General features: G+C 32.5%; 1 protein-coding gene and 3 pseudogenes across 1 annotated transcript; 2 read left to right on the forward strand and 2 right to left on the reverse strand.

Moving 5' to 3' along the window:
• Positions 1-25,011: 25,011 nt before the first annotated feature.
• LOC149576709 (polygalacturonase At1g48100-like) lies at positions 25,012-39,704 on the reverse strand (annotated as a pseudogene).
• A 369-nt stretch (positions 39,705-40,073) lies between these two features.
• LOC149576710 (polygalacturonase At1g48100-like) lies at positions 40,074-215,552 on the forward strand (annotated as a pseudogene).
• LOC149576711 (putative LRR receptor-like serine/threonine-protein kinase At1g67720) lies at positions 48,958-60,846 on the forward strand (annotated as a pseudogene).
• LOC149576712 (polygalacturonase At1g48100-like) lies at positions 117,523-120,509 on the reverse strand. Its single transcript, XM_089819813.1, has 8 exons — positions 120,312-120,509; positions 119,510-119,638; positions 119,237-119,401; positions 119,084-119,128; positions 118,695-118,902; positions 118,456-118,537; positions 118,119-118,227; positions 117,523-117,906 (listed from the first exon to the last, which is right to left on the reverse strand). The coding sequence occupies exons 1-8, from the start codon at positions 120,501-120,503 to the stop codon at positions 117,523-117,525; spliced, it is 1,314 nt and encodes a 437-aa protein (XP_089675939.1). The 5' UTR covers positions 120,504-120,509.
• Positions 215,553-288,358: the final 72,806 nt, after the last annotated feature.

A 288,358-nucleotide genomic window follows, 5' to 3' on the forward strand; every position in this document is an offset into this window, starting at 1 on the left:
TAATACTTGTATAAAAAGGGGCTTAGGGTTGGGTATTTTTTCATGTGTGGTGATACGAAATTGGTTCTTGCGGTGGTATTGAGCTGTAAGGGATTACGGATTGTAATCAGGTTGTAATCACTGGATTGTAATAAGATCAGACTTGCTGTTTGGTGGACGTAGCCCAGGGATTGGGTGAACCACGTTAAATCTTGGTGCCTTGTGTTCATTTTTGTGTGTTCTATTATTTTCTATTATTGGTTATATTTGCATGTAGTTTTTTATTTCTGTCTGTGGTTTATCCTAACAAGCATTTCTCATATCTGGCCCGTGAACTGACCAGCCACCGTAAAACTCTCCTGGTGATGCGACCTGCCCACCGTGAAGCCTTTACCGTCGGGTGCTATGTCAATATGAAGATTTTTCAGCTGACCCACGATAGCGACATAGTGCCCACGGTGCCATGGAACTTTTTCAACCTGCCAAAACATGTTGCTCGGCCCGTTGGACCCACCAGACACATGGGAAAAGGGTGCCATGTCGTGAACATAAATCTCGCACAACTTCACCATAGCGAGACAGCGCCTTCCGTAGATTTGAATTGATCTGACAGTAGAGAACATGCGAGCCGTAAAAAATATGTTATAAGGCTTAGGCATTAAATAATATTAACTTGGGAGTTAGCCGTTGGATGGGCCAAACATTTGAAATTTGAACCTTGGCGGGTGAACAAATGATAACGCTATGCACACAAAGTAAAATTATTTTGTTTGTCATACCGTAATCCACAATCATGTTTACCCTTTAGATGTTGGAAAATTCTCCTTACTAGGATATAATGTTTCTCTTTAGGATCTACCTAGAATCTTACCACAACTCCAAGTGCATTAGCTATATTAGGTCTAGTGTGTGTCCAATATTGGGATTCACCAATCATATATCTATACTTTTTCTACTCAATAGTAGGGGATTCATCTTTTCTAGAAAAATTATGTCCAATTACCCTAGGTATTCCAATAGGTTTACAACATTCCAAATCAAATATGTTCAGCAAGTCTTTAAGATACTTAACTTTTGATATGAACATGCCATATTTGTTTTGTACAATCTGCAATCCTAATAAATACTCCATTTCACCAATCATACTCATATCAAACTCTTTCTTCATATCTTCTAGAATCACCTTACTTTATTTATCATTTGCTCCAAAAATAATGTGATCCAAAATTACCTCAACGATTGGAAAGCCACTACCAATCTTTGTCAAATATAAGTTACTATTAGAATTACCTTCTACAAATCCTAAACTTGTCAGATAATTATCCAATATCATACACTAGGCTCTAGGTGCTTGTTTCAATCCATATAAGGCATCCTTCAATTTTCAAACCATATCTTCTTTATCTGTCAAAGTAAAATCATTAGGATGCTCAATGTATACCTCTTCTTCTAGTTCACCATTTAGAGAAGTTGATTATATATTGATTTGATAAACTAGAAAAAAAAATTAGCTACACATATTGAAAAGATTCTTATTGCTTCTAATTTAGCAATATGTGCAAATTATTTCCTCAAAGTCAATTCCTTATTTCTGTGATCTTAGCCTTTTCGTACCAATCTTTCTTTGTTTCTTACAACCTTATCTTCTTCATTTATCTTATTTTTGAATACCTATTTATTTCTGATGCCATTCTTATCCTTAAGTCTATAAAATAATTCCCATTAATTATTATTTTCAATCTACTCCATTTCTTCTTTCATAGCTTTAATCTAGTAATCATCTTTACTAGTGTCATCAATATTTTTAGGTTCAACTTGAGAAAATAAACATTGTTCCTCTTTTTCCTTGTTTCTTTTAATAACTCCTTTGTCTTTGCTTCCAATGATCTATTCTATAGGGGTGTTCTTTATCAAAGTTTTTTTAGGTGTTACATTTTCAACTCTAATTTTAGCTCCAGGTTGAGATCTAGGTTCTTCTCTTTATGTTTCTCTTTGAATATCAGTGTACAAATATGTGTGAGTCTCATAAAATAATTTTGGGCAACATTTTCTCTTTTTCACCTTATATTAGTCTCTTCATTATAATTATAATCAAGGATCCTTTTGTCAATTCTAAACTTCTGATCAACTCTCACATTTGTGTCTCTACAATAGTCTTAGTTCTTTGATTAAAACCTATATGTTCCTTAATTTTCAATGAATATTCAAGGAACATAACTTCATTAGTTCTTGAAGCAAACTTTTCAATATCATCATCTCTACTAATATAGCATTGACTTCCAAAAGTTCTAAAATACTTCATAGAAGATGTATGTCGAAACTATTTGTAACGTGTCTTACCAGTGCATTGTCTTATTTTTACTTTGCTTATTTTGTACACTTTTGTATTTACCACTTCTCGCCAAAATATTTTAGATACATTTATCTCAAAAATCATTTCTCTTGTTTCCTCTTTTACTATTAATTTTCTCCTTTTTCTATCCCATTTTGTTCAAGTGTCTTAGGGGATTAAAGTTGTCGCTTTACACCATTATCTTTATAAAAAAAATTTAAACTCATTTGAATTAAAATCTCCTCCTCTATCAGATTTGAATCATCTAATATTCAAACTAGATTCATTCTCAACTCTACTCTTAAATATATCAAATTCCCAAAAGATTAATATTTTTTTCTTAAAAATTCTACCCACATCATTCTAGTGAAATCATCAAAAAAATCATAAAATTCTTTTCACCATAGAATTCCCTTGTCTTTTTAGTACCAGTCAGGTCTGTGAGCATACTATCCAACTTTGCACATGTAGTAAATTTATAGCTTGGAAACAAACTCTTTTTTTTTTTTTTCCATTACACATTTCATACATAACATGTTAATAGCTTTTACAATTTTAGGAAAATATCTAACATCAAGTATAGTATTGACCTTCACAATGTTGTCAAAGTTAATATGAAAATATATCTTATTCCATAACCAATTATCATCCATCTTAGTAACTAAGCATGTCATCTTAGTAGGATTCAACTAAAATAAATTACCTTATGTTCTTGTACTAGTACCAATCAATTTCCCATCTTTATCTTTGATAATACAAGTCTTCTTTGTGAACTGCAATTGATATGCATTGTCCACTAGTCCAAAACTCAAAATATTATGTTTCAAACCATCAATAGAGTGAACATTGAATCAATAGAAGTCTTTCCATGAAGTGCAATTTCCTTTTATACAATAGACTACATTAACTCCAACTCTAATTATTTCTCCATCATAGATATTAAATTCAATAAGCTTGTTCATATCTGTAGTCATTTGATGGGAACAACCATTGTCAATAATCCAATCAAATTTTTTGTTTCCAATTTGTGATACTACTTTTTCTTCTCTAACGTCTTCTTTTTGTAGGGTTTTCTTCCTTAATAACAACAAATTCTATCACATCATCACTTTCAACCAAGAATAGTTCTATTCTATCATGAAATTCCTCTTCTTTTAGTAAAAAGGAAATACTTAGGCACTCTTTATTTATAGGGCTTCTTAAACTACTTTACTCTTTTAGGAAATTTAGAAGAATAATTTCCAAGTTCATTACAAGTCTAACACTTACAAATTTTATTACCTTTAGGTTCTCTCTTCATAATCAAGGCAAGTCCTACATGAATCTTCTTGTCTTCTTCAACTTTTGATCAGTTATTACTAGCATAATATCCACTTGTACTTACAGTCTTTGTCAACATAGGTTGAACACTTAATGTGCTAAAAGAAATTTCAACTCTAGGCAATTCGCCACTCTATCTCATCCACATTTATACTAACTATAATCTCCCTAGAAGATTCTCTCTTGTAAAATTAGATGTTAGTGGAAAAAATTATTCAATCATTTTTGCTATCTCTCTATATGCAAGTGTCAGAGTCTTCAATATCTCCTAGATTTCTCTCCTCTACAAGTCTTAATTTCTTGAAAATTTTCTTCTTCAATCACATCCTTTTGTTTTCAGTAATAAACCAATAGCTCAGACCCACGCTTACAAAATGTATCTTCATCTTTTCGTTACAACTATCATAGATAACTCCATTCAACATCATACTTTCTTTCCTAAAATACACCATATATCTCCTTAAATTATTATGATTTTTCTTTAGGGACATGATATTAGGTACCAATTCTTAGAAAGTAAAGTCTACCAAGATAACTAAGAGTTGGGTGGGTGTTAGGCGAATAAGTTATGCAATTAAAACATTTCTCTTTATCCTTATTAATTCTAAACATTAAAATAGTACATGTAATAACCACAAATAATAAGGCTAGATTTGTTAACTAGAAAAACCCTTGGTTAGAGGTAAAAACTTGGTGGGGGTGGTACCCACATTATGATGTACTGATATAAATGTTCCATATCAAAAGATGGACCCTATCAGGACTCAATCAAAAACTTTGATATATATGAGTCCTTTTTAGGAGATTCCAACCCTATTAAGAGTTGATAGGAAGATAGAAGCACCTGCTATCCAAATAACTTGAGTACTATCCTCACTAAATAATACAAGTGTGTCAAAATAATTTCTACCAAGAATATGTTAGAAATAGGGAATAAAGGTGGGGGGGGGTTGAATTAGTATTCTACAAACTTTAGCCAAAAATTGGATATTATTAATTTCCTTATAACTTGCTTATGAAAGAAAACTAATTATACTGAATAGTAAACATAACCATGCAACAAGCGAACTCATAACACCATATTTTTTAAATAGGGAAACAATAGCCAAGAGAAAACCCTAGTGGGAATGGTATCCACAAAATGATCTATGTCCTGGTCCTTGTTAGATTTTTCAACCCTATTAGGAGTTGGTATATATATACAAAATATATTGAAGAAGATCCTATTTACCAAACATGCAATATAAAATAAATCTCTTCAATACAAGAAATAATTACAAAACCACTTTATAATGTTTATATCTTCAATATCTAATCTTTTTCTTTTCTTTTCATCACATAACTTGCAATCCTTTAATGAGACATTTGAATTTGCATCACATGAGGATTGCATATTCTTCCTCAGAAGTAATATTTACTTCCCATATTGTAATAATCCTTTTATACCTTTATAATTCACAAAATATTGTCCAGTCAACCTTCAATCTTTCATACCCTTGGCAGAACACAAAATTAGCAATTTTTTGTCATGCTTTGTTCTGTATGTATACTACCACAACTGGTAAATCCATCATATCTTCTTCTGTATTAACCAAACCAACTTGCACACTTATACATGTCATCTTGACACTTTATATTATCTACACCTAATTTTTTACATACTAATAATTCCTCATTCAACTACACATATAAAAACTATACCTATTATGCCAGATAACTTAGCTGATACTAAGACAAATTGCTAAGTCTAGCTAAAGAATATTCATCTTCAAGATCTTCCTTCACCTCAAACTTATGAGCATAACTAAATTTCCAACAATATCCCCCTTTGGTGCTGATGGCAACATATGGGAAAATTGGCTAAGTCCCAAATTGTTGAACAAAAACTTGGCCTTAACAAAATTTACAAAACTTCAAAATTTTGTGGTTCATCATATTTTATAACCATCTTTCCTTGTATCTCCTATTACATTTAATGGCCCTTTTGACTGCAATAAATTTTTTGATTGCTACTCCTCCTTTCTATGGGTGAAATCACAAACTTGTCTCACCCTTATACAAAGGAAAAGGCTAACAAAAGTGTAGTTGTTCACAATCAATGACATAAAACTGGTATTATTATTTAGAATTTTAAAATGAAGTAAGCTAATGAAATGTGTAGAAATGGATGAGTTTTAGGATTATAATTTTTAATAATTATTTGGAATAATAAATTATATATTTTCTTACTTTTTAAAGATAAATTTTACTTGCTGAAAAATGCTAGAAATTAGGGGTCTAGTTCCACCACAAAATTATATGGAAATAAACCTATTTCCCTTTGCTCTTAGATTATGTTATCGATAATATATGTAGCTAGAATAATCAAAAATAAAAATGGGCTTTAGACCTATATTTTTTCTTTTATAACAATTCAAATTTCAACTTATTCAAATCAATAGTTTTCATCTCTCACCACATTTTTCAAAATAAATCTATTCCAACCAAAAGAAAAATTATAGATTATATAAGAGAACTCTCTCATCTAGAATGCCATATAATTTTTAAATTTGTTTGATATTATTATTTTTCTTTCTCAAAATCAACATCTTCTTGAGTGTTAAAATACGTCCTTGTAGAATTTTTTAATTACTATATACTATATCTAATTAAAACACTACGAACTCTATATGAGAATATTCTCAACTTTGAACTCTATAAAATGGTGTTTATATGTTATTAAAAAAATATTATAATAGAATGTAAGAGTTATTGAAACATCAATTTTCTAAAATAATTGAATATTTTTAGTAATTGGATACTAACTAGTATAAAACATGCATCCAATAGACATTTCCAATTGGAAAAGTGTGAGACCATATATAACTTAGAATAATTTTATCAAGATCATATGTTGACAAAAAAATAAATTAGATAAAAATACTCAAATTCAGTCGTTCTGATAAGTCAGCCTAAAAGGTGACACAACTTTGTACTTTTACCCATACATCATAAAATTTTCTTATATTACTCCCTACTTGACATCATTCACAAAGGTGTCAAAATTTATACACAAGTCTAGATTGCGGATCTATAACTTTGTGCTCAGGTAGATAGGCATGAAATGCAATCATCAAAACTTGTCTTTAGGATCTTAAATTTCTTTTCCCATTAATATTTTACCCCTTCAGATATGTTATGAAGGGCACAAAGTCCATAAGATGCTACTTCCATTGCATTCAAGTCTAAGTAGAAAAATTTATCAAAATATATCTGCCCTGAAGATATTCCTCAATTGACCTTCTAGAGTTGCTATCTTAACACATAAATTTTCTATTAAAAGTGAGAGTCTCTTGGTTATTCTATTTCATTTCATTTCAATAAGACTTATTTCATCATAAGTCTTTCCTATTTGAGCTTCAATATCTTCAATCTTTCAGTTAGGTTTCTGAAGCTACTCTACCATATCATGTAGTTCTCCATGTATTCTCTTCAACTCATCATCAATATCCTTGGTGAACTTAAATGTAATTGTAGACTTATCGTATGGTTCTTTACCTTCTTTCTCACATCTTCTTAGCTCATTGATGCATGTATCAGGAGTTCCAAGGTCATTTCTAATGTTTTGACAAATAATGTCAAACATCTGTGCATCATGCTTTGTCTAAGATTGAATGGCTACAATGCAAGACAGATTTATGAAATCAATATCTAAAGCTTGTACTACAACATTTTCTCTATCCTCTAGATATTGATCCTATCAGTTCTACAGTCAAGGTGCTTTGAATTTTCTTTGTGACTTCCATCAGATATCTTTGTATACTCTTCACCTTTCTATTTTTGTCAATGATCTTTCTTAGTGATGAGATCAATTTAGTCTATTAATCATTATCAGAACCTATTAGTGCTACAAGTGTAAGGGGTGTCCAAGAAATTTTGGGTATACTTTACTTATTTCTCCTTCCTCTGTCTTTTTTTCCTTCTCCTCTTATTCTTTTCTATTCTTCTCTTATTCTTCTTTCCTCTTTTTCTCTTCTTCTTCTTCTTCTTTTTTCTTTTTCTTTTCCTCTTCTTCTTTCTTTTTCTCTTCCTCTTCCTTTTTTTTTCACTCATGTTATAATTTCTTCCTCTATTTTATTTTTTTCTTCCTCCCTTTTCTTTTTATCCTCTTCAATATTTTTCTTCTTCTCATCTTCTTCATGTTTCCTTTTATTTTCTTCTAATCATTCTTCCTATTTCTTCTTCTTCTTATCTTGTAATTCTTTCTTATTCTTTTATTTTTATTTATTTCTCTTATTTGGCTCTTTCTTTTTCTTTTTCTTTTCTTTTTCTTTTCTTTTTCTTTTTCTTTTTCTTTTCCTTTTCCTTTTTCTTTTTCTTCTCTTCTTCTTATTCTTCATTCTCAGAGTTGGTATAGCTCACCAAATTGCCAACATTTGTGCCATAGTCTCTGAATGGATCTTCTAATGTATCAACTATGATATTTGTACCATCAATCTGCATTGTTTCAGTTCCAATGGTAATTTGTAGACTAGTCTCTACCATTATTGTGTCCTTTCCAACCTCTATTGCTCATGTAACTAATGGTATAATTATTGTAGACTTCTCTAGTGTTGTTCTAGTTTCAACTAGAAGTATTTTATATTTTGTCATGAGCTTCACGATTGCTGACTCAATTTTCTTCCTTAATTATTTATAGTTATCACCCATCTACAATATTTCTCTCTTTTTATTTCTTAGCAAATATTTAATGTTGTTCACTATTCTATCTAAGTCATCATCAGTTTTAATTTTGCAGAATATTTTAATCAAATTTTATCTAACTCTTTTTTCCTCTTCTGCCATTCTTCTCCTTCTATTGGTCAATCTACTATATATATCTTTTGGTATTTCCTTCTTAATATCCTCAAATTTCCTATTTGTTAGAATCACATGTCTAATTATTGTATTTTCCAATTACAATCTACCCATGTTATTGTAGCGATCATAAAACTTACTCAATTGTACAAAATTTCTATAGTTGATAATTTGAACATTTATATTTTTAACCTTTGGCTTCCATTTTTTTCTCCCAGAAGGTTTCTCTACCTTAGTCTCCACTCTTTCAAATAGCTTGTCCCCTATTTCTTCTTCCTCATCAAACTCATCTGATTCAATCATTTGTAGGGTTTTTCTTCGTTTCCCTATTCCAGTAGCCATATGCTTTGTTCTCTTCTTTGGATAAATCTCAATTTGTTCTTACTTCACTCCAATCCATCTTGTTGATCTTTAGGTATTGGTAGGGGTTGTTGATTGTACTTCTATTATGGTTACTTCTTTCCCACCTTTCTCCTTTTACACTACTAGTACAACTATAGGTTGTATCTATGAGACTACAACATATGGTATGGATGATGCTTCTACCTATGGTTCTACAATTTTTATGCTCTCAAATGTTTCTCCCATTACCAATGGTTATACATACATGATTCCTTCTTGTCCAATCTGCCTCATTCCAGTAACAATTTGTCTTATTACTGCTACTTGTTCTAGTATCATATGTGCTTCTTTCATCATTTTCCTCATTGTTTCCTCAACCTTTTTCTTTGAATATTTTTCAATATCAACTTGAGATATCAATTTCATTATCTCTTCATAGGTTCTAGATGTATCAAATTCTTCAGCTCTAGCTAATTTTAGGATTTCTTTCACATATCCTACTACTTGTTCCTCAGTAACTTCATAACCAAGTGGTTCAACATAGACCATTCTTGGTTCAAATATTTCTATATAGGTGAAATCAGTGTCAACCATGAACCATATGTCAATTTTGAATTTCTCCACAAAAGAAGATAAATTATGTATATTTGTTTCCTCTTTTCTTGGAATGATCTTATAACCAAATATGCAACACTATCAATTTTATCTATTGGATGGCTTATATACATGTTGGTTATCTTCTCAAATGTGCACTTATCACTACTAAATAGTTCAATCATAGATAGGAATAGAAATATTTTTGTCAAATAGGAAAATATATAGATGATCAATGATCTAAATTTGAATTGATGGTTTAAGTCTCTTTACCCTTTCCAATTTCTCTACTAATTGTTCTCTCAGGATTTCACACATATTGACCTTAAATATATCTACACACATCTTATAGACATCATGAATGAATCATGTTTTCATATCATCCTCTCTAGAGCTAGCATATATCTTTGATGTCATAATTTTGTATACGAATCTCACATCATGCAGCTATAACTTGCTAATTACAATGTCTATTTCATTATACTCAAAGTTGGTGTTTTATAGAACTAATTTCTTAACATATCTTTATTTAAGGGGATTGATCCTTCATCACCTAGGCTAGTCACATCATGAATTAGGTTAGCTAATATTTCTACCACATTGTCTTGTAACCATAATTTTCCATTGTGAATCCTACTCAATATGATCTTTGTCTAATCCTCATTGTTAAAGTCATGCAAAAAAAAATGTAGTAATCATTTTATTCTGTTGTAGATATACATAGTCACTCTTAAATATCATGTATCCTAGTTTTAAATGTGATCAAATTCCTTTGAAATGTTATCTTTGCCTAGTGTTTCATTTTTTCTCCCTATATAGCTTCCTATGTTCTACAAATATAATACTCTATCCGGAATAACAAAAAATGCTACTATAAGGTCTTTGTCTAAAGGTTGAATGGAAATTAAAATTCATACTCCTATCCATGATTATCACAAATTATGATTTTGAACTCATAAATGCATTTTATAAATATCTTGATTTAATGCGTACCTAGGGCTTTTTGAACTTCGCACTTCACATCACCTTCAATTCACTCTTAATTTCTATTTACCACTTGAATTGATTTCTTTACCACTCAATTTTATTTCTTTTAAAGATATGTATATGATCTCCAAATCAAATGCACTCTTAACCATAGCTTCAAATCATCATGCACTACCTCATACTAACTATATAAACCTTCACTCTATGTCTACTATCTTTTTTGTCTTTCTAAAGCTAGTTCAATTATAAAATATATTCAATTCAAATAGGATGAATCACAAATTACTAGTGACTTGAGTGTTCCTTTAGATGCATCAAATCATTCTTCTTCAATACTATGTGTGAGATTGATGGATCTTTTGCTTTGCTAAATACTTCTTTGAAGTCTTCTACATGCTCTCCCAACTCATCTTTTTAGGTGTTATAGCTGATATCATTCCTTCTATTTTTTTAAAATTTCTTTTTCATTTTGAAATTCATATTTCCATTTATGTTCTTCATATCCATTCTACAAAATCTTTCTATATGACAAAAATTATTGCATAGATGACATAATGGTACATTGTTTCTTTGATTAGGTCCAAAGTTGTTACATTTGTAAAACACAATGTTGCTTCTTACTCCATTATTTCCTTCATTTGATCTCCTTCTTTCTCCTGTAGGGTTAAAGTACCTCTAAATATTCGACTATTTCTACTATTACTATCAAATTTAAGTTTCTTACAATCAACTCCATTATGACCTAAACTATGACAATTATAATAGTAAAACTTATAAAAAGGTTTTAAAAAATTGACAAGTTGCAGTCTCTTTTCATATGACCAATTTCATTTCATAAAAAGTATCTACCTTTGAATTCATACCTTACTTCCTTGGGTGATTCAGCTTGCTCAGTTTTCTTAGGTTCATCAATTTTAGATCAGGTTGATTCATTTGCTCAACTTCTTTTGATGTATCTTTAGATTTACTAGATTCAATCTTTTATTTCTCATCCATATTATGTTTAGGATGCTTAATAACTAGACCTGGTCCCTTTCTTACTTTAGATTTCTTGGCTCAATTTTCTCTAATAAAATATCCAAGACCACTCTTATCATAGGAAGGTCTCTGAAATTATAGTTTCTCATCACTTTCCTCACTACTGGAATATAGCTTCTCTAATTTTTTCTTAGTCTAGGTTAACTCCCCATTCACAATAGTACTGTATTTCTCAAATTCTACATTTTCCAACTTGATGGATTCAAGTTCAAATGCCACTTTTGTAAGATGAGATCTTAGATGTGTTTCTTTAGATTTAAGATCTGACTCAATTTTTCTATCATCTTTCTTTAAACTTAGATTTAGTTTAGTGATCTTCAACTCATGTTTTAGAATCACATTTTATTTCATCAATCTTGAAACTTCATCACTATCTTTTATCTTATCTTTAGATTCCTCTCTAGATTCAAGATAATCAATCTTAACTTTTGATTTCCTAATGTTCTCTTTTGCATCCTCATATCTCTATTTTAGATTGTCTCTTTCTTTGGTGAGAATATCAATCTGATTAAGAGATTCTTCTTTAACTATTCCATATCCATAAGATTCTTACTCAAGTTGTTAACCCTCTTCTAAGTAATTGACCTCTGATAACCTTGTCAAGTGTCAACAGACAAAAGGAAAAGGAGATCAAGAAGAAGCTCAAGTAACCTAGAAATCGAGTGAGACTAGATGAGGTCATCATAATTCCCAAGTTTGATCTTTAGAATATGACTCTTGATTAGATATTTTTCTACAAAATGTATTTATCAGAAAGACAAAGAAAGAAGAAATGTAAATAGAACATCAATAGAGGAAAGTATTGCATGAGATCAAGAATATTTTTTTTGACATATTTGATATACAAGGTATTAATGAGAAGGAAACTCTAATAAACCAATTAATTCACATTGTTGAGAAGATTAACAATGATGACACTAAGGCTAACAAGAAATTATTGCACTAGTTTTAAAATAAATTTGAGAGACAAGTTTTGGAGAAAGTGTCAACCAAGATTTTTTTAAGGAAAGTTGAACTTTCTAACCTTGTAAACAATATAGAGGAATTTATAAATAATATTCAAATTTTGTATAAAAAATTATGTGATATATTGTGGTCCACACAAGATATTCAAGATTATATTGAGAAAGTTTAATTAGACCTAAAGGCTATAGGACATTCTTTGAGCATGGATGCAGGTTCAAGCTCTATTCATTTTAATAGATTTATATCTACCTCAAGGAGATTGGCTGAATTACAAACCATAGATGGTTGCATGAGAGATAAGTTAATTTGTATTTAATCCATGTTGATACCTCATTTGGAGATCACACAAAGAGAGGTAGCATTAGTAAAGGAGGTAACAAGCTGAGATTCCCATTTTTCTACTACACAAAGTCTAGTTGATTTAGCTACTCAACTAGAGATTAAAATTTTAGTTTTGGAATTTGTTAGAACTAGTTGGGATAATACACTTTCCATGGTTATATAGATTCACAAACCATTTGTGGACATATAAAGTTTGACCCCTTCATCTCAGTAGCCATAAGTGACAAAAACAAGGGGGAATTAGAAGAACAAGCATATGTCAAAGAGGGAAATTGCATAAAGATTGAAGGTGTGAAAATATGTAATATATTACTCATTTTTTAAGACATGTATATATGATATATATAGTGATAATTTGTTTATGAACACAATGTCAAAGTCTTAGGGGGGTCCTATTTTGTAATTATGAATGTAATCATTAGTCATGACAAAGTATTTTTACCACTAATGTTGAAGGGGAAGATTGTTGATATCTAAGTCATGTTGACTATTAGTGTCAAATACATTTCCTACCATTGGAGAAATTGTGTGGCATAATTCTAGACCTATACCTGAGCAGATCAATGGTTACATCGAGTAATTAGGAGAGAACTTTGAAACTATTTTGGATGGATACTTTGATGAATTCAAAGAGAAAATGAAGAATAGAATGAGAATCCCCAAGTCAATTGTTGATCATTACTATGATCACATTTCCATCATGGTAGATACTGACTATGTCTATGGTCAAGTTGATATTCCAAGTGTTGCATGGTTGAGGCCTTTGTGATATGAAGTGAATGTTGATGAGATATCTGCAACATTTATTGCATTATTGGCTAAAGAGATTGATAAGAATGTAGAGATATTTGGTAAATATGAAAATGCTAAGATCAAGATGCTTATGCAAAAAATGACCCAAGATGGATAGGAAAAGAAAGAAAATGATAATAGGTCTTGAAGGTAAACTTGGAGAGTTACCCCTTGTAGATCATAGGATGTAAAGGGAAAGATGAGGAGACAGGAGAATATGGACAAGATGAGTCAAAAGGAAAAGAATTAGCAATTTTCGATCCTCACGCACAAAAACAAAAGAAATTATTAATTAGAGATCCTGAGGTCAAGAGGAATCTCAATAAAGGGGTTACACCTCCCTCCTATACACCTTAGAGAAGAGTAACCAGGCAAGGATCTAAGGAAACATCTTTTGTACTTTCCCAACCAAAGAAAGGGATAATAAACACAAAGATAATGAAGGGAAAGTACCCATCAAAGAGGAAACTAGTAGCTAAAGGGACCAAAAAAAGTCATAAGAAGAAATTGATGAGGAAACTATTAGTTATGCTTAATGATGAAGAGGATGAAGAAGAAAGAACTAAATCTAATGAAATGAAAAAAAACAATAAGAGTGTTTATGGGAAACCTCCTAAAAACATTGAAAAGGTATGTGAAAATATAAGGAATTCAACATGTATTTCAATTTTTAAACATGTAAACTATTATTCGTTAATAAAAACTGACAAAGAGAAGGTTGAGTAAGTAGTTTTAGACATGATAAAGTTTAAGTTTATGGCTAAAGAGTTGAGTAAGACCATCCCAAAATAATTATACAATAAAATGGATACAAAATGGAAATAGGCATTGTCTAGTGAAAGAAAAATAAGAGAAACCACATTAGTCCCGACAAAGCCAGATCTAGGGAGGGAAAAGTATGTCTATAGCCCTAAGGGATTATGTAAAGAAGTTTATGCCCAAGAAAATAGCTTATAAAATTTTGAAAATTAAAATTGAAGATTTAGTACAAGAAAGTAAATTGGTTTGGAAGAAAACATTTGGGTTGTTAACTTCAATAGTTGAAGAAGATAATAAGAAGACATAATTGACCTAAAAAATCTAGTGAAAGAAATAAGAAGAAAGGCAGAAGGGAATGAACAACAAGAAAATGTTACTATTAAGACATACATGAGGATAAATAGCCAAATATCAATGTCTTGATTGAGGAATAACTTACGAATGAAGTATTCATCAAGGTAACCTTAGATATGCCTCTATCATACATCAATCCTATTTTGACACAAATTCATGATTATCCAAGGATAGAGAGTGCACCAACTATGGATTCAAAACATGTTCATTCAACAACCATAGTTGAAGAAAGAGCCTACAAGGTATAAGTGTTGAGGATTAGGGTAAGGCATTAATTACAATTTTTAACATCCATTCCTTGATGTCAATCATTTTATTCATGTAGAGGAAGGAGAAGAGAAAGAGAGAGAAAATAATCTTTCAACTAATTCCTCAATATCTCATGTTGAGGGAATAAAGGAGGTTGTGCAAGAAAGAACCAAGGAATCACATAATCCAAAAGAGAAAGTATAGGTTCAAGCATTGGCTTAACTGCCAAGTGTAGTTCCTTCTACACTAACTGGAATACAAACAACTTCTACACCTAACCAACAAGGGTTATCTACTTAGAAGGAGAACTTACAATCAATATTTCTTCAATAGGCCAAGAAATACCAAACCTAAGTGTTGAAATGACACCATTATAGATAATATTGTTGAGTCCTACCAAACCAAAGGAAAAGAAGATGAAGAAGAAGGTTAAGTCACCTAGAAAGCCAGTGACACTAGATGAGGTCATAGTAATTCCCAAGATTGATTTTAACAATATGAATCTTGACGAGATGAAACTTTTGCAATATGTATTGGCTAGGAAGAAAAAGAAAGAGGAAATGAAAAGAGAACATCAATAGAGGAGAGTACTACATGAGATCTAGTATATTTTTATTGATGCATTTGATATAAAATGTATTAATGAGTAGGCACCTCTAATACACTATTTAGTTCACATTGTTGAGAAGGGTAAAATTAATGACATTAATGCTAATAAGAAATTAATGCACTAGCTTGAAAATAAATTTGAGAAACAAGTTTTGGAAAAAATGTCAACTGATATTTCTCTAAGGAAAGTTCAACCTTCTAACCTTGTAAAAAATATAGAGGAATTTATTTAAATAATATAATATTTTTTTATAGAATGTTATGTGACGTACCAAAGTTCACAAAAGATATTCAAGATCAGATTGAGAAATTGTAGCTAGACCTGAAGGCTACATGTCATTCTTTCCAAGTTCAAGCTCTATTTATTTTAACATATTAATATTTTCCCAAGGGTGATTGGTTGAGTTACAAGCCACAGATGGTCACATGAGAGCTAAATTTATTTCTATTAAATCCATGTGGATACCTCATTTGGAAGTAATGTAGATAGCTAGAATTACAAAAGGAGGTAGTAATCCAAGATTCCCATCTCTCTACTACATAAAGTATAGTAAATTTAGCTACTCAACCAGACATTAAAATTTTAGTTTTGGAATCTATCAAAACCAATTTGGATGATGCACTTTCCATGGTTATACAAGTTCACAAACTATTTTTGGACAAATATGGTTTTACCCCTTCACCCCAACAACCATAAGTGGTAAAATTTAAGGGGGAATTAGAAGAAAAAGCATGTCATAGAGGGTAATCGGCCAAAGATAAAAGGTATCACATAATGTAATGTATTACTCATTTTTAAAGACATGCATATATGATGTATAAAGTGAATTATTTATGAAGACTGAGTCATAGTCTAAGGGGAATTTCTATTTTGTAATTATGAATGTAATGATCAGTCATGATAAAGTGTTTTTGTAACTAATGTTAGAGGCGAAAATTAAATTTATCTCCAAGTAATATTGACTATTAGTGTCAAATACTTAGTCATTTCCTAGGAAGAGTCAGTTCATCATCATTGCAATCGAGCCACCAAATGAAGACAAAATAGTGTTGGACTTGTTCACATTTTAGTTTGATCCAAGAAAGTCTTAGGTTGTCGAGCATCTTAGTATGTACTGAGTGGTAGCTTATGTCAAGTAACTTAGAAGTCAGAATACATGGATCTAAACCAATTTAGATCATGTCAGGTCACACAATTAGTGCCAAGAATTCAAAATTTGAGCAACACCATGAGTATCAGTCATGGTCGAGCATTAGAGTATTTGTGTGTCGAGTATACTAGTTTTGGTATATGTGCTAGGAATGATACAAGTACTTATGTAAACCATTTTTGGCCTACTTCTATACATGATTGAAAGGTTCTAGAGATAGATGAGGAATTTTTTTGTGTTTAGTTATAGTCCACTCCCTTTGAAGGTAGTGTAACCAATCTGAAAATGGGGAATGCATAAGTGACAAAAGGGAAAAATTTGGATCATTAATCACAATCTAGATCCTTATCTATTATTTATTTAATGATGATCCACACCCTAAATCAAGAGAGATAATGATGAGAGAGAAAAGAGACAAGTGTATGTGTGAAAGAGGTTGTGTTTGGATATTTGAAGCAAATACTAAGAAAAGCAACCTAGTAGCGAAGGAAAGAACATAGTTTGTTAGATAAGACATCATATCATAATTGGAAAGAGGAGATCCATTAACTAGCATTATATTACTAACTAAAGGATCAAGTATTAATAAATTATATTAAGTGTATTAGGGAAAATATTTTAATAGAGTGGTCCTAACAAGCCTATACAAATCTCCTAACAAAGTGCTTACTTAGTTGTAAGTTTAAATCCTTTAATCAAGGTTGAATGGATTAAGTCTTGTTATCTCTTAGTAGGAAAGACTCCTTATAGGGTATACCATCATACGTCATCAAAAAATTTGTAGCCTTAATAGGGACACTTTATTGTTGTAGTAGTGAAGATTTGTGGGTGTCATCCCTACCCCAGTTTTACCTTCACCTTGGAGGGTTTCTGGGTAACCAAATCTTTTATTTTTTTACATTTACTTTCATGTTTATGGATGCAATGAATAGTGAGATCTATTTTATTTTATGGTTACATGATTCATGATATTGATGGATTAAAGGTTAATATATTTTATTTGTTTAAAGAATATAAAAGTTTTTATAGATCTTGATTCACCGCTCCCTCCCAATATCTTACTTTCCCAATAGACTTCCAACACTTTATGATGGAACTCTTGAGTGGGAAAGTATTCTCTAAATGAGAAATCAAGTTTCAAAAGGGCTATAATTATGAATAAGTAATGGGTGAAGAAATTTATGTATGGAGCTAAGTAAGAAAAAGAATATCATCTTTCACAAAATTTTACTTTTCTTTAGAAAAAAAAAGACTAGTCCTTTTTTGATTGGAGAATATATTCAATTATAATATTTAATACAAAAATCAAATCACATTAAGATATCCACACTACCATAAATTATTGGACAAAGAACTCAAAGTTTTAAAACCCTGGTTAATCGAGTTTAATTTAAATAAAATTAAGATCAATTACACAAAACCCCTATATGAGTTTTACTTATCAAGGAATTTCCCTAGTTTCATTCTATCAACAACAATATATATCTAAGAAGACAACTTGCATAAAACAACATTAAGATCAATTCTCAAGCTTTGGAAAGGAAAAATAATTTTTTTTATTGATTTTAAAATGGAGTACAATTGGTTTGTAACTGGTTACAATTCCTACGCCATATAGTATATATAAATTTTGATAAAATAGATTTTGATATAAATTTTACTTTTGTGTGTATATATATATAAGGTCTTTGTATCCTTTCCTATAGAGAATGAAAGGGTACAAGAAGCTTCAGATCTTGATAAAGAAAACTAACTAATAACTAATTGAAACCATTCACCAAAATTTTCAACTACAAATTTTTAAATAATATTTTGAAAAAAATATAATTCTAGCATCATATCTAGGATTTCTTTAAGATGCATGTTCCCTTAAAGGACATCAAATGCAACTAGGAGGACATGGACATTAGCTTTTTCTGCTTCAAGCTCCAGTTCATTAGTATCACTCCCATAATTGGCATAGCTTGTTCATAGCTCTGAGGAAGGCATATACAAGCTATTCAAGGTATCCAACTGGTCTTCCTAGGTTGGTGATAAGCTAGGTTGCATGACTAGGTTTGGATCATCTTCTTCATTATAAGCTTGAATTGGTAATCCCATGGAAGACAATCCCTAGACCTACACAAAAACAAAACAGAAATTTTTTTGCACAAAAATAATGTTACTAGTGAATCATCCTTATAATGTCCTTTAAGGAATGCTAAGGTGATGCATTAAATTCAACTAGATATTCACATACGTAGACATAAAGAAATTGTCACACCTATTTTAGCATTGGTTTAAGACAAATAAAAAGATACTTATCCTTTTAACACACATGTCTTGTCATAGTATCGAAGAAACATTCCTTCAAAATATTAATTTTTGCAATTGTGGTCCTAAAGAATTCATCGCTACACAAAATCAAAACATTGACATGTTATAAACTCACAAGCTACAAAATGGAAAAATTAGACACAAGAATCTGTATTTGATGCAAAATCAAGATATCAAAATCAGCAAACCCCTCTTGTTGCAAAATCATGAAATTGTATGCCTAACTTTCTATGCCCAGTGAAAGTGCGAAATTGAAGAAATGATATTCATTGTTTGAAATAATTAAAAAATTAGACAAGCCAGTTCACTTTGTTCCCAAAACTACAAAATCAGGATCTCTATTTTACTGCATAGATGGAACTTTGATCATAGTTTTGCACATCTAAATCGTGAAAATGAGGAATGATTTTAATATGGAGAGTTTTTTTTTTAAGCTGCATTGGATCCTATCATTACTTGTCTCTATTTGCCTCAAATCATGCTTTCACTTAAAAGAAATCTTGTACTATTTAGACATATTAATATTTTTACCCATTAATAACTTATATTTTCACAACAAATACCTAGTCTCCTTCCTTGATTTTTTGATTTCACTTAGTGACACTTCTTCCTTTTTTTGTAAGACTCAAATAATGCTTTCCTACACAAATTCTCATTCTCTCTCTACAAGATTCCTTGACATGTTGTACCTACATATATGCTACATATTCTTTACCATACAAATGATTAATAGTTGGTTCAATTTTTAATCCCATGTTGTTACACATAATCCAAATATAGAAATGAAACTATAAGTTCTTTTCATATCATCTATATTATCTTCATGCTATAACTATTAATATATCTTATACAATTGAATTCATTTAAGCTTGGGTAAAGAATGCCATATTTCCTTGTTCCACTAAATAATTTCCAATCTATCTCTCATACTTGCCAATGCAAAACATTTTAAGATTTTATGAAAAATGAAATAAGACTTATTACAATTGTAATGTCTTAATAGGTCATGTTAGGCAAGTTAGGTCACAAGAGGTTCTAATAGGTCATGTTAGGGAAAAGGGGTTGTAGTGGGTCATGTAAAACATGCTATATCTTAAGGGATATTAATCTAGCTTAAGGGGTCTTATTAGGTCATCTTAGGTATGTTAAGTCATAAGGGATCCTCAAAGGTCATACTCGACATATAATGTCTCAAAGGGTCCTAATATAGATTAAGAGATCATCTTATCAGGTCATGTTTGATCCAAGGTATTGTAATTTTTGGACTAACTACCAACATTCCCTTTTCAGATTCATGACATAACTTAGTGGCCTCATGTGTTCTAACTCTAGTGGTTGTATCAAGCATTGAAAAGTCAATCTTTTTGGTGTGATAACAACCCTAGCTTGGAACAAGTGGTATAAGAGATTGGTTACAGGTTCAAATATCCTCAAGTAAAGTTGAGGGGGGCTTTTTGTACTAATCACCAATGTTCCCCTTTGGGACTCGTGACATGGCTTAGTAATTTCCTTTGTTCTATAATTCTAGTGGTTGTATTGAGCATTGACACATTGATCTTTTGGTGTAATGACAACCCCAACTTATAACAATTTTATGTCCTAAGGGGTTCTAAAATGTCTTGAGGAGCCCTAATATGCCATTTTAGGCATGTTGGGTCATAATAGGTCCTAATAGCTCATGTTAGGTCAAAGGGAGTGTTACTAGGTCCTGTTAGGCACGTAAGATCTTAAGAGGTCTTGATATGGCTTAAGGGGTCGTATTAGGCCATTTTAGGTCAAAAGGGGTCATAGTAGGTCATGTTAGGAATATTACACCTTAAGGGGTCCTAATATGGCTTTACGACTCTTATTAGGTTTTGTAAGGTTAAAAGAGGCCATAATATGGTTTAAAGGGGTAAGTTGATTTGGCATGTTATGCAATAAATTATCCTAATAGGTTGTGTTAGGCATATTAGGCCTTATGGGGTTCTAGTCTAAGGGTTCCTATTAGGTCATGATAGATCAAAGGGGTCGTAATATGGCTTAAAAGGTCTTAGTATGGATTAAGAGGTCCTAAGAGATCATGTTAGTCATCTTAGGTCATAAGAGGCCCTAATAGGTCAAGTTTGGCACATTGGGTCTTAAGGGGTTTTAATATGGCTCAAAGGGTCTAATTAGGTCATGTTAGGTCAAAATGGGCCATTATATAGCTTAAGGGATCCTGATATAGCTAAAGGGGTCTTGATAGGTCATGTTATGCATGTTGGGTCATAAGAGGTCCTAATAAGGGTTCCACTAGGTCATATTAAGTTAGTTTTAAAATGTTTTCTAAGATTATTTGTAAAGTTTTCAAACTTTTTTCTAAGGTTTTCAATCATTTTCTAAGTTTTTGGATACATTTACTAAGGGTTTCCGACATCTTGGTAAAATTATTTGTACTGAAAATAGAAAGATATTTGTATGTATTTAAAAATAAAGCTACATTTCAATACATTAAGAAAATATTATTTATAACATTTTTCTAGGGCCTTCTAAAATTATTTCTAGGATTTCTATAATATTTTTCTAACATTTTAAATATTTTTTCTAATATTTTCCAATGTTACTTCTCATAATAATAAAATCATATGTTTGTAGATTTCTAAAAAAAAAGAAATAACATACTTATTTTAAATTTTAAAATTAAATAAAAAGCATTAAATATACTAAATAAAATAAAATATTAAAATACATGAAATAGCCAAAAAATCCCACTTATTGAGTTTGACCAACCATGATGAACAAGTTTATGCTATAGTGTAATTTTTGGAATTGCTATAGGGAAAATGAGCACTTTAGGGTTTCTTTGGGTTTATATAGATTTGGGTTGTTTTGGCCAAATGTGTTTTGGCTAAAATTTCAAGTTTCGACTGAACCGACTATGATGGATCAACACCATGTGGCATACAATGAGTTTCGTGTGTGTCTAGCTAAACAAGTAATGACCAAAACACATTCAACCAAAATCAAATCAGTAGGACCTACCAAATTATCCTAAAAGGTGACACATCTCCATACCATTAACCACTGAGGTATGCAAAAAGACTTCATTTTGAGATTCAAATTATCATTAAACGAAAATGAGTTGTTACTAGAAGCAAGGAAACTGGAATCATTTTTGTACTATTCTCTTTTGAAGTTGAACCAAAATCTACATAAGAAGTATTAATTATTAGGGTTCCATACAAGTGATGAAAGAAGAGGTATATCAAATTGAGAAGAATAAGACTTGGGAACTTTGTTCTAGACCAACAGGAAAGAATGCTATTAGAAAAAAATGGGCTTTCATGAATAAGTTGGATAATAGTGGAAAAAGTTGTATGGAACAAAGCTAGAATTGTAAGAAAAGGTTATTCCCAAATTGAAGGAATTGAATTTGATGAGGCTTATGCACTTGTTGTGTGAATGGAGATCATAAAAATATTTTTGATATTTTGATCTTTTAGAAATTTTAAGGTTTACCAAATGGATGCCATATCAACATTTATGAATGTTGAGATGAAGGAAGTAGTTTACATTGAACAACCAAACAATTTTAGATCATATGCAGATGAAGATGTAGTTTATAAATTAAATAAGAAAACTTATTGATTGAAGTAAGCATGCAAGATCTAGTATGACATGTTAGATGGATATTTGGCCAATCATGAATTTAAGAAAGGTGGGGCTAATAATAACATACATATTACAAAGTTGTAAATGACATAATCTGATTACTATTGTGTATGTTGATGATATTATCTTTAGAGGAAAAGGTAATATGTGTAGGAAGTTTGTTGATTATATGTAGAAACAATTTGAGATGTCTATAATTGGAGATTTAAGCTTCTTTCTTGGATTACAAGTGAACCATGACAACAATAATGGGGAATGAAATGCATTAAAGGCGTCCAATATTTGGTTTTATGCTTGAGTGCTTGAGCTTTAATGAAATCTTGATTTATTGAATGCATGAACTAATAGATCAATATAAGACCCTAAAACAGGGGATGCAACCTTTCATTTTCAAATCATCTAGCCGTTCTAGGGCTCAATACCTCAAAGGGATGATGCAAATTTATCTCATTGGACCAATTCTTGGTCCAAGTCTAATCTTTATCTTGTCATGTGACAACTTCTTATTCGAATTGCCTTTCTTTTTTTTTGTAATAGGTTGGAGACTTTCCTCACTTACTTTAATAATAAGAATTATTAGATAATGATTAGGATTATCATTATATTTAGAATTATAATTATAGTTGCACTTTGATTAATACTTTACTTGAGTTAGCTATTATTAACATTTATATTATATTCCACTCTATTATATTATCATTGAAGAACATGTTATTTTAGATCATTATATTCTTTTTTATTATTTTTACTATAGATTATGTTATTTTAGAGAAGAGGACACAATGAGAAGTTTGATGATCAAATTGAGATATAAGTGACCCACCATAATTATGAATGTGATTTTGATAATGACTTTATATTGGTAAAATAAAAATTTATAGAATACAAAAAATATTTTTATATTCATCCATATCTATCTCATCTCCTTATATTGTTCCTCTTTTCATATATAATATAAACCAATTTTTTTTCAAAAAAATCACCATTTCGCTAAAACTACTTACTCTTTAATAGTTCAATGCATTGAATTCCATATAGTTTAATTTATGTTGATTAACTATCAAATTCTATATGAATTAAATAGACCATATATTGAAAGTTTATTTGATAGATCTAATTATACTTGTAAATAATTTTAGGGCCCATTTGGTTGCTAGAATAGGAGTGGAATAGGAAGAGAAAATTAGAATATGCTTTATATTTATTGTTTGGTAGGCTCAATCAGAATTGGGAATAGGAAGACATATTCCAATTTTGCCCCTAAAATGAGCATATGTCTATGCCAAAAAAATTTGTTATTGGAATAGGCCATTTCTATTCCCAATCTAATTTTCCTTTTAATATTTTTTTAATTAATTTTTTATTTTTTATTTTTTATTTTCCCAAAAAAATGATTTTTTTTATAAAATATTTAAATTATATCTATTTGTTTAAAAAAGTGAAATAAAATTATATTTCAAATTAACTTCAATGAATAAAATAAACAATGAAAATAAATTAACTTTTTACCATTATTAAAAAAATTAACCAAAAAATATAAAAATATAAAAAATTATGAGAAATGTTTTTAAAATTACAAAACTTAACCTTATTCCTATTCTATTTTTGTACAACTAAACAATGGATTAATATATTCTCGAGTGGAATTGTCATTTTCTATTCTCATTCTCCATTTCCATTCCCATCTCATTTTCCTATTCTAATTTTCAATTCCTATGCCAGCAACCAAACCTAACCTTAAGACAAACCTGAAAATGAAAATCCATCTCCAAATTTCACCCAGCTTGCAATTTCTGAAGCATAGCTAAACAATATCATTTTCAATTTCTGAGCGTAGCTAAACATAATGAAGTGACATTGGTATGTGGAAAAGATTCAACTTATTTTGTGGAGAGATGTGATGCCTGCATAGGAGTTGATTATATCATTGTGGGCTCCGATACCCTCCTTTTTCGCCCAATATCAGCTGAAAATGCTCTACATTTATGGAATAACGAAGAAGAAAAGGAAAATGACAACACAAGAAGAAGTAGAGCATAAAAAGTCCAAACAATATGGGACCATAAGTTATGAACGGATAGAGTTGGACATCCCTCGTGATCTAACAGTAATAAAAAGAGAAAAAGAGTTTGACGAAGGCTGAACGAACAAAGTCCATCAAAGAATTACGAAGCTAAATATAGTTCCCAATTCAGTTTTAAAAAGTACTTTTATTTCAAAAAATAAATAGATACCCAATATAACTTAACCAAAATTTTGTTAGTTCTTTGACTCAAAGTTACGATGCTTTCAATCTACCATATTCAATATGCCCTAAAACTTTAGAATCCAACTTCCAGTTAAACGCCACATAGATATTGGAAGTAGAAGCTTGAATAAATGACAAATATGTGTTAGAGAAATGGGTGCATGTTAGCATTGATCTGGAGGTGATTGAGTATGAGAAGGGTCGTTTTGGGGTCTTCCAGATTGAAGACAATCAACACTTGATGTTTGTTGTCCATAGCTATTCGAGCAGAAAGCATCTAATTTCCCATATGAGACAGCAGCTTCAAGTTGGATGTTTATCAACTTCAAATCAGTGCATGGCGCGTGATCGCTGCATGCCATATAAACTGGTGTTTCCATGTAAGTGCCTCTGATCTTTTCGTATGTCACGTCTGATATATACACACCCGATGTTTGATTTGTGCACACTCTTTTATCACAGTAAAACTGATCAATAGCAATGGGCATTCTTACGTTGGAAACCTGTATGTTGGAGAACGCCACTCTTTTCACCTGCCCAATTCCACCCTGTAGATCACAGTAAGAAGAATTAGAGGACACCCCAGGAAAGATTCAGTTGATAAAATGAGTTTTTAAAATAAAAAGATTTCCATAATCTATATCAGGCTAACTAATTATTCTAGAGATTTGTGTATTTTTTTTTATCATCAACCATTTCGTATCTATCACCAGAATGCAAGAAACCACCAAGAATGAAAAAGCTGGTAAGATTCATAATATACCTGCCATGTTTTGATTCGAACGCCATTGGAGGCATCATGAATGTTGCTGTCATAAACACTCACGTTGGAAACACAGGCTTTAGTTCCATCTTTTCCAAGTCCTCCAATACTGTCCAGCCATTGAAATCAATGAATAAATATGTATGTTGATATTGGCATGTTGGGGTGGTTAAATTATAGTCTTATTCTTGATATCAATTAGATTCAAATTTTGAAATAGAAACTATTCTTAAATGCTTAAATGAGTTTGAGTTTTCTCACAATTTTATAATTGTAGATTAATATATTTTACTCCTAGTTTTAAAATAAATAAATAAAAATATATGAAATTACCTGGTGCGATGACCAGGACCACAATTTATATTATGAACGCGGATGCCTGAGCAGCCTGTTTGTATTGACACACAGTCGTCTCCTGTTTTTCATTCAACAAAGTTGTTACAATACAAATATTTTTAAGATAGGCAATCATTTTCTTATAACTATTTATTAATAGTCTTGTGAATATAGATTAAAGATTGTGAACGTGAAAAGTTGATAGACGATCTAATTAAGCAAAGTAGTTGATATACCGCATGCGATGGAGGAATGGTGTATTTCAACCTCTTGAGAATTTTGAAGATGAATTCCATCTGAATTTGGGCTGGAGGAATGGTGTATTTCAACCTCTTGAGAATTTTGAAGATGAATTCCATCTGTATTTGGGCTGTTTCCAGGAGACGAGATTGTGACATTAACTACTGTAACGTATTGGCAATTGTTAAACAAATGACTGTTGGGATATAAAGCTCAACAGTCATATGTCTTTTAGTTTTCTCTTTTGACTTTTCATATTTGTCTTGTTCTATATAATGGCTGTGTGCAGTTCATATATGTGTTATTGTGTGTTTCGTTTTCTTTGATTCAATTTCTTTGCTTGTTATTATATTTACAATTGGTGTCAGAGGCAAGATGAGGCTAGAGCAGAGATGGAAGATGGTGAACTTAATTTTATCATCAATAAATTTCTTGAAAATTTGAGCTCGGTAGAAAATGAGGTTATGCCTGCAAAGAGCAAAGCAAAAGAATCTGCCATTTGCATTAGTGGGATGGCTGGGAATGAGCTTGAAGCTGAACTAGAAGATTTAAAAGCTCTTAAATTTGAGCTTTATGCAATTCTTGAGCGCATAAGAAAATTGTAATGAAAAAGTTGCAAAAACGGATTAGAGAAGACAAGACTAGCATGTCCGTAAGATGCATGGTGTTGGCATATTATAAAAAGCCCTCTCTTATCTCTGGTTCAGACCTCAAAGACAGAAATAATTTTGCATCCAAAGTTTATAGGATGCTGCAACTAGAATACTTTGAAGAGCATGGGAAGTTTCCAGAAGAAGATGAAAAGGTAGACGAGAAGTCTGTTATGAAAGAAAATAAAGGGGAATGGGAGAGATTAGCTGTAGAAGAAGATGAAACTGGAAATAAGGAGTTCCCTTTGGAAGAAGGTGAAAATACAAAGGAAGGGGAAGAGAAATCCCTGAATGTGCATACAAATGGTATGCAAGATGTTCGACATTATGTGGTAGATGATGGGCCATGGATATCCCTATCGAATATGAAATCTCTCAACAAAATCACTACAGTTGCACAAATACAAATTGTAGAGGATGAATCCATCCAATTTGGTGATGACTTGGCATCCACGGGTGTGATTAGGAATAAAAGTAAAATGATGGACTAAGAAACGAGAATCCTACAAAGAATTTAAAGCTGTGTGGACCACATAGAGATATTTATAACTCTGATCTAATGTGGAGAAGACTCATTTGGAGTGTGTTGGAGAAAAGTCTAGCAGTCTTGAGATTGTCTCAAGAATTCATTCTTCTTTGAAATCAAATGGGATGCAGGGAATGTCAAACAATTACATTGGTTGGACTTCACAAGGGAGATTGTTGGGATATGAAGCCCAATAGCCATATGTCTTTTCATTCTCCCTCTTGACTCTTCATATTTGTAGAGTTCTATATAATGGTTGTGTGCAACTCATGTAACGTATTAGTTAATTAATACAAGTAATTCCCCACTAGACTGTGGATATAGGCAAGTTTTTCTGAACCACAATAAATCTGTGTTCTTGTGTGTTTTGTCTTCTTTCATTCAATTTCTTTTCTTGTTATTATATTTATAATGACACCGTGGACTATTTTGTATCGTGATGCCCTCTACACTCACATCATAACTCCCATAGAATCTCTAGGCCTCCACATATTTGAGAAATTGTTAAAAAATACCATATTTTAAGATAAGACAACAACCATTATAAAGATGAATATTGTAAGAATTCTAAGGTACTTGGAATTGTTGGAAACAAAAAATAATTTGCAGTAGTGGAGTTAAGCTGAAATGGTTTTTTGAGCATATATTTCTATCATTGCTTGTCGTAGGCTTGACGCTTGGGTAACTACTGGTAAGTACTCCCGCCTTCACTACTATATTGAACCACAAAATAATTCAACCATTATTTTATTTTTAAAGAAATAAACATTATAAAAATATAGGAAAGTGCGAGATGTTGGTTTAGTTGAATTGAGCTAATATATACCTCATAGTTGGATTGGGAAAGCTTCCACCACTTCCATTGCCAGCAATAGTAATACCATTGAGTTTTGAAATTTTTATCCAGTTCAATGGTTTAGATGCCCATGCCTTTTGATTAACCACATCTATAACAGTTCTATCAACCTGCCAGAGTCAGAAATACTTGGATATATCTTATTGTGTGCTTTTCATTTTGATACACATATTTTTATGTAGTACTCGAAAACTACTAAGTACTATGTCCTTGTATATTTTAAGGAGGAACTTTGAATTGCAAGGCCCCAAGAAGGTGAGGGGATCAACTAGAAAGCGGTACCCGGTTGGAATGTGTAGTGTGCTAGAGCCCAACACACAAGTTGCTTTCCACACTACAAGAAATGCCTATTTCATCCAAAAATTGTAGAACTCATCATTTCACCTTAAAAACACAACATAATTAAATGATGAATGTGAGAGCTTTTTTGATTTGTTTATCCGACTATTTGTCATATTGATGTTCCAAATATATTTTGTAATTCATTACTACAAAAGAAAAGATGATTTTTTATATCAATGTTCATTTTATAGTGTTAATTGAGTGGTGGTGGTAGTTATGACAACTAAGACTCAAATATATGTTGGTCTTTTATGAATGCAGAGCTCTATCATGTTTTATCTAATGTTCTTAATGTAGTTTCCAATAATATAATGTACTTGTAAATTCGAAAATCTATATTTATATTAAAGATGATGTCTCTTATTTATAATTGCACAAATTCATAACTCAAATTAATAAAGAATATTTTATGTGATACTTGCATACAACCTCCATATTAAAAGGATGCAGCTTTCCTATAAACAAAATGTAAAGTTGACCAAATTTCAAAAAAATTGAAAACATAATAGATTTTCTTGAAAATTTTCAATATTAGTTCTTCATAATCTGTATATTTTGTGGTCAAAAATAATATTTTTTTTGAAAACAATACTTTATTTTGACAAGTCTGAAAAAAAGTTAAAACTTTTTTAATCTTTAGTACATTTTGTATGGAGCTTAATCAAGACCATATTAAAAACACATTTTCACCATTATATTAGACAATATTATGTAAGATTAACCAAGACCATATTAAAAACACATTATTACCATTATATTAGAAAATATTATCTAAGAAAAAACTCATTTATACTTGGGTATCATCGGTTACACCATCACCCTTAGCAGCCAGTGTTGTTACATTGACCACATTGGACTTTCCGCTACCAAGATTCTTGGAGTTTGAAGCCAAAGCAATCAATGGTCTCTTGAGGCAGAGAACTTGTTTCTCACGCCAACCAAAAGAATAATAAACAAGATAAACACTTTCATTGGGAAAGACATTTTTATTTCTGGGTTTGAGACTCTATACTATGAACAACACTAATAGTCTATCTCTTGATGATGAAAAATAGTGGCATGGCTTCCTTTATATAAGCTTGCGAGTGATGCTTCTCACAGAAGAATCATCGTGAGTAGTTGATAAACACTAGCTTTTAGGATTGACTAGAATTTTATTTGACCGAATCTCTTTTAAGCAATGAGACTGCAGATGTGATTCGTTGTTATGTATGTGTTTTTCTTTGTCTTGGTAAATTCAGCTATATGGCCATATTCGATCAAACAAAAAAATCTATTGGTTCACTGTTTGTTTAATCCCTCTAACTTATAGTGCATGCAATTATTATATATGTCAACCTTCCTGTGGTGGCATCTCACAAACTACTGCCAGTTATACGATATCCTATGCTAGAGATTCGAACCATTTAAATAACTCGAATAGTTTATTAAGTAAATGTTGTATGCCTCACGTAAAAGGCCGGTAGAATATTGTGCTGGTTGATGAAAAAGAATCACGTGTCTAAATCGATGCACACATCTAATGTAAAACAACAGAGGTATTCATGCACTACCTATTTAAGTATAATTCAGTTCACCTTAGTTTTATGTCGACTCTGATTGTTTAGAATACTGGTAAATATTAATAAATTGATTAATAGTGTAATTTAGCTAGTTAATTTTAAAAAAATAGTGTATTGGTTAAGTAATGGTAGCGGTGTTATTAAGTTTCTATGTTCTACAAACTTATTGTGATTTCTATATTATTTCTGTAGAGTAGTTTCATAGTTGATAACTTAGAATTTAAGTTTTTCAAATTTAAAAAATTAATCATTTCAAAAATATTGTAGTAATGTTTAAAATATAATTAGATCAAATTTAGTTAAATATAATAAATTTTTGATATTAATAACAGTTAAAATTGGTGACTAGTATAGGCTTGTAGGTCTTGAGTGTTGGATTGGGAGATGAGGTCTTCCAAATTTGTTGCCTCAATTGTAGTTCCAATCAAAAGTGAAATAATATTAATAAAAAATAAAATTATATATGTCAAAGATAACACATATATAGAACATTTGTGATAGTCTAGTAAATATAGGATAACTGACACCTTTACAAAGAACATATGGTGGTGGTGACTGGTGTATCAACAAACACACTAAATATAATAATTTATGTCAACATTAATTAAGTTAGAATCATATCACCAATCTTCATTGTTAGTACTGATTTGCAATAACATTTCTTACATTATTTCACTGTGTTGATTAATCTAAATAATAACAATGACAACCAAGAACCAATATGAAACCTAGTAGACATACAAACTACCAATACATTTAACTAAAAAATTGTAGACTTCAACTAAGATATTACACTATTTTCAATCAATATTAACAATTAATTATTGTACTTCGAGGTCAGCCCCCTTATAGCTGCTTTTTAATTCATCAAAAATAGCTAATTATTGTATGATGTATCGCTGAATCAATTTTCTAAATTGCGACAAATATAATAAAAAAATGTAGGAGATGAGAATAAATAACTTGTTAATAGCAAATACTCTAGCAAGGTCAGTGATTATGAAAATACTACAAGTTGATGTGTGTAAAATGAGCGGCAAGTGTAAGGATAGCATGATATCTTTATGTGTCAATTAAAAAAAATATAACACATAATGATAAAATATTCATCCAAGCTAAATTGGACTGCTGATTATGTCCAAGTTCTAGATTTATGAGAGCGGCTACCAATGGCTAAAAGGAGGTCATATCTTTTTATGGAAGTTTTTCTTGTGTAGATAATGTTCTCAGCATGTCAAAATGAAAATGAAATGAAAATCAAGCATGTTTGCTAAGGAAAATAATATATGGTTCCAAAATAATGTAGGGGTTGATCATTGTGGAAGATTAGCTTAAGGAAATTGGTGACTATGAAGAGGAGCTTTGTTTATTTAGTCTAAAAAGACTTGGGCATCACTAGAAAAATAGCCACCTTGTGTCTTTATCAACATGCCAATTAATTTGATAAGATTTCTTTCTTTCATTACCATTGTTACAAGCAAAATGATATGGTTTTAACTTTTCAAATAGTCAGAATGGAAAGTTTGTTAAAATTACAAGGTGCCTACTTTTAGTCTCTTTGCATTTGAATTTAACACCATGTATCATTTTAATGCATTGTGCAATAGTTTATTATAGAAGCTACCCATTTTCTATGTTCACAAATAGAGTACTAATTTAGTGTATGAGTTTTTTAGAAAGGTTTTTTTAGTGTTAGGTATCTTGGACAACTATTTGTCTTTATGTGATTAATTGGAAAATAATTGTTAGAGTTGTGTTGGTTAATTAATTGACTCCTTCTAGAAGCCACTAGTAACCTATTGGTTAGGTTTTTTTAATTGAGAAGCAACTAGAAACTTCTCGGTTAGGAAACAACTAGAAACTTCTTGATTGAGTTGTCTTTGTTTCTAGAAACCTCTTGGTTAAGTAGTATAAAAGGGTGTCAACGGAGGCATTTGGAGAATAGAATAGTGCAAAGAAAAACAAGAATTGTAAGAATCATTTGCAGTGTTAGCAAATGAGTTTGCAGTGATAGAAAACAATCTTGCAATGTTAGCAATAAGTTTCTAGTGATAGCAAACAGTCTTGCAATGTTAGCAAATGAGTTTGCAGTGATAGCAAATAGTCTTGTAGCATTAGTGAGGGCATAGTGATAGCATTGGGGATAGCAATGAAGAATATTAGCAGGAGAAATTAGGAGGTTGTCTAAATTCTACCACTGAGAGGCAACAAATTTTGTATCTCTTGATTTGCTAAAGTTAATATATTTTCCATCTCCAAAACTGATTTTCTCTTAGGGGTTTTCCGAAGGACATTTTGTTCAAAAATATTGTGTTCTCTGTGTTCTAAATTTCTTTCCATATTTTATTGGTGAATTTTTAGTTGTGTTATTTTTTGATATTAGCTATGAATTTGTTTACAATAGTTTAATACTCATTTCTGATAGGAGAACAATGTTACTTTTCACATGGTATTAGAGCATTGTTAAGGGTACAAGAGTTTTTCCCTAAGAATGAATTTTTGATCTCTTCAAATTTATTATTTCTTCAATCCCTTGAGGTGGCTTCAACTAGTTTGAGAGATTAGGAAAGATTGGATGGTGACTCAAATTTTGGTGTCTAGAAGGCTAGAATTTCTTTATTGTTGGAAGAGAATGGTATCAAGGATTATACTACCACTGGTATAGCTGCACCTATAGATGCTATACAGCTTACAACATACAAGAAGGATGATGCCAAGGCAAGGAGGATTGTCCTTGATGGTGTCAAGGATCATATTGTTCCACATATCATAGAGCTAGATACAAGGAAGAAGATGTGAGATGCCATTCTGAATTTGTACCAAAATGCTACCACCAATAGAAAGATGATTCTCAAAGAGAAGCTAAATAATGCCCAGCTGAACCAAGGAGAAGATGTTACAAGTTACCTCAGCAGGATTAGTTGACTTCTTTTAAAAGTATTGTGATAATCTATAAAACTCTATTGATGAGAAGTTGCATTGTGAGTTGCAAGGGTCAAGTTTGAGTACTTGGAGATTGAACTGTGAGTTTTGACATCAAGGGGGAGTATGTAGGGAACTGATGTCTCACTCCTAGTTCCATCGCTAATGCAAAATTTGATGTTGTTATAATGCTAACGAGATAAAGAAATCATGTGGTGATTTTGTTTGTCATGTGATAGTTAGACTAAGTGCATTGATATTGAACTACAAGTCTCAACATCAAGGGGTAGAATGAAGGATCAGATGTGAGAGACTTCAATTCAATGGTGTAAGTTAACTCTAGTTCCATAGGGAGTATTGCGGTTTGATTCTATAATTCATGCACATAATCATGCTAACTATAGTTCACACAATTGTCATAAAGATTAGTTGACTTTTCTAATTAGTCTTATTAAATATTAATATGAGTCATTATATCCAATAAAGCATATTATGCATGCATAGTCTTAGCTAGACTTTAGGATTTAATTTAGAAATAAAAGAAGAGGTTGAAATAATGCATGAGGAGTGCATTAAATAATTCATAGAATATAAAATAGAAAGTAATCTTATAATTATGAGATGCACATTGGATGCATGAGATGTAAACAAATAAGAGTTGGCTATTTTTAAGAGATATCATCTTTATATAGTGATCTTAGTTTATTGAATTTAGTAAGTTGCACAATAGAAAGTCTGAGTCTATCATTGCAGCCATTATGAAAAGACCTCATAATGAAGGCAATATGTAGTCAGATTTGAAGATCAATAAGGTTTACATGTTCATTGTCATTCAAATCAGTAGTAAAGTTTACATGATCTTTCAAGCTTTAATAGTTGTAATAGATTTCTATGGCTATGGAACATTTTATTTTGCAAGATCTATATAAGCATTTCAATGCTACCCTTTTTTGGAGTTACATACAGAAAATCTCTATAGGAAAACACTCTAACTTTATTTCGTCCAAAGTGGATGTTTCCATGTACAAGACTTGATTCTTTAATGACACTTATTTGTAGAATGACACTTAATGCAATAAAATATAATATGGAAACCTTCAATTGCATTTTCCCATCATTAAGTTATCAACTTATCCCTTGCACTTTATTTTGATACAAGTAGTACTTGTATTTAACATAATCTATAATAATAAATTAAAAAATATTATGTAAAAATTGAAACATTTTTAATTGATAGGATTTCCTTGTGAAGTACTAGAATTTGTCTCACACTATAAAAAACTTTTTGAGAATGGTTTTTAGGTCATAGTTCTAGGTGAATTATCTATATTGTAAGGATCATATCCAAACTCCAAATCTCTTCTCCACATACTACCTCTTTGTACTATTAAGCATCACTTGATTCCATGTTCTATCTCTTTGTAGTGTCAAATGTCACTTAATTGGATAGTGTTGCAACTTGGTAGGTACACCAAATGAGTTTGGAAGTTTTAAAACATGTCCAAATCTCTCTATAAATTATATAGTGATAGAAGATAGAGATGTAAAGTGTGTGCATAATAGGGGTTGAATGATTTAGTTCTTTCTAGCTTGTCAAAATACTCTTGAGAAAAGATTACATAATCAAGAATAATAAAACGTATTGGTTATTATTAATTTTCTGGCAAGAATCTATTTTAATCATGCTCTAATCTGTGTCCACTATCTCTTTCAATAGCTCCATTTAAACATAGGCAAGCAAAGGTTTTGAAATGGAATCAATACCTACCCATTGCATTTCTCTACAAATTTCTACAAGCCCTTCCAACAACTCTATTTTGTTTTGGAGTTTCCTTTAATTTTTGTGGACCATGAGACCACATTCTTGAGAGTTAATGACATAGAGAAATATGCTTACTAGATGCCAACACTAGAGAAGCATGTCATGTGATGACATGTAGATGGCTTCAAATCAGAGAGCTACAAAAGGGACAAACCTAGATTTGTGAGGGGCTCTCCCTATTTATCCAGTGCTTGCATTAGTCAATAAGTGGGGAAGGCCTAAAGGAGGTATAATGAGTGATCACTCTAATGGACTTTGTTTTATCTTTTGGCATTGAGCTCAATATGAGTAGATCTTTATGGTAGTTAAATGTAATGGCAAGCCTTTTTAGCATATAGAAAGAATGTGGAAGGTTATCTCATTGATGAGGCTATAGTGTAAATCAATATTCCATTGTGATAAATGGGAATTGTGACAATCAATTAGGCTTCAAAATTATAAATAGTATTGTAGGATATTTGAGATCTTATCAACAATAGAAGGTTATTCTAGTGATTTCTTTTGGGATGTGTTGTTTTTGTCCAATTTCATCGCTAGAAGATTTGGACATCCAAAAAAGTATAAAACACTTAAGGATTACAACTCTTGCTTTCTTGGACTGATAGACATTTTATATTTAATCATTCTTTTCATTTCAATATTTTACTCTTCAAATGGTGGAAAATGGTAGGCATTATGTATCCATTACGACTTTGTTCTTATTTAAAATGGATTTGAAATTTTGTTTAATGCAATATAATACAAGTTGGATTACTTGTTCCTCTTAATGGCCATGAGGTAATACTCTTCAAGACTAGGTGGCAACAAGATGGGTGGTTGAAAGAGAAAAATAAAATATATAGATAGCTTAGGAGACCTCCTTGACATCAAGTTGATAGGTCTTATTCCGATGATTTGAATAATGACTTTAGATATTTTAATGGTGAAGACTTAGTAATATATAATTGAGAATTATTAGAACGATAAAAGGTCAAGGATTGTGAATCGATATTAATTGATCATTCTAATGAAGCTATAATCTCTTATTCGAAGAATGATAATTGGTCCTCTTATAATATAACGAATAATGATCTTAGAAAATTTGAAAGGTTAATCAATTAGAATATGGATCATGGTTAAATATAGAGGACAATTTAATTAAAGGTCAATGATGATCAGTTTAGTGAATATATACCCTTAAGCTATTCTTAGAATGTAATTCTTAATAATGGAAAGATAATGCTATCAGGGAACAAATGGGTTGACGTGTAGGTCAAATGATGAATCCTATACACTTGAAGTATACTTGCAAACAGAAAATTGAAAACTTCTACACTTGATTCAACTATGTAATATAGCAAAACCAAAACATGTGTTTGCGTCATGTATTCTATATGCTTCTTGTTTTGGGTTTTGGGTTGACTAGTGTTGACCAGTCCTAGGTTGTTACCAGAGGCTCGGGGGTTATGAGATGTGATGGCATGTTGATCTTATTTGGTCTCGATCTTTATAAGCCCAACTATGGTAATGTGATCGTATGCTCTATGAAATATTTGTATTTACTGATTGTTATTGTTCATTAGTCTTCATGTGTGAAGCTGAGATGTATGTGTATGAGACACCTGAGCTAATCATTTTTGAGTCATCGATCAGTTATCCTTGAATTATTTTCTAGTCGCCATGATGGGACTAAAATGTTGATTTATTTCTTGATGATGTCATGTTGTGACATGTTTGACTCAACCATTTTGGAGTCTTCGATCAGTATGATTTTGAGATATTCTTCGTTGCTTGTTGAGAACCAATGGATATAGTGATTCATTTGAGATATATTTTGGTTATTGGGAACCAAATTGATACTTATTATTATCAGTGATGCCTTCAGTTGCCAATAGAGAACTGTTGTGGTCGTAATTTTCTATGGATTCTTTTCGGATTCTCATGGAGATTTGATGATTCTTATTGTGGATATTTGATGATTGATGATTCTTTTTATGGATTATCTTTTGGATTTTCTTTACAGTCGCTTGTACAGGACTGTGGTGATTTTATGATTCCATGAGCTTAGAGTAGGTAATCAACTTGTAGTCTCGGAAAGTGGCTTGCAATGGGGGTCAGGGCCCTAAGTGGCTGCCAAGGTAACTCATTGTAAGCTGGTTAATAAGTGATAACATTTACACACTAAATGGGGATTAAATGAACCTAAAAAAATAATTGTTTTAGTTCTCGCCCACGCCTTGAGCGCTTGTACAGGCTAGGATGGGAGTAGTGAGAACGCATGGTTGCGACCGTGCATTTCGTAGTATGCCTCGTCAGTATGAGAGGATACTAGTGGCCGCATGAGATCAGTATAGACCTGTGGAGTTTAGCTAACTGCTAGGGTAACTTGTACGTGATAATTGCGATGACATTTTTCCACTTGCAGAGTAGGTTTCTTACATGTCATTGTGTGCCTCTGGGAATTAGATGTCGGTTTTGTGTGTGATTGGAACCTTTGAGTTAGTATACTTTTAAGATTCCTGGACTTATAGAGATTTATGCTTTGTGGATTGATAGCTTGTTTGGGACTTGAGATTATCTCCTCAGCACAGTGGGAGTGGACCACTTAGGTACCACGCGGTCGGGTGGTAGTGTTTTTCCACTCTTATCATTTGAGATCTATCTGAGACACCGTGGCTGGAGTATTCTTGGTTGGTATTTATCTTCATTATGTTCTTGGATCATTATGATAGATGATATACTTTATGATAGATGTATTTATTGGTATGTTTCTTATATTGACGATTTGCATATGTTAGATGATGGTATCCTATGTTTTACTTTTCATGTTAGTAGGATGTTTTACGAGTGACATTCCTACTATGTTAATACCGATGATCTCTTCGGTGCTTTGGAATGTTATGCATGGAGGGATGGCTAGGATCCACGATGGTCTAATGATGCTATTAACAATTGGGAGGAACCGTGGACTTAGTTTATTTTGTTTGATCTTTATGGTGGATGTATATGTCTTCTATGATGATGTATCATGTATGATATGTGGTTTCATTTATGTTATTGCATCATGGATTAATATTAGATGATGATGATGTACTTTATTTACTTGGATGTTTATTCTTTTAAGCTTTTCATACCCTGTGATATGTACAATGGATGATTGAGCTAAACTAAAACATAATTATAAAAGGACACTTGTATATTGTTTAAGTACATTGGATGTATCATTGTTATTTCATAAGGATGGGATGTTAGATGAATAGTTAATTTAGATGTGATACAACGTTAAGGGATCTTTAAATAATGTAGTCTGTTATGTATATATGTTATGTTTATTTTTATTTGAATTGTTGCTATTGCTTCCGCAAATTTTATGAATAGTTTTATCTTTCATGTTTAAAAAATAAATAAATAAAAATTGTTTGGCAAACTTAGTAAAATTCTTTGGATCCCTTGGCGGGGCATTACACATTGTGTAATCTTGAACATAATAATAGTGTTGCCTACTCTATGTAATCTTTAACATTTTTCATTTTTGGAAAAGTTATAATAATTAATGGAAGAGTGCATTGGATGATAGAATTGCTTGCCATAAAATGATTACCTTTCCACAAAAAAATGAATTAAGGACGGTGTGCTCAAGTTTAGTCCATAGATCCATAACCAAATGAAATGATATTATATCTATGTGATAAACTTACAAATGGATTTCATCAAAAATTATATGGGAGGACCAATTTTTCGTTAAATCAGAAATTTACTCTAGATTTTAATTGTTGGATATATTGGTTTGATATTTGTTCATTATTTGAAAGTTTTTAGATTTTCCTTTGTCAATAATGATGTATAATTTATTAAGATCATAAAATATGATTCTAAATATTTCATTTAGTCATATTCGATAATATTGATTGTAAGAATTTAATATTTGTAACCTTTAAATAATTTTATTAATGCAAAAACAAATCAATAAGAAAATAATTCAATCATATTTTTTTAAATATAAGAAAACATTAATTATAAAATTGATGATCATTTTCATTTTTATAAAAGAAATTGCATGACACATTGGTACATTCGATTCATTTGGCCACACAAGTGTTAAAATTGTTTTGTTTTTTTCTTAATTTGAGGGTGGTCCTGTTTACTGTATGTCGTGCATTTCTCATTTTTCGAAGGACTTCATTGGGCCATGTCATGGGCAAGAAGATGTGTGGGAATTTAAATATTTTAAGATATATGTTTAATTTGTTCTATACTAGGCACAAATATGATGACTCGCCCTCAGCCATAGGGTTAGGAAACTATTACAATAGAGGACACCTGACTTAAGAAATCTAATTGTGGATTAAGGTAGAGGCATGGCAGCATTTGTTTTCTCCGGAGGAGTGGTGGCCGCATGAGGTGTCGCAGGGGATGGCGGGGGACTGGTGATCAGTGGGTCAACTGCTTCAGCTTGTTTCCCAATTCCTGGGTTTTCTGGCACAATCGCTCTCTTTCTCTCTCTCGGCAAAGCCAATGCAAGGGAGGCATAAAACAATATGAAGAGAAAGAAAGTATTGGTGTTTTATATTTCAATTTCTGAGGCGGAGAAGGAAAAATCAAAGAGTCCAAAGGGATTCTTTATAAAACATATTATGTTTTTTCCTGAGGGATTCGTGGTCAAGACGGTAATTAGGACAGGAACAAACGCAGCTTCGGTTTGATTTGACTGAAGGAAGATTGGCTCTCCGTTCACATCGTTTAAAAAATGCTGCATTAGGGGCCATTTTGTCATTTTCACTGTGATAAAACAATTCATCGCGACGAAGAATGGCCGACAATATAGCTTTTGAATACCTCAGTTTATTATTATCTTTCATGTTTGATAATCAAACCATTCAAAAAAGATGTCAAGCAAAATAAGCGTGCTCCCTAGTCAACGATGGATTGAAACCAACATCATCTGCAAAGCATAGAAAGGACGAGGCAAATGAGCTTTTTCCCGTGCCGTAATTAGTGGGGAGGAATTGTATGGGCCCTAAGAGTTGTTGGCTCTAAATTAACAAATTTGAAATTCTTCGAGCTTGCTTAATTCATTTATTTAATCTTTTATATGATTTGGTTAACGAATTGATTTTGATCCTAGTTCTACAAGATTAAGGTGGGTGTATCTATTCATTCACCTAAGCGATTGGTTGAAGGCATTTTATAGAAATGATTATGTTATAATTTTGGGTTGATCTTTTAAGATGGCAAAGGGTTCTTCAGGAGAATTGAATTGTGTACTTCACAATTTATGGTTTATCTTTTGAATCTAGAATTTATATTGAGAACATTTTGAATTCTTTATAAATTGATTGTTTGTTGAAATTGAGTTCTTATTTATGTTTCCTATTTGTTATAATTCAAAAACTAACTTTAAAGGTTGATAAGCCAACACCTTCTTAAACTGACCCATATAGACAAACTTTTCTTGAACTTATGTACAACTTATGTGAGACGAGATATAAAGAGTTCCTATCAGCTATGCATTTTTTGCACTTTTCACTACTTTAGCATTTCACAATTAATCTTATTGAATTTCACCCAAACTTAATCAGACCAATAAGATAGAGATAATAATGCTAATCAAATCTAATGATCAAACTGTAAAATAATATAAATTATCTTCACACCCGTATATCAAAAGGAACTTTACCTTGAACTTGATTAGTCCAAAATGATCACATCCATAACCTCAAATTCATAGAGCTTACTAATATCTATTAATAATAAAAAGTCTTAATTTTCACAAAATAACTTGTAGGAAAGTGGTGCAAAAATAGTCTACTATATGATATGTGAATTATGATGCCCTAATGCTATTTAAATTTTACACTGTATATATATGTGGTTGGATGGTTTTCACGCTCGTTTTGATGAAATGACACTACTGTTTTAAATTAAAATAGTTTCAAGGCCCAAAATTGAGTTAGTTTATGTAATTAAGTTGTATTTAATGAGTTGTTTAGGCATTTTGGAGATATTTAAAGGACTTTTTAGGGATATATTATTGTGAAATGATGTAGAAATCATGTAAGTATCCCCACTTTGGAATCTATTATTTATATTCATCATAGTATTCATGCTCTTAGTTTCACATTTTGTGATAAAGATTATATGTATTACTTCTACTTGTTGCTCCTTTATTTTTTATTTCTCACCTTTTGGGTATTCACTCTTGAATGACATTTTCTGTTCTTATGTGCTTAAAGCTTCCATTGAGACAATTCTATAGTGAATATTTCCTTTTGAATGAAGCCTTCAATAAATTGTATCTCTACAAATTAGCTCTAGCAACTTTTTAAAAATTAGTACACTTGTTATATGTAATAATTTCACCCAAGTTTGATTTTTTTATCATATACTTTTTCTCCTGCAAATCAAGATAGTCTAGCAATGATAGAATAATCATTAAAACCTATCCTTTCTAGCCACTTTTCAATCTAAATGGATCTTTTAGAATTGTGTATGTGTTATTTGGATAAAATGGGTATCTATTTACAAATTAGGTCCCTGTTTTTAAAAGAAATAAAAATAGGCATACATTTTGTTCTCAATGGGCCAACTTGAAATATATACCTCTTTTTTGAATTTTAAATAATAGGTACCTATTTTCTTAAGACATGGTGGGACCATTCTTTTTCCTTGAATCTTAGTTTAAGATACGCTTGGGCTAACCAAGCCTATGTCTTGAGCTAAAAAATTTGGCTAAGGCACTAGAATGCCATATTTCAACATTACCATTATTTTTGAAGAATTTTTAAATCAATTCTTTGTTACAAGGTAGAGTTGTTGTTGCACCAAAAGATCAACCTATTAATGCCCGATACAACCACTAGACTTATAGAACACAAGAGGTGGTTAAACCATGTCACGAATCCTTAAGGGAAAGGCTAGCAGTTAGTCCAAGAAATACCCCCACAGTGTTACCCAAGTAGATTTGAACATGTGACCAAGCTCTAATACCACTTGTTATAAGCTAGAGTTGTCATTGCACCAAAAGATTGACTTATTAATGTTTGATACAACCACTAGACTTATAGAACACAAGAGGTGGGTAAACCATGTCATGAATTCCAAAGGGAAAGGCTGGTGGTTAGTCCAACACTCTTTTTACAAACTAAAATTGTCTTGATTACATAAATGTGAATTTCATTTTGATATGATTATTTTTTAGTACTATTCATTATTTATTAATTAAAAGTAGTACCTAAACTTAAAATAGTGAGGTATGCTAAATCTTTGTAGGAACACTTTTTAAAGATTTTTTAGAAAATAAATTATATGGAATCAATCTAAGATAATTCTCTTAAGGAAATTAAAAGAAAGATGTAAAATTTTGGTTGATTTATGGTGGTCATACACCAGATGTTTTAAAAGTCATTTTTCTGATAGATTTGACTCTTTTCCATGCCCATGAATTGTTCAAAGTCATCTCCAAAGGAGAATTCCTTGTTGTGGGTTGGATAGGAGTGGTATTAAGTGTTGAATCAAATTAGTTTGGGTAAATTTAAACTCTAAGATTGAAGTCAACCCAGGTGATGGGTGGTGGGGGTTGTTCTAGTACTAAAACTTATCCATTCTACCTTTGGTGTCTTTCTTGATCCTATAAGGTGTCTCCTCATCCTAAGTTTGGCATCTCTCATAGTATCATATACAACTCTGACCAACCTGGCCTACTTTGCATCAAAGAGATTTTAAAGAAGCATTACCCTCATGCCTTTTAGTACATTACTTTTTTAAAGTACAAAAAATAATATTAACCACTCCAAGATTATTTTTTATAGTAATTGAAAAATTTCAATATAACTTATTGGTGATAAAAAAAATTTTGATAGGTAGTCAAACGAAGCCTAGGTTATTTATTATTCATTGATTATTATTGTTAAGATTAATTATTATTATCATTATTATATGTTATTGTCGAGTAGATTCAAACCCAAGACCTCCGATGAGAAACTCATAATTTACCATTGTGTTGTAGGCTATTGCCTTTATTGATGATAAATTTTATACTAAAAGAAAAACAAAATAGATATGTGGATTGTGTTTATCGTTGGTTGTCTTGTTTATAATAAGAGCACTATGACTATTGAAGACTATTAAATTATATCAAATTATATCTCAATATATATTTTATTAGAATTTTCAAAAAAATATAATATATTTTAATATTTTCAATAATATATAATCTTTTAGTCATGTATATCAAACAAAAGAAATGCTATGGATTGTAAAATCAAAATAATAATTTTAACATAAATTTGTACAATTTTTTAAACTAAGAATTTCAAATTATTTTATTTTTACCAAATTAGTATTATGTACTTTAATGGATATATTTATATTTAAATTTAAATTACTTAATAATTTTTATAAAATAACATGTTTGAACTTATATAATTTTTCACTTTTTATTTCATTATAAAAAATTTAAGACAATTTTTAGAAATAGTGTGATGTGTAAGGGTGACTCTCCTAGACTAAAAAGAACTCTTAGAAACATGTTGTTGTTAGTTTTATAAGCTTTAGAAAATTGTAATTACTTTCATATATCTTTATCTTTACTATCATTTATAATTGTTGCATGATATAGGATTTATAAATGGGAAGTGTTCCTATAAAATTCTTTGTAATGGAAATCAAAGAAAAGTATAATACGATAGTATGAAGGGCCCAACTTATATGTATAGTATTTTTCATGCATTTCAGTGGTTTATAATAGACGTGAGACTATTTAACTACCGGTGCATATAAATTGCCCCGTAGCCAAAAACCAGTATGAAAAGATATAGAACTATTGGTGCTTTTTAATGGAATGTCGAAGATGGTGGGCATCGTATCTACCATCTGGCATGTAAAAGATCCAACGTAAGGCAATTGGGTAGTGTCTACCCAACTGACCAAATAGACAATAATTTATAATTTAATATTGAAGTAAAATTACAAAGCAACCGTTTTAGAATTTTAACATTATTAATAAATTACAATCCCATCGGCTGGATAGCCATTTCGAGGCAATTGTGGGTAGCATGGGTTTACTTTGATGGATATGTTATTGAAAGGTATCCAACATCAAAGAACTCATGCCAACAACATAACCAATCCACAAGTTGCAACCTCAAGCTCTATGTAAAAACCACTCGGTGAAGACCAAACACATACAAGAACTCCCACTGCATGGGTAATGTCGACTATGAAATATCAAAAGCATACTAAGTCTTCTAATAATAGCACAAAGAAAGTGTAAGCATGTAGTACCAAGGACCATCCACAAAGATATGCAAATTGTATACCAAAAACACTACAAGAAACATCTCTTTCATCAAGTCTCCACAACTCTCCCATGTTCTCCACATCCAACAAAGAAAAGAGATGAAGGAACCACCTTGTCATCATAAAATAAAATGAAGTAAAAGTAATAAAAAATGACAACAAAAAAGTGACCATTATAGCTCCAAGAGATCTCAATAAACAATGTTATGTGAGCTAAAATATCCAAGAAGATAAACAAGACCAAAGAAAGAAATTAGAAATCATAAGCATGTAGCCTGTTGTTCTACAAACATTTCTAAATGTTAGTTGGACAAAGTAAGATCTCCTTCACAAACCCAAGAGAAAAGCCACAACATCCAAAGTTGTTCAACCTTAAGAGATCAAACATAACATGATATCATGAATGTATATGGATGCAAGCATCTCAAAGAAGATCAAACAACTCCATTTCCCATTTCAAGAAATCAGCCCACTACCATCTCTTATTGTCATCATAAATGAAAATACACCTCAAGGAGACAATATGTTACCTATTTCTAACAATGAATCCTCCAAAAGCCTCTCACTAAAGCTCAAGATCCATTCTTTCATTGCATCCATCCAATGAACTGAATTTATATCATTAGCTACTTTCTTAAAAAAAATTGGCTCTACCTAATTATAACATAAAGAAAATAAAAGTTCATAATCATTATATTTTCTTGGATTCTTTCTCTTTCTAGTAGATCTTCTTTGTTGTGTATGCTAGTCATTTATACCCTCTTTATTGGAAGTATAAAAACAAGGATCAGTCCCCTGTTCAATTTGCATATTATAGTGACCAAAATTTTGATTAAATGATGAATGAGAGAAGGGCATTGGAAATTAGAAGTTCCTTATGCAATGTGCAAGCTTGGTTGCATAGGTGATAAGTGGTCACTGCACCAATCCATGATGAAGGAAGTTTGGTTATGTAGAGCCATCATTTGGGAATTGAATGCACAAAGAGGAAGGAATAGATATAGCATCAGGTAGTCTATCTGGCATATGTGCCCTACCAGATGTAGTATCACATGATTGGAGAGTGTATATTGAATTTTGTGTGCCCAACATTGTGGCTTGAATGGTGGAGTGAGATGTGATTCTAGGGGCATGTGAGAATGGTAGCATTGAAGGCACAACTTTGGGTGTTGGAGTCAAGTCACCATTGGACACGGTCTCACTAATGAATGGAGGGAAAGGCAACATATTAAACAAGGGAAATTATCCCTTGTGAATAGTGTTAAGTAGTGGTGAGGGGAAATTTTTTTATAGAACTACCAAGTATGGGTAGTGTATGTTGGGTTGTAGGGGTTGGGAAACATAACACATTGGGAGTGAAACTAACTAATTTTCCATGGTTCAAATCAAGCTTGTTGAAGTAGAACATGAGCCAATTTTAAATAATCATATTCAAAATAAGTACTTGAAGTAATGACCAAGTTTTACAAACCTAAGAATGAATTCACATTAAAAATAACATCTCAACTACGAACCACCTTATGAGAAATTGGATCCCACAATCAAAAACCAAACCGATCTTTACCATACCCTAGAAGTACACATTTTTGGATTAAAATCCAATTTTGTTTGCTGCTCTTTAGGAACATGAACATAAGCATCACAACCAAACATTTGTAAATAAGAGAAAGAAATTCTTTTACAAGTCCACCTTTCTTCTGGAATATCAAAATCCAGATGTGATGAAGGATATTGATTTATTAAATAACCGATAGTATTACATGTCTCTATGAAAAATTCATTCCCCAAACTAGCATTTCATAACATACATTGAGCCCTTTCCAAGATAGTTTGATTCAACCTCTTTGCTACACCATTTTCTTGAGGTGCAAGGGATTATTAAATCCTTTAAATACCATGATTTGCACAAAAAATATCAAACTCTTAAGAGAAAAACTCACCACCATTGTCCATTAGTAGACATTGATTTTCATCCATAGGCTTAAAAAAATTTAATTTTGAAAACACTTCTAAATATATAATTCAACATATAAACCCAAAATTTCCTAGTGCAATCATCAAAAAGAGTTACAAAGTAATTAGCACCTCCGATTGAAGTAACCTCTATAGGACAAAAAACATTAGAATGCACAAGTTCTATAGAAAAGATTTCTTCTCATGACCCATCCTTATGAATCTGGTGCAATATTTCTTTCCATAAAGACAATGCTCACATAAATCCAAATCAAGTGATTTTAGACCCGGAAGCTGCTCTCTTTGAATCATGACTTTAAGACCCTTCTTAATCATATGACCAAGCCTATTATGAAAAATTTTAGTGTTGGTATCTATAATTTCTATGGCTGCTCCCACTTCACTATTACAATCTAAAGTATAAAGACTACCTAGTTTCTTTCCTTTAGCCAAAACTAACTAACCTTTAGACACTTGTCATTAATCAAGATCAAAATTAACATTATAGCCTTGTGTATACAACTACCTAACTAAAGTAAAATTACGCTTGAGTGTAGGAATGTCTCTAACATCTTTTAAAAGCTATTGACTACCATTTTTCCGCAACAATAAAATATCCCCTTTACCAATAATATTACACTCTTTTTTATCCCCAAGGAAAATTTTATCGAACAAACCTTCATGGTAATTTATGAATGCACTTCAACATGGAGTAGCATGGAAAGATGCACCGAAATCGAGAACCCATGAACTTGCATTTGTGTCACTGACTGCAAGTATGAAAACTCCATCATCTTTAACAACTGTGTTATTGGCACCATCCTGGATTACTTTGTTTTGAGCCTTCCTACAATTCCAACATTGCTTCTTTGTGTGGCCTAGTTTACCAAAAAACCAGCTAGTGCCATTTCTTCCTCTAGACTTGGAGTGATGATTTGATCTATCTATTCCATTATTATTATTATGTCTACCACTTTAAAAACTTCTTCATCTATTTCTTGTGCTCATAACTATTAGAGCATCGATGAAAGAGGATTCTTGGTGCTTCATTTATATTCCTTCACTAAGTAATGTGGTTGTGACTTTATCAAATTTCAACTTGCTCTTGGCTACTATTGAAGTACTCATAGTCATTACTACACATTTCTAATTTTTTAGAAGGGAACATAATTAAAAAAAGTCTTTTGTTTCATCATCTAATACTATACCAACTAGAATGAGTTGACTAGCTAATGTATTAAACTCATTCAGATGATTTGAAATTACTCCCCCTTCTTTTATTTTTAGATTATATAGCTTCTTCATTATAAAAACTTTATTCGATGTTGAAGGTATCTCATATGATAATGATAATTTCTCAACTAGCTATCTAGTTGTCTTCTAATCTGAAATGTTAAACAATATGTTACTTAAGAGAGCTAAGAAAATTGTTACCCTTTCCTTTAAATCCAAATTTTCTCATTCATCATTTGTCAATGTTCCTTGGCCCTTTGTCTTACCAAGAAATGCAAGTTATACATCTTGCTTGATGAGAAAAGGCTCTATCGATACTTTTCATAGTCCAAAGTTTTACCTAGAAAACCTTTTGATTTTCCACTTATCTACCTCATCAATGGTGCCTATAAATCTTTATTGATTTTTAGAAAATCAAAAAAGCTTAACCAACTCTGATACTAATTGTTGAGCTAAAGAAAATATAGAAAAGAATATAAAATCTAAAACTAATTTAGACAAAAAAATGCATAAGATTTAGCAAAGATGTATAGTGGTTCATCCAGCTAATCTAGATTATATACACTCTTCAAGTAGGGAAATATCTCTATTCAAATTATAATTCTTGGTACAATGAACAATACCATCAACTTTCTTTTCTATTCTATACCAATAACATTCAATGGAAGATGAAAGGGTTGAGAAGAGGAAGAGTCAGCAATGATTGGACTGCACAATCAGAGCCATTGCATATTCCCTTGTTAGAACCATTATAATCTTTAGGGTAAAATAATCTTATAATCTCAATCAAGTTTTATTCTTAAAGTAAAATAAAATATTATATTAATTTCATAAATATATCTAGGTGGATGGAAATGTTGTTGCCTTGGTTAATCTAAATGTGTGGGCCTCTAAACTATTGAATTGGATAAAATTTTGAAAGCTGAATGATATTACTATTCCTGGCAGGGGAACATTTGGAGGAAAAGGAGTAGGTTGCTGAATGATCTTAGAGCAAGAAGATGCATAAACTTCAAATGACCTATGATAAACCAATTATATTTATAAAGAGAAATATCCTCCCATCAAAATGAATAACATTTTTTATTATGTGCAAATTGGAAAAGCAGCGAAGGTGGAAGCACATTATCAAGCCCTAGGCCCATGGTGGGTTGTTAGAGAGAAATACTTTGCAAAAAACATATCCACTTTTCTTTTAGATTTTTTTAATAATCAATAATATTAAAAATATTTTGAGATGGATAAATAAATATAATCCTTTCTTTGTGAACATGAAAATATTAATATCCTATTTTGGAGTGGGTATGGTCTTTCCTTGGAAATGGCACTGGTGTTATTGACTTCTGCTCGACAGAACGTGAATCTCGGGTACGAAACAAAGCTTTCCAATAAGTCGTAAGTGGCACGCTAAATGTATTGATTTGATTCACGCGTTAATATCTACAAATCAAGTAAACTGACGTAAGTTAGCTACTCACCTAGTGGAATAGGTAAAAACGAAACTCCGACGTAAATTCATAAAACCACTATTCAAAGGAGTTGCCATTAATGCATATATTTAATTTGTAAACATCCGCTTTTCAACTATTCTTCGAGCCGATGGACAAGTTAATTTCCAATGGCCGAAGTCTGCTTATGCTCGCTACGAATGTCCTCGCGGTTCTTGTCTCAGTTTCAGCTCAGCCAGGTAAAAACAAAAGGGAGAAAGCTTGTTTTAACATCTCCTCATTCCTTCATTCCACTCATTAGTTCTCGTTTGTTGCAAAATAGCAGGATTCCTGAGCGTTAGTTGTGGCGGCGGAGATAATTACACTGATTCCGTGTCCAACATAAGTTGGGTTGCGGATGGTCATTTTATAGATGTTGGCGAGGTAGCGAATGTTAATAACTCAAGTATTCCATATCACTTGCAGTCTTTGCGTTACTTTCCAAAGCCTTCGAATAAATCATGCTATAGCCTCCCATTAAACATTAACGTCACGTACCTTATACGCCTCTGGTTTCTGTTTGGTAATTATAATGGAATACAAGAGCTTCCCAGCTTTAATTTTTCCTTGGAGACAGAAGGCATGCATCATCGAAAGATGGTACCTATATCATCCCGGCCAGAAACGCAAGAATTTACAAGAGAAAGGATCATCACGAGTTCTTCAAATGCCCTCTTATATGTTTGCTTCATTCGCACTTCAGATAGCAGCGACCCTTTCATTTCTGCAATTGAGTTGAGGAGTCTTTCAGGCGGCCTCTATGAGACTCAGCTTGAGCGGGGAATAATGTTGAATTCAGTATCAAGATATGATCTCGGTGCTCAGTACTCCGGTCTTATCAGGTATTTCTCTTCTTAGAAAAAAGGGAACTCATCGTCATATTCACCATCGTGTACTGAATAGTCTTTCAATAAAAGCATTATGTTCGTGTTGACGTTTCATATAGAAATGAAGAAAGACGAAATGATTGAATTGCCTTTGCAAGAAATGCACTTCACGATTGTTTAAATTGAAGCACATATTAACTATAAAATTGGTAGCTAACAAAAGTAAATAAGTTACCAAATTTAAGCTTTTACATTGTTGTCTATATTAAAGTTTGAGATGATTAAAGTAAAAATCTATAACAGTTGGACCTTCAAATTATCCATTCCTGACCAACACCGGTTCGATCGCTTGTGGTGTTCGGACAGCAACTTGTCCGTTGTAGACGAAGTTAATTATTTACGAAGGGAGCGTTCGAATAGAATGGTTATGATTAATAACAATAATAATATCACCAGTTTCCCTCCCGCTGTTGCAATGCAGACCGCTTTAGTGACCGAGATCGCTGTGAGTGGTTTGCGTTTGATATTTAAGCAACAGAATACAAGGACTCTATTTGTGCTATACTTTGCAGAAGTCGGCCACCTCAACGGGTCAGAGGCGAAGAACTTTAATGTTATGGTAAATGACGAGATAGTTCACTACATAGACTCCTCTCTGCAAAACCATTCAGTTGAGCTTCCATTCACATACAACCGTGGAGGAACCAGAGACCAAATTATTACCAGTCATAGTTGCTTGAAGAGAAAGAAACCATCATTTTTCTCTGAAATAGTTTCACGTGCATTCATCATGCTCGGCAGTCCTTAAAATGAACGATTTTGCATTACTGCTAATTGGGGTCCTGCTATAGAAATTGTAAAGCTTTCTTGCATTACTTTAATTGGTTTTCTATTATATATATTGTAAAGCCAAAGCCAAAGTGAAATTATTGAATTAGGTTGGTGCTATATATATTGTAAAGCTAAAGTGAAATTATTTAATTGGGTTTCTGCTAAATGGGTTGGTTCTATATATATTGTCAAGCTAAAGTGAAATTGGTTAAATGGGTTTTTGTCAAATGGGTTGGTGCTATATGTATTGTAAAGCCAAAGTGAGATTGTTTGTGAAATTGTTTAGTTAGATTTCTGTTAAATGGGTTGATGGTATAATATATTCTAAAGCTTGTTTGTACTACTGCTAATTGGATTTCTGCTATACATATATTGCATTACACTTATTGAATTTCCTACAATAGATATATATTGGATTTCCTATCCTAGAATAGATATATATTGTAAATGTAAATCTTTTTGTAGGGGAGTAAAACAAGGCAAAGTGAATTTGTTCAATAACAGTCTGCATTGGCAGACAAATAGTACATTAAAATGAAGAGCAAGTTGAAGTAATGTTGTAGATCCTGCACATGTTGAAGGACCACTGATGTTTTGTTTAATAGATTCTAATTGCATGGAATGATTAAGCCCATTGCGATGGAAGTGAGGATCCGACATGGGACAATGACAAAACATCATTAGTTTAACTGTAGTACGAAATTAAAATAGATAAAGTTTCGAGTGTGTAGTTGTGCTGCTCCAAAGTATATGCTTAAAAAAATGGCATCCCCTTCATCGTAGGAGAATTAAGTTCATGTTTAATTTCTTAAACTTGTTTAACTTGTACGTTTGTCTGGGTTACGACATGATCATCTTTGTTCGAATTAGGAAACTTGTTGGATAAAAAAACAAGAGATGAGAATGTTTAAAGTCAAGCAAACATCATTCATGGCCTGTGCACTTTTATATCTCTTGAAACCGTGGAGGAACCGGGAATGTCTAACCGTGGTCCTCTCCTTAACGCTCTTGAGTACTACCAGATAGTGGAGAGTGAGCCACAGACTGATGCAAGCGACGGTAAGATTTTCACATCTTCAATTTTGTGATTCGGTTTTTTATCGCTGCTTTCTCTAACGGAGTTGTCAACGTTGCAGTTGCTGCACTTTTATCAATTAAAAGGGCTTTCGGTATCAAAGGGTGGATATCGGATCCTTGCTTTGGTGTTGAATGGACTGGAATCAGATGCAGTAAAGTGCTTCCAGATGTTAGAATACTAGATCTGTAAGTTTGCGTAACAAAGTTTATACATTTATCCTTATGATGCATCGTTTTTGAGTAGCTTAAAATTAAACAGAGATTATGTAATCGATTGTGTTGAGTTAATTTTCCAATTAGCGGTTTGTCGGAAAGGAATCTGTCTGGAACTGTGCCAGAACGGATTAGCCAACTGACCGAATTGAGAAGCATGTGAGAGTCCCAGTTCAACTGTATTTAGCTCTATGTCTCGTTAAAATTTCGTTTCAGTTCAATTTCATAATGATTTTACTAACTCTCGTGCTAAATAGCTACCTTCAGAACAACAATTTATCAGGAACACTGCCAGACTTGTGCAGCTTAACCAAATTGGAGACAATGTACGTTGAGTTTGGTCATACATTATATTAGTAGTCACAGCGTACTCGATCTCCTGTATGCAATTTATAATTCGGCTTCTGTCTAATAACATGTTCATTGCAATTTTCAGACGCCTTGAAAACAACTACTTGACAGGAATCATCCCAGACTGCCTGTCACATTTGAGTAACTTAAAACAGCTGTACGTTCCATTTCTTTCAATGCTAGTTTTAAAGATGGCAATTTTATTTATTTTATCTGAACGGTATACTATTTTCTACGCTTTCCAGAAATTTAAGTAACAATAACTCCAGCGGAGATGTTCCGCAAGGGCTTTTGAAGAAGCCTTCATTGATTCTCAGGTAACTCTTAACATGAAACAATAGAAAAAAATTAGAACATTATTTGTCTCATATACGGCCGGTAAACTTTAAGGAAACTCGCTAATTTTAAGAACATTATTGGTCTCGTATAATGGCTTGCAGTTATACGGGGAATCCACATCTGTGTAAGGGTAAGGATAAGTGCCAATCTAAGAGTAATAAGATCGGGACTGTTGTCAAACCAGCCATTGGAGTTGTTGTCCTGGCTTTTGTAGCAATCATATTGTTCATTATACTTCATAGAAGACATAACTCAAAGAAAAGAAACAAAATTGAGAACATGAACGCCAACCAAGGTGAGGAGTTCTCTCTAGCTCTATATAACCAACCACAAACGTATTTATTTAATAAATTTACGCGTATTTATTTATTTATTAGAAAGTATTTATTTATAATCAACCACAAACGTATTTATTTATTTAATAGAAGTGCAGCTGTAATTGTACCCAATCCTGTGAAGTTGTTGGAAAATTTAATACGGTGGTTGTCTTGCCCCTAGAGTCAAATGCCCACCTACCACCTGACGACCAATAGAATAGATAGAAAAACATGAATATGGTAGGTCAGATTTTCAAATTTGGAAATGAGAGGGAAAAATATTTTAGGTCAGAAGACAAAAGGAATGTTATTTTATTCATTCTGTATAATTTGCAGATCAAGCAGATCAGAGAGAAGTTGCAGAGCTGAGGAGAGAAGGAAGAAGGAAAGAAGTTTGTGCCTGTAGTTGCACGTGTTTCCTTCGTTCACTCTGTAAGTCTGTTGTTGTTTGGATTTTTCCTGTTGAAGCAGTGATTGCTCTAGGTACCATTGTATGCAACCATTAGAGCTGCAAGTTCAAAAGTTTATTGAAGTTTGAAGTATTATCAGTTTAGGGTTATTTTAGGGTTTTCTGGTTGAAGCCGAATGCTCCCAAATTTTGTAATAGTTTAAATCTCAGTTGAATAGAAAAGAAAGTAGGCATACTTGAATCTATTGTTCTTCCTTTTTTATTCATTGTATTTAAGAATTTTTTTTGAAAGCTTAAAGCTCGGCTCTCTAGTTTTAATGGTGAAAGCATTCATGTTCAAATCTCTTAAGTTATAATTTTTCAATTGGAGCCAAGCTCACTCGGCATCTATTGTTGCCGAGCATTTCTTTTGGAGCCGAGCATACTCGGCATTGATTGCTACCGAGCTCTTCTTTGTGCTGAGTTCACTCGGCACCGCACCTATTGCCTATCACTCGGAACCATCAAGTGCCGAGCAAGTGCCAAGTAAATCTGGCACTCGGCACCTTCTTGTGCCGAGCACTTTTCTTCAAGTGCCGAGCAACCTACCACTCGGCACCATCAAGTGCCGAGTAAAACTAGCACTCGACACCTTCATGTGCCGAGCAACTTTTAAGTGCCGAGCAATTTTTTTAGGGTTAGGGTTGTGAGTTTAAGTTTTTTGATTTTTTTATATATAATTTCTCACATGGTATCAGAGCTTTGAGGCCCCATATCCACAGTGAGTTAGGGCATTTATTTTCTTGGGATATTTATCATGGTAGGAGATGCAGAAAAGATCTGGCAGCAGCCACCGTCATTTAATGGACAAAATTGTGATACATTTGCAAAGAAGATGAAAACCATTATGGTTGCAAATGATTTGTGAGAGTTTGTGATCAATGGATTCAATGATGTGACTGATCCAACTCAGTATGCTGCCCTCACAAATGTACAGAAGACTCATTTGAAAGAGTCAAGGAGGAAAGATGCAAAGGCATTAAGTCTTATTGAAGCAGCAATGACAGAGACAATTTTTCCAAAGATTGCAGTAGCAAATTATGCAAAGGAAGCTTGGGATATCCTTGAGACAAACTTCAAAAGAACTGATAAAGTTCACACTATAAAGCTACAGAATACAAGTAGGGAATTTGAGAACCTTTAGATAAAGGAAAATGAATCAGCTGCAGACTTCAGTTCAAGAACCTCCAATGTAATTAATCAATTGAAGTCAAATGGAGAAGACTATCAAGAGCAGAGGATAGTGAAAAAGATATTGAGGAGTTTACCTCATAAATATGACCATTTGGTCATGACAATAGAAGAGTCAAAAGATCTTATTGTTTTGACAATGGATGAGTTGATGGGTTCTCTTCAAATGCATGAGCATAGGATCAATAGATCTACATCTTCTACTTCCCAAGAGCAAGCATTCAAGGCTCAGAGAAATCCAAGAGGAAGGGGGAGAGGAAGAAATGGCTCAAGCAGAAACTCCAGAGGCAGAGGCCGAGGTAATGGAGGACAAAGAAATGCTGCAGAAAAAAGCTCAAGAAGAGCAGATGGAGCAAGTAGCTTACAAAATACTTCAAGAGGAGGTAAGAAAAACTATAACTCAAATAAGAGTAATGTAGAATGCTACTACTGTCATAAATATGGGCATTATGCAAGTGAATGCTAGAAGAAGCAAAATGATCAGTCAGGACAAGCAAATGTGGCTGATGTGAATATGAGAAGTGAGAACACTGCCTTCATAATGTGTAATGTTGGTGAAGAAGGAAGCCCTGAGGTTTGGTACCTCGACAGTGGATGTAGCAACCACATGAGTAGTAATGAAACCTTGTTTTCATTCATTGACAAGAGTTTCAAATCAGAAATTAAGATTGGTAACAATGGAACCCTACCAGTTGTGGGCAAAGGATCTATTATGGTCCGCACCAAGAAAAGTAAGAAAAGGGAAATACAAAATGTGTATTTCACCCCTGTTATGAAGCACAATTTGATGAGCATTGTTCAGCTCATTCAGAATGGATACAAAGTGCTGATGGAGAATGACAAGTGTGTCATTCATGAAAAGGATGGGAGCAAGAACTTACTTGCAGTAGTTCATATGAAAAAGAACAGAATGTTTACCTTAAAGATTGAGATATGTTTCTCATCTCAAGTTTGTGCTGCACCTCACACACAATTAGCTCTAAGGAGTGTGATTAAAGACCCTTCACGGTTGTGGCATCTCAGGTATGGTCATCTTGGCTATGCTGGTTTAAATTTATTGTCAAATAAAATAATGGTAGAAGGTTTGCCACGAATAGGAAATTCATGTGACAAGTGTGAGGCTTGTATTTTGGGTAAGCAACATAGGCTTCTCTTTAATTCTGGAAATTTTAGGAGGGCTAGATATCCATTAGAATTAGTGCATACTGACCTAGTCGGTCCTATGCAAGTTACTTCCATTGGGGGGAGTACTTATTTCATGACATTTATTGATGATTTCAGTTGTAGGACATGGGTGTATTTCTTAAAGAATAAATCTGAAGCATTTGATAAACTTATAGAATTTAAAGCCCAGGCTAAAGGAGAATGTGGACATTATATCAAGGTCCTTAGTTCAGATAGAGGAGGGGAGTATACCTCCAATTCTTTTGTAAATTTTTGCAGGAAATATGACATTAAGAAAGAGCTCACAGTCAGCTATACACCACAATAGAATGAAGTGGATGAAAGAAAGAATAGGACCATTGTTGAAATGGAAAGGAGCATGATGAAAGAGAAAGGTCTCCCAACTAAATTTTGGAGAGAGGTTGTGGCAACAATAGTTTACCTAATTAATGGGTGTCCTACAAAGGCAGTCCATGACAGAATTCCAATGGAAGCTTGGTCATGAAGAAGATGGACAGTTGAACACTTAAGAGTGTTTGGATGTGTTGCATATGCACATGTGCCTAAAGAGCAAAGGCAAAAATTTGATGACAAAGGTGTGAAATGCATTTTCATAGGGTACAACCCAGAATCAAAGGCATATAGATTGTATGACCCATTGAACAACAAGATGACTCTTTCAAGAGATGTGGAATTTCTTGAAAATTAGTCTTGGTATGGTTCAATTGATGAGTCACCAAGAACTTCTAGTAAAATGCGAATTATGAGTGAAGAGGATGCTGATAAACAACAAGAAGAAGGAGCAAATAGAAGAAAAGGCAAGTAGATTCAGACATTGCTGAGCTCCTTTAGGCATGATCGAGTGTTAGTGCCGAGTACCAGCAAAGACCGAGCTAGTCAGCAATGCAATAGTAATGAAGATTCTAATCCCATACTCTCCTCCCTGTTACCAAGAAAGACTAAGAGTTTTAGGGAGATATACCAAGATGAAATGTATGAAGATTATGATGAGAGTGTTAATTTTGCATTATTTTCTCATAGTGATCCAATATATTTTGAAAAAGCTATTAAGGAGAAGAAATGGTGTAAGGCCATGGAAGAGGAAATAGATGCTATAGAAAGAAATGAGACATGAAAGCTAACTGAATTGCCTCCCAAGAAGCATGTGATTGGAGTGAAATGGGTCTATGCCGAAGGCAAGATTGATAGGAATAAGGCAAGGCTGGTAGTCAAGGGCTACAAATAGCAGTATGGAAGAGATTATGATGAGACCTATGCCCTTGTTGCAAGAATGGAAACTGTGCATGTTGTCATAGCAATTGTAGCTCAGCATAAGTGGAAGATACTTCAAATCGATGTGAAGTCCACCTTCCTAAATCATGTATTGAAAGAAGAAGTATACGTGGAGCAGCCACCTAGTTATGAAGTTGTGGGTGAAGAGAACAAAGTATATAGATTGAAGGGAGCTCTTTATGGGCTCAAGCAAGTTCCACAGGCATGGTACAGGAGGATTGACTTATATTTGATGAGCAATGGCTTTAGCAAAAGCAATGATGAGCCCACTCTTTACATGAAGGCAACAGATAGTAATGTATTGATTTTTTTCTTGTATGTAGATGACTTGATTTTTACTAGAAATGACAAGGCTCTAATTGGTGAGTTCAAAGAGGCCATGAAAAGTGATTTTGAAATGACAGAATTAGGTCTCTTGAAATACTTTCTAGGCATAGAAGTAAAAAAAAATGCATGATGGCATCTTCATCTCTCAAGAAAAGTATGCAGGGCAGATCTTGGAGAGATTTAAAATGCAGAACAGTAAGGCATCCCCCACACCAATAGCAATAGGTCTGAAGGTGAGCAAGGAAGACTCTAGCAAGAGAGTGGATCCAACACTATACAAGAGTATGGTTGGAAGCCTAATTTATTTGACTGCAACTCAGCCAAACCTAATGCATGGAGTAAGTCTGATTTTCAGATTTATGGAAACACAAAGGATTCCCATTGGTAAGCGGGAAAGAGGATCCTAAGGTATGTGAAAGGTACCAAGGGATTTGAGATTTTGTATACTGCAAATGATGAATTCAAATTGGTTGGTTACACAGATAGTGATTGGGCTAGAAATTTAGATGATAGGAAGAGCACTTTCGGATACATGTTTCATATGGGATTGGGTGCAATTTCATGGGCATCCAAGAAGCAATCTATTGTTGCTCAATCTACAACAGAGGCTAAATACATAGCAGTAAATGCAATAGCATGTCAAGCAATTTGGCTAAGGAGGATCTTGATAGATTTGAATGAAAGGCAAGAGGATGGAACCACAATTTATTGTGACAACATCTCATCAATTGCATTGTCTAAGAATCTAGTCTTTCATGAGAGAAACAAGCATATAGAGATCAGATATCACTTCATCAGAGAGTTGGTGGAGAATGGGGATATCAAGATAGAATTTTGCAGGTCTGAGCAGCAGCTAGCAGACATCTTTACCAAGCCATTAGGCAATGGAACTTTTGTGTACCTAAGAGAGTGTCTTGGTGTAGTTGATTTGGATCAGCTGTGATCCTTGTTTGTTTGGCTTGGGACAAAGGGAGAGTGTTGAAAAATTTAATACAGTGGTTGTCTTGCCCCTAGAGCCAAACACCCACCTACCACCTGACGACCAATAGAACAGATAGAAAAACATGAATACAGTAGGTGAGATTTTTGAATTTGGAAATGAGAGGGAAAAATGTTTTAGGTCAGAAGACAAAAGGAATGTTATTTCATTCATTCTGTAGAATTTGCAGATCAAGCAGATCAGAGAAGGAAGAAGGAAAGAAGTTTGTGCCTGCAGTTGCAAGTGTTTCCCTCATTCACTCTGCTAGTCTGTTGTTGTTTGGATTTTTCCTGTTGAAGTAGTGATTGCTCCAGGCACTATTGTATGCAGCCATTAGAGTTGCAAGTTCAAAAGTTTATTGAAGTTTGAAGTATTATCAGTTTAGGGTTATTTTAGGATTTTCTGGTTGAAGCCGAATGCTCCCAGATTTTGTAATAGTTTAAATCTTAGTTGAATAAAAAAGAAAGTAGGCATAATTGAATCTATTGTTCTTCCTCTTCTATTCATTGTATTTGAATTTTTTTTTTGAAAGCTTAAAGCTCGGCTCTCTGGTTTTAATGGTGAAAGCATTCACGTTGAAATCTCTTAAGTTATAATTTCTCAGTTGGAGCCGAGCTCACTCGGCATTTATTGTTTCCAAGCATTTCTTTTGGAGTCAAGCATATTCAGCATCTATTGCTACCGAGCTCCTCTTTGTGCCCAGTTCACTCGGCACCTGTTGCTTGTCACTCGGCACCATCAAGTGCCGAGCAAGTGCCGAGTAAATCTGGCACTTGGCACCTTCCTGTGCTGAACACTTTTCTTCAAGTGCCAAGAAACCTGCCACTCGGCACCATCAAGTGCCGAGTAAAATTGGCACTCAGCACCTTCATGTGCCGAGCAACGTTTAAGTGCTGAGCAAAGTTTTTAGGGTTAGGATTGTGAGTTTAAGTTTGTTTTTTTTAAATATAATTTCTCACAGAAGTCTCGTTCATTTAGTGTTGTTGAGATGATGGGAGCTACATAGAATTTGAGTCAAAAGATTGGCCAAGGGGGGTTCGGAAGTGTCTACTTGGGCAAATTACAGGATGGTAAAGATGTGGCTGTAAAGCTTCTCTCGTCCACATCAAAACAAGGAGCGTCTGAGTTCTTGAAAGAGGTAACGTAAAACAAATATGGTTATGTTTATGTGGCCTAAATATCACACATTAAATTTGATTTTAGATATTAATGTTGAATTGCTTTTTCTCTGTTTAGTAATGTATATTTGAAACTACTTGTTTGTCAACAGATCGATCTGCTGTCTCGATTGAATCACAGGAACTTGGTGTCCTTGCTTGGCTATTGCAGTGACTTCAAACAACTTATGCTTGTTTATGAGCACGTGCCCTGCGGATCACTTAATGACCACCTCTACGGTGAGTCCACAGACAGATCTAATGTTTCAGTAAAAAGAAAATGATACAAAAAGCAGCCTAATATGCCGCGCCTGTTTATATTTACCAATGGGAAAGGGAATCAACGTCAAGGGCTATTTTTCAAACAGAAATGTTTTCTTGTAAAATAATCTGTTAAGTTATTGTTAACCGTTTAATAATTCAGATTTTTGAAGCTGAACTATTAAAGATAAAATTAACTCCTCACCTGTTCTATCACACATTCACTCGTTTACACCTATATTCTGCAGGTTCCTTGTCCAACTCTTCCACACTGGATTGGAAGACTAGGCTTCGAATCGCTTTAGATGCAGCAGAAGGTAGTAAATGGGTCATTCAAATGCTCGCAATCAGTCCGATTTTAAATTAGCACTAAACCTGATTTCGAGCAAAATTGACATCAAATTTGGTAATAGTTTCATTGTTTACATTGTTAAAGGACTGGAATATCTGCATGTAAGCTGCACACCAAAAATCGTTCACAGAGACGTGAAGAGCTCAAACATCCTGCTGGACTCAAGACTGCGGGCAAAAGTAGCAGATTTTTGCCTTTCAAAAATGATTGCGGATGACAATGCATCTCACGTCACCAGAACCATTAAAGGATCGATTGGATACTTAGATCCCGAGTTAGTCTTATAATTCCCCGACACCTTCAAATTTCCAACTCTTATTATGCCTACTTTTGCAAATTCACCTACCAACTACATCGATGTTGCTCATAACCTTGAAATCTTTATGCTAACATTATTCCGAGTATATTTTTCTGTTCCTCTAAAAGTAGACAATCCATGGCTGAATGTGAAGGTATTTCCGTACGAGCCAGTTGACAGAGAAGAGTGACGTGTACAGCTTTGGAGTGGTTTTACTGGAGATCGTATGCGGCCGAAAGCCGGTAGACACGAAGCGACCCGAAGAAGAGATCAGCCTTATCAAATGGGTCAGATTTTATCTACTTTTTCTTCATTTATTTACTTTTTATAACTTATAGAATTTATCGAATGAAACGCTCAATCGTTTTCATCTTACAGGTTATGATGTATATGGAGATGAATGATGAATCTGGCCGTCAACTGACGGATATCCTAGATAAAAGGTTGCGTCTATCCGAAAGTGACTTCGAATCCTTCTATAATCTCCTGGCATTGTCAATAAAATGCATTGAGATCGAGGCATCCAAAAGACCAAGGATTGGTGAGATTGTAGCACAAATAAGAGACGCTCTGATTTCAGTCAAGTCGGATGAGACTACCGAATGACATGTGTGGTCTTCCAGCAATGGAGAATATAGTTGTAGCTTTACTCATGGTGGCAGGTGACAGTGGACTTGTATGGCGATGACGTGTTGTAAGCGCTCTTGGATAAATGCTAGTTCAATTGACAGTTGTTCAAAATGTTGATATTTTAAAGTAAATTTCAGTTGTCCATTTAGTCTGTATTATTTCGAAACGGGGTTTGTTGCATAGATGATAAGTTCTAGTAAAAAGAGACTTAATAAAGATTCTATTGAATTATGTTATAAGATTTCAAATAATCAAACTTTAGCAAATTAATTTTCATTATGTTGTTTTATATTTAATAAAATTTTGTTATTTTGATATTTTAAGTTTATTTTGAATAAATTTATAATATATTGTGTCACTCTTTTTTTATAACATTATTAGTCTATCTAAATAAGATAATGTGAAAGGATATATTTGTTTGTCATGAATCTAACATTTAATGACTCTTGGGTCATGCATTTAGGAGTGTAAACATGTGCACATATATAGGTATTGGGACATGTTGAAGAAATAATAAAGTGAAACTAAGACATGCAATTAAAATAATTAACATTATAGTGATTGTGTGTCCCAACTTATGTTATACTCAAATGTTGTTGTTAGTGTATTTACTTATACAATTACATTAGACTTTTTAATTGTACTCCCTCACCCATGCATATTTGTTTAATTATTTAGGAGTTCTATAGATATGTGCCTATTCTATTTCAACAAATCATCCTACTCTAATGAGAGGCTACTTGCCAGTGTTCATTCAGTATTGGTTTTGACACTTGATTTGACCCAATTATTCTTCCTTTATGCATATTTTATCTTAATCTTAATACATGGTTGATTTAGCTCTCATGTACAAATTTCTCCTTTTTAAAATTCTCTTTATATCTTGCAAAAATATACATGGTATTAAAGCAATTTGAGATAATTTGAATCCCAATTCATATAAAATTTCAAATCATAGAAGGTTGTGTTCATGGTAAATGCAGTTGGACATTGTGGGGGCTATTCCTAACATCTATGATAACAATTGACACTTAGCAATGCCTAAGCTAATTGGACATAGACCAATGATATTGAGCATCAAAATGGGCTTCTGACATTAGTTGTGATAAGCAATTTTGACTTTCATAAAGGGCTCTTTCATTTACTTCTTCTAAATAGAGCTTTGATGACATAAGAAACTATGCATGGGGATAGCTATGTCATTGAGGGTGCACCTTCAAACTACCAAAAGATGAGGGGAAGAAAAGGATAATTAATGGGCATTGTACATGTTCTCTATTTTCCACACTTCTCAAGTGAGAACTCTTCATTTCCACTTTCTACAAGGAGCAATATAAGTCTACCTACATGGATCCTACTGTGACCATACAACCTCTAACACATTTCAATTATCATGATTTTAAATGTCACTCTTGCTCTAAATTATAAATTCTTATATAGGGTAACAATGGGAATAAAAATCAAAGGTGTGGAAGCAACTTAAGAGTGGTGATGTTACAATTTATCACGAAAGGATGCATGGATTTGAACCTAAAGTAATGAATTTTTTTTTAGAGTGTGAATGGAGTAGGATGAAACTATCTATGGTGTTTCTTTTTGTCTCAACTCCTACTTCATATTGTAAATTATAGGATTGTCATGTGAGGGTTTATAGTTTTTCAAGGAAAGAAATGTCTTGGAGGAGGTTCTAGAGAAATTCTCTAAGGAATGAAGAAAGAAAAGTGCTTGTCAAGGTGCACAACTACTTCTTATACAAACAAATTAAGCCCATTCAAAGGTAGGTTTTGAGCTATATTAGGGCTTATTTTACTTTAGGTGGCAGACAAATAGGAGTTCAATATTTAAATTTTATCTTCCTTAACCATTTTTGACATTAAAACAAAATTTGTTTTGCATATTATATTATAAAATAGTTGAATGCGAGTGTGGCTAAAAATAAGCCGAAATCTACTCATCCCATACTCCATGAAGGGCTTATTCTCCTATTTATGGAATATTCCAAGGCCAAAATTCCTAAGACTATCCCAATAGTAAAAAGGGAGGGGAGTACTAGAAAAATGATGAAAAGTAAAAGAAAAAAAGTGTAGAAAGTGATGACTCTGAGATGGAGACAAGGGATAAGAAGAAAACCAAGTTGGTGGACTTCCAAGATGATAAGGACTTGATTGACCCTTAGGAAGATAATTTTGATGAGATGGAAACTAAGGAAGAGGTTGAAGAGATTCCTATTGGATAGAAGTAGAAAATTTCTCCTGCCACTACTAAGATTAGCAAGAATATTGGATCCCCATTTGTGAAGCAAGTTAAAAAGATCCTTGGGGTAAAGATAGAGAAGATTGATAATAGGATGGATGATCCCAACCCGGTTGGGTACTCTATCTCTAACTCTAAGGATGTCCATACTGTGAAAGACATGAAGAATTCTAAGGACAAGGTTATTGGTGCTAGTCTCAATCATATAGATATTCCCTCTAAAGTTAAGGAGAAGAATGATCTCATGCTTTGAACTTTGATAGATGGATGCAAAATGAAATCCTTTCCCTCATAATGAAGATGAAAACTCTAGAAAACAACTTGGAGGATAAAGTGAGAGCTAGGAAAAGAATAAAAAGCATCCACAATATTCCTATTGACTAGGTAAAGAATCTTGATGATAGAATCAATAATTTCTTAAAGGACAATGCCAAAAGGTTCCATCCCTCCAGTCAAAAGATTATGAAAGGTAAAGGAAAGACAAAGGAAAAGGGTATCCAACTGGATATTGATTTGTATACCAAAGAGAAAGACCGTATGAATGATGGTAATGGTCTAAGAAAGGAAAAAGCGGTAGGCTAAATAAGAAGACCACCACTAAAGATCAGAAGAATGCTAAAGACACTACCCATACATTAGAGATTCAGGTTACTAAAGTCCTCGGTAATTTGGATTAGGTATGGGTTTCCTATATATATTTTTCTTTGTTTCTTGTATGCTTTGGTTTAGGTCTTTCTGTTATTTGTTCCTTTTAAGTGTTAGATAGTAGTTTTTACACTAATATTTTCTTCTAGCATAGTAATTTATTAATTATATTTTGTAGCTAATACATAATGAGTTTTAGATCCTTGTAAAATTTATTTTTACCTTAATCCAAATATAGTGGCGATAGAAAAAAAATTCTAATGTATCTACAAACAAGAATTAATTTCTCAATAAGTGTAGCAAAGCAGTCAACATTTTAGGTTTAAATTTATCTTTTGAATTAGTATATCTATTAAGACCTTCTAAAAACTTTATGTTTAGGAAGATCTCAAAATATTATGTGCAACAATTGATGAACTTAGAAGTCATAAGTTGGTAAATGAACTCTCAGGTCTTAATTTCAAGTGTCTTAACCATAAAATATTTTAACAAATGTAGATGTTTGAGGTCAAAATTATAAGATTGTTGAACTAGCCAAATAGAGGATCAATTAATCCTTTTTAACATTCCAAGGTGTGGTATCGGATCTGATTAATAATTGAAAGTGCAAGGAGAAAGTAGAAAGGGTGGAATTACCATGAAGAATGAGGAGGGAAATGAACCTTCAGATCTAGTTTTGATAGTCACATTTATATGTCAGAATTAGGTAAAATTCAATATTTAGGCTTCATATGCTTATAACTACTTTATTAATAAATATTATTCCTAGAGGATAAGGTTTACCTAGATGACCTAGTCTAGGATGATGTTCCAAAATTCTAAACTAGTCTTTTTACCTCCAAATCTAATGAACATTTTAGAGGTCCTATGACTATGACTTATATTCTCGAATTCACATCTAAAAAAATGTATCTTGATCTATCACATAAAATATAAGGGGAAATTCTTATTAAAATGGGTTTTCCTTGGTCAAACTCATATATAGAAATAAAACTTGAAATTAAATAGAAATTTCATAAGGAAAGTGTTGGAAACAAGATAAATGTAAGAATTAATTTTAAACATGACAAACCCTCATGTATGGATGTTAGGATATATCAAATGCATGAAGATTCTTGTATGTGTAGATCTTGAAATTAATGCAGAATCTAGGATGTCTTCTCAAATACATAGATCTATTGGTACTAAACCTAAATCCAGAATGTTAATATGCCTGATAGTCTTAATAGAGAAGGAGAGGAAATAAGGGTGGAAGCATGAATGTATGGATCTTATTTCATGATTATGAATTCCTCTATTCATCCATCATGGAATAAAAATTATTTAAATATTTAACTTTACCAGAGCTTTTGATTAAGAGTAAACAAGTTTTAAAGGGAACAAGAACCCTATTTACAAAACACTTCCATATAAATGCTCATGACCAACCAACAACCAACATAAAATGAAAACAATAAGAAACACTTATAACAATAAAACTTGCACAAGAAAACCTAAACATCTATTTGAGTTTTGTGAGGACCTCTTCATGTTGTATGTATTTATTCTAAGGGATTAGCTAGTATAACTTTGAGTTTAATGTGGTAAAAGAATATATTGTTGGATTCATAGTAATAGGTTATTAAGTAGATACCTCTCCAATCTTAGATGTCTCCATGAGATGGTGAAATAAATTAAGTTGTATAAGTTAGCCATATGACCCCTTAAGTTGCACTATTTTGTTTCTCAAAGAATAGTTTGCATGATATTGTTGTAAGATAAATCATAAAACATATTAATTGCCTTTTTCTTTTTAATGCAAGTTAAAAAAAAAATTTATGGAGATTTATTTTTGAAAATGATCTTTATTTATATTGAATATCACATTTAAATATTTTGAAATGCACAATTTTGATTTTATATTTTTATTTCATGCACTAATTTTCTTCTTTAACATACTTTGGCTATATTATCAAATTTATAAGTGATACTCTATAAATGGTGAGAACCCAAACAATTTAATGAAATTCCACATTTCACTTTAATAATCCTTGCATTTTAGAAGTGATTATAGGGTCTATTAATTTTCTCCATTCCCCCCTAGCATTAATTGTTAAAAATTTATGTGTAACTTAATATAAAAATATTTAAATAATCATAATAAAAATAGTTCAAGTATTTTTTATTAAGAAATTTCAATGAAAATGCATCTTGAAATGAATAATATATTGCATACCTTTATGTACATTAAGAATATTCAAATACAACTTACTGGATAGATGAATTGTACATGATATTGAAGAAGTCAATCTTTGATAAATTTTATAAAAAAATTTAATGGTTCACTTTGGATACGATGAATTATTAAGGTCTAATTTAGTATTTTTTTATATGTATTATTGTTCCCATTCAAGTTCTTAGCAATATTATATCAAGCTTAGTAGATAGGGATATTTACACTCAATTTAGTTAGCTCACATTTTTCACTGTTTGAAGGCGAGCCATAGTTTCATGTTGAAATAGATAAATGACTCAAACGTAAATATTATGTTGATATTTTTCCAAGTTTAGTTGTATCTAAAATTAATCATGAACATTGGTGAAATCATAACTTCAAATTTTAAATACCAAAGTTTCCTCTAGTTTAAATTATATGTGTATGTGTGTGCATGCGTGCATAAATGTGCGTGAGAGAGATAGAATTCTAATCTTCTAAATACATAAATGTAAACTTATTTAGTTTTGTCTAATATATGTTGATATAAATTATATTAACTATATTAAATTTTTTTAAATAAATATCTATAAAAAAATACAATTAAGCAATCTATTCGTTCGTATATATTTGTATCATGTCTAGTTTTATTTTATTTATACAATTAAATAGCAATTTCATAATTTTATAATATTAAAAATATGTACTCAACTTTTAAAATAGTAACTAAATAATAATTAAATACTATATTATGTATTAATTAAATAAGTTAATATATTTAACATTAATTATAATAATAAAATTGAAAAAAATAAAATGAAAATTGAAACTGTATAAAGATAGGTGTATTATATAATAGGTCATCCATACTATGCACCAAATATATCACAAATTGCAATACTTAAATCTCTCATCAAATCTCTAGGTTTTCTTTCTCATTTGTCCCATGACAAAGAGCATAATCAAAACATATTGTCCACAAATGCTCCTTTAATCTTGAGAGAACTACTTAGATTAATATAATTTAATTACTTAGAATACTATCATTTAAATGCATCGAACTGATTATTACATGTATGGATTGAAGAAATATAGGTAAACTAGCTTAGATATCTTTATAGATTTATATAAAACATGCCAAGAGATATCAATCTCGAGGCACCTAGTCCAATAAATAGTTATTAAATATATATAGATGCCTCGAGATTGATATGTATTGGCATGTTTTAGATAGAATTATAAAGATATCTAAGCTAGTAGCATCTGCAACGCAGCATGTAAACCTTAAATCTATTAATTTTTTTAAATTTAAAATATATTTTTAAAGTCATGATGATTTTCATATTCATTACATTTTATATATATTGAAATATAGTATATACATTGCATAAAACTACTCTCGTTCCAAAGATTTGAGTCTTTCTTCCTTAGCTTTCCTTTTCACAAGTTGCTTCCCTTTCTTTATCTTTTCATAATGATCATAAGAAAATGGTGTTGAAATTCTAGGTCCATCAAGAGAATTAACTGGTGATATAGACAAAATTATTAGTTGAATGCCCTTTCTCTTGGTCCAACGTTAGTTGTTTCCTTGGAAAGTGTTAATCCTTGTAATTTATGGATAGTTAATGCCCAAGCCAAATGTAAAGAAAATTGACATGCCTATCCTCTTTGTAGTAGAGAAATGAGAATTAATTTTGGAGATTCATCTTCCAATGGCATTCTAGAGTAATTGTCAACTTCAACCATAACATATGTTGGTGGATATTGTGGGGAATTTCCAGATTTATATATGATATTTTGAATGTATCCTAAAGCTCCATTGACAAGTCCTACTTCAATCCATTGATTTGAGGTTAACGTGACCCTTGCATCCATAAAAAGTAATAATTCAACATCTATTTCATCATTTTGACACCCCCCTAGATAAGTACTACCTTCTTTTGATGCAATGCTATGCCTATTATGGCCATGCACATTATCATTTGTTGCAAATAAATGAATACTATTATCTAATTCATCCTTTGTATTTTGGGGCAATGAAACATCTATCCTTGTCATTAATAATATCCAATCATCTAGAATTGGAGTTTCATCTCTTATATTAGTTAGTAATTGATCAAACCTCTATTGGTTTTCATTTTCACCTTCTTCTCTAAATACTTTATCCAAAGTATCAATAATCTTGAACTCTTACCATAATAAATTTGCATGAACATTACTATCCTATGGTGGTTTGTCACTAATAGAAGGTAGTTGGTCCAAATATACTAAAATAGTTGATCTTCTCCAAAACTCACATTTGAATTTTCTTGAAAAGCTTGACGCAATTTGGAATCTATATTCTATAACAAAATTTTTCCGATAAAACTTATTTCATCAATTGATATGTACTTAATATGTTGAATTTCTTCCTATAAAGTTGTGAGCCTTGTGCCTTGCAAGTCTGAAAAATATGTAAGAGGAACTCTTAAAGTTGAATGAATTGTTGATGTGCTAATGTTAAAAGCTGCAATTCCAATTGGTGCTAATAATAATAGGTGATAATATTGTGGTGTTGATGCATCATAAAAATCTTGAAAAATGACTAAGTGAATTAGATATGAGTCCCCTGTTCTATCTATTCCTTGAAATATAATTACTTGAGTCAATATTCATTAGATCTTTTGCTCTATTATTGTTGTCTTATAAAACACGATCTATTTTCATAGAATTCATCCCATTAGAACTAAATCCACCATTGTCATGAGAAATTCATGTTTACATAGTTGTATTTGTTGTCTTTCTATTTCATTCAACTCATCATGTTTTATAGCTCTTTTTGTTTTTCTATTTATTACATTTTGATTATCTTAAGACATTTGTGTATGATGTGCTCTCATTTCATTTACATGTTGTCTCATTTCTACTTCAATCTATTTGATTATCATAGTCACCCTAGGCTTGACATGTCTTTCTCTATCAATTTTAATTTGATGATTTCTCTATTCTTTTCTTTCTCCATTATTCATTTGTTCATGCCATTGTCTCATATAATTTCATGCATATTCTCTATGTTGCTGTAATTTTTGCTCTTTATTTCTAGGACTTCTAGCTTCCTCTTTTTGAGTATTAGTCCTTTGTTCATGTTAATTTCTCATATAATTCTGAGCATATTTTCTTTGATAGTGTCTTCTTTGCTCCTCATTTTCAATATTTAGTCTTGGGCTAGGCATTCTGTAAAATGTGAATGAGTTAACTTTACTACTAGACTTTGAATTTGTATTCTTTCACTAATAAATAAAACATGTAAATAAATGTATTGTATATTTGAATTATATATTTAACATTTGATATTCTTTATAGTTTTCATAACCATGCTTAATATTGAAGAATTGTGTAAAATTAAATCTGAATATCTATAAATCTATAAATAACTTAAAGATATCTTTTTAATGTATTGTACAGAAAATATTTGTAAAAAAGAAGTAAATTAAAAAATGTAAGTTCTAAAAAAAAAAAAGCTATAATTAAATGTATAAATGTGCCCTATCAATATTAGCATGTTCAATGAATTGTAAAAAACATATTGTTAAAAAATACAAAAGTAAAAAAATAAATACTAAATAATCATAAAAGTATAATTTGAAAATTAAATCTATAAATACCATAGTAAAAAAACATATTTTAAATAAACATAAATTTAAAATGTAAATACTAAATAACAAAATAAAAATTAAACTTACTTGCAAAACCATGCTTAATGTTGGAAAATTTCATAAAATTATAAATGTGAATTAATCTCTACTCTTGTGAAAGACCTTAAATTTAAAAAGTAAATACTAAATAACAAAAAAGTTATTTAAACTTGGAAATATTTTTGCATCATGATTTTGATTATCTTCTTTTTATTTCACTCCATGCATTTTGATATTCTTTTGCTTTTTAAATCATAAAGTTTACATTATGAAATGTTTGGGGTTTTAGAATTTATATTTATATCTTTCATTTTGATTATCTTCTTTTTATTTCACTCCATGGATATTCTTCTACTTTTAAATTCATAAAGTTTATATTATGAAATGCTTGGGGTTTTAGAATTTGTATTTATATCTTTAATTTTCAAAGGTGACGGTTAATCTATATATTTCATTTTAGAAAATGTGATGATTCATTTAAATATTTTTCATTTTTTGTAATTTATTTTTAAAAATTTATCATTATTATGTTCACATGTCTCACTCCACCCCATTCTGCCACTATAGGTTACACCCCTTGACATAATAAGTCTCATCTACTCCTAAACCAATAATTGTAGAATAAATTGTGATTAGCAACTAAAACCACTATTTGTGTAAGCACTCTAGGGGAGTGGTGGGTGTAGGGGATGGAGGGGGAGTGATGAGTGTATCAACTTCTTCTTGTGGCTTAATATGCATAAATTATAGCCACCATTACACATTGTTTATTGATAATTTGAAGGTGTTTGGCCATGGTGTTAGCTTGTTGAGGAAAGAAAAAGTGAGGCATTATATATATATATCCTAATCTTCTTGTTGGGATTCATGCCCAGGATGGTAAAGATGGAAACAACTAGGAACAATGCAATGTCAATTTGGTTTGACTAAAGGGAGATTGGCTCTACATTCGTATCATTAAAAAATGTTGCATTGTGCTTCATTTGTCAATTTTGCTTTTAGAAAACAATGCATCTTGGTGAAGATCAATGACCAATAATACAACTTTTGAATGCACCAATTTATTATTATCTTTCATGTTTGAAAATTAAACCATTTAGTAAAAAGAAAAATATTGAAAGGACATGTGGTTCATAGGACATTTGACCATATGTTTATGTCTGAAGCCAAGTATTAATAAACATAGTACCCAATCCATGATGGATGAAAATATAAATAAATATAAAGCATAGAAAGGATGAGGGAATGAGAAGGGATTTTCTCTACAATAGACCTATTCAAATCTCAGTCAAGAAATATCAAACAACTAGTGAAAATGTACTAAATTATATGTAAGAACTCAAAGTTGTAGTTCCAAAAGGGGGTATAAGTGACCACTTCATTTATAAAATCAGAAATTTCTAAACTTTGACAAGAATTTGAAGATAGTTATGCTCAAAATTGTAACATATGAAAAAAAAAAGTAGTAGTCCTTTGAATCTAGTTTTTAGACTAGTAACTCATTTTTCAAATGGTTTAGTTTTAGGCCCTCAAAAAAGGGGGTCATAGAAAGTGGTACTATTTTTTAAGAAAAAACATAACATAGTGCAAAGTGTAGCCCCCCTATTTTTTGTTGAAATCCTTTAATCACTCTAGTCAAAAGTTACCTAATAGTGTGCAGTTTATCCTAGATTTTTTTGGGTAATTTGATAATGCGTAATATTTTTAATGAATTTTATAAGTGGGAACATCCTAAAAATGTGAAACATATGTGTGCCCCACTAGAAATTATTGAAAACTAATCTAAAATCAAAGCTTTTTTATGGAAAGTGTGTAGAATGGAGTCTAGTTTCTAAAAAACTAACTTGTTACAAAATTCATTGAATTAGCTAAAATCTACACCCCAATTAGTACATGTTGGTTTTGAGAGAAAATGGAAATCATTTAAAAGGAAATTATAGTTGAAAGGCTTGAAATAGTACAAATTAGAAATAAATTATATGTTTATATAGCTAATGTAGAGCTCTACAATATCATGTAACCTGATTTTATGAATACTCAACCACAAGGAAACTTGAAGGAGAGCATAGAACAAAACTCAAGCATTTTTGGTATTCTTCCTACAAAATACATCTCACACTAGTTTAGAGCATCCAAACCTTTGGATTGGATCCTCAAGGAAATCCAATCCTTAGGCTTGGTTTAATCTAATGTTTTATATAGTGTGTGTCTGCAATGTAAAATATTTGTTAATTCAAGGCTTACATAGTGTGCACACATTTTGTAAGAATTGTATTTAAATAGAGAGAATGGATTGAGAGAGAGTAAAGGAGAGAGGTAGAGAGGGATATAGGGTAGAGAGTGAGAAATAGTAGGTAGAGAGAGAGAGAGAGAGAGAGAGAGAGAGAGAGAGAGAGAGAGAGAGAGAGAGAGAGAGAGAGAGAGATTTCACATAGTACATATATCCTTTATAGCGTGTACACACTATGTCCAAACATCAAAAAATGGTAACAAGGAAAGTTTGAGTCCCTATTGACCCATATTCTCCATTTTTGTCTATATTATGTTATAATCTTACAAGTTTAATACATATTGTGTAATGATTAAAATAATTATAGTTTGTATATGTATTTGAATGATTTGTTATTTACAAATTGTAAGTAATTCAGATGCTTGAATAATTTGTCATGTAGAAATCATCATCATGCCAAGGAATAAAATAAAAGCTCAAACAATGCAAGAATAGGAGATACATTTAACAATTAAAAGAGATAAAATGAAACTACTATGTGAACAAATAAAATTGAAATGCATTCATAAAGAAATTTCTTTCAAAGAGGAACATGAACCACCAATACAAAGAAACAAAGGTGAAGAATTGGAAAGACAAAGATAACAAATGAAACTCTTACACTCAAGAAGAAAATTGAATTATGCAGCTATGCCATCTTCCAATGTTAGAGTCATATCATCATCTCATGTTGAAGAGATGCTAGTTTCTACATCTAGGGTATGTGCAGGATAACGGTGTGCCAAAAAGTGGCGATGTAAAAAAAATAGAGTTTGAAAACGTCTAAAAGTGCTTCAAAATCCACTCTGACTTTTTTTCACCTATCCAAGTACCAAACTTGGAAAGTAAGGCCGAGCCTTATCGGATATTTGATCTCATATCGGATATCTGATAACTAACATAAAAATATTATAATAATATAATAATTATAATTATTATACTATACTATAATATTATTATTGTTATATTATAATAATATAAAAATATTGTATTATAATAGTATAATAAATTATTTAATATTATATAATATAACAATATTATTATTATATTATAATCGTATAATATTATAATATAATAATGTATTATACTATAATAATATAATAATATAATAATATATTATATTATAATAATATAATATAATATTTTATATTATAATATTATATATATAAACTATAATATAATAATAATAATAAATATATATAATATAAGATAATACAAAATATAATATAATGTAATATTATATATATATAATATAATATAATATAATAATAAAAATGTAATATATTATAATATAATATATAATAAAAAACTAGTATATTATAATTAATATATAATATATGCAACAAATATCATATATCTGATACCTGTGCTATTACATTAAAAAAAAACACAGACCCATGGGCCCTTATTTCACATATTTGGGGGCTAACATTTCCAAGCGATCGGATATATGATATAGAATCAGATATCAAATATTAAGGTGTGTTTTTTTTTCAAAACTCATTTTAAACCTAAATTCAATAGACTTCAGCATGATTTTTTTTGTTTTAGTTGAATCCAGGGTTTTTTTGAAAAAAAATGATTAAAATTAAGGTTTTTTAAATATATAATTACATTTTGCAATTCAATAGGAATGACTGATCAAAATGATGAGACTGAGGCAGGGAATAATATTCCTCGTAACCCCCCACCAAACGATCTAGTACCCTCACAAAATTGTCCACCAAATGATCCTCTACCCCCTCAAAACCCTCCTCGAATCGAGTATTTGATAAATGAAAATCTCACCAAATTGAGAGGTTTGCATAGAACATATAATAATGTACCCACATTGGCTCCAATGTTATCCACATTAAACACCATAGTGGATAACATTGAAACCCTTACAAACCAACAAAATGTCGCTCTTCATTGGCGTGATGAAATGCATGAGATGTTTGATGATGGTTTGGACTATGATGAGGTTGCGGCCCTCAATATAACCAAAGAGGATCTGGCTAGCCTTTTTGCGAACCCGAAAATGGGTTGATCAGTCGACCTAAAAAAATTCAAACTATTGATTAAATGGTGCACAAATGATGCCATACGTGCAAATTTTTGGGATTGTTGGTTGATGGTCTTTGATATCCCTCCACATGGAAATTTAGACATACTATTTTACTTCCTTAAAAAATTATATGCAGAATTTGTGTTGAAACTTAAAGTGAACTATTGGAGCATGAAATCCAACATGGGCATAGGACTAGGAGCTCCTCAGGATAGACCCTCATCCCAATGGAAGAAAGCTGGCACTTTTGTCCCCCACATTGATATCTCCCCCCATCCTCGAGTGCAACATCCAGATATTATGGCAAAGGCTAGCTCTCAGACCATTAGAGCCATTCATAGGATGAGTAGCCTAATGATATCTTAGGCTAGGTTAGTCCTGCCTACTCATGTTGATGATGCTGGTGCCAGTTCATCATCGGCTAGCTCATCACACATTTGTGTGCCTCACACTTGCATTACATGCAAGAATATTTTCCTAGGTCCCATAGGTGATCTTCTTGAGTATCATTTTGTATTAGACAAGGATAGACCAGACACACGCATAGAGGCTACAGACCCTGATGTGAGAGAGGGGAATGCAGAGGCATGGACTCCTTCGATGTCGGTATGTGTATACATTTTTTTGTTATGACATAGGCAATTTAAAGTTAATTTTTATAATAGATTAATTTTAATTTTTAAGCCATACTAACTTTCACATGTATGTGATCTTCATTCATGTTTAGTTGATCACCGAGGAAGAGCTCAAATAGATTTATGATGCCATGCTCTTGGCCATTTCATTTGGCCTTGAGACATCTATGGTACATTATGTTGTGTTTGCATTTTTTTTTCTATTTGATATTGTAGCATATATGGTTGCTAATCTTTCTTTTATCTTGTAGGTACCACCTATCCCAGGGGACAAAGTGCGAGGAATGAGCCAACACGCATTGGCAAAGGAAAAGTAATTAAGTACTTTTTATTTGATTAAATATCAATAAATTCTTGTAAAATGTTTGTGGTAATCTCATTCAATTACATTCTTTATTCTATATAGGGCATGGCTACTGGTGATGAGCCTATATAGATTTTGCATCATAGATGATTAGGGATTTCCATTTGCACTGAGAGCCTCATTGTATGTATAAGTATCATTTATTTTTAATTTTTCTTATCTTCATAAATAAATTCAAAACTGATTTCCGTGATATTAACAACTACTATTTTGTATCTCATAGGAGACTCCTAGTACACATGAGGTCTGATGGGAGAGTTATGTATATTTGATGATGTTGCCACTCTATCCTGAGGAGGAGCCTACAATAGTAAGTTGTAGTTTGAATTCATGATTAAATATGTTATAAATTTAGCATGCTATGAATTATAATGTTATATTTTAAATTGTAGACTCATTTGACAAATGTATTTGAACATATACAACTCACAATTAGTGAGGTACAAGCATTTCTGAGCGCATATGAGAGGACTCTTGACCAGTGCACGAGGTCGACGAGAGAGGTATTTATTATGAAAATTTGATAGTATAAATATTCATTAAAAAAGAGATCATTATGAATTTGAGTAATTCAATGTTAGATACAAAAAATAATATAAATTTAGTAGTCTAACTTTGGGTTTTCCTTTTTTGATTATGTAGGAGGCATTCGATCTACCTAGTGTAGCGAAGAGGCTACATTTCGATCATCCACCAGCACCCTAGGATAGTATAGTTGTCATAGGATGCATCATGAGACATTTTGAGATGGCATATGCCACATTGTATACAGAAAAATTTATATTATACACATTCTGATGGCATGATCAGCCACATTTTGTATATGGATCTATGTATTTTGATATATATTTGAGTACTTTGTCTATGGATATATGATCTTTGATATATATTTATGTAAAATTTTGTCTATGGATACATGTATTTTGATATATACTTTTTTCATTTCTGTGCACAATGATATACATATTAATTTAGTATCTAGTATTGTTCAATTTATCATGGATCATGTGTATTGTTCATGTTTATGGAATATCATTAATTTTGATTATGTTTTTTATATTCGATTCAAATGCAATAATTTTTGAATAACATTTTAACAACCTTTATTATCAGAGGTGAAAGTTCACAAAGAGAGAACCAAGGATTTAGAGAGTAGAGGAGGCCATTTAATAGAGGCAAAGGTATTGAAGGTGGACAAGGTAGGGGTCATGAAACCATCAAGTGTTAATCATATGGGCAGACAGTGCACACAATGGCTCAATGTCAACTCAAGCACACAAATTCTTCTAATCAAAATAAAGATAAGTGAAATCAATTAGTAAGGATTGAAGAGTCTTTCTATAGTAGTAGTTCCACACAAGTTGGGAGTCCAACACCAATATTTGATACGAAAAATATGATGTTGAGGACCTTGGAGGTCAACCTCAAAATGCACTTAGAGCACCTTGGAGACTCCTCAGTACCGGGTGGCCATGGATGATGGATAGTCTCTGTGACCAAAAAAAGGGTGTGACTAGGGTTCACCCACCCACTCGAAGCTAATGGCACTAATGATTCGATGCCAAGATCAGTGGTTTCAAAGTTACACTGCGGTGCACCTATGAATTGAGGCACACTACGAGTTTTGGCATCAAGCGAGATCACTGTTCCAAATAAAAATAAAATGTAATATCTACAAAATGAGATAGGTTATTTTAGGCCTTAGCATCATCATTCTGTAGCATTTGATGGCTCATCAATAGCCCTCACAAGCTCCGAGTTATGACCCTCGAAAGATCAACCTCGAAATGCACTTAAAGCACCTTGGAGACTCCTTGGTATGGGGTGGCCGTGGACAATGGATGGTCTTCATGGCTAGAACAAGGGTGTCACTAGGGTTCACCCACCCACTCAGAGCTAATGGTGTTGACGATTCGATCCCAAGATTAGCGATTTCAAAGTTACGCTGTGGTGCACCTATGAACGGAGGCACACTCTGAGTTTTGGCATCGAGCAAGATCACTGTGCCAAATCCAAATGGAATTTGATCTCTAAAAAATGAGATAGTTTATTTTAGGTCTCAGCATCATTATCCTATAGCATTTGATAGTTCATTGATAGCCCTCACGAGCTTCGAGTTATGACCCTCAGAAGATCAACCTCGAAACACACTTAGAGCACCTTGGATACTCCTTAGTACGGGGTGGCCACAGACGATGGATGGTCTATATGGCTGGAACAAGGGTGTGACTAGGGTTCACCCCACCCACTCGGAGCTAATGGCACTGACAATTCGATGCTAAGATTAGTGGTTTCAAAGTTATGTTGTGGTGCACCTATGAACTGAGGCACATTGCGAGTTTTGGCATCGAGTGAGATCATTGTGCAAAAACCAAATAGAATGTGATCTCTCAAAAATGAGAGAGGTTATTTTAGGCCTCAGCATCATTGTCCTATAGCATTCAATAGTTCATCGATAACACTCACAAGCTTCGAGTTATGACCCTCAGAAGATCGACCTCGAAACAGACTTAGAGCACCTTGGAGACTCCTCGGTATGGGGTGGCTACAGATGATGGATGGCCTCTATGGATAGAACAAGAGTGTGACTAGGGTTTACCCTCCACCTTAGAGCTAATGGTGCTGATGATTCGATGCCAAGATGAAGGGTTTCAAAGTTACGTTGTGGTGCACCTATGAACTAAGGCACACTGCGAGTTTTGGCATCGAGCGAGATCACTGTGCCAAATCCAAAAAGAATTTGATCTCTCAAAAATGAGATAGGTTATTTTAGGCCTCAACATCACCATCTTTTAGCATTCAAAAATTCATTGATAGCCCTCATGAGTTCTGAGTTATGACCCTAGGAAGATCGATTGCGAAATGCAGTTAGAGCACCTTGGAGACTCCTTGGTACAAGATGGCCACAGATGATGGATGGTCTCTGTGGATGGAACAAGGTTTTCATGAGGGTTCACCCACCCACCCAAAGTTAATGGTGTTGATGATTCAATGCCAACATCAGCGGTTTCAAAGTTATGCCGTGGTGCACCTATGAATTAAGGCACACTGCAAGTTTTGACATCAAGCGAGATCATTGTGCCAAATCCAAACGGAATGTGATCTCTCAAAAATGAGATAGCTTATTTTAGGCCTTAGCATCACCATCCTATAGCATTTGATAGTTCATCGATAGCCCTCACGAGCTCTGAGTTATGACCCTCGAAAGATCAACCTCGAAACAAACTTAGAGCACCTTGGAGACTCCTTGCTACAGGGTGGCCACAGACGATGGATGGTCTCTGTGGCTAGAACAAGGGTGTCACTAGGGTTCACCCGCCAACCTAGAGCTAATGGAGCTGAATATTTGAATAGTTATAGCCATTAGGAGTTAGATTTTGAAAAGTTGTCAAGAAAATTGCAAAAGTTGCTAAGCAACTTTTTGCAATTTTTGCATTTTTTGTGCTAAGACGGGTTTTATTGAAAATTTGTTTGCAAGTGGACTCTACAAACTCCTAGGGACCCTAATAATGTTCTAAACATCTAGACTTACCTAAAAAATATGGAATTTATCAAAAATCCACTTTATTGGATCAATTGATGGCCAAGGCTTATAGTTGCACCATGAGGTCTTGTGTCCATTACAAATGTGGATGGTCATAGGGAGATCATTAGATCTATCCCTAGACATTATTTCATCGAGAAAAGAAAAATGATTAGGTGCTTTGCAGTAGTGTTCCATGTATTGATGTGATAAAAAAGTGCATAGAATGGTCAGTGATTGTGCATACCTCATGTATGTATTACTCTTTTTTTTAATGAGATGTGGTTGGTATGTAATCGATTAACAAGCTTTCTTAGCATGAGAATTGTTGGATAACCAATCCATTTTTCTACTAATTCAAATGGGTGTGCCTAAGGGCTCAACATGTTTGGGTGATATTGAATCAACACGAAAACCACTTGCTCTTCTAGAGATGCTAAAGGGAGTATGCAAAGGGACTAGCATCCTTTAATATTATAGAATTTCATTTTTGTGCATTTTTATGGATATACATTTGGAAACATGTCATGCATTCTTGAAAATTCTTTTTATTATATGTAGGAGGTATGTGGATGATCAAAAACCTTGTATTTCATTAATGTTATTGGACTAAGAACCAGCTTTCCTCTCAATTGGAAGGGTGGGCCTAAGGGTTCAACACTAATGGGTGATGTTGAACCACCTTGGTAATGACTATTTCATTTAGGGAGGCTTGAGACTGCATGCAAAGGGATTCTTGTCAATTTTACTCTTGTTTCAAGGGGTGGGCCTAAGAGCTCAACATGTTTTGGTGACATGTTAAATCACCATATTAATGAATAACTCATTTGGAGATGGTAGCTAGCCAAAGCTTAGAAGATTATTTTTATAGTATTGTAAAAGTTTTTTGTGAGAACCTTGCTACTAAAAATTCAGAGTATATGCATTTTCCCTAATGATTCTAAGCATGAATGCAAGATGGATCCATTTCTCAAGAGCATTTAATAGGTTGATAGCTATTATGAACTTTGAGCTACCTTAATAAAAGGAGGGGACTCCTTGACCATGGATGATGTAAAGATAGGACAATAGAAGAAAGGATCAAGCCAACTCCTACACAACCTTCAAGATTTTCACAAGGATTTAACAAAAGACTTGGTCTACTTCCTTGAATGGATACTCCTCCTAACAAAAATTAAAAAAGGTTTCTAGACTGTCCTTCCACAAGTATGACCCAAAAAAACATGCACCCAATTCAATGCAAATATGAAAACCTCCCTCAAAATGGGCATAATGAGGAATTTTCTATTAGGAGTTACATTTTGAAAAGTTGTCAAGAAAATTGCAAAAGTTGCTAAGCAACTTTTTGCAATCTTTGCGCTAAGACAATTGTTATTGCAAATTAGCTTGTAAATGGATTCCACAAACTCCTAGGGACCCTACTACTATTATAAACACCTAGACTACCTAGAAAACATAGAGATAACCAAAAATCCACTTTATTGGACCAATTGATGCCCAAGGCTTATAGTTGCACCGTGGGGTCTTGTATCCATTACAAAAGTGGATGGTCCTAGGGAGATCATTAGATCTATCCCTACACCTTATAGGAAGCAAGTTAATATCAGGGGAAAAATCAATTTGGTAAGCATTGTTTCCACACTTTTTACCAATGGAGGAAGAGTTGCCATGGTTTTTATAATGCATGCTAACCATGATGAACCAACAAAAAGGAGAAACACTATGAACCATGATGCACTTGAATATGAAGATGATTATGGAGAGGATCAAATGCAACATGTTGCTTCAGTCTCAAATGTTGACAATATACAAGGGTTTGACTTTGAAAATATACAAGATCACATTATTAGAATAAAATAATAAGTAAAATATAAAATGGAAACCTCACACCATAAAAAATAATGAAATGCATTGATAAGACTTGTAGTAAAAGGCTTACACAATATTAGCATTAGAAAATTGCTTTTTGTTTCAATGCCTCATTTCGAATGAGTATTCAAACATATTGACACCTTCATAAATTATTTTTTAAGAAATCAAGTATTCTAATTGTTCATTTGTACTTTTTAGATTTTTCTTATTTGATTAGTTTGATAAAAATAGTTTTAATAATCATAATGTTAGCTCTATGTCAAATAAGAAAAAAGCCAAACTTGTAATAAGATATCCGCAAGCAATTATCTTTCATATAGTTATAAATGCTCTTAAAATTGTCCTTATAGCCTTGTATCACATGAAAATATGATTTGCAAGAACTTGTTCAATATCGTCCTCTTATAATTCCTTACAAAGAACCTACCAAAATACAAATTGGAATGTGAAACTAATTTAACCTATCTTTTTCATTATTACAAAAACTATATACAAAAAATTTCACATTTTACATCATAATATATCATAAATCTTAGGAATTCTCCCCAACAAACTTTGCTCCCCGCCACCCCCCCCAAAACTCTTCATGGTGTACCTACATTCAATATCATAAAAAATTTAGTAACTTATTGTATTAAACAAGATAATCATCAGTTCATTGAATCGTTATGAAGAAAATAACATAAGAAATAAATATACCTAGTTGAGTGTTCTAGTAGGGTTCTCTCTCTATTGTAGGGTCTCCAACAGGGCTTCATGATCAACATTAGTAATAGTAAAAAGTTCTTTTACTTTTGGTCTTTCTTGATGCTTCAACAACTTTAAATTTGTTGCTATAATAAGATGTGATTATATGAGAATTATTTTGTGCTTCTAATAGTCTTCGAATGCAGAAATTTCATTCCTTCTAAGCATGTATGTCCATAGCCATGTTCCAATGAGAACCACTAAACTAGTAGGATATGTGAGTCCATCATTATTTGTGATCGGTTGTGCAATTTTTTGTTTACCTCTTACATAACATGCTAACTAATAATTAGATTTCTCATCATTCCCCTGTGGTGCAACCCATGCAAAGACATGTTCTGGATGAAGTAGATCTGATAGATGGTTATGCTCAAGTGAACTTTCCATGTCATCATTTCTAATAGAGGGTATGATAGACAATGGAGTAAGATAAGGTGGAGCCCATGTGTCCACCCACTCACTTGACTCACAGTGATCCCAATCACACTAAAAAAAACTAGGACAAAAACAAACTAGCTATCATGTCCAAATGATCCATGTACTAGAATTAGAGCTTTGGAATGAATGTACTTTTTTATGAGTCTCTCACTATAGCACAAACTGATCTATTAGCTATGGACCCTTCCTCAATCAACCAAAATAACCTGCATACCACTGAATCAAGAGTCCCCCATTATGATAATGCTAAACTACACCAATAAAAAATGCTATAAGTATCAAGAAGCTTTGCTAATAAATTTTTTAGCTGCTCCTTAACTAGAGCTCTCTTCACACATGCCCCTGCTTCATCTGTTCCCCTTTTCCATGGCCAAACTAAAAAAAACTCCAAATATGAGGCACCCCTCTCTCTATGTGTATCCTACACAACCAATAAAATATGCAAACATTCTTGAATTGACCTATACAATTATCTGACCAAATGATATGTCTATCCATAGCAATTGCATGCTCATGTAAGAAATCAAAACAATTCTTGAAACAATGTTGCACAAACTCATGAGAGTGAGATCTATCATCACTCATATAAAAATGACACTCTCTAATAATCTTCTGATTATCTTCCACACTATTAGGAGCATGTCTATATGTTATGTGAACAAAAATGGCAATCTAAATGGAGTTGTAATACTGAGATTGTGTCTCATTTTGAGGTTGCAATGTGTAATTCTTAGCAAAAGAAACAACTGATATATTAGTGCCAATGGGTAAAGTCTCCTTACACATTCTAAATTGTCGATCCGACCACTAAGACCTATGACTATGTCTTGCATACTTATAGAAAAGATTTTCCTTGAAATCTAAAATAAAACTAGCCACACTAATATCTTTCTCAACCAATTCACATCTAGAGCTCTCACCCCAACTTTTCAATGTGTATTCCACTATTTCATATACTTTTTTTTTCACTTTTATCTTTCCAAGATCTTGTTCGCACCCCTCATGGAAACATGTGTCAAACTTAGATAAGCCACCACATTCTGAACACTTCTCATTTAAGCAAGCATTTCTATAAAAGAAGCAACCATCAACTCTATGACATAAAAGTTGATCTAGCAAGTTTGTTGATGATTTTGGAAACCCACTAGCACCATAATCTTTCAACATTTCTCTACTATGCAAAGTAGAATAGATGGAGCGTAATAGTTCATGGTGCATAAAAAAGTCAACATAATATGTGCAACAACATGTATTTCAAATTTTGAGTGGCACATAATAAAATAGTTTCAAAGATTCAAAATCCCTTTATGATATACAAAGACTTGGACGACTCTCTCTAAATTGTTTGAATAACATAGCTTGACTTACCTTCAAATAGTGTTTAGGATGTGGCGTGCAATCTCTGATGCCAATTCTCAACTTTAACATGTCTTTAGCATTTGGTGATACTCGTGAGCTAGAGTGCCAAAATTGTGTAATTTCTTTCTTCACATCATCGGATAGCTTGTTATCAAAACATGGAAGTCTCCCACCAAATGCCCATATTTTATTTTGAAAAGGATCATCAATTTTCTCTCATCGACTAAGTGCTCTTCTCAAAGTAGTATGATTTAGATTCAAATAAATACAAGTTTGTCTCATATATCTACCCTTTCTCAAATGATGACTTACCAAAGAGGTTGTAACAACCCTTCGAGAAACTTTATTATCCTTCTCCCTACTATTTTTCCCAATGCTATTAAGAGCACTGAAAAGATTCTTCAGAATAATGGCATTTCTTTCCAACATTTTATTGACACAAATCTTCAATTTTGAAAGCATAAGTCTCATCTTTTGCAATTTTAATAAGTGCATGAAAAGATGACATTGCTCTACCATTGTCTTGTTGTCGAAAAACATCTTATATAGTCTCAAAGCCCATAACCGAATGGTTCTTTCTAAATATTTCCCTTACAAACTAGTAATAATCATTTCATAAATTTTAATTATCCATTTTGGTGTTCTAGAATCTTCATGTTGATTATAATTAGGAGATATGTAAGGTTCTTATGCATTAGGTTCTTGTGCATTGTCATGTTCGACATGGTCAATTATGCAATTTGCATTATGACCTGGTAGCATTTTGTCCTCGAAATTTTAATTCTCTAAATTTTCAATTCTGGCATTATCATTTTCAATAGCTACATTTTCATTCCCCAACCATACATATATATTATCTGACTCTATGATTTCACCTTTGACTAATTCATCATCAGCTTGACTAATATTTAACATACTTTATCTTTTTCTTCGGTGTTCCATTTTGTCCCTTTCCCTATATGCCACAATGTCTTCATTAGATGCCTTCCTTTTGTATTTAGCCTTTTGACGACTACTACTTCCCATTCAGATGACAATATCAGACACCTAAGGTTATATTTTCAAACTTTTTTCAATTGGTTGGGTCCCAAAATGTGACTTTTTGTAAAACCCATGAAAAAAAACCTCAAAAAGTGATGTTGTTGGGTTTGCAAGGACAAGGAATGTGTTGGAAAATGATGCCAGTTATATCAGATATCCAATTTCAAATCAGATCCCAGATATGCTCCCAAAAAGAGTTTGGAGGGAAAAACGAATATGTGAGTTGTAGTTTGTGAATTATCAATTATTTGAGTTATATTACTATGTAAAGATATATTACAATATATTATATATCTATATAATAATGTAACATAAAGATATAACATATAATCTACTAATATATAATAATATATTATGTTATTCTTATTATAATCAATAAATATAATATATATTATTATATTATATTATTATTATTTTTACTATATTTTTATTAAGTATAATAATGTAATATTATATATATATATATATATATATATGTTATTAATATATATTTGTATTATTATAATCTATAATATATTATTATTATTATGACCTATGTTATTAATATATAATAATATATTATCTTATTAGTATTATAATCTCTAAATATAATATATACATTAATATATATGTCCCTAGGGGTCCTAGGACCCCTAGGGACATATTGGAATGCTTCATATGGGTCGAAGGGGGTCATAGGTTGACTTATGACCCCTTTCGACCCATGACATGACGACATATGTCCCTAGGGATCCTAGGATCCCTAGGGACATATTAGAATGCTTCATATGGATCGAAGGCAGTCATAGGGTGAACTATGACCTCCTTCAACCCATTACATGATGAAATATGTCCCTAGGGGTCCTAGGACCCCTTGGGACATATTAAAATTGTTCATATAGGTCTAAGGGGGTCACTGGGTGACCTATGACCCTTTTTGACCCATTAAATGAAGACACATTTTCCTAGAGGTCCTAGGACCCCTAGGGACATATTAAAATTCTTCATATGGGCTGAAGGAGGTCATAGGGTGACCTATGACCCCCTTTGACTCATTACATGATGACATATGTACCTAGTAGTCCTAAGACCCCTAGGAACATATTAGAATCTTTCATATAGGTTGAAGGAGGTCATAGGGTGACCTATGACCCTCTTCGACCCATTACATGATGGCATATGTTCATAGGGGTCCTGGGACCCCTAGGCACATATTAAAATCCTTAATATGGGTCAAAGGGGGTCATAGGATGATCTATAACCCTCTTCAACCCATTACATGATGACATATGTCCCTAGGGGTCCTAGGACCCCTAGGGACATATCAGAATGCTTCATATGGGTTGAAGGAGATCATAGGTCAACCTATGATCCCCTTTGATCCATTACATGACGACATATGTCTCTAGGGGTCCTAAGACACCTAGAGATGTATTAGAATCATTCATATGGGTCAAAAAGGGTCATAGGGTTTGACCCATTAAATGACAACATATGTCCCGCAAGGATATACTCGAATTGTTCATATGGGTTGAAAGGAGTCATAGGGTGACCTATGACCCCCTTCGACCCATTACATGATCACATATGTTCCTAGGGGTCCTAGAACCCTTGAGACATATTAGAATAATTTATATGGGTCCAAGGGGGTCATAGGTTGACCTATGACCAACCTATGACCCCCTTCAACCCATTACATGATGACATCTATCTCTAGGGGTCCTAGGACCCCTAGGGACATATTAGAATGCTTCATATGGGTCAAAGGTGGTCACATAGTGACCTATGACCCCCTTCGACCGATCAAATGACAACATATGTCTCTAGGGGTCCTAAGACACTTAGGGACATATTATAATCTTTCATATGGGTCGAAGGGGGTCATAAGTTGACCTTTGACCCCCTTTGATCCATTACATGATGACATATGTCCTTAGGGGTCCTAGGACCCCTAGGGACATATTTGAATCATTCATATGGGTCGAAAGAGGTCATAGGGTGACCTATGACCACCTTCGACCCATTACATGATGACATATTTTTCTAAGGGTCCTAGGACCCATAGGGACATCTTAAAATCCTTCATATGAGTTGAAGGAGGTCATAGGGTGACCTATGACCCCCTTCAACCCATTATCTGGTGACATATGTCCCTAGAGGTCCTAGGACACTTAGGGACATATTAGAATCCTTCATATGGGTCGAAGGGGGTCATAGGGTGACCTATGGCCCCTTTTGACCTATTAAATGATGACATATGTCCTTAGGGGTCCTAGAAGCCCTAGGGACATACTAGAATTGTTCATATTGGTTGGAGGGGGTCATACGGTGACCTATGAACCCCTTTGACCCATTACATGATGACATATGTCCCTAGGGTTCCTAGGACCCCTAAGGACATATTAGAATCATTCATATGGGTCAAAGGGGGTCGTAGGTTGACCTATGACTGCCTTTGACCCATTACATGATAAAAAATTACCCTAGAGGTCCTAAGAACCCTAGGGACATATTAGAACCTTTCATATGGGTCGAAGGGGGTCATAGGTTGACCTATGACCCCCTTCGACCCATTACATGATGAAATATGTCCCCAGGGGTCCTAGGACCCCTCAAGACATATTAGAATGCTTCATATGGGTCGACTCCTAGTGACATATTAGAATGCTTCAGATGGGTCGAAAGGGGTTATAGGTCCCTTCGACCCATTACATGATGACATATGTCCCTAGGGGTTCTAGGACCCATAGGGACATATTAGAATCATTCATATGGGTTGAAGGGGGTCATAGGGTGACCTATTAACCCCTTCAATCCATTACATGATGACATATGTCCCTAGGGGTCTGAGAACCCCTAGGGACATATTAGAGTGCTTTATATGGGTCGAAAGGGGTCATAGGGTGACCTATAACCCCCTTCAATCCACTACATGATGACATGTGTCAATAGTGGTCCTAGGACCTCTAGGGACATATTAGAATCATTCATATGAGTTGAAGGGGGTCATGGGGTGACCTATGACCCTCATACACCCATTACATGATGACATATGTCCATAGGGGTCCTATGACCCCTAAGGACATATTAGAATGCTTCATATGGGTCGAAGGGGGTCATAGGTTGACCTATTATTACCCCCTTCAACCCATTACATGATGGCATATGTCCCTAGGGGTCCTAGGACCCTTGGCGACATATTAGAATCTTTCATATGGGTCGAATGGGGTCATAGGGTGTCCTATGACACCCTCTGACCCATCACATGATGACATATGTACGTAGGAGTCCTAAGACCCCTACGAACATATTAAAATTATTTATATGCATTGAAGGGGGTCACGGGGTGACCTGTGACCCATTCGACGCATTAAAAGATGACATATGTCCCTAGAGATCTTAAAATGCCTAGGGACATATTGGAGTCTTTTGTATGGGTCAAAGGGGATCATAGAGTGACCTATGACCCCCTTCGACCTATTACATCATGACATATGTCCATAAGGGTCCTAGGACCCCTAGGGACTTATTAGAATCCTTCGTATGGGTAGAAGGGGGTCATATGAGGACCTATGACCCCCTTCGACCTATTACATGATGACATATGTCCCTAGTGGTACCAGGACCCCTAAGGAGATATTATAATGGTTCATATGGGTTGAAGGGGGTCGTAGGGTAACTTATGACCCCCTTCGACCGATGACATGATGACATATGGGTCCTAGGACCCCTAAGGAGATATTAGAATGCTTCATATGGGTTGAAAGGGTTCATAGGGTGTCCTATGACCCCCTTTGACCCATTACATGACAACATGTCCCTAGGCGTCCTAGGACCTCTAGGAACATATTAGAGTTGTTCACAACATATGTCCTTAGGAGTCCTAGGACCCCTAGGGACATATTAGAATGCATTGCATGAAAACATATGTCCCTAAGGGTCGAACCCCTAGGGACATATTAGAATCCTTCATATGGGTCGAAGGGGGTCATAGGTCACCCATTACATGACAACATATATCCCTAGGGGTCCTAGGATGGCTAGGGACATATTAGAATTTTTCATATGGGTCAAAGGGACAATATTATATTTAATAATTATATTATATTATATATTTTAATATAATAATAATATATTATTAAATTATATAACAATAATAATCATGTATGTTACTAGATTGTAGATTTAATAATAATAATAGCCATATATATTATTATATATAATTTTTTTTCATATAATACTACTATATGTTGGAATATTCAAATATGGAAAGAGTACTTATGAGAGGGGGGGTGAATCATAAGTATCAAACTTTAGCCAATAAAATTTTAACTGAAAGTAAATTGCATGCATATCAAATAAACATGTAACAAGACACATGCATCAATAACTCACAACACAGGAATTTTGGTAACTCAGAAACCCTCCAGGAATAAGAAGGTAAAACTGGGGTGTGGATGATACCCACAAAATTACTGCAGCAATATTGTTCAACCACTTCTGATGGTTTGTCCTGTTAAAGGCTTTACACTATGTCAATAGTGACCTGGTTAGAGGCTTTTTAAACACTTAACATGAAGTGTTACCCTGTTAAAGGATTTTATCACCTAGTTAAAGGATTTATCGAAATAGCTATTAAGCTAACCTATCACCATAGGATTTTTATTCTAATACAATTGCTAGAAAGTATTAGGTACAATAAACCTGACTGATTACAATCCTTGATTGCTGATTGTAGGCACTTGTTCTGATTTCTCTGATCTGGATCCTTTTGTGATCTGATAATCCTCACTTCTGAAAATAGAATTCCTTGCAAACTCTTGTATATCTTCTCATACCTCTCATCTCTTGCATTTTACAATGAAGTTTCATCTTCCTTATAAAGGCATTTGAAGATTTAGGGTTAGGTATGGATCTACGATCCATATTCAATCTTCATCTTTTGCTTGATTCTTATCTTTTACTGATTGGTTGCATGCCTTTAGCATTTTTCTTATTGGCTGCATGCAAATTACATAGGAAAAATAAAAGATTCGATCTCATCATTAAATCGTTCGAGATTTACCTTATGTCGGCTGTAAAAGCTATTTGCATCATAGTTTGTGCAATTACAAACTTTTATGCTGATCTACTGAATTACTCGGCTCCTGAAGTATTTCTGATACTCGACACATGCTATTTCCTGGATAGCTCGACACCTTAACAAAATTGTATTACTCGGCAGTTTATGTTACTCAACACTTGTTACCACTCGACACTTTTTACACTCAACACCTTGTATTGCTCGACACTTATACTTCACTCGGTAACTGATCTTTACTCGGTATCTGATCTTCACTCGGCATGCATGATGTACTTGACATTCAATGTGGAATATGATTAAGTGTTTTGGCACTCAAGTGTCAAAAAAATTATGATGTTAACACTATATATATTTAATAATAATAATATATATCATATATATCACTATATTATATTTAGAACTAGATTATATTTAATAATTATAGTCATACATATTATTATAATGTAATAATAATAATAATAATAATAATAATGTCCACACATTCATGAAATAAATTTTTCCTCTAAAACTATCTAAAGTTACCCTCTTAAGTTTATTTCCTTTTAAATTTGTCTCCCTCCAAATTTAAAATTTAAAAAAAATCCCTTTTCAAATTTCTCTCCAATTATGAGTGTGAACTTGCCAAGTCTGATCAGATATCCGATTTCAAATCGGATATCCGATGAGGCTTGGTATTTAGTCAACCCAAAAAACATGTTTGAGAAGGGTTTCAGTGACACTCCGACTTCGGGTAGCCATCTGACAATGTTATTTTGATCAAAATTGAATGAAACGAAAAGGGTTTTGTAATATCACTCTCAAGATTTCATCGATATAATTGCTGTCAAATTTTGAGTTCAATAAGTATTTATTAGTTAATTTTCAATGAAGATTATTGTGAACTGTTGATTGACATACTGATTGAAAAATAATTATAATGTTCAAACGGTATAACATTTTTTAAATCTAAAAGTTGCGTCACATTCTATGCTTTGCCTAGTATAAGAATTTAAAAAAAAAAAAAAAAATTTTGTAAAATTTTCTATTAGTTAAGGTGGTCAGACACAAGAGTTTTTTTTTTCGAAAAAGTTTTGGTAGAAAATTCATATTTAATTATTTATTTGGAGTAAAAATACCAAAAAATATGCATCACATCTAGGCATGAGTCTAATTTTTATATCTATAGTTATATTAAAAAAATATTATCATTTGATTTTGATTAAGGTGGTTAGACATACACCTACTTTTTATTTTTGCCCTAAAATTTTCATAGTACTGCATTAAAATTCAAACTTTTGACCAATCAATTTTTTTTTCTCCAGATGAGGCCTAATAGTTTAGAAACTACATTCAATTTTTTACAGATTATTTTCTTACAACTTTTTGATATAAAGTCCATAGCCACTTTAAAATTATGTGTCAAGTTGACATAACCCTAATTTGTTGATTTTTCACTGCCACTTAAGGCCATAGTTTTGTAGACCATGATCTTACACATACCCTCCAATGATGTACAAACTCCATCACGTCATGTTGAATGCATAATATCAACATATCAAGTATGTTATATTTCATCTTTTGCATATTATTGCCAAGGCACATCATTTGTAGTTCAAGGTACACAATTCACCGAACCTTATGCATATCTTCAAAATGTTGAGGGAATGGAAGAGATTATAACACCTTCTAGAATTTATTTTAGAAGAACAAAATATTTGATTGATATTGGTACTAATATTTTGAAATCAATGCCTTACAAGATTAGCAAGCATACTTGTCAAAGAAAAGTTAATCGTATGCGGAGATTATGCTTTGAAGAATTAAATATGATAGGTCAATGCCAATTATTTGTTGAAATGATGAGGAATTTTAAATTTAGGCCCATCATGGAGATTCTTGGGCTAAGAATGATAAAATGGTTAGATGCAAAAATCATTGTAAAGAATCTAGTGAGGGCATATGACAAAGTGGGTTGTAAATCACTCACCAAAGATAGTAATATCACAAGATGCATAATTACATCAACAATAGTAATAATCCAAATGAAGAATTCTTGACTCATGAGAAAGATCAGAAAAACATTCAAAATCAATAGAAGTACTATAAGGAGAACCAAGGTAAGGCATAAGAGAGTGGATGATCGAACAAAAATTGAGTTATGGACATTTAGTAGTAAACTACCACAAAAGGATAAAAAAATTAGTGAATCTTTGAAATTTTTTGATTTAAGACTTTTAGAAATATACCACACATGTATTGGTAGCCAAAATCATGATCCACATATGAAACATTTTTTGAACTCAACTCATACCTATTTTTTTGCAAAATTTATTAGTTTGTATCCTCAAATTTGAATAAGTCAAAGATTTTTTAAGATGGGAAAACCTTTTTATATCAAGATAAACCACACTTAGATAACTTGTTGCTATAGGATACATATAAAATTTTCTAACCATTTTGATGTTTCTAGGAATATATGTGTTTTTTTGAAATCTAGGTCTATTTTTCAAGATTGTGACATAAATGAGCCACCTATATCTTTAAGGAAATTCATATCCAACATTTTATGTGAAATAGAGGATGGTCCACAATTTTACAAATTATTGTGCTTGGATGGTACATGCTTATTTTGCATTTCTTTGCATCTTTTATCAAGTTGTGAACATATGGATAGTACACATGCAACTAAAAATAAAATAGTAGATTATGAAAAATATAAGGTAGTGACATATGCTCTGAATGATGAAAAACAAGGTAAAATATGTGATTTAGTCATTGATAATATTCCGGTGTATGAATTTATGAAGATTTTTTCTCAAAAGATTATTTACAAGTATGCAAGGCATACACATAGAACTTGATGGCTAGATTTTTAATTCAAGTTGTACAAGGATAAATTTCCATTGGATAACATTTTTTTGGTTTTAGATTCACAAAGAACTCCACACTACAACCAAAAAATGAGGTGCAAGAAAATTATTATACTTCTCAATAGCTTTCCATATTTACTCACATAACATTTATGCATTCACCTACAAGTACAGAGGATGACAAGAAGATATTGAGGGAGTACCATTTTTACATCAGCAATGATTGACCATATTCTATAGAGTTTGTACATGGTTGTTTTCAACTATTTTAAAGCAATTTGGCTAACAAGGGCATACCATTTTTCTACACATCATTTGGTCAAACAATTGTGCATCTTAATTCAAGAATGTATGTATGTTCTATTTGTTGAGCAGGATGCACATGTTGTCTAGAATTCAATATATGTGGAATTTTATAGAGGTTGATCAAGTTAAGGAGAGCACAATGGTACAAGTGTATGCATCAAAAGAGCCTTAGCTCATGAAGACTTGAAGTAGAAAGATGGAAAAACATTGGAAAACAAAAAATCCATTATCTAGTGGTGCAATGCTACAGTTGGTCCAAGTAAGGATGGTGAATCTATAGTTCGAATATTTTTTTGGTTAATGGATTATACTAACATTGCACCAAATGAGGATTGTTGCATAGTGATAGGATTTAATGAGTTGCACTCTTTTAGTAGATTTAATGTACATTCATGGACTATCCACACATGAAAAATGACATGATTTTGTCCATTATATGTAGAGGAAATTGGGATGGGTGTGAGTTGATTGAATGGGTAGACAAATAGATATATGGGTTTAAGACCCAATTGACACCTATCATCCCCCATAAGCACTGGAAATGGTAGAGATGGATTCATCCATTGAATTTTACCACTTGTCTAATCTAATGCAACTAGGTAATATATATTTATGTATATTCAATATGTAACTTTTTAATTTTTACCTAAGTATTTCCTAAATTAGTGAGTACACCATATACATTTATCACTGCAGGACATGTTCTTTTTGTTATTCCCCCTAAAGACAATGAAGAAGGGAAAAATTATTATTTGTGTTGTTGTGTCAAGGAAAAATAAATTGAATTACTTGATTCCAGATGGTGAAGGTTTAGAGATCTACCATATAGGTATAGTGCTTATAACCAGTACATGGCTTAGATAATATTCTATGAAGAACCCTAACTTGTGGTTATTTGATGATCAAAAAACAAAGAGGAATATAACATGTTTCCATGAATGAAGCTTTCGAAAAGATGGATAAGAAAGCAATCTTGATATCAAATTTGATGAATAAATTAAAATTTCTATTTCAAGTCTTCTCGTGTTTGTGAAGATAAAGCATATATAAACTCTTTTCATGTTTATGATGACACTAAGATTCAAGCTTAGACATTTACATAATGCAACCAACTCAAGATTCAAATTTCAATGTTTACTATATAATGCTAATAAGAACTCAAATTTCATTGTTTTCATCCTGACAAAAACTTCAAATAAGTTACTTATAATCAAAAGTACTCTTAACTTGTACAATCTAAATAAAAATTAATATCATAGCCTTATTCACATGTTTAAGGATACTATCAAATCTTATTATGATGATTCCTACCCTTATTTAGGATGCAAATTACATTAAAATGAAATACATGAAATACTTAAAACATAAAGAAGAAAAACAAAATATATATTATGGTAACCAACAATATCATCCATGAACAATCTGATGCATTAAACTTGTAAGTATAATAAATTCATGCATCAAATATATGTCATAAATAAAATAAATAATAACATGTATACATCAAATGTATGCCAAATATTTCTACTAACATAATACCCAAGTTATAAGTCCAATAATGCAATGTTGGGTTCTAAAGGATCATGTTTTTGACACCTAAAATACGCTCTCTTTCTTTTTAGATATTTGATTCTATTTTGATTTTGTGGCCCCATCTCAAGTGATGTTGAAACTTGTAGTGTTGGCTAGTACAAAATTGCCACTGGTGAATCACTCTAACCATTCATTGTGGGATCAAATTATCTGCTCCATTAGCTCTAAATGCTTGGGTAAACCCTAGTCCTAAGCTCATTCCATCCCATTGACTTCTTGAATTTTCTTGGGCATGTCAAATGATGTTGACCTTAATAGTCATTAAATGTTATAGGGAAGCAATCTTTGATGAGGCATATCTTGGAGCTCATGTGAGGTATGGGTGCAATTTTGGGCTCTATAAGATCATATTGTCGACACATAAAGTAACCTCTCTCTTTTTTTGGAGATTCAATTCCATTTGTTTTGTAGTCCTATCTTGAGTGATACTGAAAGTTGTAGTGATGGTGAGTACAAAGTCACCAACTAGTAAATCTCTCTAACCCTTCATCATGGGATTGAATTGTCTGCTATGTTATCTCTAAGTGGTTGGGTAAACCCTAGTTCCAATCTTATCCCACCTTGTTGATCACTCAAAAATTCTCAAGAATGCTAGATGGAATTGCCCCTAAGATACACTTAATATTATGTGTTAATACTTAGAAGAATGAAAAAGATAGTATAGTCAATGCAAAGTGGATAATGAAACACAAAATATATGCAACTATAGATGCAACAACTATAGCTACAAGAATGATAAGAGGAGCATATATAACGCATTTCAATGAATGAAGCTCTCAAAGAGATGGATAAGAAAGCAATCTTGATATCAAATTCCATGAATAAATTAAAAACTTTATTTCAAGTCTTCTTGTGTTGTGAAGATAAAGGATATATAAAATCTTGACATGTTTATAATGACTCTAAGGTTCAAGCTTAGATATTTACATATTGCATCAAGGTTAAAATTTTAGTGCTAATTGTATAATAGTAATAAGAATTCAAGTTTCACTATTTTCATCCCAACAAAAACTCCAAATATATTACTCATAATCAAAAGTACTAATAACTTGTACAATCTAAATAAAAATCAATATGATAGCCTTATACACATGTCAAAAGATACTATCAAAGCTTATTATAATTATTTTTACCCTTTTTTTGGATGCAAATTACATTAAAATGAAATACAATAAATACTTAACATGTACACAATAAAAATAAGATATATATTATGATAGCTAATAGTTTCATACATGAACAAATCGATGCATCAAAATTGTAAGTCTAATAATGTCATGCATCAAATATATGTCATACATCAAATGTATGTCAATTTTTTCTACCAACTTAAAATCCAAGCTATATTTCTACTAATGTATATACATGTGCCCATCCCTATATCTTCTCCTTCCACAAGGGGAATGAAACAAACCCCTAGAGGTCTTCAATTTTCATGTGGAGGGAGATGATGGGGATGCTAGGGTGTTCCTCACATGCTCCCTCATCCTTTTTGAACTCTCATTTTGCACAATTCTTAATGAAAAGAATCCTTTCAAACTCCTCTCTTGAAAAACTAATCCAATGATCAACTCCAAGGTTCCAAGTGATCTTGTGACCTACTAGTATCCACTTAGTTGAAGATAAATGTGAATGTTCATGAGGAGGCCTTTACTGGTTCTAATAACTTTGGATAAGATGTAAAATATATTTACTAATTCAAACAAATAAAACACACAGAAAGAAACTATGTTTTGTATTTTTTGTTTTTATGATGGATGCAATCTGACAATGCAACTATATGAACTCCTAGTTTAACTAAGGCATTAGTAAAGAAAATAATGAAAATAGGGTGACAAAAAGTTTAAGCAAATAACATGAAAGTAAAATCCTAATGAACATAAGCCATAGAAAATAATGTGCCTGTGAGTTAAGATTTTGAAGAAATTGGTAGGTAACCAATGAAAGTAAGAGTAGCACTTCCTTAATTCCACTGATGCAATCGTCAATGGGAATTTAGAAACCATAAGATGCTTCAATTTTCATCAAATTATGAGGCCATGGAAAGTGTGCTCATGCGAGTCAAAAAGATATGAAAGAACAAAATGAATGATCTCCTATTGAACGAGATATGTTGGTAGAATTTGTAGAAATATAGCATACACTAGAATTAAAAGATTGCACAACTAGAAATAACACAATAAACTTAACACACTTAGGCTAGAATCACTGCACTCCAAATGTGAGCACCAAAAGAGTATATTATTGCAAAATAACAATGGCCTTGATTACATATTACAATTCCATATTTATAAGAAATCACCTCCTCAATTTGTGTTGAGAGTGAGAGATATCTTCTTGCAATCATATGCTTCTAAATTAATAAAACAAACTAATTATGTACAAATTAACTCTCTAATTGGTGTTTAATAGGACTCCATCCATTTTTATATCATCAATTGGATGTATGAGCCTTTACATGTTATAAAACAAAGAAATCATGAGAAGATAAGAAGAAGAGAGCCTCCAGTTAATGTAGAAGTGTCTAGAAGTGTCAAAAATAGAAGCTCCATCTTTACTAGGCATCTATTAGAGTTAAAATATTGTTAGAATTCATTTTTGATGCATGCAAAGCTCTAATTTTGGAACTGGCAGTTAACTATCAATGCACCTCTAACTTCTTGAAAATATTCCAAAACAATATTGAAAAATGTGCACCAGCACACCTGACACACCCGACACAGTAGTGCGCCTAGAACACCTCAAAGACCAAAAATTGTAAAATTTTACCAAGTGTCAAAATTGATATTCTAGCACTGGGTTTTGTCCTCATTTATCCTAGAGCTATGTTTTGATATTTTCCCTTGAATTTCTCTATTATCTCAGTGACCTGGGCTCCATCTAGCAAATTTTAAGCTTCATATTTATCTTTTAATTTTTTCTTGTAGTTATCCACTTCTATGTGGGTCTCTTCAAAATCCACAAGTTTCCCATCAAGCTCTAATGGCGCCTCTTCCATCCTGAATGCCTACCTGATATTATCATCATTGACAAATTCTTCAAAAGTCCTTTAGAATCTCTCAACTACTACCTCTACTGGAATTAGTTTATCCTACACATGATCCTCAAGAATGTCTAAACATGCATTGCTATAATGTTTCTCAACTTCCAAAATTTTCTCTTGGGATTTGTCCTTGAGCCTGTGGATCTCTACATGTAATGTTTCCATTACATTATTACCATCCACAATTTTCTCTATCTAGTCATCTAGTTTAACCAACTTCTCAATTGTATATACATCCATGATCATCCAATACTTAAGGCATTTAATTGCTTATAATGCCTGCAAGTCTTTTCCCGAGGTATGCACTTCATCCATTAAACCAAAATCTTGATTCAAAATTTCTCCTTACTTGTTCGCATTATCCTTCATGACATGTAATAACTTTAAATTTCTCTAGATGATCAAAATGCCTTTCTCCTCGAAACTTTCCTACCATTGCTGATAGGCATTCAAAAATGGGTCTAATTGAACTACTCCCCTATCCCTTCTCTGGATTGTTTTAGTTAGAGTTTCCTCAAGGTTAATGGGATCCAAAGGGCCAACAACTTCACAAAAATTTCCCTTAATGATCTCATTTTGTTTCCAAAGTGTTATCAACTCCACCCTATCCTATTCCAAACTTCTAAAAACCTCCTTCATCCTTGTTGTTACCATTAGCTTTCTAGTTTCCAAGGTTGGCTTCCCAACCACAACCTCTTGTATCTAATAATCCCTAGGAGTCATTTCTTCAACATTAGATTCTAGAGGAGGGATAGCTACTTGAGCAAACAAGTTTTTCTCTTAGATTCTGGAGGAGGGATAGCTATGTGAGGGATTCTTCAACCATTGGCTTCCATGTTTTTCTCCTAGAAGGTTTCTTTACCTTAGTGTCTACTCTTTCAACTGGCTTGTCCCTTGTTTCTTCTTCCTCATCAGACTCATCTAGTTCAATCATTTCTAGATTTTTTGTTCTTGTCCTTGTTCCACTAGCCATCTTCTTTGTTCTCTTCATTGGACAAGACTTAGTTTGTTCTTGCTTTACTTCTATCCATCTTGTTTATCTCCTAGTATTGGAAGGGGTTGTTGATTTTACTTTTATCCTAGTTTTAAATGTGATCAAATTCCTTTGAAATATTATCTTCACCTAGTGTTTCAAACTTTCTCACAAGACAACTTCCCACATTCTCCAAATATAACAGTCTATCCATAATAATGAAAAATGCTACTATACAATTTACTTCTAAATGTTTCATGGGATTTATCTTAATTTTTTTTTAACATAATCCTCAAAATTATGATTCATACTCCTACACATGATTATCAAAAATTATAATTTTGAACTCATGGATGAATTTGATAGATACCTTGATTTAATGTGTACCTAAGGCTTTCTGAACTTCACACTTAAAATCACCTTCAATTCACTTAAAATTTTCTCTTAATTTTATATTTACTACTTAATTATTAACACAATCAAATGGTACTCAAGATCTTGTTTTCAACCTATAAATCTTACCAAATCAATATTTTTTTTATTTATGCAAGTACAAAATACACAAAAAGTTGTTACTATTTACCACTTGACTTGATTTATTTTGTACATATTTATACCATCTCCAAATCATATGCACTCTTCACCATAGCTTCAAATCATCATGCACTACCTCATACTTATTCCATAAACCTTAACTCTTTGTCTACTATCTTTTTTGTATTTCTAATGCTAGTTTAGTTATAAAAATTACTCAATTCAAATAGGATGAATCACAAATGACTGGTAACTTGAGTATTCCTTACGGTGCATCAAAAAAAAAAATCTTTCAATACTGTGTGTGAGTTGGATGGATATATTTCTTTGATAAATACTTCTTTTAATTCTTCTACATGCTCTCTCAACTCATCTTTCTGGGTGTTATTGCTACTATCATTCCTTATGACATTTTTGTTATTGTTCATTCCAAAATTTAGATTCTTATTGATGTTCCCCATATCCATTTTGTAAAATATTTCTATATGACCAAAATTATTGCATAGCTAAAATACTGGTACACTATTTATTTGATTAGGTCTAAAGAAGTTTATAAGTGCTTTATAATTTCTTGCAATATGTCTAAATTTTCTATATATTTAACACACAATGTTGCTCCTTACTCCATTAGTTCCTTCATTTGATCCCTTTCTTTCACCTATAGGGTTATTAGCTCTAAACATTATACTATTGCTACTATTATGATCAAATTTAGGTTTCTTACAGTCAACTTCATTATGACCTAAACTATGATAATTATAATAGTAAAAATTAGAAATACATTTGAATGACTTACCTCTATAGTCTCTTTTCATATGAAAAATTTCATTGCATGAAAGTTATCTATCTTTGAATTCATACCTTACTTCCTTGGGTGATTTAACTTGCACATATTTCTTAGGTTCATTAATTTTACATCAGGTTGATTTTTTTTCTCAACTTCTTTTGATGTATCTTTATATTGACTAGATTCAATCTTATCTTTCTCATCTATATTATGTTCAGGATGCTTAATAACTAGATTTGGTTCCTTTCTTGCTTTAGATTTCTTGGCTATCTTTTCTCTAATAAAATATCCAAGACTATTCTTATCATAGGAAGGTCTTTGAAAATATAATTGCTTATCACTTTTCTCACTGCTAGAATATAGATTCTCTAATTATTTCTTGGTATGGGTTAACTCTCTATTCACAATAGTATTTCATTTCTCAAGTTCTATGTGTTCAAACTTGATGGATTCAAGTTCAAATGTCACTTTTATAAGATTGAATCTTAGATGTGTATTTTTGTATTTAATATCTAACTCAAATTTTCTATCATCTTTCTTCAAACTTAGCTTTAACTTACTGATCTTTAAAACATGTTTTATGTCTCTTTCTTGAGTGAAAATATCAATCTTATCAAGAGATTCTTCTAGATTCTTATGTAGCTATTCCATATCCATAGGGATCTTACTCAAGTTGTTAAGCCTTATTTGAGTAACTAAGCTTTGATAACATTGCCAATTTCTAGCACACAAAAGGAAAAGAAGATGAAGAAGAAGGTCAAGTCACCTAGAAAGCCAATGAAACTAGATGATGTCATAGTAATTCCCAAGTTTGATCTTGATAATATGATTATTGATCAAACAGTTTTTTACAAAATGTATTTTCAAAAAAGACAAGGCAAGAAGAAATGAAAAGAGAACATCAACAAAGACAAGTATTGCACGAGATCAAGAATATTTAGGTTGATGCAATTGATATACAAGGTATTAATGAGTAGGAAACTCTAATAGACTTTTTAGTTTATAGTTTTGAGAAGGTTAACAATGATGACATTAAGGCTAATGAGAAATTATTGCACTATTGTAAAATGGAAAGTGTCAACCGAGATTTCTATAAGGAAAGTTGAACTTTCTAACTATGTAAATAATATAGAGGAATTTGTAAATCATATTCAAATTTTGTATTAAACATTGTGTGATGTATCGAGATTCATACAAGATATTCAAGACTAGATTGAGAAATTGTAACTAGACCTAAAAACTACAAGACATTCTTTGAGCATGGATGCAAGTTCAAGCTCTATTCATTTTAACATATTAATATTTTCCTAATGGAGATTGGCTAAATTACAAACCACTCATGGTTACATGAGAGATAAATTTATTTCTATTCAATCCATGTTAATACTTCATTTGGAGGTCATACAAAGAGAGCTAGCAATAGCAAAGTAGGCCAAAAGACAAGATTCTCATTTCTTTACGAGAGAAAGGAAAGTTGATATAGATTCTTAACTAGAGATTAAAATTTCAGTTTTGGAATTTGTTAGAACCAATTTGGATAATGCACTTTCCATGGTTATACAAATTCACAAACCATTTTTGGACATATATGGTTTGACCCTTTCACCCCAATAGACATAAGTGACAAAAACAAGAGGGAATTAGAAGAACAAGCATATGTCATTTTGTAATTATGAATGTAATGATCCATCATTAAAAATAATTTTTCCACTAATATCAAATGAGGAGATTGTCGATATCTAATTCATGTTGACTATTAGTGTCAAATATATTTCCTACCATTGGAGAAATTTTGTGGGATAAGTCTAGACCTATAATCGAGCAGATTAATGGTTAAATGAAGGAATTAGGAGAGAACTTTGAAACTATCTTGGATGGATACTTTGATTATTTCAAAGAGGAAATGAACAATAGAATGAGAATCCCCAAGTTAGTTGTTGATCATTACTATGATCACATTTCCTTCATGGTAGATACTGACTACACCTATGGTGAGGCCTTTGTGATATAAAGTGAAATTTGATGAGATATTTGTAATAATTATTTCATTATTGGATGAAGAAATTGATAAGAATTTAGCGATATTTACCAAATATGAAATTTCCAAGATCAAGATTCTTATGCAAAGAAAAGGGCCCAAGATGGATAGGAAAAGAAAGAAAATGATTGTAGGTCTTGATGGTATGGAGAGATACCTCTGCAAATCACAAAAGGAAAAGGGAAAGATTCAAAGACTAAAGAAGATGGATAAGGTGAATCAAAATGAAAAGAATTAGTGGTTACACCTCACTCTTGTACATATCAGAGAAGAGTAGCTAGGAAAGGATCTAAGGAAATATCTCATGCAACTATTGAGCCAAATAAAGTGAAAATAAACATTAGTAGCTAAAGGGATAGAACAAGGTCAGAAGAAGAAACTAATGAGAAAATTGGTAGTTATGCCTAATGAGGAAGAGGAAAAGGGAAAAAGAACAAAATCTAATGAAATGAGAAAATTTCATATTGTTCCTATGCACCATCCTTAAAACTTTGAAAAGGTATGTGAAAATATCAAGAATTCAGCATGTATTTTAGGTTTTAAACATCTAAAATATTATTCATTAGAGAAAATTGACAAAGAGAAGGTTGAGAGAGCAATTTTAGACATGATGATAATTTTAAGTTTACACCCATAGAGTCAACTAAGGCAATCCCAAAAGAATTATATAATAAAATGGATACAAAATGGAAATAGGAATTGTCTGGTGAAAGAAAAATAAGAGAAACTACATTAGTCTAGAAAATTCAAGATTTGGGGAAGACACATATTTCTATAGCCCTATGTGATTATGGAAAGAAGTTCGTTCCCAAGAAAAGAGCTTATTAAATTTTGAAAAATAAAATTGTAGATGTAGTACAAGAGAGAAAATTAGTTTAAAAGAAAACATTTGGGTTGTTAACCTCAATAGTTAAAGAAGAAAAGGAGGAAGAAGAAATTGAATAACATAATAAGGAAGACATAAATGACTTAGAAAATATGGAGGAAGAAGTAAGGAGAAAGGTAAAAGAGAGTGAAAGACAAGAAAATATCACTATTTAAGACATACCTGAGGAAACATAGCCAAATATCGATGTCTTGACTAAGGAAGAACTTAAGAATGAAGCATTCATCAAGGCAACCTCAGATACACCTTTTTCATGCATCAAGCATATTTTGATACAAACTCATAATTATCGAAGGATAGAGAATGCACCGAATATGGATTCAACACATGTTCATTCAACAATAACAGTTGAAGAAAAGATCCTACAAGGTGTAAGTGTTGAGGAATAGGGTAAGGAAATAATTACAATTTTACATCGATTGCTTGAGGCCAACCATTTTATTCATGAAAAAGTAGAAGATGAGAATGAGAAAGAGAATAATTTTGCAACTGATGCCTCAAGACCTCATGTTGAGGGAATAAAGGAGATTGTGCAACAAAGCACCAAGGAATTACATGAGCAAAAAAAGGAAGTTCAAGCATTAGCTCAACTACCAACTATAGTTCCTTGTACACTAACTAGAACATAGACAACTACTACACCTAATCAACAAGTGGTATCTACTTAGAAGGAGAACATTGCAATCAAAATTTCTACAATAGGAAAGGAAATGTGAAAGTCGAGTGCTAAGGTGATACCATTACAGATAATATTGTTGAGTGCCAGCACACTGAAGGAAAAGAAGATCAAGTCACCTAGAAAGCCAGTAACACTAGATAAGGTCATAGTAATTCCCAAGTTTTATTCTGACAATATGACTATTGATGTGATGAAAATTTTGTAATATGTATCAACCAGGAAGACAAAGAAAAAAGAAATGAAATCAAGGATATTTTTGTTGATGCATTTGATATACAATGTATTAATGAGAAGCCACCTCTAATACACCAGTTAGCTTACAATTTTGAAAAGGGTAAAAATAATGACATTAATAGTAATGAGAAATTAATACACCAGTTTGAAAATAAATTTGAGAAACAAGTCTTGGAGAATGTGTCAACCAAGATTTCTGTAAGGAAAATTGAACTTTCTAACCTTGTAAAAAATATAGAGGAATTTATAAATAATATTCAAATTTTGTATTAAATGTTGTGTGATGTACCAAAGTTCACACAAGATATTGAAGATCAGATTGAGAAATTGTAGCTAGACCTGAAGGCTATAGGACATTTTTTGAACATAGATGCAAGTTCAAGCTCTACTCATTTTAACATATTAATATGTTCCCAAAGGAGATTGGCTAAATTACAATCCATGGATGGTCGCATGAGAACTACATTGATTTTTGTTCAATCCATGTTGATACCTCACTTGGAGGTAATGTAGAGAGTGCTAGCATTAGCAAAGGAGTATTCAAGATTCCATCTCTTTAGTGCACAAAGTCTAGTAAATTTAGCTTCTAAACTAGAGATTAAAACTTTTTTTTTGGAATCTATTAGAACTAGCTAGGATGATGCAATTGCCATGGTTATATAAATTCACAAACTATTTTTGGATAAATGTGGTTTTACCCCTTCACCCCAATAGCCATAAGTGACAAAATTTAAGGGGAAAATTAGAAGAACAAGCATATGTAATAGAGGAAAATTGAGAAAAGATCAAAAGTATGACATAATATAACTTATTAATCATTTTTGAAGACATGTGTATATGATGTATTTAGTGAATTATCTATGAAGAATGAGTCATAGTCTAAGGGGGAGTTCTATTTAGTCATTATGAATATAGTGATCAGTCATGAAAAAGTGTTTTTGCCACTAATATCAAAGGGGGAGATTGAATTGATAACCAAATCATGTTGACTATTAGTTTCAAACACTAAATAATTTCCTAGGAAGAGTTGGTTCGTCATCACTACAATTGAGCCACCCAATGAAGATCAAATAATTTTGGACTTGTTCACATTTTAGTTTGAGCCAAACAAGTCTTAGGTTGTCAAGCACCCTAGTATGTACCAAGTGGTAGCTTATGTCGAGAAAGTTAGAAGTCATTAGACATTGCTCCAAACTGAGTTAGATCATGTTAGATCACACAGTTAGTGCCAAGCATTTAGATGCTAAGTAACACCATGATTATTAGTCATGGTTGAGTGCCAGAGTATTCATGTGTTGAGTATACTAGTTTTGGTATATGTGTTAGGAATGACACAAATATTTATGTAAACCATTTTTGGCCAACTTCTATACATGATTAAAAGGCTATGGAGATAGCTAAGGATTTGTTTGTATGTTTAGTTAGAGTCCACTAATCCCTTTGAAGGTAGTGTAACCAATCATAAAAAGGGGAATACATAAGCAGCAAAAGGGAGAAATTTGAATTATTGATCACAATTTAGAACCTTCTCTAGTTGGTTATTTAAGAATGATCCAAACCTTAAATCAAGAGAGATGATGGTGAGAAAGAAAAGAGACAAGTGTATGTATGAAAGAGCTTGTGTTTGTATATTTGAAGAAAAGATTAAGCAAAGCAACCTAGTAGTAAAGGCTATAACATATTTTATTAGATAAGAGATCAGATCATAATTAGAAAGAGGAGATCTATTATGTAGCATTAGAGTGCTAACTAAAGGATCAAGTACTAATATATTATAGTAAGTGAATTTTGGAAAATCTCTTAACAGAGTGGTCCTAACAAGCCTATACAAATATCCTAACCGAGTTCTTACTTAATTGTAAGTTTAAATCCTTTAATCTTGATGTAGACTAAATAAGTCTTGTAATATTATAGTAGATAAGACCCCTTATAGGGTAGACTATCGTATGTGATCAAGTATTGTATCGTTAATAGGAACACTTTATTGTAAAAGGGTAAAAGTACAAAGTTGTGTCACCATTCAGGCTGACTTACTAGAATGACTGAATTTGAGTATTTCTATCTAAAAACCAATTTTGTCCAAATATATGATCTAGATAAATTCATTCTAGGTAAGTTATATATGGTCTCACACTTTTCAAATTGGAAATGTCTATTAAATGCATGTTTTATACTAGTCTGTATCCAATTACTAAAGAAATACAATTATTTTAGAAAAGTGGCATTTCAATAACTCTTACTATTTCTTGTGATTTTTTTTAATAACATATAAACACCATTTTATAGAGCTTAGAGTCAATAATATAATTCTCATATAGAGTTTATAGTTTTTTAATTGGATATAGTATAGTATAATTAAAAAATTCTACAAGGACGTATTTTAACACTAAAAAAGATGTCAATTTTGAGAAGAAAAAATATTAAATCATATTAAAAACATCTAAAAATTATATGTCATTCTAGAAAATAGAGTCCTCTTTTATAATGTATAATTTTTCTCCCAGTTAGAATAGGTTTGTTTTGAAAAATATGGTGGGAAATGAAAACTATATATTTCAAGTGAGTTGAAAATTGAATCATTATAAAAGAGAAAATATAGATCTAAAGCTGTTTTTCATTTTTCATTGTTCTAGCTATATATGTTACCTATAACATAGTTTGAGATCAAAGGGAAATAAGTTTATTTACATCTAGTTTATTGGTGGGAATTAGACCCCAAGTTTTTAGTGTTTTTCTAGTAGCTAAAAAATTATCTATAAAAATTAGGAAAATATATCAATTCTTATTCCAAATAACTATTAAAAATTATAATCCTAAAATTCATCCATTTCTACGCATTCCATTAGTTTACTTCATTTTCAAATTCAAAATAATAATACCAATTTTATCATTGAAGGTGAACAATTATACTTTTGTTAGCCTTTTCCTTTACAAAAGGGTGACACAATTTTTTTCTTTTACTTAGTAGTAGTGAAGATTTGTGGGTCTCGTGCCCACCCTAGTTTTACCTTCACCTTTGAGGGTTTTTGGGTAACCAAATCTTTTGTGTTATGTGTTTACATTTACTTTCATGTTTATGGATGCGATGAATAGTTAGATATATTTTATTTTATGGTTATATGATTCATGATGTTGATGGATTAAAGGTGAAAATATTTGATTTACTTCAAGATTATAAAAGTTTTTATAGATCTTGATTGATTGCCCTCTCTTAGTATCTTACTTTCCCAATAGACTTCCAACACTTTATGATGATTCTTTTGAGTGGGAAGTATTCTCTGAAGGAGAAATCAAGTTTTAAAAGGGCTTTAATTATGAACAAGTAAGAGCTGAAGAAATGTATGTATGCAGGTGATTAAGACAAAGAATGCCATCTTCCACAAAATTGTACTTTTCTTTAGAAAAAAAATACTGGTCATTTTCCAAATGGAAAATATATTCAATTATAATATTTTCTCTAGAAAAATAAAATTACATGAAGATATCTATGCTACCATAAATTATTGGATAGAGAACTCAAAGCTCTAAAACCAGTTGAGTTTAATTTCAATAAAATTAAGAGCAATTAAAAAACCCCTATATGAGTTTTAATTATGAAGGATTTTCCCTAGTTTGAATCTATCAACAATAATATATATCTAAGAAGATAACATGCATATAAAAATATTTAAGATCGATTCTCAAGATTTGGAGAGGAAACAAAGTATTTTTATTGATTCTAAAATGGAGTACAATTGGGATGTAACTGATTATGATGCCTACCTCATATTGCATAGATACATTTTGATAAAATACCTTTTGTATCATTTTCCTTTTGTATATCCTTTTTTTGAAAATTTACCTATAAGGTCTTGGGACCCTCTCTTATAGAGAATGAAAGGGTACAAGTAGCTTCAGACCTTGCCAAAAGAAGCTAAATAATAACTAATTGCAACCATTCACCAAAATTTACAATCACAAAGCTTTAAGTAATCTTAAAATATATATCTATAATTCTTGCATCATATCTAGATTTTTTGTAAATGCCTATTCCCTTGAAGGCCATCAAACTCAGCCAGGATGGCACACACCTTACCTTTTTCTTCTTCAAGCACCAGTCCATTAGTACCACTAACATAATTGGCATAGCTTTTTTGTAGCTCTCAGGAAGCCATATATGTTCTATTCAAGATGTCCAATTGCTCTTCCTGGGCTGGTGATAAGCTAGTATGCATGACTAGCTTTAGATAATCTTTTTCATTATAAGCTTGAATTGGAAATATTATGGAAGAGAATCCTTAGACCCACACAAAAACAAAATGGAAAAATTCTTGCACAACAAGAATGTTATTGGTGAATAATCCTTATAATATCCTTAAAGAAAAGGTCAAGTTATGCATTAAATTCAACTAGCTATTTGCATGTGTAGATAAAAAGTAATTCTCACATCTATTTTAGCATTGATTTAAGACAAATAAAAATATTTTTGTGTCTTGTCATAGTATCAAAGAAATATTCCTTTAAAATATCAATATTTGGAATTGTGGTCCTAAAGAATTCATCCCTACACAAAATGACAAAATTTACATGTTAGTAACTCACAAGCTATAAAATGATGAAATCAGACACAAGAATCCATGTTTGATGCAAAATTACAATTTTGGATTAAGTAAACCCCTCTAGATGTGAAATTGAAAAATTGTATGACTAACTTGCTATGGCTAGTAAAATTGAAAAATTGGATAACTAGCATTCATTGTTTAGCAAATTACAAAATTGGAGAAGCTAAGTCACTTTGTTCCCAAAATTGTGAAATTGGGATCTCTATTTTACCGCATATTGGAAAGTCTCAAAAATCATTAAATCATAGATTTTCATGTCTAAATCATGAAAATTAAGAATGATTTTCTTATGGAGAATAATTTTTTTGAAGCTCCATTAGATCATATCCCTACTTGTCTCTATTCACCTCAAATAATTCTTTCTCTTAGATAAAATCTTGTGCTATTTAGACATAACAATATTTTAACCCATTAGCAACTTATATTTTCACATTAAATATTTGGTATCCTTGCCTAATTTTTTGATCTCACTTAGTGACTCTTCTTATTTTTTTGTATGATTCAAATAATACTCTCCTACAAAATTTTCATTCTCTTTCTATCACATTCCTTGACATGATGTACCTACATATGCTACATATTCTTTACCATACAAGTGAGTAATAATTGGATGGTTTTTTGAATCCCATGTTATTACACCTAATCCAACTATAGAAATAAAACTATAAGCTCTTTTCATATGATCTATATTGTCTTCATGCTATAACTATTTATATATCTTATCCAATTGAAGTCATTTAAGATTGGGTAAAGAATACCATATTTCCTTGTTCCAATAAAATATTTCCAATTTGTCTTGGCTACTTTCCAATGCAAAATATTTTAAGGTGTTATGAAAATTAAAATAAGACTTATTACAATTTATAATGTCTTAATAGGTCTTGCTAGGAAAGTTAGGTCATAAGAGGTTCTAATAGGTCATGCTATGTCAAAAGGGGTTATAGTCGATCATGTCAGACATGTTATATCTTAAGGGATCTTAATATGGCTTAGGGATCCTATTAGGTAATTTTCGGCATATTAAGTCATACAGGGTCCTAAAAGGTTGATAGTTGGCATATTATGTCTTAAAGGGTCCTATTATATCTCAAGAGATCTTATTAAGCTATATTTGATCAAAGGTGTTATGATTGTTGGACTAACTGTGAATGTTCCCCTTTCAGATTCATGACATGGCTTCACTGCCTCCTATGTTCTAACTCTAGTGGTTGTATTAGGGATTGACAAGTCAATCTTTAGGTGTAACAACAACCCTAGCTTGTAATAAGTGGTATAAGAGCTTGATCATAGGTTTAAATCTCATCAGGAAACACTGGAGGATTTTTGTACTAACCACCAATGTTCCCTTTGGGATTTGTGGCATGGCTTACCCACCTCCTATCTTCTATAACAATAATATGTCCTAAAGGGTTGTAAAAGGGCTTGAGGGGTCCTAATATGCCATTTTAGGCATGATGGGTCATAATAGTTTCTAATAGCTCATGTTAGGTCAAAGGGAGTGTTACTAGATCAAGTTAGACATGTTAGTACTTAAGAGGTCCAAAAATGGCTTAAGGGGTTGTATTAGTCCATGCTAGATCAAAAGGGGTCATAATAGGTCATGTTAGTAATCTGACACGTTAAGGGGTCCTAATATAGCTTGACAGCTCCTATTAGGTTATGTAAGGTCAAAAGATGCCATAATATAATTTAAGGCATCCTCATAGGTTGATTAGGTGTGTTACACAATCACTCATCCTATTAGGTCATGATAGGTCAAAAGGGTCATAATATTGCTTAAGGGGTCCTAATATGGATTAAGAGGTCATGTTTGTCATATTAGGTCATAAAACGCCCTTATAGGTTATGTTAGGCATATTAGGTTATTAAGGGGTCTTAATATGGCTTAAGGGGTCCGAAAAGTTCAATTAGGTCAAAATGGGCCATAATATGGCTTAAGGGATCCTAATATAGCTAAACAGGTCTTGATAGGTCATGTTAGGAATGTTAGGTCACAAGGGCTCCTAATAAGGGTTTCACTAGGTCATGTTTAAGTCATTTGAAAAAGGTTTTCTAACATTATTTATAAAGTTTTCAAACTTTTTTCTAATATTTTCAATCATATTCTATGTTTTTAGATACATCTTCTAAGGTTTTCTAAATTCTTGCTAGAATTATTTCTATTAAAAATAAGAATATATTTGCATATATTTAAAAATAAAATTACATTTCAATGCATTAAGAAAATATTATTTATAACATTTTTTTGAGGCCTTCTAAAATTATTTCTAGGATTTTGTATAATATTTTTCTAACATTTTAAATATTTTTCTAAGGTTTTCCAACATTGTTTCTAATAAAAATAAAATCATATGCTCATACATTTTTTTCGAAATTAAGAAATAACATAATTATTTTAAATTTTAAATTTAAATAAAAATAATTAAATTTTAAAAGAAATATTTGAAATTGCATAAAATAGCCAAAAAAACCCCACTTATTGAGTCTCACCAAACGAAATGAATAGCTTTATGTTGTAGTGTAATTCTTGGAATTGCAATAGGGCAAATGAGCCTTTTAGGGCTTTTTGGGGTTTATATAAACTTGGGCTTTTGTGGGTAAATGTGTTTTGGCTAAAATTTCATGTTTTGACTAAACCAACTATGATGCATCAATACCATGTGGCATATAGTGAGTTCTATGTGTGCTTAGCTAAATAGGTTTTGATCAAAACACAATCAACCAAAATCAAATAAAAAAGACCTCCCAAATTGGACTAAAAGGTGACACATCTCCATACCATTACCCATTGAGGTATGTAAAAAGAAATCATTTTGAGAATAAAATTATCATTGATAAGAGAAAACAAGTTGTTAGTAGAAGTAGGCAATTGAAATAATTTTTGTACTATTCTCTTTTGACATTGAACCAAAATCTATGTAAGTACTAATGATTAGGGTTTCATACTAGTGATGAAAGAATAGGTATATCAAATTGAGAAGAATAAGACTTGGAAACTCTTTTCTAGACCAAAAGGAAAGAATTCTATTAGAAGTAAATGGGTTTTCATGAATAAGTTGGATAAGAATGACAAAGTTGTACCAAATAAAGCTAAACTTGTAAGCAAAGGTTATTCCTAGATTGAAGGAATGAATTTGATGAGGCTTATGCACTTGTTGTGTGAATGGAGGTCATAAAAATATTTTTGATATTTACATATTTTAGAAATTATAAGTTTTATCAAATGGATGTGATATCAACATTTCTAAATGTTGCGATGAAGGAAGAAGTTTACTTGAACAACCAAACAATTTTAGATTAGAGGTAGATGAAGATGTAGTTTATAAATTAAATAATGAATTTTATTGATTGAAGTAAGCATGCAAGACCTAGTATGACATGTTAGATGGATATTTGGCAAATCAAGAATTTAAGAAAGGTAGGGCTAATAATAACCTATATATTACAAAGTTATAACTAATAAATTTTGATTACTATTGTTTATGTTGATGATATTATCTTTAGAGGGAAAGATAACATGTGTAGGAAGTTTGCTGATAATATGTAGAAATAGTTTGAGATGTCTATACTTGGAGAGTTGAACTTTTTTCTTGGATTACATGTGAACCAAGACAACAATATGGGGGAATTAAATGCACTAAAGGCTTTGAGTATTTGGTTTTATCCTTGAGTGCTTTAGCTTTAATCAATGCTTGATTTATTAAATACATGAATTCATAGATCAATATAAGACCCTAAAATAGGGGATGCAAACTTTCATTTACAAATCATATAGCCATTCTAGGGCTCAACACTCAAAGGGATGATGCAAATTTATCTCATTGGGCCACTTCTTGGTCCAATCTAAGCTTCAATAGCTCTTACCAAATAATTTAGGTTTCTTTCAACCTTGATGTGTTGTATTTTGGTTATCTTTAGGTTACTCTATTATCTTGTCATCTAAGAACTTCTTATTTAGATGGCTTTTCTTTATTCTGTAATAGATTGGAGTCCTTCCCCACTAACTTTAATAATAAAAATTATCAAATAATGATTAGGAGTATTAGTATAGTTACATTACAGTTATAGTTGCACTTTAATTAAAACTTAATTAGAGTTAGCTATTATTAACATTTATGTTCTATTTGTTAGAAATATTATTTTCTACCTAAGAATTAATCATCCATCATTAGATGTTTTTAGATTATTAGTTTTAAGTTTAGGTGTGTTGGCTGAAGGATTTTCCAAAAGTTTGAGTCAATTGTAGTATTTTCCATAAATATGTAGATATTTTGTGTTGTTAACTAATGCTAGATTTCTGTAGAATATTGTACACTTGCCTATAAAAAGGCATTGTCTGTTCTTTTGAAATCATGGTGAATGAAATATAATGTACTTTTATTGTGTTGCAACACATTGTGTTTGGTGTTTTGTATTTTCTAGTGCCTCTACCCATCCAATAGATTGGTATAAAAGTAAGGTTAAGAAGAGATGTTTGAAGGATTCTGCATAAGGAAGATTGCAGCAGAGAAAGGGGATAGAAAGTTATTGTGAGATTCATAAGTTTCTTATTGCTCTATTCAGGGTTTGTTATATCTGTGAATTTTGTTTATAAGTTTCTATTAGGCATGGCTTTAGGGAGTTTTTAGGCTTTAATTCCAATGTTTTCTAGAAAGAATTATGATGATTGGTCTTTTAAAATGAAGCTTATATTTGATTCCTATGAGCTATTAAATATAATCTTAAATGGTTATGCTAAACCTATAGATGGGTCTACATTAAATGCTAGTCAAAAGAAAAAGCTTGATGAAAATAGGTAGAAGAGTAAAAAAGCTTTGCAGATTATTGGACAAGTTTTCGAAGACTTGGTTCTTGGAAAAATTAAGCTAGTTGTTACAACCAAGCATGCTTAGGACATTCTTGAGACTACATATCAAGGTACAAGTAACGTAAAGATTATTAAATTGCAAGCACTTAGAAGAGAATTTGAGAATTTACAAATGAAGGATTTTGACTCTGTAGAGAAATTTTCAAATCATGTTATGAATGTGGTTAATCAAGTAAGGATGAATGGTGATGAGCTTACTAATTAGAATGTTGTAGAAAAGATTTTAAGTAGTTTGCCTCCTAAATTTGATAATATTGTGGTTGCAATTGAAGAATCTAAGGATTTAACAACATTATCCATAGATGTGGTGTTTGGATCCTTGTATAGTCATGAAGACAGGTTAAATAAGCTTAGTGGTAATTCACCAAAGAATGCATTCAAAAAAAAATGGCATTTGGTAAAGGCAGAGGAAGAGGAAGAGACACATATATTTTTCAAAAGGAAGAAGAAAAGAGTCCAAATCCAGGAGGAAGAAGAAATCAATACTTCAACTCAAGGGGATGCAGAAATAGCCAAACATCAGAAAGATATGATAAAACAAATGTTTAATGTTATTACTACAAGAAGTTTGGACATTTTGCAAATGAGTGTAGAAAGAAACAAGCTGAAATGAGCAAGCAAAATGCAATTTTTTTTTAGAGTAGTTTCAAGACATTGTTTATTACTTGCAATGTAGCCCAAGAGAGTTCAAATGATTTTTGGTTTTTAGATAGTGGTTGTAGCAATCATATGATAGGCAATAAAGAGTTTTTTGAAAGTTTGGATAAATCAATTAAATCAAAAGTGAAGTTGGGAAATAACGAGATAGTGGAAGTGATAGGAAAAGACACAATAAATGTTGTAACAAAGCATGGTAAGAAATTTATTTCTAATGTATACTTTGTACCTTGTTTGAAACATAATCTTATAAGTATGGGGTATCTTAGTCAAAAAGGTTATAGAGTTATTTTTGAGAAAATTTTGTGCACTATATTTGATATGCCTCCTAGTAACATGGTGATTACAAGGGTAGAAATGAAAAACAACAAAATGTTTCCACTTTAGATGAAGAGCAATATGTCTGATGAAGTCGTAGCAAGTTTCAAGGCATCAATTCAAGATCAAACATGGATATGGCACTTGAGGTATGGTCATCTAAATTTCAAAGGATTATGTTTATTGCAAAGAAAGGAAAGGGTAAGACGCTTAACCACAATTGAAACATCATTGAGTCCATGTGAATTTTGTATCTTGGCCAAACATCATAAAGATAGTTTTCTAAAAGAGATGCCATATAGAGCAAGGGTACCTTTAGAAATTGTGCATTCAGATATATGTGGTCCAATAAAAATGCAATCATTACGGGGGATCATTTATTTCTTAACATTTATTGATGACTTAAATAGAAAGACATGGGTTTACTTTCTTTAATACAAATCTAAAACTTTTTGCAAATTTAAAGAATTCAAGGCTTTTTTTGAGAAACAATGTGGTTTACCTATCAAGGTTTTGAGATTTGATAAAGAAGGAGAGTATAAGTCAAATGAGTTTTTAGATCATTGCAAGGATCATGGAATCAAAAAGCAATTTACTACCAGTTACACACCATAGCAAAATGGTATTGCAGAGAGAAAGAATAGGACAATAATGGAGATGACAAAGACCATGTTGAAAGGTAAGAATATTCCTAATGAGTATTGGACTGAGGTAATTTATTATGCTTTTTATATCTTGAATAGGAGTTCAACAAAGATTGTGAGGGACATGATTCCACAACAAGCATGGAGTTGTAAGATTCATAGTGTTTCTCATCTTAAAGTATTTGGTATTATTGCATATGCACATATTCCAAAAGAAACTATAAGTAAACTAGATAAGAGTGAGAAATGCATTTTTGTTAGCTATGATGAGCAATCCAAGGCATATAGGTTGTTTAATCCTATCACCAGAAATGTTATTGTGAGTGGGGTTGCTATATTTAAAGACGATGAATCTTGAGATAGAAATATAGATACAATTGTTATAGGTGATGCAACAATATCATATGATGAGAAGGATAAAAAGGATCATGAATATCAAGAGGATCAACCAAGTGACCAAGAAGGAATTCCACCACAAAGTCTGGACAAGGAGATCACTTAGAAAATGATGTTGAACATGGAGACTCTTTGAATTCATAAGTAGGTAATGATTCAAATCCTATACTTGCACAAATGAGTTCAAGGATTTTAAGGAAGAAAACTAGAAGCTTGAGTGAGATTTTTGATCAAGGAAGTAAAATAGATTTGCAATCAAAATTTTCTTTATTTACTCAAGATCCTATATACTTTGAAGATGTAATTAAGGAAGAACATTGGATTAATGCAATGAATGATGAAATATAATCGATTGAGAGAAATGATACATGGGAATTAGTTGATTTTCCTAAGAAAAAGATTGCATTGATGTACAATGGGTTTATAAGACTAAGTTTAAATCAAATGGAGATGTAGATGAATATAATGCAAGGTTAGTTGTTGAGGGATTTTCACAAGAATATGGGGTTGATTATAATGAGACAATTGCACCTGTAGGAAGACTTGATACTATTATAATGGTCTTAGCTATTGCAGCTCAAAATAAATGGAAGGTTTACCAAATGGATGTCAAATTAGCATTCTTGAATGGATATTTGGAAGAGGAAGTCTATGTACAAAAACCACTAGGATATGAAATAAAAGGTTATGTTCATAAAGTTTATAAGTTGAAAAAAGGTGCTCTATGGATTGAAGCAAGCTCCAAGAGCTTGGTACGATAGGATAGATTCATACATGATAGAGAATGGATTCAGAAGAACCACCAGTGAGCCTACATAATATACCAACATCAATGAACAAGGTGAAATTTTGATAGTTTGTTTAAATGTTGATGATTCGATATTTATAGGTAATCTATCTATTGACATATTTAAATTTACAATGAAGAAGGAATTTGAAATGATAGATCTAGGATTGATGAATACTTTTTCTTGGTATTGAAGTTACTCAAAATGACAAGGGAATTTTCATTTGTCAAAGTAAATGTGCAAAAGATGTTCTAAAGAAGTTTAGATTGATAAATTGTTGTCCTATTTCTACACCTATTATAGTAGGTACAAAACTTAGTAGAGAAGATAATGAGAAAGCTTGAGTCAACTATATTCAAAAAATTGGTTGGTACCTTGATGTGTCTCACAACAACTAGGCCAGATATTATGTATGGAGTGAGTTTAATCTTTAGATTCATGGGTTCACGATAGACCTCACATTGGCAAGTAGGAAAAAAAATATTGAGATATATTGTAAGAACTATGAACCATGGCATATTGTATACTACTTTAGATAATTTTTAATTAGTTGGATATATAGATAGTGATTTTGTAGGGGATATTGAGGATACAAAGAGCACATCTAGATATTCATTTTAACTTGGGGCAGGTGTTGTGGAATGGGCATCAAAGAAGCAACCTATAGTGACACTCTCATCAGCTGATGTAGAGTATGTAGTAGGAACAACATCAACATGTCAAGCAGTATGGATGCAAATGATTTTGAAAGACTTAATGCAAGCTCAAGATGGACCTACTACAATCCATTATGATAACAAGTCTGCTATTGCACTTTCAAAGAACTATGTGTTTCACAAGAGGAAAAAGCATATTGACACAAGGTATCATTTCATTAGAGAGCTGGTTAATAATAGAGAAATTAATCTACAACATTGTACATCAAAGGAGCAACTTGTAGATATCTTCACCAAGGCTTTAGTATAGGAACAATTTGAGATTTTGAGAGAAGCATTGGGAATTGTAAATATTCATGATGTAGATAGTAGAAATTAGGGGGGAGTGTTAGAAATATTAATTTCTACTAAGAATTAATCGTCCATCATTAGATCTTTCTAGATTATTAGGTTTAGGTTTAGGGTATGTCGGCCAAAGTATTTTTCAAAAGTTTGAGTCAGCTGTAGTAGTTTCCAGAAATATGTAGATATTTTGTCATGTTGGCTAATGCACTATATATTCATTTGAAATCATGGTGAATGAAATATAATATATTTTTCTTGTGCCACAACACATTGTGTTTGTATTTTCTTGTGCCTCTGCCCATCCAACACTATTCTACTCTATTATATTATCACTGAAGACAATATTATTTTAGACCATTATATTCTTTTAAATTATTTTTATTAGAGATTATATTATTTTTGAGAAGAGAACACAATGAGGAGTGTGATTGTGATCAAGTTGAGATATAAGTGACCCACCCATAATTATGATTGAGATTTTGATAATGACTTTACATCAGTAGAATAAAAATTTATAAAATACAAAACAAATATTTTTTATATTCATCCATATCTATCTCATTTCCTTATATCGCTCATCTTTTCATATATAATATAAACAAACAAAAAAGTCCCCATTTCTGTAAAACTACTCACTGTTTAATAGTTAGTGCATTGAATTCCATACAGTTTAAATTTATGCTGATTAACCGTCAAATTCTATATGAATTGAATAACCATATATTGAAAGTATATTAGATAGATCTAATGATACATGTAAGACAAACTGCTAGATAACGTGAAAATGAAAATTCATATCCAAATTTCACCCTTGCAATATGATTTTCAATTTCTGCACATTAGCTAAACATAATGATGTGACAGTGGTATGTGGAAAACATTCAACTTATTTTGTGGAGAGACGTGATGCCTCCGTATGTGTTGAATATATCATTGTGGGCTCCTATTGTCTCCTTTTTCGCCAAATATCAGCTGAAAATGCTCTACATTAATAGTTATGAACGGATAGAGTTGGGCATCCCTCGTGATCTAACGTTAATAAAAAGACGGAAAAAGTTTGAGAAAGGCTGAGTGAACAAAGTTCATCAAAGAATTATGAAGCTAAATATAGTTCCAAATTCATTTGAAAATTTAATATGATTTTAAAAAATCGGTACCCAATATAACTTAACCAAAATTTTGTTACTTCTCTGACTCAAAGTTACGATGCTTTCAATCTAAAATATTAATTATATCCTAAAACTTTAGAATCCAACTTTTAGTAAAATGTCACATAGATATTGGAAGTAGAAGCTTGATAAAATGACAAATATGTGTTAGAGAAGTGGGTACATGTTAGCATTGATCTGGAGGTGATTGAGTATGGGAAGGGTCGTTTTGGGGTCTTCCGGATTGAAGACAATCAACCCTTGATGTTTGTTGTCCATAACTATTCAAGCAGAAAGCATCTAATTTCCCATATGAGACAGCAGCCTCAAGTTGAATGTTTATTAACTTCAAATCAGTGCACGGCACGTGATCGCTGCATGCCATATAAACTGGTGTTTCCATGTTATTGCCTCTGATCTTTTCGTATGTCACGTCTGATATATAGACACCCGATGTTTGATTTGTGCACACTCTTCTATCAGAGTAAAACTGATCAATAGCAATGGGAAATCTTACGTTGGAAACCTTTATGTTGGAGAACGACACTCTTTTCACCTGCCCAATTCCACCCTGTTATATAGACAACAAGAAGAATTAGAGGACACCCCAGAAAAGATTCAGTTGATAAAATGAGTTTTTAAAATGAAAAGATTTCCACAATCTATATCAAGCTCTTTAATTATTCTAGAGATTTGTGTAAAGTTTTTAAAATCAACCATTCCATCTATCATCACGATGCAAGAAAAGTACACCAACAATGAAAAAGTTGGTAAATAATATACCTGCCATGTTTTGACTCGAACGCCATTGGAAGCATCATGAATTTTGCTGTCATAAACACTCACGTTGGAAACACATGCTTTAGTTCCATCTTTTCCAAGTCCTCCAATACTATTCAGTCATTGAAATCAATGAATAAATATGTATGTTGATATCGGTATATACGTTATGGTGGGTAAATTATAGTCTTATTCTTGATATCAAATAGATTGAAATTTTGAAATAGAAACTATACTTAAATGCTTAAATTAATTTGAGTTTTCTCACAAATTTATAATTGTACATTAATATAATTTACTCCTAATCTTAAAATAAATAAATAAAAATATCTGAAATTACCTGATGCCATGACCAGGACCACAATTTATATTATGAACGCGGATGCCCGAGAAGCCTGTTTGTATTGACACACAGTCGTCTCCTGTTTCTCATTCAACAAAGTTGTTACAATACAAATATTTTTATGATAGGCAATCATTTTCTTATAATTATTTTCCAATAGTCTTGTGAATTTAGATTAAAGATTGTGAACGTGAAAAGCTGATACATGATCTAATTAAGAAAAGTAGTTGATATACCGCATGCGATTGAGGAATGGTGTATTTCAACCTCTTGAGAATTTTGAAGATGAATTCCATCTGTATTTGGGCTGCTTTCAGGAGACGAGATTGTGACATTAACTACTGTAACGTATTCGCAATTGTTAAACTTGAGATGACACTGTGGACTGTTTTGTATTGTGATGCCCTCTACACTCACATCATAACTCCCATAGAATCTCAAGGTCTGTACATATTTAAGAAATTGTTTCACAAAATAACATATTTTAAGATAAGAAAACATCCGTTAAGATGAATATTTTAAGAATTTCAAGGCACTTGGAAATGTTGGAAATGAAAAATAATTTCAGTAGAAGAGAAAAGCTGAAATGGTTTTGGGAGCATATATTTCTATCATGCAGGCTTACTGTAGGCTTGACGCTTGGGTAACTACTCCCGCCTTCGCTGCTATACTGAACCACAAAATACATCATCTGTTATTTTATTTTTAAAGAAATAGAGATTGTAAAAATATAAGACAGTGAGAGAGGTTGGTTTAGCTGCATTAAGTTAATATATACCTCATAGCTGTTGGATTGGGAAAGCTTCCACCAAACCGCCCCTTGGCCGTCAAAGGTTCCGTTGCCACCAATAGTAACACCATTGAGTTTTGAAATGTTTATCCAGTTCAACGGTTTAGATGCCCAAGCCTTTGGATTAACCGCAGCTATAACAGTTCCGTCAACCTGCCTGAGATGTAAACACTTAGATATATCTTATTGTGTGCTTTTCATTTCTATACACCTGTTTTTATATACTACTCTACTACTATTAAGTACTATGTCGTTGTATACCTTAAGGAGGACCTTTGAATTGCAGGGCCCCAAGAAGGTGAGGGGACCAACTAGAAAGCGGAACCCAGCTGGAATATGTAGTGGGGCAGAGTCGAACACACAAGCTGCTTTCCACGCTGCAAGAAATGCCTGTTTCATCCAAAAATTGTGAAACTCATCATTTCACCTTAAAAAACGCAACACAGTTAAATGATGCTCACGATAGATTCGGTAATTCATGGCTACGAGAAAAGATTATTTTTTATAGTGTTAATTGAGTGGTGGTGGTAATTATTACAACTAAGATTCAAATTTCTGCTGGTCTATTATGAATGCAGAGCTCTATCATGTTTTATCTAATGCTCTTAATGTAGGTTCCAATAATACAATGTACTTGTAAATTTGAAAATCTATATTTATATTAAAGATGATGTTTCTTATTTATAATTTCACAAATTCATAACTCAAATTAATAAAGAATATTTTATGTGATACTTGCATACAATCTTCATATTAAAAGGACGTGGCTTTCTAGATACAGAACGTACAGTTGTTCAAATTTCAAAAAAATTGAAAACATAATAGATTTTCCTGAGAATATTCAGTATTTGTTCTTCATAATTTGTATGTTGTGTGGTCAAAAATAATAAAAAATTTAGAAAAAAATACTTTGTTTTGACAAATCTGAAAAAGAAGAAAAAAAGAAGTTATCACATTTTTTAATCTTTAGCACATTTTGTATGGAGCTTAACCAAGACCATATTAAAAACACATTTTTACCATTATATTAGACAATATTATGTAAGAAAAAACACATTTTTACCCGAGTATCATCGGTTACACCGTCACCTCTAGCACCCAGTGTTGTTACGTCGACCACATTGGACTTTCCGCCACCGGGATTCTTGGAGTTTGAAGCCGAAGCAATCAATGATCCCTTTCTGGCAGCCCTTGAGGCAGAGCACTTGTTTCTCACGCCAACCAAAAGAATAACAAACAAGACAAACACTTTCATTGGGGGAGACAATTTATCTTTGTATAGTATTGATGACAAAGAATATTACAGGCTTTACTAACTTCAGGCTTTTGTTAGTAGTATGGGAGTATGGAAAGATAGTAGAAGGTATTTATGAGAACTATGAAATAGACAAGGAATGCATTAGCATTCATTATTATGGTACTAAAATAATGGTTGAAGTTTTCTTCTTCTTTTGAAGCATGCCAGTGATGGTGGAGGTTGAATTGTGTGTGTTTCTTCTCGTGCTCGAGTCCTAGAGATGAGAAAACTTTAGCTTCCTAAACAACTAAAATTGTGTAGTTAGTGATGATCCTTGTATGGAGACAATCAAAGCTTGTGACAAAGAGAAGTTTCTTAAAGTGGGAAGGATAGAGAAAATCAAAGAGAAATGTGTGTGATGAGACTAGTGAGGCATACCAACTATTTGAAGTAATGGCAAGAAAATTTGTTGTGAAGGATAGAGAAAATCAAAGAGAAATGTGTGTGATGAGACTAGTGAGGCATACCAACTATTTGAAGTAATGGCAAGAAAATTTGTTGTGGACTACCATCAGAGCAGGGAAGTTTATTACAAAAATTTAATATCAAAAAATTTGTTTGTAATGATAACAACAGTGTGCAAGTCACTGGTGGGGGTTCTAAATTATGAGAGAAGATAGTCAATGCACACAAACAAACATTGCAATAGTTAAGAGGATATATCTTGCTAGAAAGAACTAGACCTAGAGCCGCTAGAACTTTTTGGAAGCTTAGTGTAATGTTTGGCTAATTTTTTGTTAGTAAAATAGAAAATTTTCCTTATTATTTTCTGTGAGAGCCAATAATCTAGAAGATAATTAGCTTTTTAATATATTTAAAATATACATAAATTCATAAACTTAAGGTAAAACTTAAATGTTAAGAAAAATAACTCAATGTGATTGGTTGTTAGTTGGCCCAATTAATTGATTATATGCATTAAACAAATGCAATAGTACCTACCTACATCAGAAACTAATAAATAATTGATCTATCGAGGTCACTGATTATGAAAATACCATAAGTTGATGTGCATAAAATGAGAGACAAGTGCACGTATAGGATGGTATCTTTATCTATCGATAAAATATAGACAACACATAATGATAAAATATTCCTCCAAGAATTAAACAACTTATTCTATACAAGTAGATTTATGAGAATGGCTGCCAATAGCTAAAAGGAGAAAGTTGTATCCTCTTATGTAGTGCCTACCCCTAGTTTGCATTTTGCTTTCATTGCCAAACTCTTTTAGGCCAGTTTTATGCTTAATGTTTAGTAGCATTACTTTCAAATTTTCAGATATTGTTTCAAATTTAGTTGATTATATTATGAGATTACTTAGTACTCTACATTTCATGTATGCATGATGATTATTTAGTAATTTCAGTTATTGATGATGTTTAAGTTAGATGGATTATAATATGTGTTTCTTATGGATACTTACCCCATACTGCATGCGTATGGTGTGCATGTTTGTTTTCTTTATGTATGGCATTGTTTGATGTGGTTAAGGAAGGGAGTCGCAGTCACCTGCTAGTTAGGATCTACATGATGCACTACTTCCTGCCATTGCCTACTTTAGCTTAGAATATTGTGTATATACGTGTTTGGATTTTATGTAGGTTGCAGGTACCAGGTATTGACTTTCCCTGAATTGCCAGGATGAGCATACCCCTATCTCGTTATCTCAATGGTAAGAGGGCAAATAAATTCTTAGTCCAAATTTTTAAACCCATAAGCCATTTGTCCTAATTGATAATTAGGACAAGTATCTAAGTTGTGTACCCTCTGAATGCATCGGATGACGTTAATTCATGATTATAACCCTTTAGTTTGTTTTTGTATGTGTTTTTTCTATGATGAGTTTTCGTATGTTGTTTTATGAGTCCTTGATGGGTTTTCTATTAATTAAGTCTAATTAAAAGATTAAATTAAGGATTTGATCTAATGGAAAAATTATTATGACACTTTAATATTTAATTGTATTTAATTATTTGAGAAATTAATTAAATAAAAAGAATTAAATTTGAAGATTAAAGTTATAGTATAAATTTAGAACATGATAATATTAATTTAATTTAATAATAATATATTTAGAGTTCATTTTTAAATAAATGCTAAATATTATTATTATTTAAGTTAATAAATATTTTATGAATTAAGTTTTGGGAATTAAATTAAGAGTGAAAGTATATTTAAATTATTAAAAGTTGTTAGTTCGTATGAGGTATGCATGAGATTAAAATATGAGAGATTAATTAAAAAGATAAAACATGTAAATTTAATAAAGATATTCTAATTGCATAAAGTGTGCATGGGATTAAATTCAATAAATTAAATTAAAAAGAAAGTCAAGTGAAAATTTAATAGAGTTATTTAATAATTCTTTTAACGTGCATGAACAAGATAAAAGAAAGATAAATAAAAGTTAATATTGAGTTAAGGGTTTTTAGCAATCAGTGCCTCGATTTAAGGAGATAACTCTTTATCACAATTAGGGGGGGTTCTTTTTCTGAGAGACGAATTTTGGAGGAGGATTTTGGGGATGTGAATTTGGAGAACAAAATTTTGGAGAAGGAAGAAATCTTTGGAAATGAGAAGGTTCTTAGAGGACCAGATTTTTCTATAGTTTCTCTGGACGTAGTGACTAGTATCGGTGTCCAGGTAGACATTTATACTTTTTGCACATTTTAATACTCTCTCTCTCTCTCTCTCTCTCTCTCTCTCTCTCTCTCTCTCTCTCTCTCTCTCTCTCTCTCTCTCTCTCTCTCTCATCTCTCTCTCTCTCGTCTCTCTCTCTCTCTCTCATCTCTCTCTCTCTCTCTCTCTCTCTCTCCTCCATCGTGCCTATTAATGGTTTGAATAAAGATTGTGACAAATGTATCATGCTAGAAGTTTCTGGTACTTTTCTTGATTCTTCTGTACATGGGACGTCTTTAATTAACTAATATAATCTCTCTTCAATAGATTTAAATTTTAAAAAATTGCAAATCAATTGAGGAGGGTTCTAAAAATTAAAAAGAAGATTTAATGAGACATTTTTGACAGGTTGGTCATATTTTCTCTATTCGAGTAAAGAAGAAAACAATTTCAAAAAGTAAATTAAAAAAATAAATTAAAAAATAAATAAATAAAAATATTATATATATATATATATAAAGAAATTGTTTAAATTTTAAATATTTATAAGTTTTATTAAATAAATAAATTCTATTTTAAAAAGAATGTTTAACAAATTTTAATAACAATAAAATTTTATTATAAAAAAATAAAAAAATAAAAAAAAGTGTTTTGGGGAGGGGTGGCTTAACCACCCCCTACCCACTTTTATACATATAAAGCAAGTCGATTACTGTATGCAGTCGTACCTACTGACACAGTCATATGACTGTGACAACAACTATGCACTACAAATATTAAATGCATGTAGCAATTTAATAATTGCTTCAAACATATCATTAATTTTTTTAAATATGTGCCCTCTTAAATGGTTCAAATATGATTTTGATATGAGTATCAAGTTTTAATATTATAATTTGCATTTATTTATTTTTAAATATTAAGTATATTAAATTTTTATGTTATTAAAATTTTAATTATTTTAAATTATTAAATTTATATAATTATAATATTATATGTTATATAATTTTTAATTAATATTTTTTTATTAAACAAATTTTATAAATGTTAAGTACTAAAAATTATTAATAATTTTATTAGATAATTTTTAGATATTTAATAAATGGTTAAATATTAAATTTATTAATTATTAATAGTGTTATTGATAATTGTAAATTTAATAAATAATTGATAAAGGTGTACACATAATTTTATTGATAATTTTTAATTAATTTGATTAAATACCATTTAAATAAGGTAATTAATAAAGAAAGCAAATTTATCAAATTTGTAAATTCTAACCAATATTTATAATCTTTAATAGAATTGTAAATTATTCTATCAATAAGAATTATTTTAATGAATTAATAAATAGATTACCCTTAGCTTATTTTAGAAAATTGATTCTATCTAATAGGGGTAATTATGTTTTCTCTTTGAATATTAAAATAGGTTTATTGTAGGGTAAACTCGGGATTGTTCATCTACCTAGTATATGAATTAAAATGAAAAATGAAAGAACCTTACATTAACTCAACAACATATCATTAGTTAAACCCAACTATGAAGATTGTTTTGTTTTCTATGTGCTGTCTATGTTTTGGGATTTCGAGGTTTGTCCTAGTTTGACCAGTCTTAGGTTGTTACCAAAGGCTTGGGGGTTCTGTGAATGTGATGTTATGATGTTTTGATTTCGATCGTTTTAAAACCCAACCATGGTAATGCGATGGCATGCTCTATGATGTGTGTCGATTATTGTTTATTATTGCTTTCCAGTCTTCTTGTGTGAAGCTAAGGTGTATGCTTATGAGATACCTGACTTAACCATTTTTGATTCATTGATTAGTTATATTTGATTTGCCTTCCAGTCTCTTTGAGAGGACTGAGATGTTTTGGATGATTTGTTCTTGATGATGTCATATTGTGACATGTTTGACTTAACCATTTTAGAGTGTTTGATCAGTATTATTTTGAGATGCTTTCTGGTTGCTCATTGAGAACCAATGGATATTGTTGGATACTTTTTGGTTGCTCGTTGGAGAACTGATGGATATTGTGATTTATCATTTGATGCTATTCAGTTGCTCATGGATAACTGATGTGATTATTTTGGATTATACATATGATGCTTTCCAGTCACTTGTATAGGACTGAGGTGATTTTACTATGATTCTTTGATTTGCAATTTCATGAGCTTAGGGTAGGTAATCTATATGTAGTGTTGGGAAGTGGCTTGCAATGGGGGTTGGGGCCCTAAGTGGTTTCCAGGGTAACTCATTGTAAGTTGTTTTAATAAGTGATAACATTTACACTAAATGAGAGTAAAATGAACCTAACAAGATTAATTGTATGTTCTCGCCCATGCCTCGAGTGCTAGTATAGACTAGGATGGGAGTAGAGAGAATGCTTGGTTATGACCTTGCATTCTGTAGTATGCCTTATCAGTACAAGAGGATACTAGTGGTTGCAGGGATCACTAGGGACCTAGGATTCCTAAGGGATTGCTCAGGTAACTCTAAATGTGATTCATACAATGATACTTTCTCACTTATATAGTAGGTTTCCTACATGTCTTGTGTGCCTCTGGGTTTAGATGTCGATCTATGTGTTGGGACCTTTGAGTTAGATCACTTTTAGGATTCTTAGACTTAGAAGAGTATCTGTGTTATGTGTTTTGATATCCTAATTGGGACTTGATACTATCTCCTCAATGTAGTGGGAGTGAGCCATTTAGGTTCCACACGGTCGGGTGGTAGTGCTTTTTCACTCTTAACATTGAGATCCATCTGTGGTCACGATGCTTGGAGCATTCTTTGTTGGTGTTTACTTTCATTCTGTTCATGGATCATTATGATGGATGGTTATATTTTATGATGGATGTTGTATCATTTTATGATGGTTGTTATATCTATTGATGTATGGATGTATTATGTATGGTAGATGGTTTAATTTAATTTATTTTTCATACCATGGATCCAAAGAGGATGATGTATTTCTATCTTTATATATGTATATTCTTAATAAGCCTTCCATACCTTGTGACATGTATAGTGGATGAATGAGCGTTCCAAATTAATTTGCCAAGAGGTATTTGGAACAAATGTATATTAAATGGACATTGGACTTTTCATTATTCTTTCATGTGAATGTGGTAGTTGTTAGACTTAGAATTAATTATATTTAAATGTGACTCATCATCTTGGGATCCTTAAGGAATGTAACCTATTATGTATATCTTAGTTGATTGTACGTTATTGCTTCCACTATTATATGTTTGAAGTGCATGTTATACGTTTTTACTAAAGAAATAAAAATGTTGGCAAAATTAGTAAAATTTTAGGTCATTCTTTTGGATCCCTTGGTGGGGCATTATATCTTACATAAGTTTTACTTGTGCAGATGATGTTTGCAACATGTTGAAATCAAAATGAAAGAAAAATTAAGGATGTTTTCTCAAGAAAATAATATCTGGTCCCAAAATAATGCAAGAATTGGTGGTTACGGAAGATTAGCTTTGGAATTTATAAATTGGTGGCTATGAAGAGGAGCTTTGTTTACTTGGTCTGAAAAAACTTAGGTATCACAAGAAAACTAGCCACCTCGTGTCTTTATCAACATGCCAAATAAGTTGATAAGATTTCTTTCTTTTATTACCATTTTTGTTGAGATAATGGGTGTTGCACACATTGCATAATATTGTTATATTTTATTAATTTATTTTACTATGTAATGTTAAACCTAGATGGGCATGCAAAATGTAAAGATTTCCATGAATTATTCTTGATGAGTTGTATTGTAACATTGTGATAATATTTCATGCAATTATTTAATATTGGAGAACAAAATCAAATGCCCAATATTAAGTGTGGGCTCAGTGGGTTAGGTAGCACATGGTTTTATCACATGGTTTATGTAATACTACTTGGTGGTTTTGTGGGACTTGCTACTATATAAGCAGCCACAAGGGTAGTTGTTGTAGAATGAGAGTGAGAAAGGCAAGAGTCAAGTGGGACAAAGCTTGAGAGGTTAGCCAAGGGAGCATTTGTGAAAGTTGGAAGCATGGCATGGGGTGTGTGGATTCATGCTTGTTCATATAGTTTTCTCAGTTGTGGCTATGGCCATGAAGGCTTCCATGGTTGTATGGCAATGGTATTTTTTTCTGAATAATATATGGTGATGGATGCTTTTGGAGGCTGGGTTTTTCCCTCAATGGGGGTTTCCTAGGGTATATCTTGTGTCACAATTTTGTGTGTATGTTGTCTATTCTCTTGCATGTGAATTTTAATTCCATATTTATTTTAGATCTATTATGGGTTATGTGGAAACAGTTATATTCTTTGTTACCAAGTTTCCTTACAAGTGGTATCAGAGCTATTGTTTTATTATTGTAACCCTAGATTGAATCCATAGGAATGCATGAGAGGATAAAAGAAAGCACAAGATATATGAATTTTTATTGCAGATCTGAGAGTTTTGAGTTTTCTATTATTATGGGATGTTAAAATATTTGGGCATGTGAAATTTTTTGGACAAAAAGATTATTTGGATGTTTCATTTAAATGAGGGTTTTAGTGGGGAGCTTGTAGAAATGACCTCTTGGGTAAAAATAGATCTCACCATTGGATCTGGGTTGACATTTCCATAAATTTTGATATATAAAATGGCCTAGTTTGGCCATGTTCAGAGGAAATGAAAGAGTTTTTTGATTTCAGCCCATGATGGCTATCAAATTTAATCTCGTCAGAATTTTCGTCACAAAAAAAAAGAAGAAGTGAAAAATCACACTAAAAATGGTAAAGAGATTGTCTTAGTAAAATGGCCATAACTTTCTCTCAGAATATCAAATTTCAGAGTTCTTATAGGCGTTGGAAAGCTAATTCAGAGCACTACAACATGGTATAGTTTGGTTCTATGATTTTGATATTTTGTTCAATTTTAAGAGCCCTAAAGGAAGATGTTATTTATTTTGAGCACAAATTAGGGCATAACTTGGGCATATGGAGTCAAATTTTAGACTTCAAGTAGTCAATAGAAAGCTCTTGGAGAGCTCTATACATTGGTTCAGATTTGGTGCAAGTTTGGCATGATTTATTTATTGATATATTTATCTGAACAGTTTATGGTATATTTTGACTATGGTAACATTGTAAGTTTATGGGATTGAAGATTTAAAATTTGATGTCATTGTATACTCAATTCATATTTCAAATTGGTCTCATAATGATATGGTTATCAATGTTTGGTTTGGATATGTATGATGACTTGTTGGATCTACAAGTTGTGTAGTGTTGTAAGCAGTCTATACTTACAGGTTGCATTTATGGCTTGGTTATGGGTTGTCTTTGCCCATTGATCTTTCATTATTGATGCATATTCAGATTGGTGGCTTGCATTTGGGTTGTCTATGCCCTAAGTCACATGATTTACTATTTTCTTCATGTAGAAGGGATGAGATGTTGTTACCAGGTATAGTCATGGTGGAGGATTATGGTTGACTATTTTATGCTGACAAGTTGGACATATTGAGAGCTAGATGCTCAGTTCATGGATGTGATCATGTTGTCATAGATTTTGGCATGACATGATTCGATATACAGGTACATCCTTGATGTTCATTAGCTTGAATTTTTGATTCAGTTATGGTGGTATATCTTCTTGGTTGAGGATCATGGTTATTTGGTTTCTTTTGAAGAGCTCATGATGTACACTTTGAGTTCTTTGATGGTTTGATGCCTTGGTTGATTCTCATGGTTAGAGGATGGATTTTTTCATCATGATGTCATGGATAGTTTGGATACATGGTTTAGTGGGAGCTTGTGACAGTGATGGGGTGGTAGTGCAGGATTAGTTCCTGGTTTTGATTTGGATCTTCATATAGGAGATGGATTTTATGATGCCATAGATGACTTAGTACCATGGTTGAGTGGGAGTTTTTTAGCATTGATATATTTATTGAGTGTTTGTAGATGTTGGAGGTTTGTCTTAGATCCTATTGTTGCAGAAGTGTCTTTGAGATTTGCATGGTGCACTTGTTATCTTCATGGTGTGCGAAGATGGTTAGATCTTGAGGACTCATGGAGTTCTTGGTTATCTTTATGGTGTGTGGAGATGGTTCTTCCTAGTATGTGGGGATGGTTTTCTTCATGGTGTATGGAGATGGTTGCATCTTGATGACTCACAAGGTTCTTGACAAAGGTGTGGTTTATGCTTTTATTTGACACGTTATCCTTGGTATGAGGATGGTTTCATTATTATGTCATGGTATAATCTTGATACACATTTAGATTTGTGACATGTTATGATATATTCATGTGGATCATGTTATCTCTTTAGTTGAGATGGTTAGATCATGTTGTCATGTTTATGTTCCCGAGGCCATGGTTGGAACTTTGACATTGATCTTGGTTTAGTTTCTTGGTATTGAGTACACTAATCATAAGCTAGATACTTCATAATATTGCTATGTTGCATTTGGAGTTGGCATGGATTGATTGGTTATAGGTGCTCATGCATATTTAGAGATGGTGGTGATGCCAATTTCTCTTAGATTAGAGATGTATTTGTTGTGATGGTTGATGGTTTCAGCAAGAAGTCTGAGGGGCAGTCACCTAATATGGACTTGAGAGGAGACTATTCTTAGATGAGTCTTGGTTGGAGACTTGGGTATCTTGATGAGCATTCTCATTCCCCACTCTTGGTCTACTCAGCGGTTTGCTACTTGAGAGGTATAACCCATTGTTTCTCTCACTTGCATTATATTTATGCTTGTCTTTCATGGATATGGATCTTGAGCTATGGTACATGAGTTAACTCTGGAGGGTTCATTTGAGAGATGGTTTAGCATTGGTTATCTCCATGTGCATATGTAGTTATGTTGGTTGAGTTTAGGAGATTGTTTTATATTGAGCATATTCCTTGGATTAGGAATGGTTATTCCTTGGTTTAGGAATGGTTTACGAGTTTGATCTTCTTGTGAGAGGCTTACATCCATGATTATTTATATGGTATGGTTTGGGTGTTGTCGAGGCTTCTTGTTGGGGGTTTTATGGAGGAGATCATACTTGCACAATTTACATCTAGAAATGTGTGTAGAAGGACATGATATAGGTTATGATTTGCATGGTTTCTCTGGTCTTGGTTATCTTATTGGATGTTTAGTTTTGCCTACATTGGATCTGAGATTGGTTAGAGATTGTGATAACTGGTTTGTGTTCATGTATGTCATGTGAGAGATGACATGGTTATTACTTTATCTCTTTCCTTTGTTGGTTGTGGAGAACTTGGGAGAGCATTGGAGACTTGTTATGTGAGTTTTTCTTGTAGAATATTAGTTTAATGTATTGTGGATGTCCTTGATACTACATGGATTCACTTCTTTGAGATTTTGTGAGTGGATTGGTTATAGATTTGACATTATCTTTTGCAATGAGAGTTTCTTGGTATATATGTGGCAAGTATTGCTCTTGAGGTTTGTGATTGTAGATTGTAGATTATAGATTGGATATGTCGATGATATGAGATTCACTTGTTAAACCTTTGAGGTATGGATAGTTGGATGGGTTTGGCACTTGTTGTGGGTGCTATTTCAGCTATGGATATTTTGACAACTATGGATACATGTGATTACCTTTGGATTAGGTTTTTTTGTGCTTGGAATTTTAGTTGGTATAGGATTTTATGATCTTCTAATGTGACAGGTTGGGTGGCTTTCTCTTTGGATGGCTTCTATATATGTCTAGTGGCAGTGGCATAATAGGAGGTGAGATCATTAATGTTTGAGATGCTGGATACTTTGATTTTGTTGCGAGTACTAGGATGGAGTACTTGGTGTATTTTGATCCATGATGGTGGATGTGTTGGGAGGGATTGTTCCCTTGTTCATTTACGTGGCTATGGATTGACGCTATGCAATGTATACAACAAATGGGAGATTGTTGAGATAATGGGTGTTGCACACATTGCATAATATTGTTATATTTTATTAATTTATTTTATTATGTAATGTTACACCTAGATGGACGTGCAACATGTAAAGATTCCCATAAAATATTCTTGATGAGTTGTATTGTAACATTGTGATAATATTTCATGTAATTATTTAATATTTGGGAAAATAATTAAATGCCCAATATTAAATGTGGGGTCAGTGGGTTAGGTAGCACATGGTTTTAGCACATGGTTTATGTAATACCACTTGGTGGTTTTGTGGGACTTGCTACTATATAAGTAGCCACAAGGGTAGTTGTTGTAGAATGAGAGTGAGAAAGGCAAGAGTTGAGTGCGACAAAGCTTGACAGGTTAGCCAAGGGAGCATTTGTGAAGGTTGGAAGCATGGCATGGGATGTGTGGATTCATGCGTGTTCACATAGTTTGCTCAATTGTGGCTATGGCCATGAAGGCTTCCATGATTGTATGGCAATGGTATTTTTTGCTGAATAATACATGGTGAAGGATGCTTTTGGAGGCTGGGTTTCCTAGGGTATATCTTGTGTCATAATTTTGTGGGTATGTTGTCTATTCTCTTGCATGTAGATTTTAATTCCATATTTATTTCAGATCTATTATGGGTTATGTGGAAACGGTTATATTCTTTGTTGCCAAGTTTCCTTACAATTTTTACAGTCAAAATGATATGGTTTTGGCTTTTGGAATTAGTTGAAATGGAAAGTTTGTTAAAATTGCAAGGCACCTACTTTCAATCTCTTTGCACTTGAATTTAACACCATGTATCATTTTCGTGCTTTGTGTAATAGTTTATTATAGAAGCTACTGGTTTTCTATGTTGACAAATAGAACACCTATCTGGTGTATGAGTTCTTTAGAATGGTTTCATTAGGAAACTACATATTGATTTATAGAGGATAAGTAAATTGTGAATTATTTAAGAAAACAATTAACTTTAAAAAAAATGAAAAATCAGGATTGATACAAAACTATTGAAATGAAAGTGATGTTTCATTTTATAGTTTTGAGTTAATTTCAAACATTCATGGTTCTCAACTAGTTGGTTATATGTTTCAACTTATGTGTACGAATGATCTATTTATCTCTTATTACACTTAGGTAGTATTTACAAAAGAAGAAAAATTGTAGAGATGAGATTGATGTTTAGACTTTTGCATAAAATAGATGTTAGAAATCCATTTAGTATGATTTAAGAACTTAAGATGCATGTAGATGCACATGTCTGCATGCATGTGCACATGTCCACACACACACAACAAGAACAACAAGAACATCCATTTGTCACTAATTGGAAGCATTACTATTCACTAGCATACGTTACTTATGTATATGTAAGTGTCAAGCTAGCTTATATCTAAAAATAAACTTGTGAGTTGTGAACTTAACGTAATAGAATATTCTACCTTTTTTTTTTGTCATTTCTACATTATCTAAAAATACTAAATTATAAAAAATATTTAAAATTATTTTGAAAAGTTCACTAAATTGTTTATGTTATTCTCAGTTATGATATAAAATTTACCAATTTAATATTCTAGTGCCTAAGGATAAGAATGATATAAAGAGATGCAATATGCACATATAATGATGATAGAAATGATTTGTCATTTTAGAATTGAACACCTATGTGTTCAAAATATTTATAGATTTTTGATAGATCATGAATTTAAATACATGTTAGTACTTAAATACACCACCTTAATGGTGAGTTATGGTAACATGAGTGGAATTTATTAAAGATAAGGCATCATGATGGGAATCAAAAGCTTTCCCCAAGGAATGAGATCACGAGGGAGGCAGACATCAAGAGAACAATCAACATCAATCAACAATGTTTCTCCTCAAAAATATATATTATTGAGAGAAAAGTTAAAATATTTCTCTTACATATATATGTCCTTCTGGATATGCGGGTCCTTAGGAGAGCAATAATGTGGTAAAAATGAGGCTAAGACACTATCACCTTGAGTTTATATGTGCATTATAAAACTAATCTAAATCAAAAGTATGAGAAATAGGCATGAAAAATATGTTATTTTATCTTTTTCATTATTGAAAATACACAAAATGAAATAATTTATTACACACAAGTTGGATCAAAAGACCAAATCAAAAGTAGAAATGTTATGAGTTTCATTCACAAAAAATGTACAATTTGAAAAGGAAAGCAATACAAAAGCGAAATTTTTTTATTCTTTTCAAATTTGAATATTTAGAAGGAAGATGTTCCAATAGACTAATGTAGGTTTTTTGGACTGAATGGAGGAATGATTGAACTTGATAAATATTAAAATTTTAAATAGGGAGAGGGAAAGTGAATATGATAATAGAATATAGAGTGCTAAATAGGAAAATATAGATAAACTAGGAAATTTAAGGCTCATAAAAAACTTTTGATTTAACTAGAAATGACTTGACATAGGATCGAGATAACTTAATACAAACTTTTCATATGAATTTGAACTAAAAATTTAGGGAAACAAATGTTTTAAATATTTTTTCTTGAGAAAAAAGTGATTATTACTGTGTTTGCAATATTTTCACCTAAAAATTTCAAGGTTTCTCTATCAGATTCTTTAACATTTTGCAAAAGTTCTAATATATTTATATGTACTACCTTTATGCATATATGGAAAAATGGGTAAGAAGTTTGTGGAAGGAATTTTTTCCTTTGTAAAAATTCTATATAGGTATCAACCTTGAAAATTAAATAAAAATTCATAATTTTTCTTTTAAAAAAATATTAAATAGAAGCTAGATCTAAATCATAAATTACCTTATCTTTTAATGATGCAACACTTCTTTTGATATAATAAAAAGTGTTAATGTAATAGCCTTTGAATCCACACAAAAACTATAAAGAAAATCATTAAAGAAAAGACTTTGAATAATGAATGTTGTAGTTTTCTACAATGGTTGATGAAGAAAAATGCTTTGAAGACTTGGATTGTTGAAGATCTTGATAATATTCTTCAAATATTGATCTTGGTTATTGAATTCTTGATCACAAATGCAAAAATGATAAAAAAAAATTGGTATTTATATGCCTATTAAACTCTTAAGGACACAAAATAAGACATATTAAGTAGAAGACTTAATTCCTCATAAAAATCTAACGTTAGGCCTTGCTTTCAATTTGAGCCATATAACATAGGAACATAAAATTTTAAATGTTATCTTCCTAGGAAAAAATGATGAAATTGGAATCAAGTTCCATAATGATGATGCAGGTGTAGGATTATGAGGCATAATAGATTCCATGGTATGGAAATAGTACTAAAACTAGGGTGAACCCACAATAGCAGGTTACACTTTTTTGGAGGAAGAAATTCATCCAAAATTGCATAAGACAAGTTTTTGGCCCTAAAAATTTCGATAGAAACTCCTAATATATTTTTGATTGAAACAATTTTTGAAGGTAGTTTTTTTTTTTTTTTTTCTAAGACTGCAGGAATCGGTGCAACACGACCCCCCTATAAACTGCAGTGCGCCTGATAAAATTTTTACATGACCGATAGCGCTGGCACGACACACCCACTAGTACCATGAGGATGGGGGAGACTAGAACCCGTGACCAACCCCCTACAACAGGGAAGATTTAGCCAACTGAGCTAAGGCCCCTGCCCTATTTTTGAAGGTAGTTTCAATTGAAACTAACTAAACAAATTTTTTTTGGCCTAAATAGTTTTGATAGAAACTAAATACTTTCATTAGAAACTATTTTTTAGTTTCAATAGAAACTAATTAGCTTTTATTGACACTAATTAGACATGAAAAATTTGGCATAAATAGTTTTGATAGAAACTAATTGAAAATAGTTTCTATCAAAACTATTAAATTTTTTTTGATAGAAAGTTAGTTTCTATCGAAGCTAGTAAAGTAGGTGCATTTTTCAAAGTTTATAATATTTCCTGTTGTTTTCATTGCTTCCAAGCTCTATTTGTAGTTTTAGATAGAGCACTTAAGATATGCCATTTTTCATGACACATGTACTCGAAACTAGCTCTCTAATGACTATGGATTTGATATATTTTGAATGGTTTAAGTATATGTTTTTTAACATTAATCGAATAGAGGTTTGTTATAAAAAATAAACCTATATATTGAATGCTCATGGAAAAATAGTAAGAGAATAAATGTTTTGAAAAATAACTATGGTCTTCGTATTTGAGTCCTCTTTCAATCAAAAAATGAAATTTTGAAATTGGATAAATCTATAATAAGTTACATGTCTCCAAATTAGTGTTAGGGTAACTTCAAACTCTAATAGAATATGAAATACTAAGGATAAAGACATCATATCACCTCTAAAATTTTGGTATGGATGTTAACAAGATAAATTTGAAAGGATCACATGATATCTATTGTAGAAAAAAGGCCATGTGTTTCAAAAACAATGTGACTTTTTAAAATTAGGTTTTTGATAACATAGCAATTTTCGTGGGAGAAAAATTAATTCAATCAAATCAATTCAGCCAATTTTTTTAAAAAAAAAATTAGAATCTACATAGAAAATCCTAAAAGACTAATTTACTTCATCTTCAAATTCCTTACCATTAAATGGCAATTTGCATCTAAATGTGAAAGTATTCTTGAAAATTCATAGTTTAGTGTCAGTTTAGGCAAAAAAGTGTAACCCATTATTATCGATCCGTCCACCATAAATGATTTAATATAGAACTTATTTATGCTAATAAACTATTGAAGATGAGGACAAATACAACCAAACACTTAGAATTAGGGGCTTGCATCAAGTTATAAAAATAAATTAGCATAATGCCTTATAAAATTGATTATAGTTCAATGATTGTGAGGGTAATGTGAAATAAATGTGGGAACATATAAATAATAAAAAATGAACATCTCATTGTAAATACTAACATTTTAGGATGACACAAAATGTACTATCGATGATAGGAAGTAGACTTATGGATATTTATTTTACAATATCACTGGGATAAACAATGCAAGCCTTAGTGATACCTTTATTAATTGAAGCTAAATATATTACAGCTAAATTAGTAACATGGCAAGAAATATGGATGAAGATTATATTGAGTGATCTATTTTAAGCACAAGAGAATGCCAAAACCAATATTTTGAGTTTTTTTATAATAGTAATTTTACTCTTAGAGAACTATGCTTTCTACCAATAGAGAAAGGATATTAAAAAAATACTTCACTTCATTAGAGTAATCCATCCTAAATTTTGCAGATCAAAAGATTATTAGGTAATATTTTCACTAAAGTATTGGTAAAATTTTAATTAGGTGCAACCCTTAGGTCCTAGGGATACAAGTGCATTAACATCTAAAACAAAATATAGAAGAAAAAAAGTAAGATGAAAGGATCTAGAAGTTGTGAACCATAACTTCACAGTTCTCAAAATCTTACATGTGAATTTAAAATTAACCCATATATTTTACAACTAATTACTTATCAATTTTAATTCTTATAAATAAGGTTGTATGGCTACACTATCAAACTAATCCCATATCAACATGCTTTTTTCCAAGGTTTCCAAAATAACCCAAAAGAGAAGTGAGCCTAATGGTAATGAAAAAGAATACTAAAACTATAAATGATAATATAACATAGGTCTATTTTGTTCAAAATAATTCTTCAAATTGTATACTGCGATTGATGTTACAAAAAAGCCCATATTAATCCAGTAATGAAGGATTTACAATGTTAACCAAGCATATTCAATATTGTCTAAGAAGTTGGGTAATGAAGAACATTTTGTGTTAACAAAGTAGTCACTTACTGAAGCATATGTTGCTTGCAGTGTTAACCAAGTGTTTATGTATCAAAGGAATCCCAGTGTTAACCAAGCATTCAATTCTAGCATTGACCAAGTGACAAAAAAATTTAATTGTCTAATAATGATTTTTTTGAGGCTGACTATTTAGACATTTAATGATTATTTGAAAGGTTTTTCAAGCTGACATATCAAAGATTATTATATATAAGAAAGGTAAAGTGAAATACATGGAATAAGATGGATATGTGATCAAAGTAAAAGCCAAAGAAAGAAAGTGTGAAAGATAAGCTAGAAAAAATATTTTAATCTATAAGGATCTAGAGGACAAACTAGAACATAGATCTAATTATGCAAAGGAAGTTGCTTCATAAATTAGGTCAAATTTTTGTTATCTTCTTATCATTGTAACAGTAAAGAAATGTCTTAACAAAGTTAAATTAATAGTGATATTGTAAATTCTCTAACAAGGTGACATTTCAAGATTGAAGTGTTTGAGGACCTCAAACCAGTCCACTCCTAACAGGATGATCTAAATCCTCTAGAAAGGTCATAATTAACATTATGTTTTATAACCTTTAACAAGGTTTTCTCTTAATAGGGCCCACTTTGGAAGAGTAAAATATTTTCTAACTAGTTGCATAGTGGTTTTCCCAAATTGGGTTTCCACTTAAAATCTTAGTGTCATATGTGTTCGTGTTATTTATTTAATGCTTTATGGTTCTGCAACTAAGTTACTAAATGATAGGAAATGTCTAGGGTGGTGAAGATAGATGATTCCCACTCCTTGAAATACTCTACTTTCACAACGTTAATGCTAATCATTTAGAGACAACTTTCCCTTAGAACAACCTACCATTTAGGCTTGTAAACTACTTAGAAACTTCTTTCTACACATCCCAAAATGACTTATCTTATCTTTCAAGGGTTGGAGGTTCTTCCTAGGGTGATTTTGAATTCATTACATTCATATTTCACAATTTATTTATTATATTCCTATACAATCCCTTCAAAGCAAAGGAAAACTCTTTTTAGACTTACTAGGCCCCAATTAGCTCCCCTAATGGAGTAATGGATATGTGCAAACATTTGCCAAAAAAGATCCCAAAATGACTTAATATTAGGACACCTTTTTTATAGTTCTACAAGATTCATGAGATATTAGTTTCCCAAGGTGTTCCAGATTCCCTAACCCAAATTTTGAGGGTTTGTTAGGGTTTGACAACAATCTAGACTAGTCAATAGTTATTATGCTCTTTCTCTCTCACTAGAGACTTTCAACACTTCTCCTTGCACCCATAATTTCTTCACTCTATTCTCTCTCCATCAATTACACCCATTCAACCAAAATTAATTCACCCTTTCAAGAAAACAGCCTTCCTTGTTTCAATTTCTCTTCAAGTATAACCTTGTCTCTCCTAGTGCTTCCAAGGAAAGGCCTTGGCCTTGTGCTTCCTACTCCATCCTCCCTAAAATTAAGAGTACAACGTGTCTACTATATTTTCTCAAGGTTTCTAAGAATTTCAACCATGGGGAATGCTAGTAGACACCATTTTGTAAAGTCTACCCCAGTACTAGCCAACAAACAACCATATTATGAAAACATTTATTGTAGAAACCAATATATTGATAAGAACTTTTAAAATAAATAAAAAGAAAGTATTGAATATGTGGAAACTAAATACAAATTCCAAATATTTAGTTTAATCACATTACATCAAAATATGACTCTTTCCTTCAAAACAATTGTTAATTTCCATTCACTCACTTGAATTTGTACTCCCAAAAACTTCCAACCCATACAATGGTGAATTGGAGGGATTTAAAAACTCATTCTCAAAATGAATAAACCAAATCCTACTCATTGGTAACCTCCTTGTTCCTTCTAACGACTATTTACAATTTTTAGTAGAAAATTTACAAAATTACAAAATTGTCAATGCCCAACTTTTGTAAACTTGACAATCTTTGCACTTTTACATTCTTAAATTTGTGAGACTACACAACATGAATCCATATAAACCATGGAAGTTATTTAGACAATTTTAGGCTATTTCCTTTCCTAACTACCCTCCTACACTTAACTAGCCCTTTGAGACAACTTTTTACACTTTTGCCCCTAATTTACAACATTTTGCCAATGCAACATTTTCAGACCAAGTTGCTTATAATGAATTAAATTGGTGCTTCATATGCACGAGGACCCCAAAAATAATCACCTTATTAAACCCAAGTCTTGTCAAGACTTATTAGTTATTTGCTAACCACCTAGCCTAGGTGCTACTACACCATACTCCCCCAATGAGCTAAAAGTCCTTCTAGGACTTTAAGAGGGAATCAATGAAGTATCAATGCCCAAATTCTTGAATTATCCTTCTACAATGCAAGTGGCTTCAATATCTAGCTTTCCCACCCATTTTACTAGATGTTTCATTTAGGTTTTGTTCCTTGTTACCTTATCCACCTTAGAGCTCAAAATCTTCTCAACTTTGGTTTGTCTTGAAGAAGGCTTGGGAAAGGTGTCTACAATATATTCAAATTTTGTATCCCCTACCAAAATGGAAGTTATATTAGGACCCTTGTAGGCTACCAACTCTACAACATTAAATGTAGTGTATAAGCCCATATCTGGTGGAAGATCAACTTGATATGCATTGGCTCCATACTTGGCCATCATTTTGCATGGTCCCACCTTTCTCATCTAAAAATTGTGATATTATTCTTTGGATAACCTATGTTTGTTAAGATGAACCATGACATAGATGCCAACTACAAATTGAACATCTCTCTATTGGAAATGATTGAAATAATCATGAATGAAGAATAATTGAACTGGTAAAGAATTTTTTCAATCATTGTTTTGTCATTGATGTCAAACTTGCTACTTGTAGGAATGACAATTGCTTAAGTGATCCAAATACAATCAATAAGATGTAACTAGAGTACCTAGAGAAAGGTTGAAGTTATGATGTTGTAATGAAGTATAAGGATTAGCTAAGCCATTCATGAAATAGTGTATTTATGAAATACTCTAAGAGGATGGACACACTAAGACACAAAAAAGATGTAAGGTCTAACTATGCCATTTGTAAAGCCTTCAGGTGCCAAGTGAAGATCAAGTGTCGAGTGATCTTTAGGTGTCGAGCAGTGTTTAGGTGCCGAGTGAAGATCAAGTGCCGAGTAACATAGAATTGGTCAGGTGTCAAGCATCAGTAAACCAATGATGCCGAGTTGTTGCATTACTTTTTAAGTCAAAGATTTGCCAGATTAGTGATGATAAGTTTGTTACATCAAATTTTGTGAATTAGTTGGATGATAAGGATGACGAGTAGATGTCATAGAATTTTAGTTAAACCATGCAAACCAATTCAAGGCGAATGCTAATGGATTTATCATGAAGTTTCTAGAAGAAGTAATTTGGAGGGAAAACAATACCATTTTCTCAAGATCAAATCAAAATTTGAGTGGGAAATGAAGAACATAACTTCTTTATAAGGAGTTACAGGTCAGAGATCAAGTGTGCATGCATGAGAGGAAGTTGGTCATAAGTATGGTCATGCGAAGAAGCCAAGGGGTGTAAGTATAGAGCATCAAGACTCTGAGTTGATCAACTGATCATGGAGTGGATTGGCATAATGAGTGGAAGAAGTCAAGGAGATAGATCTTGAAGGGTGAACAAGCTGTCAGCACTGCAAGGGAGGAAATCCAAGCAAAGAAAAGAAATGAAGAGTGATCTAAAATCTACAAGGTTAGAGTTGCAATCTGAACCAGGTCAAAACCATTCTAATACTCTCTTACCATTGTATTAGATATTAAAATCCTACATTGCTAGGTTAGCTTAATAGCTAGGTGGATAAGTCTCAAGAAAAGGATAAAGAGATCCCCAGGAGAAGGATAAAGAGATCCTTAGGAGAAGGATAAAGAGATCCTTAGGAGGAGGATAGGAGATCCTTAGAGAGGGATGAAAGATTCTTTTGAGAAGGTGACTGTAAATCCCATGGACTTGGGTGAGCCTAATAGCTCTATGCAAATCCTTTAATAGGGTGATATTCCAAGTTGAATGTTCTTAAGTCCTCTAACAGAGCACACTCCTAAAGGGTGTAGAAATCCTTTAACAGGGTCACATTTAACAATGTGTTGTAGCCTTTAATAGGGAAAACCATCAGAAGTGGTTGAAATCAATTGTGCAGTTATTTTGTGGGTATCATCCCCACCTTAGTTTTACCTTCTTATTCTTGAGGGGTTTCTGGGTCATCAAAATCCTTAGGGTTATGGTGTGATGCATGTTATCTTTCTTGGCTATTTAATGTTTAATTGCATGCATGATAATTTTAGTTATGTGCCATTAAGGATTAAAAGAAAAGTTGTATTGGACATTATTGGACCTTGAATAATTGATTCACCCCCCCCCCCCCATATTAGTTATTCTAAATAATTCTAACAATTGGTATTAGAGCCCACTGTTGATTTGTTTCAAGATACTAGCAGTAGAAAGATCAAGATGTCCAAGAGAGAAGTTCCCAAGCTAAACACAGACAACTTTGCTGCATGGAAAAGTCTGATGAAGCTACACTTCAGATCAATAGGTGACTATGCACAGACCTCAATCATAGTTGATCAGGTAGAGCTTGTAGGACCTCTCACTATAGATGACATGAGCAAGAAGAAGGAGCATAATCAAGTGATGTTAGATATTGCTTCAGCACTAAGCTATGTTGAGTATGATGACATTAAAGGATGTGATATTGCACATCAGATGTGGGAAACATTTTCAAGAATCAATGGAGGAGATGACAATTTCAAGAGAGCCAAAAGAGAGATCCTAAGAGGAAAATTTAATGACATGAAAATGGAAGAAGGAAAGAATGTTACTCAATATGGTGCAAGGATGTAGGAAGTAGTAAGTGCCATAAGAAGCCTAGGAGGACAGTTAGCAGAAGAAATTGTATGTAGCAAATACTTGGGAACTTTGCTTCCTATCTATGCTATAAGAGTATCAGCCATCTAGGAGCTAAGATGTGTACCAGGCAATGCATTGACATTTGAAGGAATAATTGGAAGACTCACTGGCTTTGAGCTATCCAACTTTGACAACTACAAGCCAGAAAACTTTGAGTTTGCATTCAAAGCCAAGATGATAATAAAAGACAATGATGAGGTGCAAACAAAGAAAAAGAGTTGAAAAGAAAAGTATGTATCCAGTGACAGTAGCATTGATGAAGATTATGTGGACCAATTGGAGGAATTACTAGCAAGAAGATTTCATAGAGGAAGAGGCAAATTCAAAGGTAAGCTTCCAATCATTTGTTTCAATTGTAATGAAGTTGGTCACATTGCAGCCAGATGCACACAAAAGAAAAATTACAAGGATGGAGGCAACTTCAAGAACAAGAAAGAGGACAACAAGGACTACAGAGGTAAAAGGAAAAATATGCTACATTGTTGAAGAAGACTCTAATGAGAATGATGATGAAGTAGTCTATGTGGCTATGAAAGCTGAATTAGATGAAGATGAAGCAACTAACCTTGTAACTTGCACTAACAAGAATGATAAATGGATCATAGATAGCAAATGCTCTCATCACATGATTGGAGATAAAAGTAAGTTCATTTCCTTTACTCAATATGAAGGAAATAGTGTTAGATTTGGTAACCATGCACCATGTCAGATCAAAGGGAAAGGTAGTATCAAGCTTACTGAAAGGATATCATGTGATAATGCATACTATGTTGAAGGCCTAAATTATAACCTGTTAAGTGTCTTATAGTTAGGCAACATAGGATGTAAGGTTGAATTTGAAAATAGAGTTTCCAAGATCTTGATTCTCAAGGAAGTCTAATAGGAAAAGGTGACCAGACTAGGAGTAATCTATTTTACCTTGACATGGAAGATGCTTCTTGTCTCATTGTTCAAACTAATGTTGTATGGTTATGGCACAAGAGGCTATGTCATGTAAATTTTGACAATCTGATAAACATTAGCAAAATGAAGAAAGTCAGAGGTCTACCAAAGTTGAAAAAACCTGATAACACCATGTGCAAACAATGCCAACTAGGGAAGATGACCAAGTCAACTTTCAAAAGAAAGAATTATACTTCCAATGAAGTATTAGAGCTAGTTCATACTGACTTGTGTGGTTCTATTGAAGTACAAAGCTACAAAGGTGACGAATACATAATTCTATTTGTAGATAACTATTCAAGGATGATGACAGTCATGTTCCTGAAACTAAAATCAGATGCATTTCAAATGTTCAAATGGTACTTGTCTAGAGTAGAGAAAGAGACTAGAAAGAGTCTAAAATGTCTTAGATCTGATAGAGGAGGTGAATTCACATCGAGAGAATTTGAAGAGTTCTGTAATGAAAGAGGAATCAAAAGGCAGACATCAACACCTAGGACTCCACCTTAGAATGGTATAGTAGAGAGAAGGAATAGATCAGTTATTGACTATGCTAGGACCTTGATGATGGAGAAAAATGTTGCACTCAAGTATTGGAGAGAAGTTGTAAGTACTGCAGTCTACACACTCAACATAGTTCAAGTCAAGACAGGTACTAATGCAACACCTTTTGAATTATGGTATGGGCATTCTCCTAATGTAAAACATTTCTAAATATTTGGATGCAAATGCTATATATATAAAGAGTCTAGAAATGGAAAGTTTGATGCAAAGAGTGAGGAAGGCACATTTCTTGGTTATTCTACTAGAAGCAAAGCTTATAAGTGCTTGAATGTTAACACTAATAAAGTAGTAGAAAGCACAAATGTGAAATTTGATGAGCTTGCAAAAGTTCAAAGTGTTGAGAACATCAAGAAAGAAGAAGATTACAAGACCTTTGTTAACTTTTATGAAGGTATACCTAATAATGGTGAAGTTGCGACTTAGAATGACAATCATCAACATAATCTAGTATTTGTCGAGTCACAGATAGTGAATGCCAAACAAAAGACACATTCAGAAGCTGAGCTGCAAAATATAGAAAATGTTCATTCAGATTCTGAGAAGAACCAACATGAAGAAAATGAAAAAATACCTAATGAAAATATGCATGAGGGTTCAAATTCTTAAAGAGACAACATGCAAACAAGGAAAGAACCAGTATTGGCAAAGTATGTAAGAAGTGAGACATGTCTACTTAGCAAAATGGAACAAAAAATAGTAAGTGAAGCTATAAAAGATGATGACTAGTACAATGCTATGAAAGAAGAAATAGAAAAAATTGAGAAGAACAAGACATGGATCTTAGTCTCAAGACCAGTTGATAAGAATGTGATTGGAACCAAGTGGGTGTTCAGAAACAAGTTAGATGAGAATGGTGAAATCACAAGGAACACGATAAGACTAGTCTATAAAGGGTATGCACAAGAAGAAGGACTAGACTATGGAGAAACTTTTGCTCTAGTTGCTAGAATGGAAGGAGTAAGGACTTTACTGGCATATGCAGCCTTCAAAGGATTTTAAAGTCTATCAAATGGATGTAAAGTCAGCATTTTTGAATGGTATACTTGAAGAAGAAGTCTATATAGAGCAACTAGAAGGATTTGTTGATGAAAATAACAAAAACAAGGTATGAAAATTGCATAAGGCTCTATATGGATTAAAGCAAGCCCCTAGAGCTTGGTATGAGAGACTTCACAAGTATCTAGTGCAAATAGGATTTGAAAGAACTAATGATAATAGCAACATGTACATCAAATCAGAAGAAGGTAAGGATATCATTGTATCTAAAATCTTTGTGGATGACATAGTTTTTGGAGGAAAGGAAGAGCTTTTAAAAAGTTTTGCTATCAAAATAAAACATGAGTTTGAGATGTTAATGTTTGTAGAAATCATGTTCTTTGTAGGATTGCAAGTACATCAACTAAAACATGGCATATTTGTGACACAATCAAAATACATAAAGGAGATACTCAAGAAGTTTGGATCGGAAGACTCCAAACTAGTTAGCACACCAATGGCAACGGGACATAAGCTATCTAAAAATGATGAATCAGCTGAAGTCAATCAAACAATGTACATATCCATGATTGGAAAACTACAATATGTTGTACATAGTAGACTAGACATAGCACTAGTAGTTGGAATAGTGCCCAAATTTTTTGCTAATCCTAGAGAAAATCATCTCATGGTAGTAAAGATGATAATGAGGTATCTCAAAGGAATCAATGATTTTGGCCTATACTACAAAACGAATGAGAAGTTTGAGCTCAATGCATACGCAGATGCAGATTGGGGAGGTAACATTGATGACAAGAAAAGCACAAGTGGAGGAGCATTATTCTTAGGTAAAAGTTAGTTACTTGGACTAGCAAGAAACAAACATGCACATCTCAGTCCACTATAGAAGCAGAATATGTGGTAGCAACAGTCAATTGCATAAACATTGTGTGGCGAAAACATCTATTGAAAGGAATGAAAGAAGAGGTAACCAAACCTGTGATATTGTATTGTGATAATAAAAGTGTTATAAACATATCCAAGAACCTAGTAATGCATGCAAAAATGAAGCATATTCCAATCAAGTATCACTATGTTAGAGAATTGGTGGAAGACAAACAAGTGAAGATGGAGTACATTCACACAAAGGAACAAACTACAGATATCTTCACCAAACCATTGCCCAATGATTCTTATGAATATCTTAGAGGCAAGTTGGGGGTAATGCCCCTAACTCAAGAAGTCTAAACCAACAAAGAAGCTACCCTAAATCAACATGAACAAATCATTGAAATATCAGAGGAATGATGTAGAGGATATCAACGAGAACAAAAATTCCAGATCAGCCACAAGCATGGTGACAAAGGGAGAAAACATGAGATGCAAAGCTTATATTTAGCACGTTGAAGATGTTACATCTTTGGAATTTATGTCAAAGAAGAAGATATGAGAAACTAATCAAAGAAAGGTAAGAGGGAGATGTATATGTATATGAAAGAGGGAGATTTAGAAGAGATAAGAATCAGCAAGTAGCTATGAAGGATCATGAATACAGAGTAAGAATGCAACAGTTCAGATGAAGAAGCAGAACCAAGGATTCGGTTTGTATCAGCAAAAAAGGGAGTTATATGCCAAACATAAAACATATATAATTTTGGTGGTAACTAAGTTGATCAGCTTAATCAATTGATCAGTTTGGTTTGCCATCAATGCCAAAGAGGGAGATTGTTGGAAGTGTTTGAAATGATCATGAATGAAGAATAATGGAACTGGTAAAGAATGTTTTCAATCATTATTTTTTCATTGATGTCAAATTTGCTACTTGTAGGAATGACAATTTCTTAAGTGATCCAAATACTATCAATAAGATGTAACTAGATTACTTAGAGAAAGATTGAAGTTATGATGTTGTGATGAAGTATAAGGATCAGCTAAGCCATTGATGAAATAGTATATTGATGACATACTTGATAAAAAGAAGGACACACTACGACACAACAAAGATGTAAGGTCTAACTAAGTCATTTGTAAAGCCTTCAAGTGCCAAGTGAAGATCAAGTGCTGAGTGACCTTTAGGTGTCGAGCAACCTTTAGGTGCTGACTGAAGATTAGGTGCCGAGTAACAAAGAATTGGTCAAGTGTCGAGCATCAGTAAACCAATGATGCCGAGTTGTTGCATTATTTTTTAAGTCAAAGATTCGCCAAATCAATGATGATAAGTTTGTTACATCAAATTTTATGAACTAGTTGAATGATAAGGATGATGAGTAGATGTCACAAAATTTTAGGTAAACCATGCAAACCAATTCAAGGTGAATGCTAATGGATTTATCATGAAGTTTCTAGAAGAAGCAATTTGGAGGGAAAACAATACTATTTTCTCAAGATCAAACCAAGATTTGAGCAAGAAATGAAGAACATAACTTATTTATAAGGAGTTACAGGTTAGAGATCAAGTGTGCATGCATGAGAGGAAGCTGGTCATGTGAAGAAGCCAAGGGGTGTAAGTAAAAAGCATCAAGACTCTAAGTTGATCAAGTGATCATGGAGTGGATTGGCATAATAAGTGGAAGAACTCAAGGAGACAGATCTTGAAGGGTGAAAAATCTCTCAGCACTGCAAGGGAGGAAAGCCAAGCAAAGAAAATAACAAAAGAGTGATCTAAAATCTGCAAGGTTAGAGTTGCAATCTAAACCAGGTTAAAACCCTTCTAATACTCTCTTACCATTGTATTAGATATTGAAATCCTACATTGCTAGGTTAGCTTAATAGCTAGGTGGATAAAGCTTAGGAAAAGGATAAAGAGATCCCTACGAGAAGCATAAAGAGATCCTCAGGAGAAGGATAAAGAGATCCTCAGGATGAGGATAGGAGATCCTTAGACAGGTATGAAAGATTCTTTTGAGAAGGTGAGTGTAAATCCCATGGACTTGGGTGAGCCTAACAGCTCTATGTAAATCCTTTAATAGGGTGATATTCCAAGTTGAATGTTCTTAAGTCCTCTAATAGGGCACACTCTTAATAAGGTGTGGAAATCCTTTAATAGGGTCACATTTAACAATGTGTTATTGCCTTTAATAGGGCAGGCCTTTAACAAGGCAAACCATCAGAGGTGGTTGAAATCAATTGCGCAGTTATTTTGTGGGTATCATCCCCACCCCAATTGTACCTTCTTATTCTTGGAGGGTTTCTTGGTCATCAAAATCCCTAGTGTTATGGTTAGTATAATCAATACAAACTTGATAGGGCTTGGAATAGTCTAGATCATTAGGGTATAGTTCCTTAAATGTTTCAATTCCCAAACTCCTAATTTGTACTTCTTTTACAGTCAACAACCTACACCTCAGTACATTTGCAACTTTATTTGTAATGCCTTTTTTTATGCTTGATGGTGAATGTATAGGCCTATATATATTCCACCCACTTCATGTGCTTGCGACTTATTATATCTTAAGAATTTAGAAAGCTTAAGGCTTGATTATTTGAATAAAAAAAAAACTTTGGGCAATAGGTAGTGCCTCCATTTTCTCAAGGCTTGGACCAACGCATGCATCTCAAGATCATAGGAAGAATACTTCCTCTTTTTTTCATTTAACTTTTCACTATGAGATGCAACTAGTTTACCCTCTTGGCTATGGATTGCACCAATGACAAGATTGTTGGCATCACATTCAATAGTAAACAACTTCTTAACGCTAGGTAAGCCAAAGATTGGTCGAGTGACAATCTATTGTTTTAGCAATTCAAAATTCCTAGTGGCTTGTTTAGTCCACTTGAACTTGGCTCTAATAACAACTTTAATGGTTCACAACAATGTTGCATATATATGATTGAATTTCTTAATGATTTTTTTGTAAAATTGAGCTAAGCCATGGAAGCTCCTTACCATAAAATCCATAATCTAGGTTGTAAAGTGAAAAGAAGAATAAACATATAGGAAATATGTGATCGAGATAAATACAAATCATAATAAGATAATCATAAACAATGAAACCAGATATGTTAACTAGGGAAACCCTTGATTAGAGAGAAAACCCGAGTGGGGATGGTACCCACAAAGTGATGTACTAATATATACATTCCTTGTAAGAGGAAGGGTTCCGTTAGGAGATAATGAAATACATTTAGAACATATTTGTCCATGTTTGGAGACTTTGAATTCCTATGAGGATATTTTAATCCTACTAAGAGCTACAGAAGGAAGGAGGACCCACTATGCGAAAATCTTCAAGGGGAAGAGTACAAAACTCACCATCCAACTAGCATCTATATTATTCCTTTGAGAATAATATAAATTGATCAAATATCTACTATCACTCTTTGCCAAATTTAATAACTATGCCCATCTAGCATGCCTTTGCTGCACCAAGTACTCTTCAGATCTCAATACCAAATCTATAAACTTGCATCAAAATAATTCATTAGATTTCCTACTTATATATAATACATACTTACAATTTTTTTCTATTTCAAAATCATCACATACATCCCATACAAATCAAAAAGAAAATAACTTTCCTTTATACTAAGTCCTTAGGCATTCCCAATTTACAATTAGAATAGGACCTCATTAAGTTAAAACAATACATGTTACATTACATCTTTTCATAATTACATAGCATTTTTAGCTCACAATCTTCGCATATATTTCACACGAGAGACCTTGGAATTTGTGCACTTACTAACATCATCATCAAGATGTCTTTTGTCCTTGTACAATGACTCATAGCTAGATTATATCCTTATTAGGAGATATAATCTAAACATCAAAAAATACTTATTAGGAACTCTATCTATAAATTGTCTTCTATGAATAACTATTACCAGTCTTCAACTTTTTGTATGCCCTCTTAACCACATCATTAGGATACTCTATAAAAATATCTTGAACTTTGTGTAATCTCACCTAGAATCCTATGTTTCTCTTTATTTTTTTTACATCAATGAAAAAAACAATCATTAATACAACATGTAACCACTATGACAATGTCTCAAATTCTCTAGTAATGCTAGGATAGTCTCCCATAGGAATATCATCAACATTCATGCTAACAATGTCCCCCCTTTGGCATTGATGACAACATAGATGAAAAATATAAGTTTCAAGAATACCAAATACAACTCTATTACTACTACTTCTGTGATCTTTTCAAATTTTCTTAATCAATCCTCTTTTCAAATCCTCTTCATCAATCAAGTTTTCAAACTCTCTTCATCAATCAAATCTGAATCTCTCAGGAATAACTCTTCATTGACTTGATGCTACTCTACCATTGATATGCTTCCCCATTAACATCAATATTTTCTATATCTCATGAAAAAATCCACCCCAAATTTAGAAGATGTTTGTTTATGTACTTCTCTACCTCATTCTCAAGAGATACTTATCTTCCCCATTATTAGGAATGTTTTTTCATGCATTCTCTCCTCATTGACATCAATGAAAAAGGAATCATTATGTCAATCTACTACTCAATATCTTCAATCAGAACAAGTGTCCATAGACATTGTTGAAATATCAACTACCATGAGCACTTAATGACTCAAATCAAACATAGATACTCTCCCATAGAAGAAGGATCAATCATATAGTCTAGATAAATAATAATGCTCTATACCACCAGATTGATGTAACCTCCACATAATCTATTTTGAAGTAAGAAGAGGCATGAACTCAAGCATACCTCTCAAATAATCAAATGTATCCTTTGGTAAAGACTTCAAAGGTAAACATATTTTCTATCTATTCCTTTCTGCTAACATACTTAAGTATGTTCTCTTTCTCTGTAGTCTTCTCTCTCAAAAAATGATACATAATGTATATGTGCTTCATCTTAGAACATAATACAATATTCTTAGACATCTTCATCTTAGAACATAATACAAGATTCTTAGACATACTTACTACACTTTTGTTTTCATAGTGCATGACAATAGGATTAGTAAAATCAAATCCAATATCCTTCCACATTTTCTTCATCCACATGATTTGATTGCAATTTTTTGCTTCTACTACATACTTTTCTTCTATTGTAGTTTATGAAATACAATCCTATGTCTTGATTAGCTTAGAAACCAATCTTCCTCCTAAGAAAAATGCTACGCCACTTGTTCTCTTTCTGTTATCCATATTGCCCATCCAATTCATATTAAGGTATGCACATAAAGTAAAGTCATTTGATTTTTCATACCACTACCCAAAATTAGGTGTACCCTTCAAATATCTAAAAATCCTCTTCGCTACTGTATAATGTGCTTCTTTAGGATCAACTTGAATTTTTTTAACAATGCCAACTTCATTAGATATGTTTAGTTTTATTTAAGTCAAATATTGTAAACCTCTAACCATAGATCTGTACTTCTTCTATAGTAGGTGTCTTATCTTTTCTAGAAAATTTGTGATCTATTACCATTGGTGTACAAACAAGTTTACAACTTTCTGAACCAATCTTTTTAATAAATATTTCAAATAATTAGTTTGAGAAATTAATATACCTTCATCATTTTGCACAATCTGTAAACCCAATAAATACTTTATCTCATTTGTTGTGCTAATCTCAAATTATTTCTTCATATATTCTACAAATACTTCACTTATTTCATCCTTACCTTCAAATGTTATGCCATCCACAAATACTTCAATAATTAGAAAACCATTGTCAATTTCTTTTAGATATAAGTTACTATCTATAGTACCTTTAGAAAATCCCAATTTAACACAATGCTTGGGTAAACTTGCATACCAGGCTCTAGGTGCTTGTTTTAGTCCATAAAATCATTTCTTTGACTTATGAACCATATCTCCTTCTTTTTTCAAAGGAAATTCTTTAGGTTTCTCAATGTAGACTTCTTCTTCTAAGTCACAATTCATAAATGTTGATTTTACATCCATCTAAAATTACACTCTTTGATTTTCTTGTTAGCTGCATAAGCCAAAATATTATGACTTCTTCTATTCTATAAATTGGTACAAATGTTTCCTCATTATAAATACCTTCTTGCTAAGAATATCCTTTGCATACTATCCTTTCTTTATTTATCACAACCTAATCTTGTTGATTCATTTTATTTCTAAAAAGCCATTTAGTTCCAATAATGTTCTTGTCCTTAGGTCTAACAAAAAATTCCCATGTATCATTCTTCTTATTCTAATCTAACTCCTCTCTCATAGCTTGAATCCAAAACTCATATTTGCTAGCTCTATTTGTACTGTTAGGCTCTACTTGAGAAATCAAACACAACTCTTCATATACCTTGTTTCTTGTCATAATTCCTTTTTCTTTTCTTCCAATATCTTGATCAATAGGGTGATTCTTTGTCAAATTCTTGTTTGGTGTTACTATTTCAACTCTTATTTCTACTCTAGGTTCAAATCTTGGTTCCTCTCTCTATTTCACAACTTGAATCTCATTCTACATGTCATTGTTAGTTTCATAAAATAATTCAATATTTTCTTGGTTATCTTTAGGATTGGCTTCTTCATCAGAATTTTAATAAAGTATTCTTTTTTTAGCTCCAAACTCACATCCAAATTAACATTGACTCTCTCAACAATAGTCTCAATCCTCTTATTAAAACATCTATATGTTTTTCTTTTCAATGAATAACCAAGGAACATGACTTTATCACTTCTTGAATCAAACTTACAATTATCATCATCTCTCTTTATGTAACACTTTCTTACAAAAATGATAAAGCACCTCATTGATGGTGCATGTCCATACCATAATTCATAAGGAGTCCTTTTTTTAGTTTTTATGATCTGTACTCTATTTATTGTACATACCACTATGTTATTTGCTTCTCTCTAAAATGTCTTTGATACATCATTGCTCTTGCTTCTTCTATTAAAGACTTTTTTATTCTCTAAGCTATACCATTTACTTTAAAAAACATATTAATCTCATTTTAAGCGAATTCTCCACCTCTATAAGATCTTAGACACTTAACCATGAGTCTAGATTCATTGTCAATTCTATTCTTAAACAACTTGAACACATCAAATTCTTCAAACTTTTATTTAAGAAATACTACCCACATCATCCTTGTAAAACCATCAACACAAATCATGAAATAACTTTCACCATAGAATCCTTTTGTCTTTGTAGAACCACTCAAATTTGTGTAAACAATCTCCAACTTCATTCTTATAGTGAACTTTTTGCTAGGAAAAGATCTTTTGTTATGTTTAGCCATAATATATTCCTTGCATACAATGCTAATAGGCTTTACAATTCTAGACAAATCCCTTACTAGAAATGTAGTACTTACTTTCACAATATTATCAAATTTTATGTGACAAAACATTATATGCCATAACCAATTGCCATCAACCATAGCAACTAAGCATGTCATCTTAGTAGGATTTAGCTGAAAAACATTACCTCTTGATCTTGTTCTAGTACCAATTATCTTACCATTCAACTTATCGTTGAAAATAAGTGCCTTCTCTATGAATTACAACTAATATATCTTTTCAACTAACTATCCAACACTTAGAAGATTATATTTCAATCCATCAACAAAGTAAACATCAATAGTGTTAGTTTTACCATCAAGAGTTATAGATCCTATTCCCTTAATATGACAAGCTGCATTGTTCAAAGTCTAACAATTCCTCCATCACAACTATTAAAATCAAAAAAATTATTCATATCATAGTAATATAATGTGAAAAATCACTATGTACTATCCAATTAGATTTATTCTCAACTTGTGACACTAACGCCTTTTCTTCTCTAACTTATTTTTGAGGAATTTCTTCTTTTATAAAAACAAATCCTAACTCATCATCACTTTTATTCAAATTTTTTTCATCTAGTTCATCATCATAAATTGCATACATTCTCTATGAATTCTAGACATGAAATTATTTTTATACTTCTTTACTCTTTTAGGGCATGTAGAAGCATAATGACCAAATTCATCACAAGTCCAACATTCAAAGATTTTATTACCATTTGATTCTCTTCTCAAAAGTAAGGCAATTCCTTTTTGAAAATTTCAATCTTCTTTAGGTCTTGATCTACTGGTACTTGCATATTCTCCACCAGTCCTTACACTTATAGATATGATAGGTCAAACCCCCAGTGTGCTAAAGGCAGTCTCCACTCTAGGAAAATCTCTAAACTATCTCAAACTTATTTCAGTTTCTTCCAATCTTCCAAGAAGAGTCTCTCTAGTAAACTTCTTAATATAGGGTATCAGTTTCTCAATCATCTATGGTGTCTTCTTGAATGGTCAAGTGTCAAGCTCTTTGAGATTTTCCATACAATCTCATTTTCTTCTTTACTTGCTTCACAAACCTTGATTCCTATAAAAATTTCTAATATTATACCAATATAACTTCTTACATATTCATCTTTCATCAATTCATCTTCTTGAAATAGGCATATCCAATTTTTTAGTCTAATACTTTTAGCATACTTATCATCTTCAAAATTAGGTTCCAAAGTTTTCCAAATTTCACAAGATAACCTCAAATATTTTACCTAAATATACTATTTTTAAGGAAGAGCTGACAAAAGTTCTTCTCTGGCAAGTGTATTACACATGAACAAATCTCTTTTACCTTTAATACATTCTCCTAGCTTGTTTTCTTCAACTACGGTCTTCCCATCTTGATTGATCAACTAATACCTAGGACCCATGCATAGAAGACATGTCTTCATCTTTTCTTTCTAGCTATCATAGTTAGCTCCATCAAACTTAGGATTTTTTTTTTGAAATGACCCACCATTGATCTCTTTAAGATGCTAACCTTTTCCTTTGATAATCATACATAATATGTTACTAGATACATTAATTAGGGAAACCCTTGATCAGAGGGAAGACCTCGTTGGTGATGGTACCCACAAAATGATGTACTAATATATAAGTTCTTTCTAAGAGGATGGACTCTATTAAGAGCCAATGAAATACATTTATTACATATCAGTCCCTGTTAGGAGATTTTGAATCCCTATGAGGAGATTCCAACCTAGCTAGGAGTTGTGCCAATCCTGTTAGGAAAGGAAAATGGACCAACTACCAAATAGGTTTATGGGATAGACCACAAAACTCACTATCCAAGTGCCCTCTATATTATTCTTTTCACAATAATAGAAGTTGATCAACTTTCCACTAGCAGTTTCTACCAAATTTAATCACTACACTCATCTACTATGCCTCTATAATACCAAATACTTTTCATATCTCAATACTAGATTTGGAAACTCACACCACAATAATCCCTTATATTTCTTACTTGCATATAATTTCCACACTTTCTATTTCAGAATAATTGCATACATCCTATACAAATCACAAAGAAAATAACTTTTCTTTATACCAAGTCCTCACATTAACTCACTGAGTTGGCCTTGAGGCTTTCCCAATTTATAATTACAATAGGACCTCATTAAGAAAAAATAATATAAATCAAATTACATCTTGTGGGGTTCTTATTGGGAAGAGAGATACTAAGAGGAGGGGGTGGGGGGGTGGTGAGGTAGGGGGTGAATCAGGATCTTTAAAATTTTTAACTCCTTAAAATAAATTAATAGATTGACTTTATACACTCTTAATCCATCTCATATCTTAGACCACATATCATATAAAATATTAAAATAGATATAGCTATGCATCTCATCCATCAACATGTAAAGTAAATATAAACACATAACATAAAGATTCTGGTTACCCAAAAATATGCCAAGGTGAATATAAAACTAGGGTGGGGATGAAACCCACAAATATTCACTGCTGCAACAATAAAGTTTTCTAGTTAGGTCTACAATTTTGATCATTTGTAATGATCTACCATATGAGGGTTATGCCCTCTTAAGAAATTTAAAATATTGTTAAGTCTACCTTGATTCATGCATTTGAACTTAGAATTAAGTAAGCACTCTATTAGGAGATTTAACTAGGTCTTTTAAACTACTATGTTAAGAGATTTTCCTTGATACACTGGTTATAATGTCTTATTACCTAATCCTTTGGTTAGTACTTGATGCCATATTATAGATCACCTCTTTTCTTTTCTGAAATGATATCCTTATCTCATTTTCTCTATTCTTCCCTTCACTTCTAGGTTGCTTTGTCTAATTTTTGTCTATTATCATCAAACTTAGCCTTGCTTCACTCTTTTCTTATTTTTCACATGCATACAAAATCATACTTCACAAACATAATAATCTAGGGCTTGGCCCCTTCTTAAATAAATAATTCTGGAAGGTTCTAGATCATAATCAATGATCCAAAATTTATTCTTTTGATGCTTAGTCCTTCTAATTTTTTGATTGGTTACTCTACCTTTCTAGGAATTGATGTCCTCTGAGGAAACACATAATCATCTCCTTGTCCATCTCTACAATTCATAAATATCATATAGAAGTTGGTCAAAAATATTTATAGAAGTGTTTTTTCCATTACAAACACATATCCCAAATTTACTTACTCATCGATTGAATATCCCAATGCTTGGTCATAACTAATATTCATGTTGTCCCTCAACTTCTATAGGCTCAGTAGGTACTCGCTCACTCAACATAAACTATCTTTTCTTTTCTTAGCTTCCTTGTCTCTTACTCAACATATATTCTGACTTGGTCTACACTAGGGTGGTTGGAAACCTCTGACTTTCTCAACATGTAATGAGAATATAAACAATTCCATGTAACTTAGCCTTCATTAGGTGGCTTGATCTCAGTGATTATCGACCAATGTTGCATGGAAAATGACTAAGTGTTAGACAATAATAGGAAACAAGGCTTAGAGATCAAAAATCTCCCCCTTTTGCATTATTAGCAAAATTACTTTGTCATCACTTAGCAATCCATTCAAAATTTTAAAATTTTAAAATAGCAATCCCCTTTAGACTATGGTTTAGTCTCTAAACTTGACTTTTCCATACACAATATATGTACTTGTCTCTTCACACCTATGATTAGTGACAAATGATATTGATTCTTTTGAATTCCCCTTGGATGTGTCATTCTTCTTGATTCTTTTGAATTCCCCCTTGTTTTTCATGCTTATAGCTTAAGGTTTGTAGGGGTCAACTGGTACTTATCCAAATTTTTTTTACCTCTAATCCATGATTCCATCTTGTTTTTTTCTAATTCTAGTATCCAAATATGGATTTCTAGCTAGGCAGCTAGATAAACTAAACTAACTACAATAGAGAGATGCACATCTCTCTTGACTAAGTCTATTGGAACTGAAAGTTCCTTTTGCATTACCTCTATATGAGGTAGCAACATAGTTTGAATTGAAATCTATTTATTTCTAATGTTTTTGTCTTTAGCCATCAACTTGAAAAATCTTCCTTGACTAAATGTCAATTCATTTTATGAATGAGAGCTTCAACTGCATTCTTTCTCAAAGAATTAATACAAGCCTTCAAATCTTCTTGTAAATGAACATTTGAGCATTGATTCTCCATGGTAAGGAAATTAACATCACAAATTTTTATATACAATGAATGAATAATCTACAAAATTCCTTCGAACTAGTTGCAAAATTAGAAAGCTCAACCTTTTTTTATTGCAATTCATGTTGAGACTTTCTCCAAAACATTGTTATGAAACTTTTTCTTAGACCAACTCATAATTTTCTCATTGGTCTCTATATCCTCATTAGTTACCTCCTCAACTATATGAATCAACTATTCCAAAATTGGTTTTTACTCATTTACATAATGAATATCAAAAGCATCTACAAAAATATCTTTAGTGTCATGGAGTACCTACTTTTTCTTTTGACTTGGCAAATCTTGTAGATTCTGAGTTTGTTCCATTGTATTCGTATCAAGATCATATTTGGAGAATGTAATGACCTCATCTAGATTCATTGGAGTCTCTAGTGAATGAAACTTATGATCCATCAACTATGATTGAGGGGTGTTGACACTCAAAAATGATATTTGCAATTGTTTACCCTTAGCACTCGATCTAGGTGTTTGTTGTTTAGTGGAAGTACTCTCCTGTTGAGTGGATTTAACCTATTGAACATGTGTAACATTTAGTTTATCAATATGAAAAACACTTGACAATTGAATGAGGGATTGGATAACCTCTTTCTCCTTAGGCTTCCTGGTCTCTACCAATTTGGATGGTTCAACCTACTTATTTCCCTCTATAATAGGATCTAAGGTATCTTGTGCAAATTGTTCTATTTCACCTTTATCTTCTACTTGCCCTTCAATTAAATGAGTGAGATTAGGTAGCACAATAATGATCACTTTTCCATTATGCTTGACATTTATGTCTAGAAAAATTGTAGCTGCTATAACTTGAAAACTATTAGTTGATGCACTGTCAATCCATGAATAATCTTGCATTGTAGAAAAACTAGATTGGTGCATGGGAGAGGGATCCCTAGGGTGTTTGTTTCTACATTCTTCCAATATTCCTTAGTTAAGATATTTTGATTCTGTGGTGATTAATCAAGAACATCCTCTATAGTGACAACATCTTGTTGTTCACGCTCTCCTTCCTCTGTACTTATTGCCTCTACCATATTATCTGGTGCATCATATTCTTCTTGATTATCTATCACAATAACATCTCTCTCTCTCTCTCTCTCTCTCTCTCTCTCTCTCTCTCTCTCTCTCTCTCTCTCTCTCTCTCTCTCTCTCTCTCTCTCTCTCTCTCTCTCTCTCTCTCTCCTTCCCCTTCCCCTTTATCCTCTACTACTGATGGAAGTAATAATCCAAATGTTTTCTCTTTTATCAAAATTCTCTCCTGTTCAATGTCATCTAATTTATTCATCAAACTTTTGTATGCCCTTACTTTTGGCACAAATTTATATGCAAAATATCTAAGGAAAATGGACATATGTGTCTTCTCTATTGGGTGCTTGTGGTATTCCTTATTTGTTGTTTAATGGATAATGCTCACACTTTGCATCTAATTTATTTTATAGATCTTCAGGAATACATTTGCTTGATTCTATAGGAATATGTTTTAATGTTTCCATCATATCTAGCATGGTCTTTTCAACTTTCTCTCAATCTTCCTTATTTAAAGAATCACTTTAAATTGTTTTAAAACTTGCTATACTATTTGAGTTTCTAATGTTTGTACATACCTGATCAATTATTGTAGGAGATCATTTGGGTATAATTTGAAGCTTTCTCATATCATTAGACTCTTTTTTCTCTCCTTCATCCTCACCCTCATCATGTGTGACAACCAACTTCCTTCTTGGCCTCTATTGTGGTCTTTGCTCAGTCCATTTTCCTTATTTTCTCTTTGCTAGGATTTTATTTGTCTTAGAACCTAGGAGTTGTATTGCCTTGGATATTGTTATTATCATCCTCTTAGGCTCAAGTTTAGGAGGTTTAACTCTCTTCTTTTCACTCTTCTTAAGACCCTTCTTCACTTTAGGATCAACAAGATCACAATATTCTTCTACTTAGTTTCCTTGGGCTCGAAAAAAAATAACTCTTTACCCTTAGTTTCTTCCTTCTCTTCTTCATCAAAATCTTTTGTTGGAATTGCAATAGGAAAGGTAAAATTCTTTTTTTTTGTGGGGGGCGGGGGGGCGGGGGGGGGGGGGGGGTTGGGTGAATCAATAGTTTAAACTTAGATGCATAAATCTTTCACCACACATCCATTTCATGTATTCAAAGAGTAAACTAATATAACATATAATGCATATACATCTAAGTCATATAAACATGTGAACATTCACACACATAACACCAAATATGATTACCCAGAAACCCTCCAAGTGAGAACGAAAACCTAGGGTGGTTATGACATCCACAAATCTTCACTACTATAGTAATAAAGTGTATCCAATGAAGGTTACAATGGTTTGACCATGAAACATGATCTACCCTATGAAATTTCAACCCTATTAAAGGCTTACAAAGACTATTAGGTCTCACCTTGTTAGAGGATTTCAACACTTTGTTAGAATTGTGCCTTGTTAGAGGACTTCAACTTACAACTAAATAAGCACCCAATTAAAAAATTTCATACAACCTGTTAAGACTACTCTATTAAGAGATTTGACTGAAATCACCTTTTAAAATGTCTCACCATAGATCCTGTGGTTGGCACTCATTGCCTGATAACAGATCACCTCTATACAATGTCTTCTTGATCCTTATTGATCAAATGTATCAATGTTGTATCCTTTTCTCTATCGTCTATTTTTCTCTAACTAATTCTACAATTCACTCTTTCTTCATAACTTCTAAGTCACCTTGAATGCTCTGTATGCACATGAAAACTATCCTCTTCACTCCCTCTACTCTCCTTCATTAATCATTCATCCATAAAGAGTTTAGAGTGTCATCCTCTTTAAGAAGACTTTGGTGGCTTAGGGTTAGGTATGAATCTATGGATGAGATTCATCCATTTTTCTGATTAGTCTTTCCATTTTTCTAATTGGTTACATGTAATTGCATGAGGAATCTAAATATAGATTCTTCCTTATCTCCAAAATATCATAATTTACCATTAGATCAGCTCAAAAATAGTTTACATAGTTGTTTGTGCCATTACAAAAAAATATGTCAAACTTGTATTACTCAACATATCACTTGTTTTTTATGCTTAGCATGCACTAATCTCTTTTTTGTGACTCAACATCTGCATTTCTCAACATCCACTATTTACTCAGCTCTTGAATCACTCGGCATGGTCTATCTACTTGACACTTGAATAACTTAGCACATGAGTGACTTGGCATTCACTATGACTCAACATGGTCTAATGTTTACATGTTGTACTCAACATGTATTATTTTTTTGGCATGAATTAAATAAATGTCTTAAGTGTGTTGACACTCACTTGTCAAAACCAATCTAAGATCAACAATCTCCCCCTTCCACATAAGTGTAAGAAACACTTGTATATACATTATCATCCTTAATCTCTCAAGCATAACATATCCATGACTTGGCTTATATAAAAAATTTCAAAATTTCAAAATTTGCAATAACTTGTGTACCTAAAATTTTGATAACTCCCCCTGTGTTGATATGTCTATTTTGTAACCAAAATTTTGTGTTCCTATTTGAGTAAATGTTCAATGTGTTGTGTTGCTAATACTCTTTCATATGATATATCTTGTACTTTTATGCTCTCCCCATTTCTTACTTTCCTTATGTCTCACCCTTTGTTTTATTCTTCCCAAAAGTATATCTCCCTCTTTATCTTATTCTCCTCAAAAATGTATATATGATTCTTCTTCCCTTTTTTACACTTATGTCAAATGGGCTATACACTTATTGTGTGTTTTTCCAAAAAGGATTTATGGACATCCAATATGATCTTGAGGGCTACACCCCAATTATTACATGCAACATCCAATGACTTGAGCTCGATTTCAAGCTCAGAAGTAAGGTGGACTAGACCATCTAAAGTAGAAAGGTTGGGGTCTTTCTTCTAGTAAAGTTTCAACATAGCCTAGCTCCTTGTACAATATTTCCATGTGTGGGGTGAGGGTTGCTTGTATCCTATTTGGTTTGGCTCTTATGCTAGCCTCATCTATTTTCAATATAGCTAACTAACTCTATGTTTGAAGAAGTTTTCTAAAATGCTTCTCACTTTGAGCTAGATTTGATGGTGATCTTGTAGCTGATGCAGAAATTCAGCTCTCCAAGCTCAAAATGTGACTACTATTTTCTTGGGTGAAGAGTGTTGGATTGCATAGTTTTCTGTATAATGAGAAGATGTTCTCAAGTACCTTTTTCACATCCTCAACCTTAGTTTCCAATGCAATTTGTTGTAGTGCTATCTCACCAGATATTTTCTCATTCACTTTATTTTGGAGCTTCTTTTTTGACAATTCTAAAAGTTTGGCATTTGTATCAAGGTCTTCATTATTGACCTTTTCCACTATATCTATTAGTTTTTCCATTAGTTTCTTGGTCTCTTTAGGAGTTTGTATACTAAGTGCATCTAGAAAGATGTCCTTAATATCTTCAAGTGCATGTTGTCCTTGTTTTGTAGGTGCAAATAAGTCTATTTGACCTATTTCTTTATGTTATGTACTGATGTCTTATTCTTCTACTGACTTCTCAATAGTATCAACCTTGACAATTGTATCAACCTTAGTATATGTAACTTCATGCATTTGAACCAAAGACTGTACATTAGTAATTGAAGGGATGATAGAAGGTGGTTCTTGTGGATTCACCTTTTTCCTTGTAACATTAGTTACTAACTTTTGTAGTTCTTCTACATTAACCAAAATTGGATTGCCATGAAGTTTGGCTTGCAATGTAGATTGATCCAATATTTTCTTCAAATTTTCTTTAGTAAGAGGATTGATGTTCTAAGTTGATAGATTAGATATATCCTTGACATTTATTGTTTTAGTTGTCTTGGTTGTGTCATGTGGAGGACTGACACTCGACAATTGTGTGTCATGCACACTGTATTCTTCTTACTGCTTAGGCTCAATTATTGCCTTGTCATCATCTTTCATTTTTGTCTCTCCTTCAACTATGTTATCTTTTCCATCATCTTCTTTATCATCATATTTCACCTTTGTAGGTTGAACTTCTCCTTTCTTAACTATGGTTAATCCATAAATGAGTTTCCATATTTGTTCATTTCTTAACAACATCTTCAATATTGTTTTGTAGAATGTTGTAGGCTTTATATTTAGGTGTGAACCTAACTACATATTTTTTTATAGCCTTTACAACTTTTCCTTTAGTCAGCTCAAGCACTATTTAGGCTAGTGTGGTCTCCTTGATTTGTCTTTCCAAATTTAGACAATAATACCATTTTTCCTCAACTATGTCATATAGACTTTTAGGTATAGATTTGGCAAATTCTAAGGGTGTTGTCTTAAATTTTGACATCATGGCATCTAGGGCCTCTTCCACTTGGTTTTTCTCCTCTTTACCTAATTTATCAAAATCAACATAACTAAAACTTGATAGATCTGCATTATTCTTAAAATTTTCATATAAATTCTCAAGATCTGAGAGAGGATTGTGACTCACCACCTTAAATTGGTTTTTTTCATCTAACTCTGTCTTCTCTTCATTAGAATCTGGTTGTGCCACATATTGAAGTTCGCTGTCTTTTCTAATATTTACCTTCTAACTCTATTTTAAAAATATTTTCTTTGGCCTTTTTTGTTGTAGCACATGTGTTGGCTCTTGTTGTAGGTACAGTGGGCTTTGGTTGACTTGGTTTAAAAAAAATTTTGGTCCTTTCCATAGGTTGTGCCTTGGCCTTTCTTTTCTTTTTCTTGGTAGCAGTAAGTGCTTCCTTCAATTTCTTTTCCTTGGCACCTTTAGTCTCCTCCTCTTCTTTATCTTCTTTGATGCCCTATTTTAGTGCTAGATGTTCTTGTGCTTGAGTTCCTTCTTCCTTTTCATCCTCTTCTTCTTCTTCATCCTCGACACCCTCTCCAAATTTTTCTTCCAAGTTCCTTACCAGCTTGTCCTTCTTCTTAATTGTAGAGGCAATCTTTGATTCCATGGAAATATTTGATTTTATCATCTCATAGTTTCCAAAAACTTTTGCAGTCTTAACTGCTTCTTCTGCTAGTAGAGCTATTATAGCTATTAAGGCTTCATCTACATTTACCTCATACACTTAAGGACTCAACCATCTTATGCTTAGTGTGGAAGCTTTCACAAAAGTATAATCATAATCCACAAGAAAAAATACATCATCATAATGTCTCTCAACCAAAGATACTAGTATCCTTAATCTTTGTTTCATTAAATTTTTGAAATCTTCAAAGTAACTAGTTATTAAGGATTCAAAATTTTCTCCTAGCTGCTCAATGTATTTACTAATCTGCACTGCAATTGATCTGTTGGTCTTCCATCCAATAGTACCAAATGAGGGGAATGTGGTTTATACATAAAAGGATATACAAATCAACATTGAATGAAATTTGCATTGTGCACTCTTGGCTTTCCTAATTGCTCCAAGGTTCTCCATTAGTTGTTGTAGTTATAGTTCTACTAGATCATATGTATGATCTTTCTTGACAATGTTATATCCAACATCTATAGCTACACAAGGTACATTATTGAATCTACTAGATTGATAGAACCTCTGTGCTATAACCCTTACAACAATGTTAATAAGAGGATCTATGATTATATCTATAGTCATACCTATTTTATTCTAGATAGCTCTAGTATTCTTCTTAGTCACTTCCTTGGAATCACTTCTTAATGTCTTAGGTTGATCTAGGGTTGGGTAGCTAGTAACCTGATGAATTATCCTCTTTGTAATTTTGATAGGTCCACTTCCCAGCCATAAGGAACCATCATGTATTCGACTAAGCACTATTTGCATCTATTCTATCTTAAATATATTTGGGAAATCTAGGGCTCCTATTAGACCCTTTTTCTCAATAATTTTGTACTCTTCTTTCAAAACCCTGTTTTCACATAACCTGTTGTATGCACCTTTGATTTCAATGTTGCCAATGCTTCCTACCTTGAAGTTATAACATTTCCTTGCATCTTGTACTATTATTACATTTGGTGAGATCATTGACTTTATTACAGGTCTTTTAACTTTATTACTCACTAAGTGAATGTTTAAAACTTCTTTCCCTTTAACATTTTTTTGAACTTGATGCCATTGTGTCAAACTAGGGTTTATGAAAATTAAAACTGTGTAGCTTGGCTCTTGATAAATACCTTCAAAAATTTGACAAACTAGTGTGAGATCATTGCTAAAATCTCTTGCAAATGCTTAGATGAATTTCCAAATTTCCTTCTACTCTACTCAATCTTTCTTGAATTTGAAATAATGAAAAATGAGAAAAAAAATTGTTCAAATACCCTTTAAAACCCTTTCATTTCATGTTGAGTGCTTACACAACGATAAGCTCATCATCAACCAATTTCAAGCTCACTTATCATCCATTCCTATTTCCATCACTTAGAAACTACTATGAGTTTGGCATCAACTAGCTAGATTTGCTAGCTGAACATCTTCTAGCATTCTACTTGGCATACATAGGAAATATTTCATACTCGAAAACAATTCCTCAGAAACAACATGAAAATCTTAAAGATTTATCTTGAGTTTCTTACAACATCTTGTATCTTTATTCATGCCAATGCAATCTCTTTAGTACTATTTTCTTTTGGAACTGATGCATGATATAGACATTAAATATAAATCCCATATACGTCTTGAGTGTTTAGTTTGATGAGGTGTGATCACCTGACCCATTTGGTGAAGTGATCCCTTCTCTATTTGATGTGTTGCAATCAACTTTCTTTTTCTATCTTATTCATCTCATCTCTAATGTGTTCAACATTTGCCTTACCTTTGCCTTTAGCCAATTCACAACTTGGTGCCTTAGACCTAGTTCAACAATATCTATTGACGTGAGCAGTCTTCAAATAAATGAAACATGTAGTTTGGCTCAACCACCTTGTAATTTCCTCTGAAGTGTGTCCTAATACAATTCTCAGGAATATGTCCATATTCTTGACAATAATGAAAACTATATCTTGTATTATAATCCCAATTATAAGAATTTCCATTGTTCTTTACCTTTTCATGCTTGTTGATGACCACATGGGTTTGGATCTACATTCAAATTCTCTATGTCCTTACTTCTAAAAATTGTAGCAATATCCTTCAAATCTTTGTGTATGCATGGTCTTGGGTTTACATTCATGTTCCTAATGACCTTGCTTGTTGCACTTATCGTAGCGAGTCATGTTCTTAGGCTTGACATTCTGACTTCCTATCTTATTCTTGCACACAATAGTAGTGTGTCCTTTCTTACCACAATTATGACAAATAGGTTTGGAGTTAATACCTTTTTTGTTCCTTTCCTCTACACTTTTAGACAATTCTCCTTCTTTAGTGCTTGTATATACCAATCTGGATTTATCATTCTTGGATTTAGGGGATCTCAATAATTCCTCAAAGTATTTGATGGCTTCATTTGGTTTGTTAAAACTTTTAGCAAATTCCTTTTCTCTATTTAGGTCACTCTACAATTATTCATTCTACAACTTCAATGTAGTTATCTCAATGTTCTTGACATTCAGTTCATAGTTGACATTCATCATTTGACTTAGAGTATCCAATTGCATGTTGGAAATCTTGGTTAGCTCTATTGACTTCTCTTCTAGTATATTGATGAGAATTCTTTTGTCTTCTTCCATCATGCCTTTTTCTTCCATAGCTTTCTTCTTTTGTTCAGTTACCTCACATAGCAGTATGGCTTGTGATTCTTGCTCTAATTTGAGATTTATGATTTTCTTAGTGTGAAATCTATTATTTTCCATTAGATTTACAACTATTGCATCAAATTCATTGCAGTCTCCATTTGTAAATAACTTAGTAGTTTCTATCTCTTTGTATTGTGTATCATTCTCCACAATAGTAATTTCTTTCCTTCTATTCAAGGATTTCTTTAGTTCCTCTCTTGCTTAATTCAATTGATGTAGTATGAGATCTATTTCAATCTCCTAGTTCTGAATGATCTTTCCCAACTTGTAGACTTGGAATTACGATAGAAAAGATAAACTTTTGACTGGGGGGGGGGTGTGAATTAGTAGTTTAAACTTGAACCCATAAAAATTTCACCACATCCATTTCATGCATTCAATGAGAAAACTAAAATAGCATATAAAGTATGTACATCTAGGCCATATAAATAGGTCAAAATTCACACACATAACACTAGATATGATTACCCAAAACCCCTCCAAGATACTGGGGTGGGGATGACACCCAAAAATCTTTGCTACTGCAGTAATAAAGTGTATCCAATGAATTTTACAATGTTTTGACCATGAAACATGATCTACCCTATGAAAGGTCTTCCTTCTCAAAGGCTTACAAAGACTGTTAGGTCTCACCTTGTTAGAGGATTTCAACACCCTGTTAGAAGTGTTCCTTGTTAGAGGACTTCATCTTACATCTATGTGAGAACCTTGTTAAAGGATTTATATAGCCTATTAAGACTACTCTCTTAAGAAATTTAACTGAAATCACATATTAAAATGTCTTAGTATAGATCCTACAGTTGGAACTTGATTTCCTCATAACATATCACCTCTATAGAATGTCTTCTTGGTCCTTATTAATTAGATGTATCAATGTTGTATCCTTTTTTCTATCATCTATTTTGCTCTAATTGATTCTACAATTCACTCTTTCTTCATACCTTCTAAGTCACCTTGAATGCTCTGTCTATGCATGCAAGCTATCCTCTTTGCTCTCTTTAATCTCCTTCATTCAATCATTCATCCATAAATAGTTTAAAGCTTTTTCCTCCTTAATAAGACTTTGGTGGCTTAGGGTTAGGTATGAATCTATGACTAAGATTCGTCTATTTTTCCACTTAATCCTTCCCTTTTTCTGATTGGTTTCATGTAATTGCATCGGGAATCTAAATATAGATTCATCATTATCTCCAAAATATTGTACAATTTACCTTTAGGTCAGCTCAAAAAATGGTTTACATAGTTTTTTGTGCCATTGCAATCAAATATGTCAGAATTGTGTCACTTGGCATCTAAAGTCTCTAATGCTCAACATGCACTAATTTGTATGCTGTGAATTGACATCTACATTACTTAACATCCACTATTTACTTGGCTCCTAATTCACTCAACATGGTCTATATGCTTGGCACTTGAGTTACTCAGCACATGAGTGACTTCGTACTCACTATGACTTGGCATGGTCTAATATTTACATGTTGTGCTTGGCATGTAAATTACTAGTTTGATATGAACTAAATAAATAGCTTAAGTGTGTTGACACTCACTTGTCAAAGCCAATCTGAGATCAACATCTTCATCTTCATTAGAATATTGATCTTTAGCTTTTCCCTCAGCTATCTGAAGTGGTCCTTCATGAAGTTTTCACTAAAGATATGTGATCATCTTTTTTGCTTTTGTTCTCCATCTTGGGCACTTTGGTTTACATCATCATTATGATCTTGGATAACTCATAATTGATGAAGAGCTTGACATTCTTATCCATTTCTTTAGATAAAAATGTAGTAACTACTATATTGAGTTCATCAACATTTACTTTGCATTGCATTGGTCTTAACCATGCAACCCTTAGTAACACTGCATGTGCATAAGTGTAATCTATTTTTACCATAAAATGAATATCTTCATAGTAATGATCTACTATAGATTGTGGGATCCCTATTCTATTCTTCATCTTTCCCTTAAACTCATCAAAGCAACTATTAATTATAGTCTCAAAATTTTCACCAATTTTTTCAATGAAAACATTAATTTTCTTGGTGACAAGTCTCATTGTATCCTACACAATAGTTCCAACAGTAGGAAATTAATCTTGTACATAGAAAAATATACAAAATAGAAAAGATCCAAACTTATAAGAAATATTATTTTCTTTCCTTATTACTCCAAGATTTTCTAATAGCTATTGTAGTTGCAACTTAGCTAGGTCATAGCTATGATCTTTCTTTACAATTTTGTAAGCTAGGCCGACTATGATGCATGGAACACTATATAGTTGGCCCAACTAAAATAGGTTGTCTATAACTATATGCATTTAAAATTCAACAATAGGATCCCAATTCCATCAATAAAAATTCTATGGCCATTCCACTTGGCCATTGTCTAATCCTGAATGATGTTCCTCACTACACATCTCACTATCTTTATCCTATCTAGGGTTGGATAACTAGTTACTTGAAAAATTATTGCTTTATTTTTACATGACTAGTCCTCCCTCTAACTATAATTTCATATCATGTACTTGGCTTAGTACAATATTTATCCATTCCTCTTTGAATACTTTTGTTAATGCTAGGGCATAAGGAAGCCCTTTCTTGGAAACTATCTTGTACTCATCTTTTAGAATTCTATTGTCACATAATTTTTCATATGCAGCTCACAACTCATAATCTCCAATATTTACAATCTTAGACATGTAATATAATCATACATCATGAACCATCAAAAATATGGGTGGAATCGATGATAGGGCGCTAGATGCATCTCCAATCATCACAATGTTAGGGTAAGCCTTAATATTAGGTGGATGACATTGATTATTTGTCATTATTTGTGTGTTACTTTCTTTTAACATCTCTTTTTTGGTTGTAGAAATAGAGGATTTCATTTCAAAAATAGGGTTTTGAAACTTAACTTCAACAACTTCAAAAGAAACCAAACTTGACAATACAAACTCTATTTACTTCATTCTACAACATTGCTAATGAAAAATTGAGATTCACTTGTACTTTCACTAAAATTGCCTTTGAATTGCCTAGATGCTCTAAATCACTTGGTAAATGAAAATGAGCTTTGAAAATTCAATATAAACCTTCAATCTGTCTAATTAGGTCTATAATAAATGCATTATAATCAATTTAGTGCATCACAACTATCTTTTCCTTTACATAATATTGTGTTTGCACCTATCTCCTTCAATCACTTGGTCTCCACAGCTTAGCTCGGTCAACAAATCAACTTGGTTGTGTATGAATGCTCAACTCATGTGGCATTCATCAATTCCCATAGGAAACAAAAATGATGCTCAACATCTACTTTGCATATGAACTCTTTTCCTCAATTATTTTCTCAAATCTATCCAAATGCATCTTGATTCATGTAGATATGGACTTTTAATCACATTTCATGTTAGGAACTAGTGTGTAATTTATCATTCAAGTGTATACTTCCTTGCATACATTCTTTTCTTAATTAGAACTTGTGTGATCACCTAATCCATTGGATTGGGTGATCTCAGCTTCACTTGATCCATTACTTCCACCTTCTATTTTTCTCTCTAGGTTTGATTAATCTTTTTCTTTATTTTCTCTAGGTCAACTTTTCCTTTTCCTTTTTTGTGTTTATTATTTGGTATTGGTGCTTAGGTACCATGTGTTATAATCCCAATTATAAGAGTTTACTTTCTTAGGTGCATGTTGTTGATTCTTACACGTCTAGTTGGATTTTTCTTTGGATCTACACTCTTGAGCTCTATGGCCATATTTTTGATAGGTGTAGAAATATTGTTCAAATCTAGGTATACTAGGTGTATCACTTGCCTTTGATCTATGTTCATGTGCTTGATGTCCTTGTTTCTTGCAATTAAAATAGTTACCATTAAACATAGGTTTAGGGTGTTTCTTACTAGCGTTGCTTTTGCAAATGTTTTCTATGTGTCTGAACTTGCCAACATGATGACATGTAGGTTTTCCTTTTGGTTTAGCATTTCTTTTCTCTCCAATCTTGGATGATTCTCCTTCTTTAGTAGATGAAGAGTTCTTGATATGTTCTAGACAAAAGTATCACTAGATGACCTTGGTGATCTCATATGAAAGTTGTTAAAAGTATCCTCACTCTGCTAAGTTTCCTCTCCTGGAAGAAACTTATTGAAAGTTCAAAAAATGGAAGATAGGAAAGGGAAGCTCCTTAGTCTTGGTGGTAATGTTCAATTACCAAAGTCCTTCCTTCAAAGTATCCTTGTCTTCTTACTCTCTCTACTTATTATTCATGCATCTATCATTTCCACTATTAATAAAATCCAAAGATCTTTCCTCTAGTCAACTTTAGATGTAAAAAGAAGACTTGCATGGGTTAATTTGGATATAGTTTCTAAAGCTAAGTTTATTTGGGCTCTATGCATCATAAGCAATAATAATAAAGAAAAATCTCTGGTTGCTGAAGTTGGATGGAATCTTATGGAAGGAAATAAAGGACGAGATAGTATCTTAAGGTCCATGCACTAAAATTATGATAATTTAGATTCATTCCTATTTTGTGAGGATACCAAAGGATTCTCTTCTTGATGGAGTCTTGAAAGAACAATTAATTTTCTAAGGAAAGGATAAAGGAAACTTATTGGAAATGGTAGGCCGATTAGTTTTTGGAATGATTTATGGACACAGGATTCTCCTCTTTGGGATTTTCTTCCCTCCCCTTACATTTAACAACACTTTTCTAAATTTTTGGATCATAAAGTGGGAAAATACCTTAGCTAGACTGAGGGAAAGAGTACATGGAAATATTTATTGTATATGTTAAGTTAGGGAATATTGATATTCAAAGAAATGGTTTGATTAAGAAAATTGATGTTTGGAGAATTTCAATCATGTTTCCTTCTATAATTTTTTGTAGGCATACTACATAGGAGAAATAAGTTTTGAAATACAAAATGTTAAGTTGTTTCTCTATTAGCTCATCTCATAGGGTTATTCAAGGAAACTCTTCTCCCGTCACTACTTGTGAGAACTTATAGAATCCCAAAGCAATTCTAAATATTGACTACTTCTTGTAGGTAGAAACACATGGAGGATATTGAAGATTGATATTATTGATAAAAAATGACATGAACTATTCAAAATATGTTTTCCATTTTATAAAATAAAAAACAAGAGAAATCCTGAATGACAATTCCTAGAAAACTGGAAAAAAAATTTCTTACTTAAACAACCATAGGATCAAATTAAGATTTTGGCTATCAATAGAGTTTATATAATATAGATTGGCCCAAAATATGGAAGAGGAAAAATACCAAATGGAATCCTCTTGATGTTGGCCAAGTCAAATGGAATACTGATATCCACTATAACTGGAGTCATTAGAGTCTAAAAAGAAAAAAATGATATTGGGATTAGGTAAATATTTGGCATTGAAGACTAATGAATTTTGTAGAGATAATATTATGTGGTCTTACATTCAAATTTTGGTAAGGATTGGGAAGAAAAATTTGGTTGATGGAGACTCAAAATTAGTTATCAATTTCCTTCGAAACAAGGCTTCTTGTACTTAGTAGCTTCTAGGTATTCTGGAAGACTACAAAAGAATTCTAGAATCTTCTGACATTGCCATCATTCATCATTTCTTAAAATATGGAAATAAAGTCACAAAAATTATGGTAAATTGGTAGCTTAATAAGGTAAAATTAGTTTGAATGGATCATTTGAAGAACCTCCAGGTTTAAAATCTATCCTTAGTAATGATATTCAACTATTTAATTTTGGTTTGGAATATGTGAGGTTCTCTCTTATAATCAAAAGGTTTCCTTTTAAATCAACTATGCTAATAAGAAAGAAAATATATATTGTCATTGACAAGTGGAAAAAATTAGGAAGATCTGTACCATCTTAAAATGGATACACATGCCTTTTAAGACCTTTAAGCTCCCTCTTCATAATACCCACTTTGGACCATGTGTATTCCTATGCTTAATGTTCCTTTCCCTTCTCTTCTTCCATCTTTTCACCTTATCTCTCTACTACCTGCCCCTTCTTTCTATGGCACCTAAGACTTTCCCTTTAGAACTAGGTCGACCTAGTCCAAGTCAACTTAGTCCTCCTTGATTGACCTATCCTAGACTAAGTTGACCTAGTCCTCAAAATTTCTAGAGCTCAAGGCCCAAAAGGCCTCGGGTGTTTAATTAATGTTTTACCATTACCCAGTTGGCTTGTATTATTTTCCCATCCAAAAATTGATATATAACGAAAATATTTTGATAACCAAAATCACAATTCAATTCCAAGATTTCAAGATCTTCCTCTCAAGTGAAGATTTGTTCTTTTTTCATTTAAGGAGTTCAAGTATTCAAGTCTTTCAAGCATTTAACAAAGGAGATTTCTATCTAGTGTTGAAGGATCCTTTGTGAATATTTACTCTTCAAGACCTACCTTATTGTTGGACATCAACGAATGAGATCTACATTAAGGCATTCATTATCTTCTTCATTAATGAACTTTTATATTCATGGCACTATAATGGGATTATGGTAGATCCATTGTAAAGAGTATAGCCACCCTAAATTTTTAATTCAAGATATAAAATAAATTTGCATACAAAATCCTTATAAAAAAGCATTTTGAGTAAAGTGAATCTTAAAATTTATCTTCTATTTTAGTCATTTAAAATTATATTTCTTAATTATGGTTAATTCCTTAACCTAGGGCTTGACCAAGGAAGTCCCTTATCAAACCCCAACCACCAAAACTTTCTTTTTTGTGTTTATTCGTAGGTTGGGAGAAAATATTATTATATATCTAAAACCTATTATTCACAAGATTTCTAGAGTCCTTAGTTGGAGATCACTAGACTATGTCAACCTAGTATTAAGACATCATCCCTAGTTGTTCTAGTCTTTTAGTATCAATTTCTAGGGATATTTTTGGGTTCTGTTCCTTTTGTCATTTTATTTTGAGATATACAAATGGATATTCAGATACACTTCTGATATGCACATTTTGGAGTGAAAATACATTTTCCTCTATGCATTTCAAGGTGAATATTTCATATTTAATCTTTACCGTAGATCTACATCTTAATTATGCTAATTGTCTTTAGATAACATCTAGATTAATATTATTTAAGTAATTTGTTCAATTCTGCATTCACATTATCCTATTAAGGGCCTAGGAGAGTACATTTACTTGTATTGCATTCCCCTTTATAACTTAAATTTAGTATTAGAACCCTTCTTCCTTCAGGTGCTAGCTAATCTATTTTGGATCACAAGTGGAATCATATCATTCTAGTCTTTCTTAGTTACCCTATAAGTGGAAACTTACATTTTATTTAAGCACTTCTAGTTTACTACTAAATAGAAGGTATCTAAGAAGGAACACCGATATCATTTATGAGGGTAAGATTTCCAAATATATTCTTCTTGAATGAATATGAACCACTATTTTCCTTCAAGCTAAAGATAAATTAATGAGGACAATTTAATATGAAACATATTTGTCATTCACTATGGTACAGGGGAATTATTACACAAATGGAGTCATAATAAGGAACATTATAAAGTAATTTTTTCAAGATAAACATTAGAGAGATTAAAATGAGAAATTACATTTCAAAATTCAAAAAGGGAGTCAAATGGATTTTGGTCATGCCAATAATCCTCCAAAAGGCACCATACATCTTTACAAGTACAAGATGTTAATTACCCATCAATCTTGGTTAGATTTAAAAATCTTAACATATGTGGTTATTTCTTAGCCTAAGTTTTTTTCATCTATTGTTTGAATACATCTATAATTTTCTATTTTTCTTATGTTGTGAAGGTTTAAAATGGGGGTTTCCTAATTCGAGCATGGTGAAAGGTTTCTCTAACTAGGATTACAATAAAATGCATAAAATGGGTGGGTCAATAAAGAAGATTGAGATTGGGGATTGTAAAATTTTTTCCCAAAATGATATTTGGGATATCTTTGGTGGGGTGGGCTTGTCTCTATGTTTACTGAAAAGGAATGGTTTCAATAGCCAATTATTGATGAAATTTGTCAATTCAGCACATGAAGACCAAGTGGTGATAAAAGTTGTTAAATTTATGGTAACATTCGAGATAATTAAACAAGTTACTAGTATTTAATTTGATGGTGAGAGGGTGCAGAGAAGAAGCATGACATATTTAAAATATTACTGGGAGATATTCTTTGAGAAACACACAAAACTAGTGGTGGTTCTATCAGGAAACAAGTATGCAAGAAATTATCTTCTCCTTCCTACTCTCTTGTTTGCCTCCTTGTGATAAATTTATTTACTCTTGAAGGTTAAATCACTAGGCTCCATGGCTACCAATTTTCTATTCATAACCATACAAGAAACAAGGAAAAAATTAATGTGTCCTTCTTCATATTCTTATACCTTTACAGTAGGATTAGAAAAGGTATAGAACCCTCTTTACAATAAGATTTGATGTATATACTTTATCAACATGTGTTTAACCATGATCCTTTAATAAGGATTGAGAAGAATGAAGTGATGTAGGGTTTGCTGAACAAAATAGAAAATTTTGAAAACACCACAAATAGAATGGTTATAAATTTATAGAATCTTTTAAAGGTGATTGTCAAGAGCATGGACTAAATTTTTGGAAATGTAGATTTGAATGATAAAAATATGATGGAATTGGACCTAGATGACCCTAAGGTAGTGGAAGAGTCTCTTGGTAGTAAAATAATAACCAACTCCATGATAAGAAACATGAGCTTAATAAAAAGGATGTCAAAGAGACTATGGATAAGGTCAAGGAAATGTAATAGGAGATGGCTCTTGAGCTAGCTTAATGCTTAGTTAGTTAGTGATATATCTTACTACAAATTTTTTTTTTTTTTTTTGAGTCTAGGGGGTAGGTCTATAGCTATGCTTTGTTAGTGTTTCTATGTTTAAGTATTGTGTTGGTTTTGCGGTAGATTCTTTGATATTATGAGGTGTTGATTTTTATTTTTAGTACTATTTGGACTGGCAATATTTTATATTATTATGTGCTTATTGTTGGCATTTGGGTCCCCTATTGAAAACCTGTCTTCATCCTTAATTGAAAACTATGATCCTTCCACTTTTATTTTTAAAAATTCACTCACTCAAACCAAAAACCCTAAAGATTAGTGTTTACTAAGTTTTTTTGTCAAAAAAGCTTGCACCCTTTCCATAATTTTTTACCTCAAGGCAACCTTTTCAAACATGAAAAAAATCTCCAAGCTATGGTAGTTGAACTATGAGATTGGGTCTCTGAAGAAGTTTGACTTCCTTACTATCAGGGTGCACCAAACTACTATTTGAGAGGAAAAGAGAGAAGGAATGCATGAAATAAAATTACATAATCTAATCTAAAGGTATATTACACCAAAATAGTTGTTCAATCTTATCTCTACCTAAAAATGCATAGTTTACCAACATAGCCTCAAAGTATATAGGTTCAATCCTTCCTTCATCCAAGAACCACATGTAGATTAGAAAACAAAGGAATGCTATATAAGGAAGAGACTTCACTCTAGATCATTCAAAGGGCCAAATAGATACAATTATGTAGTTCAAGAATAAGATAATACATTAACAAAAGGGAAGAAGGTCTTGCACAATATATTATTGGAAGTAAGAGATACAATTAGAGAATTATGTCAACTCAGAGGCACTAGAAATTACAATAATAGAGTGTAGAATACAATGCTATAGAATCATAGAAAAATGATCAACCCTCAGAAGGGTTGCAAAACTTACTTTTATAGTTCAAGCATAAGTCAAATAGCTTCTACCCTAAGGAAAAACTCAAAATTTGAATTTAAGGTTGTAGAGAACAATCACTATAAATTTGGGAAAGATCTAATCCTAGTACACATGATGTAGAAAAATCATATATTCCACCAAAAAAATAAGTCATGAGAAGAAAAAAATGGTGGCCATTAATATCTAAACCAAGATAATGGATAACCAAACAATGATGGAGTGTCACTTTCCATCTACCAAGTATGGGAACACTTAGGAGTCATTGTGGATGATCAAGAGGATTGGATTTTCCATTAAGAAAACTATTTCTTCTTTACCATTAGCATGCCAATTTAGATATATCAGCAAGTCAACCATATTCAATTGTTGCTCTATAACTTTTATGAATTTCATTGGTCAAAAACCCTTTTCATATTTTCCAACTTGGACAAGCAATCACCTTTTCTTTGTCAACTTAGAGTCATACGATCTTACAATCATCAATGAAGTCAAAACCCTTGATAACATATTTAGCTTGGAGACCAACCCCTATGATCTTATAATCTCCCTCATATCTCATGGTCAAAGGCATCCTTTATAAGTCTTATAATCTTATGATTGTGGCCTTGCTTTACAATACTTTGACCACACAATCTCATGATAATACCATTGGCATAGGGTCACAAATTCTTTAATTTTCCTTTACAATATTACAGGTGTGATGAAATGACCTTATAATCTTACAATCCCAACAGTCGTAACATCAACATCATAAAAACTCAACCTCACAATCTTATGATCATGGTAAACCTAACCTCTTGTCATGTCCTTGATGTCTAATATTTTATCCCTACAATCTTATAAATAGTGGTTCATCGTAAGATTGGAACACTATATTTCTTGCCCCTTGAAAGAAAAAAATGTGGAATGAACATACCTAATCTACTTTGATGAATTTCCCCCTAGAAACTATTAGGATTAAATCACAAACAGAAATAACAATTACATGAAAATATAACCAATATCAAAAAATAATAGATCACACAGAAAAGAACACAAGACACCAAGATTTAACGTGGTTCACCCAATTCTTGGGCTACATCCACTAAAAAAAAAATCTAATATTATTATGATCCCGTGATTACAACCTCATTACAATCTATAATCTCTTATAGCTCAGTACTATTGCAAGAACCAATTTTTGCATTGCCACTATGAAACAATCCCTAACCCTAAGCCATTTTATACAAGTATTTTTGACACTTTAGGGTTGTAATTAATAATTACATGTCGTCCCAAAATCTTGATAAAATAGGGCCATAAACCCCAATGAAGAATTATGGAGTATGTATAGTACTTCCCTGATCAATCACCACAATCTAACAAAAAATGGCACTTGCAATGCTACAACAACAAGAACTGAAAGAACCTTGACCCACCTAGAAACATGTCTAAATCTTGCTTCCCCACTTTGGTTGAAGATTGAGCATTTTTGAAACATGCACAAAGGCTAGACATTGATCTTCTTTAATCTGATAGTGGGTAAATACCAACATTTTCCTTATGATCGCCTGTCATAGCATTACATCCCTCTTTCTTTTGCTCTACGATCTCACAATCGTCCTTTATATCATATAGTCAAGATTCACCCTTCTAGATTTTATGATCACATGATTCATAGTCTGACATAACTTTGTAACATCAACTAGCCCATTCAACATTAAGCACTTACAATCTTATGATACAAAGAGCTATCATATGACCACAACTCATAAAATATGCACCCATGACACAATGACCACAAAGGCAACTTTTAATATTGGAAGACTTAAAAACATAAAATACGATACTATGATGAAGAGTATATCATAGGATTAGGACCTTGAAATTTATAGTAATGATATCATTACAAATTGACCATTTCATAAGATTTGGAGGCTAAACAATTGGCCTTACGATGACTTCCTAACCATATACATCATAACATCACAAGAGGTAGAATGAAGACATATGACAAGATGATGAAACCCCCAATTATATGATCGTAGCTCTTGGCGAAAATATGAAAATCTGAAATATGGTGCGAAAAGCTAGGTTTTGGAAGATCTTGAACAACTAAACAATTTTGACACCATGAAAGGTATCTTTGATCAATTTTTTTGATGGTGTTAATTAGTGAAGGGTGGGGGGAGGAATTGACTAACAAGTTCATAAGTAGTGATACCCTTAAGTAAAACTCAACGTATTCCTAGAAAAATAGGCTAAAGTATCTAAGACTCTTACAAAGGATCATCTTTTCATTGCTATGTCCTTCAAAGAGAAACTCTTGCATATGATCCCACCAAAGTTGAAAGAAAATGTTAAAATGTATATCTATTCCAAAGCTAAAATATATTACTCCAAAGAGAATCTAGCTATATAGATGTTGACCAATAATATTCAAAGGAGAAAATAAGGAGTATAAAATATGTAACATAGTGTAGGAGAAAAAAAGGAAGGGATTTTGGGGAAAGGAGATCTTCTAGGTAAAATATCAAAACAAAAACTAAGGTAGTCAATGAAGTGATGATCCCTAAGATGGATCAAAATTTTTTTGCCAAAAGAAGGAGAAGACACAGATAAATTTGATGATAAACAACACAACAATAAAGAGAAAGAATTGGTTGAGTCATGACCATTCTATTGAGATAGGTGTCAACCTAGGGGATATTTCTTGTTTATCCCCAACACATTTAGATGTGGATACTGGGAATACTAGCCCTATGAGAACAAAGGAAGGATGATAAGCTATGGAGAATATTCAAGGTTGCTTGGATACTTTGTATAGCATAATATCAGGTCTAGAGGAAGCAGTTCCCATGATGGTCTCCCTTGACAATTTGAATAAGATGATCTTATCTATGTGCAATAGTTTTGATGGGATTTTGTAGAACTTGGTTATGGAAATAATCAAAGGAAGAAGTAGAATTAAAAAGAAAGTCAAAAAATGGAGAAGTTTGATGAGATTAACTTGGACAAGAATAAGAACAAGGATGAAAGGTGGAAGAAGAAACTACATAGCCTTATGAGAAATTTAGTGACTTTTTCTAAATTTAAATGATTTGCTATTTTTTTTCTTTTTTTAATGCTTAGCTATATTTTATTCTATCCCCTTCTAATTTGGTGTATACTTAAGAATCTTTTATATGTTTGTAACTACCCTTTTGTGAATCATGGGATAAATAATTGTGCTAGTAATTATTATAAATTTTATTTTATAATAATTATATTTGTTGTAGTACTTGGTTAACTAAGCTTTAAAAGACTCTTAGTGATAGATAGAACAAGGGTTACTCTTTTATTATTGTCATTTAATTTTTTAAAAGTAGCTTTTCGGTGGCTTTGTGCTATTATTTTCTAATGTTTTGTTCTTCTTTATTTTGGTGATTGTTGTAATGTGATTCAGGACCCTTCACTACCTACTTAATAAAAAAAAATCTTTCTAATTAAGTAAATTACCTTTATATTTTTATAAAAATTTATTTATTAATATTATTTTAATTAGAACCTAGTATAAATGATAGTAAACTTTTAAATTAGTTAATAAGGTTAATTCTAAGAGATGTATTAGTTGGTCGAATACTAATTCTCCCAATATTAAATACTAATAATTAAAAATATATTCAAAGAGTAAAACTTAGGTTTTAACTCTTGCACCACACCCAAATCTGCCATTATATTAAAACTTAACAATTTTATAAACATCTAAATCATAGCATCTCCACTTTCATAGAATGATAATTAATTTAGAAAAGTTATATTAAAAAAAAAAACTTAAAATAGCTAGGGGAGAGGATCTAGTAGTGGAGCATCCTAACTTTGGCACTTATCAAAACTTTATATAGAGATTTCCAATCACTACCAATTTTTGACATTAGCATTCTCTACAAGTCATCTACTTATAAATAAGAATTTAAGTCCAAAGTGAGACCGATGATAGTACAAAAAGGGTAGTCATACTTGCACAGCTGATGTACTAGTATCATATGGTTAGTTTCTTGTTATACCTAAATGTATATTTAATTTAATTTATGGATAGTCATCATTATACTCTCAAAAGTTTTCATGAAACCCTATGATGCATAAAAGTGTCTTGTACAATTCACAATCATCAATTTTTGTGGCTTTCCATTATTGTGATCTGATAATAAACTATTCATCAATTCAAACTTGGAATTATACTAGCCTACTGTGCATTTTCAATTCACTTCAAGTGCATAGAATAGCTCGTGTTGATGAGAATGGATTTACATTTTATTGAATATTTTTAAAATATTCAATAATCTTAAAAATATTTTGATATAGATATATAAATATAATATTTTCTCTAAGAACATGAAAATATAAATATCTTGTTTTCTAGTGGAATTGTTCTTTCCCTAGAAATGGCTTTGATATATAAATGGTAATTGCGTGAAGGCAATAAGATTCTATGGAAGCTATGACATGACTGTAGAGGGTATCACAATATTAAAATGTCAAAAAGTTCACCTCAAGTTTGATAGTTGCAATTCTATCATAGTATTCAATCTTACAATTTCCTCTCCTACAAACAACCCAAATACTGACAGAATTCATCTACAAAATTTTGAGGATGTTGAGATAAACCATTCCACTCTACAATGTGGAATATTGAGTAAAATTCCCAATGTTACACCCCTTTATTCTTCTATCAGATACCATAGTTGCTATTCATTATAACTTGTGTAAATGAATAAATTGTAGGGGATGACTGTGTGTCAATACAAATAGTTTCTCAGGCATTCATGTGCACAATATCAATTGCAACCCTGGCCATGGAATTAGCTAAAAATTTTTATTAGAGATGTTTACACTTCTTTATCTACTCATGTTATCATTGACAAGACATAATTCTATTATATATTTGACTTCAATATTGGAGGTCTTGGAAATGATGGAACGAAGGCTTGTGTTGTAAAATATCACAAAAATTTCAAACTATAGAGGTAGCCGAGTCACTCAGCAGGGTAAATACGAGTTGCTCGACAATGTAGAGTGTTGAGATGTAGGTAGTTCCAAGTTTTTTGACACTTATATGGACTAGGTTACTCAGTCATCAAAAGAGTAGCTCAAAAATGTATGGGTTCAGCAGAGGAGACTAAGTTGCACGGTCTACAAGCTAAGTTTCATAAATCATGTAGAAACCAAGTAATGCGGGGAGGAAGAACAACATTCCAAAAATATGTTAAATGGTTTCTCTTCATCTATCTCAAAACATACTAATCATGCACAATTAAATACATTAAAGTAGACAAGAACTATAACCATAATAGATTGGACATGGAAAATATACTTTCTTGGTTTCTATTAACTTGAAATAAGTGATACAAATCTGGAGAATAAACTATTAACCCTAGATGAACAAAAATATTTAAAAATTTGAATCAAACTTATAGAAATGAATGATTGCATACAATAACCTTGGAGAAATCACTGCTCATATAAGAAAAAATGTTAGTTTCACAAAATACCTAGAAAGTCATCCATCCTTGCTACTATTGTTGGATCTGATCAACCTTACTACCTCTATTGTTTTGCTAAACCCAAAAGCTCTCTATCACTCTTAGATTGTCTAGATTTAACTTATATAATGAAAGAAACTTTCCCCCATTTTTGTCTCTCACTATCAATTCAAAATTATCCTCTCATTAAAAAATTTAAACTCACCGATCTGCATTTATGTTTTTGAATGTCACACCTACACACTATCAGAGTTGGTAGATAGACACAAGGCTCCAAGTATGACCACTAAGATTTAATATTCAAAAACTCCCCATTTTTCTCAAGCCAACAATACCAAGATCACTACTGATCCAAATCAACTATGCCAAGATTCCCTCTTAGATGCACAAAACTCTTTATACCCAATGGTTTAGTGAAAATGTCCACTAGTTGTTGCTTGGACTTACAATATTTTATTTTTAGAAAATATTTGATCTCAATATGCTTGCTTCTCCCATGGAAAACTAGATTCTTTGTTAATATGATTGAGGAGATATTGTTACAAAAGATTGTTGTCCCATCCTCTTGTTTTTCATTCAAATATACCAAAATTATTCTTAGTCAAATAGCCTGACATGTTGCTACATTTGCTGCTATGTATTCAAACTTTTCTATAGATTGAGCAACAATTAGTTTCTTCTTGGATGTCCATGAAATTGTACCTTAACCCATATGAAACATATAATCAAAAGTACTCTTCCTATCATCTAGACTTCTAACCCAATCACTATCAGTGTAATCAATCAGCCCAAATTCATTATCAATAGTGTACAAAATCCCAAATCTCTTAGCACCATTCACATACCTTAGGATCCACTTTCCTACTTGCCAATTATAATCCTTCGAAGCTTCCATGAATCTAGAAATCAAACTTATTCCATACATCATGTTAGGTTGAGTTGTTTTCAAATACATTAGGCTTGCAACCATGCTTTTGTATAATGTTGGATTAAAATTCCTACTACAATCTTCCTTTCTCAATTTCAAACCCACTATTGTTGGTGTTGGGCCTGCCTTACTATTTTGCATTTTGAATCTCACCAAGATCTGATTTGCGTATTTTTCTTGAGAGATAAAGATGCAATTATGCATTTGTTTTAGTTCTATGCCTAGAAAGTATTTCAAGAGACCTAGGTCTATCATCTACAATTCACCCTTTATGGCCTCTTTGAACTCACCAATTAGGAAATTATCATTTCCAGTAAAGATTAAGTCATCTACATACAAGACTACAATCAAAGCATTACCATTTTTTGTCTTTTTGTAGAGAGTGAGCTCACCATCACTTTTGTTAATGCCATTTCTCATCAAGTATGAGTCAATCCTACTATGCCATGCCAATGGAGCTTGCTTGAGCCTATAAAGAGCTCTCTTCAACCTATACACCTTGTGTTCCTTACCTACAACTTCATAACTAGGTGGCTTCTCTACATACATCTTTTCTTCTAATACACCATTCAAGAAGGTGGACTTGACATCCATTTGATATACCTTCTATTTATGTTGGGCTAAAATTTTTATGATAGCACATAGTGTTTCCATACTTGCAATTAGGGCATATGACTCATCATAATCTCTTCCTTACCGTTGTTTGTATCCCTTGACTACTAGTCATTCCTTATGCCTATCTATTTTTCCTTAAACATTGCATTTGATCTTATAGACCCATTTAAACCCAATTAATTATTTCTTGGGAGACAAAATAATTAACTCCAACGTTTCATCTCTCTCTATAGAATCTATTCCTTATCCATGATATTACACCATTTCTTTTCATTCATGACTTCTTCAAAATAGATTGGATCACTACAAGAAAATCATATAAAATTAGCTTTCTCATTATAATCTTCATCATACCTTTCATCTTGGTAAATCTCCCTTAGAATCTTGGTTTTTCTTGGCAATAGGGAGGCGAGAGTTGGATCTAAATTTTTAGTACTACTGCTGCTACTATTATGCATACCAATTTGGAGTTGTGTAGAACTACTAGGAACTGATTCTCTACATGTTTAAGGATGTTTTCCTTTTTTCCTCTATCTACAACTATTTATATTTTCTCCTCCTTCATCTTCCTGATCACCAACTTCATCTTCTTCAACAATAGTCGACACATTAATTGAAGTTTTTGAAGATTAATCCACCAAGCCATCCATTGGATGATTTCTAGGAAACTCCAAATATCTTGAAATGATGATCTTCTAGGTGATTGGATTATACAACTTATAGGCCTTTGATTCTAAAATCTAATCTATGTGTTGAAAATAGATTGATACAATTATGAGAATGTGTTTCAATCATTTTTTTTTCAGTGATGTTAAACTTGCAACTTCCTAGTAAGACAACTTCTTAAATAATTTGAGTACTATCATTTGTTTGATTGATGAGGAGGTTTTGATTAAATTAGATAAAAATAGCACCTAGAGGTAGGGTTGAGTTATGGTATGAAAAAGGAGTAGACACATAAGTTGAGACAACGATACCATAGTGGATTGATCATCTACTTAATGTTACAAAGGATGAATACATTGACAATGTCTCTACAAGTAAGAAGAATTGAGTCTACCAAGCTTGACCAAGTGGACAATAGGTAGTAAGAAAAGTTAGTGAAAAACAAGCAAAAAATTAGTTGGAGGTGATAGAAGTCAAATTTTAGTTTATGCATAGTGATACAATATAAGATGAGTAAAGTTTAGTTGATGATGAGCACCAAAAAAATTTAGTGTTTTCTGAGTGATCTAGTTGACATTGAGTGGAAGAATAGTTTTGAAGTAGAGTGACAACATATTGATTTCAAGTGCCAGTATTTATTTTAAATCATGGATTTGATGAATCTAGGCTGACTATTTTGTTTTTGTGAATTTTGTGAAGCATGTGGAAGATAACTACGATGAGTTGGTGGCACAAAATTCATGGTTACCCATTTTGAGGTGAATTCAAAGAAGATTGAAGGAGAAGTTTATAGAAGGGAATAAAATGAAAAGATCAGTAGATTCATTGAATCCTACCTAATCCTACCTAACCCTAAAATGGATGATAGAGGTTTAATGGTAAAAGATCTTAATTTTCTATTTATGGAGATGGTTGTAAGAATTTGTCTTAGGGGAAAATGATTCCAAGATCAAGAAGCTCAAGAAAAAAGCACAATATGGACCAAATGATGTATGATCATAATAACAATATGGTAATGAATTAATATACAAGTACACTATAATTGCCTATATGTAAAGGCCTTTAGAATGCTTCTAGAATGACTAGGAGTTAGCAAAATGTTAAGACTCACAATTAAGCACATGCCTACCAAGAGTGGATTATCCTCCATTGAGCATAGGAGTTAGTACAATGATAAGAGGATAAGCATACATAGGTGTGTCACAAAAAGTTATGTTTTAGACACCGTGTACTTAATTAAAAGTTTGACAACTATGTTGTCTATATAACAACTTAGTTGATTATGCAAATGCTAGTGTTGTAGACACCATGTGCTAAATTAGAGTTGCTAACTCATGTTTTGTCAATATGAAAAATCATATGAGTACACATACTCCTAGGTGTCTAACCTAATAAATAATAAAATAATGCATTTATTCCAAGTAAACTTAAGTAAAGTGTGAATAATAATTATTTACACTAACACCCCTCTCAAGTGCAACTTAGTTGAATGCACTTAAGCTTACAAAAACTATGATGAAATGCATAATGGGTCCTAGCTACTAGGCCGTATTAGGTACCCAAGTACAAATGCAATGTTGTACATAAAATGCAATGCAATGAAATGCAATCCCTCTAAAAAATGGAGAAAGAGGGAAAACCTTGTTGGAAAAACCTTCCCCCAAAAAGAGAGAGAAGTACAATAAAGAAGAGAAGATTCATTTGACCCCCCCCCTAGTGAAAAATCCCTCACCCCCAAGAGATCTAAAAAATGAAGATACTTTACCTCTATGAAGGGCTTGGTGAAGATGTCAACTATTTGTTGCTTTGTAGGACAATACTGCAATGTAATGACCTGCTCATGAATCAACTCTCTAATGTAGTGCATATGAACCTCAATGTGTATAGTGTGCTAATGTTGCACTAAATACTTTGAGATTTCAATAGCACTTTGATTATAACAATGGATGACTACGGGTCTAGGTAGATCAAAACCAAACTCCTTCAAAATTTGCTAAAAGAAAATAGCTTTTGTTGCCATAGCCACAACTCCTTGATATTCAACCTCAATCGATGAAAGAGAAATAGAGTTCTACTTTTTACTTTGCAAACAAATGGGGCCGGATCCAAGATGAAACATGTATCCTAAAGTATACTTGTGACAATCAAGATCTCCTGCATAGTCTGAGTTTGTATAACCCACTAAATGTAGTCTAGTACTAGCTACATAGCATATCCCATATGTATGTGTACCCTAGATATAGTGCAAGATTCTTTTGGCTGCCTTCCAATTAAGTTCATGTGGCTCTTACATAAAGTGAGAAACCATGCCAACTACAAATGAGATGTCAGGGCATGTATGTGTCAAGTAGATGAGGCCTCCAACCAACTATCTATACAAAGTAGCATCAACAAGTGGAGTGGAACACTTTACTTCTAACTTAACACCTAAGAAATGAAAGAGATGTAACCTTATAGTCACTCATGCAAAACCAAGATAGAAGATCAAGAGCATTCTTGGGTTATGATAATGATACTTGATAAAGACTGATGTATCTCAATACCAAATAAATAGTGAAGTAGACCTAAGTCTATCATTGAAAACCTATCCTGGAAAGTAGCCTTGACACTATCAGTGATGGATGTTGTACTCCTTGTAATGATCAAGCCATCAACATAGAGCACAAGGAGAAAATGAGAATCATCCCGCTAAAGAATGTAGATATTTGGATCAAAATTACATCTATTAAACCTTGCTAAGAGAAGGAAAGAATCAATCTTGGCATACCAAGCTCTTGAGCTTGTTTAAGTCCATAGATAGATTTCTTAAATTTGCAAACCAAGGAAGAATCCTTAATGAATCCCTGTGACTTCTCCATATAAATCTCTGTATGAAGATCACCATTCAAAAATGTGTTTTTCACATCCATTTGATGAACAACCCATCTTTGAGCTACTACTATAGATAGTGTCAAAAAAATGGAGTTCATTTTGGCAACTTGTGCAAATATCTTAGTGTAATCAATGCCAGGTATTTGAGAGAAACCTTTTACAATAGGTCTAGCCTTATGCTTATCAACACTTACATCCACTTTGAACTTGGTTTGATAGATCCGCTTACACTGAACCAATTTATTTCCATTAGGAAGAGAGACTAAGTCCCATATATCATTTCTCATAAGAGAATTATATTCTTCCTCCTTTTCTCTATCCCATTTTGGAATACCTAATGCTTCTTTGAATGATTGTGGATCAAAGGAAACTACAATACAAGCATGTGGGAGTGAATTGTGTTGTAATCTTGTCGTCCTAGTATCTAAAGGATTCCCTACCAATGTTCTTGCTACATCTAATGCATGCTAAGCCCATTTAGGTATAGTAGAAGAAGATCTAGTAGGAATATCCTCAACCTTTACTAGCCGATGCCTTTGTTTGGGTTGTCGATGAACATCTCCCAAGTCACTATCATCACTATCACTCTCTTCAATGAAGGAGGAAGGAGGAGGAGTTGAAGAAGTAAAGCTTGGACAATTTTCTTCAAAGTGTAGACTCCTCTCATATAATATGTCATGTTTCTCTAGATCCATCAACTTGTAGGCTTTATGTGAGTCTACATATCCAACAAAGATGTAAGGTTTTCTTTGAGCTTCCAATGCCTTATGTTTTTGTAGAGGTATTCATGCCCATGCTGGACAACCAAAGGCTCTAAAGTGCATAATAGAAGGTTTCCTTCTAGTTCAAGCTTCAAAAGGATTTACACCACCAAAATCTTTATGAGGACTCCTATTCTCAATGTAGTTAGCACAATTCATTGCTTCAGCCCAAAAGACTTAATCAAGAGACTTGTTTAGTATTATGCAAGTGGTCATCTCCTTGAGGGTTTGATTTTTCCTTTCAACAACACCATTATATTGTGTCATGTATGGTACTAAATACTGAAGGTCAATTCCCTCTTGAGTACAAAAGTCCATTAGTCTTGAGTTTACATACTCCCCTCCATTATCTATTCGAAGAACTTTTATGGGATTTTCTAATTGCTTTTTCACTTGAGCCTTGAAGCTAAGAAATTTGTCAAACACTTCACTCTTATGATCCATGAAAAAGACCCAAGTAAAGTTAGAATAGTCATCTATGAAGGTGAGTGCATAGCAATACTTACCAAATGATGGCACTAGAAATGGGCCCACCACATCATTATGAACCAATTCAAGAACACATTGTGCTCTCCAAGACTTCCCCTTGTCAAATATTTTTTCTGGATGTTTCCCAAGTGAGAAACTTGAACAAACACCTTCTAAAAACTAGACTTGAGGTAGACCATGAACCATTTTCTTGCTACTAATCTATTGAAGATATCTATAGTTGAGATGTCCAAATCTCTCATGCCACAATTTTTTGTTTGTATTTGAATGCATTAACAATGCTTTTGCATTAGATTTTGGCACAAGGGAATACAAAGTGTAAAGCCTTGAATCATGATTGGCTTCACCTATTGAAACCATAGAGTCAACCTTGATGCTTTTCACGACCACTGAATTTGGAAAAAATTCAACCTTATTTCCACCTCCATAGTGAGTGATTTGGTAGACTGAAAGAAGTTTGGAGGTAAGATTAGGAACATATAAAACAATTTTGAATTCTCTATTGTCCATCTCAATTTCAGCTTTTCCTTCAACTTCCACTTTAGTATCAACTCCTATAAAGATGTGAGGTACCTTTGAATGTGTCATGAAAGAAAAATATCTTTTTGACACACCCATATGATGTGTGGCACTAGAGTCAATAATTTATTCTCCCTGAATAAAAGTGTTTGTGAGTAAATATTTCCCCTTTCCCTTAGAATCTAAAGATGAAGACCCTTTCTCCTTATAAGCATTGGGCAATGTAACATTGTGTTTCTTCGTGATGTTCTTCAACTCATCAATCATGACCCATCTTCTTACAATAGGCACACTTCTTCTTTTCCTAATTAGTATCCCCCTTTTTGTTGGTATTAGGAGAATATTTTACCTTGTTGTTGATTTTATTGTGGTGTTGGCTTTTCTATATCCCCTTGTTTGTTATTTTTCCACTTCTTCCTTTTGCTCTTTCCTTTGTTTGAACTTTCACCAGTTGAATTTTTAGAATCCTCATTATTAGCCACCAATGCCTTAGACTTTGAAGACTTGAGAATCCCCATTGTTATCAACTTACCTTTTTTATCCTCTAATAGCTAAGCATAATCATCAAACGTGAGTTTCTGAAAAGAAGACCCTTGAGTAGCCTCTGTGGTGTTGAAAGAGACAAATGCAGAGTACTCGGATGGCACCTTATTGTAAACAACATAAATCAACCAATCATCTTTAATAGGACTACCACAATAAGTAATTTTTGTTCTTAACTCATTCACCTTATTAATAAAATCTTGAATAGAATCAAAGCTCTTAGGATCTAGGTTAACAAGCTCATCTTCAATCTTGTAGACATCCTCCTCAGTCACTTTACCATATAGTTTTTTAAGAGCATCCCAAGTTTTCTTGGATGTATCATACTTCATGATTTGATAGAGGATCTTGTCTTCAACCCCTAGCCTAAGAATACTCAGGGCTTTCCTATATACTTTTTCCCAAGCATCAATTTCAGTTTTAGATACTTGATCACCTATTGGTTTAGGAAAGGAACCATCTACATTTTGAGAAAATTCTTCATGTATCAATTCACACCATTTTTTAACAAACCATGTGGCATAGTTATGTGGTGTTAATTTTGGAATCTTAAGATTTCCCATGATGCAAAAAATGAAAGATAACAACAAGAAAAGAGGAACATAACACCAAGAGACACTCCACCTTTTCACTCAATCAAAATATCCCTCCCAAATGAAAGATTTGGCACTTTATAGTTAGTGCAGCAACTTAGAAATTTAGGCATTACTAAACTTCTAATCTTTATATTTACAACCTCCTCTTGGAGTTCAAATCTAGTACTAGGCACTGTAGCTTAGATGTACAACAATTTTGAATTTTTATCAAAGCATTACAATGCCAAAAAAGGACCTATTTCTGAAAGTGGTATTTTAGTCCACACAAGCCTATAATCTGATTATAGATCTAGAAAGTAGACAAAAAAATTTACTTTAAAAAAGAAAAAAAAGAACCTAAAAATGTATCTAGATGAGCTTGTAGGAGCATTTGAAGTTGCAAAATGCAAGATTAGATAGGTACAGTCGCCAAAAACTAAAATTTTTGACAAATCCATGCACCAAAACTATAAAATAGTAGCACCACTAAAAATTTTAAGAAATTCTAGCCAAAATAAAATAAATTGCATGATTTGGAATCCAAATGACTAAGATATGGCCTCTTGAAGTTGGATTGTCAAATCAAAAGTTAATTTGGTAAGGGGTGTGATCAACAAAAAACTATGTTAAATTTGACATCCAAAAATATGTCATGGTAGTGGAATCTGGCTTGCTGATGATGGTCAAACAACCATCAATTTTAATGCTATCGAATACTTACATCAGCAAAGAATGGGGCTTGTCTTGATGATGTGGTAGATGATGTCACTAGTGACATCAATAGCTAACTTGGATGTATGAATATAACATGGTAGGTAAAGTGTACTGATGTGGATGTTTCTTGTTGGCATTGTCTATTTAGCTGAGGTGGCAGCTGACTATGCATAACAATTTTTGACGTATGTGGCATGGTGGTGCCGAGAATGAGGAGGCTACTAGAAACTCTTCACCAATAGGAGGATTGTCCAATGTTTGTGGCAAGGAGGTTCGATGCTGGTCAAAAAATAGCTTGGTGGATGTGAATGGCAATGTGGCTAGTGTCAGAGGATTTATAATCAGTTGGTGGGGAGATTTGAAGTCTATGATTAGGAGTGTGTGGTCATGGTGCTGGTGGAGGATCATCAATGAGAAGGTGCGATTGGCCCTCAGGTGTGGGATTAATCCCACATCTAGTGTGTGCCAAGATAAAATGTGTTTAAAAACACAATGCCATAGGAGGTAAAACAAAGAGGTACCATAAAATATTGGCAACCTCTAGTGAGTGAGGTTAAGTTTGCTAAGCTATAAATGATTCTTTGTAAATGTGTCAAAAATGTTAAGGAATATCCTACTATGAAATTCTGTGGGTGCTACTGATTTGATCACTTGGTGCCTACAAAAAAATTGCCTCTATAGGCCTAATGGCCAAATTTTTTTTTCAAAAAATAGTCCAAAAACAATTACAAAGAAAATTATAGAGAAATTATAGATCCAAAAATAAATTGAATAGATCTGAAATAATCATACCAAATTCACAAATCAAGCCTTTTAGTGCCAGTTTGTAAACTAAATTTGCCTCAAATTTGACTATGGCCTAGGGTAGGAAAATTTATAGTCAAAATTCACCAAATCAATGCTCTAGATGCAATGGTAAGGTCCACTTTGGCTCTAGATTCTCCCAATGACTGCAGATTTTTTGGATCTAAATTGATGGCTCTCTAAGAGGTGAAAAAACAATGGTCTCCAATGGCTATGAAATGACACTCCTATGGCTTTGATACCATGTAAGAATTTGTCTTAGGGAAAAATGATGCCACAATTAAGAACTTGTAGAAACAAGGCACAAAATGGACCGAATAATTTATGATCATAATAACAATATGGTAATGAATTAATGTAAAAGTACACTAAAAGTGCCTTTATATAAAGGCCTCTAGAATGACTAGGAGTTAGAAAAATGATAAGCCTCACAACTAAGTACATGTCCACCAAGAGTGGATTATCATCCATTAATCATAGGAGTTAGTGTGATAATGAGAGGATAAGTATACATAGGTGTGTCATGAAAAATTATGTTGTAGACACCATGTGCTAAATTAGAGTTGCTAACTCATGTGTTGTCAACATTACAACTCATATCAGTACACATACTCCTAGGTGTCTAACATAATAAATAGTAAAGCAATGCATTTATCCTAAGTAAACTTAAGTAAAGTATAAATAATAATTATTTACACTAACAATGGCTAGTTAGAAGAAAAGGTTGTCATGTGTGAGAACCTAAGGAAGAAAAAGAGTCTAAGGAATTACTTCATCAGTGACCAAATATAAGAGACTACTATTAGCAAGAAAAGAAAGAAGGTTCACGGGTATGGATGCTTGAATGGTGAACAAGCTATTGGAGTTGAAGTGTGTGAAAGCTAAGAAAAATGGAGGACTTGAACAAAAATCTATAATCTACAAAGTGAGTTGTACGTTGTTATCAGATCAAGCCTTACTATTACTTTCTAATCATTGTATTAGTCTAGGGTAAATCTTTTGGATTAAGGTTGACCTAATAGTAATTTGTAAATATTTTAATCAAGTGACATTCCAAGTGAATGATCTAAAATCCTCTAACCAGTTCATACCTAACAGTGTGTATTGTAACCTTTAACAAGGTTGTCCATTCATAGGTCACCACTTTAGAAAAATGAGAATGAGTAGCATGTTACTAGTGGTTTTTCTCAAATTGGGTTTCTACATAAAATTATTGTGTCAAATGTGTTATTGAATCTATTATGCTTCATGCTTACTTTTTTATAAAGCTGATTTGATAGTAATCCACAAGTTTAAGTGATTACAATAAGATCTAATGGATGCATGCATGATGGATATGTTTTGTAGATAAGGGCTCACTAAGTTGTGAAAAGTTTTATTTATACATTTGGACGTTGGATAACTAACTCACTCCCCTCTCTATTACTGTAAAGAATTTCACTAATTGGTATTAGAGCCATCTACTTAAGAGGACTACTTTGAAGGTACTAGAAGCAAAAACATCAAGATATCAAAAAGAGAGGTACCCAAGCTTAATAGAGATAACTTTCCTAAATGGAAAAGTTTGATGAAGCTACACTTTGGAAGTCCTAGAGATCATGCAAAATCTACCATTGTTTCTTAGCATGTTGATCCTATTGGAGCCCTAAATATTGAAGATCTAAAAAAGAAGAAAGAACACAACCAAGTAATGTTAGAGATTGCCTCTACCCTAAGTTGTGCTAAGTTTGATGGCATCAAGGATTGTGATAGTGCAAAGAATATGTGGGCTACTCTTCACATCATCTATGGATGCGATGCAAGTATATTGAGAGCCAAATCTAAAAGTCTTAGAGGTAGGTTTGATGATATGAGAATGCAACAAGGTGAGAATGTTACTCAATATCGGTCTAGGATAGAAGATGTTGTTAATGCCATAGGAGGATCTATTGGTAAGATAGATGATGAGACTATAGTAATCAAAGTTTTGAGTTTATTTCTTCTCATCTATACTATTAGAGTTTCTGCAATACAAGAATTAAGACGTATACAAGGTTCTAATTTGACTCTTGAAGGTCTAGTAGGTAGGCTCACTACTCTTGATCTATCTAATTTTGATAACTTCAAATCTGACAATGTTGAATCTACTTTCAAAACTAAGTTGTCATTGAAGGAACTTAAATAGAAGAAGAAGAAGAAGAAGAATGTAAAATATGTTTCTAGTGATGGTGATATAGATGAGGAGGATGTAGAACAACTTGAAGCACTATTAGCAAGAAGATTTCATAGAGCTAAAGGAAAATTCAAAGGTATGTTACTTATCATGTGTTTTAATTGCAATGAGGTTGGTCATATTGCTGCTAGATTCTAGAGAAGATGAACTATAGAGGTGGAGACAAGTACAAAAGTAGAAGAGATGAGGAAAGAAAATATTACAAAGACAAAGGAAAGAAGTCTTCCTACATTGTTGAAAAGGAAATTAAAGATGGAACTGATGATCATGATGATGAAGTGGTATATGTTGCAATGAAGGATGATTTTGATGAAGATGAGGCAATTATAGTAGTGTCTTATATGAAAAAATAGATGGATCATTGAAAGTGGGTATTAACATCACATGATTAGAGATAAAAGTAAGTTCGTTACCTTGAATTATTATGATGTAAATAATGTAAGGTTTGGTAATGATGCACCCTATATGATAAAAGGAAAAGGTTAGATATTAAACTCATAAAAAAGATTTTATGTGACAATTCTTATTATGTTGAAGGAAATAACTATAATTTGTTGAGTGTGTCACAATTGAATAGTTCAATTGTAATGTTGAGTTTGAGAACAAGATTCTTAAGATATATGATATTGATGGAAAACTAAAGAGAAAAGGTGATCAAACTAAAGGTAATCTATTCTATCTTGATATGGATGATGCTACTTGTCTAGTTTTATAATTTGATGATGTATCGGTATGGTAGAAGAGGTCATGTCATGTTAATTTTGATGACTTTTTAAGTATCAATAACATGAGAAGAGTAAGAGGTTTTCCCAAGTTGAAGAAATCTGACAATATAATTTGCAAACAATGTCAATAGGCAAGATGAAAAACTGAAGTTTTAGGAGTAAAGCTTATTCCTCTAAAGGAATTTTGGAGATTTTTCATACTAACTTGTGTGGAAAAATTTATGTGCAAAGCTACAAAGGTGATAAGTAAATTATGCTATTTGTTGATAACTATTATAGGATGATGATAGTTATGTTTCTGAAATAGAAACTAGTGGTTTGCAAATGTTTAAGTGGTACTTACCAAGAGTTGAGAAGGAAATAGGTAAAAGTATGAAATGCTTGAGATTCAATAGAGGAGAAAAATTTATATCAAATGAGTTTGAGATGTTTTGTAATGATAAAAGAATCAAAAGATAGACATCTGCCCCTAGAACCCCTCCACAAAGTGGAATTGCTGAAAAGGAGAAACAAATCTATAATGGACTGTGCTAGGACACTCATGATGGAGAAAAATGTTACTTTGAAATACTAGAGAGAAGTTGTAAGTACAATTATTTATATCATGAACTATGTGCAAATCAATAAATGTACACATTTAACAACTTTTGAACTATGACATTCACCCAATGTAAAATATTTTAAGGTATTTGAAAGAAAGTGTTATATTCTCAAATTTTTTAGGAATGGTAAATACTAAATTAGATACAAAAATAAAATAAGGTATATTCCTTCACTATTCTACAAGAAGTAAAGCTTATAAGTGTCTAAATACTAACACTAACAAAGTTGTGGAAAGTGCATATGTAAAATTTGATGAATATACATAAGTATATGAGGCTGAACCTATGAAAGAACTAGAGGAATACAAATCATTTTTATATTTTTATGAAGGTATGTCAATTGATAAAGATGTTGTAAATCAAGTTGTAAAACAACAGAAAATTTTAGTGACCACCGAGTCACATACTATGAATGTTGAGTTGCATTCAAGAACCAAACTACAATTAGGTGACCAATTATAGAATGAAGTTGAGGCACATTTTGATTCTGAGATTAGTGTACATGAAAGAGATGTTGAACTACCTAATGAAGAAGTAAATAGTTATCAAAAAATTGAGAGAAAAAATGAGGAAAAAAGAGCACAACCAAGATTGTCAAAGCATGTCAAGAGACATCACCCTACTACACAAATTATTGGAGATAAAAATGAAAGACCAATGAAAAGAAACAAGTTGAGAAATGATACATATTTTCTTAGCACACATCAACATAGAATATTGAAAGATGCCTTAGTAGATGTGGCTGGAGTAAAGCCATGAAAGAAGAGATTGAACAAATTGAGAAAAATAAGACATGGACTCTAGTTCTTAAACCAGAAGATAAAAATGTAATTGGCACCAAGTGGGTGTATAGAAACAAGTTAGATGAAAATGGTGAAGTCACAAGGAATAAGGAAAGATTAGTTAACAAGGGGTATGTACAAGAAGAAGGAATAGAGTATGGAGAAACATCTGCTCATATTGCAAGTTTGGAAGGAGTAAGAACTTTGCTTGCTTACTCTACATGCTGAGTTTTCAAAGTTTATCAAATTCATATTAAATCTGAATTTTTGAATGGCATATTGAAAGAAGAGGTTTGTGTAGAAAAACCACAAGGATTTGTTGATTCTAAGAACAAAAATATGGTATGTAGACTACACAAAACTTTATATGGTTATAAGAAAGCATAAAGAGCATTGTATAAAAGGCTTCACAATTATTTTGTGAAGATTAGATTTGAGAAGATTGATGATAGCAACAATATGTACTTAAAGATAAGGAAAGGAAAAGGCATTTTACTATTTGAAATTTTTGTTGATGATATCATATTTGGAGGTAAAGATAATTTATGTAAAGCTTTTGCAAATGAAATGATGAAAGAATTTGAGATGTCTATGTTTGCAGAGATCAAGTTCTTTGTGGGTTTGCAAGTACATCAGATGAAATATGGTATATACATCACTCAATCAAAATATGTAAAGGATATATTGAAAAGCTTTGGATTGGAAGATTCCAAGCCAATAAGCACACCTATGGTGATATGAAAAAAATTGTCAAAGAATGATGACTTAGCTGAGGTGAATCAAACATTATATAGGTCTATGATTGGAAAATTTCAATATATAGTACATAAAAGACCTCATATTGCATTATCTATTGGGATAGTTGCAAGATTTTCTACTAATCCAAAGGAGAATCATTTGATGGCTATTAGGAGAATAATGAGATATGTGAAAGGAACAAAAGACCATGGTCTATACTACAAGAAAAATGAGAAATTTGAGTTGAGAGCCTACACTGATGTTGATTGGGATGGAAATATTGATGACATAAAGAGCACTAGTGGAGGATCATTTTTCTTAGGAAAGGGCTAGTTATATGGACTAAGCAAAAACAAAACTGCATACCTCAATCTACTACTGAACCTAAATATGTTGCTACTGTAGTACATTGTACAAACATTGTATGGATCAACTAGCTACTCAAAAGTATGGAGGAAATCATTGAACCTATGATACTTTGTTGTGATAACATAAGTGCTATAAATTTATCAAAGAATCTTATGATGCATACAAAGACTAAGAACATTGCAATCAAGTATCATTACTTGAGAGAGTTAGTTCAAGATAAAGAGGTAAAAATGGAATATGTGAATATAAAAGAGAAAATAGCATATATCTTTACAAAAGTATTACTTAAGGATGCTTATGAGTATCTAAGAGGAAAACTAGTAGTGATACCCCTATTCAAGGCTATTTAAGAAGCATGAAAAGTTTCCTACATCAAATGAGATGATTGACATATGTTACATATTGATGCAATGGATCTTACTTTAGGAGCTGCCTAAAGCAATCAAAGAGCTAGAGCTACAAATATTTCACAAGGTAGGTGATAGAGGGAAAAGCTAAAAATATTCATATCTACATATTAAGATGACAAGTCTTTAACATTGTTGTCAAAGAGGGAGATATTGGTGGAGATATTATACAGATAGAAGAAACATGGAATACCTACTCTGAGGGTGATAGTGTACCTACTGATTACTATAGAGCAAGAAATGATTACATCTACCTAGTAAGAGGGAGATAGTATTGAAGGATATATAAGTAGTGATCAAGAGGAACTCATAAGGATGAGTTGATTGTCTATTGTTCAAAACATAATTTTGTAACCTATACAAAAGAAAAAATTTGTTGATAAAGGGAGAGATTTCAATACAAGAAATTATTTTCTTTTTGGTATTACTATTGGTTGAACTAGTTTTCCATCAATGCCAAAGAGGGAGATTGTTGAAAATAGATTGGTACAAGTATGGGAATATGTTTCAATCATTTTTTTGTAATTGATGTCAAACCTGCTACTTGCTAGTAAGACAATTTCTTAGATGATTTGAGTACTATCATTTGTTTGATTGATGAGGAGGTTTATATCATATTAGATAACAATAGGACCTAGAGGAAAGGTTGAGTTATAGTATGAAAAAGAAGAACAAATATCAGTTGAGATAGTGATAAGATAGTGGACTAATTATCTACGTAAGGTTGTAGAGGATGGATACAATAAAAAAGTCTAGAAGAACAAGTGAGAAGAATTGAGTCTACCAAGCTTGACCAAGTGGATAGTAGGTGCTGAGTAGATTTAGAGCAAGCTGAGCAAAAAATCAGTTTGAGTCAAGAAAAGATGAATTTTAGTGTATGTCAAAAGTATATAGTATAAGTCAAGTAAAGTTTAGTTGATGCCAAGCATCCAGTAAACTTGAACATTTTTCAAGTAATCTAGTTGATGTCGAGTGGAAGAATAGTATGGAAGTTGAGTGATAACATATTGACATCGAGTGCCAGTATTCATGTTAAATCATGGATTTAACAAATCTAAGCCAACCATTTTGTTTTCTTGAATTTTGTGAAACATGTGGTAGATAACTATGTGTTGAAAATAGATTGATACAAGAATGAAAATGTGTTTCAATCATTGTTTTGTCAATGATGTCAAACCTACTAATTGTTGATAAGAGAATTGATTAAATGATTTGACTACTATTATTTGTTTGATTGATGAAGAGGATTTGATCAAATGAGGTAGCAATGGAAATCTTGACTTATGATATGGAAAAGGAGAACAAAATTTAGTTAAGACAATGATATTATAGTAGGGTAAAAGCATAAACCTATGTCACCTTTTTACAAAGGAAAAGGCTAACAAAAGTATAATTGTTCACCTTCAATGACATCAAACTAGTATTATTATTTGGAATTGAAAATGAAGTAAACTAATGAAATGTGTAAAATAGATGAAGTTTTAGGATTATAAATTTTAATAATTATTTGGAATTAGAAATGATATATTTTCTTTTTTTTAATGATAACTTTTTAGTTTCTGAAAAATGTTGAAAATTAGGTGTCTAGTTCCCACCACAAAACTACATGAAAATAAGCTTATTTCCTTTTGATCTCATATAATGTTATAGATAACATATGTATCTAGAAAAATCAAAAATAAAAATTAGCTGTAGACCTATATTTTCACTTTTATAATGATTCAAACTTCAACTTATTCAAATCAATAGTTGGGTATGTGCAAGATCATGGTCAACCAAACTATGCTCTTAAGTGGCAATAAAAAATTAAAAAATCAGGGTTATGTTAGCTTGATGTGCAACTTTCTGCTTGTTATTAACCATATATTAAAAACTTGAGAGAAAAGAATATGTAGAAAAATGAATCTAGTTTCTAAACTACTAGGACTTATCTCAAGAAAATAAAAATTGATTGGTCAAAATTTTGAATTTTAATGCAATTTTCCAAAAAATTTAGAACAAAAATAAGAAGTAGATGTATGTCTGACCACCTTAATCAAAATCAAATGACAATATTTTTTAATAATATTCTAAATATAAGTAGTGGACTCATGCCTAGATGTGACACATATTTTTAGGTATTTTTATTCTAAAAAAAAATAATTAATTAATTTTTTACTTTAGTATTAGTGGAAATAAAAAACTATCTTATCTGACCACCTTAACTAATTCAAAACTCTGCAAAATTTAATTTTTTATTTTTTTTCCTTATAGTAGAAGAAACATAGAATGTGATGCATCTTTTGGATTTAAAAAATGTTGTACCATTTGAATGTTATACTTGTATTTCAAGTAGTGTGTCAGTCAACACTTTATACATAAATCCATTAGAAAATAAGTAATAATTACTTACTAAACTCATAATTTGAAAAATCTTACATATATGGAAAGATAAGAATGTTCTTAAGAAACCCTTTTCATTTCATCAAATTTTGTTGAAAAAAAAATCGTCAGCTACATGTTTGAAGTAAAAATCACATAAAAAAAGGCCAAAAACACATTTTAAAAATGTTTTTAAAGTTGAGCATTTAGGTTTGGTATCAAAAGATGTAATAGACCTTATAAAGATATTAATTGTTTTCATTTAGTATCAAGGTAGGTGCAAAAAAAATTGGAATAGATTTTGAAATGGTTTGAGATATTTCAGAACTACATATTTTTTAGATCACCACTTTTTGGCACACCATGATCCTGCACATACCCAGTTTTCATCTCCCATCACATTTTTAAAAATAGTTCTATTCCTACTAGAAGAAAACTTATAGACTCTAAAAGAGGACTCTCTCCTCTAGAACATCATATAGTTTTTAATTTTTATTGATTTGATTTAATATTTTTTTCTTTCTCAAAATCAAAATCTTCCTAAGTGTTAAAATATGTACTTGTAGAATTTTTTAATTACAAAACACTATATATAATTAAAACACTATAAATTCTATAGAGTATGTGTAGGATCATGGTGTGCCAAAAAGTGGCAATCTAAAAAATTTGTAGTTCTGAAATATCTCAAACCATTTAAAAATCTATTCCAACTTTTTTCCCACCTACCTTGATACTAAATAAAAACATTTAATGTCTTTATAAGGTCTACTATATCTTTTGATACCAAATCTATATGGTCAACTTTAAAAACATCATAAATATGTGATTTTGGCCTATTTTTATGTGATTTTTACGTCAAACATGTAGCTGAGAATTTTTTCTTCACCAAAATTTGATGAAATGAAAAGTGTTTCTTAAGAATGTTCTTATCTTTCCATAAATGTAAGGTTTGTCAAATTATGATTTTATTGAGTAATTATTACTTATTTTCTAATGGAGTTACATATAAAGTGCTAACTGACACACTACTTCAAAAACAACTATAACTTTCAAATGGTACAATATTTTTTAAATCCAAAAGATGCATCACATTCTATGTTTCTTGTACTGTAGGGAAAAAAATGAAAAATTAAATTTTGTAGAGTTTTGAATTAGTTAAGGTGGTCAAACACTAAAGTTTTTTTTATTCCAAAAATACTAAAGTCAAAAATTAATTAATTATTATTTATTTAGAATAAAAATATACAAAAATATGTGTCGCATCTAGGCATGAGTCTACTACTTATATCTAGATTATTATTAAAAAATATTATCATTTAATTTTGATTAAGGTGGTCAGACATATGTCTACTTCTTATTTTTGTTCTAAATTTTTAGTAATATTGCATTAAAATTCAAAATTTTGACTAGTCAAATTTTTTTTTTTTTGAGATAAGTCCTAGTAGTTTAGAAACTAGATTCAATTTGCTAGAGATTCTTTTGGCTCAAATTTTTAATATAAATTTAATAACAAGTAGAAAATTACACGTCAAGTTGAGATAACCCTGATTTTCTAATTTTTATTGCCACTTACGAGCATAGTTTGGTTGACCATGGTCCTACACATACCCTATATGTGAATATTCTTGACTTTGAGATCTATTAAATGGTGTTTGTATGTTATTAAAAAAAATCATAAAAAATAGTAAGAGTTATTGAAATGTCATTTTCTAAAATAATTGTATTTCTTTAGTAATTGGATACTAGCTAGTATAAAACATGCATTTAATAGACATTCCCAATTGGAAAAGTGTGATACCATATATAAATTAGCTAGAATAAATTTATCAAGATCATATGTTTGAAAAAAAATTAGTTTTAGATAGAAATACTCAAATTTAATCATTTTGATAAGTCAGCCTAGAAGGTGACACAACTTTGTACTTTTACCCAGTACATTGATAATATACTTAAGGTTACAAATGATGGATACACTAATTAAGTTTAGAAGAATATTTTTAACAAACTATATCTCCCAAGATTAAGAATTTGAATAGTAGGTGTTGAGTAAAGTTAGTGAAAGTCAAGTAGTAAAGTAGTTGGAGCTGAGCAAAGTCAAATTCTAGTCTATGTCGAGTGATACAGTGTAAGCCGAGTAAAGTTTAGTTGATGCCAAGCACTAGTAAACTTTAGTTTGTGTTAAGTGCTTTGACAGTGGATGTCAAGTGATGCAATGTGTGATGAGCATCAAAAGCAAGTTAGTGTTGAGTGTCACCATTTTGAGAAAGACCATGAATTCAAAGAATCTGAGTCAAGTTTCATTTCTTGGATTGTGTAAACCATGTAGAAGATAAGCTTGATGATTTAGTGGCACAAAATTCAAGGTGAATCATTTTGAGAAAAATTCAAAGAGGATTGAAGGAGAAATTTGTAGAAGGGAATGAAATAAAAAGGTGGGTAGATTTATTGAATTATATCTAATTTGACCTAACCCTAAAATGGACGACGGAAGATGACAAACAAAAGTTCTTAAATTTCTATTTATATAGATGACAAGTTAGAAGAAAGGATTTTCATGTGCAAGAACATAAGGAAGACAAGGAGTCTAGGCTATTGCTTCATTTAGTGACCTAAAAAAAGAGACCGCTATTAGCAAGCAAAGCAAGAAGGCTTAAGGGTATGGATTCTTGAAGGGTGAACAAGCTATCAGAGCTAAAGTGTGTGAAAGTCAAGTAGAATGGAGAAATGAAAAAAAAGATCTATAATATGCAAAATGGAGTTGTAAGTTATTAACAGATCAAGCCTTACTTTTACTTTATAATAATTATATTAGCCTAGGGTAAATCTTTAGGATTAAGGTTGACCTAACACTCATTTGTAAATCCTTTAACCAGGTGACATTCCAAGTGAATGATCTAAAGTATTCTAACAAGGTTCACTCCTAATAGGGTGAATGAAATCCTCTAACTAGGTCACATTTAATAGTGTGCATTATAACCTCTACCAAAGTTGGCCTTTCACAAGGCATCACTTTAGAAGAGTGCGAATGAATAGCATGCTACTGGTGGTTTTTTTCCAAATTGGGTTTCCACATTAAATCATTGTGTCAAACATGTTACTAAATCTGTTATGTTTCATGCTTACATTTCTGCAAAGTTGATTTGACAATAACCTACAAGTTTATGTGATTGCATGATCTAATAGATGCATGCATGATGAAAATGTTTTATGGATATGGGTTCACTAAGCTGTGAAAAGTTTTTTTTGTACATCTAGACCTTAGATAAGTAATTCACCCCTCTCTTAGTTATTCTAAAGAATTTCAACACTATGATGAGTTTGTGGCACAAAATTCATGGTAAACTATTTTGAGGAGAATTCAAAAATGATTGAAGAAGAAGTTTCTAGAAGGGAATAAATTGAAAAGATGGGTAGATTCTTTAAATTGTACCTAATCCTACCTACACCTAAAATGGATGATAGAGGTTGAATGGTAAAACATCTTAATTTTTTATTTATAGAGATGACTGGTTAGAAGCAAAGGTTGTCATGTGCAAGAACCTGAGGAAGACAATGAGTCTAAGGTATTGCTTCACCAATGACCGAATAGAAGAGAATGCTATTGTTATGAAAGAAGGCTTAAAGGTGTGGATACTTGAAGGGTGAATAAGTTATCAAAGTTGAAATGTGTGAAAGCCATGAAGAATGGATGACTGAAACAAAGATCTATAATCTGCAAAGTGAGTGGTAAGTTGTTATTAGATCAAGCCTTATTTTTACTTTTTAATGATTGTATCAGTCTAGGGTGAATCCTTTCGATTAAAGTTGACCTAAAAGTTGTTGGAATATTCAAATATGGAAAGAATACTTATGAGAGGGGGGGTGAATCAGAAGTATCGCACTTTAGCCAATAAAACTTTTAGGTGGAAGTAAATTGCATACATGTAAATACATCAAGTAAACATGAAACTAAACACATGCATCAACAACACATAACACTGGAATTTGGTAACCCAGAAACCCTCTAGGAATAAGGAGGTAAAACTGGGGTGGGGATGATACCCACAAAAATTACTGAAGCAATATTGTTCAACCACTTCTGATGGTCTACCCTGTTAAAGGCTTTACACTATGTCAATAGTGACTTGGTTAAAGGATTTCAAACACTTAACATGAAGTGTCACCCTATTAAAGGATTTAATCACCTTTTGATAAGGATCTACAAATAGTTGTTAAGCCAACCTATCTACATAGGATTTTCTTTCTAATACAATGGTAAGAGAGTATTAGGTATTATAAACCTGATTGTTTGCAATCCTTGATTACTAAATGCAGGAACTTGTTCTGGCTCTTTCTCTGATTTTGATCCTCTGAGATTTGATTTCTGTTTGTCTATCTTGCTTTTCTCTGATCAATTGATTAATGAATTGTTGCTCTTACTTTCTAAGTCTCCTCTCATTTTTTTTTTTCAATGAACCTTTCGTCTTCCTTAAAAAGACTTCAAAGACTTAGGGTTAGATATGGATCTATGATCCACATTGAATCTCAATTTCTCGCTCAATACTTATCTTTTGTTGATTGGTTGCATGCCTTTCCAAGTTTTCCAATTGGCTGCATGCAAATTGCATAAGAAATATAAAAGATTCGTTCTTATCTTTATATCTTTCAAGATTTATCTTATGTCGGCTACAAAAATAGTTTACATCATAGTTTGTGCAATCACAAACTCTTATGCTGATATCCTGAGTTACTCGGCTCCTGAAGCATTGCTGATGCTCGACACACACTATTTCCTGGATAGCTCAGCACCTAAACAAAACTATATCACTTGGCACCTACTATTACTCGGCACTTGTTAACACTCAGAACTTGTTAACACTTGACACCTACTGTTACTCGGCACTTGTTAACACTCAGCACCTACTGTTACTACTCAACAATTGATATAGCTTAGCACTTCATATTACTCGGCACCTACTCTTTGTTCGACATTGTTTAGTGGAAAAATGGTTAAGTGTATTGACACTCAGTTGTCAAAATTATTCTTTAAACTAACAATCTCCCCCTTTGACATGAGTGGCAAAAACACTTAACTAAGATCCTTATGACTCCTTGTTAGTTGATCTTGTATGTACACTCAGTAATTTTTGTCCTGTTTCTGCATTCTGACTAATCAAAATTTGTCAAAAAAAGTCTCCCAAAATTTGCTATCTCCCCCTTTTATCATACTTATCATTTCATTCCTGTACTTAACTCCCCCAATACTTAATCTCTTCTTATCACTCCCCCATACTTATTCTCCCCCTTTTTGACACTTATGTCAAGGGTCTTACAAGGAAATGCCATACTTGGCCAAAAATGTACTATTTACTTCAAGGATACCTTCAGAGTTGCATCCCAATTTGCTAGTGCGACATCCAATGACTTATGCTGGATGGCAATCTCTGGTGCTAGGTGTACAAGTCCATCAGATGAAGAAAGATTGGGGTCTTTCTTGAGGACTATCTGTGCATTTATCTACTCCTTGTGAAGTAGTTCCAAATAAGGAGTTATTGAAGATTGAATTTACATCAATTTAGCTTTTGTGGTTGCCTTCTCTGCAGCTAAGACAACTAACTCTCTTTGTGTGTGAAGCGATTGGGCAAAATGCTTCTCACTCTGAGCTAGATTTTGTGGGGAGTTCCATGCTAAAAAGCTTCAGATTGTTCTCCAAGCTTAGTATTTTCTGGCTAGTGTCCTGTGTGAATGTGGAAAAATCACCAACTTGTTGTATAGGGAAAAGATGTTTCCTAGTACTGTTTTAACTATTTTAATTTTCTTTGCCAGTTCTACTTGTGACAGTGCTATATCACTAGATATTTTATTATTTACCTTGACTCGGAACTTCCTTTCTAACCATTCGAGCAATTTGGCATTTGTTTCATGGTTTTCACTAGTCACCTGGTCAACTATATCAGATAGTTGCTCTATAATTGGTCTTGATTCATCTGGAGACTGTAAGCAAAAAGCTTCTATGAATATGTCTTTGATTTCATTCAAGGTAAGCTTATGCTTGTGTTCTTTTTTTAGCGCTTCTTGTCTCCTTCTTCTATCCAATGCACTTTGAATTTCATTGATCTTCTCTTCAGTGAGAGTGCTAGATTCATAATATGGGATCTTTATTTCTTCATCAAGCTCAGGAACTCCATAGTGAAGTTTCCTGATTGCCTTTGATGAGCTCGAGCCTGGTGTCCTGATTTGTAGTTGTAACCCATCAGTGCTTGGTTGCTGAAGAGTCCATGTTGGAGTACCAAATTTTGGTAATGCAACTAGTGTTTGTATTGCAGACTCCTCCTTCTTCTTTGTCTCATCTTTTTCTTCAGCTTGAGTATCCCTTTTATGATCGCTAGGTGGGGTTGAACTTGTTGGTTGTTTAGATGTTTCTTTTATTTCCCCTGCTACTGTACTCGGCATTTGAAGTGTATAAATGACTACACTTGGTGGAGGTGGTGGTGGAAGAAATAGAATACCATTAGTTTGTATGGTCGAGGGTGGCACTTGTTCTTTTACCTTGACTATCTTTGTTTTAACTTCTAGATTCTGTAATTCATCAACACTGACCAATACAAGATTTGAACTTAATTTTGCTACTAGTGATAATTGGTCAAGGATTTCTAAATCCTCTACAGTTAATGGATTGATGTTTGGATTTGAAGTGTCTGTAACATCTTTTATTTTTATAATATTTGCAGGTGTGATGGTGGCATGAGGAGGGCTAGGAGGAGATACCTATGTGTCTTGCATACTTTGATCTTGTGGCTCAGCTGTATCTTTCTCTTCCTCTTTCTCCTCTGTATGTACCTTTTCTTCCTTTTCTTCTTCACTCTTCTTCTCCACTTGTTCCTTCTCTTTTTCCTTGGTTCTTGACACCTTCTTTTCCCTTATCTTGGCACTTTCCTCTACCTTATATTCTTCATTATAAACATCTTTTATTTTCTTGTAAACTATTTTCGACAATCTTGTGGATTTTGTAACTACCTCTTCAATTTTATTCTATAATATGTTGAATGCTCTATGCTTGGGAGTGAATCTATTATTATGCCTTTTTACTGCATTTGTTACTTGATCTCTAGACAAATTAGGCAACAATCTAGCTAATGTTGATTCCCTTATCTCCCTTTCCATTTGTAAACAAAAATGCCATTTATCCTCTACAATTTTGTACAATTCTTTAGGCATTGATTCATCTAATTCTAGAGGTGTGTGCTTATATTCAGCCATCATAGCATACACAGATTCCTCTAATTTATTTTTCTCTTCTTTGGTGAGCTTAGAAAAATTTAGGTTCTTTAAACCTTTCAAATCATCATACCTAATTTTTGAACATAATCTATCAACAATAGTCTGAGGTTTGTGTCTTACCACTTGAAATTGATTGTTGTCCTCTAACTCTATCTTCTCCTCATCTATTTCAGGCTGGGCAAAAAATTTTCTTTTCTTAGACTTGGTAGAAATCTTCTTTGAGTCTTTCTTCTTTCCTTTTGCCTCCTCTTGAGCTTTTTGTGCTGCAGCCCTTGTGGTAGGTCACTTTGGTGCAGGAGCAGCTACTTTCTTTCCCTTGGATTGAGGAGCAGGAGGAGTTGTGGCCTTTCTTTTAACTTGTGCTTCCTTGGCTTCTTCTTCCTCATAACTTTCCTCTTTATCTTCTCCTAACCCTTGAGTCAGACCTTGAGGTTTATCTCCCTCTTCTTCAATGTCTTTTCCTTCCTCTTCTACTGTGCCTTCTTCTTCAACACAAAATTTTCTCTTGATTTGTCTCACCATTTTTTCTTTCTTCTTTACTGCAGAAGCAGTCTTCAAATCTGTTATCACCCTTGATTTAACAACATCATAGGTTCCAAAATCTTTTACATTTTTATCAGCTTCTTCTACAAGGAGGGATGTTATCGCTAGAGAAGCTTGATCAATATCAAGTTCATAACCTAGTGGCCTAAGCCATCTTACTCTAGGTATAACTGATTGTATATAGGTATAATCTATATGTACAAGAAAACAAATGTCCTTTTCATATTTCTCAGTCAATGAGACTGGAATCCTCATTCTTTGTTTCATGGACTTTTTGAAGTCCTTAAAGTAACTAGTCATTTGGGTATCAAAATTTTCACCCATCTGTTCAATGTATCCATTGATTTGTTCAACAATTGTTTTGTCTGGACTCCATCTTACCTTACCCATAGAAGGGAATTCTTTCATCAAATAGAAAACTATGCACACCAAAACTGATCCAAATTTGCACTGAGCTCCCTTGCTCTTCCTTATAGCTCCTAGATTCTCATTAATCTGTTGAAACATGAGCTTTGCTAGATCATAAGTGTGATCCTTTTTAATTATCTTGTATGCAACATCAACTGCTATACAAGGTACATTGTTTAACCTGCTTGATTGATAGAATTTGTGTGAAATGATTCTCACAACAAAATCTAGTAGGAGATCTGTGACTGTGTCAATAGTCATTCCTCTATTATTCCATTTAGCACCTATTTTTTTCTCTATTACTTTCCTTTTGTCTCTTCGCAGGGTCTTTGGTCGATCTAGGGTTGGAATACCAGTAACCCTATGACCAGTTTTCTTGGTGAATTTTACTAGCCATGACTCTAACCAAATGGCTCCATCGTGTATTCTACTCAAAACTATCCATACCCATTCAATTTTGAAAACAATAAAAAATTCTAGGGTTTTGGTTAATCCTTTTCTTTCTATTATTGAGAACTCATCTTTCAATCTTCTATTCTCACATAGCTTGTCATATGCATTGTAGATCTCTAAATCTCCTATGGCTCCAATTTTGTAGTTATAACATCTGCGAACATCTTGGACCATAACAATTTTATCAGGAATAACTGATAATGCACCTGTGGGATCATTCTTCTATGCTACTTCTGGAATGGGCTTGAATTCAGGTTGTTTAACTTTATTGCTGACCAGCTATATTTTGTGACTCTCTCTACCCTTTGTGGTTCCTAACCTAGATGTCATTTTTTTCCAAACTAGGGTTTACTATTTAAACAAGTTTATAAATTCTACGTAGCTCAGCACTTAAGTAAAATACCTCAAATCGATGAAACTTGTCCTGAATCGCTGTTGAAATCTTCACAAATGGCTTATGAGCTGACCTTGATCTTCTCCGCTCTTCTCAACTTTGCTTCTCATTTGAACGGTGGGAAAATGATCAAAAATTAAATTTATGTACCCTTCAAAATAGAGTAATTAATTCTTAGTGCACTGACAACTATCTACTCGGCACCTGAAGGGCTTCAACATGACTCAGCACCCATTGTGTTTCACTTTTCTCAGATCCTATTAATATTTCATAGCTCGACATCATCTATCAACTCAGTCACTATTAGCAACTCAGCACCTGAAGGAAACTTTGCTAGGTCTTGCAAAACTCTCAATTTTGACTTAGAATCTTTGCTTATGCTTATTTTTTTCTTTGTAGTTCTTCTATGTCTTGGAACTGATGTATGATGTAACTTGGTTTATCAATCCCACACACTTATTCTTGCTTAATTTGATGAAGTGTGATCACTTGACCTATTAGGTGAAGTGATCTCTACACTTGATGTGCTATACTCATCTTTCTTCTTCCATGTCTTATTCATTTTACTTCTAATATGTCCAACATCTATCTTTTCCTTTCCATTGCTGGACTCAGAACTTGATGCCTTTGACCTTGTTGGGCAATTCGTGCTAACATGACTAGTTTTTAAGCAACTGAAACATGTAGTTTGACTCAACCATCTTTTATAGTTTCCCTTGAAATGTGTTCTTATGCAATTTGGGGGTGTATGTCCATATTCTTGACAATAGTGACAACTGTACCTAGTGTTGTAATCCCAAAATTCATGGTTTGATGTCTTTGCTAGTTGATTTAATGTCCACATAGGCTTTGATCTACATTCAAAACCTCTATGTCCATATTTTTTGCAATTATGATAGTGACCCTCAAATCTTGATGTCTTAGTAGTTTTGGTTCTGCATTCATATGCTTGATGACCTTGCTTCTTGCATTTATGACAATGGTTTATACTTTCAGGTTTATCATGCTGATGGGCATTCTTGCTTCTGCATACATTAGATGTATGTCCTTTCTTTTCACAGAAATGACATGTAGGTTTAACATCTTTACCTTTATCGCTTCTTTGTTTTGTACTCTTTGATGATTCTCCAACTTCAGTGCTATTGTATCCATGTCCTGATGAATCATGGGTTGATCTTGGGGATTTCAGTAATTGCTCAAAATATTTGATGGCTTCACTTGACTTGTTGAGATTCTCTGCCACCTCTTTTTCTCTGTTCAATTCATTCTGCATTTGTTCATTTTGTATCTTCAAATTAGAGATCTCAATATCTTTCACATTGAGTTCATGATGAAGGTTCATCATTTGGGCAAGTGTATCCATCTGCATCTTTGAGATCCTTGTCAATTCAATACATTTTTCTTCAAGTTTGTTTGCAAGATTTCTTTTGTCATTTTCCATCATGACCTTATCATCAACTACTCTTTTCTTGTGTTCAGTAATTTCACATATCATTATAGCCTATGATTCATGTTCCATGTTGAGAGATCTTATCTCATCTGTTTGAACTTTGTTTTTCTCCATCAGTTCTGCTATTGCTACATCAAACTCTTTAGTGTCTCCGTTGGAAAATATGTTGGTGGTATCAATCTCCTTGTAGTTTATCTCATTTTCAGCTATGGCTAGATCCTTCCTCTTTTTTAATGAATTTCTCAACTTGTTTCTAAATTCCTCCAAGCTTTGCAGAGCAAGTTGCACATCTATCACCTAATTTTCAATGATCTTTCCAAGTTCAAAAGCTTCCATCTTTAGATCTTTTACTCCAAGCTATTAGGCTTTTCCTTGTGAGAACTTGGATTCACTCTGATACCAATTGTTGGAATATTCAAATATGGAAAGAGTACTTATGAGAGTGGGGGGGGGGGGTGTGAATTAGAAGTATCACACTTTAGCCAATAAAATTTTTAGGTGGAAGTAAATTGCATACATGTAAATACATCAAGTAAACATGAAACTAAACACATGCATTAACAACACATAACACTAGAATTTGGTAACCCAAAAACCCTCCAAGAATAACAAGGTAAAATTGGGGTGGGGATGATACCCACAAAAATTACTGCAGAAATATTGTTCAACCACTTCTGATGGTCTGCCCTGTTAAAGGCATTACACTGTGTCAATAGTGACTTGGTTAAAGGATTTCAAACACTTAACATGAAGTGTCACCCTGTTAAACGATTTAATCACCTTTTGATAAGGATCTACAAATAGCTATTAAGCCAACCTATCTACATAGGATTTTCTTTCTAATACAATGGTAAGAGAGTATTAGGTATTATAAACCTGATTGTTTGCAATCCTTGATTATTGAATGTAGGAACTTGTTCTAGCTCTTTCTCTAATTTTGATCCTCTGAGATCTGATTTTTGTTTGTCTACCTTGCTTTTCTCTGATCAACTGATTAATGAATTGTTGCTCTTACTTTCTAAGTCTCCTCTCATTTTTTTTCTTCAATGAACCTTTCGTCTTCCTTAAAAAGACTTCGAAGACTTAGGGTTATCCACATTGAATCTCAATTTCTTGCTCAATACTTGTCTTTTGCTAATTGGTTGCATACCTTTCCAAGTTTTCCAATTGGCTGCATGCAAATTACATAGGAAATGTAAAAGATTCGTTCTTATCTCTATATCTTTCAAGATTTATCTTATATCAGCTACAAAAATAGTTTACATCATAGTTTGTGCAATCACAAACTCTTATGCTGATATCCTGAGTTACTCGACTCCTGAAGCATTGCTGATGCTCGGCACATGTTGTTTCCTGGATAGCTCGGCACGTAAACAAAATTGTATTGTTCAACACCTACAGTTACTCAACACTTGTTAACACTCAACACTTGGTCACACTCGGCACCTACTATTATTCGACACTTGTTAACACTCGAAACCAACTATTACTCGGCACCTACTGTTACTCGGCACTTGTTAACACTCGACACCTACTGTTACTACTCAACACTTGATATAGCTCGACACTTCATATTACTTGGCACCTACTCTTTTTTTGGCATTATTTAGTAGAAAAATGGTTAAGTGTATTGACACTCAGTTGTCAAAATTATTCTTTAAACTAACAAAAGTCATTTTTACATCCATTCACCAGGTGAGATTCCAAGTGAATGATCTAAAATATTTTAACAAGGCTCACTCCTAATAGGGTTATTGAAATCTTCTAACCAAGACATATTTAACATTCTGTATTGTAACCTTGAACAGGGTTGACCTTTTACAGTGCATCACTTTAGAAGAGTGGGAATGAGTAGCATGTTACTAGTGGTTTTTCCCAAATTTGGTTTCCACATAAAATCAGTGTCAAATGTGTTATTGAATATGTTATGTTTCATGCTTACATTTCTTCAAGGTTGATTTGACAGTAACCTACAAGTTTTAGTGGTTGTATGATCTAATTGATGCATGCATGATGAATATGTTTTTATAGATATGGGTTCACTAACTTGTGAAATGTTTTATTTGTACATCTAGCTCTTAGATAACTAATTTAGCCTTGTCTTAGTTGTTCCAAAGAATTGCATCACTGTAAAAATACACTTCACACCCTTGTCATCCAAATTTTGTCTTTTCTCCTTTGGCACATGTGTGTATGCCACACACACAAGCATTCTCAAGTACTCAAATTTCCATCTGTGTCTTGCCCATGCTTCAAGTAGAATCTTTTCACAGACTACCTTTGCTAGACACCTACTTATTAGATATATTATTTTTGCTACAACTTCTCCCCAATATTTAGTTTGGAGTCCATTTTCTTTCATCATGCTCCTTGCCATCTAAATAATGGTCATATTCTTTCTCTTAGCCACTCCATTTTGCTACGGAGTATACCTGGCTATAAGTTCCTTCTTGATACCATTTTTCTTGCAAAAATTTGTAAAATAATTCGAGGTATACTCCCCCCTCTATTAGATCTTAGGAATTTTACATAATATCCACATCATTTTTCATCCTGGACTTTAAATTCTACAAATTTATCAAATGCTTCAATTTTTGTTTTCAAAATATGCACCATGTCCTCTATGACTAAAGTCATCTATGAATATCATAAAATAAGTACCTCCCCAATATAAGTTGATTACATAGGTCCAACTAAATCATAATGCACCAGCTCTAATGGTGCTCTTGGCCTTCTAGAGTTATCATAATTAAAGGGAAGCCTATGTTGCTTACCCAATATACAAGCCTCACACTTGTCACATGAACCTACAATGTTTGGGAAACCATCTTCCATTCTTTTCTTAAAAAATAAATTTAAACCAGCAAACCTAAGATGTCCATACCTAAGATGACAAAGCATGGAAGGGCCTTGAATCATGCTCTTTAAAGCTGATTGCTGATGAATTGTTACACATGCATGCTTTGGAGGTGCAACAATAATTTGAGAAAAGATTCAAGTATATATCCTCAAGGGGAATATTCAATTTCTTGTCATTTGGACTACTACTAGAATGTTCTTACTCCCATGTTTCTCATCAATGACACACTTTTTATTTTCTATCAGTACCTTGTAGGCATTTTGAATGAGTTTTCCAACACTCATCAAGTTGCACTTCATACCCAATACAAAATATACATTTTGTATCTCTCTCTCCACACCTTGCTTGGTGTGGACCATATAGATCTTTTACCCACAATGGGAAATTTTCCATTATTTCTCATTCTAATTTGTGATTTGAAATTCTTATCAATAAATAAAAAGAGACTTTATTTACAACTCATGTGGTTATTGTAACCACTATCCAAGTACCATACCTCAAGGATACCTTCTTCACCAATGTTGCACATGATGAAGGCTATGGGATTGTTTACTTCACCTACAGTCACATCAACCAAATTTGCATTATGCCTTGACTAATCACCTTTCATTTTCCAACATTCACTTGCATAATGCCCAAATTTATTATAATAATAGCATTCTACATTACACTTGTTAGAGTTTTAGTTCTTCCTACCTCCTCTAGAGTTGTTTTAAGAGTTGCTTGCTCCCTCTTGATTGCTTGCTCATCTTGAACTTTCTCCTCCAGCATTTGTATTTTTGGAGTTGTCACTGTTACAAGCTAGAGTTGTTGTTGCACCAAAAGATTGACATATCAATGCCTGATACAACCACTAGAGTTATAGAACATAGGAGGTGGTTAGGCCATGTCATGAATCTTGAATGTGAAGGCTAGTGGTTAGTCCAACAATTACCCCTTCAACATTACCTGATGAGATTCAAACCTATGACTAAGCTTTGATACTGCTTTTTACAAGCTAGACTTATCGTTGCACCAAAAGGTGACCTATTAATGCCTGATACAACCCACTAGACTTATAAAATACACAAGTGGTGGTTAAGCCATGTCATGAATCCTAAAGGGAAAGGCTGGTGGTTAGTCCAACAATTCCCCCTATTAGACTAGCTACCAGCCTTCCCTTCTGAGATTTGTCACATGTCTTAACACCTCCTGTGTTCTATAAGTCTAGTGCTTGTATTAGGCATTGACAAGTTGATCTTTTGGTGCAATATAAACTCTAGCTTGTAACAAGTGTTATTAGAGCTTTTTCATAGGTTCAAATACCCTCTTTTAAGCCTAAGGGGGGAATTTTTGGACTAACTGCTAGCCTTCTCCTTTGGGATTTGTGGCATGGCTTAATTGCCTCCTATGTGTTCTATAAGCCTGCTAAGTTGCATTAGGCATTAATAGATCAATCTTTTGGTTCAATGATAAATCTAGCTTATAAAATTACAAGCTCTATAGAGCCTCTACTAGAGCCATTTCTTCCTCCCCCCTATCTCTTGAATTGGACTGAGTGTTGAAATCTTTCTCTTGGGAACATTTTGTTGATCTGTTAATTTGGTGCTCCTAGGTTTGAAGAGTACCCATCGACTCATCCATTGTCAAAGTAGTGAGGTCCTTTGCCTCTTCAATGGTCATCACAAGATTATCATACTTTGGAGGTAGACTCTTCAATATCTTTTCTACTATTCTCTACTCCTTATAATCTTCTCCATTTGATTTCAATTTTTTTATGAAACCAGAGGTCCTTGAGTTGAAATCTAAAATAGACTCATTATCCTTCATTTGGAGGTTTTCAAACTCCCTTCGAATCATTGTAGCTTCACTATATGAGATTTATTAATCCCTTTGAAATTTGTGTCAAGGATATCACATGCTTCCTTTGAATAGTTAGGTACTACTATCTTCAAAAAAATGATTTCTATCATGGCTCCCTCAATCAAGCTTAAAGATTTTGCATCACTTCTTCTTGACTCCTTCAGATGAGTATTTTGATGGTTGGTGAGGGAAGAATACTATGCTAGGTCAGTTACATCATTAAACCCATTCACCATAAATTCCCATAAGTCATTTGCATCCATAATGTTTCTCATCTTCTTTGCCCAAGTGTCATAATTTTGTCCATTAAAGAATGATGGTTGGTACTAAGTCTTTCCTAAATCTCTAGCCATGTCTTCTACATAGCAATATCAAACACCTAGAAAAATATGCCCAAACTCACAAGGATGTGGGGCCTTATAGCTCTAATACCATGTAAAACTTCACATAAATTTCCAAACTATAGAGGTAGCTAAGTCACTCGATAGGGTAAAGAGCCAAGTGGCAGGCAATGTCAAGTTACTCAGCAATGTAGAGTGCCAAATGACAATTAGTGCCAAGTTTCTCAACACCTATATGGATTGAATTACTTGGTCACCAATAGGGTTACTTAGCAATGTATGGGCTTAGTAGATGAGATTTAGTTGCTTGGCCAATACAGGTCAAGTTACATGGTTCAAGTAGAAATTGAGTAATGTGGGGAGGAAGAATAACATTCCAAAAATTCATTAAATGGTTTCTCCTCCTCTATCTCAAAACTTACTAATCATGCACAATGGTATACATCAAAGGTGAAAATATCTATAACCACAATAGATTAGAGATGTAAAATATAACTGCTTGTTCTCTATTAACTTGAAACAACATATACAAATTTGGACAATAAACTATTAACCCTAGATGAACAAAACTATCTAAGAATTTGAATCAAACTTACAGTAATGAATGACTGCATAGAGTAAACTTGGAGCAATCACTACTCATACAGGAAAAAATGTTACTTTCACAAAATACTCAAAATGTCATTTACCCTTGCTGCTATTGCTGGACCTAATGAACTTTCATTCCTTTGGCATTCTGCTAAACTCAAAAACTCTCTATCACTCTTAGAATATTTGGATCTAACTTATATAATGAAAGGAACATTCCCCCCCTTTTGTCCCTTGCTGTTAATTTCAAAATCTCCCTCGGAGTCAAAATTTGAATTCACCTACGTGCATTTATTTTTTTGACTATTGCAACTATAGGCTATCAAAGTTGGTAGGTAGACGTAGGGATCCAAGGATAACCAATAAGATTTAATATTCCAACATGTGTTTCCAATGTGAGTGTTTATGATAGAAACATCCATGATGCTTCCAACATTGTTCGGATCAAAACATGGTAGGTAAATAATAAAATTTAATTAGTTTCTTTTAGCTTTAATTTGTTTCTAGTATTTCATGTTAACTTTTTTTCAATTTATAACAATCTATTCAATGTTCAATTAAAAATATATCATATTATGAACTTAACTTTTCTATGAGTAATCATATCCTTCATGTCTTCAAGGACAAGTCGGGCAAGTGAAAAGTGTGGCCTTCTCCAACATAGAAGTTTCCAATGTAGAAGTGCCTATTGATGTTAATCAATTTTACTATGACAAAGGGTCTTGTAGGAACTAGACATCGGGAGTATTTATATCAAACATTACCTATGAAAATATAAGAGGCACATATTCTAAAGCTCCAATTTACTTTTCTTGTAGTGACAATGAGCTATGCACTAATTTGAAGTTAATGAACATTGAGTTGAAGGAAATTGGTAAAAATGAAAATGATTCATTCTACTAGAATAGCTATGGAGATGAGGATAATGACATAGATTACCTACAACCTAGAACACCCACCAATGACCCTTCCCATACTCAATGACTTAATGATAAGTGTTAATCACAACTACTAATCTTCCCTTGTGAATCTAAATTTTCTCTACTTCCATCTAAACTAAAAGTGAGTCTTTTTTGTATACTACCTGATTGAATATACTATGAACTATATGTTGTATAAATTCAACCAATATTTATGCCCATATTGGGAAATATTTTTACACATGCCCATATCACCTAAGATATGGACATGAAAAGCTATTCTACTTCCCTTTGTATAGATGTGCTAAACTATACAATCACCTCTCATTTGAAAATCTATTATTGCCACTATTGAACATTTCAAACAAATTGTTGTAACATTTAAAATAAGTATGAATCTAATAATTACATAGTCCAATTCTGTTAGGAATCAAGCTGTGATCATCTATTTCTCAAGAAATTTTCTATATTTTGACTATTGGTCGAGTTCCTCAAGTCAACCTATATTTCTAGCTATGCTATGCTATTTAAATGAGTGCCTTTATCTTTCATTAGTTACATGCAAAAATGTCAAATGATCTATAAATTTTCATCTTGTATTATAGTAGGACATATGCTCTATTTTAATAATTTTAATAAAAAATCAATGTGTGCTAAATCTTCAAGAAATTAATATTATTGAGACACTACTATAGATTTGGATACATAATATTGTAGATGGGCTATGGTTACCTTGTCTAATCCTTTTACCAAAATATTCAATTAGTGGAGTAGGAAATGATTCTCTTGAACTAGTCACTATGTTTTTGAAATTAAAAGAAACCTCAAAATGGGGGCTAATCTAATAGAACAAAATTTTGTACAATATCTATGAGTTAGAGGATACTAAACTTAGCCTACCCCTTTCTAATTCCAAAAATTCCCCCCTTAAACTAGTCATCTTGTTTTAGAAAGGAAATATTATAATTCCTTGTGTTCAACTTTTTATTTTGTCTTATAACTTAGTAGCAAACTAGTAAGATTTTTGGTACTGAGTGTCCACTTGAGTATTGTTTCTATTAGGCTTTTTAAAGTTCATAATTTATTTTCAAATCATAGAGAGGAAAATGCTAGACTAGGTGGGAAGTATGTGCTAGAGAAAATGAGATAGGGAGTTGACAAATGAAGCTTATCTATGTTAGAAATAGATAATACTGAAGGGGGGGTGGGGTAGTGAATCGGTATTTTACAAACTCCTGCCCACAACTAAATATTGTAAATTACTTTATAACTTGCATATGAAAATAAACCAACAATGTTGGATAGTAAATATGACCATACACATAGAGAACTTGTAACACCATTATTTGGTAACAAGGGAAATGCTAGCCAAGGGAAAACCCTAGTGGGGATGATACCCACTAGATGACTCACTAAAAAATAGGATTTCGTTAAGGATATTAATCCTACTAGGAGTCTATGAAGTACATATACTATCTTGAGTCCTTGTTAAAGTACTAGGCCTTATTAGAAGCCTCAACCCTATTAGTTCCTACACCCTATTAGCAGTTGGTAGATCAATGACAATGTATGCAAGAAGAGCTGACTATCCTAACATGCAATTACACAATTTAGCTCTTTCACAAGATAGATATACATAAAATACTTGCTTGTTGTTGTAACTTGCACTTTCTTTGATCTTTACATCAAATTTTGAATCAGATAAGGCTCATAGATGGTTCTCACAATAGTTCACATGTCACATCTAATCATAAAACTTTCACAATATCTATGCATTAAACACATTCACTGCACAACTCTCATTCTCCTTATCTATGCAACATAAGATATTTACTTATATCTTGCACATTCACAAATTATTGCTCAATCAACTTTCATGTCTTCACACACTTTACATAATATAAAATAATGTCGACATAGTTATCTTAACATGACTTAGTAATTATTTTGAAACCAAAATAATTCCTTAGTCGTACAACTCTATTTTCTTCTATCCTTTGTTCTACATTGTTAAATACTGGAACAATTAACTTACTATAACTTGCATCATGCAAACTATACACACATGCACACTAGTATTCATCATGAGGATGATGTTAGAAACCTTTCCTCAACTTCACATAAGCTAACTCTCTGTGCATCATCAATATTGTTAAGATTTTTTCACCATACTACTGCAAACTATCTAATACTTAGACAATTTTCTCTCTCTCAATGCATAAATGAAATGATGAGTATTTGTTTTCAAAAATGAAAACCATCAAGAAATCTATTTGACCATATTTCCAAAAATCTCCCCCTTTGGAATTTATGGAAACATTTGGAAAAATTGGCTAAGTCCCAAAATAATGTCATACAAAACAAAACAAATAAATATAACTACAAAAAAATTGCCTTCAAAACATAATAATTCTATTCTTGTTTTGATGAATCATTACATTCCTTATCACTCATTTACATTTATGCATACATAAGATCCCCCTTACATATACATTTACATCTATACAATTTTCCTCTACATAATAACACAATACTCCCCCTTGGCCATGAATGAAAAAGGTATTAAAAAATATATCTTAAAAAATTGATGCCTATTGTTGATCAACTTCTCATTTTTCAAACACAAACTGAAAAATTATTCTTTAGCTTGTCAAAGTCCTTCCATTTTTTTTTGAATATTTCTAAGATACAGATGAGTGCACAAAGTGGATAAGATGCCACTTCAACTGGACTCAAGTGACTAATATAGGCAAATTTTTCATAGGAATTCTGTGCTAAAAGAAAATCCTTGAATTGCCTCTACAAAATTACAATTTTAAGTGCCACATATTCTCTCAGAATACATAATCTTCTTATAACCTTCTTCTTGTCACATTCAATGCTTCTGAAAATATTGTGGATATTCTCAATCTCAGTGTTAGAATCTTCAATTCTAATCTCTGGTTGCTACAATCTTGTAGTGAGTGATCGAAGCTCACTCATATGACCTTGGATCTTTGCATCAAAATCAGATAAGTAAGTCTAAGACATTGTGCACTGTGCATACAACTTCTTACCTTCTGCAATACACTTTTTGAGTTCCTTAATTTTTCCATCAAGTGCCTTAAAATCATTGCACACATTAGTGTACACTATATTGAATAGGGTTGCATCATGATTATTTTGTGCTTGCACTTCTACTACTTCAACTAAGGTTGTGAATTCCCTATCAAAGGTCTTCACCAACTCTTTTTCCTTGGCTCGCAAGTTTGGATTTGCTCTAGTTGTGGAAACTATCTTCTACATGTGCTCCAAGACTTCAACAAAGGTCTTCACCAAAGAATTTATAGATTTGTTTTTCTCAAACAATTTTCTCAAAGTTCCCGTTAGCCCTTTTTGATCTTTATCATTTGATGGAATAGGTATTGTTACTGATATTCTAGCTACTAATACTATTGAAGATACACTAGTCTTTATCATTTATTTTTCTCTTCCTTCTTTTCGTCAGTCTCTTTCTTCTTTTGCTTCTCTTCTTCTATCTTTTTCATTTCCTCTTCTTCATCCTTTTTATTCTTTTCTTCTTCTCCCTTCTTCTTTTTACCTTCTTCATTTTTCTGCTTCTTCTTCTATACTTCTTTTCTCTTCTATTCTTCTTCTTCCTTTTTCTTTTTCTATTCCTTTTCATCATCATAACTAGTATAAGTAGTGATATTGCCAACAATATTTGCCCTAAATGTTGCAAATGAACTCCTTTGTATCCACTATTGAAAATAGATTGATACAAGCATGATAAATGTGTCTTTATCATTATTTTGTCACTAATGTCAAACCCGCTATTCTTTTGGTAAGACAACTACTTATATGATTTAAATACTACCAATTGTTTGATTGATGAAGATGATTTCATCAAAAGATGTAACAAAAGAACCTAGAGAAAAGGTTGAGTTATGATATACAAAGGAGTACAAGAATCAACTAAGACAATAATATCATAGTGCATTGATAATCTCCCTAAGGTTGTAAAGGTTGGTTACAATAAGAAAATTTAAAAGAGAAATTTAAAATAAGTTAGTCTACAAAGCTTGATCGAGTGGATAGTAGGTCTTGAGAAAATTTAGTGCAAGGCAAGTAGAAAATTTGTTGGAGATGAGTAAAAGTTCATTTCAGTGAATGTCAGGCAAAATAGTGGATGTCGAGTTAAGTTTAGTTGATGTCAAGCAACAATAAACTTTAGTTTGTGCCAAGTAATTTTTTAATGGATTTTGAGCAATGTAGGATGTGCTAAGAATTAGAAGAAAGTTAATATCAAGTGCCATCATTATTAGAAAGATTGTGAATTTGATGGATCTAAGTTGACAAGTTTTTTTTTTTTGGATTGTGTAAAGCAAGTGGAAGATAAGATTGATGAGCTAGTGGCATAGAATTCATGGTAAACCATTTTGAGGAGAATTCAAAAAGGATTTAAGGAGAAGTTTCTAGAAGTAATATATAATTAGGAGTAAATTCATTGAATCCTACATAATCTATCCTAACCCTAAATTGGATGATGAAGAATGAATGACAAAAGATCTTAATTCTCTATTTATAGGGATGGCTAATTAGAAGCAAGAATTGTCATGTGCAAGAACCTAAGGAAGACAAGGAGTCAAGGGTATTGCTTCATCAAGTGACCTAAGTGAAGACTTTGCATTGGCATGTTAAGCCAAAAGTGTTAACGGTATGAATGCTTGAAGGGTGAACAAGCTATCAGGATTGAAGTGCTTGAAAGACAAGTAGAATGGAGGATTGAAAAAAAAATCTATAATCTACAAATGGAGTTGTAAGTAGTTATCAGATCAAGTCTTACTATTACTCTCTAATAATTATATCAATAAAGGGTAAATCTTTTGGATTAAGGTTGACCTAATAGCCATTTGTAAATCCTTTAACTAGGTGACATTCCAAGTGAATGGTCTAAAGTCCTCTAACAAGGCTCACTCCTAAAATGGTGATTGAAATCCTTTAATAGGGTCACATTCAATAGTGTGTATTGTAACCTTTAATAGGGTTGACCTTTCACAGGGCATCACTTTAGAAGAGTGAAAAAGAGTAGCATGTTACTGGTACTTTTTTCCAAATCAGGTTTCCATGTAAGTCATTGTGTCAAATGTGTTGCTAAATTTGTAATGTTTCATGTTTACATTTCTGCAAATTGAGTTGATAGTAGCCTACAAGTTTTAAGTGATTGCATAATCTTAAGGATGTATGCATGATGATAAATGTTTTATGGGTTCACCAAGATGAGAAAAGTTTAATTTATACATCTAGACCTTGAATAACTGATTCACCCTCTCCTTATTTATTCTAAAGTATTCCAACATCCATAATTACCTATATACTATCCACTTGCATGGATTTAGTACCCACAACATTGTGGGGTGGAGATAGTGCTTGTTGTGTTTTCTCTACTTCTTCCTCTTCTGTGGAAGGTGTATCTGCCTGTACATATACTAGACTATCAACCTTTTATTGTGCACTCACCTTAAGCACTAAGGACATATAATTTACTTTAGCCTCTTGTATTCCTTTCCTAACCTCTTCATAATTTTCTCCCATCAGAAGAATTTCTCGTCTGTTGTTCCTTAGCAAGGGCTCAATACCCTTAAAAAATTTGTCAAATTCCTCATTTGATCCAAGATCACATAACTTATTTATGGATGTGATCTTCATATTCAAATCTTCTTCTACTACTCTTCTCTTCCTATTGATAAACCTATTGTATAGGTCTTTAGGAATCTTATTCTAAATGATATCAAATCTCTTATTCCTTAGAATCATATTTCTTATTATAACATTCTCTAATTGCCTCCTATTCATACTATTATACATGCTATAAAATTTATTCAATTGAACAAAATTATTATCAATTATAATCTACATATTTAGATTCTCTACCTTTTGTTTCTATGCCTTCTTGCCCAGGACTATCTCTGCTTCCTATAGATCTTGCTGAACAAGTTTATCTTCATCATCTGAGATTTTAGAATTACTCACTTGCATGGTTTTCCTCCATTTTCTAGGCCTAATGTTGATTTTCTTTACTCTTTTCTTCAGTTGATGTGCAGGTTCTTTTTTAGCCTTCACCAGTCTCCATGACTTCCTTTGCATAGTAGGTGTTTCCACCTCTGACTACCTCCTTGATTACTTATAGTTCACTCTGACTAGTTGTACTTGCATAATTGCTACATATGGTGTAATAGGAGCTTATGCACATGGCTATGCCATCATTACAATTTTTGAAGGTCCTACCATTGCAATATGTGTTGCTACCAACACTTTTGCCTAGTCATTGGCCTTCATTTCTAGTGTAATTCTCTTAAGTTCATTGAATTCTTATCTTGACATGCCAGATTCCTTGAGTTTGGAATCTATTTCCTTCTCTACTTTCTTCTTTGTCTCCTTGTTGTGGATCTTATATTGTACAATCCTTAATCTTTCATCATATGTCCCCAATCTAGGATATTTTATGTCCTACTCAAACTTGAGTATGATGTACACATTCCCTTCAATTAGTTCTGAGTTCATCTCATAGCCCATAGGCTCAATGAACTTCACTCTAGGTATCACTTCTTCCATGCATTTGTTATTAGTTTCTACCATTAAGCACAAATCATCCTTATACTTATCTACCATAGAGGGAGGTATTTTATACCTCAATTACATTTGAGACTAAAAATTCTTCATCATCTTATTAATATCAATGTCTTTGATATTCTTGGGTTTAGATCTATAGCTTTGAGTCACAATATTCATTACACACTCACTGCTATGCCAATTAATTAGTCCTGGAAACTTCTTTGTAACATAAATGAAAAAATGAGTAAATACGAACTCAAGTCTAAAAAATGTACTCTTTATTTTCTTTATCTTTGAAATGTTGTCCAATAGCTATGTTGGGACTCAAAATTGCCTTCCCGATTTTGAGTACCATTGAAAAATTGAGCCCCATGAATGCTTTTGATGAGTGTGTACCTGGCTATCAGTCTGAGGCCTAAGAGGTGTTTAATGCTTCTAGCACCTTTTGTTCAGTATGCCTACTTGTTCCATGAAGTTAAAATATCATTTCGAGCCATTTCGTGAAGTCTTGTTTTGAGCATTTGTCAAATCTGCATTTTCACCTAAGTGTCAAACAACAATAGGAGGATGTTTTTGCAATTGAATATCTCGCACCCAAAAATGTTTCATTACTTTCTGCTTTGAGAGTGTCTAGTGTCCATACCTGAGAGCCTATGTTTCAAATTTCAAGTTGTTTTGAGTCTGTTTGACTAAGTTTTGAACCGCTCAAAGTTGGTCAATTATCAATGTCATGCTGATATGAAATGTTTAAAATTTTGGGAAGCCCTATTTGACAAGTTATAATTTTGACCCAGTTGACCAAAATGCTTAATTTCCTTTTGTGTTACATTGTAGACGTCAAAGATTTGTTATATTTCAAGTTTTAGCTCATGACGAATCTGTTTGATCAATTTTCGAATACGATTCCAAATACAATTTATAACTTTTTACTGGTATCAGCATTAGCAGATTTGTCAGGACCCTTATTCGTGACATCATAAATCCTAATCTATGATTGGTGAGAATTAATGGATTGTACCACTATGTTTTACTCTAAAAATAATTTAAGTGTGCTAGTTTGTAGGTCATGAAAAATCCATTTGCAAACTTTTCTAGGTCCATTTGATTTGCAAAAAAATGCTTTTTGATAGTGTTTCCAATCTGCAAAATCTGAGTAGCCCTTTTTGATCGATCACCAAATGTGCCCTATTATTTGTCATGAGCCTAAATCATAGATCCATACTCTCCTTGTGATAGTGAACCAGCACCCAAAATTTCATTTCCCCATGTGCTCATTTGCCCAATTTTGGAAGCCAAATCCAAACGCATTTTAGTGCTTTCTAACGTGTTTACTTGCAGGTAGCTCTGAAAGGTCAACTTTGATACCAAATATCTTTTGGCTGAGATTTCATCATCAGATGACATTCTGCAGGATGCAAGAATGTGGAACAAAGAATCAATGTGCCAATTTTAAGAGCTTGGTTAGGTGTTTTGGTTAGTTTTTAAGGTTAGTCAAAGGACCTCCTAACGCATATTTGATTGTTTGCAGACTGATAGTAAAATGAGTTTTAATAGAAGAGTAGCGATCAATTTTGAATCCAGTTAATGTCAAATGATTCTGTAGATTACTTTAGCACTTCAGGTGTTTGGAAACAAAATTTTTTTTTAGCTAGACCCAATTTGGAGCCCGACTAATTTTGTCAGACCGACGAGCATTGGAAAATGAAAGTTAACCATGGCAAATAAAGGTAGTGAATGGGGTATATTCATGATGAATCATGAATAGACCCACTTGTTTCAAAAAAGTATGAAAGTGCGGATAAAATTGTTGGATGCGATTTGAATCACTATCTCATGAATAAATTCTTATATGCAGTCAGAAAAGTTTAGCACTTGTGTATTGGCTTGATATATTTACAACCAATAACAACAACCCAGTTGTGTGCTTTTTGATGGAGAATAGGCTTGATGGTGGAAATATGCTGCTTGATGCAAGAATTGCTAGCAGTCATGGGTTGAAAACTCGATGGTCTGTTACCATTAGCAGCTCTAACACCACTATAGTAAACTCAATGGTTGCTTCTCTGATTCCTGGATCTACTTCATATGAGTGCATTGCCATAGCATGCCACTCAAATTCTAAATTATGGCATATTGAGTGTAATTCCACTTCAATCCATTGCCAACAAGTTAGACTTGATGGAAAAGAAAACATGGCATATACTTGTTCTATAATTTGGAGATGGCCTGGTATTGTTTCTAAAGACCAAAGGGCAGAATTCTTTCTTGTGACAGACCATGAAATTCAGTGTTGGAATGTTGAGCTTAGGCCTACGGGAGATATTTCAAAACTTTGGTCATATGAAATTCTAAGCACAAGAGATATGAAATTCTAAGCACAAGAGATGCAAAAATTAAGAAAAACTTGGTTGTTTTGGTTGTTAGACATGCAGATGAATGATGGTGGAAATGAGATGACCATCCTTGTTGCATCATTTTGCAAGGACAGAATAAGTAGTTCAAGCTGCACATAATATTCTCTTTTGACATTGCATTATGAGTCATCTGGACAAAAGATGGGTGAAGGCACCAAGTTAACTTCTAAAAAGGTTTTGGAAAGAAAAGCTCTAGTTCAAATGATTCTCCCCAGGGCACGTGTAGAAACAGAAGATTTTCTCTTTTTGACGCATTTATAGATGGAAGCTAGTAGCAAAGAATTTGACCAAAGAAAAAATTGCAGGCTCATCTAGAGACTAAGAGAACCCCAAGAAAGATTAGGGAACATTTATAATGTGATAAAAAATGCAAATCAAAGGGCCAGTCATGTTGGATAACCCACATTTTGTAATAGGTAGCACCAAACGAGAAGAAAAGAACACACATTTAAAACTAGAGCTTCATGTATGCAAAGTAGCCGCCAACAGAGGAAGTCGATGGTGGTTTGGAGTATAGACACACATCGCAATAGAGATTCACACATCCAAAGAGAAGACCATGCATGAAATGAAGAGGCAGTGGATTTAAAGAAAACACCAAGCTGCAAGTTAAAGACATGGTCCATGTTGGAGGCATTGGAAGTGAGCATGTAGAAATGAAAGTCCAAAGCAATATGAGAGGCAAAGAAAAACAAATAGTTATTTAATGAAAGGGATCGACAACATCAATTAAAAAGTAGAAAATAAACATTTAACCACCCCATCTAGAACAATTTTTACTTCAAGGCAAGAAAGAATCACAGCCCTCTGTATTATTCCCGTATTATTCTGAACGTTGCTTATAGATGAAGTTCAGCTTTAATGAGCACTACTAATAAAGCCTTCAATAATTTTGTGCACTGGTCAAGAAAAATAAAACTCTAAAAATATTGTCTGAAAAATGGACAGTGAGAAACACGAGGGAAAATCAGATTTGTTTTGGGTATGCAAGATGTGCATACAGTCATCTTTGATGAAACAATCTGAAACTGAACGAGTCTACAGAATCATGGAATTTGATCATCGCAAGATATAGAAGGACTCACGTAGGAAGGAGAATGAACAAGACATCCCACACATTGAAAAGGTAGGGGAACCACCAAAATGTCCCATGTCAAACGAAATTGAAGGAAAGAGCTGCTTTGCAATGCCAAATATTTGAAGAAGCCACTACCACATATAAAAAAAAATGTAGTCAAAGCAATGAATAATCAAAAATGTTTATCCAACATCGATTAGTAGGTGTGTATTTTTCCCTTTAAATACAAATTTGCTATTATGATAATGTCTTAAAGACATTGAGCCTTTGTGAAAGAAAAGCCCGCATGGGCCCTAGTGGCTAGTTTAAAAATGTGGAGGACAGCTGGTGGATCACCTGAAATAAACTTTTAAACAAACATCTAAGTATGCTGATGTGGAAGGTTGAAAGAGATCGTGACAAGTGTCCAAATCTAGCAGTGGGTGCACGCCCTCAAAATTAAGTTGCATGATAGATAAATATTGCAAGAAAGTGGGCATGTGACAAGTGACAAGAGGGTCCCAGTTGATGATGAGGTGGTGATCTAGAGCAAGTCCAAATTACAAGTGCTCAGATCATTCCACGTGGTAGATCTATCGGTCTACACAATTCTGCAAAATAAAGATGCACGTTGGATAAGAAATGCGGGTAAGTAGGATGTACACATGTGTTAATAGGTCCCGCTGAGGTGGTGACATGGCATTTGGTGGAAGGCGCGGCCAACCAAACACTGCCACGTGGCAGTCGGTCAATAGAGGTTTGACCTCAAGTTTCAAGGAAAGGGAAACTTTTAATAACATAATTTTTTTATCAGTTTTAATTCCTTTCAAATGGATGTACGTGGAAATTTTTAAATGTCAAAATAGTAATAATCTAAAGTTTTAACTTTAGGTCATTTTAAATTTTTCAAATTTTAAAATATCAAGGATGTAGACCTAAGTTTAATACCAAGGGAGTGTTTTTCAAATCGACATTCTAGAGGTTTTTGAGAGGTGAACATAGTAGTATTATATATCACCAAAATTGTGAGAAGACAAACTTTTCGATTCTAAGGTCAATTTTTGCATAGAATTCCACTGGTTCAAGCTATAGGAGGATTTGTCTCAGGTTCCTATCTTGCAACCGAACTCAGGTATCAAAGTTCAATTGTGATGTCTAGCAAGGTAATGACTTGAATATGCATAAAAGATAGGGAAAATGTAGGTGGGGTCATTTTTAAGTCAGTTAAATGGAGTTTTCTTAGCATTCTTGATGCAAATTAGATATAAAGGATTTCATCATTCAGCAAGAGATATTTTGCAAATCAGTCATAGGATAATGATTAAACAAAATCATATCAAAATGGTAGAGAGGAGAGAGATGTTTTGCAACTGGAAAAAAATGATTTCCAAGTGGACACATGTCACTTTGAGATCAGATCCAAGAATTATTTCTTTTCTATATCACTCTTCCTCACTTTCATTTGGAGGTTGGTAGTTTTCTCAAGGTAATACCAGCAGGGTTCCAGTGCTTTACTATGAAACCACATATTTTTCAACAATTTCTCTTGTATGAATAGCTTTAGGAAGGATAATATAGATAGTTCAGATCTATTAGGCGTTTTCTTGTTTTCATTTCATGCATATGGTTGTATTGTTTCAAAGAAATTAATACAAAGAACAACAAGTTGAGTTTCATCTTGAATCTTGTCTCCTATCTCAGTGAGCTTCAATGTTTTATAATCTTTGAACAAAGAGCCTAGACTGTAGTTGCAGTTCCTTAAGGCTATATGTTGTCTTATTGTTTCTTGTAACTCAAAGGGTTATGTAAATGCTTTAGTGGATCAACAAGGTTGTAGGTTTATTGAGAAGGATATCATGTAAGAATGAGGTTTGGATTGAGCACAGATGTTTATTTACAAGGTAAATAGAGAGATCATATATCTAAATATATACACAAGTATCAGATATTCATATGTATGCATTTGATTCATGGATTTTCCCAATGGATTAGGAACTGGTCAGTTACAGGATGATTAAAGTCTTACTACTGTATATCTGAGGGTTTGTTGAATTCAACATTATTAATCAAACATTCTTTCCTTTTCATGTTGAAGAACCTAAATATTTAACCCTCACTCAGCTTATGAGATTCATAGCTTTGCATTTAGCTACTATAGATCTATGTCATTTTATGAGTCATTAGAAGAAATAAGGGTAAAATCTACTTAATAGATTCAGGGATATGCTTTTGTACTGGTACAATATCATTTGAATCTGAGGTCTACCTATCTAGGTTTAGCAGAGCCTGAAGTAGAAGAAGGGTCAAGCCTTATGGTTGGCCTTGTGTCTAAAATGATATGTTGAGAATGGGAGTTAGCTACCTCTAGATATGTCATATTTTCATGGGGATAATTGAAAACCCGTCAGCATTTTAAAACACCAACAAAATGGTGACTCTACTGGGGATTGTATTGAATCAGATTTAAGACAAACCTTGAGAATTTGAAAAGAAGAGATTCAATAAAGTAGGAAAAGTGCATTAAAAAGTTTCAACAGTAAGTTCTCTGATGTTCTTTCCAGTTTTCTTACTCCAAATCATGTACCCCAGTGAAGTTTTATCCATTTGTAGTAGAAACTTTGAGGTTGAATGCAGATTATGTTGTTCTTAAGTTTCATTTTCAATCAGTTCAACCAGATCTTGTTTTCAAAGTGTTGTTGTAATTTAAGAGTCAGAATTGTTTAACAATGGTTTCTCTCTTCTAAGTGTTTAAAAGTTTTGCAAAATTCTACAAAGTGAAATTCTAGTTCAGATCTGTCATGTATGATTTATGTTAAATCTTTCTCACAATAATGAGTGGCGACTGTCTCTAAAAGTATCTTTGTACTAGTGTAGATTAGTTATATAATTGCTTTCAAGAGTTTTTAGTTGAATCAGGTAGATCTAAAAGTTGTGTCAAAATTTTGAAAAAGAAGAGGGATATATATACATTCTTGATTAACAAGTTTTAAAGTGTTGTTTGATCTGCTATCATAAGTTTTGAAATTATAAAAAATGAACCACAGTTGTGATTTCATTTAGTTCTCCTCAAGGAGATAGTGACTCTACAAAGGGTATGATCAGTGTTGTAAGGAATTGAGATCAGTACCAGGCCAATCAGCATATCAATGTTTCAGCAGCAACACTTGAGGTATTTTATACTTTCATGTAATTTCTTTCCCATGAAAGTGAGTTCTACATATGTGTTCTTCGTCAAGTGAAATTTTAGCACTAAGAAGAGGAAAATGATTTGATAAGTTTTATACATTTCACAGAATAAGTTTCAACTTGTTTTATTAAGTTTGTGAAGTGTATTTGAAGAGAAGTTATTTGGTAGAAGTTTATATAGATCTACTACAAGTTGTGAATCTAAGTATTAATGGTGAATGAGTTTTGAACCCTTGAAAGACTGTCAAGTTTTATTTCACCTAATATGCAGCTAGTTAATGGAATGCCTATATCTATTTCTACCAAGCAGTATATGCCATTATGTTTCAATGTTATTCATGGTTTCCCAAATGTCATTCCTAATGATGTTAGAAAATTTTTGCCTAAGTTTAATGGGAACCATCTTGTTTCAGCCAGTCATCATGTTGAGTTGTTTGAATTGATTTGATGGGTGACTATGAGATTGCTCATGAGGACATGCATATGAAGTTATTTGTTTAGACCTTAGAAGGTGATGCTAGAGATTGGTTTTCTTTTTTACCAGCATGATCTATTTCATCATGGGGTAAGTTGCATTCAGCCTCCATGGAGCAATTTGGAGAACGAGTAAGCATATCTGATTCTTATGATAAGTTCTTGATGATTCACATTGAGTGTGATGAACTGGTTCCTCAATTTAATATCATATTTGCAAAGGTTCTAAATGAAATCCATGAGATTTATAGACCTAATGATCAAATGTGTTTAGCATTGTATTTTGATGCATTTGACAAGAAAATAAATTACCTACTAAGGGATAAAGAACCATAGACATTGTATTAGGCTTTTGTGACTGCTAGGGATATTGAGAATAATATGAAGTATGGATTGATTAGAGGTCATTTTGTTATGAATGATTACTGGTATAATGGTCATGAAAGAAAAATAGAACATAGTGTTGATGCTTTAGTTTCAAATAATCATAATGTCAACACCCCTACTGTAGGTTTTAATCAAATTGAGGATCTAAATTAAAATGTGTGTATAAGGAAGGTTAGTTCACTTGCAAACATAAATACACATGTTCATGATGCTACAGTAGTAAGTAATATCTCAGACTTTGATAGGGTTGAGCATTGTGTTGGTTTTACAAATCAAAGTTTGGTTACAGCAGTAAGTTCCTCTCATGATGATCATATACATCATGACGTTGCTAATAAGATTGCTACACCTAGATCTTAGTTTTGTGCCAATGAGGAAGCTGAGAGCTATGTCTATGGTCATGAACTTAATGGTGCTAATTTGACATGTCATGGAGAGATAAAATAGGATGAAGAATGTAAGTTACACTCATCTCAGTCACAGTCAGAAGAACTAAGCTCACATGTTGATAATGTTTCAGTAGTAGAGGGTAAGATGGATTTTCTTGATCAGCAAGATAGGCAAGAAATTATTTATCTTCTTCATAGATTGCATCATTTTGAGAACATTATTAAATCTAAATCTGAAATATAGTCATCTCAATGTGGGTATAAAAAGGATGAAAGTCATCTTCCAAGTGATGACAATGAAGTTGTCGATCTGATGTATAATCAAGAAGGATCATATGAAGGAAATGATGAGAGTGGTTACTTGAGTCATAGTGAGGAAAATGACACAATGTGTTCATCTTCACATGAATTTGATGTTGATTGGGAAGAAGAAAGCAATGATGATAGTGAACATTCATTCAAAAGTGAAGGTATGAATTCTTTTTTTGAATCTGAAAAAGAAAGTGCATCTTAGTTTTTGTGTTATACAAATCAGTTAGCCAATGAAAAATTTGAAAGTGATTTGTCTACAAAGTATGAAGATAAAGAGATGGTGAAGTTAGTTGATGCTAATGAGTTTGAATATGAAGATTTCAGTGAAGAATTGTCAAGTGTTCTTACATTAGATAGTAAAGATTCAGCATATAGTGAGGTGTTTAGGGAAGAATCAGGGTCTATTCATAATGGTTATCCTAAACAAGATAATGAAAAGGATGTAATTATGGACACTATATGTTTGGTAGAAGAAATAGAAAAGGAGTCTTCATATAGTTCTGACTTTTCTTCATACACTAAAAGTTTCCATGAGGATAAAATGGGTAGTGAATTTAAAGTATATGATAACACTTTATATGATGATTTTTGTGAGGATGAGCAACCCATGTTTTGTCCTAACGTTCAAAAGGGATCACTGCATGGAGTCATTAACCCATTGTTTGAACAGGACATGGAGTTTTCAGATTTAGCGGGGTTAGATGCAAATGATGACACACTATCATACTGTTGTAATAAATTAGAATTTTCTTCTTCCATTTCTAATATTGAATCTTCTAATGATGTTGCATTTTGTGAGTTTGAAGATGAAGTGTTCGATGGAGTTTTCTTTGAAGAGAAACTAACACTTCATTGTAAGTTTTATGATTATTCAAATGAGGTAAAAGCAGATCAACACTTTGATTATGAAAATACATCAGAAGGTTATGAAATGCTTTGAGATTGTGATTATGATGTTATGTGTGAATATAAATCTGACTACTCATTTGACATTCAGCTGGCAATATTTGAGGAAATGCAAAGTCGAGGTATGAGCGACATATATAACTCATTTGATGAAGTTGAGTATAAGACTTTTTTATTTCCGTTTGATAATGTTCATGAGTCAATTTTTGAAGATGGGTTTTAGTTTGATGTCAATATTAATGAGCATGCTGATATTCTATTTCATAGTGAGCCAGAGGTTAATTTATGCCAAGTTTTTATATGCATTATGGAGGTAAGAATGGAGATTTAGTTTTGCTAAGTGGTGAAATTCAAGATATGTACCTAATTGGTGAAATTGATATGAGTAATGTTTTCAATTTACCTCATGCAACTTCAGATGAGAATCATGTTTACGATAGAGGTAAAACATTTTGTTGAAGTTCGGTGGCCTGGGGCCATTGTTTGTAAATAATCTTAGTGGTTTTTTCCTGTTTTCAATAAAGCTGTTTGAGAGAGTTTTTGAAGTTTAGGTGTGTGGTCTGCTTCCTCCAGAGATCTTAATCCTTTCCATGCTTGCAAGGGACATTTATCCCCAGACAAAGCCACTATTGGGACTCAAAATTGCCTTCCCAATTTTGAGTACCATTGAGAAATTGAACCCCATGAATGCTTTTGATTAGTATGTACTCAGCTGTCATTCTGAGGCCTAAGAAGTGTTTAATTCTTCTAGCACCTTTCATTTAGTATGCCGACTTGTTCCATAAAGTTAAACTATCATTTTAAGCCATTTTGTGAAGTCTTGTTTTGAGCATTTGTCAAATCTGCATTTTCACCCAAGTGTCAAATAGTGACAGGAGGTTGTATTTGCAATTGAATATCTCACACCCAAAAATGTTTCATTACTTGCCACTTTGAGAGTGTCTAGTGTCCATACCTAAGAGCCTATGTTTCAGATTTCAAGTCATTTTGAGTCAAGTTGACTAGGTTTTGAATCCTTCAAAGTTGGTCAGTTATCAATGTCATCCTGATATGAAATGTTCAGAATTTTGGGAAGCTCTATTTGACAAGTTATAAATTTGACCCAGTTGACGGAAATGCTAAATTTCCTTTTGTGTTGCATTGTAGACATTAGAGAATTGTTATGTTTTTTAGCTCATGACGAATCCATTTGATCAGTTTTTGAACATGATTCCAAATGCAATTTATAACTTTTTACTAGTGTCAGCATTTGCAGATTTGTTAGGACCCCTGTTCGTGACATCATAACTCCTAATCTGTGATCGGTGAGATTTAATGGATTGTACCACTATGTTGTCCTCTAAAAATACTTTAAGTTTTCTAGTTTGCAGGTCATGAAAAATCACTTTGTAGACTTTTCTAGGTCCATTCCATTTGCAAAAAATTGGTTTTTGACAGTGTTTCTAATCTACAAAATCTAAGTAGCCCTTTTTGACCGATTGCCAAATGTGCCCTGTTATTCATCATGAGCCTAAATCATAGATCAATACTCTCCTCATGACAATGAACCAACACCCTAGTTTTCATTTCTCCATGTGCTCATTTGCCCAATTTTCAAAGCCAAATCCAAACCCATTTTAGTTCTTTCTAATGTGTTTACTTGCAGGTAGTTCCAAAAGGTCAACTTTGATAGAAAATATCTTTTGACTGAGATTTCATCTTGAGACGAGATTTTGTAGGATGCAAGAATGTGGAACAAAGAATCCATGTTCTAGTTTTCAAAGCCTAGTTAGGTGTTCTAGTTAGTTTTTACGGGTAGTCAAAGGACCTCCTAACACATATTTGACTATTTGCAGACTAATAGTAAAATGAGTTTTAATGGTAGAGTAGTGATCAATTTTGAATCCAGTTAATGTCAAATCATTCAGTAGATTACTTTGGCACTTTAGGTGTTTGGAAACAATTTTTTTTTTAGCTAGACCCACTTTGGAGCCTGGCTAATTTTTTCAGAACGACAATTGTTAGGAAATGAAAGTTAACCATGATAGATCAAGGCAGTGAGTGGGGTATATTCATGACCCACTTGTTCCAAAAAACTATGAAAGTGTGGAGAAAATTGTTGGATGGGATTTGAATCACTATCTCATGAATAAATTCTTATATGCAGTCAGAAAAGTTTAGCACTTGTTTATTGGCCTAATATATTTACAACCAATAATAACAACCCAATTGTGTGCATTTTGATGGAGAATGGGCCTAATGGTGGAAATATGCCGCTTGATGCAAGAATTGCTAGTAGTCATGGGATGAAAACTTGATGGTTTGGTACCATTAGTAGCTCTGACACCACTATAGTAAACTCAGTGGTTGTTTCTCTGATTCCTAGATCTACTTCATATGAGTCCATTGCCATAGCATGCCAGTCAAATTCTAAATTATGGCATATTGAGTGTAATTCCACTTGAATCAGTTGCCAACAAGTTCGACTTTAATGGAAAAGCAAAGATGACATATACTTGTTCTATAATTTGGAGATGACCTGGTATTGTTTCTAAAGACAAAAGGGAAAAATTCTTTCTTTTGATAGACCATGAAATTCAATATTGGAATGTTGATCTTAGTCCTAGGGGAGATATTTCAAAACTTTGGTCATATGAAATTTTCAGCATAAGAGAAGTAGAAATTAAAAAAAACTTGGTTGGTTTGGCTGTTAGACATGCAGGTGAATGATGGTGGAATGGAGATTACCATCCTTGTTGTATCATTTTGCAAAGATAGGATAAGTAGTTCAAGCTACACATAATATTCTCTTCTGACATTGCATTATGAGTCATCTAGACAAAAGATGGGTGAAGGCACCCAATTTACTTCTGAAAAGGTTTTGGAAAGAAAATCTCAAGTTCAAATGATTCTCCCTAGGGCACATGTAGAAACAAAAGATTTCCTCTTTTCAATGTGTTTACGGATGGAAGCTGGCAACAAAGCATTTGCACAAAGAAAAAATTGCAAGCTCATCTGGAGACTAAGAAAACCCCAAGCAAGATTAGGGAACATTTATAATGTGATAAAAAATGCAAATCAAAGGGCCACTCATGTTGGAAAACCCACATTTTGTAATGGGTGGCACCAAACGAGAAGAAAAGAACACACATTTAAAATTAGAGCTTCATGTATTGAAAGTAGCCACTAACAAAGGAAGCCGATGGTGGTTTGGAGCAGAGACACCCATCGTAGTAGAGATTCACACATCCAAAAAGTATCCCATCCATGAAATGAAGAGGCAGTGGATTTAAAGAAAATACCAAGCTGTAGGTTAAAGACATGGTCCATTTTGGAGGCGTTGGAAGTAAGCATGTGGAAATGAAAGTCCAAAGCAGTATGAGAGGCAAAGAAAAAAAAACATTTCTTTAATGAAAGGGATCGACAACAAAATTTAAAAAGTACAAAATAAACATTTAACCGCCCCATCTAGAACAATTTTTACTTCAAGGCAAGAAAGAATCACAGCCCTCTGTATTATTCTCGTATTATTCCCAGTATTGCTTATAGACGAAGTTCAGCTTTAATGAGCACTACTCATAAAGCCTTCAATAATTTTCCTACATTGGTGAAGCAAAATAAAACTTTAAAAATACTGTTTGACAAATGGACAATGAGAAACATGAGGGCAAATCAGATTTGTTTTGGGTATGCAAGATGTGCATACAATCATCTTTGATGAAACAATCTAAAACCGAACGAGTTTGCAGAATCATGGAATTTGATCAGTGCAAGATACAGAAGGACTCGCGTAGGAAGGAGAATAAACAGGACATCCCACACATTAAAAAGGCAGGGGAACCACAAAAAAATCCCATGTCAAATGAAAGTGAAGGAAAGAGCTACTTTTCAATGCCAAATATTTGAAGAAGCCACCAACCACATATTAAAAAAAAAATGCAATCAAAGCTGTGAATAATATATGTTTATCCCACATCGATTAGTGGGTGTATATTTTTCCCTTTAAATACAAACCTTTGATATAATGTTAATGTCTTAAAGACATTGAGCTTTTGTGAAAGTAAAGCCCACATGGGGCCTGGTGGCCAGTTTAAAAATGTGGAGGATAGCTGGTGGATCACTTGAAAGAAAATTTTAAATAGACATCTAAGTACACTGATGTGGAAGGTTGAATGAGATCCTAACAAGTGTCCAATGGGCGCATGCTTGCAAAACTAAGATGCATAATACATAAATATTGTGAGAAAGCGGGTCTGTGACAAGTGGCAAGAGGGTCCCAGTCGATGATGAGGTGGCAATCAAGAGTAGGTCCAAATTAGAAGCCCTCAGATCATGCCACATGGTAGATCGAGTAGTCTGTGCAATTTTGCAAAATAAAGATGCAGGTTGGATAAGAAATGCAGGTAAGCAGGATGCTGACATATGTTAGTGGATCTAGCTCAGGTGTTGTCATGGCATTTGGTGGAAGGCTTGACCAATCAAACACCGCCATGTAGCAGTCGGTCAACAGAGATTTGACCCCGAGTTTCAAGGAAAGGGAAAATTTTAATAACATAATTTTTTTATCATTTTTAATTCCTTTCAAATGGATTTACGTGCAAATTTTTAAATGTCAGAAGATTAATAATCTAAATTTTTAACTTTAGGTCATTTTAAATTTTTCAAATTTTAAAATATCAAGGATGCACACCTAAATTTTCTACCAGGAGAGTGTTTTTCAAATCGACATTCTGGAGGTTTTTGAGAGGTGAACATAACAGTATTCTATATCACCAAAATCATGAGAAGAAAAAAATTTTGATTCTAAGGTCAATTTTTGCACAAATGCCACTAGTTCAAGCTATAGGAGGATTTGTCTCAGGTTCCTATCTTGCAACCGAATTCAGGTATCAGAGTTCAATTATGATTTCTAGCAAGGTAATGACTTGAATATGCATAAAAGATAGGGAAAATGTAGGTGGGGTCATTTTTAAGTCAATTGAATGGAGTTTTATCAGCATTCTTGATGCAAATTAGATATAAAGGATTTCATCATTCAGCAAGAGATATTTTGCAAATCAGTTATAGGATAATGATTAAACAAAATCATATCAAAGTTGGAAAGATGAGAGAGAGGTTTTACAACTAGAAAAGATTGATTTCCAAGTGAACACATGTCACTTTGAGATTAGATCCAAGAATTATTTCTTTTCTATATCATTCTTTCTCTCTTTCATTTGGGGGTTGGCAATCTTCTCAGGGTAATACCAGTAGGGTTCCAATGCTTTACTGTGAAACCACATTTTTTTCAACAATTTTTCTTGTATGAATAGCTTTAGGAAGGATAATACAAATAGTTCATATCTATTGGGTGTTTTCTTGTTTTCATTTCATGCATATGGTTGTATTGTTTCAAAAAAATTAATACAAAGAACAACAGGTTGAGTTTCATCTTGAATCTTGTATCCTATCTTAGTGAGCTTCAATGTTTTATGATCTTTGAACAAAGAGCCTAGATCATAGTTGCAGTCCCTTAACGTTGTATGTTGTCTTATCATTTCTTGTAACTCAAGGGGTTATGTAAATGCTTCAGTGGATCAACAGTGTTGTAGGTTTATTGAGAAGGATATCATGTAAGAATGAGATTTGGATTGAGGACAAATGTTTATTTACAAGGTAAATAGATAGATCATATATCTCAATATATAAAGAAGTATTAGATATCCATATGTATGCATTTGATTCATGGATTAGGCACTAGTCAGCTATAAGATCATTAAAGTCTTACTGTTGCATATCTAAGGGTTTGTTGAATTCAACATTATTAATCAAACATTCTTTCCTTTTCATGTTGAAGAACCTAAATGTTTAACCCTCACTTAGCTTATTAGATTCATAGCTTTGCATTTAGCTACTATAGATCTATGTCATTTCATGAGTCATTAGGAGAAATAAGGGAAAAATCTACTTAATAGATTTAGGGATATGTTTTTGGATTGGTACATATCATTTGAATCTGAGATCTACCCGCCTAGGTTTAACAAAGCCTAAAGTAGAAGAAGTGTCAAGCCTTATAGTTGGCCTTGTGTCTAAAATGATATGTTGAGAATGGGAGTTGGTTGCCCCTAGATATGTCATATTCTCATGGGGATAATTGAAAACCCTCTAGTATTTTCAAACACCAACAAGATACACTCTCACAATGTCACACAAATTTACTTTTGTCCTTTCAGTGGCCATCACATATGTTGTATGAAAGAATCCAATTGGTACATAGTTTACCTTTGATCCATGGTTCAACTTGTACCCTAAATTTTTTTGTCAAAAATTTGACTCCTTTATCCTAAATAGGATCAACCCTTATATTCCTTCTATTAAACTTGGTTTTCAAGTTTGTCTCGGCTATTTTCCTGACACTTTTCTCATTAATAGGATTACAACCTTCATTGATAAATCCTATGACTTTGTGGATTAGGTCATTGTCAATGACAATCTGTACATCACCTAACCAGAACATATCATCATGTATTCTACTCAATATAATTTTGGTCTAATCATGATTGTTGAATTCTATGTAGAATATTTACTTTACCAAATTCAAATTTTCAAGGTGCATATATTCAGACTTTAGGGATAAGTCATTATTAAACATGACTCCTAAGTCCTTGTGATTTTCCTCATCATAGATGACTCCTTATGTCTTCTACATGTAACACATTTTTTAGAACTTGCAAAAATGCACCTACAAGATCATCTAATAAAGAAAAATAAGGTTTTTCTTGAACTCATACCTTGGTGTTTCACTAATGTTATGCGCTTTTTGACTATCCATTCCTTTATCACTATAAATACTACAAGAAACTACATTTAATACTCCATAAAATACCTCAAATTTGCAATTTTAGTGATTCTGCAACTTTTATCTTCGCAAGCTTGCTTCACACTTCAATTGCTATCAAATCACTCTTCAATTCACTTAAGACACTTTACATTAAAAATGGTACATCAAATCATGTTCACAATCCTTAAATCATTTCAAATTGCACCAGGCAATAAATGTGTATCTACCATAAGCTTATAATAATGTCTTTATTTTCCAGTGACCTTGATCTTACAATTCCTTCTTACTAAGATAACATCAAGACTTGTGCACTAAACCATAGCTTTCTCTCTATTTCTTGTACCTATTGTTAACTGCACAACCTCTAACTAACTCTCTAACATCATTTTTGACCATTGATGCTCTGTTGCTTCTACAATAGCTAAATTTAGATAGGTTGAGTCACAAATAATCTATAACTTCAACTTTTGATCATGCACATGTCAAAGAATTACTCTTCCAATACTGTATGTGAACTCTCTGTATTACTAGCTTTCACAAATGCTTCTTTTAATTCCTCATCATGTTCCTTGCTTGCTTCTTTTTTATATTTGTTGCCTCCATTTTCATTCCTTTTATCATTCCTATTGTTATTCCTTTTATGATTAGGGTTCCTATTAAAGTTCCCTCTGTCCATTTTATAGAATCTTTTTGTGTGTGCAAATTTATTGCCTTACTAACATACATGTGTATTACTCCTCTGATTGTTCATATTCTGACTTTCAAGTGCTTTGAAATTCCTTGTAATATGTCTAGGATTGTTACATTTGTAACAAACAAACTAATTTTTCTCACCATCATGTTTCTCTATCAATTTAGTTTTCTCAACTTTATGAAACCATTTGAACTTTTCTTTAGGGATTTTTATTATAGGATCTAGCTCTATCCTAATCTCATCATTTTTTGCTGACTTCTTTCTAGGAAGATATCCAAGGCTTGTCTTGTCATAAGAAGGCCTTTTATGAAATATTTGTTCATCAATTTTCTTAGAACTTGTGTAAATTTTTTGTAATTGATGTTTAGCTTGTGTCAACTGTCCTTTCACAATATTGTTGTATTTTTCCAACTCTACATGCTCTATCTTAATGGAATCTAATTCAAATGTCACTTGACTTAACTCAGATCTAAGGTCTGCATTCTTAGATTTTAGATGAGGTTCACTTTTATTACCACTAGTCTTAAGACTCAACTTTAGCTAAAAAAAAATCAACTCATGTTTCAAGATCTCATTCTCTTTCTTGATATTTTCTTTATCATCATTAATACTAACCTAAACAAAAAGTTCCTTGCCAAATTTAAGATCATCAATGTCATCTTTTAGTTTACCAATGTAAAATTTTGCATCTTTTATGTTATCTCTTTCTTTAGTAAGAAGGTCAAGTTGTTCAAGGGCTTCTTTAAGATTCTTCTTCAACTATTCCATATTCAGTAGGACCTTACTTAAGCTATTAAGCCTCTTCAAAGTAACTATGCTTTAATACTAATTGTTAGAAATAGATAATATTGAGGGGGCGGGGGTGTGGGTGTGAATCAATATTTTATAAACTTTTTCCCATAACCAAATATTGTAAATTACTTTATAACTTGCATATGAAAGTAAACCAACAATGATGAAAATCAAATATAACCAAACACAGAGAGAACTCATAATACCATTATTTGTTGACAAGGGAAAACCTTGGTGGGGATGATACCCACTAAATGATTAACTAAACAATAGGATGAGGCTAAGGATATTGACCCTGTTAGGAGTCTATGATATACATATGGTGTCTCGAGTCCTTGTTACAATACTAGTCCTTGTTCCAAGCCTCAACCCTATTATAAGTTGGTAGATCAATTATAATATATGCAAGAAGAACCCACTACCTTAACATGTACTTATATAATTTAGATCTTTCACAAGATATATATACATACAATACTTGCTTGCTATTGTAACATGCACTTTCTTTGATCTTTGCATTAGATTTCACATTACATAAGGCTTGCAGACAGTTCTCACAATAGTTCACATGTCACATCTAATCATGTAACTTTCACAATATTTGCACATTGCACACATTCACTACACAACTCTCATTCTCCTTATCTGTGCAACATAAGATCTTTACTTATTTCTTACGCATTCAAAAATTGTTTCTCAATCACATTAGATGTCTTCACATGCTTGAAATGACATAAAATAATATCCACATAGTCAGCTTAACATGACTTAGTAATTATTTTGAAACCAAAATAATTCCTAAAGTTGTACAACTTTGTTTTCTACTATGCTTTTTTTTGCACTATTAAATACCAACACAGTTAACTTACTATAACTTGCACCATATAGACCGTACACACATGCACACTAGTACACATATTCATGAAAATATAACCAACCTTTCCTCAACTACGCATAAGCTAACTCTCTATGCATGATCTGTACTATTAAGATCTATTCATTGTACTACTATAAATTGTCTAATACTTAGGAAATTTTCTATCTCTAGATGCATTAATGAAATGTTGACTAAATCTTTCCATAAATGACAACCATCAAGACATCTATCTTACCATATTTCTAACAACCTATGCTAGTTCAATAACTCCCCTTCTCTCTAAATTCTATATAGAAAATGCTATTTAGACTACAATATATACTATTGGAGTCTAATCTCTCTTATAGAAATGTGCAAACTAGTTTTCTCTTCTTAATTTGAACCACTCAATTCTAATGGGAAAGGTCATTCAATGAAATAAGAATGTAATGATGCCCTATAAAATCAAATTTCCTCTGGGTTAAAAAGATGAATGTACAACACCTCTTTTTAGTGATTATTTTGATTAATTAAAACACAAAGGGCCCAAACCCATAGATATAAAGTAACATATAGTCTTAGAGTAGATAGATTAGAAAGATCACAAGAAGTGATCCTGCAAAAAACTAATTAACCAAAACTAGCTACTAACAAAAATGTTGAAATCCAAACATCATAACCATGCTAGTTCAACACAAAACCCCAGGTAACTAAAATGTTTTTACAGACCAAGCCACCACCAACTAAAGCATAAAAGACAATGAACATAAAAGCATGAAGGTCCAAAAAATTTAATCTCTCTTTAAAATATTTGTTTATTAAGAAGTGGCAAAAAACCATCTCAACTCAATTTCATCCATTAAAATATATATTCTTAAAAGAGATGAGCTTTTTAAAAAAAATTGTTTTTGTCTTATTTACACATTCTTCATTAGACTTAATACATTGGGACTAAGTTTCATAATTTTTATCTCTATAAACTCTAAAAATGTCTAATGTTGGAAGCATGGAAGAAAAGAGTTCAAAATAAAAATAACTATCAAATATCTATGTTAGAAGAATTGAAAATTGCTTGAGCTATCTATGTTGGAAACACTAGAAAGAATCATATCATATTCATGGGGATAAACTATTTTTGAATCAACAATATGTTGTAGATTAAAGGAGAAATAGATCAAGTATCATTATCCTTTTTAGACACACATTAAACAACAATATATTAGAAATCATTTTTTTGATATTGTAATCAAGTATATTGTTCAAAATTTTGCATATTGAACAAACCAACCAACCAACCACCTACTTTTTGAAAAATGCATGGACTCGTGCTCCATTGCAACCCTTGTCTTGTTAAAGAGATTGAGTATAGTATAACAACTACTAGGAATCTTTTCTTGGGTGGGACAAAGCCTCTCCTCATGTACATCAAAGAGGTGTCTTCATCATGGGGATAAATACAAACTTACCCAAGCAAGTATACCTATGGTAAGGCAAAGAAATGATAATTTCACTATCCATTTAAGAAAAAGAGAGCTACATTGTAGAAAAGTTCTTGCGAACTAATATAAGAATAGTCTTGATTTTGTGTACAATAAATATTTTATCTAGAAATAGTAAATTTGATTGATTGATTTATTTTTCAAAATAAATTCACTATAAAGTAGAAAATAGGTGCACACTTTTATATGTTCATACTTAGAATATTAAAAAATCAATATTAAAAATCAATAGGCTCCTTGTGGGAAATTGTTTTCTTTTTCAAAGATGGAAGTGTTTGAGTAATCATATTCATAGGACTATCAATTATATTTGATATACATTGAAACAAAACTCTCTATATATGGAAAATCTAGAGATTATAGAAAATAAGCTAAAATTATTAAACTAATTAGTCCAAGTTAATGAATCTATAATAGATTACTTACAAGAAAAAAATTCAATTTTTCATACATAAATAAAATTTTCACTAATGAGTCTAATGTACTATACGAGTCACTAATATTTTCTTTGCACAATTTCCTATTTTATGTAATAAATGACCACAATAGTGCCCCAAATGCAATAACGCTCAATGTCCATGATTCCTAATTCAAAGAAAAGAAATGTTAGAATAACTAATTATTATTACTTTCAGATAATTGTTGGTAGAATGTATCTCACATGAAAGAAGTAATAAAATGACCAATGGATCAAGTGCAAGCAATATTTACCTTTTCAAATTAAAAAGTTCAATAAGAAATAAAATGAAAGTTGACCTTTTTTGTGATACACTTATTTTGTATGAATACAAGTCTCTAGTAATTAAGGACAACTGGTAAGAAAAATGTGCAATGCCTCCAACATAATGTTGTGAGATTAAGGCATCTAAAAGATGGAATAACCATTTTATGATTGTAATCATAAAGGTGGATATTGTTGTATTATTATTTTTATTGCTCCCACAAGGGCATGACTGGTAGTATGCATGGAAACAAGATTTGATTTAGTTAGAACATTCCAAGGTAACTTATTCAGTATTGTAAGCTTTAAAAACCTAATAGATATCCATGCATGAATTGGTTAGTTTCTCATCATCAACCCTGATGTGATAGTCAAACAAGATGATTAAGCCTTGAGAAAAAAGAGAAAAAATGTAACATAAATTATAAAAATTCCAATTAGAGGATAAGGAGCAATCAATTCTCATCAAAGAAAAAATAATATAAACAATCAATCACACTAGTATTGGCAACTACAACTGAAATATTTGTTATGTTGTCATTGATGTCATATGTATTTGATTGATGAAGAGGATTTGAGAAGCTGCTCATAACAAAAACACCTGAAGGAAAGGTTGGGTTATGAAAATGAAGCTATAATGGGCATTTGATTATTTAGAGTTTGATACGATAATTTGATTTTTTACATTATTAAGACATATGAAGAGACATGTAGATTGTATAAGCTTGATTGAGGAATACAACAAAAGATTAAGGAACTTGAATTTTATGTCAAGGGATGCTAGTTGAATGAAACTTAGTGTTCACCAAGCATCAATGTTCACCGACTAAAAAATGTAAGTGCCAAGAAAGAAATCTACATATGACGAAGTGTTAGAACCTAGTGATGACCAAGTGTTAGAATCTAGTAATGGTAGAGTGACAACATTTTGAATGCATATGAGAAATTGTAATTTCCAACCAAATCAAATGATTTCTCAAGATATGGAAATGTTGAAAATAGGTTGATACAAGTATGAGAATGTGTTTCAATCATCATTTTTTCACTAATGTCAAACCTAATACTTGCTAGTAAGGCAACTATCTAGTTGATTTGAGTACAATAATTTTTTTTGTTAATGTGGAGGTTTTGATCAAAATAGATAACAAAAGAACCCAGAGGAAATGTTGAGTTATGGTAAGAAAAAATAGTATAAATATCAGTTAAGAAAGTGATGTTACAGTGCATTGATTATCTACTTAAGGTTGCAAAGGTTGGATACACTAAATAAGTCTAGAAGAACAAGTAAGAAGAATTGAGTCTACCAAGCTTGACCAAGTGGATAGTAGATGTCAAGAAAAGTTAGTACAAGCCAAAAGAAAAATTAGTTGGGGCCAAGCAAAGTGAAATTTTATTGTATGTCAAGTGATACAGTGTAAGCCGAGTAAAGTTTAGTTGATGTTGAGCACTAGTAAACTTTACTATTTTCCAATTGATATAGTTGAAGATGACTGGCAGAATAGTTAGGAAGCTAAGTGACAACATATTGATGTCGAGTACTAGTATTAATGTTAAATCATATATTTGACGAATATGAGCCAACTATTTTATTTTCTTTAACTTTTTGAAGCATGTAGAAGATAACTATGATGAGTTGGTGGCACAAAACTTATGGTAAACCATTTTGAGGTGAATTCAAAGATGATTGAAGAAGAAGATTCTAGAAGGAGCTCAAATGAAAGGATGGGTAGATTCATTGAATCCTACCTGATTCTACCTATCCCTAAGATGGATTATTGAGGTTAAACATCAAAAGATATTTATTTTATATTTATAGAGATGGTTGGTAGAAGCAAGATTGATCATGTGTGAGAACCTAAGGAAGATAAGGAGTCTAAGGTATTGCTTCATTTAGTGACTAAACAAAAAAGACTAGTATTGGAAAGTAAAGAAAGAAGGCTTAAGAGTATGAATGATTGAAGTGTGAACAAGCTATCAGAGTTGAAGTGTGAAATCCAAGTAGAATGGAGGACTGAAACAAAGATCTATAATCTAAAAGTGACTTGTAATTTTTTATCAAATCAAGCCTTACTATTTCTTTCTAATCATTCTATCAGTCTATGGTGAATCCTTTGGATTAAGGTTGACCTAACAATCATTTGTAAATCCTTTAACTAAGTGACATTCCAAGTGAATGATCTAAACTCTTCTAACAAAGCTCACTCCTAACAAGGTGATTGATATCTTCTAACCAAGTCACATTTAATAGTGTGTATTTTAACCTTTATTAGGGTTGGCCTTTCATAGGGCATCACTTAAGATGAGATAGAATGAGTAGCATGTTACTAGTGGCTTTTCCCAAATTGGGTTTCTACATAAAATCATTCCATCAAATGTGTTATTGAATTTGTTATGTTTCATGTCTACATTTTTTCAAAGTTGTTTTGACTTAGGACAATAATCTACAAGTTTAAATGATTGTATGATCACATGGAAACATGCATGATTATGTTTTATGCATATGGGTTCACTAATATGTGAAAAAAATTATTTATATATCTGGACCTTGGATAGCTAATTCACTCCCCTCTTAGTTATTCTAAAGAATACCAACAATTGGTATTAGAGTCATCTTCTTAAGAGGACTATTTTGAAGGTACTAGAAGAAAATGATGAAGATATCAAAAAGAAAGGTATCCAAGCTTATCAAGGATAACCTCCCTACATGGCAAAGTTTAATGAAGCTACACCTAAGAGGTCTCAAAGATCATGTACAATCTACCATCACCATTGAGCATGTTGATACCATTGGAGCCTAAATTACTAAAGATCTAAAACTAAGAAAGAACACAATCAAAAAATGTTGGAGATTGCCTCTTCCCTAAGTTATGTTAAGGTCAATGACATCAAGGGTTGTGAGAGTGCAAAAAAGATGTGGGATTATCTTCACACTAACTATAGAGGAGATGAAAATGTGATGCAAGAGCATCTAGAGGTATAAGGGAAATCATGTGTCACCCAAAAAAATGTACTTAGAATTAGTTTTTGTTTCATGTGTTTTCATTTCTGGATACCCATTTGGGTCAAATAAAGGTTCCAGCTCTCATAGTTCCACTATTAGTGTTTTGGGTTAGAGTTTTTAATCACCTTGGGATATGTGTAAATGCCAAAAAAGTAAGAGTATGTAATTGAGCCATCATTTTCATGAACTAGAAGGTGTAAATTGGTCGAATGATTGTCATTGTAATTTAGAGCATTCAAGAAAAAGAATAAGGTCAAAAGGCCCCACGGTTTGAAAGTTATGGCAGTTTTTCGATTTCTGGAGACATCCTAAGAATGCTTCAAAGTTAGGTTAGGGGCATTAAATGACCTCAAATAGGGCCAAAAAATGGGGCATGAGAAAATATGGTCCATAGGGCTATAGATAACTTTGAGAGCTTTTTAAAAATGTAAATGGTTCATCAATCGTAGCTACGGTTCAAAATTTATTCCTCTCGAAAGTTCGGTTACCATTTCTAGATTCTTCTAATTTTGTGTCGACTTCTAATGTGACTTCTAGAGCATTCTATTTGGTTGGTGGATGCCAACTAGCACTTTCTAGAATTTATTCCTAATCCTTAACCCTCTAGGGTCTATTTAAGAATATTTCTAGCATTGTAAAAGGCAGTTCGGAGTGGAGTTTGAGAGGAGGTACTAAAAGGAGAAATTATCTCTAGACTTATACTATTGTAAGCCCTTAGGGCATGTTTTGAAGTCTATTTTCTCTGTACTAAATGTACTAGCATATTTTCATAGTTAATAAATTTTTTCCTTTCCTATTTTGTCCATTCTATGCTTGGGTCATGTCCCATCAAGTGGTATCAGAGCTAGTTTTCCTGAGTGTGTAGATAGAGTGTCGACTGTGAGGCAGTTTGCACCAGGACTGTGTGGTTGTGGGTTTGAGTTAAGAAGATGCCTCCATGAAGAGAGTGTGGTGGAAGGGCCAGAGCTACTAATCCTAGGGAGGTTAGAGCCCTCCAAAGGCAGGTACAAGCATTGCAAGAGGAGCTCCGTAGAGGAAAAAATGTTGCTGTAGGCGAAAAAAGTGAGGATGATAATGACAAAGAAGAAATTGGACCAGAAGGGGAATTTGAAGGGGAAGTTTTTAATTACGCAAAGGAAAGGCTTTTTAGGGACATTACTAAGTTTGGAAAAAGACCTACAATTGATGTGGGTGTATTTTCAGGAAATTTGAAACCAGATGAATTGATCGACTGGATCAATAAACTGGAAGAATACTTTGAGTATGAGGATATCAGGGACCCAAATAGGGTTAAGTTTGCAATGGCCAAACTGAAAGGCCATGCCAAAATATGGTGGCAAGAGGTTCAATTGGAAAGAAATAGAAGATGAAAGGAGAAGATCACAAGGTGGGATCGTATGGTGGAAAAATTGAAGAAGCAATTCATTCCTATTGATTATGAGCTTGATTTATTTAAGAAGATGCATGGGTTAAAGCAAGCAGGAAAATTAGTCCAAGAATATACAGAGGATTTTTACCGACTTCTGACTAGAGCAAGACATGCAAAAGCAAATAATGAGAAGGTTGCTCATTATATCAGTCGGTTACAACCTAGCATCTAGGAGGAATTAAGTCTAATAAGAATGACTAGCATTGAAGAGGCATACTAGTTTTCCCTACGAGTTAAAGAGAAGCTAAATAAGAGGTTTGAAGGGAGACAAAGAGGGCATGGTCAAGGAGGAAGGGGTAGTGGTAGGTCATCTGGAGGCCAAAATGAAACCCAAAATAAAAATGAAGATGTGGGTACTAGCAAGAACCAGAGGAATGAGGGTTTCAACCACTCCTATAATCAAGACTTTGAAAATCAAAGAGGAAGAGGTAGAGGACATGGACAAGGAAGAGGAGGCTTCCGTGGTACCTTTTTTCATTGCAATGAAGAAGGTCATTGAGCCTTTGAATGTCCTCAATGACAAGGAAGGACAAATAGGAGAGCTGAGGGTCAAGCTAGGGTTGCTCATGTGGATGAGGATGCATAATCATCACATTTAGAGGATGCAAAAAGAGGGGAGACTTTAGTAAATGAAAGGTTCCTACTAAGTGGTGAGATTGAACAAGGAAAAATGAGGAGTTTATTTCATACTAGGTGCAAGTGTGAGGATAAATGTTGTGATGTGATCATTGACAGTGGTAGTACTGATAACTTGGTATCAAAAGAGATGGTCTCTAAGCTGAAGCTCAAAAGGGAGAAACACCCCCAGCCCTATCGGATTGATTGGGTGAAAGATGATCATAAAGTCCTGGTAAGTGAACAATGTTTAGTGAAATTCAAAATTGGGAGTTACCATGATGAAGTTCTCTGTGATTTTATTCCAATGGATTTTTTCCATCTATTGTTGGGAAGACCGTGGCAATTTAATAGGCATGCAGTACATGATGGTCATGCAAACACATACTCTCTAACAAAGGATGGAGTTTGCCACAAAATGAAGCCCATGAAAAAAGAAGGTAAAAAGGTATGTAGCAGTGCTAGGATTTGTCTTGTTGATGGCAGGAAGTTTTTAGATGGCATCAACCATCAACGTATGTGCTATGCTTTGATTCCTAGGAAAGATAAAGAAGGTAGTAGTGAAATACCACTTGAAGTTTTAGATTTACTAGGTGAGTTTGGAGATATTATCTCTGATAATGTTCTAGAAAGATTGCTACTAGTAAGGAAAATTAGTCATCAGATAGATTTAATCCCAGGAGCTAGTTTTCCTAACAAGGCTGCTCACAGGATGACTCCTACTGAAACTAAGGAGCTAAACAGATAGGTACAGGAGCTATTGAGAAAGGGCTTGATTCGGGAGAGCCTGAGTCCATGTCTAGTACTTTTAGTACTAGCACCAAAGAAGGATGGAGAGTGGAGGATGTGTAAAGAATCTTGAGATATAAATAGGATAACCATCAAGTATCGATTTCCTTTGCCAAGAATGGATGATTTTATGGATTGCTTGAGTGGAGCTCAATACTTCACAAAGATAGATCTCAAGAGTGGCTATCATCAGATAAGGATTCAAGAAGGAGATGAGTGGAAAACTACCTTCAAGACCAAGGAGGGTCTTTATGAGTGGTTAGTCATGCCCTTTGGATTGACGAACGCTCCGAGCACCTTCATGCAGCTTATGAATGAGGTACTTAAGAAGTTCTTGGGAAAATTTGTTATTTTCTATTTGGATGATATTTTAATTTCAGAAAGACTTTGGAAGAATATTTATTGCATATTTGTAGTGTCCTTGAAAGGTTAAGGGAAGAGAAACTATTAATTAATCTGAAGAAGTGTATCTTTGCAAAAAGGGAATTAGTCTACTTGGGGTTTGTTATATCACCTGAAAGTCTCAAAATGGATCCAAAGAAGGTAAAAGCCATCTTGGAATGGCCTACTCCAAGGTCTACTACTAAGGTAAGATCATTTCATGGTCTAGTTAGTTTTTACAGGAAGCTCATTAAGAATTTCAGTGGCATATGTGCACCCCTGACTGACACAATAAGAGGGGATAGAAAAGAGTTCAAATGGACTACAACAGTTGTGAGAAGTTTTGAAGTGCTGAAGAAGAAGGTGATAGAACAACCTGTGTTGGCACTTCTAGATTTTAGAAAGGTGTTCTAGGTGGATTGTGATGCTAGTGGTAGTGCTATTGGAGTTTTATTGAGTCAAGAAGGTAAGCCTATTGCATATTTCAGTGAAAAATTGAATGATGCAAAAAAGAAGTATTTTGTTTATGATCAAGAGTTCTGTGCAATAGTTCAAGCCTTAAAAAAATGGAGGAATTATTTATTGCTAAAGGAATTTTTTTTGTATACTAATCATCAAGAATTATAGTACCTAAATAGCCAAGGTAAATTGAATTAGAGGCATATGAAGTGGGTAGAGTTCGTGCAGAGCTATACATTTGTGTTGAAGCATAGAAGTGGAAAATCTAATAGGGTTGTAGATGCACTAAGTAGGAGATAGTTGTTGCTCATAGTAATGTAGGTTGAAGTAGTTGGGTTTGATGAACTCAAGAATCTGTACCCTGAGGATCTTGATTTTGTTGAAGCGTGGAAAGCTTGTAAAGAGCCTGCTGCTGTAGACAGAACTAAGTGGTTAGACTATCTAAGTCAGGATGGTATGTTGTTCAAGGGTAGTCAATTATGTATTCCAAGGAGTTCCATGAGGGAAAATTTGATTAAGGAGAAACACAGTTGAGGGATGGTAGGACATTTTGGTCGAGATAAGACCATTTCCATTTTTAGAGAACATTATTTTTGGCCTCAGATTTCACAAGATGTGAAGAAGTTTGTACAAAGTTGTCAGATTTGTCAAGTTGCCAAGGGATTTAGTCACAATACTGGACTATATCAGCCATTGCCTATTCCATCAAAGCCATTGGAGGACATAAGTATGGATTTTGTTCTTGGATTTCTGAGGACACAAAGGGGTAATGACTCAGTATTTGTGGTGGTTGATAGGTTCTCCAAAATGGCATATTTCATTCCATGCCACAAAACTCATGATGATGTCCATAGTGCAAGCTTATTTTTCAGAGAGATGGTAAGACTACATGGTCTCCTAAGGTGTATGATTTATGATAGAGATACCAAATTTGTGGGCTATTTTTGGAGAATATTGTGGAAGAAGTTGAGAAAAGACTTGAAATTTAGCTCCATGCATCACCCATAGACTGACGGCCAAACAGAAGTGGTAAATAGAAGTCTGGGCAATTTGCTAAGATGTTTAGTTGGGGATAAGCCCAAGGGATGGGATTTGATTCTACTACAAGCGGAGTTTTCTTACAATAACTCTATAAATAGGAGTACTGGTAGATCACCATTCCAAATTGTATATGGAAATAGCCCAAGGATTGCACCAGAATTGAGGAAGATAGAGTAAGGGGAGAGGACAAGTGCTGAAGCTAAAGAATTTGCTGAACATATCAAGCGTCTACATAAGGAGGTTGAGGCACACATTACCAAGATGAATCATGAGTATAAAGCTAGGGCTGATCAAAGGAGAAAACATAAGGAATTCCAAGTAGGGGATCTAGTCATGGTACACTTAAAAAAAGAAAGATTTCTAGCTGGTACTTACAACAAGCTAAAAATGAAGAAATTTGGTCCCTACAAAATTTTGAAGAAACATGACTTAGGAAATGCATATGAAGTGGAGTTTCCAGATGGTATTCACATTTCTCCTATTTTCAACATTGTAGACTTAATAGAGTATCATGATGATGGTGCAGATGAGGAGCCAATGTTATAGCCATGTCCAATTCTTGCTTCTAAGAAGGAGGAGATAGAAGACATTCTAGATCATCGTATGGGTAGGAGTACTAGAAATAGGTAGTATGAAGAGTATATGGTCAAGTGGAAAGGACAGCTAATAGAGGACTCAACTTGGATATTAGTAGCTGAGGTTTCCCATTTGGGATTTCCTCTACCATTCATAAAGTGACACAGTCACTTTTCAATCTACCTTGGATGTCTAATGCAAGAGCATCCAGAGGTATAAGGGCAATCCTGTGTCACCCAATAAAATGTACTTAGACTTAGTTTCTATTTCATGTGTTTTCATTTCTGGATACCCATTTGGGTCAAATAAAGGTTCCAACTCTCATAGTTCCACTATTAGTCTTTTGGGTTAGAGTTTTTAATCACCTTGGGATATGTGTAAATGCCAAAAAATAGGAGTATTTAATTGAGCCATAATTTTGGTGAATTAGAAAGTGTAAATTGGTCAAATGATTTTCATTGTAATTTAGAGCATTCCAAAAAAAGAATCAGGTTAAAAGGCCCCATAGTTTGAAAGTTACTGCAGTTTTTCAATTTCTAGAGACATCCTAAGAATGCTTCAAAGTCAGGTTAGGGGAATTAAATGACCTCAAACAGGACCAAAAGAATGGGGGATGAGTGAAGCTGGTCCATAGGGCTATAGAGCGCTTTGAGAGCTTTCCAAAAATGTAAACAGTTTGTCAATCAGAGCTATGGTTCAAAAGTTATGCCTCCCAAAAGTTCGGTTACCATTTCTGGATTCTTCTAATTTTGTGCCAACTTCTAATGGGACTTCTAGAGCCTTCGATTTGGTCAGTGGATGCTAACTAGAACTTTCTATAATGTACTCCTAATCCTTAACCCTCTGGGGTCTATTTAAGAATATTTTTGGCATTGTAACAGGCAGCTCAGAGTGGAGTTTGAGAGGAGGTACTAAAAGGAGAAATTATCTCCAGACTTATACTGTTGTAAGCCCTTAGGGCATGTTTTGAAGTCTATTTTCTTTGTACTAAATGTACTAGCATATTTTCACAGTTAATAAAATTTTCCCTTTCCTATTCTATCCATTCTATGCTTGGGTCGTGTCCCGATTAAAATGTTTAGAGAGCCAAGTCTAAAAGTCTTATAGGTAAGTTCAATGATACGAGGATGTAAGAAGGTGAGAATATTTTAAGTTATATGGAAGAAAGTGTTATATCATCGAAGATTTCAAGAATGGTAAATTAGATGCAAAAGTGAAGAAGGTATATTCCTTAGTTGTTCCACAAGAAGTAAATCTTATAAGTGTTTAAATGTTAACACTAAAAATGTTGTGGAAAGTACAAATGTAAAGTTTGATAATTCAACAAGAAGAAAGGATGGACTATGGAGAAACATTTTCCCCTATTCCAAGATTGGAAGGAGTAAGAACACTACTTTCTTAGTTTGCATAAAAATGTTTCAAAGTTTATTAAATGGATTTTAAATCTGCATTTTTTAATGGGATTTTGGAAGAAAAGGTCTATATAGAACAACTAGAAGGATTTGTTGATGCTAACAAAAAAAACATGGTGTGTAGACTACATAGAGATTTATATGGTTTGAAGTAAGCACCAAGGACATGGTATGAAAGGCTACACAATTATTTGGTGAAGATTGGATTTGAGAGGACTCATGATAACAACAGTTTGTACTTGAAGATAGAAAAAGGCAAAGGTATTTTACTATCTAAATTTATTGTTAATGATATCATATTTGGAGGTCAAGATACTTTATATAATTCCTTTTCAAATGAAATGAAGAAAACATTTGAGATATTTGTGTTTGGAGAGATCAAGTTTCTTGTGGGTTTGTAAGTACATCAGATGAAATATGTTATATACATCACTTAGTCTAAGTATGTAAAGGAGATACTGAAAACTTTTGGATTGGAAGATTCCAAGCCAATAGCACACCTATGGTGACATGATAGAAGTTTTCAAAGAATGATGATTCAACTGAGGTGAATCAAACATTGTACATGTCTATGCTTGGAAAATTGCAATATGTGGTGCATAGTAGACCTGATATTGTATTTTTTGCTAGGAGAGTTGCAAGATTCTCTACTAATCCTAGGGAGAAACATTTGATGGTTGTTAACAAAATAATGAGATATCTAAAATAAATAGAAGAATATGGTCTATTTACTACAAGAAAAATGAGAACTTTGACTTGAGATCCTACACTAATGTTGATTGGGCTTCAAATATTGATGACAAAAAGAGAACTAGTGGAGGATAACTTTTCTTAGAAAAAAGGTTGTTTACATGGACTAGCAAAAAATAAAATTGCATATCTCAATCTACTTCTAATTTTATATATACTATTAATACAATAAATTGTACAAACATTGTGTGGATCAAACAACTACTCAAAGGTATGAAGGAGGAAATCACTAAACTTGTGATACTTTATTGTGATACAAGTGCAAGTGTTGATTTTTTGTTGATCACAAAAAAGATTTGCAGCCTATATAGAAGATGAAAGCTACTAATGGAGGGAGAGATTTCAACACAAGGAATTATTTTCTTTTTGGTATTTATGTTGCTATGGTTTTCCATCAATTCTAAAGAGGGAGATTGCTGAAAAAATATTGATACAAGTAATAAGAATGTGTTTCAATCATTATTTTGTCACTGATGTCAAATCTGCTACTTGCTAGTAAGACAACTACCTAGTTTATTTGAGTATTGTAATTTTTTTGACTAATGAGGAGGTTTTGATCAAATGAGATAACAAAAGAACCTAGAGGAAAGGTTGAGTTATGGTAATAAAAAGGAGTGCAAAGATCAATTAAGAAAATGATATTATAATGCATTGATTATCTACCTAAGGTTACAAAGGTTAGATACATTGACTAAGTCTAAAAGAACACGTAAGAAGAATTGAGTCTTCCAAGCTTGACCAAGTGGAGAATAGGTGCCAAGAAAAGTTAGTGAAAGCTAAGAATAAACTTAGTCAAAGCCAAGAAAAGTGAAATTTTAGTGTATGTCGGTTCATATAGTGTAAGCCGAATAAAGTTTAGTTGATGCCAAGCACTGGTAAACTTTAATGTTTTCTGAGTGATCTAGTTGAAGATGAGTGAAAAGGAGTTTGGAAGATGAGAGACAACATATTAATGTAGAGTGCTAGTATTCATGTTAAATCATAGATTTGACAAATTTGAGTAGGGTATTTTTCTTTTTTGAATTTTGTAAAGCCTATAGAAGATAACTATGATGAGTTGGTGGAACCGAGTTCATGGTAAACCATTTTGAGGAAAATTCAAAGAGGATTGAAAAAGAATTTTCTAGAAGGAACTCAAATGAAAATATGGGTAGCTTCATTGAATCCTACCTAATCCTACCTAACCCTAAAATGACCAATAGAGGTTGAATGACAAAATATCTTAATTTCCTATTTATAGAGATGGTTGGTTAGAAGCAAGTTTGGTCATGTGCAAGAACCTAAGCAAGACAAGGAGTCTTAGGTATTTCTTCATTCATTGATGAAACAAAAGAGACTACTATTGGAAAGAAAATCAAGAAGGCTAAAGAGTATGAATGCTTTTAGTGTGAGAAAGCTATCAATAGCTGAAGTGTGTGAAAGCCAAGTATAATGGAAGATTGAAACATAGATCTATAATCTACAAGTGAGTTATAATTTTTTATGAAATCAAGTGTTACTATTAATTTCTAATCATTGTACCAGTCTAGGGTAAATACTTTGGATTAAGCTTAACCTAAGAATCATTTATAAATCCTTCAACTAGGTGACATTCCAAGTGAATGATCTAGATTCCTCTAATAAGGCTTGCTCCTAATAGGGTGATTGAAATCTTCTAACCAAGTCACATTTAAGAGTGTGTATTGTAATCTTTAATAGGGTTATCCTTTCATAGGGAATCACTTTAGAAGAGTAAGAATGAGTAGCATGTTACTAGTGGTTTTTCTCAAATTGGGTTTCCATGTAAAATCCTTATGTAAAATGTGTTATTGAATCTATTGTTTTTCATGTTTACATTTCTACAAAGTTGTTTTGACCTAGGACAATAATCTACAAGTTTAAGTGATTGTATTATCTAATGAATGCATGCATGAATATGTTTCATGGATATGGGTTCACTAAGTTTTGAAAAGTTTTCTTTATACATTAAAACCTTGGATAATTGACTTAGCCTCCCTCAGTTATTCTAAAGAATTCTAATATGAAAGCATGTTGAAGATAAGGATTGATGCATTGAATCATTTAATTCAAGGAGAGGATTAGGTATGTACCTAATGAATTGATTCCATGAGAAGTTTCTAAAAGTGATGAAGATGAAAAAATACAATGAATCTATTGAATCACATTGCAAACCATAATATCTTTAGTAGTGATTATGAGATATGAAAAAGGACCAAAATTATCTACTTAAGGAGGGATAGAGGAATACTTTAAAAAAAGGATATGTTAAGAAGAGAAGAAGAGAAGAGAAGATGTGCATATTTGAAATATTTCCAATGAGATGGAACAAAGTTGCTGAGGTTGATAAGAATATCTAAGAAGAAGGATTAGGTTTTTTGTGAAGAGAACAGTATATTCTTGAAGGGTAGCCATGAAAACCAAGGATAGTGGTGACAATGAAGTCTTATAAGGGATTCAACACATGAAATCAAAAAGAGATCTAAAACTTCAAAGTGAGTTTTAATCATACAAATAAAACCCTACTATTCTCTTTGTAATCATTCTAAATAGTTTGTATTGAAATCCTTTTAATCAAAGGTTGAGCTAGCAATCATTAAGGACTTAATAGTATGTCTAAATCCTTTAATCGAGTGAGATTCTAAAGGAATGTTCTAAAGTCCTTTGAAAAGGTCACTTTTAATAGGGTGATTAATTCATTTGACTCAATCACATTTAATAGTTTTTATTGTGACCTTTAACAAGGTTGGCTCCTGATAAGGCTCACTTTAGAAGAGTAAAAAATTGATGACATGTTGCTAGTGATTTTTTCCAAATTGGGCTTCCACGTTAAATCCTAGTGTCAAACTTGTGTTGAATGTTTTAATCGTGCTTTACATTTCAAATGTTTACATTCAGCAAGTTTTTTATATTTGGACAATAAACTACTAGTTAATACAATTTTTTAGACTATATAGTAAGACAAAGCTGCAAGATAATAAAAATAGAAAAACATTTAAGTGTTTAATTGTTAAATTTGTACAAATGGACCTTGAGTAACTAATTCAACCCTCCTCTTAGTTATTGTAAATATTCTAAAAATTGGTATTAGAGCTAAAGGTTCTTATAAAGTGAAGTTTGAAGGTACTCTAAGATAAAGATGATGACTCATAGAAGGGAGGTACCAAAATTGAGCAAGGAGAGCCTTCCTACATGGAAAATGCTAATGAGGCTACATATATCCTATATTGGTGACACTACAATATACTTTGTGGATAATGAATATGTGAATATAATAATTGTTCTTCTGGCTGGTCAACAACTGAAAGAAATGAAATTAAATAATCATGTAATGTTTGAGATTTCTTTAGCCCTAGACTATACTAAGTTTAATGAAATAAAATATTGTGATACTAAAAAATAGATGTGGGATAAACTAAAGACCTTTTATGGAGGAGACGACAATAATTTGAGAGCCAAATTAGAGAATTTGAGGGGAAATTTTGATGAAATAAGAATGGGAGAAGGTGATAACATAGTGCAATATTGCACAACAATCAAAGAAGTTTCCAATGCTCTTTGAGGTGAAAATAGAACAATTGAAGATGAAATAGTGACATGAAAGGTATTTAGGACTCTACTTCCTATATATGTCATTAGGGTTTCTATAATACAAGAGTTTAGATGCACTCTAGGTAACAATTTGTCTTTGGAAGGTGTAATTGGTAGACTTACTACTTTTGACATGTCTAATTTTGATAACTACACACCTACTACCATTGAATATGCTTTTAAGTTAGAATTGGTTCTTAGCAAAAGAAAAGAAAAACATGTGAAGAATGAGAGTGAAACCTTTGATAATAAACTTGATGAACTTGAAGCACTTCTTGAAAAAAATATTTGGTAGAGGCAAAGGTAAATAAAAAGGAAAATTACATATATTTGGTTTTTCATGCAACAAGGTTGGTCATATTGCTACAAGATGTCTTGATAGAGAAGTCAGTGATGGGAGAAAGGAAAGTGAGTAAAAAGGAAGGAGACATGAGCAAGACTATAAGAAAAACAAGGATTTAAAAGGTAAGAAATCTTGTTACATTGTTGAAGAAGAAACTGACACTGAATCTAAAAGTAATGATGATGAAGTTGTTTATCTTTCTATGAAAGAAGATATTGATGAACATGAGAAAACTTCTTTAATTTAATTTGTGAACAAAAGTGACAAATGTAAAATTTATACTAGTTCATTTAATCATATGAGTGATGATAGAAATAAACTTGAGGATATTGGACCATAAAATGGTGGTTGTGTTAAACTTGGTAATGACATTCCATGTATTGTGAAAGGTAAATGGACTATTCAATTGGCTAACAAAATCAAGTGTGGGAATGTTTACTGTGTGGAAGGATTTAACTATAATGTATTGTGTGTTTCATAGTTAAACAAATTAGGGTATAGAGTTGAAAGATATATGATGTTGATGGAAATTTGATTGGAAGTGGTGATTAGACAAGAGGTAACTTGTTCTATGTAGATTTACTATTGAGACATGTTTGTTTGCACAAAAAAAAGATGTTTGGTTATGACACAAAAGGTTATGTCATGTAAATTTTGACAATTTGCTGAACATTAGTAAAATATAGAAAGTAAGAGGGTTGCCAAAACTAAAGAAGTTTAATAAAGCTATGTTCAAACAATGCCCATTGGGAAAATGAAAAAGTTCTAGTTTTAAGAAAAAGACATACACATCTAGTGATATTTTGGAATTGGTTCATGCAAATTTATGTGGACCTATTGATGTTCAAAGCTATTGTGGAGATTTATTTAGTATTTCATCCTATTTATTGATGATTATTCTAGGATGATGACTATGATATTTCTCAAAGCTAAATCTTATGCTTTTTGGTTATTTAAGTGGTATTTGGCTAGAGTTGAAAAATAAATAGGGAAGTGTCTAAAGTGTTTGAGATCTAATAGAGGTGGTGAATTCATTTCCAATGAGTTCAACACATTATGCAATAATAGAGGAATTAAATGATAAATGTCACTACCAAGGATCCCTCCTTAGAATGGGATAGCTGGAAGGAGAAACATATCAATAATGGATTGTGCCAGAACATTAATGATGGAGAATAATGTATCCAATAAATATTGAAGAGAAGCTATCAGTATGACTGTCTATACCTTGAACGGAGTGCAAGTAAAGAAAGATACAAATGCTACACCATTTGAACTATGGTTGGAAGAAAATGCTACATATTTAAATATAATAGGAATAGAAAAATTGATGCTAAGAGTGATATTGAAGGTATATTCCTAGGATATTTCACCAAGAGTAAAGCTTGCAAGTGTTTAAACTCCAACACTAACAAAATTGTGGAAAGTACCAATGTGAAAGTTGATGAATTTGTAGAAAAAAAAATGTTAAATGTAAGAAAGAACCTAAAGATTATAGTACATTCATAAATGTAGATGGTGTTATTCCTACCACTCCTAGTGAACAAGAAAACAAAGCTATAGTTTCCCATCAAATAGGGAATGTTGAGGTGCAACAACCTATTACCAAGCAACAGACACTAGGTGTCGAGCAATAGGCTAAAGATGGTGAATCATAGATAGATAACACTGACCATAAGATAAAAAATATCAAACCAAAACCAGAACTAGAACCAAAAAGAGATAATGAGCCTAAGATTACTTTTCAAGATGAATCAGTTGATGAACAAAGAAGGAGACCACCTATGCTAGCTAAGTATGGAAGAAGACATTGTAAACCTGAAGAAATTATTAGAGATGCAAAATCTACTGTTATGAAAAGGAAGAGATTCAAAAGTGATAGATGCCTACTTTGTGAATTTGATCCCAAATTAGTGAAAGATTCTTTAGACAATGGAGATTGGATCCAAGTAATGAATGAAAAAATTGAAAAAATTTAGAAGAACAACACTTGGACCCTAGTACCTAGACAAAAGGAAAAAAATGTTATTGGAACAAAGCACTGGGGTAAAAGTACAAACCCATGTCACCCTTTTACAAAGGAAAAGGCTAACAAAAGTATAACTATTCAACTTTAATGACATAAATCTTGTATTATTATTTAGAACTTAAAAATTAAGTAAACTAAGGAAATATGTAGAAATGGATGAAGTTTAGGATTATAATTTTTAATAATTATTTGCAAAACAAAATGATAGATTGTCCTATTTTTTAAAGATAATTTTTTAGTTGTTGAAAAATGCTAGAAATTAGGGGTCTAGTTCCCACCACAAAACTACAAGGAAATAAAATTATTTCCTTTTGATCTCAGATTATACTATAGATAATATATATATCTAGAACAATCAAAAACATAAATTAACTTTAGACCTATATTTTCTCTTTTATAATGATTCAAATTTTGACTTATTCAAATCAATAGTTTTCATGTCCTACCACATTTTTGAAAATAAATCTATTGCAGCCAAAAGAAAACTTATAGATTCTTGAAGTGGACTCTCTACTCTAGAACATCATATATTTTTAAATTTTTCTTGTATGATTTACTATTTTATTTTTCTTTCTCAAAATTGACATCTTCTCGAGTGTTAAAATATGTACTTGTAGAATTTTTTTATTACAATGTATTATATCTAATTAAAACACTATGAACTCTATATGAGAATATTCTTGACTTTGAGCTCCATAAAGTGGTGTTTATATGTTACTAAAAAAATATCATAAAAAATAGTAAGAGTTATTAAAATATCAATTTTCTAAAATAATTTAATTTCTTTTGTAATTTGATACTAACTACTATAAAACGTGCATTTAATAGAGATTTCCAATTGGAAAAGTGTAAGACCATATATAACTTAGCTAGAATAAATTTAACAAGATCATATGTTTGAAAAAATAAAATTAGATAGAAATACTCAAATTTAGTTCTTCTAATTAGTTAGCCTAAAAGGTGACAAAGCTTTGTACTTTCATCCAGTGGGTTTTCAAAAAAATGTAAATGAAAAAGGTGAAGTTATAAGGAATAAATAGAGATTGGTATGCAAAGAATGTTCTCAAGGAGTTGACTATAGACAAACTTTTTCTCCTATAGAAAGAATGGAAGGAGTGAGTACTCTTCTTGCATATTTAGCCTACACGAACTTTAAGGTATATTAGATGGATGTCAAAATCTATTATTTTCAATGGTATACTTGAAGAAGAAGTTTAGATAGAATAGCCTAAAGGATTTATAGACCCAATCAATAAGAATATGGTATGTGAACTATACAAATCTCCATATGGATTGCAACAAGCTCCAAGAGCATGGCATGAAAGGATGCACAATTACATGGTGAAGATTTCTTTTGAAATGAAAAATGATAACAATAATCTATACTTGAATATTGGTAAGAAAAATGAGATACTTCTATGAGAAATTTCTATTGATGACATTATATTTGAGGGAAAAGAAGCATAATGAAAATTATTTACTGATGAAATGAAGAAGGAATTTGAAATATCAATGTTTGGTGAAAATAAATCCTTTGTTTGTTTGCAAGTATATCAAATAAATTTTGGTATTTTTGTTACTCAATCCAAATATATCAAGGAGATATTGATTTTTTTTGGAATGAAAGATTCCAGACCAAAGAGCACACCTATGTCTATAGGACATAAGTTATCTAAAAGTGATGATTTTTCTGATGTGAACCAAACACTATGCAGATCAATAATTAGAAAACCACAATATGTTGTTCATAATAGACCTAATATTGCATCAGTTGTTTGGATAGTTGCTAGATTTTTAGGAAAAAACATAAGGAGAACCATATGATGATATTGAAAAGGATATTGAGATATCTAAAAGTTACAGAAGGCTATGAATTGTATTAGAAGAAGAGTGGTAGATTTGAACTAGAGGTATTCACTTACTATAATTGGGAAAGAAATATTAATGACATAGAAAGCACTAGTAGAGGTGAATTCTTTCTACGAAAGAGATTAGTGTCATGGAAAAGCAAGAAATAGAATTGTATTTCCTAATCAAGAACTAAATCCAAGTATGTAGTTGCTATAGTGAACAATTCAAACATCATGTGGATCAAGCAATTATTGAAAGGAATGAAAGAGGAAATTATAGATCAAGTTATTATCTATTGTGATAATACAAGTGTTATCAACATATCAAATAATCCTTTGATGCACACAAAAAAAAAACACATTTCAATTAAGTAATAGTACTTTAGAGAATTAGTTTGAAAGAACAAGAGGTGAATTTAGAATATGTACACAACAAAGAAAAATTATTGATATAGTTACTAAAGCCTTACCTAAAGATGCTCATGAGTATCTTAGAGGTAAACTAGGTGTGATTCCCCTAAGTAAAGAAATATAAGAAGAAATGGTGTTATGCATCAAATGTGCTAATCAAAATACCTTACACATTGATGAAGACAATCATACTTTAGGAGATTCCTAAGGTAGTCAAGTAAATTAAAGAAGAAGAACATCATAACATATTAGTCATATACAGATCATAGATGATAGAATTCGGAGCTCACATGTTATTATCTACATAATCAAGATGTATGAAGAATATGAAGCCAAGAGGGATAGTGCCTTTGACATTGTTTTAGAGAGGTAGAGTACGTATACAAGATGTAAGAGGAAGAATCTATAGATGTAAACTAGTAGAAATATCTATGACAAAGGGATTTTGTACTCATAACTTTGAGGGAGTTTCTAAAATTGCATGGATAAAAATTAGAATGAAACTAAGGATATTCGTTACTTGTGGAAGTGAAATATTTTGGATTGCATGGTAACAAAGAGGGATATTGTAGTCATAAAATAAAATATATGAGGTGTTACCATGAATGATAAAGGAGGGGATTGTTGGAAACTACAATTAAAACAATTTTTATCTTGTCATTGATGTCAAATCTACTAATGAGACATGTTTCTATCTGATCTAAATTTCATATCTATATTATTGATGAAGATGATTTGAGAAGTTTCTCATAACAAAAGCACTGAGATGAAAGGATGAGTTATGAAAAGGAAGCTATAATGGATTATTGATTAGTTAGAATTAGACAAGATAATTTGATTGTTATCCTTATGAAGACATAAGAAGACACTAAAAAATTGTATAGGATTGACCAAAGAATACAAAATAATATTAATGAATGTGAAATTCATGCTAAGGAATGCTAGTATCAACTGAGGGCTAGGACAGAGCAAGCCAAGTGCCAATACACATTGAGTGAAACTTAGTCTTGACTGAGCATTAGTATTGACTGCATAAATAGTGTAAGTGCCTAGCAAGAAATCCAGTGATGACTGAGTGTCTGAACCTAGTGATGACCAAGTTTAAGAACCTAGTAATGATCGAGTGAGAACATTTTGAATGTGTCTGAGAAATCATGATTTCCATCCAACTTAGTTTATTTCATGGGATATGGAAAGTGTGTATAAGTTAAGCATTGACACATTAGATTATTTAATTTAGTGAGAGGACTAGGCAAAATACCTAATGAACATATTCCATGAGAAGTTTCTAGAAGAGATGGAGATGAATAGATACAATTATTCTATTGGATCAGATTGGAAACCCTAAGATCAATGGTGATTATGAGAAATGAAAAAGGAACTAAATAATCTATTTAAGGAAGCATACAATTGAACTTAAAAAAAAAATTATGAGAATAAGAGAAGAAGAGTAGAGAAGCTATGTGTATTTGAAAGAATTCCATTTAGATGGAACAAAGTTATCGAGGTTGATAAGAAAATCTAAGTAGGAGGCTTAAGTTTTTTTTGAAGAGAATGGTGATTAGTTAAAGAGTTTCCATGAAAATAAAGGACAAAGGTGACAAGGAAGGTGTTAGAAACAAAAGTCCACCGAGATAAATCAGAGGGAGGGGGGTGAATCAATTATCCAATTAAAACATTTATCAACCTTAATTAATCTTAACCAATGAATTAAAATTAAAATCAACCATACTAAGATGCACATACACAATTACACCAATTTGTTAACTATGGAATCCCTTGGTCAAAGGGAAAACCTTCATGGGAATGATTCCCACAAGATGATGTACTAATACAAATATTCCTGTTTAGAGGATGGAACCTGTTAGGAGTCTATTACAACATTTAGTACATATGACTCCCTGCTAGGAGACTTTGAATACCTATTAGGAGATTCCAACCCTATTAGCACTTGTGCCCACCTTGTTACGAGTTGTGGAATGTAGAAGGACCCACTATCCAAATAGTTTCTAGGGCAAGACCATTGAACTCACTTTCTAACTGATCTTTCAACTATTCCTTATAGAATAATTGTTTGTACTATACTTTAACTTGTTTCCTCTATCTTGTCAATTGGACCAATCATTTTCAAACCTTGTAGACTAAGTAATGAACCTTGGATCCAAATATCAAACTTTGGATCGTACAATAATACCTTGGCAATGAAGTTCTCTCCAATTTTTCTATGCTCTACTTATCTTTGCATTCCACTCTTCTTGATTCTTGTAATAATTTGAATATCCCACTTATGATAAAGGAAAATTTTCTTCCTTTATATTGAATCCATAAAACAATCCCAGAGTTGGCCTTTACACCTTCCCAATTAATTAATATAGGACCTCATTAAGAACACATTACACTTAGTGTACATGTGATATTATGATGAGCAAGCTTAGCTACATCATATCTTGAACTTTAGCTTCTTGGAATAAAATATATAATAAGAGATATAATAAGTTTACCTAAACATGCTTCTATAAATTTTATCTCATAAGAGTCTTCACAAAAAATTGCATAAATTCTTCCAGACATAATATCTTATGTTTCTAAGGTTAGCTTCATATACTAGAAACTTAATATTATCTCTCTTCAACCTCTCTTAGTGAATGTACTCAGGTAAAAGTACAAAGTTGTGTCACCTTTTAGGCTGACTTATTAGAATGACTAAATTTGAGTATTTCTATCTAAAACTATATATTTTTTAAACATATGATCTAGATAAATTCATTATAGCTAAGTTATATATGGTATCATACTTTTCAATTGGAAAAGTCTATTAAATGCATGTTTTATACTAGTTTGGATACAATTACTAAAGAAATAAATTTATTTCAAAAAAGTGGCATTTCAATAACTCTTACTATTTTTTATGATAATTTTTTAATAACATATGAACTCCATTTTATAGAGTTCATAGTTAAGAATATTTTAATATAGATTTCATAGTGTTTTAATTAGATTTACTATATTATAATTAAAAAGTTCTACAAGCAAGTATTTTAACACTCAAAAAGATGTCAGTTTTGAGAAAGAAAAAAAATATTAAAGCATATCATAAAAATATAAAAATACTATAACATTCTAGAGGAGAGAGTCCTCTTCTAGAATGTATAGTTTTTCTCCTAGTTGGATTATATTTGTTTCAAATAATGTGGTGGGAGATGAAAACTATCAATTTCAGGTGAGTCAACATTTCAATCATTATAAAAGGGAAAATATAGGTTAAAAAAAGAAGAAGTTTTTATTATTCTAGATATATATGTTATCTATAACATAGTCTAAGATCAAAGGAAAATAAGTTCATTTCCATATAGTATTGTGGTGGGAATTGGACCCCTAATTTTCATCATTTTTTAGTAGAATAAAAACCATCTATAAAAATTAGGAAAATATATCAATTCTTATTCCAAAAAATTATTAAAAATTATAATCCTAAACTTCATACATTTCTACACATTTCATTAGTTTACTTCATTTCAAATTCAAAATAATAATACCAATTTTATGTCATTGAAGGTGAATAGTTATACTTTTGTTAACCTTTTCCTTTACAAATGGGTGACATAGGTTTGTGCTTTTACCCACTCAACTATCTATCTATACCAACTCGATCTTTACTAATGTTCTTCTATTAGATACCACAAAAAACTACTATGGTGACATCAATGAAAAAAAAACTCATGAATGTAACATATCATCATGATAGTGATCTAATCATGTTTCTACAATACTCCCCCATAGAAGTATCATTAGCATCCATGCTTCAAAAAATCTCCCCCTTTGACATTGATGGCAACATACATGAAAAAAATCTAGTTTAAAAAATACCAACTATAAAAGTCTATTAACCTTTCTATTCAAATCCTCTTCATCAATAATTCTCCCCCCCCTTAATATACCTTAGTGTACTCTATATCAGCTACAATATCTCCCTTCAATGTACTCTATATCAAACTATTTTTCATGTTGTAATCTCTCCCCTAGTGAAATCAATGTTAAAGGTTTCAGCAACCATCGATCTCTATAACAACTATCACTGAATTGCTTTTAAAATAATCCAAAGACACAATTCAAAATAACATCCAAACTGTAGTGCACCAATATTACTGTCAAAGGAACCAGCAAATATAAATATATTTTTCTTTTTCAATGAAAGCATTTTTATTTTACTTTATTTATTTTTATTTATTTTCCTTTATCTACAATATTGATGTACATTACTACAATACATTTAACTAACTTCACTGACCACTTTAGTTCCTTCCAACCAAAACATTATTTGAAATTCTAACAAAATGTCTTTATAACCAAATGTATCAATTTCAAATGGAGACACACATTTTCTCTTAGAATCATTTTAGAAACAAAAACATAACAACTTTACTCATTTCTATATACTATAGAATAGTGCATGATATATAAATTTCTTTAAGCTTACAAGCTATCATAAAACACAAGATTGGGAGTTACTCAAGGGTAACTCTCCCTAATACAATAAGAATTCACTTGGAAGTATGTTTTTGCTACATATGAAAATAAGAAAACATCCTTCTTCTCTTCAAGTCTTCAATCCATAGATCACAACCTGCAGTACAACACACACCAACAAGCCCATGGTAATCTCCTCCCAACCTTAGGCCGTTTAAAGGCCACCCCCGAGCAGGGAGAACCTTGACTAGGTGGACATACATTACTAACAACCATTTACAACACAATGCTCACATTACAAAACTATTCACACATTTTACAGTTGACAAATAAAACCACGAAAATTCCCAACCAAGGTAGACCACTTAGGATCACATGTAGATCCATCTCAAGGGGTAAGGGTGGAAAATGAATATTGAGGAGACTCCACCTGCAACTATGCCTTCATTAGGCTATACATTTTATACACATGCCTTCACAAGGAAACCCAACACCACAGACATGCCCTCACATGGCATCTTTACAATACTTATAACTCCAGCAAGGTGGCATATGCGGCCCATAACACCCATATGGCATCCCTCTCCTACTCTAGGAGAGACTCTCACCCAACACATTCCCTATGCACCCCTTACCCTCACAAGGCTCTCTTTCCCTCCCAAGAGATGAGACTCACCTTGTCACACCCAAAATAGAAAACTGCAATAAGAACACATGAATTCACAACACAAAGTAAATCACAATACACACATACACCAAAACTAAAACATGATCCCTCAACCTTACACAACACAACATTACAACACACCATATTACAACTACATTACAGAAAACTCACATGCATAACACAATAAAAATAATCTACTTAACAACAAGCTTTCATAACAAGGGTACATAAGGTTACCAACCTGGTTTCCAAGAAAATTTGAGCTCCCTCTCTTTTTACCAGCGATCCTCCTCCTAAGCTATCTTCTTCTCCTTGTTTTTTTTCCCCTTTTCCAAAGTTTACCCCACTTAGATTCTTTTTCCAGATCTATCCAAAAATTCTCCCCCAAAGAACTTTCCAAACAACTCTCTCTAAAGAATGTTTTCTTTTGATTCTTAAGTTTCCAAATTCGGCCAACTTGGGAATCCACAATTTTTGGGTGCTCTTTTCAATGCCTAGGGAAGCTTATAATACTTAAAAATGCCCCTACCCCCTAGGTATATCATATGGGCTTTAAAATAAGACCTCAAACTACCCCTAGGGATGGTGTAAACCTCCTAGAAATTCACAAAAGGTGTGCATTCGACCTAGCATGGAAAGAATCCCTCTTGGACCCATACATACACCTAGGGAAAATAAATCCTACCAAACCACTCCTTGGTTCACTCAACCACCTACCATCCCACTAAGCATGCTAAAAAGGAGAACATGTGTCAAGTGACACCACAATACACACAACACACTTGGCAAGCCATCAAGAAAAACAAATTTACTTTTATAGAATAGCAATAATACACACAAATTGGTTTTACAAATAAAATACAAGGGTAAAAAGTTTATACCCTCCTTAGGGTTAACCTTGGTTTTTTCCAAACACCTAGAAAGGTTCTCCATAAATCCATGGGCTTCTTTCCTGCACACTTATTGCAAATATCAGTAGTCCAAGAATAAGGTGATAAAATGATAACATAAATATAAATCACATAGATTCTATCATCAATGAATAACATAACTAATATGAAATATGTATTTTCATTCATATCACATTACACACTTCACATTTGTAGCAATTCTCTAGTCTAGATAGTAAAACATTATGATCATTTATTCTTACAAAAAATTATGGAATTAATCTACCTTAAGCAATGCATCAAATATAATATAAGTATACAATTCTAGTTTATTCAAATGATACATGAATTCTTAATGTTACTCTAAATATGCTAAGACATGATAATCTAGTACCATATGGAGACCACAATTCAAAAATCAAACATTCACTTGAGTATAACATAAGCTTTAATCCTGACATATGGATCATCAAGAAGGTAAGTAAGCATATCTAAATAACATCATAAAAACTACTTAGAATATTAGTGTCCTAGTAACATCATAAGGAATCATCATATAGCCTAATGATATAGGTATCAATGTCCCAATAACATAACATGAAATCAAATAGTCTAAGGATCAAAATATCAATGTCCATAAGGGGTAATAATGTGTCATCTAGAGTCTAACTATCAAAGTCCAAAAGAAATAAAATGTCAATAGTGCTATGATGGTCGGGGCGGGACATGACACAAACAGAGTCCTAGATGACTTTTTCCATCATAGATACTCCCCCATATAGGAAGCATCAACATTTAGTCCAAACAAAAAATAGTGCTCTATTACACTGAATTGATACACTTTTACATCATCTACTCTAATGTATGAAGAGGCATAACCCCTAGCATGCCTCACAAGTACTCAAAAGTCTCTTTGGGAAGAGGCTTGGTTAAAATATGTTCAATCTTCTCTTTGGTGCTTACATATTCCAATCTAATTTGCTTTCCTACAAGTTTCTCTCTCAACATGTGATATTTGATCGAAATGTGCTTAGTCTTAGAATTCAACACTAAATTCTTAGTCATATTCACTGTGCTTGTGTTCTCACAATGTATGAAAACATGTTCATTAAATTCTATCCTTATATCCTTCAGTATTTGCTTCATCCAAACAACTTTATTACAATTTTTTTCTGCTACAACATATTCTACCTCTGTTTTACTCTATGAGATAAAATCATGCTTCTTTCTTAACCAAGAGTCTAGTCTTCCTCTAAGAAAGAAGGCTCCACCACCGGTGCTCTTTTTTCTATCCATACTACTTGCCCAATCAACATTAGTATAAACATATATTATGAAATCATTAGATCTATCATACCACAATCCAAAATCTAGCATTCCTTTAAGGTGTCTAAATATCCTTAAGTGCTACATAATGTGCTTCTCTAGGATCAACTTGAAATCTTACAATAATTCATCCTACATTTTCTATATCCGATCTTATGTTAGTTAGATATTGCAACCCTCCAATCATAGATCTCTACTTCTTCTACTCAAGAGTAGGGGGCTCATCCTTTTTAGATAAATTGTGTCTAGTTCCTATAGGTGTACTAAATGGTTTACATCTTTCCATGCAAAACCTTTTTAGTAAATCTTTCAAATAATTAGTCTAAGAAATAAAGATTCCTTATTTGTCCTGCAAAATCTATAATCCTAGGAAGTATTTCATTTCTCCTATCATACTAATTTCATATTCCTTCTTCATTTCTTCTACAAACTTTTCACTTTCATCATCATTTCCTCCAAATATGATATCATCAATAAATATTTCCAAAATCATCAATCTATAATCTATTTATTTCTAGTATAGATTATTATTTGCCATACCTTTGGTAAATACAAGCTTTGTCAAATGCTTGTCCAACCTTGCATACTAGTTTTTGGGTGCTTGCTTCAAGCCATATAATGCTTTCTTCAATCTACATACTAAGTCCTTGTCATCTATTAAAGGAAAACCTTCATTTTTTTCTATGAATACCTCTTCTTCAAGTTCTCCATTCAAAAATGTTGACTTGACATCCATTTGGTACACTTTGAATTTATTATATGCTACGTAAGCTAAGAATAACCCTACTACTATTCTTGCCACAAGAGCATAAGTTTCATTGTAGTCTATTCCTTCTTGCAATGAGTAACCTTTACATACCAATCTTGGTTTGTTCCTTACAACTTCACCTTGTTCATTTCTCTTGTTCCTGAATATCCATTTTGTTCCCATCACATTCTTGTTAGCTGGTCTAGGGACCAATTCTCATGTCTCATTCTTCACTATCTGATCCAATTCTTCTTTCATAGCTTGCTTCCAATAGTAATCTTTACATGCTTTATCTTCATTCTTTGGTTCAACTTGAGATATCAAACATAGTTCTTCATTGATTCTACTTTTGGTCATCACACCTTTATCTCTACTTCCTATGGTCCTCTCTAGTCGATGATTCATTGTCATATTCTTACTAGAAGTAGGAGTTGTTATCTTAACTCTTAGCTTTGTTGAAGGAATTAAACTTTGCTCATGCCTTTTCTCTCCTTCATTCTACAAAACATTTTTATTCTTAAAGAATAATTCATCATTGTTTGGTTTAGTAGCAACATTCTCATCATCAAAATTATAATCAACTACTCTTTCTTATATCCTAAATTTCTCATCAATGTATGACATCATTTTTTGACTTAGCCAATTTTCCCAAATGTTTCCATCAATGCCAAAGGGTGAGATTATTTACAATATGGTCAGATCAATGTGTTGATCATTATCATTTTGTCTTAGTTCTCATATTATAACATCTATAAGCTCTACCATTCAATAAATAACCAATAAACATAAATTCATCACTGCTAGCATCAAAATTAGCAACATGATGATCTTTTTTGACATAACATTTACTACAAAAAGTTATGAAATACTTAACTATAGGTGAGTGACTAAACCACAATTCATAAGGGGTCTTGTTTGTGTCCTTCCTAACTTGCACTCTATTCATAGTGTAGACTATTTTATTCATAACATCTCTCCAAAACATCTTGGATACACCATTCCCAGCCAACATAGCTTTTGTTGCTTCTATTATTGACTCGTTTCTTCTATCTACAATGTCATTTTGTTCAAGGGTTCTTAGAGCTATTAACTATCCTTTTATTCCATTAGCTTCACAAAATATGTTAAACTCATTTGAAGTAAACTCTCCTCCTCTATCTGATCTTAAACATCTATTCTTCATTCTTGATTCATTCTCAACTCTATTCTTGAATATCTTGAACTTATCAAATGCCTCAAATTTTTCTTTAAGAAATGCAACCCACATCATTCTAGGAAAAAAATCAACAAAAAATCATTAAATATCTTTCACATTAGAATCCTTTAGTCTTCATAGGACCACTAAGATCTGTATGTACAATCTCTAGTTGTGCTATAGTAGTGACCTTCTTGTTGGGAAAAGAATTTCTGGTATGCTTTTCCAATACAGACTCCTTGCAAATTATGTTATTAGGCTTAACAATCTTAGGAAAATCTCTAACTATAACCATACTACTAGTTTTCACAATGCTATCAAATTTTATATGACAAAATCTCTTATACCATAGCAAGGTATCATCTATCTTAGCAACTAAACATGTTATTTCAATTAGATTCAACTAAAATACATTACCTCTAGATCTCATTATTGTTCCAGCTACCTTTCCATCTTTGTCTCTAATCATGCATGTCTTCTCTATGAACTATAATTGATAACCTTTATCCACTAGCTATCCAACACTCAGCTGATTGCATTTCAAACCATCAACAAAATATACATCCTCAGTGTTAATCTTACCATTAAGAGTTATAGATCTAGTACCTTTAACATGGCATGCTGCATTGTTTCCAACTCTGACAATTCCTGTTAGGATAAACCACGGACAGAAATAAAAATTACATGCAAATATAACCAATAACAAAAATAATAGAACACACAGAAATGAACACAAGGCACCAAGATTTAATGTGGTTCACCCAATCCCTAGGCTACGTCCACCAAACAGCAAGTCCGATCTTATTACAATCCAGTGATTACAACCTGATTAGAATCCGTAATCCCTTACAGCTCAATACCACCGCAAGAACCAATTTCGTATCACCACATATGAAAAATACCCAACCCTAAGCCCTTTTTATACAAGTATTAAACCACTTTAGGGTTATAAAATGTCAGCCATATGTCAGCCATAATATGTCGGCTACCATGTCGGCTACTTCCCAAAAAAAAAAAATTTCGGGGCGATGCCCCGAACCCCACTATTTATGAAGTATGTACAGTACTTTCCTGATCAATCACCACAATGTAACAATCTCCCACTTGGGGACTGATCAGGCTCCACACTAAACAACAATTCCTCCATCCCGACTTTTAAAGTCAACAAACTTGTTCATACCACCAGTAATATGATGTGAACCACCACTATCAACTATCCAATTGGATTTATTTTCAACCTATGATAGCAAAGCCATTTTATCTAGTCTTTCTTTTTCAATGCTACAAATCCTATTTCATCATCACTAGCACTTACTCCTTGTTCATCATAATCATCTTCTTCATTTGCATAAAAATACTCTCTATCTCTTCTAGGCTTGAACTTTACTTTATAGTCTTTCTCTCTTTTAGGAAACTTAGATGCATAATGACCAAACTCATTACAAGTCCAACATTAAAAAATTTCCTTACCATCCTTTTCTCTTCTTACTAGAAGGGCTACTCCTTCTTCTATCTTTTTGTCCTCATCAAATTTTCTCTTGCTAGAAAAGTCTCCTCTAGCACTTGTGCTCCTTGATAAACTAGGTTGAATATTTGGGGCACAAAAAACTATTTCTACTCTGGTCAATTCTCTAGACTATCTAAGCTCATTCTCAACTGCTTCACATCTTCCAAGTAGTGTCTCCTTTATGAAATCTTTGGTACAAGAGATCAACAAATGTATCATTTGAACTGCTTGCTTAAATGGTGACATAAAGCTCTCCAATATCTTCAAGATCACCTCATCATCTTCCTTGGTTCCTACTTGAGATATGATACCTACAATAATTTATGATATCCCACCTACATATGTTCTTATAGACTCATCTTCCATCATTTTAGCATCTTGAAATGCACAAATCCAACTTTGTAGCCTCAATTTCTTAGATGTTCATCACCTTCAAAACTATTTTGCAAAGCTTTCCAAATATTATGAGAAGTATCAAATGATTTTACCTAGTTGTACTCAATTTTAGGAAGTACAAACAATAGTGCTTCTCTAGCTCTCATGTCGCACATGAAAATTTCTCTCTCATCCTTGATAGAAGTCTCCAATAAACTTTCAACAATAATTGTCTTTTTTTATTTTGTCAAGATCCAATCTCCTTGACCCATACACAATAAATGTGTCTTCGTATTTTCCTTCTAGCTTTCATAATTTGTTCCATTGAACTTTAGACTATCCTTTTTTAATATGTTTTCCATGGATCTCCCAAAGTTGTTAAACGTTATCTTGAAGGATTTGATGGTTTGATACTGATTGTTAGAAATAATAGTCTACCAGGATAACTATAGGAGGGGGGTGAATCAATTATCTAATTAGAACATTTATCAACCTTGATTAACCTTAACGAATCAATAAAATTAAACAAAAACCATACTAAGATGCACATATACAATTACAACAAATCTATTAACAAGGAAAACCCTTGATCAAAGGGCAAATCTCAGTTGGAATGATGCCCACTAGATGATGTACTAATATAAATATTCCTTGTTAGAGGATGGAACCTATTAGGATTCTATTACAACATTTAGTACATATGAGTCCCTGTGAGGAGACTTTAAATCTTTGTTAGGAGATTCCAACCCTATTAGGAATTGTGCAAACCCTATTAGGAGTTGTAAAAGGTAGAAAGACCCACTATCCAAATAGCTTCTAGGATAAGACCATTGAACCCATTGTCCAAATAATCTTTCAACTATTCTTTGTAGAATAATTATTTGTACTATACTTTAATTTCTTTCCTCTATCCCTATCAACTAGACCAATCACTTTCAAAATTTGTAGACCAGGTCACAAACCTCAGATCCAAATATCAACCTTTGAATCACACAATAAAACCTTGACAATGAAGTTCTCTTCAACTTCACTCTACTCTATTTATCTTACATTCCACTCTTAATGCTTCTTGTAATCATTCACATATCACATTCATGATAAAGGAAAATGTCCTTCCCTTATACCAAATCCATAAAATAATTCCCTACCTTCTCAATTAATTGTTATAGGGCCTCATTAAGAACACATTACACTTAGAAATAAGATTAATCCTTTTCCTTGTAACTTGAATAACTTTTTGGATGGGTGATATTATGATGAACAAGATTAGCTTCATAATCTCAATAATGTCTTCTTCACATATTTAACTTCAACTTCTTAGAATAACAACTTTACTAAGAGATATAATAAGTTTACGAAAATATGCTTCTGTAAACTCTATCTCAAAATAGTCTTCACTAAAACTTGCATAACTTCTTCCAAAAATAATTTCTTATGCTTCTAAGGTTAGTTTCATATACTAGGTGTTTAGTATTATCTCCCTTTAACCTCTCTTAGTGAAAGTACTTAACTATCTGTCTATACCAACTTGATCTTTACCATTTTTCTTCTGTCAGATACCACCGAAAACTACTATGTTGACATCAATGAAAAAAATGGTCATGAATGTAACATATCATCATCATAATGTTCCAATCATGTTTATACAATACTTCTCCATAGATTTATCATTAGCATTCATGCTTCCAATAGAAGGCTTGTTAGAGATTCAACACATTAACTGAACAAGATATCTAAAATAGGAAAGTGAGTTGTAATCATATAGATAAAACCCTTTTATTTCATTTCTAATTATTATAAATAATTTTTATTGAAATCATTTTAATCAAAATATTGACCGAACATTTATTAAGGACTTAGCAGTCTATGTAAATTTTTTAAATAGGTCACATTGTAAACGAATGTTCCAAAGTCCTCTAAAAACACCACTTTATAATAGCGTGATTAAATCCTTTAACCAGGTCACATTTAATAGTGTATAATTTAACCTTTAATAGGTTGTTCCTAACAGATATCACCTCATAAGAGTGAAAAAGTGGTGACATGTTTTTGGTGGTTTTTGCCAAATTGGGTTTCCACATTGAATACTAGTGGAAAACTTTTGTTGAATATTTTTATTGTGTTTAACATTTAAAATGTTTTAAATTAGCAAGTATTTTATATTAGGATTGTAAAATACTAGTAAATAATGTTTTTTAGACTATAGTCACTACTATATTTGGGCCCAAATTCACAATTTGGCTAGTGTTAGACTAGCATTAGATTTTTGCTATTGTAAATTGTCCCAAGTAAAGTTTTCATAACCATGGGAAGAGTTCATCTATACGCTATCACAATTGTGATGGGACCACCATTGCATGTGCGATGTGAAACCAACAACAATGTTGTGGGAGTGACAACTAGCTATCAAACTATATCATTGCAATAGCTACAGGTATGTGACAACAATTCTATAGGAGCAATGACAATCCATTAGACTAGGCCATTACAACTATGACAACTTTCTCTATTAATAATTATTTTTTCTAGCTCAAAGTCATCTATGATGCTTTCATAGATCATAATAGATTCACATAATTAGTTTCAAGAATAGTTTAATATTCTCTACTAATCAGGGCCAACCACGTGAAGGTGAAAGCTCATTCCTCCCCCTCCAACATCTAAATTTCCCATCAACATCTAAAATCTTTAAGAAATGATCAATCTTTAAAGTACAAAAGAAGATTCTAGGCTTACAAAAGTGAAATTTTTTTCTCATCTTTTTGTGCATGTCATTTTTTCATCCCATCCAAAATAAGATTATGCTACTCTTAATTGAGAATGCACATGCAACTGCATTCTATATGCATGGACAATATGTGGACCTGAAAATCCCAACACATTTACATTGATGTAATAGGGCTATACAAACCTCTAACAAAAATGCAAACCTATTGGATTTTTTCAGCTCTATGTGATGTCACATACATATGAATTGATATTTCATATTGAACTATGGTGTCCTTTTGCATTGCCTGAAACCAAGAGATTCATATAGCTAGTTGTCATGCAATCATAGGTTAATGTTGAAACCCACACTTTGAATCACTAGTTTCATGTTCACAACCTTTTTCAAGTTTGAAATGTGAACTTTGATTTTGATTTGTGGTGCTTGGACTATTATGAACTAAAATACACTTAAATTTTCTTGGAGACAAGTGAAATCATCTACACAAATTGATGTAAACCAAAATCTAAATTACGAAGTCTTTGAATCTCAGTACTTTGATCCAATCCAAGAGCCTTTTGAACATTGAAACCATTAAACTTCCTAGGATATTGAACTTATTGAAATGGTGGGGTAAGAGGAAGAGGGTTGTGTGAATGGCTAATAAGACAAGTTCCAAAAAATTAGGGTGCCAATTGCAAGTAGTTTCATTAATTTGATAAGGGAATCAACTTTGAAAGAAAGATGATCAAAATTGGCATGTCCATCCTTATGATAGATGTCTCTATCTTAGAATAGAAAATTATCTTAAACAAAAAGATAAAAATTATTAAACATATGAAAAATCAGAAGAAAATTCACTTATAATATTTTTGGTGGACACAAATATAATAAAAATATAATCTGGTGGAAGAAATAATGAGCTATGTGGATGCACATTATGGCTATTCCTCTATCCAGTAGTAGAAACTCTTCATGTTAAATATGAAGATCTTGAAATTGAAATATATAACTATCAGTTATCTATATTTGTGTTTTAGTGATAGAAAATATATAGTCTAAGTTTAAGAAAACAAAATAGTCCTAAATGTATATGATAAAATAGAATAAACAAGATTACTAGTTGTAGTTGTATAATTCTAGTATTACTGATTATGTGAAACAAAATCTTCAATAAAGCAAGTATGAAGTAACATAAATGGATCATCTTCTCAATCCTATTATGACTTAATGTGAATGCATCTGATCATTTCCTTGATTATACTATGTACAAGATCTTTACTCAATCAGAAAGAGATAATATAATCTGTATGTACAAATTTTTGCATACTTTATTTGTTATGAATAGTTTTGATTTAATACAAGGATAATTTCTTGTATGAATTCAAGACATTAATGATTAATGTAATCTAGCACAAGTACTATGCAGTTGGGTATGTATGCATGTAAACTAGTTCACATAGAGAACTGATATACATACATACGTACACATATAAATACAATCATTATAACATGTAGTCCTTGAATCTGACCAAAACTATTATATATGAACAAGAGATACATGTTTAGAAGATAAGAAAGAACATTTAAATACAACTACCTCTTCTGCCTTTCACAAAAATCATAGAGCAAGGGCACAAAGATCACAAGGGCACATCATGACAATGAAATGTAGCAATCACACGGGAATGGAAAAAAAATCCTAGATCTCCACTGATCTCTACCAACATTCAAAGCTCTTCACTCTTTTTTGGATCTCTCCACCCACTTTTGCACACAACTCTTCACACTAAATCAAAACAAGTGGGGAATGATTAATGTCATCTTCTTTTTTATAGCTAATAATCCACACTGCAGAAGATCTCTCTTTATGTATACATACATAAATACATAGACACAAATTTATGTGTGTGTATGTATGTATGCATATATACATATATATGTACATACATACATATATACGTACATATGTACATATATATATATATATATATATACATATATACATACATACATGGAAACAACAATGCACTTTCTAAGAGTTTACAATTGTTCAAAAAAATTAATGTTTGACAAGAAAATGCTCCTAAAGAATGGTTATGGTGTTGAAATAGTACAGAAAGTTCTTGACATGAGGGGTCCACAAGTTGCGGTGTTGACCAATTTTGAAAAATTTAATTTTGAAATGAAAGCTATCAATGATCAAACACTTATGCTAGAGTTAGAACACACCTTGAAGTTGATTTTAGTAGAGGTGGATATTTAGAAGTTTTATAATCAAAATTTAAGGCACGAGAGTGAAGGAGAAGGAGTGGCTTTAGAAAGAGAAGGAGAAGGAGCAACTTTAGAAAGAGACTGCACCATAGAAAAAATAGGTACACAACATAGAGGATATTAAGGGAACCACTCGATAGAATCCAAGAAAGTGTTATGGCAGGTACTATGACACTGGAATCACATGCAATTATCTATAAGAATTTATAGTCCAAACATCAAATTCATATAAGAGTTTCAAGTTTTGGCACATTCTCCCTGTGATGATCCCAAGTATCAAATGCTTATAAGAGTGTTTCAAGGTTGGGAACCACTTCAACATCCTAAACTGGTTTAGAAGTAATGTAATTATGACAGAGGCTTTTTGTAGGGGAATAAGCCTCATGATTATGACATATACATAGAAGAAGAACTTTCTTCTTCAGCTCCTTATAGTCAACTCTTCAATGGAGTTATTCTTCAATTCCTTGCATATGCAGTTTTATGACCTTGGAAAATTGTATAAATTGATCTTGCTAAATGGGAACAAATTATTGATCATTTTATTGTACGCAATCTAGCACTTCTACAAGAATTTGCAATCAACCTATCTAATCAACAACTAGACCCATTTAATTGGGTTATGGATAGTTTCTTTCTAAAAATCTTCTATTGAATATTTTTTTGTAAAATTTAATGTCAACTCTAACCATTTTTCTTGGTCTACATTATTTTTGTGGAGGATCTTGAGATAAGTCACTTAGCATGGTTTGAATGAGTTTTATTATTTGGATTATGGTATATGTATGCAACTAGATCAATTTTTCTATTGTGCTAAGATGTAATTGTTGGAAATATAATGTAGACCAGGTTACTAACAGGGGAGTAGTGACTCAGGTACCAATAAAACTTTTAACTTCACTAATTAATCCTTCATATATTATTCTAATCTAATTGCAAGCATGAAATAATGAAAGTAGTAAAACATTCATAACACTTTAATACAATATTTGGTAACCTAGAAACCTTTCAAATAGAAAGTAAAACTAGGGTGGGGATGATACCGACAAGCTTTATAACTGTAGTATAGAGTTAGATTGTCATAGCTCACAATTGATCACTTTTGGTAATTTCACTTGTTAGAAGAAATAAGGACTATTAGGTCCACATTGTGAAAGGATTTTACAAACATACAATGAAGTATACACCTTGTTAGGAGATTCAATAATAGATTGTTAGGTCCACCTTGTTAAAGGATTTTACCAATGCACCTATTAAGAAGAATCAGTGATTGATCTTTGATCTACAACTTTTAATTGCTAAATAAGATTTCTTTGAATTATTAATGGTCATCTTCCTATGATACATAAGTCTCTACTTTTCCTTATACTAATTTTAGCCTTCTTTAATTTGCACTCATTCTTCTTCTTGCTGAGATAAATGTATATTTGGATATGATAAGATATGTTACATATATACCAATCCACTTAATTACTTACTAGAATTTTCTTCAATACCTAATTCATCATAATTCACTAAGTTAGCTACCTACTAGAACTTGGGCTTTGAAGACAACTTGGTGATGTTCTCACACTCAACAAACATTCTCAACACTTGGTAGACTCTAGCACTTGGTTGATCTTGAATCTTAGTCTGTACTAATCACTTTGAGTAGCAAGAACTTGGTTGACACTAGACAACTTGGTGAATATTGAAGAACTTTGTAGATATTGAATTACTCAATTTGCACTGCATGGCTCGATCAACATTGTCTTTATTTATGTTGTTAATTTTGTGAGCTTGGTAGACACTTATATAATTGGTTAACTATAGATCTTAGTTAACACTAAGATCTACATCACTTAAATACTAGAAATCTCTATAGATTAGACTACACTTGTGTAACACTTTATTTTCTTCTTACTAGCTCAGTAGACATTGCAGAGCTCAACAAATACTGTAGTATATCTGATTAGCTTGGTGGAAACTAAAGCACTTGGATTTTACTATAGCAATATGATAAGCTTGGTAGCAACTCTAGAGCTCGCTAGCAATGTAACTAGTGGACCAAGAGTTAAGTCGCTAATAGACAAATGATTTGACCATATGGTCAACAATCTCCCCCTTTAGTACTAGTCACCAAAACTCTTATTATACAAAAATATTGAATACTGCAAATACAAGTCAAAACTCCCCCTATCAATATTCTAGATCTTCAAATTGGTTTTGATTGTGTCTACTATTGTAGCTCAGTAGCCTCTTATTCTTTCTTTTTAATTTTTTTCAAAATTGCTTTTGTAAACATATTTTATGTGTCATGTCTACATAATGTACATGCATTTCCTTCTTTATTACAAACCCCCCATACATGTGTTTGGTGTATGATAATATAATCCCCCTTATTGACATAAATGCAGGATGCAAAATTGACAAGGTAACACCGAAATGTGGCAAGAAATTACTGTGTACCTTTAAAATGATGATCATTGTCTTGTCCTAATTCTCTTGCCATACATTTGATGAATGTAAGGCTCTTTTTACTTCCACTAAAAATTCCAATATATAATCAACTATGGATAAATTATTATCGTGGACCAATTTCTTTGCATGTGCAATATTTTTTTGTATTGCATCCATATTGGGAATGATGCAAGTGTGACCCTTATCCTAGCTTCTTCCCTTACCAATTCTACCTATAGGTTTGTCAAGTACATGATCTTTACAAAATGCATAGAATTGAAACAAGGATCAAGTGATAGTTGATGTGCAGATGCCTTCAACATGCATATATCTTGGATAGTTTATCCTTTATTTCCTTAGTGAAGATAGATACATCACTTAAATTGACAAACAAAGTAACAACATTATTTACAAAAACTTCAAGTGTAGCAAGAATAGTAGATAATTATACTTGGTCAATGGCTATCTTCTATGCTACCTTATCCAAAACTTTGTTTCCAAACTTTCTTCCTACCCTCTACAAAAATTTCTCTTGTCCATTCAACTCCTCATTATACTTGTGAACAATGTCAACAAGTTGGTCTAGTATTGGTTGTTTCTCATCAACCTCAATGCTTAGTGCATCAATAAATATGAATTTTATATCCTCAAGAAATTGGTTCCTCTATTTTCTTTAAGCTCTAAGTTTTTGTTGCCTTGATATTTTCTTCTAGATCTCACCAAGGGTATCCTATTAGAATTCCTTAGAACAACTAAGAGGGAGGGGGGTGAATCAATTATCCAAGGTCTATATGCATAAATACAACTTTTCATAAGTTACTAAACACATCAAACATTTTTTGTCATGCATGCATCCATAAGATTATGAAATCACTTAAAACTTGTAGGTTATTATTAGATCAATTTGCAAAAAATATAAACATGAAACATAATTGATTCAACAACACACTTGACATGATGATTTACATGGAAACCCAATTTGGGAAAAACCACCAATAACATGGTACTCTTTTTCACTCTTCTGAAGTGATGCCTTGTGAAATGCCAACTCTGTTAAAGGTTACAATGCACACTGTTAAAGGATTTAAATCACCATATTAGAAGTGAGCCTTGCTAGACGACTTTAGACCATTCACTTGGAACATCACTCGGTTAAAAGATTTACAAATGACTGTTAGGTCAACCTTAATGCAAAGGATTTACCCTAGACTAATATAAGTATTAAAGATTAATAGTGAGGCTTGATCTAACAACAACTTACAACTCCATTTGTAGATTATAGATCTCTATTTCAGTCCTCTATTCTACTTGGCTTTTACACAGTTAAGCTGTAATAGCTTGTTCGCCCTTCAAGCATTCATACCCTTAAGCCTTATTGCTTAACTTGTTAATATAAACTCTTCAATTAGGTCATTTGGAAGAAGAAATACCCTAGACTCCTTGTCTTCCTTAGGTTCTCGCACATGAAAACCCTTTCTTTTGACCAACCATCCCTATAAATAGAGAATTAAGATTTTTTGTATTTATTCTCCATCGTCCAATTTATGGTTAGGAAAAATTAGGTAGGATTCAATGAATCTACTCCTTATTCCATTTTATTTCTAGAAAATCTTCCTTCAATCTTCTTTGAATTCACCTCAAAATAGTTTACCTTAAACTCTATGCCACTAGTTCATTGATCTTATCTTCCACCTGGTTCACACAATGTAAGAAAACAAACTTGTTGGCTCAAACTGATCAAATTCATGATCTTTCTAAAAATGTTGAAACTTGACATTTAGTTGCTTCTGACACTTGGCACAAATTGCATTACTCAACATCCTCTATAAAATCACTTAGCACAACTAAAGTTTACTAGTGCTTAGCATCAACTAAATTTCACCCAGTTTCAACTATTTTTCTTGACATATACTAAGATAGACTTTTACTTGCCTACAACTAATTTTTTGCTTGTCTTGCACTAACTTTGGTTAGAACCTAATATCCATTTGGTCAAGCTTGGTAGACAAACTTTGTTAAACTTGTTCTCCTAAGCTTGCTTAGTGTAACTAACCTTTGCAATCTTAAGTAGATTATCAATGCACTATCATATCATTGTCTTAGCTAATTCTTGTACTTCTTTTCATATCATAACTCAAAATTTCCTCTAGGTTCTATTGTTATGTCATTTGATCAAATCCTCTTCATCAATCAAATAAGTGATACTACTTAGATAATATAAGCAATTGTCTTATCACCAAAATGGAAGGTTTGACATTAGTGACAAAACAATGATTAAAACATATTTATCATACTTGTATCAATCTATGTTCAACAATTTTCCTCTTAATAATCTCCCTCTTTGGGATTGATGGAAAACCAAACTCACTTAGTTAAAATAGTAAAACCAACAAAATACCAAAAATAAAATAATTTCTTGTCTTAAAATCTCTCCCTCTATTAGCAATTTTCATCTTCTAAATAGGTTACCAAGTGTTGTTTTGTTATGATAAAAAAAAATCAACTCATCCTTGTGACTCCCTTTGAATTTACTTCTTATAACTCCCTCTACATTATCTTCCTTTTACTAGGTAGATCTAATCAACTTTCTATCAGTAGTCAGAATGTCACCCTCATAATGTCTATTTCTCCCTTCAGTTATATGTCTCTTCTGATTATTTCTAATCTCCCTTATCCTCTCTATGTGTGTGTGTGTGTGTGTGTGTGTGTGTATTCTTTCAATTATATCTCCCTTTTTGATAGCAATGCCAAAGACTTGTCATCTTAATATGCAGATAGGAACTTCTTCAATTTCTCCCTTTGTCACCTTGCTTGTGATAGATTTGTAGTTACAACTCTTTGATTACGTTAGGAAGCTCTTAAAGTAAGATCCATTGCATCAATGTGTAACATATGTCAATCAACTTATTTGATGCAGGACACTCCTCTTATTTCTTAAATAGCCCTTGATAGGGATATCACCCCTTGTTTAGCTCTTAGATACTCATGAACATCCTTAGGTAATGCTTTTGTGAAGATATCAACTATTTTCTCTTTTGTGTTAACATATTCCATCTTCACCTCTTCATCTTGAACTAATTCTCTCAAGTAATGATAATTGATTGCAATGTGCTTAGTCTTTGTGTGCATCGTAGGATTCTTTGATATATTTATAGCACTTGTATTATCACAATAAAGTATCACTCATTTAGTGATCTCTTCCTTCATACCTTTGAGTAGCTATTTAATTCATACAATGTTTGCACAATTTATAGTAGCAACAACATATTCAACTTCAACAATAGATTGTGAAGAGCAGTTCTATTTCTTGCTAGTCTATATAACTAGCCCCTTGCCTAAGAAAAATGCTCCTCCACTGCTATTCTTTTTTTCATCAATGTTTCTAGCCCAATCAGCATTAGTATAGGACCTTAATTCAAATTTCTCATTTTCTTGTAGTATAGACCATATTCCTCTATTCCTTTTAGACATCTCATTATTCTCTTTACAGCCATCAAATGATTCTCTATAGGATTAGCAAATAATCTTACAACTATTCATATAGATAATGCAATATCAAGTCTACTATGTACTACATATTGTAAATTTCTAGTCATAAACCTATATAATGTCTGATTCACCTCAACCAAATCATCACTCTTTGACAATTTATGCCATATCACCATAGGTGTACTTACTAGTTTAGAATCCTCCAATCCAAAAAAATTTAGTATCATCTTGACATACTTTGACTGAGTGATGTATATACCATATTTCATTTGGTGTACTTACAAACCTACAAAGAACTTGATCTCTCCAAACATAGACATCTCAAATTATTGCTTCATTTCATTTTCAAAAGCCTTACATAAAGCATCTTGACCTCCAAATATGATATCATCAACACAAATTTTAGATAACAAACTAACTTTTCCTTTCTATGTCTTCAAGTACAAATTGTTGTTATCATCAGTTCTTTCAAATCCAATCTTCACAAGATAATTATGAAGTCTCTCATACCATGCTCTTGGCACTTGTTTCAAACCATATAAATCTTCATGTAGTCTACACATAAACAAATCCTTTTGGCTATTCTATGTAAAACTCTTCCTCTAATATGCCTTTCAAAAATGTAGATTTAACATCCATTTGAGAAACTTTGAAACCTTTATATGTAGAATAAACAAGCATAGTTCTTGCTCCTTTCAATCTAGCAATAGGGGAAAATGTTCCTCCATAGTCAATTCCTTCTTCTTGCACATATCCTTTGCAAACTAATCTTTCCTTGTTCCTTGTAACTTCACCATTTTCATTTATATTGTTTTCATAAACCCACTTGGTACCAATCACATTTTTGTCTTCTAGTCTAGGAACTAGAGTCGATGCTTTTTTTTTTCTCAATTTATTCAAACTCTTCTTCCATGGCGTTAGTCTAGTCCAAATCTTCTAAGGAATCTTTCACTATTTTTGGTTTTTTCATGCTTAGCAAACATCTATCACTTCTCAACTTGTTTCTTGTCATTGGTCTAGCATCTTTATCTCAAATTATTTGTGCACCAGGATGATGTATCTTGACATATTTGGACAATCTTGGTTCAGCTCTAGTTTCTCCATTTGGTCTTTCAACTTTAGGGTCACTATGTACACCTCTATCAAGTAGTTCAACATCTCTCATGTACACTAATATCAGAATCAAAATGTGCCTCAACTTCATTTTGTAACTCAACACCTAAATGTAGCTCAGTTCTTGAATGCAATTTGGAATTCATAGTATGTGACTCAGTAGTCACCAAAACTTGTTGTTAGTTTGTAACTTGATTTGTAGCTTCTTCTTTAGAAATCATACCTTCATAAAAGTATAAAAGTGATTTTTATTCTTTTAGTTCCTTCATAGGTTCAGCCTTGTATACTTCTATATATCCATCAAATTCAACATTTGTACTTTCCACAACTTTGTTAGTGTTAGTATTTAAACACATATAAGCTTCACTTCTTGTAGAATATCCTAGGAGTATACCTTCTCTTTCACATCTAGTTTACCATTCCTAGAATCTTTTAGAATAAATTTTTTTCTTCCAAATACCTTAAAATATTTTACATTGGGTGAGTATCCATGCCATAGTTAATTTTTTTGAATGAGTACCTTTCTTTACTTTTACATGGTTCAAGGTATAGAAAGTTGTACTTATAGCTTCCCACTAGTATTTTAAAGCAACATTTTTCTCCATCATGAGTGTCCTAGCATAGTCCATTATAGACCTATTCCTCCTTTCATAAATTTCATTATGTGGAGGTGTTCTAGGAGAAGATGTATGAGTTTTGATTCCTCTATCATTATAGAACATCTCAAACTCATTTGATGTAAATTCTCCTCCTTTGTTAGATCTCAAACATTTCAGACTTTTACCTATTTCCTTCTCTACTCTTGCCAAGTACCACTTAAACATTTGGAAAGTATCAGATTTCTATTTCAAAAACACAACTGTCATCACTCTAGAATAATCCTCAACAAGAAGCATTATGTACTTATCTCCTTTGTAGCTTTTTACTTCAATTGGTCCACACAAGTCAATATGAAAAATCTCTACTATTCCTTTAGAGGTATGATTTTTACTCTTATAACTTGAATTTTTTATTCTAACATTGTTTGCACATTATATTGTTAGGCTTCTTCAATTTAAGAAAACATGTAAATTTTCTCATGTTACTGATACTAACTAGGTTATCAAAATTAACATGACATAACCTGTTGTGACATAGCTACACATCATCAAATTTTAGCTCTATTAGGCTTGATGCTAGGATGATTGAATCCTATTGCTCAATATATAAAGTGATAAAAACTTCACTCATCATAGCACTCAATAATGTTACTCCAATGCTTGGTAAAGTATTTTTTAGCCCAACCAACTTGATAGCAGCCCTCTTTGAGCTAGGTTGCACAAAGGCTTTACTCAGAGAGTGGGGAAAAGAGGGCATTACCTCTATTGCTATCTTTTTTGCATATGATTCTTCAATACTCTATCTATCAGGAAGATCTCTTCCTACAACTTCTTGATCCTATTCATTGTCAACATCATCTCCTTCAATGATTTCTACTTCCTCATCATCTATGTCCTCATTATCTTTTTCTTCATCCTCTTCTTCATCATCTTTGTCATCAATTTACACAACCTGATCACTAGGCTTGTGCAACCCATATATCCTTTCGCGTAATAGTATTTTATTTCACAACAGATTTTATGTCCTTTGATTGGATTAGGAATGCATTAAATCTAGGGATTAAATTTTGTTCATTGACCTTTAATGATTCCTTCCCTTCTTTATTAGAGAGGCTCAACATAAGTTATCTGAGACTTTGTTCTCTAATTTCTTGGGCAACTTTCATTGCACTGTCCCACTGTGGTGCTACTGCTTTTAGTAAGTCATTGGGAGCTTTGAATTTTAGTTTATCAGGGGAATACTTCCACTTAACCATCTTTTCCACTAGGGCATCCTCAATATGTTTTTGGTCTTCCTTGGTTCTTATTTCATAATTTATAAATTTGAAAGCAACTGTACCTCCACCTTCTTGAAGTCTTTTCAATCTTTTCTCAAGGGTAGGGGCATATCTTTTGAATGAGATCTTCTTATCTTTATCATCATCAGCCAATTTCAATTTCTTCCTTATTTTTTTGTTCTTCTGGTGATCACAACAATGGAGGACTTTTTAGGTTTGGTTATTATGACCTTCCCTTTATTCTTGGGAGGATCTTCCTCTTCTGGTTCATCTTCCTCTACATTTTCTTCCTCTCCTTCCTCTCCATCAAGGTCATCTCCTTTGCCCTCTATTAGCATGAGAGGAGAACTAGTTTTCCTAGTTTCCTTCAATAATTTTTCTACTTTTGTTTTTCCTCTCTTTTAAAAAAATTCAATCATTTATGATTGTCATTAATACTTCATACAATTTTTCACTCAATGGTAGGATTTCCTCTATTTAGTTGAGTCTTTATCACTCTAAAGATGTATTCAACTCAGTAAAGTCTCTTGACTTGGTAGGAACTATCGACTTGGAGATAACTTCAAACTTAATATAGTTACCACCATTCACTCTAAACTTGGAACTTGGAAGAGTCACCAACTCAACATTCATGTCCAAAAATAGGTAAGGTTATGCAACCCAACCTTGCTCATTAAGGTCTTGCAACTCGACCTTGCTCGATAAGGTCTTCAGCTATCATCTTAACTTGGTGATTCTTATGCATCTTGAATGTTGGTATGGATCTTCTTTTTATTAATTTTAACTAATGTGAGATGTCTCTTTTTGAATCATAGCTCTAGTAATCTCCATAGGTATCTAAGTTAAAATGGTTGAGTCAACCAACTGACTGACATGGGTGTCAACAATTTCAAGATCTTGGCTTGCATTCTATATAGATTTTTGTACCTGTTGCTACCTCATTTATTTTCTAATATTATCAACCTTTAATTTCTTTTCATCTTCAAAATTTCCTCTCTTCATAAAATTTTTGAGAAGATTTCCAAGATTTTTACACATAAAACATTTATTTGTAGTATCTCTCTTCCTCATGTGATGTTTTATGCAATTTCCTCCAATGTGCCCATACTCACCATAGCAGTGACATCTACACCATGTGTTGTGATCCCAACCAAATATTGTTTTCACAATATTTTTAGCTAGGTTCCACTTCTTGGTCTTTCATTCTAAAGATTTATTCCCTTGCTTATTGCAATTGAAACACTTTTCTTCATAGTTAGTTTTCTCTATACACTCGCTCTATGCCCATGGTTGTTGCAACTATAACACTTTCCATTAAATCTTGGCTTTCCATTTCTTGAAGACTTGTTTGTTGTATGCCCTATTTTTTCACAATGATTATAAGTAGGCCATTTTTCCTTTTGATCTCCTTGATGAGATGATTCACCTTCATCTATATAGCCTAATCCAACTTTTCCTTTGCTTCTTAATTGAGTTTTCTTGTCCATTTCATTCATGCTTTCTTGAGATTTCATCATCCTTTCATTGTTTTTCTTTTCCATGCCAAGATCATTCTACAATCTTTCATTATTTGTCCTCAAGTTGATAAGCTATTTATTTGCATCATTGATTTGATCAATCAAGTCTATTTTCTAAAGGGATAGTTGATGAATTTCATTGTCCTTTTCTTCTATTCTTTTAGTTAGCAATCTCTTCTCTTCATTGTCTTTGTCCTTTTGTTCCATGTTTTCACACATTCTAATTGATTTAATTTCTTTCTCTCTTTTCAGCTTTCAAACTTCTTCTTGAAGAGTGAGATTATTTTGAAGTCTTTTATTTTTGCATTAGCTTTGTCTAAAATTTTGTCTTCACATATGTCCTCAATCTTTTCTTCAATTTAGTGTTATCATTCAACTGTGTATATATTTCTTTTCTTCTTTGAAATGATTGAGAGAGTTTCACCTTTAATGATTGATTTTGTACCATGGCCAATTGTAGATCCAACTTCTCATTCTCAATAGCTTTTTCTAGAACTTATACCTCCATTACCTATAATCTTTCCTT

This window comes from Cupressus sempervirens, chromosome 1 (genome assembly GCF_028749045.1).
Source record: "Cupressus sempervirens isolate cs-2001-9-10 chromosome 1, ASM2874904v1, whole genome shotgun sequence".
NCBI lineage: Eukaryota > Viridiplantae > Streptophyta > Pinopsida > Cupressales > Cupressaceae > Cupressus > Cupressus sempervirens.

Bases quoted from the DNA above. Each gene is read 5' to 3' on its own strand.
- LOC149576712 (XM_089819813.1), bottom strand. From the start codon at position 120,503: ATGAAAGTGTTTGTCTTGTTTGTTATTCTTTTGGTTGGCGTGAGAAAC. The intron at 119,129-119,236 runs GTATATATTAAC...TTTGTGGTTCAG, and splicing joins CCCAATCCAACAGCTATGAG to TATAGCAGCGAAGGCGGGAG. The intron at 118,903-119,083 runs GTAAGCCTGCAT...AAATATGTACAG, and splicing joins ACCCAAGCGTCAAGCCTACA to ACCTTGAGATTCTATGGGAG.